The 211,254-nt window shown below is 47.1% G+C and overlaps 4 protein-coding genes and 1 long non-coding RNA gene across 7 annotated transcripts; 2 read left to right on the plus strand and 3 right to left on the minus strand.

Annotated features, from left to right (window-relative positions):
* The first annotated feature begins 30,880 nt into the window (after positions 1-30,880).
* UBALD2 (UBA like domain containing 2) lies at positions 30,881-52,372 on the plus strand. The gene is made up of 3 exons (XM_040434781.1): positions 30,881-31,066; positions 35,841-35,903; positions 47,647-52,372. Exons 1-3 carry the CDS (start codon positions 30,947-30,949, stop codon positions 47,962-47,964), a joined length of 501 nt encoding a protein of 166 aa, XP_040290715.1. The 5' UTR covers positions 30,881-30,946; the 3' UTR covers positions 47,965-52,372.
* Positions 52,373-66,402: 14,030 nt separating this feature from the next.
* Positions 66,403-133,915, minus strand: QRICH2 (glutamine rich 2). Its single transcript, XM_040438497.1, has 16 exons — positions 133,541-133,915; positions 126,122-126,226; positions 108,243-108,305; positions 105,091-105,451; positions 102,915-102,982; positions 93,822-93,898; positions 93,250-93,364; positions 92,196-92,318; positions 90,416-90,490; positions 89,922-90,086; positions 84,532-84,653; positions 82,974-83,039; positions 82,787-82,888; positions 70,998-71,154; positions 69,837-70,026; positions 66,403-66,762 (listed from the first exon to the last, which is right to left on the minus strand). Exons 1-16 carry the CDS (start codon positions 133,913-133,915, stop codon positions 66,674-66,676), a joined length of 2,253 nt encoding a protein of 750 aa, XP_040294431.1. The 3' UTR covers positions 66,403-66,673.
* A 7,949-nt stretch (positions 133,916-141,864) lies between these two features.
* Positions 141,865-165,101, plus strand: LOC121005419. Its single transcript, XR_005779937.1, has 3 exons — positions 141,865-143,336; positions 155,207-155,212; positions 165,088-165,101. It is a non-coding gene; the product is annotated as an uncharacterized LOC121005419 (long non-coding RNA).
* Positions 144,333-174,059, minus strand: PRPSAP1 (phosphoribosyl pyrophosphate synthetase associated protein 1). 3 transcript variants are annotated; one of them, XM_040438172.1, is made up of 11 exons: positions 173,970-174,059; positions 166,897-167,071; positions 165,224-165,276; positions 164,670-164,736; positions 164,014-164,186; positions 161,898-162,013; positions 161,718-161,773; positions 159,981-160,126; positions 153,370-153,440; positions 153,126-153,272; positions 144,333-146,640 (listed from the first exon to the last, which is right to left on the minus strand). In XM_040438172.1, exons 2-11 carry the CDS (start codon positions 167,058-167,060, stop codon positions 146,482-146,484), a joined length of 1,152 nt encoding a protein of 383 aa, XP_040294106.1. In that variant the 5' UTR covers positions 167,061-167,071; positions 173,970-174,059; the 3' UTR covers positions 144,333-146,481. The 3 variants fall into 3 exon arrangements, with proteins under 3 accessions (XP_040294106.1, XP_040294107.1, XP_040294105.1); XM_040438173.1 differs by having other exon boundaries at positions 166,897-167,081; XM_040438171.1 differs by lacking the exon at positions 173,970-174,059 and having other exon boundaries at positions 166,897-167,408.
* An 8,805-nt stretch (positions 174,060-182,864) lies between these two features.
* Positions 182,865-205,219, minus strand: LOC121005088 (trichohyalin-like). Its single transcript, XM_040437624.1, has 4 exons — positions 205,134-205,219; positions 204,779-205,052; positions 197,203-197,384; positions 182,865-183,652 (listed from the first exon to the last, which is right to left on the minus strand). Exons 1-4 carry the CDS (start codon positions 205,165-205,167, stop codon positions 183,348-183,350), a joined length of 795 nt encoding a protein of 264 aa, XP_040293558.1. The 5' UTR covers positions 205,168-205,219; the 3' UTR covers positions 182,865-183,347.
* Between the last annotated feature and the right edge of the window lie 6,035 nt (positions 205,220-211,254).

Here is a 211,254-nt window from a genome sequence, read left to right on the forward strand (position 1 = left end):
AATTTGCAGTCCCCAATGCAGCTGCCGAGACTGACCAAGGCCCATTCAACTTGATCCGTCCGCACCACAAAAAAAATAGAACATGTTATGGAGAGAAACACCATAGAAGCACTCCTTTCCGCACCGCCCAGATTGCGGACCCATTCACATGATGTGGTGAGCACAAAGCCGGTGCGGGTTCACTGTTTGCGGGCTGCAAGACGTGTGCATGAGGCCTTATCCAGGTACCAGCTACTATGATAAATCTGAAGGATTTTTTGACTGCCTAAGTTTACACTGTCCTAAAAATTAGACAAGATTGGTAACCTACGGCATATGCAACATAAAATGAACGTATACAAAAAAGCATAATAATCCAATGTCACGTGAAGAGAGAGAGAGACAGGGTCCAAGATGTCCCTGTGCGTATCCGGGGCTTCCTCAGAGGCATTTTTGTGCACCTTTGTTGTTTTTGCCCTGTGACTCTGCCCATTGTGCCTAAAAGGGGTTTTCCCACAAAAAATATTCCACAGTTTTCAAACCAGCGCCTGGATCTGAATACTTTTGTAATTGCATGCAAAAATTTCACTAGCTCCCAATAAAGTAATAGCTGTGCATTGATGGACAATATCTATATAAAATTTCCTTCAACACCATCCAAACCAGGAGGGAGGGGGGGGGGGGGGGGGGGGGGGGACAAAGGATTTATCCCATACTGCAAAGTGCAACCTCCTTTAAAGGGAACCTGTCACCTGGATTTTGGGTATAGAGCTGAGGACATGGGTTGCTAGATGGCCGCTAGCACATCCGCAATATCCAGTCCCCATAGCTCTGTGTGCTTTTATTGTGTAAAAAAAACAGATTTGATAAATATGCAAATTAACCTGAGATGAGTCCTGTACGTGACTCATCTCATGGACAGGACTAATCTCAGGTTAATTTGCATATGTATAAAATCTTTTTTTTTTACACAATAAAAGCACACAGAGCTATGGGGACTGGGTATTGTGGATGTGCTAGCGGCCATCTAGCAACCCATGTCTTTAGCTCTATACACAAAATCCCGGTGACAGGTTCCCTTTAATGAAAGAATGTATGTAAGGGCTCATGCACACGACCGTATGTCCTCCGAAATATACGGTCTGTGAGCGGGCCATATGTCCTGGAGCGGCATACATTGTGCGCACGGGAGCGCACAGCATCAAAGGTTACCATGATGCTGTGCGCATCGGGCCTCCCGCGGGGGGGCTATTGTCCTGTTTTTTTAAGATCATATGAGCAGGGGTGTAGCTAAAGGCTCATGGGCCCTAGTGCAAGAGTTCAGCTTGGGCCCCCCCTTCCCTCAGTGCTTTGTGGCCAGGGGCAGGGAAGCACAAACCTTTGTGCCGTCCAAGGCAAAAATTGAAACGGAACCCCCTTGACCTAACCTCTTCCCTCAAGCCAGAGGTGTAACTTGACCAGCATGCACTTTCTATAATGCTGGTGTCTTCTTATGCAGCACAAGGGTCTTTGGGCCCCCTCAGGCTCCTGGGCCCGGTAGCAACTGCTACCTCTGCGCCCCCTATAGCTACGCCTCTGCATATGAGTGCGGGACAATAGCCCCGATGCGCACAGCATCATGGTAACCTGTGATGCTGTGCGCTCCCGTGCGCACGATGTATGCCGTTCCCGGACATATGGCCCGCTCACAGACCGTATATTTCGGAGGGCATATGGTCGTGTGCATGAGCCCTTACATACATTCTTTTATTAAAGGAGGTTGCACTTTGCAGTATGGGATAAATCCTTTGTCCCCCCCCCCCCCCCCCCTCCTGGTTTGGATGGTGTTGAAGGAAATTTTCTATAGATTTTGTCCATCAACGGGTCTTGTAGTTTGGCATATGACACTTTATCTGTGGTCCTGCTGTTCTTTATTCCTGTGTATGCATGCTGCCATTACTGGTTTTTAAGTATGTTGGATATTTGATCAATAAAACATTTATTTATTATACTATATGCTGTGTATTCTATTTTTGGGGTGGTTTTGTAATTGCATGTAATAAAAAATGTATTATAGCTACTGAGTTATTCAATGAAATCTATCTGTATAGCGCCACCTGCTGTTTATTTGTTTTTGAAAAAAAATTCTGTCCTGCTCACTTAGATGGAAGCACATGCTCAGTTCCATCATTCAATTGCCACCAGCTGCAGCAGACAGGACACACCTGTGAGAAAGGGCACGCCCTCCAAACTTCCAGCTTCAAATAACTCTAGCAGAACAACTAGAGCAATGAATGAGGAGATCTCTTGATCCATATGAGGTACAGGGCTTGTTCTAGCTTTGTTAGAAAGAGGTTGTCATGTAGTAGATGATGTATGATTTTCATTTTTTACATTAATCATGGGATAACCCCTTTAAATAATCAGGCAGCCCCGATACACGTGCTAAAATGACAAAAAAAAGTGATACCTACACCTTTTCTCCCCTTCCCACACTGGGCTCTGATCCTCCCTGCCGCTGGTGTCAGCTTCCTGGCTGCAGCTGTGAGGTATGCCCGTTACAATAACAGGCGCTAGAATTGACCGGCGCGCAGAGCAATCATCACACCACACTCTGGCCGATCAACGGCGCCCCCATTGCCCACCGTCCACACCCGTGTGGCGAAGGCAGCACATTCGCACTGGCTGGACGGCGCACTGGACGGCGACGGGGGAACTTGTGTGTAGCGCTGTGTCCTGATTGGACGCCGCACATGATGGCAAAACTGGTGACACACACACGGACACAGCGCACTCACACAGGGATTTTATTATATATACACTGCTCAGAAAAATAAAGGGAACACAAAAATAACATCCTAGATCTGAATTAATTAAATATTCTTCTGAAATACTTTGTTCTTTACATAGTTGAATGTGATGACAACAAAATCACACAAAAATTAAAAAATGTAAATCTAATTTTTCAACCCATGGAGGTCTGGATTTGGAGTCGCACTCAAAATTAAAGTGGAAAAACACACTACAGGCTGATCCAACTTTGATGTAATGTCCTTAAAACAAGTCAAAATGAGGCTCAGTAGTGTGTGTGGCCTCCACGTGCCTGTATGACCTCCCTACAACGCCTGTGCATGCTCCTGATGAGGTGGCGGACGGTCTCCTGAGGGATCTCCTCCCAGACCTGGACTAAAGCATCTGCCAACTCCTGGACAGTCTGTGGTGCAACGTGACGTTGGTGGATAGAGCGAGACATGATGTCCCAGATGTGCTCAATTGGATTCAGGTCTGGGGAACGGGCGGGCCAGTCCATAGCATCAATGCCTTCGTCCTGCAGGAACTGCTGACACACTCCAGCCACATGAGGTCTAGCATTGTCTTGCATTAGGAGGAACCCAGGGCCAACCGCACCAGCATATGGTCTCACAAGGGGTCTGAGGATCTCATCTCGGTACCTAATGGCAGTCAGGCTACCTCTGGCGAGCACTGTGCAGCCCTCCAAAGAAATGCCACCCCACACCATTACTGACCCAATGCCTAACCGGTCATGCTGGAGGATGTTGCAGGCAGCAGAACGTTCTCCACGGCGTCTCAAGACTCTGTCACGTCGGTCACATGTGCTCAGTGTGAACCTGCTTTCATCTGTGAAGAGCACAGGGCGCCAGTGGCGAATTTGCCAATCTTGGTGTTCTCTGGCAAATGCCAAACGTCCTGCACGGTGTTGGGCTGTAAGCACAACCCCCACCTGTGGACGTCGGGCCCTCATGGAGTCTGTTTCTGACCGTTTGAGCAGACACATGCACATTTGTGGCCTGCTGGAGGTCATTTTGCAGGGCTCTGGCAGTGCTCCTCTTGTTCTTCCTTGCACAAAGGCGGAGGTAGCGGCCCTGCTGCTGGGTTGTTGCCCTCCTACGGCCTCCTCCACGTCTCCTGGTAGCGCCTCCATGCTCTGGACACTACGCTGACAGACACAGCAAGCCTTCTTGCCACAGCTCGCATTGATGTGCCATCCTGGATAAGCTGCACTACCTGAGCCACTTGTGTGGGTTGTAGACTCCGTCTCATGCTACCACTAGAGTGAAAGCACCGCCAGCATTCAAAAGTGACCAAAACATCAGCCAGGAAGCATAGGAACTGAGAAGTGGTCTGTGATCACCACCTGCAGAACCACTCCTTTATTGCTAATTGCCTATAATTTCCACCTGTTGTCTATCCCATTTGCACAACAGCATGTGAAATTGATTGTCACTCAGTGTTGCTTCCTAAGTGGACAGTTTGATTTCACAGAAGTGTGATTGACTTGGAGTTACATTGTGTTGTTTAAGTGTTCCCTTTATTTTTTTGAGCAGTGTATATATATATATATATATATATATATATATATATATAATTTGTTATATGCCACCTTAATTTTTTTTACTTTTCTATTTTTGATTATATGGTATATGTTGCAGTGGGTATGCTTTTGTGGTGCCAGCATTGATGGTAATGGGGTCAGTGTCAGTTTAGAAATGAAGCCGTTATGGCATCATGGCTTCTTGTGACACTAATGTGAACTGAGGCTAACTCGAAATTAAGTGTTGCCCTGAATGTTGGGAACTTCACCCTCCCTTATATCTATTGTTTGTAGTATAAACGCCTCCTGTCATGTGCTGACTCTCTTGCCCTGCAATTTGTAATTTAAAAAATAAACTTGAACAAAGGTACATTGCTTAAATATACGTCAGGGGAAAGTAGCTGGCACATGATCTGAGGAGTCTATGGCCATCCGTGGGCAGAGGGGCACTGACAGTCTGCTTTCTGTCCCACTGCCGTCATATACCTTGAAAACTGGAAGGAAAAAAGTGGAAGGAAGTGCATAGTACACCACAAGTAATCTTAAGGGTATGGCTACACGGCGGCACTCGTCCCGTGACATGTATTGCATCTAGGAGAGCAGAGCATCGGTGATCCCATAGAAGTGAATGGGCTCGCTGCCCCAGTTGTAAGAAATCCTACTCTGCAATTCTGGCTGCTGCGTGCCCAGAGTCGCCGTGTAGCCGTACCGTTAGTGTAGATTCACATGTTGCGGCCATGAGGCAAAATTAGCAAATAATCTATTTTATTGCCACGACACTCACCATTTGCATAGAAAACCCATTAACTGTATCACACACAGCACTAGGTATAATGGGAAAGTCAGTTTGCAGCACCCCGCCTACCCTCCACTTTTTATGCCACCATGATAAAGTAAGATTGTGCCTTTTTTTGCAACTTTATAAACAGTGGCGGTCAATAAATATGACGCCCACAGAATTAACACGCCTGACCGTGCCCACTATATTATTGAGGGAGGTACGTTATGGGCTCATAGCTGTCTGTGGGTTCCTTATTGCAGATATCAAATACAACGACATGCAAAAGGCACATGAAGATCTTCTTAAGGCCTCTTTCACACAGGCGTGTGCGCCCCGTGGTCGTGCTGCGGCCCGCAAAATCTATCCAATGTGGGTTAGTGTCAGACCAATAGCGGTGGTTTTGTTTGTTAACTTCACCATTCACATAAAAGTTTGCCTCATCACTGAACAAAATCTTCTGCGTAAACTGAGGGTCCTGTTCAAATTTTTGTTTTGCCCATTCTGCAAATTCAGTGCGCCGATCTGGGTCATCCTCGTTGAGATGCTGCAGTAGCTGGAGTTTGTAAGGGTGCCATTTGTCAGTAGCTAATATCCGCCGAAGGGATGTTCGACTAATGCCACTCTCCAGTGACATGCGGCGAGTGCTACGCTGTGGGCTCTTGCTGAATGTAGCTAGGACAGCCACTGATGTGTCTTCATTAGAGACAGATTTCATGCGTCCACATTTTGGCAAATCCAACACTGAACCAGTTTCACGAAACTTAACAAGCAGTTTGCTAACTGTAGCATGGGAGATGGGTGGTCTCGTAGGGTGTCTTGCATTGAAATCTGCTGCAATGACCCGGTTACTGCGTTCACCAGACATCAACACAATTTCTATCCGCTCCTCACGTGTTAACCTCGGCGACATGTCAATGGCTGTAAACAAAGAGAAACTTGTAAATAACTCATGAAAGAATAAAGTTACGTTAAAACCAAGCACACCATTGTTTTTCGTGTGAAATTCCCAATAAGTTTGATGTGTCACATGACCCTCTTCCTATTAAAAAAAAAAAAGGTGGATTCAAAAGGGCCGACTTCAAAATGGCCGCCATGGTCACCACCCATCTTGAAAAGTTTCCCCCCTCACATATACTAATGTGCCACAAACAGGAAGTTAATATCACCAACCATTCCCATTTTATTAAGGTGTATCCATATAAATGGCCACCCTGTATATTTAAATAAATTACACAATCCTGCAATTTTCACACTGGCCACCAGGCCTAATAATAGGTCATGAATCATGATTAGGGATGAGCAAATCGACTTTGGCTGCTTCATCCCAAGTCGATTCGCATAAAACTTTGTTGTAATACTGTACGGAGCGAGAGTGGTAACTTGGAACTGAACCGGAGTTCAGTACCAAGGTTTATTACAGTAATAATTCACAAAGTTATTACAAGAAGTCTCGTGAAGTAATAATTTCGGGTCATCGGAGCCAATACATTCTAAGGGTCCATTCACACGTCCGTTTTGGTGTTCCGCATCCGTTCCGATTAAAAACGGAATGTTATGCGGATCCATTCATTTTCAGTGGAATCCGCAAATAATCGGAGAGCACTCATGGTGCTCTCCGATTCCGTTCCGTTCGTTCCGTTATTCGGATCCTGGAAAAAAAATATACCCTGTCCTACTATTTGTCCGATTTTGCGTTCCGTCATCCCATTCTAGTCAATGGATCCGTCAAAAAATCGGATGACATGCTAAAAGCATCCTCATGTCATCCAGATTTTCGGATCCGCAAAAAACAGGAACGTTTATCTGGAAAGGTAAAAATACTGAATGCACCCTAATACTGTACGGAGCGCCCATTCCGTACAGTATTACAACTGAGTTTTATGCGAATCGACTTCAGATGAAGTAGCCGAAGTCGATTCGCTCATCCCTAATCATGATCTCCTGTTCTGTACAGGAAACTTTTCAGTAGCTATCTCATTATCACCACAGGCAGAATTACAATGATAAGTAACAGCATTAGGGCTCATGCACACAACCGAATGTATTTTGCAGTCCACAAAAAACAGATCCGCAAGAAATACGGATGACGTCCATGTGCATTCTGTATTTTGCAGAACGGAACAGCTGGCCCCTAATAGAACAGTCCTATCTTTGTCTATTATGCGTTATGGAAAAAAAAATTGTGGAACGGAAATACGGACATACAGAAACGGAATGCACACTGAGTAACTTCCGTTTTTTTTTGCTGACCCATTGAAATGAATGGTTCCTCAAACATCCACAAAAAAAAACGGAACGGACACGAAAAGAAAATACGTTTGTGTGCATGAGCCCTAATATAGATAACATAGGCCATGTAGCTGTTCTCAAAATACAGGAAGTTTTAAAGAGGTTGTCCCACTAAAAACGTTCTACAGTTTTTAAACCAGCACCTGGATCTGAATACTTTTGTAATTGCATGTAATTAAAAATGTTAATACCCAAAACTAGACTCAGAACAGCATGTAATATAGAATCACAAAATTTTTATTGGACATACACTTGTATTAAACATAGAAATCCATATATATTAGCAGCATTTAATCACACAGGATTGATATCCACAGGTCTGTCACATTATAATACATATAACTTGCAATAAAACTCCCGGGCTGTGAGAAAAAGATAATGAATCACAGTAGGGATCGACCGATATTGATTTTTTAGGGCCGATACCGATAATTTGTGAACTTTCAGGCCGATAGCCGATAATTTATACCGATATTCTAGGAATTTTCATTCTTGAAAAAAAAAAAATTCATACACAAATCTGCTGAAAATTAATATGTTTATTGTTAACGTGTATTTTTTTTGTAAATCTTTCTTTTTCATTTATACTTAATATTTTTGCGTTTTTTTTTTTTTTTTACTAACTTTTAGCCCCCTTAGGGACTAGAACCCTTGTCCTATTCACCCTGATAGATCTCTATCAGGGTGAATAGGATCTCACACTGTCCCTGCTGCTCTGTGCTTTGTGCACACAGCAGCATGGAGTTGAACATGGCAGCCAGGGCTTCAATAGCGTCCTGGCTGCCATGGTAACCGATCGGAGCCCCAGGATTACACTGCTGGGCTCCGATCGGAGGAGCAGGGGAGAGGGGATCCTGTGGCCACTGCCGCCAATGATTAATACTGGGGTGGGGCACACTGCGCCACCAACGTTTTTAATACTGGGATGGGGGCGGGGGGCGCATTGCGCCACCAATGATTAATACTGGGGGGCGCACTGCGCCACCAATGAAGAGAAATCTCTCATTAATTCATATACAGGAGGCGGGAGCTGGCTGCAGAATCACATAGCCGGCTCCCGACCTCTATGAGCGGTAGCTGCGATCCGCGGCACCTAAGGGGATCGCAGCTACCGCTCATAGAGGTCGGGAGACGGCTATGTGATTCTGCAGCCAGCTCCCGCCTCCTGTATATGAATTAATGAAAGACTTATCTTCATTGGTGGAGTGGTGGCCACAGCCCCCCCCTTCTTTTGTCCTCTCTCCTCTAATTGGCGGCAGCAGCAGCACAGGGGGGAGGGAGACACTGCTTCCTTCTCCCCTGTGCTGCTGAGGGAACACAGAGAGCGCTGAGAGCAGCGCGTTCTGTGTTCCCAATACGTTATCGGTATATCGGCAAAATAGATGCCGATACCGATAACTGTCAAAATCCTGAATATCGGCCGATAATATCGGTAAAACCGATAATCAGTCGATCCCTAAATCACAGCCCACAGTTAGTATATAAAGTGCATAGTGCCACAAAGTACAAATAACATAAAGGAGATAAATGCAGTCAAGATATATACAGACCAAGACAGTCCTGGATCCCAACACGTGTTTCGCGGTCGCTTTCTCAAGGTCAGATATAGTCTGAAAATTAGGTAAATAAGGAGTACATGGGATGCAAACAGATGCCCAAAGACAGGAAACGGAAGTGCGGTGCGTTCCACGCTGGAACGCACCAGGTCACTTCCGGTCCAGTCAGTGTCCGGACACTACAACATTCATACTAATCACATATATCACCATAAAAGGCGGGGAAGAGATAGAGCAGACCCATAGAGAGTTGATCATAGCCGCATCCAACATAATAATCCTGCGGCGGCTGGCAGAGGCAAGCAGCTCCACGGAAGATCGCACTGGCCATACCGGATATCCGGCATGCGGTCCACCGTGGAACGCACCAGCCCCGAACCAGCCCGCACAGTCTCATACTACATCGGAAACCATGCCGCAAATCCCGCGAGAACAGCGGGGCATAATCACGTGATGCGTTCCACGCTGGAACGCAGGCGGCACTCTGCAGCATGATCTTAGATTGAAATGTCAGCCCATCATACATATCGCTATTGAAGGAACCACATATATATATAAACTAAATAGAGCAAACAATACATATATAATAATTGATTGTATATATTCACACCCATGATAAATAAATAACAAAATTCATATATCACAATTCATATATCACAAAACCCAATAAAAAGATAAATATATAGTAAAACCATATATAATAATACAGTATCAATTTCAATATAAATTTCATACGTATATATATGCTAATCACGTGAAACTTGTAAGTGAATTTTTTTTTATCGTGCGAGTTAAAAAGAAAAAATAATAATGAAAATAATAATAAAGGTGAGTAAAGTGATGAAATGAAATAAAATGGTGAAGTGAAAAAGTGATAAGGAGCTGCAAATCAAGTACCATCATCTATATCAGGGATCAGCAACCTTCGGCGCTCCAGCTGTGGTGAAACTACGACTCCCAGCATGCACACTTGCTTAGCTATTTTCAGAACTCCCATAGAAGTGAATGGAGCATGCTGGGAGGTGTAGTTTCAACACATCTGGAGTGCCGAAGGTTGCTGACCACTGTTCTATATGATTACATTCAGTGAATACAATATTACCCTATTGATGATATGAAAAATATATATATATATATATAATATAAAAAATATATAGTGAATAATAAATATATATGTCCATTCAATGCAGACAAAACTGCTGCCCTTTTCATTTTTATTGTTTTGTTATTTCCAGAAAACTATGTGTGTTTTCCGTTTAACCCCCTCCTTGCTGGTACTCTCCATCTCATACAATTCATCGCTTTCATCACCAGGCTTTATCGATCCGAATATTTTAAGATGGTATAAAATATATACATCCATACTTGACCACCAAAATAACCTAATAACACAGAAAAAAATATATATTTAAAATCACAGTATAAAATTATACATTAAAAAGGTCAAGAAGATCAACACCACTTGGACCTACAGAGGACATAATTAACACGAGAAAAGAAAGAAAATATATTTAAAAGACTACCCCAAAAATGGTGAAAAGCTTAGGGCCTCATTCAGACCATATGGCATCACAGTATTGAGCTCAAAAATCCATTTCACTTCTTTCTGAGCAAGAACCTTCTTCCAATTCCCTCCCCTCCCCCCTATCAGACCCCTATCAATCCCTCTTACCTTAAGGAGAAAGGCGTCGCTGTTATGATAGATCTTGAAGTGTCGTGGGATGGTTTTTAGGTTCTGGGGGTCCTCTTCATCTTTCGCCCCCATAATTCCGAGGATATGCTCTCTTGTCCGTCGTCTTAGTTGTCTCGAAGTCATCCCTACATAAGACAAATTACAGGGGCAGGTGGCCACATAAATCACCCCCACTGTTGTGCACGATATTGTGTGTGTGATCTCGAAGTTCTTCCGCCCAGTGCAGTCTGTGAAGGTATTTGTTCGTACAATGTTAGGACATGCAACACATTTTCCACAGGGACGACAGGCCCATTTCGGACCCTTAAAACCAAACAAATTCTCTGTGGGCTTGCCTTCATAGTGACTATGAACTAGCATATCTTTCAAGTTCCTTTCCCGTCTGAAGGTGAGAGAGGGATGCTGAGGTAGATAACCCCGCAGGGTATGGTCCATCCGTAATATATTCCAATGTTTTTCAAGTATAGAGACAAACTCCTCATGGCCAGAATTATATGATGTAATGAATCTCACTATTTTCCCCCCATCCTTCTGTCTGCCTCGATCTTCCAGCAATTTTTCTCTTTTAGAATGTTTGGCACGTACATACGCTTTCCTTACCGAGCGATCACTGTATCCACGATCTTTGAATCTCTTAGTTAAATCATCCGCCCGTTTCTCAAAATCATCCTCTCTGGAGCAGATTCTTCTCAGTCTCAAGAACTGTCCGATAGGTATACCATCCAACAACTTTTTAGGGTGATAGGAGTCGGCACAGAGAAGACTGTTCACAGCGGTGGGCTTCCGAAACAGGTCTGTGTTTATAAAGCCATCATTATCCACATGTAAAGCCACATCCAAAAAGTTCATCTTAGTTCTCCCCATCTTAAACGTAAGGTGGATATTTATGTTGTTCTCATTGAGGAGTGACATAAACTCCTTCAAATCCTCAGTGCTGCCCTGCCAAATCATAAGCACATGGTCGATATAACGACACCACATGTGGACCTTCTCGATGTGCTTGATCGGGTCCGTTAAGAAGATATTTCTCTCCCACAGCCCCAGGAAAATATTCGCATAAGAGGGCGCACAAGACGCCCCCATTGCGGTTCCCTGGAGCTGTAGGTAGAAAGACCCCTTAAAGATGAAAAAGTTATGCCACAGCGTAAACTCAAGCAGGTCGAGAATGAATGAGGCATACTCACTTCGTATGTTAGAAGTCATCAAGAAGTGTGTTGCAGCCAAAATGCCATCCTCGTGACGAATGGATGTATAGAGTGCTTCCACGTCACACGTGACCAAAAGCATATCTTCTTCTAGTTGTAATCCATCAACTTTCCGTAACAGGTCGCCTGTATCCTTAAGATATGAAGGGAGGCTTTCAACCAATGGTCTAAGAACATGGTCAATCAGCTTACTGGCGGCTTCGCACATGTTGTTGTTACCTGAAACTATCGGGCGTCCTTGGGGAATCTTAGCATTTTTGTGGATCTAAGGCAACATATAAAATGTCGCTATAGTTGGATCACTGATAAACAAACACTTCTGTTCTTTAGAATTACCGTATTTTTCGCCCCATAAGACGCACTTTTTCTTCCCCCAAAATGGGGGAGAAATGCCCCTGCGTCTTATGGGGCGAATGCTTGCCGTTTTACATCGCAAGCTGCGATGTAGGAGCAAGCGGGGACTCGGGGAGGGACTGGGAGGAGGATCTGGGGGCTGGCAATAGCGGCGGGGCGGTGCAGTCAGTGTAGTATAGCCCCGCCGGTATACTAATATAAGATGTCATATTCATTTATTGGTTATTAAACATGCCCCCTCAGTCCTATTACTACCTTACATCCTAATCGCATCTGTAGAATTCAGGCAGGCCAGGCGGGCGGCAGCGTAACTCTTGTCATGTGCCTGAATGAAGCCGGCGGCGCAGGCAAGTGACGTCAGTGAGAGACGCGCCGGCCGCCTGGCTTGGGCTGCCTGAATTCTACAGAAGCGATTAGGATGTAAGGTAGTAATAGGACTGAGGGGGCATGTTTAATAACCAATAAATGAATATAACATCTTATATTTGTATACTGGCGGCAGCGGGGGGGGAGGCGGGGGCGATCTGTGGATGGCACAGTTATGGGCTGGGGGGGTCTGTGGATGTCACTGTTATGGGCTGGGGGGGTCTGTGGATGTCACTGTTATGGGCTGGGGGGGGGTCTGTGGATGGCACTGTTATGGGCTGGGGGGTCTGTGGATGGCACATATATAACAGTGCCACCCACAGATCCCCCCAGCCCATAACAGTGCCATCCGCAGATCCCCCCCTGTAACAGTGCCAGCCACAGATCCCCCCCTGTAACAGTGCCAGCCACAGATCCCCCTGTAACAGTGTCCGTCATCCACAGATCCCCCCCATAACAGTGCCCGTCATCCACAGATCCCCCCGTAACAGTGTCCGTCATCCACAGATCCCCCCCATAACAGTGACCGTCATCCACAGATCCCCCCCATAACAGTGTCCGTCATCCACAGATCCCCCCATAACAGTGTCCGTCATCCAAAGATCCCCCCCATAACAGTGTCCGTCATCCACAGATCCCCCCCATAACAGTGTCCGTCATCCACAGATCCCCCCCATAACAGTGTCCGTCATCCACAGATCCCCCCATAACAGTGTCCGTCATCCACAGATCCCCCCCATAACAGTGTCCGTCATCCACAGATCCCCCCCATAACAGTGTCCGTCATCCACAGATCCCCCCCATAACAGTGTCCGTCATCCACAGATCCCCCCCATAACAGTGTCCGTCATCCACAGATCCCCCCATAACAGTGTCAGTCATCCACAGATCCCCAGTAATAGTGCCATCCACAGACCACCATTAGTTCCAAACCCACCAAACACACAGCGCACCTTTTGTTTAAAAATATATATTTTTTTTTTTCCTCCCCAAAAACCTAGGTGCGTCTTATGGGCCGGTGCGTCTTATAGGGCGAAAAATACGGGATTATTCCCATATCGGCTGCTTTCTGTAAAATCACACCCAGATCATCCTGGAACGCAACCAAAGGGTTAAAAGTAAATTTCCGGTAGCAGTTTGTGTCCCTTAGCTGTCTAAAGGCCTCCCGCTCATACATATAGGTTGGCCAGAGGACCACATTACCTCCTTTGTCCGAGGATTTAATTACTAAATTCTCCATTTTGTTAAGTTGTTTCAGTGCAAGACGTTGTCGTCTATTGAGGTTGTCCCCAGATGTAAATTTTTGGACAGACCTCAATTCATCTGTCACAACCTTAACAAAGATATCAATATTGGAGAATAACGATGTTGGAGGGAATTTCTTGGACTTTGGTGTCAATACTGCTGGTAATCTACTCACCGGTACATCATCCGTTTGTTCATCCTGCAGTTCATTTAAAATACGGATTTCTTCTAATTCCACCGCTGTGAACATAGTGTCCTCCGTGCCACCCCTATGATACAACTTCTTAAAAATTAAACTTCGTGCGAACATCTGTAAATCCTTCACCGCTGTGAAAAGATTAAATCCAGTTTTGGGAATAAAATTAAGACCCAGACTCAACACCTCGCATTGTTCATCACTCAAAACATGATTGGATAGATTGATTACCTGTAGGCGTTGATTATTAGGGTCCATTCACACGTCCGTTGTTTCTTTCCTGATCTGTTCCGTTTTTTGCTGAACAGATCTGGACCAGATCTGGACCCATTCATTTTCAATGAGTCCTGAAAAAAAATCAGACATTGAGCTGTCCGTTTTTTTCCAGGACCCATTGAAAATGAATGGGTCCAGATCTGTTCAGCAAAAAACTGAACAGATCAGGAAAGAAAAAACGGACGTGTGAATGGACCCTTAGGATCACCAGTACCCTGAAATCTCCTTGTTGGGGGGCGACTTCTTGCTGCCTCCTTCCATTTTCTCCCATACCGTGTGGCATATGGTCTCGTATTCGTATCCAAATTATTCCCCTCATTGTCGATCGAAAAGAGTGACGATACTGATACACTTCTACTACGTGGTTCAGACTTCTTCTGTTTCCACTTATAGATCCTATTCAGATCCAAATCCTGTAAATCTCTTTGGAATTTACTGATCTTTCTTTCCTTGATTTGTTTCTCCCATATTTTGAAGGCTTCATCAACCTCACATTTAAACGCCTCCTGTTCATTCTCATTCAATACTTGATTTAGTTGTTCTTCTAAATTCTTCAAATCACTATCAACTTCTGTAAGCATCATATCATTTGTGGTAATAAGAGTCTACATAAACGTCAAAGAGCATAAATTACAGGCCTCTTCCCATTTCGTATTGAGTTGTTCTGTACCAAGATTGTACTCTCAGGCCACGAGGAATCAAGTTCCTCATGATATACTGCTCAAGTGAAGTTCTATTCCACCAGATTTTTAGGCGTCTATGTGAAAGATTTTTAAATTTCACCATGTGGTCCTCTGGCCAACCCATATGTATGAGCGGGAGGCCTTTAGACAGCTAAGGGACCCAAACTGCTACCGGAAATTTACATTTAACCCTTTGGTTGCATTCCAGGATGATCTGGGTGTGATTTTACAGAAAGCAGCCGATATGAGAATAATTAATTCTAAAGAACAGAAGTGTTTGTTTGTCAGTGATCCAACTATAGCGACATTTTATATGTTGCCTAAGATCCACAAAAATGCTAAGATTCCGCAAGGACGCCCGATAGTTTCAGGTAACAACAACATGGGTGAAGCCGCCAGTAAGCTGATTGACCATGTTCTTAGACCATTGGTTGAAAGCCTCCCTTTATATCTTAAGGATACAGACGACCTGTTACGGAAAGTTGATGGATTACAACTAGAAGAAGATATGCTTTTGGTCACGTGTGACGTGGAAGCACTCTATACATCCATTCGTCACGAGGATGGCATTTTGGCTGCAACACACTTCTTGACGACTTCTAACATACGAAGTGAGTATGCCTCATTCATTCTCGACCTGCTTGAGTTTACGCTGTGGCATAACTTTTTAATCTTTAAGGGGTCTTTCTACCTACAGCTCCAGGGAACCGCAATGGGGGCGTCTTGTGCGCCCTCTTATGCGAATCTTTTCCTGGGGCTGTGGGAGAGAAATATCTTCTTAACGGACCCAATGTCACAGATGGTGTTGCAGAAAGCTGGATCTTATAAATAAACATCCGACTGGCTTGATCACAAACTAAAGAGCATATGGGTGAGCCCTATAAAACCCCTAGAGCTCTCCCTGACTGCTATGCCCATGCAAAGGTCTTTATGGTAGACGATTGCATGCCCACGTACCTTATACTGTGTGACACCTGAAAACCCTATAATAGTGAGGGGACACGACCACCGGCTCCCTGCACTTAATACGGACGGAGTCAGGGTCACCTAGAATCAAGCCAGCAAGGAAACACAAATAAAGGAAAAGGACTTATCTGAGGAATCAGCAGTAGCAGCCTCCAGCAGTGAACAACTCATCCAGGAAGAAGTATAAACCGCAAAGTGAGGCAGTATGGGAGGGAATATAAAGGGAGACAATTAGTGTAAATAGGTGACAGCTGGGAGAAGGAAAGGAGATGACAAAGTAAAACCAAAACAAAGAACCTCATGCAAGAGGTAGAGAATGTCTAACAGACCTTCTCACAGAACTGGCGGTGACACCCGATCAAGCACATCGAGAAGGTCCACATGTGGTGTCGTTATATCGACCATGTGCTTATGATTTGGCAGGGCAGCACTGAGGATTTGAAGGAGTTTATGTCACTCCTCAATGAGAACAACATAAATATCCACCTTACGTTTAAGATGGGGAGAACTAAGATGGACTTTTTGGATGTGGCTTTACATGTGGATAATGATGGCTTTATAAACACAGACCTGTTTCGGAAGCCCACCGCTGTGAACAGTCTTCTCCGTGCCGACTCCTATCACCCTAAAAAGTTGTTGGATGGTATACCTATCGGACAGTTCTTGAGACTGAGAAGAATCTGCTCCAGAGAGGATGATTTTGAGAAACGGGCGGATGATTTAACTAAGAGATTCAAAGATCGTGGATACAGTGATCGCTCGGTAAGGAAAGCGTATGTACGTGCCAAACATTCTAAAAGAGAAAAATTGCTGGAAGATCGAGGCAGACATAAGGATGGGGGAAAAATAGTGAGATTCCTTACATCATATAATTCTGGCCATGAGGAGTTTGTCTCTATACTTGAAAAACATTGGAATATATTACGGATGGACCATACCCTGCGGGGTTATCTACCTCAGCATCCCTCTCTCACCTTCAGACGGGAAAGGAACTTGAAAGATATGCTAGTTCATAGTCACTATGAAGGCAAGCCCACAGAGAATTTGTTTGGTTTTAAGGGTCCGAAATGGGCCTGTCGTCCCTGTGGAAAATGTGTTGCATGTCCTAACATTGTACGAACAAATACCTTCACAGACTGCACTGGGCGGAAGAACTACGAGATCACACACACAATATCGTGCACAACAGTGGGGGTGATTTATATGGCCACCTGCCCCTGTAATTTGTCTTATGTAGGGATGACTTTGAGACAACTGAGACGACGGACAAGAGAGCATATCCTCGGAATTATGGGGGCGAAAGATGAAGAGGACCCCCAGAACCTAAAAACCATCCCACGACACTTCAAGATCTATCATAACAGCGACGCCTCTCTCCTTAAGGTAAGAGGGATTGATAGGGCTCTGATAGGGGGGAGGGGAGGGAATTGGAAAAAAGTTCTTGCTCAGAAAGAAGTAAAATTGATTTTTGAGCTCAATACTGTGATGCCATCTGGTCTGAATGAGGCCCTAAGCTTTTCACCATTTTTGGGGTAGTCTTTTAAATATATTTTCTTTCTTTTCTCGTGTTAATTATGTCCTCTGTAGGTCCAAGTAGTGTTGATCTTCTTGACCTTTTTAATGTATAATTTTATACTGTGATTTTAAATATATTTTTTTTTTCTGTGTTATTAGGTTATTTTGGTTGTCAAGTATGGATGTATATATTTTATACCATCTTAACCACCTCCCGACGACCTAACGCAGGGATGCGTCCAGCGGGCGGCCGGGTTATTCCTCCTGGACGCATCAATGCGATATCTCGCGTGAGCCGAGATTTCCTGTGAACGCGCGCTCACAGGAGCGCGCATTCACAGGATCGCAAGGTAAACGAGTTGATCTACAGCCTGCCAGTGGCGATCATTTGCTGGCAGGCTGTAGATGCGATTTGTTTAACCACAGAAAGGTATATTAGACGCTGTTTTGTTAACAGTGTCTGATATACCTGCTACCTGGTCCTCTGGTGGTCCCTTTTGCTTGGATCGGCCACCAGAGAACATCTTTATTAGCGATCACAGCTTTTTTTTTTTTGCACATTTTTTGGCAGAGATTTTTTCATCCACATTGATCGATGCGAATGAAGAAATCTGTGCCGTTCATTTTTTCTTTCAGCCCAGAGGCTGAACGAAAAAAAAAAATCTCATTACCCGTATGCTCAATATAAGGCCTCATGCACACGACCGTGACGTTTTTTGCAGTCCGCAAACCGCGGATGCGTAAAAAACGGAAGGCGCCGGCAATATAAATGCCTATTCTTGTCCGCAAAGCGGGCCGCGGAACGGAGCCACGGATGCGGACAGCACACGGGGTGCTGTCCGCATCTTTTGCGGCCCCATCGAAATGAATGGGTCCGCATCTGAGCCGCCAAAACGCTCGGATGCGGACCCAAACAACGGTCGGGTGCATGAGGCCTGAGGAGAATAGCAGAAACTCCTAATGCTAGCCATACATGTAATGATTGCGGAGACCCTCAAATGCCAGGGCAGTACAAACACCCCACAAATGACCCCATTTTGGAAAGAAGACACCCCAAGGTATTCTCTGAGGGGCATATTGAGTCCATGAAAGATTGAACTTTTTGTCACAAGTTAGCGGAAAGGGAGACTTTGTGAGAAAAAACTAAAAAAAATCAATTTCCGCTAACTTGTGCCAAAAAAAAAAATCTTCTATGAACTCACCATGCCCCTCACGGAATACCTTGGGGTGTCTTCTTTCCAAAATGGGGTCACATGTGGGGTATTTATACTGCCCTGGCATTTTAGGGGCCCTAAAGCGTGAGAAGAAGTCTGGAATCCAAATGCGTAAAAATGCCCTCCTAAAAGATACTCGTTGGACTTCGGCCCCTTTGCGCATCTTGGCTGCAAAAAAGTGTCACACATGTGGTATCGCCGTACTCAGGAGAAGTAGGGCAATGTGTTTTCGGGTGTCTTTTCACATTTACCCATGCTGGTTGAGAGAAATATCTCTGTAAATTGACAAGTTTGTATAAAAAAATGGGAAAAGTTGTCATTTACAGAGATATTTCTCTCACCCAGCATGGGTATATGTAAAAATACACCCCAAAACACATTGCCCTACTTCTTCTGAGTACGGCGATACCGAACTTCCGTGGAACGCACCGCACTTCCGTTTCCTGTCTTTGGGCGTCTGTTTGCATCCCATGTGCTCCCAATTTACCTAATTTTCAGACTATATATGATCAGTGTATACACACCACCATTATCCCTTGAGAAAGCGACCGCGAAACACGTGTTGGGATCCAGGACTGTCTTGGTCTGTATATATCTTGACTGCATTTATCTCCTTTATGTTATTTGTACTTTGCGGCACTATGCACTTTATATACTAACTGTGGGCTGTGATTCATTATCTTTTTCTCACAGCCCGGGAGTTTTATTGCAAGTTATATGTATTATAATGTGACAGACCTGTGGATATCAATCCTGTGTGATTAAATGCTGCTAATATATATGGATTTCTATGTCTTATACAAGTGTATGTCCAATAAAATGTTTGTGATTCTATATTACATGCTGTTCTGAGTCTAGTTTTGGGTATTTACTTGTAGTTAGTTAGGACAGCTATATACCGGGCGTTTTTTCGCTCTGCGATTTGGGTGTGTAATAAAAAATGTTGTATAGCCACTGAGTTATTCAGTAAAATGTACCTGTATAGTGCCACTTAATTTCTTATTTCTTTGTCCTGCTCACTGAGATGGCTGCACATGCTCAGTTTCATCTTTCAGCTGCCTCCTGAGCTGTGATAGGGAGAGCATGGACACACAGAGCAGATTACAATGAAGTGTATTTTTGGTCCACATCCGATCCACATTTTTTGCAGATCGGATCCAGACCCATTCATTTCAATGGGGCCACAAAAAATGTGGAAAGCACACTGTGTGGTGTCTGCGTTCATATGTCCGTTTCGCGGCCCCGCAAATAAGGTGGACCGCATTTCACTGAAAACACACAGCCATGTGAAAGCAGCCTAGAAAGAAATTGCTTATTGGGCACAGACAAACTCCCTAAGGCCTCATGCACACGACCGTTGTTGTGTTCAGTTCTGCAAAATGGGGTTCCTTTGTTCCATGATCCGTTTCCGTTTTTGTTTCCGTGTGTCTTCCTTTATTTTTGGAGGATCACCAGACATGAAGGAAAGTAAAAAAAAATCGAAGTCAAGTTTGCCATGCAAATGATAGGAAAAAAACGGACGCGGACGACAATCTTGTGTGCCTTCGCGTTTTTTCACGGTCCCATTGACTTGAATGCGCCCGCGAACCGTTTTCCGTGAAAAAAATAGGACAGGTTATATTTTTTTGATGGACTAGAACAACACATCACAGACGCGGATGGCAAACGGTGCATTAGCCGAGTTTTCAACGGACCCATTGAAAGTCAATGGGTCCGCAGAAAATCACGAAAAACGGAACAACGGACACGGAATAAAACAACGGTTGTGTGCATGAGGCCTAAGGCTGGGTTCACACGGGCGTGGTGGATTTGTTCAGGACGCGTCCCGGGTGTATTGCAGCAAACCCGCGCGAGTAGGTACCCAATTGCAGTCAGTTTTAACCCGAACTTCTTCACAGTTGTGTAGATGTAATTATTTTCCCTTATAACATGGTTATAAGGGAAAATAATAGCATTTGGAATACAGAATGCAAAGTACAATAGGGCTGGAGGTAGGGCTGAAACGATTACTCGATTAAATCGAGTAATTCGACACAAAAAAATCCTCGATGCAAATTTTTTGCATCGAAGATTCGTTTGTGTCATGTGACCACGGATCGGGAGTGAAGCGCTTGCTATTACTCCCGCTCCGTGGTCTCCTGCGGCGCTTGGAATACTTACCTTTCCAGCAGGCGGCCTCCGGACACTCCACAGTACGTCCATGGTCCCGCGCTGCTCTGACCTCCTGACGTACGCACGCCGTGACCCGACGCACTGTGTGACGTCAGGAGCAGAGCAGCGCAGAACGATGGAGTGTCGGCAGCGCCCCTGCTGGAAAGGTAAGTGGATGAAACCGAGGGGGTGGGGGCGCAACTAAGGCCAGGCGCCTGGAGTGCACAGCGTCATAGAAACCAGTGACGCTGTGCACTACGGGTGTCAGGAGGAGCATGGCAACAGAGCTGATGGCACAATGGGTCAGAGCTAATGGGTCAGAGCTAATGGGGCAGAGCTGCTGATGGCACAAGGGGGCAGAGCTGCTGATGGCACAAGGGGGCAGAGCTGCTGATGGCACAAGGGGGCAGAGCTGCTGATGGCACAAGGGGGCAGAGCTGCTGATGGCACAAGGGGGCAGAGCAGCTGATGGCACAAGGGGGCAGAGCTGATGGCACTGGGGTGAGGGAGAGCTGATGGCACTGGGGTGAGGGAGAGCTGATGGCACTGGGGTGAGGGAGAGCTGATGGCACTGGGGTGAGGGAGAGCTGATGGCACTGGGGTGAGGGAGAGCTGATGGCACTGGGGTGAGGGAGAGCTGATGGCACTGGGGTGAGGGAGAGCTGATGGCACTGGGGTGAGGGAGAGCTGATGGCACTGGGGGATAGTGGAGCTGATGGCACTGGGGGATAGTGGAGCTGATGGCACTGGGGGGAACTGATGCACTTGGGCTGATCGCACAGTGGGGAACAAAGGGTGTTGGGGGCTAATGGCAGGGCGTCTGAGTTTTTATAAAGGAAAACAGTATTATTTTTTTCTTATTAGATTACTCGATTAATCGTAAAAAATAATTGATAGAATACTCGATTACTAAAATAATCGTTTACTGCAGCCCTAGCTGGAGGGGTTAAAAAAATAAAATTTAACTCACCTTAATCCACTTGTTCGCGCAGCCGGCATTTCTTCTGTCTTCTTCTTTGAGGAATAGGACCTAGGGATCGACCGATTATCGGTTTTACCGATATTATCGGCCGATATTCAGTATTCTGACCGTTATCGGTATCGGTATCTATTTTGCCGATATTCCGATAACGTATTGGGAACACAGAACGCGCTGCTGTCAGCGCTCTCCGTGTTCCCTCAGCAGCACAGGGGAGAAGGAAGCAGTGTCTCCCTCCCCCTGTGCTGCTGCCGCTGCAGCCAGTGAGAGGAAGGAGGACAAGAGAAGGGGAGGGGCTGTGGCCGCTGCGCCATTAATGAAGAGAAATCTCTCATTTATTCATATACAGGAGGCGGGAGCTGGCTGCAGAATCACATAGCCGGCTCCCGACCTCTATGAGCGGTAGCTGCGATCCTGGGTAGTTAACCCCTCAGGTGCCGCGGATCGCAGCTACCGCTCATAGAGGTCGGGAGCCGGCTATGTGATTTTGCAGCCAGCTCCCGCCTCCTGTATATGAATAAATGAGAGATTTCTCTTCATTGGTGGCGCAGTGCCCCCCCCCCAAGCCCCCCAGTATTAATCATTGGTGGCGCAGTGCGACCCCCAAGTATTAATCATTGGTGGCGCAGTGCGCCCCCCACCCCCATCCCAGTATTAAAAACATTGGTGGCGCAGTGTGCCCCCCCACCCAAGCCCCCCCCCCAGTATTAATCATTGGTGGCAGTGGCCACAGGGTCCCCTCTCCCCTGCTCCTCCGATCGGAGCCCCAGCAGTGTAATCCTGGGGCTCCAATCGGTTACCATGGCAGCCAGGACGCTACTGAAGCCCTGGCTGCAATGGTAAGCTCCATGCTGCTGTGTGCACAAAGCACAGAGCAGCAGGGACAGTGTGAGATCCTATTCACCCTGATAGAGATCTATCAGGGTGAATAGGACAAGGGTTCTAGTCCCTAAGGGGGCTAAAAGTTAGTTGAAAAAAAAAAAAAAACACCAAAATATTAAGTATAAATGAAAGAAAGATTTAAAAAAAAATCAAAAAATACACATTAACAATAAACATATTCATTTTCAGCAGATTTGTGTAGGATTTTTTATTTTTTTTTATATGAAAATTACCAGAATATCGGTATAAATTATCGGCTATCGGCCTGAAAGTTCACAAATTATCGGTATCGGCCCTAAAAAAATCAATATCGGTCGATCCCTAATAGGACCTTTCATGACGTCACTGCGCTCATCACATGGTCAATCACATGATCTTTTTACCATGGTGATGGTTCATGTGACGGACCATGTGATGAGCGTAGTGACGTCATCAAAAGTCCTATTCCTCAAAGAAGAAGACAGAAGAAATGCCGGCTGCGCGAACAAGTGGAATAAGGTGAGTTAAATTATTAACTTATTTTTTCAACCCCTCCAGCCCTATTGTACTATGTATTCTGTATTCAGAATGCTATTGTTTTCCTTTATAACCATGTTATAAGGGAAAATAATAAAGATCGGGTCCCCATCCCGATCGTCTCCTAGCAACCGTGCGTGAAAATCGCAAGGCATCCGCACTTGCTTGCGGATGCTTGCGATTTTCACGCAGCCCCATTCACTTCTATAGGGCCTGCGTTGCATGAAAAACGTACAAAATAGAACATGCTGCGATTTTCACGCAACGCACAAGTGATGCGTGAAAATCACCGCTCATGTGAACAGCCCTATAGAAATGAATGGGTCCGGATTCAGTGCGGGTGCAATGCGTTCTCACGCATTGCACCCGCGCGGAAATCTTGCCCGTGTGAACTCAGCCTAAGGCTACCTGCACATGTTTTTCCACATGGATTTTCGTGCAAAAAGAGAAAAAAAAACATCAACAACACCGTACAAATCTCAGAAATTGACCTGCCATGCAGATTTTGAAATCCACAGCATGTCAATGGTTTCTGTGGATTTTTAGTGCGATCAGAGCAAATCTGAATCAAAATTCACGAGAAACACATGAGGATTTAGGGCCAGTTCACACTGATTTTGGATCATTTCTGCCTCAAAATCTACTCCAAGAAAACTCCTCAAAACAGCCTCCCATTTATTTCAATTGGAAAAAGCACTTTTTTTTTTACACATGGAAAAAAGAAGCAGCATGCCCTATCTAGGGGCAGAATCTGCGCTTAATCTCCAATAAGGCTACTTTCACACCTGCGTTAGGTGCGGATCCGTCTGGTATCTGCACAGACGGATCCGCACCTATAATGCAAACGCTTAGATCCGTTCAGAACGGATCCGTTTGCATTATCATGAACAAAAAAAAAAAATATATATATATTTTTTTTTGTTCATGATAATGCATACGGATCCGTTTTGACTTTACATTGAAAGTCAATGGGGGACGGATCCGTTTGAAGATTGAGCCATATTGTGTCAACTTCAAACGGATCCGTCCCCATTGACTTACATTGTAAGTCTGAACGGATCCGTTTGCCTCCGCACAGCCAGGCGGACACCCGAACGCTGCAAGCTGCGTTCAGGGGTCCGCCTGCTGAGCGGAGCGGAGGACAAACGGTGCCAAACTGATGCATTCTGAGCGGATCCGCGTCCACTCAGAATGCATTAGGGCTGGACGGATCCGTTCGGGGCCGCTTGTGAGAGCCTTCAAACGGAACTCACAAGCGGAGCCCCGAACGCAAGTGTGAAAGTAGCCTTAAATGGATAGGAAACAGAAAAAAAACTGCTCCAATGTTAGGCTACTTTCACACCTGCGTTAGGTGCAGATCCGTCTGGTATCTGCACAGACGGATCAGCACCTATAATGCAAACATTTGTATCCGTTCAGATCGGATCAGTTTGCATTACCATAAACATTAAAAAAAAATTCATGTTAATGCAAACGGATCCGTTTTGACTTACACTGAAAGTCAATGGGAGGCGGATCCGTTTACAATTGCACCATATTGTGTCAGTGAAAACGGATCCGTCCCCATTGACTTAGATTGTGAGTCAGGACGGATACGTTTGGCTCCGCATCGTCAGGTGGACACCAAAACGCTGCAAGCTGTCCGCCTCCAGAGCGGAACAAAGGCAAACTGATCCTTATCCATTCAGAATCCATTGGGGCTGAACTGATCCGTTTTGGGCCGCTTGTGAGAGCCCTGAACGGATCTCACAAGCGGACCCAGAAACACCAGTGTGAAAGTAGCCTAAGTCCACGTGTCTTTTGTGCGTTTTCTGCGTGTTTTTTTGGCACAGATCTGCTTCAAAAACCTCAAGAAGAAAATTCTGCTTTGTATTGAACCCATTGATAAAAAAAAAAAACTGTCAAAAGCTGCACGAAAAAAAGTGCAGATTCCGCGCAATTTTTTTTAAGCATGTTTTTCAAAATCAGCTGTGAGAACTGACCCTTAGGGCTCATGCACACGAACGCGTATGTTTCCATTTTTTTACAGGTCCGTATGTGGAACCATTCATATCAATGGGGCTTGAAAAAAAAAAAAACGGAAATGACTGTGTGCATTCAGTGTCCGTACTGAAAAACAAAAAAAAAACACGTCCTATTCTTGTCCATTTTGCGGACAAGGACAGTCATTGGTATGGATCTGCAAAAAAAAACAAACGGATGCAACACGTTTTTTTTGCGTGTTTTGTGAACTGTAAAATACATATGGTCGTGCTTCAGTATAGAAATTCTGTTTGAAAACCAGAATAAGGCCCATGCACACGACCGTATGTATTTTGCGGATCCACGCAAAACACGGATCCACATATCACACAGTTGACCGCCGTGTGACATCCATATTGCATCCGCTTTTTTGCGGAACCATTGTAACAATGCCTGTCCTCTCTTTTTTGTGGACATGGAATGCACACTGAGTTATTTCCGTTTTTTTGCGGACCCATTGAAGTGAATGGTTCCGCATACGGACCTGTAAAAAAATGGAATGGGAAAAAAATACGTTCATGTGTATAAGCTCTAAGGGCTTTTATGCACACGGCCGTGATTTCTCTCCGTGTCCGTTCCGTTTTTTTTGCGGACCGTATGCAGAACCATTCATTTAAATGGGTTTGCAAAAAGATTACTCCGTTTGCATTCCATTTTCGTATGTCAGTTCCGCAAAAAAAATAGAACATGATAGGACTGTTCTATTAGGGGCCAGCTGTTGTGTTCCGCAAAATACGGAATGCACATGGACATGATCCGTATTTTTGCAGATATGGTCATGAGCCCTAACTTCCGGGTTTTTTGCACTTGGAAATGGAAATTTTCTCAGGGAGTGAAGTCGCTTTTCACTCCAGGTGCACAGACTGCTGAAGGATGCGCCTCATCCTTCGGCAGCGATGTAAAAGGCGAAGCCTTTGTAACTGACCCCCAGTGTCTAGTATTTTCTTTATGGACGTGGCTTATTTTAAGAAAATATTAATATGGAGCATATTTGCATCCAAATATTCTCCCCCTAAGGGCCCATTCACATGACGATAAAGGCTCTGTGCCTGTATTCATCTGAATGGTTCCCTGATCCGCAAGATACGGCAAAAGATAGGACATGCCCTATCTTTTGCGGAGGCACGGATCGGAAGCCCATGGAAACACTACAAAGCGTTTACTTGGGCTTTCGGATCCGTGCCTCCGCTCCGCAAAAGATAAGACATGCCCTATCTTTTGCCGTATCTTGCGGACCCATTCAAGTCAATGGGTACACATCCGCAGCACGGAGTGCATTTGCAGTCTGCAGCATGGACGTTTGTGGGCATGTGCCCTAAGGGCTCCTGCACATGACCATATTCATTTTTTGAGTACACAAATCGCGGATCCGCAAAACACGGATATTGGACTGGCGCCATTTTTTTTCTCCTGTCGTGTGCATGGTCCCTAATTATATGTTTTATACAAAACAGCCGTCAAGTCAGAGCTTGGTAAGAAAAGAAAAAAAGAACGCCCTGCTCAAACCCGTATTCTGGGAAGTGTCTTATGTCATGGACTGATGCCTGGTGAGCGCCCTGCTTTCACTTTCTGTGTTGGGACTTGCAGAAATCCGTGCACAAGCCGCAAAAACCACTCCACACTCACATATACGGAATGGACTGTTCAGTCACAGAAATTTCAGCTTCAAATCTGCCATGTGCCATGAGAAAAAGCACGTAATCCGCAGAGGGTCTCCGTGCGTGACACAGCAAGCTACTACTACAGCGCTACTCCCATTGAAGACACTGACCATCACTTAGCAAAAGCTGGACAACCCCTTTAAAAGGGTTGTCCTACATTTTGAATACGGCTGGCCTATCCTCAGGGTAGGTTCTAAATATCCGATCTGTGGGGGTCTGACTCCTAGCACTCTCTCCAATCAGCTGTTTGAAGAGGCTGCGGCACTCCGGTGAGCACTGTGACCACCTTGAAGCTCACCAAGCACAGCGCCATACATTGTATAGTGCTTGTACTTGGTATTGCAGCCCAGGCCCATTCACTTGATTGGCACTGAGCTGTGCTTAGGTCATGTGACTGATGAACATGACGTCACTGGCCGCGGCGCTCACCAAGCGCTATGGTCTCTTCAAACAGCTGATCTGTGTGCTGATCTTAGGCCATTAAAGGGGTTGTTCTTTCTATGTTCCTAACTAGGCAAATATAACAACTTTACAATTAACTCACTTTATCTGCAGTGGCTGGTTTATCAGATTTGACTGAGGGTCACATGACCTGTGATGTCAGCTTCTCTCCCTACTCTGATAAAGTTAGTTTACAAGCCTGTAACCGAGACGTCACTGTGCTGGACACGCCCCCCTTCACTGCCGTTTGCTCTCTCCTAGGATTCTTAACCCCTTCAGCTGCACAGACTGGCTAGTTGCAGCAGTGAGGAGACAATGCTGGGCACAGGAGATGACATACTACAGAGAGCATTGCACAAGAAGGTAGGGGGAAGATTCCTGTATGTATTAGCAGTGTCATTATACAGCTGGGACTGGTAGTTCTACACATACAACATGCTGCTGATTCTCCCAACACTCAGGGCAGCTCTTGTATTCACTCCCTTAGCAGTGTCATTATACAGCTGGGACTTGTAGTCCTACACATACAACATGCTGCAAAGTCTACCAGCAGGCAGACATGTCACTAAGGGCAGGACTTGTATTCACTCCCTTAGCAGTGTCATTATACAGCTGGGACTTGTAGTCCTACACATACAACATGCTGCTGATTCCCCCAACACTCAGGGCAGCTCTTGTATTCACTCCCTTAGCAGTGTCATTATACAGCTGGGACTTGTAGTCCTACACATACAACATGCTGCAGAGTCTCCCAGCAGGCAGACATGTCACTCAGGGCAGGACTTGTATCCACTCCCTTAGCAGAGCAGGGGGAGGGGCAGAGATTGTTTTTATTGCAAGTAAACAAAGGGCCTGAAGAGAACCAGGGAAATGAGGAAATAGATATATTTTTTTGCCTAAAACTTGCTTAGCTTTAGTTATATATCGCTGACCATCAGATTTACAGTGCTATAAATATTTTTTAAATAACTCGGACAACCCCTTTAATATAAAAATTTAAGATAACACTCTAATACAAAAGTGTGAATAAGCCATAAACTGGGCCGTTTAGAATCGGGCTATTTTTCAGTTTTTTTACTCCCACCCTTCCCAAAGCCATAACTAGGGATGAGCGAATCGACTTCAGATGCTTCATCCGAAGTCGATTCGCATAAAACTTAGTTTTAATAATATACATAGCGGGAGCTCCGTACAGTATTGGAATGTATTGGCTCTGATGAGCCGAAGTTATTACTTGGCGAAGTCTCGGGAATTAATTTTTACTGCAAAGAAACCTTGATACAGAACTCGGGTTTGGGTGGTACCTTCTGAAGTCGATTCGCTCACCCCTAGCCATAAAGTTGTTGTTTTTTTCCATTCACATAGCCGTAGGAAGGGTTTGTTTTTTGCGGGACAAGTTGCACTTTCTAATGGCACCATTTACAGTGGAATACAATGTGGTGGGAAGAGTAAAAAATTCCAAATGGGGTGGGATTATAAAAAAAAAAACACCATTCCGCCACACTTTTTGGGGTTTTGTTTTCACGACGTTCCCTATACAGAAAAGCTGACCTGTTACCTTAATTTTCCAGGTCAATACAATCTGTCACCTGGTTTGACCTTTTTAAAGGGAACCGGTCACCATGATTTTGTGCATAGAGCTGGGGACATGGGTTGCTAGATGGCCGCTAGCACATCTGCAATACCCAGTCCCCATAGCTCTGTGTGCTTTTATTGTGTTAAAAAACAGTTTTGATCAATATGCAAATGAACCTGATATGAGTCCTGTATCCGGAGATGAGTCAAGCGGAAAGGAGCCCAGCACCGCCCCGCGTCCTCCGAATCTCCTCCTTGCTGGCTGACGTCACAGAGCTGGAGCGCCGAAATCTCGCGATGCGCGAGCTAGCGCATGCGCAGTGTCGGCATCATGTTCATTCCCTGTGCTGGCATCAGCACAGGGAACGAACTACGCATGCGCTAGCTCGCGCATCGCGAGATTTCGGCGCTCCAGCTCTGTGACGTCAGCCAGCAAGGAGGAGATTCGGAGGACGCGGGGCGGTGCTGCGCTCCTTTCCGCTGGACTCCTCTCCATATCAGGTTCATTTGCATATGGATCAAACAGTTTTTTTTACACAATAAAAGCACACAGAGCTATGGGGACTGGGTATTGCGGATGTGCTAGCGGCCATCTAGCAGCCCATGTCCTCAGCTCTATACACAGAATCCTGGTGACAGGTTCCCTTTAAGCTCTCACCATTGCCATGTGTAATAAATTACCTTATCTCCTGCAGTGTTTTTTTTTCTTATTTTCATGCTTTCGTTTTGCTAAAAAAAAAAGCGATCTTTGTGATGTGCACATGAACCCTGAAGGTGCCCAGAGGGGCGTTATTCTTCACCCTCTGAGCCCAGTAACGCCCCCCCCCCCCTCCCGCAGTGCCTAGACCGCCTTAGTTTATAGCCTCCTCGCTATGTAGTAACCTCCCACAGTCTAGTTTAATGGCGCCGCATTGCCTGATAGGTGTGGGTCCCACCTCTGGGACCCGTACCTACACGGAGTGGGGAAAGTTGTGGAAGGCGCATGCGCCCTCCATTCATTTGTATGGGGCCGCCAAAAATAGCCGAGCACTGGCTCGGCTATTTCTGTCGGCCCCATACAAATGAATGGGAGCGAGGGCCGCGCATACGCGGTGCGCTCCCATTCACTTGTATGGGAGCAGTGCTTGGTGGTGGCCGGACCCCGGGGTCCTCCAGCCACAACTCTCCCCGCTCTCGTTGTAGGCGCGGGTCCCACCTCCTAGCGATATGCCCTCATTGTCTGTCATGGGAATACCCCTTTAACTTTCTCTACTTGATAAATGCCATTTGCTGAAGGGGGGCCCTTTAAGGTTGTTTGAGGGGTCTGTAGTGTCTCGGAAAACCCCTTTAATGTCGGCCAAACCTGAGGACTATCTTGTCCTACAGAATGGCGGCCACTATAAGAGAAAGCTGACAGGATGTGTCCTAAAGACAACATAAGATGGCGACCAGTACTAGGCACTTCTGTCAGCCGCTGGCCCCAGCACTGACAGGCTTGTAGTGTCTGTTGGTGGAGGGTTCCCTTTCACGTAAGGACACGTCGAGGTAAAGGTGCCATAGAGTGTCCCCTCCCCCCCCGGCTCAGCCCAGGCCTCAGTGTTTGCACACACGCAGCTTCCCCTCGGCCTCTCACCCTCACAAAGTCCTCAATGAACTTGGCCACATTTCCCTGTTGTCACATACGGGCACTCGTCATCCAATCAGATAAGCGAACACCTCATGGCCCTGTGTTCAAACTCTACAGCGACAGCCAATCAGCGGCGACCCGGTCTGCTCGGCTCCTCCGCACCAATCAGCCCAAGGCATGCCTGTCTCCGCGCTCGTCAACACAAGAAGCCGGCCAATCAGCACGATCCAAAACATCAAGTAGGGCGAGTACAACACTGGCAAAGAGGCATCCGCCAATCACCGAGCGGGGATAGCCAAAACAAGATCACTGACCAATAGGCGGCCGAGTTTCAGAGTGAAACGATGTGGAGCGGCAGCTGTGTCTTCCAATTAGCGTACGCGCCGCGCCGTCAGGACCCGCCCTACAGTGGGTGACGCGCCGGGTCCTGTGGTTGGGGACATAACGAGGCTGCCGGGCGGGGAGAGCGGAGCGGGGCCCGGGATGTCGGTAAACATGGAGGAATTACGACATCAGGTCATGATTAATCAGTTCGTGTTGACTGCAGGGTGTGCGGCGGACCAGGCCAAGCAGCTACTGCAGGCGGCACACTGGCAGTTTGAGGTGAGACGGCGCACACCATGTTTATACCCAGTGTACACAGAGAGCACGCTGACACTGCAGACCCCTGCCCTGTGCTACTAGGTGTGTGTGGAGTGGGTATATAGTCCTTATGTGTGTATACTCTATGTAGGAGTAGGTACATGTGTGTGTGTGTATAGACTGTGTATATATTTATATCTACATATAGGCTTTGTATGTTGTGTGTGTGTGTGTGTGTGTATATATATATATATATATATATATATAAACATGTATGTATTGTGTGTGAAATATATGTACACACACACACCAAACTATGTAAATAAATAATATATATATATACACTATACTGTGGTATAGTGAGGAAAAGTGGATCTCCTTTATTCACCCAATGCAACGTTTCAGCTCATCTCATTGGAGCCTGTCTTTGTCTGTGTGTATGTATATATGTGTAGATATAGCCCGCTCTATATATAATGTATACATGGGTGTAGATATAGCCCGCTCTATATATAATGTATACAAGTGTAGATATAGCCCGCTCTATATATAATGTATACATGGGTGTAGATATAGCCCGCTGTATATATAATGTATACAAGTGTAGATATAGCCCGCTCTATATATAATGTATACAAGTGTAGATATAGCCCGCTCTATATATAATGTATACATGGGTGTAGATATAGCTTCCCATAAGTCTGATCTATAACCAGTCTCTCAGGATGAACCAGTACATCTACTGGTAACAGTTGCAGACAGCCACAACCTTTGTGCTCCCCCCATAGTAGGGGTGGATGGTCGGCCGCTGCTTGCACAGCACTGTGTATGACTCGGTAGCAGCCATAGTTACACCTCTGTTGCATGAGAAGTGCCTCCCCTTTTGGTTTGGCCTAAAGGGAACGGTGACGTAGGCGAGTACCTAAAAAGCATGTGGTGTTTGGCCTACCTACCTGGCTGGGTGAGTACATGCACAGGTATGGGCTAATTCACTGCTGACGCTTCTAAATAACCATTACAGAGTAGGGCAGCGGCCGGGATATCCAGTCCATGGTCAGAGTGCAGGCTGCTGTGCAGGCCTCCAGATTCTGCAGAGGCGACGGCCTTCAACAGCATGTCCTACATTCCCTGCTCTATTACAGGGGTTGTCACTTCAGCAAATGGCATTTATCATGTAGAGAGAGGCCCTTACTAATGTACTGTGACTGTCCATATTGACTCCTTTTCTGGCTGGATTCATTTCTCCATCACATTATACTCAGATTGTATCCAGGGGTTGTGGCCACTCTGCAATCCATCAGCGGTGGTCGTGCATGTTGACTATAGGATAAAATGCCAGCCTATGTACTCTTCTGTGGTTCCAGCCACCAGCAAAGCCTGCACTTTTTGCTATAGCGTGCAAGCACGTCCACTGCTGCTGGATTACAGGGTGGTCGTAACCCCTGGATACAAGTAATGTATAATGTGATGGGAAAATCACAATACATTAGTAAGTGCCTTGTATTCACTTTCCCTACATGATGAATGCCTTTTGCTGAAGTGAGAGAACCCCTTTATTAGAGCAGAGACTGTAGGCCGACATGGACTGTACTCCCTTAAACCCTGCGGTCCTGCCAGGAGGACGGGGACATCGCTGCTGGCCTGACTGCTCTATATATAGAACCCCCGGCTGTAGTTAAATACTTCCTTTAATCTAATCCTGTACAGTCTATCAAGCCATGACCGTATTATCCGTCAGATCATGTAAAGTCACTGGGTCATTATATGGTGATGTCAGCGGGCGACCTGCTAGAGTATATTTTATACCCCTCCTCTTGTACAGAAGTGGATTCATCGGGGAGGTCTATGTGAAGCTCCTTGTGAAAAAGTCAGTGTATGTGTGCGTTAAAGCCCTGACAATAGATAGACAAATTTCATTGTAATTGGGGGAGAAGGGATCTATCTATCGCCTATCTATTTCATATCGATCTATCAAATCTAATCAGCTTTATTGGCAGGACTAAATACATTTTTAGCATTGCCAAAGCAAGTGGTAAATAATTTGGTAGGGTTGGGGGATGGGGACATGTACAGGGTGGGGGTATAGGAGTCCATGGTATATCAGGCTCCTCTCAGTCTATGGCAGGCAGTAATATATTGTGCTGCTGTGGCCGCTGTGTTCTCCTCTTCCCCCAGCAGTATGGAGAGTCTGTCTTCTTCCTCCATGGAGGTGAAGTCTGGGCAGAGATCAGACAGTCTCCTGAAGTGAGTCTCCCTCACTGCTGAGTATTTGGGGCACCGCAGCAGAAAATGAGCCTCATCCTCCTGGTCGCACTGCTGGCACAGTCTGCCCTCCCTGGGCATGTACCTCTGTCGGTGACTCCCGGATTCAATGAGCAGGCTGTGGGCGCTCAGTCTGTACCGGCTCAGGATCTGTCTGTCTCTTTTGGATTGGGGAGTTTCTCCGGATATGAGGCCAGTTTGTACTCCCTCTATTTCACATCTATCTCTATCTATTGTGCAGCCCACATGCTACTATCGCTCTGTATGCACCCCTTGTACTCATGTCTTCTGTCCCTGTGTGTGGCTGGGGGGCTTGTTGAGGTGTCAGACTCGTTTGGTTAGTATGTTTTGCATAATGAACCTTTACCAAAATCCTATAGAAAGTGTGTGTGTGGGGGTGGGGGGGCCAGAAAGACCACGTGACCCCTGAATCTATTTATACACCCAGTAATTGTATCTGTCATATAGTCTTGCATGAGGTCTGTGCCCAAAATATGCCCACGCTGTGACAACTGTCAGGAGATGTTTGTGGGAGCGGGGTTTAGATGACGGCACAGTGGACCGTATTAGAAATAAATAAAACTAAATGAATCAAAACCTAATTATCAAATATAAATGAAAACCTAAATGACTGTATCATTGTGGAAGAAGTGCCTCCACGTTCTGCGATCTGATGGATTTGCACTCCTTCTTTAGTCTTCTGGTTCCTCTTATTTACTACATTATTTTCATGTTCTGTACGAGTTAGAAATGCCTAAAACTCCAGCAATACTGAGCGTTCATTGAGCAGGCATTGAATGAAGAGCTGCCTTTTCCTGTGTGTACATAACCTTATGTAGGCAAACACTCGAGTGCAGAACCTAGCAGCGTCCTGGTTGGATGTGGCTTTCACCTATGCACAATGCAGCGAAATATTCCGTTAGGGTGCTTTGACGCACTCATTTAGTGGCGGTTTTTTATTTATTTATTTTTCTGTAAAAACAAACACCAGCTTCAGATATTAGCTGAAGGTCTATGGAAACGCAGGGCTCCTGGTGTTTTTGTTCATTAGGTGACATTCTGGCTTTGTTTTAAAATAAACGCAATGTGCTGGAACTCGTGTTTTTTTTTTTTGTTTTTTTTCCAGGCGTTTTGACATCTTTTCTATAGGGGAAAAAGTTGTGTGTGTGTGTAGGGAACTTCATGTGGAATTTGTACCATTTATGTAGATGCGTATAGATAAACCTATATCGCATTTGTGTTCGGTCTGCTAGAAATGTCGCTTCTCTCCCTCTGGAATTATTGCGCTCGTCTTTGCCTCTGTGAGCGTTTTCTGTGCATTTTTCTAATCGGACAGATGTGCCGCGGCTGCATGCTCTGGTCCTTTGTCCGGTAGGCTGTCACTGCGCGCAGACCTTTTTTGTGGGGATATAAGCGCAGGTTTCTTCCTTTTTTTTCCCCTCCATGCCTCGTGTGCCGTGCGCTATAAAGGTCACAATGTGCTGTGGCTTTATTGTAAATTCCGCAGTCTGCCTCTGGGGCGGTGAAGGGTTAAGCCCTCATTGTTATTGTTGTCAGTGGTGTCCCCGCCTCGTTCTGCTGCACACGCATATACCGTATACTATCGCACACACACACGTCTATCTCTGTATTACCAGGCTTTAGATACGGTTATTCTGTGATGCATGTGTATTATTTGGGGAGGACCCCTGAGGTGGAAGGCCAGCACCCAGTGTTTACATTGATGTATGGAGTAGGTGGGGGCAGGGCGGCTTTCCTGCCTCCGTCTGTGTAGCTGTGCATTCTGCCTATGTTGCATAATAGGGACTCTCCATTTGCAGGACAGACGCGTTATTTTCGCCCTAAACTAACACTACGTGTCCATGGGGATAGAAGCCATTGTGTGGCGCTCTCGCGGCATGCCTTGTGTGTCGGGTAAAGGTGGCTTCAGCATATGTTTACATACAATACAATGTGCACGCTCTTCTTCGCCACAATACGACCATGCGTTGTAATAAGGGCTGCCGTCGACAAGTCGCGTTTCCCCTGGGGGTCGGTGCATATCCGCTGTTTGCTGCACGTGCGTACCTGGCGTGCTTGGCCGTTGTCTTTGGGCGGTTTAATCCCGCGAATGGGGTGTCTTATTGCAGCTCTGACATAGCCAAAAAGCAAAGGGCCCAAATTAAAATATGCGGCCTGTTTTACATTTTTCGTTGCCTTTAGGGACCTTTTGCTAGAACATATTCATTGTGTATGTATACAGTATGGGTGTATGGTATAGTTCCCTTCCCTGAAGACGGCCATGGTTATTTAGTCTGAGGTGTTTGTGAACGCTCCCTTCCTGTTTCTCCGCGGCTGAGGTGATGTAATTGCCATCCACAAGACAAATCTGGGTGATGTTTACCGACCTCTCGCCCTGTACGTGTACACAGCGCGCTGCTCCCTGCACCACACAGCTCCCTTTATATCTCCAGTTTAATTTTATGTCCTGTTTCTCTTGCTATATGAAGGTCTAATCCAAGTATTTGTGTTTTTGTTTTTTGTCTATGTTTAGACTGCTCTCAGCACCTTTTTCCAAGAATCCAATATCCCCAGCGCTCAGCATCATCCGCACATGGTGAGTAGCAACCTCCTTTCCTTTTTCAAGACACGCTCTCGGCGGAGTACGAAGGGTTAAAGTCAGCCTGCGTGCGCTGTCCCCGCCGGCAGGAGAGCATAGTGCACATCAGCGTGGGATTCCAAGAGGTCCACCGGGTGTAAACCCAGCAGGAGCCAGCGTGTGTAACCCCCACAACAAAATGGCCTCCAGGAAAGAGGGAGCGTGGCAGGGTAGACAGCTGCACAAACACTCTGGAGTGTGGCTACACAGTCCTGGATGCTTCAGAGCACTTGTACCTGTGAGCTTATGTCCCCTGCCTTTATGAAATAACATTGCTGTCCTTTTGTTTTATGCAGGATTTACTCTAGGCTTGTAGCTCGCACACATCCCACAAGCAGTTTCTCGGAGACCGCTGCGTGTTCACGTGTGCACACAGTTAATTTATTGTGGAGTTGTAGGAAGAGACAGCTATGCATGCAGCCTGTCTATAGAGAACGACGACACTCTTATCCCTAGGGGAGCCTCCTTTATTAACCAGAATTGAAAACCCTCACAAAAATTGGCTTTCATAGGCGCCCATTCATCAGACAGAAGCCAAGAGTGTCCCCTTGGGCCCCTTGCAGACGAGCGTGTCCGGGTGCATTGCGGCAAACCTGCGCGAGTAGGTACGCAATTGCAGTCAGTTTTGACTGCGATTGAGTTCCGTTGTTCAGTTTTTATCGCGCAGGTGCAATGCTTTGGGTTCAGTGTTGTGTAGATGTAATTATTTTCCCTTTATAATATGGTTATAAAGGAAAATAATAGCATTCTTAATACAGAATGCTTAGTACAAGGTCAATTGAGGGTTAATTTTTTTTTAACTCCCCTCCTCCAATTGATCGCGTAGCTGCCGGTCTCCTGTTTTTTCTTCAGGACCTGTCAAAGGACCTGTGGTGACGTCACTGAGCTCATCACATGGTCACCACAGGTCCTTTAGCTGGCAGCGCATAATTAAAGAAGTAAGAAGAGACCGGCTGCTACGCGATCAAGAGGAGGAGGTGAGTTAATTTTTTTTATTTTTTAACCCTCAATTGACCTTCTACTAAGCATTCTGTATTAAAGAATGCAATTATTTTCCCTTATAACCATGTTCTAAGGGTAAATAATACAGTGAATAGACTGTCGTCTTAGCAACCATGCGTGAAAATCACACCGCATCCGCACTTGCTTTCATTCAGAAAATAATGTCGTACATGGTTGTAAGCTACATATGTCGCCCTATAGGTAGCTGTAAACAATGGCAGCTGGTCGCCCCGTAGAATGGAAATCTTCCCGGTGTGTACCTCAGGGGGCCTTGCTGTAGTTCTAGTTCATGCACAGTGAGTTGTAGAACTTTGCTCGCAGTTTTGTGCCTATCTTATGTTTATGGTGTAGATAAGGTCTCATGTGAAGTGTTTATTGAAGGGCTATGGCTTATCGCTTACTGCTATATACACCAATGTGTTTTGGCAGTTTTAGATATGTGTTTGAAGCATAGTCCATGTTTAGAAAGTGAAATCCTTACCTTAAAGCGGCTATACACTTTCAATAGCTGTCGGCCTCCCTGCCAGGTCCCCCATACACATACATGTTTGGTTTGGCCGAAAAGATATGTGTACTCAATGGGGAGAGCGGAGGAAGCTGCTGCCAGACACTGGTGCCGGCTTATCTCCCAGGAGAATAAAACGGTTGGGTGAAAACATTCACTTTGGCCATATCTTTTGGACGGGTTATGTCAGGGGAGATTCTGGAGCTCCCCGTACTCAGACTGTCGGCCGAACCCGCCAATGCACTAATGTGTATGGGGGTCTTTACGGTTTCCCTCCTTAGATGTTTGTCAGGGGTTCTACTGAAGACGGCAGAAGCAAGAGCTGCCGCTTTTGTGGTATAAATCCACTATTCAAGAATGGGGTGTTAATAACGGGGCATGCCCCATCAATCACCCAGTGGAGAATGGCTAGAAAGAGAGTTTGTCTGGTACATCCATGCCTTAACACATAAAGGCGAGAGCTGTGTAATACTTCATCACCCTCGTGGTGGCGCTACAGGGAAAGTGAACATACTGAAGGATTCATCCTAGTCCATCATCTACAGTGCAAAGCAAATGACCCCGTGTTCCCAACCTACTCTGAATGTATCCAGAAAAGAAATGGGGAACGTTTTGTCCATCCCCCACATGAGTTTTACCAGGGCAGGAAAGCAAAATTCAGGATTTAGGTTCCATTCACACGTCCGTATGTGTTCTGTGGATCTGCAAAACACGGACACCGGCAATGTGCGTTCCGCATTTTGCGGACTGCACATCGCCGGCACTCTCATAGAAAATGCCTTTTCTTGTCCGCAATTGGGGACAAGGATAGGACATGTCCTATTTTTTTGCGGATGCGGACAGCACCTTCCGGCCCCATTGAAAATGAATGGGTCCGCAAAATTGCGGAACGGATGCGGACCCATTTTGCGGACTTGTGAATGGACCCTTAGGCCTCATGCACACGGCCGTTGTGTGTTTTGCAAACCGCGGATCCGCAAAAACATGGATGGCATCCGTGTGCTTTCCACAATTTTGCGGAACAGTGCGGACAGCCTTTAATATAACTGCCTATTCTTGTCCGCAAAGCGCAGACAACAATAGGACATGTTATATTTTTTTTTGTGGACCACGGAACGGAGCAACGGATGCGGATAGCACACGGAGTGCTGTCTGCATCTTTTGTGGCCCCATTGAAGTGAGTGGGTCCGCATCCCAGCCACCAAAACAACGGCCGTGTGCATGAAGCCTTAAAGGGGAATTTCCATCTCATACATACTAGGATATGCTACCAATGTCAGATAGGACTGGTTGCTAGAGGTGGGACCTGCATCTATCTCCATAACTGTTCCTACCCCTCCCCCAAACTGAAAAAGAATGCACCCAGCAAGCACTGCCACCCTCTGCCTGCTGGGACCCTCTCCTATCTCGCACTGAGGGCATATCCTAGCAATGGGACAACCCCTGACTGTCTAATGCCGGGCGGTGACTACCGTGTGGTTTGTGCAGCGCAGCCTTTTTGTGTACTCTCTATATTTTGCATGCACCTTTAAAGAGGACCTTTCACCAGAATAAAACATCTAAACTAACTATACAGACATGGAGAGCGGCGCCCAGGGGTCCCCCTGTACTTACTGTTATACCTGGTATAGGCTCCGGTATCTTCATAGTTAGGCTCCACCCAGGGGAACCTGCCGGCGTCTCCTTCTCCTATGCTGTAGTGCTGGCCAATCGCAGCGCTCAGCTCATAGCCTGAGAGTTTTTTTTTTTCTCTCAGGCTATGAGCTGAGCGCTGCGATTGGCCAGCGCTACAGCATAGGAGAAAGAGACGCCTGGAGGTTCCCCTGGGTGGAGCCTAACTATGAAGATCCCGGAGGCTATACCGGGAGAACGGAGCAGTAAGTGCAGGGGGACCCCTGGGCGCCGCTCTACATGTCTGTATAGTTAGTTTAGATGTTTTATTCTGGTGAAAGGTCCTCTTTAAATACTTTGGCCCGGATCGAGCAGTAAATTCTCTCACTTTGCAGTAATTTCTCCCATCAAAACCTAACATAACCTAGTGTACCCCTTCATGGTAGCAGCATTCCTAATGGCGGTGCCATCTTTCAGCAGGATACTGGCTTCGCCACACTGCAAAAATTGTTCAGGAATGGTTTGAGGAACATGACAAATTGTTCAAGTTGGTGGCTTGGTCTGCAGCTTCTCCAGATCCAAATCTAATAGAGGATCTGTGGAATCAGCTGATCTGGATAGGTCATCGGTGGGGGTCCGACATATGGGACCCCCCGCTGATCAGCTGTTTGAGAAGGCATCGGTGCTCGCTGTGGTGCGGCGGCCTTTTCAGCTTTTCCTAGGTGGGTGACGACACATTCATTGGTCACGTGGCTTAGGAGCAGCTCAGCCCAATAGAAGTGAATGGGGCTGAGCTGCAATACCACGCACAGCCACTATACAATGTACGGCGCTGTGTTTGGTGAGCTGAGAGAAGGCTGCGGCGCCTTACCAAACAGCTGATCGGTGGGGGTCCTGGGTGTCAGACCCCCACCGATTAGATACTGAGGACCTATCCTGAGGATTGGTCGTCAGTGATAAAATCCTGAAATAACCTTTTAAAGCGATTCTCCAGAACATTAAAGGGATCACTAGGTGATACTCTATGTGCATGCTGCTTAACACATAAAGATCTGGCTTCAATCAACTTTATTTATGCGGACTCTGTGTCCTGTTGGGGAATACTGGCTACCTGATGTTGATTTGTGCACTGGAGGATCCATTAAACACAATGGATGCCCCGTGACCTCAGCGGGAGCCTTGCCATACATGGTCTTCCCTGCTGTGGTTGCATTGCTCCCTGCATCTAATAACCGATGAAAGGGGCTCACGCTGCAAGACGTCTGGTGTGATCAGCGTACTTGCAAGGGTCCTGCTGATGACTCGAGGGGCAAGTGATTGACTGATCGCTCCTTTCACAACACTGAGCAAGGACCGATGGGTGCTCGTGATGTGGAGACTTAAAGGGATTCTGTCACCAGGATTATCGATATAGCGATATTTATGTGCCCATTAGTCTCCATGCAGTGTTTACAATGATCCCACTGTTTATGCTCTGTGTGTGCCTTATATTCTTATAAAAAACGATCTTATTGATATGTAAATCACCTCTGTCAGGAGCCCAAGGGGTTGTCCCACATCTGTTGGAGCCCAGCCGCGCCCATCGATCCGGAGCCCAGCACCGCCTACCACTTAATTCATTCACTCCACTATCCTGACATCAGTTCTTCTCAGTGCCGTAATCTCTCGCAGAGGGAGCTGGCGCATGCGCAGTTGACTCGTGGAAGCCGGTGCCATTAGTCTGCACGGGCGCAGACTACAGTGTCCACTGCGCCTGCGCGAGACTACGGAGCTGAGATGAACTGACGTCAGGATAGTGGAGTGAATAAATTAAGTGGTAGGCGGTGCTGGGCTCCGGATCGATGGGCGCAGCTGGGCTCTAACAGATCGTGGGACAACCCATTGGGCTCCTTGACAGGTAATTTACCTATCAATAAGATCGGTTTTTATAAGAATATAAGGCACACAGAGCATAAACAGAGGGATCATTGTAAACACTGCATGAAGACTAATGGGCACATATAGCGATATTTATATCGTTAATCCTGGTGACAGAATCCCTTTAAAAGGGTTATCCAGCATTAGTATGACACGGTGCCACACCTCTCCGTAGGTTGTCTGGTATTGCAGCGAATAGGACAGAGCCGTGCACAACACACAACCTGCGGACAGGAGTGGTGTTGATTTTGGAGTAAATCGGCCATGTTGTTCTAATCCTGCACCATGCACATGAGATAATTGTCAGCTCGGCCCTCCCATTTTGGTTGGACTAGCTGACCATCAAGTGTGTATGGTGGCTCCAGACTTTGCACCCCATTAGCAGATGTTTAAGAAAGAAGGGTTCAGCGCAGAGGCCGCATTACATTTTTTCTAGAAGAGTAATAATACTCCTTAGTATTTTTGAGAAATATTTTCAGCCTCTGAGGAGTACGCAATATAAAACGTTTTTGGTTTTTCTGTTGTAGCCATATGAAGGCTTATTTTTTTGCACAGCGTATTGTATTTTTAGCGACTTCATTTAGGGGCGCGTATAACTTATTACCTTTTTGGGGTGATAATGGGGGGAAATGCAGTTCAGCCATTGCTTTGGCATAACTACCCCGTTACTGTTATTCTTTGAGTCAGTAAGATTATGGTGATGCCAAGTATGTGTAGTTTTACCGTTGTTTTACTTTTGTGTGAGAATAGCACAACTTATGTCGCCGTGTTCCAAGCGCCAGAATTCATTTTTGTGCTGATGTGGCTTGTTTTTTTGCAGGGCAAGATGTAGTTTTCACTGGTACCATTTTTTTGGGGGGGGGGGGGGGGGGAAATGGGACTTGTTAACATTTACTTGAGGTGGGGTAAATAGGGAAAAAACAATTCTGTTGTTCATGGGGCAGTTTAAATAACAATCTTTATTTATACGAGTTGTGGCAAACACTGTGTGATGTGTGCGTGTATTTTTTCCCTCACTCTCATCATTGGAACAGGCTGCACAGCCATACAGCCATGGCAGTCCTGGGAACCTGTCACCTGGATTTTGTGTATAGAGCAGAGGACATGGGTTTCTAGATGGCCGCTAGCACATCCACAATACCCAGTCCCCATAGCTCTGTGTGCTTTTATTGTGTAAAAAAAAACAACGGTTTGATAAATATGCAAATTAACCTGAGATGAGTCCTGTACGTGAGATGAGTCAGGGGCAGGACTCTTCTCAGGTTAATTTGCATATGTATCAAATCCATGTCCCATGTCCTCAGCTCTATACACAAAATCCCGGTGACAGGTTCCCTTTAAGGCCATGGCTGATGTGGCAGAGGGAGCCCTGTCACTCTAACTGCCTAGATGCCACAGTCACTATTGACCTTGGCATCTAGAGAGTTAAGCTGCAAGGATCAGATTGAAGTCTGATGCCCGCTGTTAGAGGGAGCCGGGCTCCTGCCGTGATCGGAGTGCAGTGCAGCCTGTGAGGCCTGTTCAGTCCCAGCCGCCCGCTCCAGTATTAATGGTGGGGGCAGCAGGGAGTGAACAGATCTCACAGGCTGCGCTCTGGACCAAGGAAAGTGGATGGGAGCAGTGCATCGGTTACAAGCTCCATCCACTGCAAAATGGTGGAGCTGCGTGGTTGATCTGCTGGGTGTCGGACTCCCACCGATCATATATTGTTGGCCTTTCCTGTGGACAGGCAATCGGTGTTAAAATCCTGTAATGCCCCTTTAAGGATGCAGAATCTCCTGCCATGGCTCTTTACGTGGCATTATCGCTTTCACTAAATCTGTGTAGTTATTTAGTAACCTATGCACTAATAACAAGCAGTGACCTGCACTTCAACCTGGCTGCTCCTGTATTAATAAGCGGCTGCGCAGTATGCAGGCAGTTGTTTTCAGGCTGTTGCAATGATTTCCTGCTGATCATTGCCCTGGGGAGGTTTTCATGTTCTGTGAGATTCCAGCCAAACAGGAAATGGAGAAAGTGTTTGTGACCCGAGTCGTACATAAGGCTCGCCAGGCTCCATGTCTACAGCGCTGCGTTCTGTGCTGCCGGTGGTAGACCCTCGGGGAGAGCTTCTCCAGGATGTGTTAGGTCTGGACACCTCCTGGAGGTTTCTGCCCGGTGTCGGCACCACTGACCGTTGCTTGGTTCCCCATTGTGTTTACACTTTGGAATAATTGACCTTTTTATACCCTGACTGATTTCACTGTGAGTCGCGTGATTTCACCAAAGGGGTTTGTCATCCAGGAACTACATACGGTACAAAAAAATGCAACGATTCCACCTGTCATCTGTCCAGTTTACTGTATTTGCTGGTTTAGGAGCTGTTTAATGTCTGCCCCTATGATGACCGCTTCAAGACTATAATTGAAGTATTACATAGTGGCCATAGAAATCAGTGGCGCCCGGTATATTGTATGAATGAGCCGACTCCTCCAGTGAGAGCGCCGCTCTATATCAGTATTCCACCCTCTCCATGGCAGAGGTGGAGGGCCACAGCATAGACTGATATACTGTCAGTTTGCACTGCAGATTTTTCACACACTGTGCAGATGAGGTTTATTCAAATTTCTACCATTTTTCTGGTACCGTTCAGTGCAGTAGATTTGCTGTACGCAAAATCAGTGGCGTATCCGCCACTCCCTACAGCTATGTTTAATGGCCATTAGCTCAACATCAAAACTGCTGCTCCTGTATAATAAAATTGATTGCTGGGAACCCGCCGGTCACTGAAACGAGGGCCACAGGTTCTCCCGTTCCTCCCCACCGCGTGACCACAGTGGGGAGCAGTTTGAGTGCTGCGGCGCTTACGCATGCGCAGTGCCGCTCCATTTAGTGTCTATTGAATTTGGGGTTGTAGTTTGGAAATTGTAATACTGTAAATACATATATACGAGACTTTCTGATATCTGAATAAAGTAAAAAAAATAAAATACAGTGGGCTGGTATGGAGTTCGGGGGCGCATGCTGCGCCATTCAGACTCCACTGCTGTCAGACATTTATCACCAATCCAGTCATTGGTGGACAAACCCTGCAAGTGCTGACACACAGGTCGGCAGTGTTATACCACTACTGCATGAGCCGTGGAGCTGTACTTCCGTATAACCATACCATATACATATATAACCTGGGGGACTTGGCACTGGCCTATTATACAAGTGTGTGTGTGTATATGTATTTATCGCGCCCAGTAAAAATACACTGTGGTTTATTCACCCATGTGGTACAGTGAGGCAACGTTTCAGCTCATACAAAGAGCCTTTCTCAAGCAAAGAACACAAGTTAAATGCGAGATATTTATAGCTCAAACATTTCATTAAAGGGATTCTGTCATCAAAATTTTCCATATGGAGCTGTTCATATCATCCTCTCAGTCTCCATTATCTAATAAAAAATATACTAGTTTTACCCCCACCTGTCCTTTCATTTTGGATAAAAATCGGTTTTATTAATTACTTTACTAGCGCGCACAAGGGACTGTTCCTCCGGCTGTTTGTGCCCAGCCGCGCCCCACTGCTAATTATGCACTCTTCTCATCGCTGATGGTGCGCCGTAATCTCGCGCATGCGCCCTAAATCCACTGGTCAGCGCCCGCGCGGTGTGCTGGCAGCAGCCTCAGTGAACGAAGCGTGCATGCACCAGCTGTCTGCGCACTTCACCCACGGGCGCTGACCAGTGGATTTAGGTCGCATGCTCGAGATTACGGCGCACCATCGGCGATGAGAGGAGTGCATAATTAGCACTGGGGCGGCGCTGGGCTACGAGATAAGGGGCACGGCTGGGCACAAACGGCCGGAGGGACAGCCCCTTGGGCACGCTAGTAAGGTAATTAGCATATTAATAAAACCGATTTTTATCCAAAATGAAAGGACAGGTGGGGGTAAAACTAGTATATTTTTTATTAGATACTGGAGGCTGAGAGGATGATATGAACTGCTCCATATCGAGAATCTTGATGACAGAATCCCTTTAAGATCATAATTGCATAATTTAAAAAAAAGTGTGCATAAAGTGATGGGTAATATATAAATTACAAATGTATGATTGACATAAAATACATAAATCCATAAATATTTTTCCCAAAAACTGGTAAAATAAGTGGTAATGATTAAGCGCAGGTGCAATGTAAAGTGATAAGATGACAGGGGGCGGAGCGCTGGAATAAAACCTAATCATACCCATCAGATGTATCGCGTCCCACATGCGGTCAGAAGCCGAGCTCAGCATGTAGTAAGTATCAATGCGCAAGCACCAGGTTGCGTCAAGAGTGTATGTCCGCTAAAGGAATCCGCACCGTCGCATTTACAATCACAAAATTTGGCACACAGGTACATCAGGTGTCCGGGAAGGCTTTAGACCTAGAGAGCTGAGACCCGGACGAACCGTTCCTGAGATATTCCCCAAAAATGCATTAGCCAATAGAAGCTCGCAGGCCCTTAATCTCCACATACACAGTTTTACTCCAGGTTTCCATAACAACCCATTTTTCTTCACTGCTGTAGGAGAGCCTTAAAGGATATCTGTCACCAGGATAATCACTATTGAAGTATAGCCATGGCCTAATAGCACTTAGTACCTTATTTCCAGATGTGCCTTTGTTCCAGCAATAGTTGTTTTTAATCTCTGAAAATCCAGTTTATTTGGTATGCAAATGAGCCAGTACGGTGCCCAAAGGGCGTCACTCTTGCAGGAAGGAGCCCAGACATGCCCCCTGCCACAATGTGTCTACCCTCAAGACTTAAACCCTGCCCCCAGGTCCTGCTAAGCCACGCCCATGATCTGGTTAGGCCATGCCCATCCACCTCCTTAGCCGTCAGATTGAAAAAATGTTAAAAATCACCTTCTAGGTCCCGCTAAACCACGCCCTGTTCTGGTTAGGCCACGCTCCCTCCACTCTGCCGGCAGGGATTGAAAAAATTAAGGTAAAAAACTTATTGCGTTCCGTTGTTCAGTTTTTATCGCGCGGGTGCAATGCGTTTTACATGGTCATGATAAAAAAAACTGAATGTGGTACCTAGACCCGAACTTCTTCACTGAAGTTCAGGTTTGGGTTAGGTGTTGTGTAGATTGTATTATTTCCCCTTATAACATGGTTATAAGGGAAAATAGCATTCTGAATACAGAATACATAGTACAATAGGGCTGGAGGGGTTAAAAAAATAAAAATAAAATTTAACTCACCTTAATCTACTTGTTTGCGCAGCCGGCATTTCTTCTGTCTTGTTGTGTGAGGAATAGGACCTTTTGATGACGTCACTACGTTCATCACATGGTCCATCATGTGATCTTTTACCATGGTGATGAATAATGTGATGAACCATGTGATGAACGTAGTGATGTCATCAAAGGTCCTATTCCTCACACAACAAGACGGAAGAGATGCCGTCTGCGCGAACAAGTGGATTAAGGTGAGTTAAATTATTTTTTATTTTTTTTAACCCCTCCAGCCCTATTGTACTATGCATTCTGTATTCAGAATGCTATTATTTTCACTTAGAACCATGTTATAAGGGAAAATAATAAAGATCGGGTCCCCATCCCGATTGTCTCCTAGCAACCGTGCGTGAAAATCGCACCGCATCCGCACTTGCTTGCGGATGCTTGCGATTTTCACGCAGCCCCATTCACTTCTATGGGGCCTGCGTTGTGTGAAAAACGCACAAAATAGAGCATGCTGCGATTTTCACGCAACGCACAAGTGATGCGTGAAAATCACGGCTCATGTGCACAGCCTCATAGAAATGAATGGGTCCGGATTCAGTGCGTGTGCAATGCGTTCAACTCACGCATTGCACCCGCGCGGAAAACTCGCCTGTGTGAAAGGGGCCTAAGCGTGAGCTGTTCAAAAGGACACACCCCTGATCCAGTAAAGGCCACTGTTAAGGGGGCGGGCCCCTGTGGAGGTCACTGTGAAAGTCACTGTTAAAGGGGAAGTCTGCTGTAAAGGACAAAGGTAAAGGGGTTCTACAGTTTGTCGGCTGAGGAGGTGGATGGGCGTGGCCTAACCAGATCATGTGCTGTAGATGTCACTGTTCTAGTGGATAGTGTTTATCTTTTAACGACACACACAAACATTAAATGAAATAGATTAAATATACCCGAGCGAAGCCGGGTCCTTCATGTGTGTGTATAGATAGAGAGAGATGTAATAATAATTCTGGCTTTAAAGGTGTTATCCAAGACTTCAGAGAGAGTCGGACCCACGGTGGGGTTCATACTACCTTTTCCCCTTTTCTGGGTTCTGTCTCTGCAGCTCTGCGATGCTCTGGCATCAACATCCTGTTGACAGGTGCCACGTTACCGCTACAGCCAATCACTGGCACCTGTGCAGCAAATGACCTGGTGATGTGCCACATGGGTGACAGGTCACCGATGCAGCAGTCGTCACATGGTGCCCGTCAACAGGATGTTAATGCCAGAGCATTGCCGGTGAGTGATGGTGCTGGAACCCAGGTAAGTGTGAACCCGGCCACGGGTCCACCACTCTGAGGTCTTTTTAAGTCTTGGATAACGCTTTGATTGCTGACAGAAGAGATACATGTGCCTGTCATGACTGCAATTACTAGCCTTGTGTGGTGCTTAATTTCGAGGTGGTGTATTCACTATGCCTGCACCTTCTTGTCTTTCAGATGTGTACACCAAGCAACACGCCAGCCACTCCGCCCAACTTCCCGGATGCTTTAGCCATGTTTTCTAAACTTCGAACCTCAGAGAGCTTGCAGAACAGCAGCAGTCCTGCCGCATCAAACGCCTGCTCTCCTCCTGGCAGTTTTAACCCCTACTGGGCTTCACCACCACCTAGCCAACAGCCTGTCTGGCTGCCCCCAGCCTCCCCAACCACACACCTCCATCACCACCACCACCATCCACAACCAGCCTGGCCCCCAGCCTCCCAGCCTGCAGGGGGCCCCCAGAAAGCCATGACTGCCATGGATGGCCAGAGATAAGACTGGGCTTGAATGCACTGAGGAAGAAGGGGAGGAAGCGGAGTGGTTCCCTGCTCTCCGCCTTCCTCCTGTTGAATTTTATGAACTGACTTTTATTTTTTTTTTCTCAGTCTTTTATTTTGTTTTATAATTAAGAGGTTCTGAATTTTTTTGGGGAAGACCAGAGAAAGTGACCGAACGCTTAAGTAATGTGTCTGCCCCCCTCCTCCCCGTTTCTTTTTTAATATATAATTATAATATATAAAGATTTGAATTTATGTGAGATGGTGGAGGAGGGGGACGGATGTTCATGAAGGCATGCTGGATCTAGAAGGAGCACCTTTTAACAGTTGCATCAAATGGAAAGAAAGCTTTAAGTGATTGTCCCTCGTGCCCAGCACTCTTCCCCAGCCTGTGCTAGAACAGGAAGCGTGAACCCGCCTGTCCGCCATTGTTTAGTAGAGCGTCGTGTCCACCTCCTCATAGCACGTAGACTGGCGGCATCATGGTGTCTGCATCGCCGAGCGAAGGGCAGTATTAAGAAGGCAAGCGCTGGAGACTGGCAACATTTTATTTCCCCCTGCTCTCTCGGACGGACCAGCATTGATGGAGCTGGGCATGTTTTAGTAGCAACTTCATGAATTATTAAATTTTGACACTTTATTACGATACCTCAACAGGACACAATGGTTTTTACAGGCTTCTGGTTCCCAAGAATACGTGCATCTTGTTGCAGTGGAAAACACGCTTACTCCCTAGTTTTCTATCTCCGTTCCTGAAACCATGTCGGGTTATTCCGTATGGAAGAATAACGCAAACTTCAGATGTCACCTTTTTATAATGTTGCTTAAAGGGACAACAGCTAACGCATTGCAGAGACTCGTTTTTCTCTCTCCCATCTTGCTTCTATTGCCCAACAAGGAGATTACCACGGGCTTCTCCCAGAGCAATAAGCGCACCAGAAGGTGACCCTGGCCACCATTTTATCTGATCCCATCCCTGACACTGTCAGCAGTCTAACGCCATATTACCCAGGTCAACTAACTTTCCTTTACCCTCATGGCAATGCATTCACTAGATCCATGTGTATGTGCTATTTCTGATTTATATATGGGTAGGTCATCATCTGGCATCCTGACTAAGGCTTCAGCAACGCTGCGACCCCCGTGGCTTAATCAAAGATTGCTGTGTAGCAGTGCAGTCTTGGAACAGAATGGGGTCGCAGCATGACTTGCAAAAAGTCCAGCAGCAACTTGCTGCAACCCGATTTAGTTCACTGGTCGCACTGCTACGTGGCGATCTTTGGTTATGCGATGGGTGTCACGGCCAAGATTGCTATGCATCCCCAGCCTAAAATGTGGGATATGCAACATAGAGCTGATGTCTATGAGCGATTGGGTCTGACACTGGCAAAAAGCATTCCATTAAAGGGATTGTGTGATCTCAGACTTTGATGGTAAACCTTAGAGATAGGTCTCCGAGGTAGGACCTGCACCTGTCTCCAGAATAGGTCCCTGAAAGTGAAGAAGACTGTGTTCTCCATTCATTTCTATGGGAATAAAAAACCTTTTATTTGACTCCAGTGCAGTAAAGGGTTGTCCCGGTAAGACAACTTATTCCCTATCCTGTGGATAGGTGATAAGTGCCTGATTGGTAAGGCTCTTACCGCCCCTGGAGATCACGAGAACGGAAGTCTGCTGCTTCATTCAATTCTATGGGACTGCTGGAGATGGCGGAGAACAAGCGCTTTGTTATCTCAGGCTCTCCCATAGAGGTGAATGGAGCAACAGCGCACTAGAAAGCAGTGGCCCCCCGTTTTTGTGATCGGCGCCGATCGGACACTTCTCTCATCCTTTGGATAGGCGATAAGTCAATAACCCCTTTTAAGGGCGCCCTTTCATACATGAGGCCTGCGGCTATGACCACGGAGCAGCGTCTACCATTACCCACACACAGAATAATTTGGTCATTCACATTGAGAAAAACTGGTTTGTGAACCAGACCGATGGGTCATACAACAAGCTGCAACCTGAGCAAAAGTTTCCTCTAAATCCGATTGTTCTCATGTGCACTGAATAATTGATAGTTGCTAAGCTGGCCCGTGATATCATCGCATGTCAGGGCTGAGCCGCCATATTTCCGGGATTTACGCTGGAGATGCCTTTAGCACGAAAACTCTCACTAAAATGCACTGAAGTTTTCTTACAATTTTGGTAATCAAGCCAAGAATACCGTCATCTACCTTATCTCGTCAACTGAAAGAATGCCTGGCTGAGACATTGCTCACAGCGCTAGCGATTTACCATCACCAGTGGGTGGCGCTGTTCTGGTGGAAGCTATGTCACCACACGCCTACAACTCATGCTTTGCCTGCATGACGCTTTAGGTTGCTGCTACGTGGGGGAGGGATACGTCGGTCTAGTTTACCGAATGGCTGACAATCCTATGGGTTATAAGGATTTGTTCCTGTTCTGTGATTTTTGACCCGCTCCCGGTTTTGGCTCACAATTGTTGATGGAAATCACTGTGAATAAGGTCTATTTTTTTGCGTGTTTGTGTCTGTGATGACATCTGATAGTCACTGGCTCATCTGTGCAGATGTCCGTGTGTTAGGGCTCATGCACACGAGCATGTGTTTGCCCCGTGCTGCGGACCGTTAGAGGATGCTGACCCATGCACTTGAATAGGTCCTCGATACGCAAGATACGTTTTGCACTGCAAAATCCCACAGAAGCGCTTCATAATGCCTCCGCTCCATATCTTGCGGATTGTGCACTCATTCAATTCAGTGGGTCTGCATCCATGATGGCCGGTGCCCGTGTATTGTGGACCCACAATATGGGCAAGGGGGAACACACGATCGTGTGCATGATTTCAGATGCATCTACCAATGGACCACAGCCCAAACACCCGTCGTTTTTCACAGACCCATAGCCTATAATGTGCGTGAGGGATCTGTAATTATGGACAGAAATAGGGCATGCTTCCATGGTGTCTCCACGGCTGTGGGAAACCACTAATGTGTGAATAGCCACTTTAAAGTCAGTGGATGCGTGAGCAATCTGGAGACCACACTCCCATGTGAGAAGCCTAAGGCTTAACTTTCATCCCCCCAAACGGAACCCATTCTAGTCAGTGGCTTTGGTCGGCAGCTATGTGTCTAAGAGGGCAGTCACACGACCATATGTATTTTTTGATCTGCAAAATGTGGGTGATGTGTGTGCTGCATCTTCTTTTTTTTTTTTACACACCCATTGACTTCGGTGGGTCTATGGTCCACATTTGCGGGCAAGAATAGGACATACAGATCATTCATGTGCTTTCCGAGTCTATATGTCTGTTCTACAAAAAGACAGAATATGTCCTATATCTGCTCATAAAATGCAGATGCAACACGGACATCATCCATATATTGCAAAAATACATCCGGCGGTGTAATAATCCGACACTTTTTGTTCAGGACAGGGAAGGCGCTAGCAGTGATGTGCTCAGTTCTGTAGAGCCTATTCAGCCATGTCTCAGTTACCTTGGTATACAAAGCTTTTGGGTGACCATAGGGTTTTCACTTGGGGCTTCTTACCATCCCTGTAGAATTGTATTCTGCAGATGGATATGGAACTTGAGACATCTGGAGAGCAGTGTGACCGCTCGGGGACTCTTTTCCAACATGCGCTTGATGCAGCGATGTTTTTCTTGTGCCATTTTTTTTTGGGGTGGGGACGGGGACATTTTCATGATCTCCAAACCAACACTTGACATCTGCTGAGTGCAGTATCTTTTACGGCTGTAGCCCACATGAGAGGCACTTCACTGTTGGTGATAAACTATTAGCCATGGAAATTCACATAACATAGATGCCGGTTCAACGCTTTTGCTAGCAATGAAGACGCCATCAAGCCCTTGCTGTATAAAATAGTGGTCACAGAAGGTGAAAGAGGGACGTTACGCAAGCGCTTGTGGTTACGAAGGAGATGAAAGTACGTGAGAGCTAACTCCAGTGGATACGTACCAAAAAAGAATGTTCTCACGGCCACGACCCTGTTTCTTAGTTTTTTTTCAATTGGTGACCCGGGAAGCCATTTAATGCTGTGTCGGTGGCAGCTAACGAATGCGGAGAAGTTGAGCCTCGGCAGTAGCATTTTGAGGTTATAGTTATTAATTATAATACAGTACACTGGTAATAGTTGAGGTTGTAGCCTGAAAGGTGCATCAAACCAATGCAGGCCCCAGCGTCTCTTTGGTTAAAATGAACATTTATGCACCGCCAAGAAGTGAGACGGTAGAATGGGCGGCGAGTATCTTCAGCTTTCTCCCCCACACGCGTGGTTATTGGGTCAAAATCATGTTTATAACCCAAGATCTTGATCTGAAGTATTCTTTTTAATTTAAAGGAAAAAAAATTAAAAAATAAACTTTTTTTTAACTCAAATCGAGGAACTTGTGTTTCTGAGTGATGTGTGAGGACAAATAACCACATAAGGGATTGAGTGAGGACATGCAAGAATTTCTGAAGTTTTAAAGGGGGTTGTCTCACATCAGCAAATGGCATTTGTCATGTAGAGAAGTTAATACAAGGCACTTACTTTCGTCGGGCCCATAGAAGTAAACTAGAGTCCTCCAGCCACCACTTTGCGGGGCTCCGTTCTTGATATAGGTGGGGGTCCCAGCAGTGGGATCTGCACCCATCAGACAATGGGGGACATATACTAGTGATATGCCCCCATTGTCTGAGATGAGAACCCCTTTAAGGTTATTTATGGCAGTAACCAGTATTTCATTTATTAGACATTTTATACACATTTTGACCTAGAGGTTTGAAAATACACTTGCTAAGATGAGCACCTTATACTGGCATTCATACAAGTTGGCCTTGAGGTGGCGTAAATAAGTGTCAAAAGGTGGCCATGCATGCAACCATGGCTTGTGTTCTCATTTAGGCTCCATTCAGACGTCCGCAAACAGGTCCGGACCCATTCATTTTCAATGGGGCAGAATAGGATGCGGAGAGCACACTATGTGCTGTCCGCATTTTCAGAGCGCTGCCCCGAACTTCCAGGACGCGGCTCTGAAAAAAAATAAATAAAAATGTCCTATTCTTGTCCGCAATTGCACCACGGAGGTGTGAATGGACCCTTAAATGAAATTGTTTTGGCAAGAAGCACATGGGTTTCGGCAAGCCCTATTCACATGAATGGAACTCAATTTCAGTCAGGGTCCCATTGAAACTGGTGGGTTTGGCAGACCTTCATCTAATATTCATCCTAGCGATATGCCCCCATTGTCCATGATGAGACAACCCCTTTAAAAAGGGAAACGGTCACCATGAAAATGCAATGTAAGCTACAGGCAGCATGTTATAGAGCAGGAGGAGCGGAGCAGATTGATATATAGTTTTATGGAAAAAGATTCATCAAAACGTGTAATTTATTCATTTATATTCTTGCTCATTCTGGGCTTTTTAGTCCAGGAGGCGGTCCTATCAGTGATTGACAGCTATCTGTATACACAGTCAGAGTGGAGGCTGTCAATCACTGATAGGACCGTCCCCTGGACTTCAAAGCCCAGAGTGAGCAGGAATATAAATGAATAAATTTCAAGTTTGGATGAATCTTTTCCCATAAAACTATATATCAATCTGCTCAGCTCCTCCTGCTCTATAGTTTTATGGGAAAAGATTCATCCAAACTTGAAATTTATTAATTTATATTCCTGCTCACTCTGGGCTTTGAAGTCCAGGGGACGGTCCTATCAGTGATTGACAGCCTCCACTCTGACTGTGTATACAGATAGCTGTCAATCACTGATAGGACCGCCTCCTGGACTAAAAAGCCCAGAATGAGCAAGAATATAAATGAATAAATTACACGTTTTGATGAATCTTTTTCCATAAAACTATATATCAATCTGCTCCGCTCCTCCTGCTCTATAACATGCTGCCTGTAGATCATACACCATCGTCAATACGACAGGTTCCCTTTAATATGGCTGCATTTGCCATTTGGATAAATTTGCATACATTTTTACTCCCTCCTCCCTCACTATTAATTAGGAGTCCATGCAATGCCCTACCCCAGGAGGTAGTAATGGATACGATGACGACATTGAGGGTTATAAATAATTCACATATGAATGCTGTATAATTGATCTGTGATATTCATATTAATGGACACGAGGCTAAGAAACAATGTGCACCCAGACACATATTGGGAAACTCAATGACTATTGATGTGGCTGCGTCATGTGGGTTTCCCTCCGTTTTTCATCTCCTCCAGATCTGTAGAATTGCTGGGTAGATGCGACTTGCAGAATTCTTGCCCGTGTCCGGGGCATCCCTATAGGTTATTAGTGCAAGAACGACTCTCAGGGAACAGAGAGATTTCCTCCACCAAGTTCCTGTACAGCATAACCACATCCTAATGATAACCCGCTGACAAGCCTGCCAAATGTCAGCAGATAGCTGCCCGTTAGCCCTTCCACCATCTCCTCTCAGATGAAAAACCAAGGGGAACCAGAACATTCACAGTGCCAGGTTTTCATCCAACTTTCAAGTTAAAAAAAAAACAACTTGGGAGGAGAATCCTCACCCCTCATGGGATCGGATATGGTTTTTGGTATAATGAAATAATGCAGCATGAGAGTCCATTCACACGTCCATGTGTGTTTTGCGGATGCGCAAAACACAGACACCGGCAATGTGCGTTCCGCATTTTGCGGACCGCACATCGCCAGCACTTAATAGAAAATGCCTAATTTTGTCCACAATTGCGGACAAAAATAGGACATGTTCTATTGTTTTTGGGAATGGAATTGCGGACCCAGAAGTGCAGGTCTGCATTTCCGGATTCGGGCCGCACATCGTACGGCCCCATAGAAATGAATGGGTCCGCAATTCTGTTCTGCAAAATGTGGAACAGAATTGCGGATGTGTGAATGGACCCTAATACAGTAGCAGCAAAGTGTATGAGGTTAGACAAATCTCATGTACACTTTTTTTTTCTTGGGTGCGGAAATTGACCAGCTGTGTGGATTTTGAAATCTGCAGCATGTCAATTGTGTTTTTCTTGCGTGAATTTCACCCTTTTTAAATGCAAGGTTGAGATCCAGGGAAAATCTACATCAAATCTGCACTAAAATCTTGATACGCATGTGCAAAAAATCCCCATAAATCTGCACGGTGTGCAGCCACCCTTAAAGGGCATCTGTCAGCAGATTTGTACCAATGACACTGGCTGACCTGTTACATGTGCGCTTGGCAGCTGAAGACATCTGTATTGTTCCCATGTTCATATGTGCCCGCATTGCTGAGAAAAATGATGTTTTTTTCATATATTCAAATGAGCCTCTAGGAGCAACAGGGGCGTTGCTGTTACACCTAGAGGCTCTGCTCTCTCTGCAACTGCTGTGCCCTCTGCACTTTGATTGACAGGGCTAAGGCTACTTTCACACCTGCGTTAGGTGCGGATCCGTCTGGTATCTGCACAGACGGATCCGCACCTATAATGCAAACGCTTGTATCCGTTCACAACGGATCCGTCTGCATTCTATGTAAAAAAAAAAAAAAAAGTCTAAGTCTAATTGTTAGTCAGACGGATCCGTCCTGACTTTACATTGAAAGTCAATGGAGGACGGATCCGTTTGCAATCGCACCATATTGTGTCAACGTCAAACTGATCCGTCCCCATTGACTTGCATTGTAAGTCAGGACGGATCCGTTTGGCTCCGCACGGCCAGGCGGACACAAAAACGCTGCAAGCAGCGTTTTGGTGTCTGCCTGCTGAGCGGAATGGAGGCAGAACGGAGCCAAACTGATGCATTCTGAGCGGATCCTTATCCATTCAGAATGCATTAGGGATGAACGGTTCCATTCGGGGCCGCTTGTGAGAGCCTTCAAACGGATCTCACAAGCGGAACCCCAAACGCAAGTGTGAAAGTAGCCTAAGTACTGTAAACGTCATAATGCCTGGCCCTGTTAATGAAATCTTAATCTCTTAATCTGATTGAAGGCTGGGGAAACTCTACAGTCAGTCCTGGGGACCCAGAAAAGACCACATCACTGTAAATTCAGTAATCCTGCTGTTAGAGCACACTAGTGATGTCCTAACCACAGTCTGTGCCATAGAGCTGGCATACAGGGGTATGCTAATACATAAGAATTTTTTTAAGACAGTAACTTCTTAATGGGATTATAAAAAAATATATAAGATATATAATTTACACACACACAAAATATATTAAAAATGTAAATTAAAACTTGCAAAAAATAAGCAATTTTTTTCATCAAATACATTTTATTGCGCATATATTATTCAAAACCTAAAGAGACTACACTTATTAGGTTTCCACACAACCGAAATAACCTGAATAAGTCATTTAACAGGATATTCAGTGTGAAATATGTACAGTGTAACACCAAAAAAATAAAATAAAATGCACATAAATTACAAAATAATTTTAGCACAAAAAAAAATAATGCAGTTCCTTCCCCCATAATACTAGGACTTATACAGCCATGTCAATGGAAAAAACGAAACAAAAAACGTTAGATGCTGAAACATGGAGAGGCAACTGAAAAAAATAGCTGGTCAATAAGGGGTTAAAACTGTTACTTTTATTATTTCAATAATTTTACAGTTTCTGGAAGCAGTTGTCAATGTAAAACACGGTCCACCCGATCACAACCAGTGAGAGCAGCTATATTGTCAGAGATGAGTAGTGACATCACCTCCCCAGTGTGTGGCATCACCACTCACTGCAATGACATCACCAGCTCTCCACTGTGTGACATCACCAGTCCTTCCCAAAATCCCCTTACTTTGTGACATCATAATTCCTAATACATAATCCTCACTGTGACCTCACCAGTTTTACCCAGAATGAAAAACCTGCCCCCCTCTCTGTGTCACCACCTCTCCCAACTTAATGCTGTCCGATCACTCAGTGACATCATGAGTGGGGCTGAACTGGTGATGTCACAAAGTGAGGGGGCAGTCCTTCCAATATAACCCTACCCCCTCATTATACTGCCAGGGGTCAACGCACAAAAAGTAAGTATAATCTAAGACCATACAATAGACCTGTTGATTGGCTACTAAAGGTGTATTCCAATTTCAGCAAATGTTCTTGGTAGAAGGAAAAGTTACACAATTGTCCAATATGTTTTCTGCATCATGGTTTTCAGAATCTCTGCTGCAGGGAAGGACTGGCCATAGACCCTACAGGGAAATTTCCTGGTTGGGTGATGCCTAGGGGGCCGCCCAAGCCTTCCTCACGGCCGCCAGCCATATACATACAGATCTGATGCTTTCAGCATAAAATAATATAGGAGCATCAGGTACTTATGCACCTGGGCAGAGGTCGCAGGTGCCCTCCTGAATTCTACTGTATGATGATCTGACTCAGGATGATTATCGTTTCATACTGTGGTATTTGGTTCTGCTGGGGCGGTATTTTGTTCCACACACCTACATGTGTTGGCTCTGCCTATTTGTGTTTCTCCACCTTCTGTCAATTTGGACCCACCTACAACATGAATCCACTTTTAGTTTATTTTTTTCCAGGGCCTCTAAGTTCCCAGTCCACCCCTGCGCTGCTGTAATATTGTATCCTCTGCAGGCCAGTAATAATAGAAAGACAAGGAGTGTAGTGTGCCCAGCACACGTGACAATATATTTATTTTACTTTAGTAGGTCTGATGACTATATAAAATAATACCAAATATTACCTTATAGCAGGACTCCTAAAACTTTTTCCACTTGGACCGCACCCATGAACAAATACATCAGCACAGCGCCAGACAAGGACCACTGTGCAGCACACATATTACCCTTGCAGCGTAATCCCAACACCTCCTAGAAGACCTAAATACCACAGTGCAGCACAGCATACCTCCCCTGCAGTGCCAAACTGCACAATATACTTCCTCAGAAGTGCCCAAAACAAATTACAACAGTGCAATATAATACCTCCCATGAAGGGCTAAATAGCATCACTGGCGCCAGCATTGATTAACATTAGCAGTCATGTGGCATAACGGCACATCATTGCTCCGGAAAAGTGAACAAAAGAACAGCGGGTACTACAGGATCATTAACGCTCAGGCGACAACAGATTTAACAGGTAATCTATATATATATATATATATATATATATATATATATTTTTTTTTTTTTAAAACATTTTCTGCAGCTAGTTTAAATTGTCCATCTCTCAGACAACCCTTTCCCCGTAAGCATGTCCATTTAATAATCTTGTGGTTTCACTGCAGGGACTTCTGTGTCAGGTCACCCCCACCCAGAGATGACATCAAGTAGGATACACGTGACTGAACCCATCATGTGTCAGCTCCGCGCTGTCACACAGTGTCATAAGATCTAGTACACGCTCACCCACTCTGTACGAGAATGGGGAAGTACCGGTCTGGGGAGAGGAAGAAAAAAAAAAAAACATTTATCAAACCATCATGGGCCAGAATATTGGTGGAAGATACACCTTAATAAAATTTGTCAGAATTTTTTTTAGACTGCGGGGTTAAGTGTGCTGGGTTAAGATGCTGTAATTTATTAAACAGAGCAGAACTTGAGCAGTTTCTGCACCAGAAAAAATAAAAAATAAATCTACGCCCATGGATATTTGAGCAATAGTTTTTGCCAATATCTGCCAGAATTTACAATAAATCTGTCAGGCCAAGGCTTAAGCCCTGTCCACATTTCAAAACTGCAAAAAACACAAAATTTTCTTACAGCCTTTCATAAATTCCCCCATCTGATTTGTTAAAAGGGGTTTCCAGCAAAACAAAAATAGTTTGCATTGGGGTCAGAGCGGCTTAAAAACGTAAATGCTACTCACCTCCATGAAATCCCCAGTGATGCAGCGGCAGAGCTATTGCTTTTTTTTTTTAAATGTTTTTAAGCCACTCTGACCCCAATGCAAACTATTTCTGTTTTGCTGGAAAACCCCTTTAACTTGAACCCGTCAGGTGATTTCTGCTGCCCTGAGAACAGGATATGATGGAGGCAGAGTTCTGTGATATGTATAGAATTGTATGATGCTGGAGGAGGATTTTCACACAGTGATTGACAGCCTTCTCTGTAGCAGTGTGAAAATCGGCACAAACAATTGACACGTGCGGCTTTTGAGATCCGCAAGGAAAAAAAAAAATATGCATAGTGTAGATGAGATTTGGTCCAGACCATCAGGGACCGAAAAATAATAACCCCCTTGTATACCACAGACCACCAGGTATTAACCCCATATTTAACTTATCAAGACCACCAAGAAATAAATATATACACCTCTTAAAGCAGGCATGCTCAACCTGCGGCCCTCCAGCGGTTGTAAAACTACAACTCCCACAATGCCCTGCTGTAGGCTTGCAACAGCTGGAGGGCCGCAGGTTGAGCATGCCTGCCTTAAAGTATATCCCAGATCACCAGGTAGTAAAATACGAACCTCCTCATTAGAGATGAGCGAATTGCATATTTTGAAATTCATTCACGCTTCGTTTGGTGGTAAAAGCAAAATTGCGTTATGGATTCCGTTACCACGGATCATTACAGAATGCTTTTAGAGGCATTCCGTCATAATAGAAGTCTATGGACTGCAAAACGGATCCGCCCCGTTTCAGTCATGCAGGGGAGTCCTCTTCTGCATAACGGAAACGGGACGGATCCGTTATGCAGGCCATAGACTATTAGGACGGAATGAATAACGGAAGGCCTCCCGTTATAGAACTGCGTTAAGGTCCGTGGTAACGGAATCCATAACGCAATTCTGCTTTTACCACCAAATGAAGCGTGAACGAATTTCATAACATGAAATTCGCTCATCTCTACTCCTCATCTACCTTAGGCAACCACAACTAGTGATATTAACCCATTCACTACCTGAGACCACCAGGGAAGCTTTATTAGTGTGGGAAAAAGAATAATCTTACCTAAATCTGGAAGCGCCCTGTCGTCGAAAAGTATGGAAATTATTGAGGTTAAAAGACAAACATCCAATGTGTACATCCTATTAATATGCAAGTAAGGTGTCACTTGTACTTTTTTCCCCTGTAGTATGTACATAGAGAAGCACGTAGTAAAATCCCTCAATTTTACTGCGACTCACACAGACAAGGCCGTGTTACTCTAGCCTAAGACTCTTCCCATACAGCCCAATTCACTGAATCAAAGACGCAACCTAAATTTAAAAATGCCATTCCTGGTTATAGTCTATACACGTGGCAATGATGCCAGCAGTGAATACGGGTACAAAAAGATAGAAACGGCATTGACACAAAGGATGTATGGGAAAATCAGTCCTTTATTCATCCACTGCAATTCAACTTTTCAACTAAAGCATCAATAAAAGTGCAAAATGAGTGTATTAAAACTGTAAAAGTCAATGAACACAGATTAAAATAAAGTCGACAGAAACTTAGACAATGTACATTACTTATTAAAGATGTTGGCAACCTCTGGGCAGTCCTGCAAAGGGGAGCATACTTACTTTACTTATCTGCTCCCTTCACTCCTCAGCTGACTTCCTTGGGTCCACCCGATGTCAACATCCGCTTCGACACCGCTGAAGCGGTGACCTGCTCCACTTGAGTCATGTCATCTGGTCATGCGACGCCAGCGATTGGCTGCTGCGGTGTCAAAGTGGATGCGGATAGCAGGCGACCTGAGCGAGGCAGCCGAGGTGCAGATGTATCGGGACCAAGCGCCAGGGAGCAGGTAAGTATGCTTCTCTTTACAGGTCTGCTCGGTTATCCAGAAACAAGATGAAAAGGATGACCTCTCTGTATCTGAAGTTGAAAAAACAAGCACAAATTATTTTTCTCCTGGTAACTGCTGTGTTCAAAACTTGCAACGTGAGCAACTGAAAATCGAGGAGATGGCTGCAGTATTATTGCTAGATATTTACTGCATGCTTATGCTAGTCAGGATTAGCCATCTGATCTGAGCTTTCATTCATTTAATTTAAAAATAAAAATAAATCTTAATGTTTGTTTATAGGCTGTGTTTTATTGTAATGTCCTAAGAGAGCATCAGGAGTCAAAAGGATTGTCTCTTCAGTTGACACCAGCTTGCTGTTGGTCCTTTCCCAGCTAGGCATGCAGGTGAATTGTAGTATTACATGGCAGCCATTCAGATAAGTGGTGGACCATATAATACAAGAAAGGCTTGAGTGGGCCACGGCTGGTTGGGGTCCCGAATGAGGAAGCCCTTTTGCTCTAATAGGGCATATAGACTGAGGGTGTGTTCATGATACAACCCTTTAATAAAAAATGTATTTATAGGCTGTGTTCTATTGTTATGTCACAATAGAAAGCATCAAAATTAATACCACGTCAGTACTTATAGGCTGTGTTCTATTGACATATTTAATAAATAGTGCCCTCAAAGAAAACATTTGAACAATGTCACAAAAGAGAGCATCATAAAGATCACATGACATATGAAACAACTGTGTATTAGTATCTTCACTTGCACGTTCCCAATTTGTATTTGGCAAACTCCTCACTCACTTCATACCAACAACCTGAGTATTCTTATGGCTGCATCATTTAAGGTACACCCATATGGGTCGTAAATGCTGCGGATTGTTGTGGCAAGTCCACTGCGTTTTGCAGTACCAGCAATGTGGATGAGATTTTAAGAGATCTCATCTACCATGGATATCACTCTTTGCAATGTAAAGAGTGATATCCACAACAAATCTGCAGTGGAATTTCTTCTGTGGAATTGTGGAAAATCCACCCTATGTGGCCATAAAACAGCTGTCAGAGCCCTGATCATCAAGTCTGTCTGGGATTAAAAGAAGAGACAGAAGGATTTGAGGAAGCCTACATCCAACAAAATATCTGTGGTTATTTCTCCAAGATGTTTGGAACAACCTCCCTGCAGAGTTCCTTCAAAAACTCTGTGCACGTGTACCTAGGAGAACTGATGCTGTTCTGAAGACAAAGGTCACACCAAATTGTTCATTCACTTTGTATTTAGTTAATGATAGAAATAAGCTATTAACACTTCTATCTTTTAAAGCATTCTTACTTTACAGCATTTTTCTACACCTGCATAAAACTTTTGCTTTTCTCTCTCTCTCTATTCTAATATATATATATATATATATATATATATATATATATATATATATATATATATATATAAAAAATGCACCAAGAAGTTGTTGGAATGTACTGATGATATATGGAAGTGATTACAGTATTAGCACAAGATAAGTTTATTGGGGGAAAACTCTACAATAGAAAGAAGGCTCTAGGACCCTGTTGGGCCACCTCTAACCTGGATACAAGATGAGATATGGTTGGATATGGAGGCATACAGGTTGTGTATGGTATTCAGCAGCACTTTTGCCCACAGATCTTGCAGATGGCCCTATAGACTCTCGTAGGTTGTAGAAGCTGGCATCCCAGCTGCCTCCATAAATGCTCGATAAATCTGGTGACCAGGAAGACAAGGAAGTGTTATCTGGTGGAGACATTCCTGGTAAACCCATGCTGTATGTGGGTGAGCATTATCCTGCTGAAAAACACCAGTTGGAATCCTTTCCATGAGACAACACATGTGGCCGCAGGACATTTTGTGTGGCCACCATTATTTTCCAGCACTGCCTTAACTCTCTTGGGCATGGAGTTCACTAGAGCTTCAAAAAGGTTGCCACTGAAATACTCTTCCATCCTCCATGACATCACAGAGCTGGTGGATGTTAGAGACCTTGTGCTCCTCCACCTTCCGTTTGAGGATGCCCCACAGATGCTCAATAGGGTTTAGGTCTGGAGACATGGTTAGCCAGTCCAGCACCTTTACCCTGTTTCTTTAGCAAGGCAGTGGTTGTCTTGGAGGTTTGTTTGGGGTCATTATCAGGTTGGAGTACTGCCCTGCGGCCCAGTTTCCGAAGGGAAGGGATCATGCTCTGCTTCAGTATGTTACAGTACATGTTGGCATTCATGGTTCCCTCAATGAACTGTAGCTCCCCACTGCCAGGAGCACTCATGCAGCCCTAAACCGTGACAACCCCACCACCATGCTTGACTGTAGGCAGGACACACTTGTCTTTGTACTCCTCACCTGGTTGCCGCCACACACGCTTGACACCATCGGAACCAAATAAGTTTATCTTGGTCTCAGACCACAGGACATGGTTCCAGTAATCCAGGTCCCTATTTGGATTGTCTTCAGCAAACAGTTTGCGGCCTTTCTTGTGCATCATCTTTAGAAGAGGCTTCCTTCTGGGACGACAGCCAGGCAGACCAATTTGGTGCGGTATATGGTCTGTGCACTGACAGGCTGACCCCCCCCCCCCCCCCACCCCACCCCTTTAACCTCTGCAGCAATGTTGGCAGCACTCATACAACCTCTGGATATGACCATGGGGAGGCCTGTTCTGAGTGGAACCTGTCTTGTTAATCCTCTGTATGGTCTTGGCCACCGTGCTGCAGCTCAGTTTCAGGGTGTTGGCAATCTTCTTATAGCCTCGGCCATCTTTATGCAGAGCAACAATTATTTTTTTCAGATCTTCAGAGAGTTCTCTGCCATGAGGAGCCATGTTGAATTTCCAGTGACCAGTATGAGAGAGCGTGAGAGCGATAACACCAAATGTAACACACCTGCTCCCCGTTCACACCTCAGACCTTGTAACACATGTAACGAGTCACATGACAACAGGGAGGCTAATTGGGCACAATTAGGCCATTTTCACTTTTGTTGCCAGCGGCTTAGACATGAATGGCTGTGTGTTGTGTTATTTCGAAGGCACACCAAATTTACACTGTTATACAAGCCGTACACTGACTGCTGTACATTGTATCAAAGGGTCAGATCTTCAGTGTTGTCCCATGAAAAGATATAATAAAATATTTACATAAATGTGAGAGGTGTACTCACTTATGTGAGATAGTGTATCCTCTCTATTGGCGGTCTGTCTGGCCATCCAATGCCTGTTCACCATGTGTGTGCCCTTACATAACCACTGCTCCTAACAACAAAGTCAGAATAGCCTAGATGGCAGGCAATTCATAGAAATAACCATCCTGCTTCTCTCATTCCACTGATACACCTTCTCTCAAAGTCTTTCAACTGGGAAAAAAGGTCCTCAAGGGCGTAGTAGAGACATCTCAACAAGAGGCACATTACCCAAAAGTAACCTCTGAGAGACTTTTTATAGGGCAGTGGATGAAAGACTTTTACGCCCTCTTGTGGCAAAACCCAGTGTCTAATCAGACCACACCACCTGTAATCATCTACATATGGGGATGGTAGAAATGTCAGAATGAGACACTCTCCTAAAGTCTCTGTGTCTGTAGCAAAAGGAACCTGAATGCCAGCAGACTGACCTTGTGGGGCTTCCAGTTTCTGCACAGATGCCAGTAGTAACAGAGGTCTGTGCAAGGGCAGGGACACTGTTCTGTCTTTGGACACAAAGTTCAGTGTAAAATCAAGGAAGGCTCCTGTATCAAGATTTGCATTATATATCTCAACTCTTCTAACAGAATCTATGGGTGCAGACCCTTGTCAAGGTCAGACAGTGAAGCCCTGTTAAGAGGTCTCCCCACACAGTGCTGCCAACCCTCATAGCTATGCCCCCCTTTATTGGCCCCCTTTACAGAGCTATGCCACCTTAGATGACCCCCACATAGTTATGCCGACACACAGTGATATGCCCCCTTTAGTGACCCCCCACCCCCAGTTATGCCCCCTATATCGCCCCTCTCACTCATCTGCGCCACGTTCTTCAAAAGGACAGAGCAGAGCACATCTGCTGTGTTCTGTGCTGCATCGCTTTATCACACCTTCGTCAGGGGAATTGTGAAGCAGGGAAATGATGGCTCCTGCTTCACCATTTATACAACTGGACGCAGATACAGTTGAATGCAGGACATGCAGGTGTCCAGACAGCTGGGCAACGCTATCCAGATTCGGGCCGTGGTCCACCAGTAGTACTCTTGCTTTAGAAGCATCTGACAACTGGCCCTCATCCCCTGCTCCAGAGAAGTAACAGGTCTGTTCTGCTCATTCTGAAGTTTCCAGGCTCAGTTTCTCCCCTTTTATTGTGAATACTGGCTAAATACTGTGTAAGATCTCTACAGTGTATACTGTACACTTAGACTGTCTAGACCTGGAGCAGATTCATCACTGGGGCTCTGGCTGGAGGATAAATGTGGTGCAGGGACAGACACTTTTCTCCGGCTCTATACCAGCTGTTAGTTGGCTTACTTAGAGACAATATTAGGACATGTTCCCTAAACCTAAATGAGCCAAAATTGCTCAAATTTTGGCGCAATTACATAAGTAAATGTGGGCCTGCATCTTTATAGTGGTTGGAGATTCATATTTCTGATACACCACCACTAGAGGGAGCATATGAGCTTCCTGCATACACTTTATACAATGAACTTAAAGGGAACCTGGTCCCAAAGAATGTGGGGTCTGATCTGCCTGCACCACGTGCTGATTGATATATAGTTTTGCAGTGGAAGAACAAAAATAAATAAAAAATCAGTACAACTTGTAATTTATTCATTTTGGTGGCTACTCCTTCTGGGGTTAGAAGTCCAGTGGGCAGTTCTAATCGGTGATTAGCAGCCTTCCCTTTAGAAAGATAGCTATCAATTACTTAGTAGAACCAACCACTGTACTCTTTAGTTTAGAATGGGTAGGGACTTAAAGGGGGAGTTCCCGTCTGGAAGACAGATGGCATATGGCTAGGATATATCAATGTTCCACATCTGGGATCCACTCCTATCTCCAGAAAGGAGCCCCTCAAATGAAGGCACAGCAGCCATGCATGCGTGGTCCCCTATACGGTTCGCCATTCTGGGAGTTCTGAAAATAGCAGATCTCTGGCAGTCCCATGGCGGTGAATGGCCAGATGTCCGCACTTGCACGTTTTGCTCTCCATTCACCTTTTGAAAATGAACTGTTTCGTGCAGCTGCCAGCACCAGAAACTATTCAGTGGATGAAGCCAAAAGAAGACAGCTCCGAACACTGTAGTGGCCGCGCCAGGGTACTGCAGCTCAGTTGCTGCTCAAGTGAATGGGAGCTGAGCCGCAGTGGATGGATTCCTCCAACCACTGTATAATTTCCAGTGTCTTCCCACCGGACCGCCACCGATAGGTCATTAGTAACCAAGTCCCGGAAAACCCCTTTCAGCTCCCTCTAGTGGTGGCAGCAGACAGAGCCCCAACCACCATACTGCAGTGAACATCCTATGCAACCACAATGTTATGTTCCAAGTCGCCTTAAGATATAAAATTTGAATCAGGACATCTATTTAACATGAAACTCTTAGGCCCCATAGCAAAATCTAGGATAGGGCCACCACCCACCATCACATGTAATTTTTAGTACTGGTCTCCTCGTGCTGGACTGGGGACATCCAGGACATTCACAATGTGAACACTGATATTAGTTACTCGTTTTTACTAAAGTATGAATGGTTTTTCTTTGGCGTTGTCTTTTTCATTTTCGATTATATTATACCACTTCCTCTTTTCCTTACGAAAACCACAGTTTCTGTAAAAAACACCGAGAAGTCGAAATTCACAAGTGAATGTTTCAGGTTTCTTTCCGATTGGGCAGAAGAAGAGTTTCATTTCAAGGATATTGCTTGGTGTTAAAGCTTTTGAAGGTTGAACCTCTGGATTACATCAAGAGGCTGAAGTTCATTACAGATGATTCTACATATAACACCTGAATATGGACCCCATGAGATACTGCAGCCTCTTTATGTGCACGCAGGCGGTAGGCTGTCCTTAATGGAAGGCAAAGGTTCTTCAGATGCCAGAGATGATTTCATATGGGCTTTGGAAACGCCTTTAAAATATATTAAAAAAATGTTAAATTGATGATAAATGATATATGCGCAACACCAAATACTAATGATGAGCGAATTAAGGGTTAGGCCTCATGCCCACAGCTGTATCTGCCATCCTTATCAGGCCGATCCCAACAGAAATTTCATTGAGGCCATGTGTAACTATATGGCACTATAAGGAAATGTATTTTTCTGCATAGTAACAGTGGGCAGTGTTACATGTGTGCTCCTGCCACTTCCTGTTACTCATATTAGGTTCCTTGGAGCGGTCACCTGGCCACCGATAAAGCCTATAGGTCTGTGTCTGTATTCGATCATTCCTTAAAGGGGTTTTAAATACCGATAAACCTATGCCCTGGATAGGTCATCCGTATCTGATACAGTGGCGTGCTAAGGAGGGTGGTCCGCCCCGGGTGCCCGCTCTTAGGGGGGTGCCAGAGCCTAGAAGCAATGAGTGCTTCTATCAATACAGATGGAAGCGCTCATTGCTGGAGCGCCTGGAGCTGCGGTCCTGTCACCCAGCTCCCCACGCTCCTCCCCTCTTTCAGGCTGGCAGTGCACAGAATGGTGAAGCAGGAAGACTTCTCCCTCCTCCACCATTCAGCCTGCAGACACAGATCGCACTGCCGGCCTGTGTGGGAGGAGCCTGAAGACCGGGAATCTGCATAAGCTCCGCCCACACAGTGCTGCAGAGCGATCTGTGTCTGCAGGGGAGAGAGGACTTTGAGCTTCAGGAGTGGGACAAGGTGAGTAGTTACTGTTTTTTTTTTGTTTGTTTTTTTAACAGAGGGCAATACTACTACAAAGGGGGCACAGAGGGCAATACTACTACAAAGGGGGGACAGAGGTCAATACTTCTACAAAGGGGGCACAGAGGTCAATACTTCTACAAAGGGGGCACAGAGGGCAATACTACTACAAAGGGGGCACAGAGGTCAATACTTCTACAAAGGGGGCACAGAGGTCAATACTACCACTATTAGGGGGTGACAATGGGCATTCCTACCACTATTAGGGGGTGACAATGGGCATTCCTACCACTATTAGGGGGTGACAATGGGCATTCCTACCACTATTAGGGGGTGACAATGGGCATTCCTACCACTATTAGGGGGTGACAATGGGCATTCCTACCACTATTAGGGGGTGACAATGGGCATTCCTACCACTATTAGGGGGTGACAATGGGCATTCCTACCACTATTAGGGGGTGACAATGGGCATTCCTACCACTATTAGGGGGTGACAATGGGCATTCCTACCACTATTAGGGGGTGACAATGGGCATTCCTACCACTATTAGGGGGTGACAATGGGCATTCCTACCACTATTAGGGGGTGACAATGGGCATTCCTACCACTATTAGGGGGTGACAATGGGCATTCCTACCACTATTAGGGGGTGACAATGGGCATTCCTACCACTATTAGGGGGTGACAATGGGCATTCCTACCACTATTAGGGGGTGACAATGGGCATTCCTACCACTATTAGGGGGTGACAATGGGCATTCCTACCACTATTAGGGGGTGACAATGGGCATTCCTACCACTATTAGGGGGTGACAATGGGCATTCCTACCACTATTAGGGGGTGACAATGGGCATTCCTACCATTAGGGGGTGACAATGGGCATTCCTACCATTAGGGGGTGACAATGGGCATTCCTACCATTAGGGGGTGACAATGGGCATTCCTACCATTAGGGGGTGACAATGGGCATTCCTACCATTAGGGGGTGACAATGGGCATTCCTACCATTAGGGGGTGACAATGGGCATTCCTACCATTAGGGGGTGACAATGGGCATTCCTACCATTAGGGGGTGACAATGGGCATTCCTACCATGAGAGGGGCGACAATGGGCATTCCTACCATGAGAGGGGCGACAATGGGCATTCCTACCATAAGAGGGGGCACACTGGGCATTACTACCATGAGGGGGGCACACTGGGCATTACTACCATGAGGGGGGCACACTGGGCATTACTACCATGAGGGGGGCACACTGGGCATTACTACCATGAGGGGGGCACACTGGGCATTACTACCATGAGGGGGGCACACTGGGCATTACTACCATGAGGGGGGCACACTAGGCATTACTACTATGAGGGGGGCACACTAGGCATTACTACTATGAGGGGGGCAAACTAGGCATTACTACTATGAGGGGGCACACTGGGCATTACTACTATGAGGGGGGCAGACTGGGCATTACTACTATGAGGGGGCACACTGGGCATTACTACTATGAAGGGTGCACAACGGGCATTACTACTATGAAGGGTGCACAATGGGCATTACTATTATGAAGGGGCACAGAAGGCATTACTATTATGAAGGGGCACAATAGGCATTACTACTATGAAGGGGCACAGATGGCATTACTATGTGAAGTGGGTGGGCAAAACTTACAGCGCACTGAACGGGCATTATTACTGTGAAGGGGGCACAATGGGCATTATTACTGTTATGGGGGCACAGTAAGGGTATAACTACTGTGAAGGGGCACAAATAGGGCATAACTACTGTGAGGGAGGCACAAAGAGGGCATTACAATTGTAAAGGAGGCACAGATAAGGCATTACTACTGTGAGAAGGGCACAATGAGGGGATAAGTATTTTAAGGGGGCACAGCTACTGATGACCTATTTTGTTGATAGGTCATCAGTATTAAAATCTCGTAAAACCCTTTTAAACTCTATGTCGGAGACTGACTAGCCTGTACTCTGCTTCTCCTTGGTAGTCCCAAAGAGTTGAATGGAGCATCAGTGAGCATGTGTGACCACTGCCTTATTCCCTCTGGGGACTCGTGAACCTCATTCTTTTGATCAGTGTGAGTCCCAGCCGTCAGACCCCCACTGATCAGTTAATTATCCCCTATCCTGTCTGACCTTTGTGCCCAGCAGTGATCGCTTTGTCCTCCCTGCTTTTTCCATACAACCATGGTGGCAGTCATGATGCCAATGGCAGGTCCTTTTAGCAATACGCATATACCGATCCTTATCAATAACTATTACATCTAGGGGCCCCTTTAGGGTGACTTCTCTTTGTGAAAAATCCTCTTACCATAATGAATATCAGAAGCCATGACTGAAGAACAGCCATTCAAATTCTCTTCTCCCTTTAAGTTACAGTCACAAATTTTCTGATGAGCAACTGTTACTCTCTTGCCATCTTTATTCCTTATGGCTGGCAATTGGTAGTCCCTCCTGCCACGATAGATGTTCCCATCCTGGCCTAACATAAAAACCACATCCTGTAACGGAAAAAATGGAGAATTAATATGTGAAAATAGGACACTTGTGAGAGGTTACTAGGAACATTGTAGACTTAAAGGGGTATTCCGGTTATAAAACATTATCCCCGAGTAACAGGATACGGGATAACTATCAGATTGGTGGGGGTCCTACAGCTAGGACGCGCACCGATCACAAGAACAGGGGCCTCTTACCCTGTTGAGCCCCCCTGAAATGGACGGAGCAGCTGGTTGGAAATCCGTGTCACTGCTCCATCCATTTCTATGGGAGACTGCGCTGGAGAATGCCGTGTTGTAAGGGTACCAATTGGTTCTGTCCCCTTTAATTATTTTATCACCTTCTATATTCTTTGAAATTATATTCCTTGTAATGTAGTGAGTTAGCGATAGTTAGATAACATATACAAACCACTCATTGTGCTGAGAAGGCTGCATTCCTGAGTGATTATCTTAGACATGAGTGCTGCATACTGGAAATCCTCAGGAGGACGGGCAGAAAAGTATAAACTTCTTTGCACAAAGACAAGTAACCGGCAGAGAACATCATCCAGCTGGGATGTTGCAAGGTCACTATCCCTCTCTTGTATCACCACGGGGTGTTGGACATGTGCTACGGCATGGCAACAGGAGTCCCCCCTCCCCATTATTTTTCAGACCAGTGATTGTCATTTACTTTTACTACTATGTATGCGATTTGTCTGTTTTTAATCACATTTAGTAAATATATTTATTCACTTAGCCTGCTTAAGCCTATTTATTCTCAAATTGTCGAATTGAAGTTAAAACAGCTGAGCTGTGTACATTGTACGCTACCCCTATACTGCAGCATCCCTATGATTTCATTGTAATATTCTTTAGAGGATAAGAGTACAAAGGTTTATTAAAAATCTGAACGGTTTACTGAACATTCCTTTGCTGCTGTCTCCTTTGTCTCCCCTGCATTACACATCTTTCAGCTTTATCCTACTTACTTTCAAACCGCCCACAGTATCCTCCTTCTGTGCAGCACTTGGAGTGCCAGCCTGCAGCCTAGTGTAACGTCTTTGTGGGAAGGTCAATGTGTGACTTCCTCCACAGTTGCGGGAGCTGGACGTAAATCCAAAATCAATAGTTTGCGGTAAGCGATCACTGAAAAGAAAGAAAGAAAGAAAGAAAGAAAGAAAGACAGACATAGAATCAGCCAAGTTCTGTGGTTCGTGTAGACGGGGATTTATCAAGACTGGTGCAAATCAAAACTGGCTTAGTCACCCATACAAACCAATCAGATTGATCATTTAATTTTCCAAACAAGCTCCAAAAAATGAAAAAGGTGGGAGCTTTTTGGTTGCTAGGGGCAACTAAGCCAATTTTCCTTTACACCGGTTTTGATAAATCTCCCCCACATAGCCCAGTGCACCTGTGTATGGAGGATCCGGAGAAATAATAGTCGGCTGGGCGACCTTCTGGCCATAAGATGTGTGGTGTCTACTTTTTAAATCCAGCGTCCCCTATCCTTATGTCTCCCGACATCAGCCATCGGTGGCTAGATTAGGGAGGCCACCATACATGTTGGATGGCAGGTTCGGCCAGTATACTTTACATCTGAAGTGTATGGCCAGCTCTGGTCTCACTTGAATCCATAGCATACGGCCAGGAGTCTGTACTAGCCGATGATTTCCTCTGCCTTCCCTTATAGGTCATCAGGCTTGGCCTGTTGGTCGGCGTCCATACTTGAGAAGACGTGCTCCTCCTACCGATGTCACGGACATTATCAGTAGATTCATTGCTGCTGTCGGAGGAGCAATTCCTGCTCAACCAGTCTGCGTTACTCTCCCATCTACTGTGCTGGGCCTGGCCGCAGAGAACAGCAATACAGGGAGTGCAGAATTATTAGGCAAGTTGTATTTTTGAGGATTAATTTTATTATTGAACAACAACCATGTTCTCAATGAACCCAAAAAACTCATTAATATCAAAGCTGAATATTTTTGGAAGTAGTTTTTAGTTTGTTTTTAGTTTTAGCTATTTTAGGGGGATATCTGTGTGTGCAGGTGACCATTACTGTGCATAATTATTAGGCAACTTAACAAAAAACAAATATATACCCATTTCAATTATTTTTTTTACCAGTGAAACCAATATAACATTTCAACATTCACAAATATACATTTCTGACATTCAAAAACAAAACAAAAACAAATCAGTGACCAATATAGCCACCTTTCTTTGCAAGGACACTCAAAAGCCTGCCATCCATGGATTCTGTCAGTGTTTTGATCTGTTCACCATCAACATTGCGTGCAGCAGCAACCACAGCCTCCCAGACACTGTTCAGAGAGGTGTACTGTTTTCCCTCCTTGTAAATCTCACATTTGATGATGGACCACAGGTTCTCAATGGGGTTCAGATCAGGTGAACAAGGAGGCCATGTCATTAGATTTTCTTCTTTTATACCCTTTCTTGCCAGCCACGCTGTGGAGTACTTGGACGCGTGTGATGGAGCATTGTCCTGCATGAAAATCATGTTTTTCTTGAAGGATGCAGACTTCTTCCTGTACCACTGCTTGAAGAAGGTGTCTTCCAGAAACTGGCAGTAGGACTGGGAGTTGAGCTTGACTCCATCCTCAACCCGAAAAGGCCCCATAAGCTCATCTTTGATGATACCAGCCCAAACCAGTACTCCACCTCCACCTTGCTTGCGTCTGAGTCGGACTGGAGCTCTCTGCCCTTTACCAATCCAGCCACGGGCCCATCCATCTGGCCATCAAGACTCACTCTCATTTCATCAGTCCATAAAACCTTAGAAAAATCAGTCTTGAGATATTTCTTGGCCCAGTCTTGACGTTTCAGCTTGTGTGTCTTGTTCAGTGGTGGTCGTCTTTCAGCCTTTCTTACCTTGGCCATGTCTCTGAGTATTGCACACCTTGTGCTTTTGGGCACTCCAGTGATGTTGCAGCTCTGAAATATGGCCAAACTGGTGGCAAGTGGCATCTTGGCAGCTGCACGCTTGACTTTTCTCAGTTCATGGGCAGTTATTTTGCGCCTTGGTTTTTCCACACGCTTCTTGCGACCCTGTTGACTATTTTGAATGAAACGCTTGATTGTTCGATGATCACGCTTCAGAAGCTTTGCAATTTTAAGAGTGCTGCATCCCTCTGCAAGATATCTCACTATTTTTGACTTTTCTGAGCCTGTCAAGTCCTTCTTTTGACCCATTTTGCCAAAGGAAAGGAAGTTGCCTAATAATTATGCACACCTAATATAGGGTGTTGATGTCATTAGACCACACCCCTTCTCATTACAGAGATGCACATCACCTAATATGCTTAATTGGTAGTAGGCTTTCGAGCCTATACAGCTTGGAGTAAGACAACATGCATAAAGAGGATGATGTGGTCAAAATACTCATTTGCCTAATAATTCTGCACTCCCTGTATACATAGAAAGTCAGCTTATTAGCCCAGTGACTATACGACTTCACAACTGCTCAGTATGACATGCTGAGAACAGTCCCCCCATATGGAAAATACATGTTACACAATGCTCCATTGCTGTGGGTTACTGGTGACCCTGTTACGGTGGCAGTACCACCCAAGGTGAACTGTTGTGTATACGGTTTGCTGAGAATACTGTACACCAGCAATGTGTTAGGTTACCTCATGGTATGGAGTCACATGTAACACCATATTGCTGAGCTGTACTGTGCATTATAAGGGGTTATCCCATGAATAATGTAAAAAATTAAAATCAGACATCATATAGTACATGACAACCTCTTTCTAAGAAAGCAAAAACAGCTCTGTACCTTACATGGATCCAGAGATCTCCCCATTGATTGTGCTGCTAGATTTATTTCAAGCTGGAAGCTCAGGGGGTGTGTCCTTTCTGCTGCAGCTATCTCCATACCACCGCTCAGGGGGCAACTCCTTTCTGTTGCAGCTTTTCCACTACCACAGCTCAGAGGGTGTGTTATTTCTGTTGAGCCTCTCTCCCTATTGTCACGGCTCAGAGGATGTTTCCTTTTTGCTGCGACTCTCTCTCTACCACGGCTCAGGGGACGTGTCCTTTCTGCTGCAGCTCTCTCCCCATCACAGCTCAGGAGGCAGCTGAGGGGTGGAACTGAGCATGTGTGTCCACCTCAGTAAGGTGGGCAGAGAAATAAGAAATGAAACAAACAGCAGGTGGCGCTATACAGATACATACTTTATTGAATAACCGAGTTATTCAATTAAAAATTATGAGTTATTCAATTGAATAACTGAGTAATTTTTTATGACATGAAGTTACAAAAGTATTCCGATCCAGGTGCTGGTTTTAAAACTGCAGAATATTTTTCATGGGACAACCCCTTTAAGCCACCATGAGACGCTCTGAGGTATTGGCTAATGTATGCACTACTGTGGGTGGAACGCCCTGTGCATGGTGGGCATATACACAAGGTATACTATCAGTAGACACACCACAGGTAGCCTGTGAGACAGAGATATGCCAGTGCAATCGAAGAGCACTGCATGTATGTAGCATGTAAACCCGCATGAATAATGATAGGAGTTGTAGTAGACGGGTCACTTGGATCAGTGAAAGCTGGCTTGCCCTTCCTAGCCCTCACACCCTGAAGCAGACCGGCCAGCGTGCGGCAAGTAATAAGCGTGTAGACAGTGGCTTACCAGGCTGTATGTGCAAATAGTGATGGCGCAGGCTGTGCATCCGTGAGCCACGAGGAGAGTTTCCCGTGGCCTGTAAAGCAGCAGCATCAGCCATCTTTATTGCTGCCACATAGAGGGAGACTCCAGGAAAGAAGGTTGCGACGTCCAAAGACAAAGTAAGCCTGTTGCCACCTCCAGAGACTGTGGGGCCGACTCACCAAGACTGGCTGCACCGCTGGAGTGAGATGCGCCACATTTTTTCCGTTAAAGAATACACTGGATTCCTAGTCATGAACGAGATTACTTCATGAGGAGAGCTCTCTGCCAGCCCCTCAGGGAGACATATACCCAGCATCCGGACAGTCACTGCAGGGACACATGACTACGAATCCATTCTATTCTCCAAATGGCACACAATTACCGTACTTCTGCCTCTTTGGCTGTCATACGCTGCCCTTCCATACAGCAGTGTGTTAAAGAGGAGCCGTCACCTCTCCTGACCTGTCAGTTTTTGGTATCTACATGCATCCCCATGTAATAACAATGCTGGAGCATCTATTCTTATGGCTATGTTGTGCCATTCATGTATTATTCCTGAAATATACAGTAGTAGGGCACACCAACACCTGGGCTACACATGGAGAGTTTTGGTATAACGATATATTTATTAGGACATATAAAGCTATCTATTCCGACATGTTAAAATACATAGCTAAAATACATAAATACAATATATTTAAACGAAAAAATAAAAAATAATAAAAATTCTCTATATTTGACCAATGTGTCAGAGTCTATTGCATGAATATAGTCTCTCCAAACAAATTTCCAAACTAGTACTTGGAATTATAGTTTATGGCTGGTAAGGTGTTTCACATACTCAGCGCAGTAAGTTAGTATTGCAAAGTCGCTATAGTGGAAAAAACGCTGCCTATTTGTAAAGATAAACCGCAGTTGGTATACTCACTGTTTGCGGCTGAAGTATTTTGCTGGTTTAGTTGTAACACTGGTGGCGTCCCACGAGTGCTAATAATCTTTATAGGTTGCGGTGTAATAGGAATTTCCACCGGGTGTTGTGTGAATACTGAATCCGGGATCCTCGGTGGTGTATAAATCTGTGCTGTCCTAGAGGTCGCTTTAGCGGTATCCTTTTGCTGCGCTATTTGGTTGTATCACGCAGGCTGTATAATTACCAAGTGCGTATCTCATAGACAGCCGACAGATATCCAGCTTTCCTTTAAAAAACGAGATTTTTGTATAACTTACCAGTAAAATCTCTTTCTCGCTCTTTCCTTGGGGGACACAGAAGACCTTGGGTATAGCTCATCTCCCTAGGAGGCGTGACACTAAGTGAAGACTGTTAAGCCCCTCCTCCACAGCTATACCCTCAGCCTGGAGAGAGAGACTGCCAGTTGCGTGTCCAAGTAGTGAGAAAAGGCAAAGTCCAAAAAATTGGAACCAACAAGCCAACTACCCTAAGGGTAAAACAAACTCGGAAACAGTCAGAGAAGAACAAAGAATGGGTGGGTGCTGTGTCCCCCAAGGAAAGAGCGAGAAAGAGATTTTACTGGTAAGTTATACAAAAATCTCGTTTTCTCGCCCAATTTCCTTGGGGGATACAGAAGACCTTGGGACGTTCAAAAGCAGTCCAAAGGGGGAGGGACCACAGCACCAAGGCGAAGCACCCGAAGGCATCAAAAAAACCCGCCGCCTGCAGACCAGGCGGCCCAAGGCAGCATACGCCGAAGCCCGAGTATGCACCCTGTAGAACTCGGTAAGGTGTGCAAGGAAGACCAGTGACCGCCTTGCACAAATGGATGGCCGAAGCCTAAAGCCTCCGGCCCAGGAAAAAACCGACGGCCCTGGCCAAATGAATGGTGACACCAAAAGCAGGACCCTGCCCTTGGTGCGGCAACCACAACAAGAGCCACTCTGAGAAAGCGGAAGAAAGCCACCCTGGAGGCAGTCAACCCTTTGTTCGGACCTCCTGGAAACATAAGAGACCGAACGTCGACAAGAGTCAGAGATCTCCAAGTAAAAACTGCAAGGCCCAAACAACGTCCAAATCGGTGAAGTGTCCGTTCCCGGGGGGGGGGGGGGGGGGGGGGAAGGGGAGGACGACTGCCTCAATGAAATGAAGGACAAATACCACCTTCAGAAGGAAGGAAGAGACGGAATGAAGAACAGTCCTGTCCTGGGGGGAAGACAGAAGGCTCGGAACAAGAAGGGCCGCCACTCAGGCACCCGTCAGAGACACGATGGCTACAGAAACCCAACCGTACAGGACAGAAGGAGTAGAGAGAACTTCTGTAACGGCTCCAAGGAAAAATTGGAGCGCCAAGAGCCCAGTATGTAGTTCCCAGGACGGTACCGGAGGGCAGTACAAAGGAACCCAAGAGCCGCTCCATGGAAGAAGTTCCTGACAGGCCCAGAGGGACGGGAAACGCTGAAAGAGGAAGGACAGGAATGACACTTGATACTTCAAGCAACAGAGTCCCAGCCCCAGGTCCAGGCCGGACTGGAGAAAGACAGAATCATGGAGAAAGGCAGAGTGGGGGAACGCCCAGCTCCCACAGAACCCCAGGTAAAGCCCTAAGTCCTACCACAGATCCTGGACGAAAACTCGGCTAGAAGCGAACACTAGCGAGCCCACTAGAGTCGCCTGGGCAAGCGGGTGAAAACCCAATGATCAGGCGCGGACCAGTAACACAGGTAGAACAGTCGGTAGAACTGGTCCCGTCGGCCCCCGAGCAAGGTTGTCCCGTATCCCCCCAGAGTGGGGAAGCAGAAGGACAAACGGACAGGAACCGAAGGGTCCGCCCAGCAACCGCCAGGACAAGACAGGCTAAAGCCGAAGCCAATGTAGCCACCACAGGAAGACAGACTACAGTTCCGGTGTGGGAGAACAAAAGACAATCCTGACCAAATGGTAGTCCTCCCAAGTTACCGAGAAGATGAATCCAAAGCCGAAACATTGCCTAGAATGGAAAAAACGCAATCTGCACCCAGCGGGAGGACAGAAAGCGGTAGACCCGGTAACTAGGCACACAGCTAGTACAGCCAGTGTGGACAAGGGAGACTGAAAAGGAACACCATAACCATCCAAATGAACAAACATGCTCTCCCCAGAGGGAAGGGCAGTGAAGGAACAGCCTCTGAAGCGTGGCCGGAACAGACGCCACATCGGAATGATCTGTACCGAGTGGGAGTCAAACAGAGCCGGCGAGAAAAGGCAGGCGAGACAGAGGCCGGTATAACACCCTCCAACCAAAAAAGGGGGAGTGGGCAACAGAGAGGCCATAGGACAGCTCAAAAGCAGAACACCGCTACACAGAGACGCCCGGTTCACCGCCACGCAGAAGGCGAATACCCTGAAGAACCCAAGGTGGAGGTCCCCCGGACCTGTATAAGCGAGCACCCAAGAGAAGTTGGGTGACCTTCCCAAGAAGAGCGGCCCGAACCTGGTAGCAGATCAGACTGAAGCACCGAGGGCGCCAATCCGGAAAGAATCATACCACACTGCACCAGAATGATCTCCTTAGAGAATAGTGCAAGGCTTGCGGCAATCATCGTATCCCAAGAGAAAAGGAATGTCGCAGGAGGAAGGAGGCTACGTACGAGTAGCCCCGTAAGCAGTGAGAAGGCCAACCTACCTACAGGACGAGAAGGCATACACGGCCCAAACAACGCACAAGAACGTCCGCTCACTGCAAAAATATAACACCGCGAAGAGGGCCAGCCACAGAGTGCCACAGTATCTACGGGAGTGCAAACTGAAAGGAGTTATGCACAAGACTAATATGGAATGCGATGGAACGCAAACTGACCGCCCCGAAAGGGAGGAAATGTACCTGGCAAACTGCAGTGGGCAAGAATGCAAAGGCCTGCCCCAAAAAGGGGGAGATGCCCAAGGCCGTACCTACGTCAGAGAAGTAGGGCATACCATACTTCGCCCAGAAAGGCGCCATGCACATGGCCACACAGTATCCAGCGGAAACGCAGGAGGTCCACCTAGGGAAAGGGGGACATGCATAGGGCTATCCTAGCATTAAGTGAGTGTGCAACAATTCACCCAACACCGAAATTTCGTGAGAGTGTAACTACTCCGCCAATGAAGGGGAACATGTGCAAGTCCAGTACAGCACATACAAGGACAGCCTTGAATCTTGTGAGCGTGCAAAATTCCACCCATGGAATGAGGGGTGTTCACGCACAAGGCCAGCACCGTATCCAAGGGGAGCGCAAGCGTTCCGCCCATGTTAGAGGCCATGCTCAAGGCCAGCAACGTATCTGATGAGCGTAGTATGCCGCCCAGAAAAGGAAGGGGGGGGGGGGGGGGGGGGATCATGCACAAGGCCAGCATCGCATTCAGGGAGAATGCGAGCAGTCGGTGAGAATGTGTGTATGCCACCTGAAGGAGGCATGCCCATGGCCGGCAGCGAATCCAGTGAGAGTGCGTACACCGCCCACGGAAGGGGGGTCATGATGTGGCCGACGGTGGATCCAGAGAGAGTGCATGTATAGGGGTCATGCACATGGCCAACAATTTACAGGCGAGAGAACAACCACCGACCGAGGGAGTGTATGTATGCCGCCACCCGGGAAGGAGGCATGCCCAAGGCCGGTAGTGAATCCAATGAGAGTACATCATATCGCCTATGGAAGGTGGTCATGCACATGGCTGGCAGTGAATCCAGTGAGAGTGCCGAATGCCGTCCACAGAAGGGAGTCATGCCTATGGCAGGCAGCGAATCCAGAGAGAGTGCAGCGTTCCGCCTAAGGAAGGGGGTCGTGCACATGGCCAGCACCGTATCCGGTGAAAGTGCAGTATTCCGCCTAAAAAAGGGGGGTCACGCACATGATCGGCAACGAATCCAGTGAGAGTGTAGCGTTCCGCCTATGGAAGGGGGGCACGCACATGGCCGGCAGCTAATCCAGTGAGAGTGCAGAGTTCCGCCTAAGGAAGGGGGTCGTGCACATGGCCAGCACCGTATCCGGTGAAAGTGCAGTATTCCGCCTAAAAAAGGGGGTCATGCACATGATCGGCAACGAATCCAGTGAGAGTGTAGCGTTCCGCCTATGGAAGGGGGGCACGCACATGGCCAGCAGCGAATCCAGTGAGAGTGCCGTGTTCCACCTATGTAAGGGGGTCGTGCACTGCAGTAGGCCGCCAAAGAAAGGGGGATCATGCACAAGGCCAACCCGCAGTTAGGGAGAGTGCAGTATCCCGCCCAGGAGGGGGGTCCTGCACATGGCAGGCACCATAACTGGAGAGGGTGACGAATGTTGCCTACAGAGAAGGCATGCACCTTGACCAGCGCCGTAGCGCGGAGAGGGCAAAAAAAACCCCAGAAGGGGAAAAAAGAACCTGGCAGCGCCGCAGCCGGGGAGCGCGACACCATGCCGCCTATGGAAGGGGGGCATGTATACAGGCAGCACTCTGAGATGAGGCTGCAGCGTCCTGCGCAGCCCACAAGTCATATATATAATAAAAAAAAAAAAAATATTTAACACACAGCCTCACTGAGGCAGATGCCACCTACAGGGCACAGATCCACCCATACAGGCCCATCCTCTGTGGGCGGGGGAACCTCCAGGCGGGAAAAATTCGCGCCTGGAGAAGTTCCAGCCCCCTCCAACAGAGGCCTGAATTTTTGCGGCCTAGTAGGCCGTGAAGCTGGGGCCTAAATTTTTAGCGGCGCCCGGCGAACCGGGGCCGCACAGTATTTAAAGTAGCGGCCGGGCCTACGGAGCGGCACATACCGGCCGCGGGTGCCCACCCCGCGGGCCGGAAGAGCCGGGGCCTAAATTTTTAGCGGCGCCCGGCTGACCGGGGCCGCAAGTACTTAAAGTACCAGCCGGGCCTACGGAGCGGCACATACCGGCCGCGGGTGCCCACCCCGCGAGCCGGGGACCCGGATAGAGCGGGATCGTCTTGAAGTGGAACACAAGACTTCGGCGCCCGGCCGACCGGAAGGTTCCGACGGTCGGCCGGGGCTGTTGAAGCGCTCCTTTGCAGGCCGCGGTGCCCACCCAGGTGTCCGGAAGTCAGGACCCTGCACCCGGCAGCCATTTTACCCCTGGAGCGGGCCCCTGGCCTAGAACAGCGCTCCATATGATTTCACCCCTGCCGGCAGCTACAACCACCTTTCCCCTGGACCGGTGCCCGTGAGAGCAGGGAGGGTCAGTGGCAGCAAGGCGCGGGCCCTCTGGCCCTGAAGTAGTGGCCGGTAAGAGGGAGGGGGACCCTGAGACCGGGTCTGTGAGGGTGGGACGCCTGCATGACCCCTCCGTCAGGGGCAGCTAGGTGCGGACCTCCGCAGCTCCCTAGGCATTCCTCTTGTAGGAACAAGGGTGCCAATGTCCTGGAGGCCAGGAGAGAGGGAGCAGATGTCGCCCTGCGGCAGCCCAGGGCCAGCCTAGGTCTAGCAGGGACAGAAGGGTCCATAGGCCCAGTATAGGGTCAGGCACGCAGGAGACCGAGGGGGGGGGGGGGGGGGGGGGGGGGGACGTAGGGCTGGAGAAGCCAATCTCTCACCATAGCCGTCTTCACCCTCGGTCCGTTCCAGCAGGGTCGCCCCTTCAGCTACTGGCACCGTAGTGGCAGGACGCCGGGGGAGGGACTTGGCGTGCGGGCGGCCCTTGCGCTGGCGGGATGCAGGGGAGCTGGGCTGCCCTGGTCCACCTTGCCTTCTGTGGGGGAGGCAGCAGTGCGGGTGACCGGCACTGGCGCAGCTCAACCCCGGGAGAACAGAGAGGACTAGTGCGTCTCTGTTATCCCTGATGATCTGGAACAAAAAGAAAATAAAACAAAGTAAAAATCTAAAATTGAAACAAGGAGAAACCAGCCCTGCAGAGCAGGGAGTGTCTTGCCTCCTTGGACACTAAGCAAAAACTGGCAGTCTCTCTCTCCAGGCTGAGGGTATAGCTGTGGAGGAGGGGCTTAACAGTCTTCACTTAGTGTCACGCCTCCTAGGGAGATGAGCTATACCCAAGGTCTTCTGTGTCCCTCAAGGAAATTGGGCGAGAAAGATAGATTCTCACCGATCCCTTTTCTTTTCCTTTTGGTTCCTTTTCTTTAAGCGCTTTAAATCTTCTGGTTCTGTGCCTTATTTCATGGGATTTACCATACGCGTTTCAGAGTATACTACGACTCCTTCTCCACTATGTCCTAATAAATATATCGTTATACCAAAACTCTCCATGTGTAGCCCAGGTGTTGGTGTGCCCTACTACTGTATATTTCTTGTTCAAAATTTTAGAGGATTGGGTGAATCCTTTTGTAGGAGCACCCATTCCATCCTTGACTAGTAGGTGAGCCCTCTCTAATTTATACTTTTTATGTATTATTCCTGCTGGAAGTTTACAAATACATTGGCAGCAGTCTGCAGTAAGGGTACTGCTGGGTTTTACCAGTAGCGGATGTGTCTGACTGTCCAATCAGTGCTGCTGGTGTCAGACTGTGCAGGGACACACCCCCAACTGGTAACACCCATCTGTACCTTTACTGCAAGCTGCTGGCATTTCATTCATAACTTCTAGTAGAAATAAAGGAATGACACAACATAAAGTCATAATAGATGCTCCAGAATTGTTATTACATGGGGAATGCAAGTAGTTACTAAACCAGACCTGTCAGGAGAGGGGACGGGTCCTCTTTAAGTTGACAGATCTGCTTCTAAATAAATTAGGTTACAATTTTATTCTGTTCCCTAAAAAGGGGTTGTCTCACTTCCATTTATGACATTTACCATGTAGAATAAGTTAATAGAAGGCACTTACTAATGTATTGTCATTGTCCATATTGCCTCTTTTGCTGGCAGGATTCATTTTTCCATCACATTATACACGGCTTATATCCTGGGGTTACGACCACACTGCAATCCAGCAGCGGTGGTCGTGCTTGAACACTATAGGAAAAACCACCAGCCTATGCACACTTCTATGGTCCCAGCCACTGTAGAGGCCAGCACTTTATCCTATAGCGTGCAAGCATGGCCGCCGCTGCTGGATTGCAGGGTGGTTGTGACCCCTAGAAACGAGCAGTGTATAATGCGATGGAATTGAGCCAGCAAAGGAGGCGATGGACAATCAGAATACATTATACATCCTAAAGTGAGCCATTTTGCGCCCACCTGCGGCTCTGCTGACGGATTTGGTCGAGTTCAAAGACAGTGTATGGCCGGTTGGAACGATGAGCTGGTAGCCCAGGAAAATTTGGGATGGTTAATATTTCTCTAAGGAACAAAAAAAAAAAGAAGACGCATGAACAACGATCTATACTGACTGTATAAAATACAGAAAAAAAAAATGGAGACTTACGAGCCGGGCACCAGCATGTCCACCGTGCGGTCACAGGACAGGCATTGAAATCTTCTTAGCAGCTGCCTGGATGTAAAGATAGAAGCAGATCATTCTTCTGTAACACTCAGATACCACCTCCAATGTTATACCAGAGCACGGTAATGGGTAATGTCACCTGTACGCCATGTCACACAGAGTGGACTTTCCACTGGAATTCTGGGCTTTTTATGTTAAAGAAAACGTCAAACATTCACTTCCCTACTGGTCTCCACCCTTTACGAGATCCCATACTGCAAAAACCTGTCTGAAACCTAACCAGCAGCCATCATGTCCTGCACAGCACGGGAATAGAAGTGTCCCCCGTGCAGCCACAAACCACACTGCACAACTGCGGCAAGTCACAGGAGGTGAAACGTATGGTTTTGCTGCAGAGCAAAAAGATGATACGGCATGTGTGAATGCACCCTTATGATGTCTAAAGTGATCACTGGGGTTTCATTTTAATAAGCACAGGAAAAACCGCTCAGACCGTTAAAAAAATACATAAAAGAAATAAAACTTCAAGGGAAAAAACTGCAACCAAAAGTTTTAGTAAATAAATCTCTGCTCTGTAATCCAGACACAATGCGCCGCTGCCCTCTGCTGGCAGCTTCATGTCACTCTTCTGTCCTGCTCAATCAAATGTCACCCAATAAGTTTATTCAAACGGATTAAAATCGGATATGCATTTCCGACACAGAAATAGGAGGTTGTAAGGGTACTTTCACACTAACGTTTTTCTTTTCCTGCACTGAGTTCCGTCCTAGGGGCTCAATACCGGAAAATAACTGATCAGTTTTATCCTCATGCATTCTGAATGGAGAGCAATCAGGATGTCTTCAGTTCAGTAACTGAACAGCGTTTTGGAGGGAGGAAATACAGCAGAATGCTGCGGTATTATCTTTGTCCAAAATTCCGGATAAATACAAACTGAAAAGAATGGCGTGGTATTAAACAAAATTCCGGATCAGTTGCTGGAATGCCGGATCCGGCATTAATTTACATTGAAATGTATTAGTGCCGGATCCGGCATTAAAAATACTCCAGAACGGGACCACTGAAGTCGACAGAGGTCACCCATCGGTAACCGCTATGGGAGTTCCAAAGTAATAAATGAAGTGCATGCTGTGCTTGCGCTGTGTGCTCTCCTTCATTTTGGGGGCCCCCAGAGGTGGGACCCGCATCTGTGTGACACTGATGGCATATAGCGATATGACATCAATGTCCCAGATGGGCCAACCCCTTTAATGGATTCTCCTCTTAGTGTCAGCAACTATTGTGGCCACAGTCCCCCACTGCAAGCCAAGATTTCCATCAAGTGCCAGGCACAACGCCCCATAGATTTCCATGCCACCCACTGCAAACCAAAATGCCAGCTCATTTCCACTTGCAATGTCCCTCATGTGCTAGAAGAAACAATCAATGCTTACCCTGCCCCCCACTGCATTGCTCCTCACCCTAAAGTGCTATGTTACCTAATTGATGTGGTAAGTTACCAGTAAGGCTCACCATCTGTCCACCTACGACGGTCACTTACTTGCGGATACCAGCAGCCTCGTCGGCCTCATACTGCGGCGGATGTTCCTCCAGCTGTCGGTGAAGGTCTCGCCAGCATTGTTCCAAGATGTTCTTCAGTGGTTCAAGTTCCACGCTGTCCAACTGTAAATCATGACATCAGGTCAGAATTGAGGAACTCAGCCTCAGTCCTTGTTCTCAAGGCTACAAGGCCACAACCTGGTGATATCACAGTGCGCAATGCATGGTTTTCCATAAGACTGCCGCAAATAAGCCTACTGAAAGAGGTCAATGAACAATTTGAACTCTGCTACATCTGTAGATATAAACGCAGCTGCTTACAAGCCAGGGTCGTTGGGCAACCTCACAAAAAGGAACGGCACTGACCAGTCTGCTGGATGAATAGAAGTTTCTAGTGATTTTTCTTGACTAATAGAAATCAGGGCTGGGCAGCGGGGTATCCTCAGGGACTGCATAGTTTGCAATAGTACCCCAGCCCCATCTGCATGGACTGATCAGCCTTACGGGTACGTTCACAGAAGGTTTGCTGTGGTTCCGACGCAAAACTGCAACCAAAAAATGCACCTATTACATGTAGTTTTTGCCGCAGAAAAGCCATCAGACACCACCCTTGTCATCACAAATGCTGAAATCTGCTGGGGAGAACAGCAGCATAAAATTCACATGCCGCAGATTTCCAAACTGCACCGCAAGTCAATTTACACCGCATTTTGTACGCAGTGCGTGTAGGAGATTTCTAAAAATCTAACTCGTATCACTGGAATTGTACGAAGCTGCAAATCAGTGACAGCAAATCTGCAGCATTCGAGTCACATGTTAACCCAGCCTTAGGGCTTGTTCACATGACCGTATGTGTTTTGCGGTCCGCAAAAAATACGGATGACATCTGTGTGCATTCCGTATTTTGCGGAACGGAACAGCTGGCCCCTAATAGAACAGTACTATCCTTGTCCGTAATGTGGACAATAATAGGACATGGTCTATTTTTTGGGCGGAACAGAAATACGGACATACGGAATGCACACGGAGTACCTTCCGCTTTTTTGTGGACCCATTGAAACGAATGGTTCCGTATACGGTCTGCAAAAAAACCCGAATGGACACGGAAAGAAAATACATTCATGTGCATGAGCCCTGATGCAACAGCACTCTGCAAAATATTATGTTCTATGTTGTGTTTTCAGACATGGCGACGTGCGCCTGCGCACTGGGATGTGCTGACTGACCCCCTTTTTTTCTTTGCGACACTGCTGGGATATGCCATGTCTGATAGCTGTTGCCCCCCTTCAATTGATAAAAGGTGCCGCCGACAAGCGATTAAGTAGCACAGTGGTTTTCTAGTGCCAGTGCAACTCCATTCTAGCAATTGCCAGGAGTCGATTCCCCTTTGATAGAAACATAGAATGTGTCGGCAGATAAGAACCATTTGGCTCATCTAGTCTGCCCAATATATCTGAATACTATGGATAGCCCCTGGCCCTATCTTATATGAAGGATGGCCTTATGCCTATCCCATGCATGCTTAAACTCCTCCACTGTATTTGCAGCTGCCACTTCTGCAGGAAGGCTATTCCATGCATCCACTACTCTCTCAGTAAAGTAATACTTCCTGATATTACTTTTAAACCTTTGCCCCTCTAATTTAAAACTATGGTCTCTTGTAGCAGTTTTTCTTCTTTTAAATATTCTCTCCTCTTTTACCTTATTGATTCCCTTTATGTATTTAAAAGTTTCTATCATATCCCCTCTGTCTCGTCTTTCTTCCAAGCTATACATGTTAAAGGGATTCTGTCACCAGGTTTCACCCCTGTCAGCTAAACATATGCTGATGTTCAGGGCCTCATCAGGATTCCTAATGTGGGCTTCTAAATGTGATCCGTAGCCTTATTTTGCTAAAAAACTGGTTTTACTAACCTGTCACTCAAAGAAATAAGGTGCCCAAGGGGATGTCAAGGGATGCAAGGTGCCGGCCGCACCCACCGTCGTTCGTGCCCAGCGCCGCCTTTCCAGACTTCTGCACCGCCTCCTAATCCTCTGTGCCGGCTCTCGCTCTCCCTCCCTCCCCCCTCCTCCTGCTGTAAGATATCGCGCGTGCGCACAGGGTTCTGAGAGGCTGGCACCAGAGTGCAGGTTATACCTGGGTTGAGCGAAGTGCCGGCGCATGCGCACTTCGCTTTAAGAAGCCAAATCGAGAAGTCCGCACGGGCGCATCAGGCAGAGCCCTGTGCGCACGCGCAAGATCTTACAGCAGGAGGAGGGAGGAGGGCGGATGGAGGGAGAGCGAGAGGTGGCACAGAGGATTAGGAGGCGGTGCAGAAGTCTGGAAAGGCGGCGCTGGGCACGAACCGCGGTGGGTGCGGCCGGCACCTTGCATCCCCTTGGGCACCTTATTTCTTTGAGTGACAGGTTAGTAAAACCTGTTTTTTAGCAAAATAAGGCTACGGATCACATTTAGAAGCACACATTAGGAATCCTGATGAGGCCCTGAACATCAGCATATGTTTAGCTGACAGGGGTGAAACCTGGTGACAGAATCCCTTTAAGGTCCTTTAATCTTTCCTGGTAAGTTTTATCCTGCAATCCATGTACCAGTTTAGTAGCTCTTCTCTGAACTCTCTCCAAAGTATCAATATCCTTCTGGAGATATGGTCTCCAGTACTGAGCACAATACTCCACATGAGGTCTCACTAGTGCTCTGTAGAGCGGCATGAGCGCCTCCCTCTTTCTACTGGTAATTCCTCTTGCTATACACCCAAGCATTCTGCTAGCATTTCCTGCTGCTCTATGACATTGTCTGCCTACCTTTAAGTCTTCTGAAATAATGACCCCTAAATCCCTTTCCTCAGATACTGAGGTTAGGACTGTATCACTGATTTTATATTCTGCTCTTGGGTTTTTACACCCCAGGTGCATTATCTTGCACTTATCAACATTATATTTTAGTTGCCAGATTTTTGACCATTCCTCTAGTTTTCCTAAATCCTTTTCCATTTGGTGTATCTCTCCAGGAACAGCAACCCTGTTACAAATCTTTGTGTCATCAGCAAAAAGACACACCTTACCATCGAGGCCTTCTGCAATTTCGCTGATAAAGATATTAAACAATATGGGTCCCAGAACAGATCCCTGAGGTACCCCACTGGTAACAAGACTATGGTCTGAATATACTCCATTGACTACAACCCTCTGTTGTCTGTCCCTCAGCCACTGCCTAATCCATTCAACAATATGGGAGTCCAAGCCCAAAGACTGCAATTTATTGATAAGCCTTCTCTGTGGGACAGTATCAAAAGCCTTACTAAAGTCTAGATAAGCGATGTCTACTGCACCTCCTCCATCTATTGTTTTAGTCACCCAATCAAAAAAATCAATAAGATAAGATGAGTTTGACATGATCTCCCTGAAGTAAACCCATGCTGTTTTTCATCTTTCAATCCATGGGATTTTAGATGTTCCACAATCCTCTCCTTTGGAAAGTATGGTTTCCATTAATTTCCCCACTATTGATGTCAGGCTTACTGGCCTATAGTTGCCCGATTCCTCCCTACTACCTTTCTTGGGAATGGGCACAACATTTGCTCATTTCCAATCTTCTGGGACGACTCCTGTTGCCAGTGATTGGTTAAATAAATCTGTTAATGGTTTTGCTAGTTCACCGCTGAGCTCTTTTAATAGCTTTGGGTGTATCCCATCAGGCCCCTATGACTTATTTGTATTAATTTCAGACAGCTGACTTAGAACCTCTTCCTCTGTAAAGACACATGCATCAAAAGATTCATTAGTCTTCTTTCCTAACTGAGGTCCTTTTCCTTCATTTTCCTTTGTAAAAACTGAACAGAAGTATTCATTGAGGCAGTCAGCTAGTTCTTTATCTTCTTCCATATACCTTCCTTCTTTTGTTTTTAAATTTGGTAATTCCTTGTTTTAGTTTCCATTTATGAATCTGAAGAATGTCTTATCGCCTTTTTTCCCTGATTGAGCTAATTTCTCTTCTGCCTGTGCTTTAGAAGCTCTTATAACTTGTTTGACCTCTCTCTGCCTAATCTTATAAATTTGCCTGTCATCCTCGTTTTTTTTTTATAATTCCTAAATGCTATCTTTTTGTTTTTAATGATTTTGTCCTCCACTTCTGCTGAGTACCACAGTGGTCTCTTCCTTTTTTTGCTTTTACTGACAAGCCTAATGCAATTTTCTGTTGCCTTCCATAGTGCCACTTTTAAGTAGTCCCATTTCTACTGGACTCCAATGAATCTGATAGGGACTCGTATACCACTAATCTAATTTTAGAAAAGTCAGTTTTTCTAAAATCTAAAACTTTTGTTTTTGTGTGGTGTGACTCAGTCACTGTACTTATAGTAAACCACACTGACACTCCCAGTGATATGCCATCCTTATTTATGCGGAGAGTATTCTGGTTGTTAGAGAATAATTATTAGATTGGTGCGGGTCCCAGCAGAAGGACCCCCACCAATCACGAGAATGGGGGCCACGTACCCCCTGCAGCTTCTCTGAAAAGAACACAGAAGCCGGTTGCACATGTGTGTGGCCGTTCCATTCATTTGTATAGGAGTTACGGAGATAGCCGAGTACAGCGCTCCACTATCCCCGGAATTCCCATAGAAATTAATTGGGTGGCCGCATGCATGCCCAACCAGACGCTCTGTTAATTTCTGGGGACTACAGGTGGGATACTGGCCCCCATTCTCGTGTTACCTATTGCTGGGACCCCCACCGATCTAATAGTTATCCACTATCCTAACAACTATCCTGTTCTCCCTTAACTGCTTGAAGCCTTCATCCTGGTGAGCATGTGATTGGTCACATTATAAGTGGGATTCCAGTATCGGGAGGTTACTGCTTGCTCTAACTAAACCCAGCATAGCCCTAGCAGTGCATATATAAAACTGTATAAAAAGTTACAAAAAATAAAAATAAAAAAATGTAAAAATATCCCAACTCAAGAAACCAATTCCCCAATGTGAATAATTCTCATACCACTAGCCAGGGCCAATTACCCAAAATTGGATATGTAAAAATATTACAATTTTAACAGTAGGCAATAACAAATGCAAATAAAAAAAGTTTATTATAGTTATATTATCAGAGAAAAAAAAAATAACCAAAAAAATGTACAAAACCATTTTTTTTTTTTTTTTTACTATTTGTCAATTTCTAAGCCTAAAAACTGTAACCAAAAGTTATTTCTATGAAGAGAAATATGAATTATTCCCCCCAAAATGGCTTTACAAAAAAAATCACGTCTACGCCCCAACAAATAAAAAAGTTACAGCCATTAAACTAAAAAGTGGCTAAATTGTGTCTGGTCCTGAAGCGGGTAAATGTAACACAGCCCACCCCAAGGCTATGCCAGGAAAACCTGACCCTGCTCACTTTATTCTGCATCTCCAGACTGATTTTCTCCAGTAGTCTCTGCCAGTCTTGCTCCTGGGCGCTCATTTTGCCAAGCAGCTCCTGTATCATTCTGCTCAGATGTTCTGTGGTGGCATCAAATTGTGTGCGGCTCACTTTCCTTTCCAGCGCACTCTTGTCTGCTTCCTGTCCAGCCATGGCAAAGAATAGTCCACATCATGGTAAATCACAGGTATCAGAGCAAAGTAAGAGAGAAAGGTAGGTAAAGCATCAAACTACTGTCAGCAGGCATGAAAGGATATACCAGCAGCGCAGATCTAAGGCTCGCCATACATATAACTATTGGCTGACCGCCTGGTCAGTGGACAGTAATCTCTCCCGATCCTCCCGTACATATGCATGCTTGGCTGAACAGGCATAGGTAATGAATGGGGACAACGTCGCTGCTTGCACTAGCAATTGGAAATAGACAGAATAGGTAACACAAGATGGAGTTACATCAGCTACATCCTCACCGCGTCAATCTCTGGTCCAATGTGCTCTGCATCTAGTTTGTTCTTGGTAAGATCCTCCACCGTCTGGTAAAGGACCTGCAGGAAGCGTGAAGGATACAGCAATGACTGAGCAATGATTAAAGTGACGCCCCATCATGGAGCCACTTCAAAGAGGGAATTAAGGAATTCTATTAATTAGCAATTTCCTAGGAAAAGCATCTTGGAGAAAAGTGCATCCTGTGAAAGAGTATCTGATAGCTCCTGGTCATGCCTGTAACGCAGTGCCTGGCACTTTTTATGGGATTTTCCAGTCCCTTAAAAGGGGTTCTCCGGGCTTTTAATATTGATGACCTATCTTCAGGTTAGGTCATCAATATCAGATCGGAGGGGGTTCGACACCCGGCACCCCTGCCGATCAGCTGTATGAAAGGAAGGCTGCGAGAAGTGCCGTCTCCTGTCTCTCTCCCTGCTTGCTGCTGCTATGTCTATGGCAAGCAGGAAGAGAGAAGGGAGACGGCACACGTGGGCCTTCCCTTCATACAGCTGATCGGCAGGGGTGCCGGGTGTCGGACCGCCAACGATCGCATATTGATGGCCTAGGATAAGTCATCAGTATTAAAAGCCCGGAGAGTCCCTTTAAAATGATAGAACAGACCAACAATTTAGATCAGTGGGGGGTCCGATTTCTGCCCCCCCCCCCCCACCCGGCAATTAGCTGTTGAAGAGCCCGCAATGCTCCAGTGATTGTCAGTCACCAACGTCCCTCCTTTCCTGAAGTCTATACAGATTAAGGGGGTCATTTCTTAAAGCATATATGCCACTTTTTAGTGTATTTAAGGTGCAGATTTTGTTGCAAAATCTGTGCCTTTTTCACCACATATGCCACTTACTCCTTTTTTTGCCAGTTCAGAGAAAAGGAGGCATGGTATGGGTGGAGAAGGGGCAAGGTATGGGTGGAGAAGGGGGCATGCCCATCTGATTCATCATTTTCTACGCCTGTTTTTGTCATAGATTTGAGCAAGTAGCGTCTAAATCGCTGGTCTTAGTAAACGTCCCCCTATCTAGGTATGTTTTATGCCAGTGTTCCTCAACTCCAGTCCTCAGGGACCACCTACCGGTCATGATTTGAGAATATCCCACAGAATGAATACCTGAGGCAAGTCCTGATGCACTGACACTAATTGTATCATCTGCTCAGTACTAAGGAAATCCTAAAAACATGGCCGGCAGGTGGGCCCTGAGGACTGGAGTTGAGGAACCTTGTTTTATGCCTAAGACCCTCCACCATTTTTGTAGCCTGCCTCTGCACCCATTCCATTTTATCTACTAATAATGAGGACCTATCCCAAGGATGTCATCAATTTTAAAGGAGTTGTCCCATTAAGACAACATATCTATATTCAGTATAGGGGAGAAATGTCTGATCAGCGGGGGCCCTGACCTCTGGGGCCCATGTACCCCTGCTTGTCATGCATAAGCGCTGCCGCTCCAATCAGCTCTATGGTGCTGCTAGTGACAGCCGCGCCCTTGTTTTCTGCTATATCCGGCATTCTCATAGAACCGAACAGGGTGGCGAACACACAGCAACTTAAACGGAGAGCATGGGTGCCCCACCGATCAGACAGTCACTTATCCTGAGGATAGGGGATCAGGCGTCTTAATAGGGCAACCACCTTTAAAGAACTAGAATGTTCCCTGTAGCTGCCCCGTCCTGGTTAGCTCTCCATATATTATGGCTCCAGGGTGATGTTTAGGGGGACGTATGAAGAACTAGAATAACATGGGTGGTCAAGGCTCTCACATCAATGTGTTGTTGCTTCTGTTGAAGGTCCTGAATTAAAGATCCCATTGTTTGGGTCAGGCGTTCACACTCCTTCTGCAGCTGCGCCATTCTTTTCTGGTTGTGACCCATCAGTTCTCCTTCCTCAAAGAGGAAAATGAATTGTTAGAAAGACTGAAAAACCAACAAACACCAGGAACCAACATGGTTGAGACAAACGGGAATTGTCTTGTAACAAACAAAAAGCTATTTCACCCTTGGGGTCCATTCACACGTCCGCAAGATGGGTCCGCATACGTGCCGCAATTTTGCAGAACGGGTGCGGACCCATTCATTTTCAATGGGGCCGGAAAAGATGCGGACAGCACACTGTTCCGACAGCACTTCTGTTCCGCGGCCCCGCAAAAAATAGAACATGTCCTATTCTTGTCTGCAGACACAGACAAGAAAAGGCATTTGTATTATAGTGTCGGCCATGTGCAGTCCGCAAAATGCAGAACGCACATGGCCGGTGTCCATGTTTTGCGGATAGCAAAACACTTGCGGACGTGTGAATGGATCCTTAAAGGGGTTTTCCAGGATTATGACCCTTTTTAACTATAGCCGTCAGAGCATGTGGTATCTAATGAAAAAAACTCTACTCATCTGCTCCCCGCTGCTGCGTTCTATCACCTTGGCTCCGGTCAGCAATCTTCTGGTCTCCAGCATAGGTTGGGGTCATAGTGCAGCCAATGACTGGCCTCAGTGTTGTGCTATTTACCCCAAGCAGCTCCATCTTGTGACCACTATGAATGGAGAGGTGGTAGCACATGTCCTCTTCATTCACTTCTATGGCAATTCTGAATGGTTACTTGGCGCACACCCACCTCTCCATTCACAGTCGGCAGGAGGCGGGACCTCATTTCAAATGTTAAAATGGGAATACCCCTTTAAGCGAGACCAAGTCAGATATACCTCACTGAAATTGGGGGAAGGGGGGGGGGTGTCTTACGTGTCTGGGTCATAAATGTGTGGGATGAGAACACCACATCCAATCTGTTTCATACTTTGACTTCTACTGCTGAAGTCCACCAACCTGATCTTGCGGCTGTAGAGACTCATCAGCCACCGTCTCCTCCATGACGGCTCTTTCCAGCTTCCCTCTTTCACGCAGTTCCTTCAGCTCTTTTTCAATGTCTTGGATGGTAGCACTTGAGTAGAAGATTAGGAAACAATCAGAATTTAATCTACAGTCAGGTTGTCACTTCTTTTCTGCAACATATGTGGCCTCCAATTCCTCCTGTTCTCCATAATTTTGTCACATCTTCATCACTTTCTCTCTCCTTTTCCTTCACACACAGTCAGTCACACTGAATATCATGCTTATGCTCATGCACCACTTTTACACATATGGACGCGTTACTAAAAGTGTAGGGGACTTCATAGTTGTACCAAGCCCAGCTCAGTTATCAACGTTTTCCAACGCTACTTTCTACTTTTCTGTCCTTGCTTTGTTTTTTGCATGCGTCCAACTGCTGTATCCAGTGCATGCTGCATTGTGCAAGAAATGCTGCACCGTTCATAAAACGCGCCAACGTGGATAAACCTCCCTCAGGGTCCTCACCGTCATGTTTGCTCTCGTTCTTTCCCCCAACCACCCTTACTTACTTGAGGCTGGTTTCCTCCAACGTCTGGCCATGTTGTGAGGTTCTGAACGGGTCCACTGATCTCTGCAGCTGGTCCGACTGGCAGCCAAAGAAGCATACGAGAAAAAAGGAGGGTTTACAAAACGGCAAGTTCAGACTTGGGGACTGCAAATGACAGTACAACACGAGTGGATGGGCTTTTGAAAACGCAATGCACACACTGCGGATTTCCAAACCTGAAGCATGCTCATAACGTGGCAGAGATGGGATGGATTTTCACTGTGGACCATTTCAATGTATAGGGGTTAAGTATGCGGTGAATCGGTATAAAATCCACAAGTCATGCAGATTTTTGCTGTGGAATTACTGCAGCATAAGACCAGGCTGAAGGCTGGGTGGCGTAAAACTAATTGGAAGTGCATACCACTGAACGAAGGCCAAAAGGGCACTCTTGTGGTCACCATCGGCATAATGGGAGCCTATGGGTCCATTTAACATTTGCACAGAGAGCTTTCCTGGCGCAACCGGTAAACATACACTGCAGATGCAGCATTAAAAGAACCTAAGGCCCCTTTTACACAAATGACACGAATTGTGTCAGGATGCGTTCAGCGAAACGTGCACCATTTCGCTAACAAGTTCAGTCACTTTTGTCCGCGACTGCGTCCAGCGTTTCAGTTGTTCCCGTGCGGATGCAATTCATTTTGATGTGTTTTTTCACACGCATGAAAAAAAACTAAAAAAACCACAGAAGATTGACAAACATCTACTAGCAGCCATTAGTGAAAAACGCATTACATCCGGATGCAATGCGTTTTTCACGGAAGCCCCATTTATTTCTATGGGGCCAGGGCTGCGTGAAAAACGCAGAATATAGAACCTGCTGCGATTTTTCCTGTAACGCAGAGATGATGTGTGAAAAACAACATGTACACAGACACATTGAAATGAATGGGTCAGGATTTAGAGCGGGTGCTATGCATTGGCTTCACGCATTGTGCCCGCGCGGAAACCTCGCTTGTGTGAAAGGGGCCTAAGAAGATTCTGCTTTGCTGAAAGCACCGTCTAACCCAGTCCTGAAGTGCCAGGCGCTAAAGCTGACCATAGCATTAGGAACAGCCAGAAGGAGGTTGATCCAGTCACGAACATACCATGGCAAATTAGGGACATGGTAGAAAAAGACCAAACAACATAGAAAGGGCGACTGATCAGCCATAATCGGCAGATCATGCCACACATGTCTTTAATGTAATGTTTATGGCCACGTGTGGCCTCAATGATCACTATATGCCCTCAGTAGGCATGGACACCTCAGCATTAAAGGGAACCTGTCACCAGGATTTTGTGTATAGAGCTGGGGACATGGGCTGCTAGATGGCCACTAGCTCATCTGCAATACCCAGTCCCCATAGCTCTGTGTGCTTTTATTGTGCTAAAAAACAGTTTTGAACAATATGCAAATGACCTGATATGAGTCCTGTAGCCGGAGATGAGTCAAGCGTCAAGGAGCCCAGCACCGCCCCGCGTCCTCCGAATCTCCTCCTTGCTGGCTGACGTCACAGAGCTGGAGCGCCGAAATCTCGCGATGCACGAGCTAGCGTATGCGCAGTGTCGGCATCATGTTCATTCCCTGTACTGGCATCAGCACAGGGAACGAACTACGCATGCGCTAGCTCGCGCATCGCGAGATTTCGGCGCTCCAGCTCTGTGACGTCAGCCAGTAAGGAGGAGATTCGGAGGACGCGGGGCGGTGCTGGGCTCCTTGACGATTGACTCATCTCCGGCTACAGGACTCCTATCAGGTCATTTGCATATTGTTCAAAACTGTTTTTTCTCGCCCATATTCCTTGGGGGACACAGGAAACCATGGGTATAGCTCTGCTCCCTAGGAGGCGTGACACTAAGTGAAAGCTGTAAGCCCCTCCTCCATCAGCTATACCCCTCAGCCTGGAGAAGAGACTGCCAGTTTTTGCTTAGTGTCCAAGGAGGCAAGACACCCCCTGCTTATGCAGGGTTGTTTTCCTATAATTTTTTATTTTTTGCGTTATTTGTTGTTTTAATTCGATTTTTTTCTACTTACAGGGACAACAGAGGCGCATTAGACCCCTCTGTTTCTCCCGGGGTTGAGTTGCGCCAGTGCCGGTAATTCCGCACTGCCGCCTCCCCCACAGAAGACAAGGTGGACCAGGGCAGCCTCGCTCCCCTGCGTCCCGCCAGCTCAAGGGTCGCCCGCACGCCAAGTCCCTCCCCCGGCTTCCTGCCACTGCGGTGCCAGTAGCTGAAGGGGCGACCCTGCTGGATGGATTGAGGGCGAAGACAGCGTATGGTGAGAGTGGCTGCTCCAGCCTCCCCTTCCTTCCCACTGCTGCTACATCGAGCCCCCCCGCCCCCCCCCCCCCCCCCGGGCATATCTTACCGGCACCTTACCGGGTATCATTTGGGGGGGACTTTGTCAGGGCAAAAAAATTCACTTTATTAGCGGCAGGGCACGAACTCATGCCTTCAGGGACGGCTGTAGGCTGGGGCCGTCTGCCACATCAGGCGCGGCGGGGGGGGGGGGGCGTTTTTCCTTGGCACGAACAGGCGCCATAGCTGGCCGGCACTCATCCAATCTTGGGGGTTAAAATCATTTTGCCGCGCGCGCGCGGTTTTGCGTCTCTTCAGCGCGGCAAGGGGTGGGCGGAGCTTCATAGCGCTCCGCTACTTCCGGTTTCGTCGGGCTCCACATCGCATACTGCGTGGAATCCTCTCTACGTCCGATCCTGAAGCTGTTCATCCCCGTGCCGGCTGCCTCTCCTCCACAGCCTCCTTCAGTCTGCTTCCCTTGCTGCTGCCGCTTGCAGGGTCTGGTAGGACTGTTAACCCCCTCCGTGCCAGTACTGTTGTTGGGTGTAATCTCCGTTCCTTTTGCCCTGGGGTCTCCCATAAGGCAACATTTTTTTTTTTTTTTTTTTTTTTTTTTTTTTCCACCATGTCAGACCCTTCTGCAGCTGCCAAGCCTTGGTACCATGCCTGTACTGCTTGTAGGGAACCCTTTCCCCGGGGGCAGTCTGATCCGCACTGTCCTGCATGCCGAGCTCCACCGCAGCCTCAGTCGCCCGCTGTGTCGCTCCCTGCTTCCTCTGACCCGCCTGACTGGGCTAGATCCCTGTCCCAGGCCGTGGAAAGCCTCACTCATGTCGTGGGCCGCCTAATAGACAGGCCACCTACCCCGCAGGACGCTACTTTTACTGTCGCGCCCTCCGGGTCCACCGCTTCTGCCGCTGCAGCGGGTTCACTCCCTCTTAGTGACCCCTCCCGAGCTAGGCACTCTCAGAAGCGTCTTAGAGTAGAGCGAGCCTCCTCCTCGGATGCCTCCCTCTCCCCGCCACGCGTGCGCACCCAGACGAGCCTCTCCTCTCCAAAGGATTCGCTCTCTGAAGGTGAATTGGCGGTTTCAGATTTGGAAATGGACTCGGCCCTGCCGTCCAAGCTAGCCTCAGCGATGAGTCAACTCATCTCGGATATTCGTGACACCTTTAAGGTGCAGGATGACCCCCTAGCTCTGACGCAGCTAGCGTCTCCTTTATCAGACCCAGGCAGGCCTCAAAAGTCTTTCCAATCCACTCTGATTTCTCCTCCGTGGTGTCTAAGGCTTGGGCTCGCCCGGACGCCCGTTTTGTCAATCCCAAGAAGCTGGACATTTGCTATCCATTTCCAGCCGATGTCGTGGCCACCTGGTCGTCCCCACCCAAGGTGGACCCCCCTGTGGCCCGTCTGTCAAAAAACACGGCCATCCCTGTTCCCGACGGGTCCTCTCTTCAGTCAGCGGAGGACCGTCGCATGGAGACCCTTTCCAAGGGCATTTTTGCTGCCTCCGGTTCTGCTCTCAGACCGGTTTTTGCCTCTGCTTGGGCAGGTAAAGCAATCTCTGCTTGGGGTGCGCAGCTGGAACAGGAGTTGGACTCGGACGTCCCCATCCAGGACCTACGTTCCTTGGCCCAGCTTATTATTCGGGCCGGGAATTTTGTTTGTGAGGCCTCCCTTGATGCGGGAGCCCTTATTGCACGCTCCTCCGCCCTGGCGGTTTCCGTCAGGAGGGAGCTCTGGCTGAAAGTTTGGAAAGCGGACTCTGCCTCCAAAACGTTCCTTGGCGGGGCTACCGTTTGCGGGTTCCCGCCTTTTCGGGGTCCGCCTAGACGAGCTTATTTCGGAGGCCACGGGTGGTAAAAGCACCCATCTCCCTCAACCCCAAGCCAGGGGCGCCCCCCGCGGACGCCCCGGTGCGTCTCGTTTTCGGTCCTCCCGCAGGACCTCTGGGGCTCCCCCCGCAGCTGCCGCTTCGGCCCCTCCCCAGGATAAACGTAGGAAGCCGTTTTTTCGGGCACAGCCCTCCTGGCGCAGGCCGCAGGCTGCCCGCACACCCGCAGCAAAGCAATCCTCTGCCTGAAGGCGCGCCCCCACCCACCCGGGTGGGGGGCCGGCTCCTCCTTTTCAGGGACATCTGGATGGCTCACATCTCCGACGCCTGGGCTCTCGAAATTGTGTCCTCAGGATACAAAATCGAATTTGCGTCTTTCCCTCCAGATCGGTTCTTTCGCTCCCGCCCCCCGCGGGACCCGAAAAGCGCGGCTGCGTTCTCCGCGGCTGTTCAAGCCTTACTGGACAGAGGGGTGATTACCCCCGTTCCTCTAGAGGAAAGGTTCCAAGGGTTCTATTCGAACCTCTTTGTAGTTCCCAAGAAGGGAGGTTCGGTGCGGCCCATTTTGGACCTCAAAAAGCTCAACCGTTTTCTCTTCCTTCGACGGTTTCGGATGGAGTCCCTCCGTTCCGCGGTGGCTTCCCTGGAGCAGGGAGATTTCATGTCTTCCATCGATATACAGGATGCCTACCTCCATGTTCCGGTAGCCCGGTGTCACCATCGCTTCCTCCGATTCGCCGTGGGGGACCTCCACTTCCAGTTTGTCGCCCTTCCCTTTGGGCTGGCAACAGCCCCCCGGGTGTTCACCAAGGTCCTGGCCCCGGTTTTGGCCTTACTCCGTTCCAGGGGTGTTTTTCTGCTACCGTACTTGGACGATATCCTCATCAAGGCTCCGTCCCTTTCCCAAGCGGTTGCCAGCGTGGATCTCACTCTAGAGACTCTGGCGAGATTCGGTTGGGTCATCAACTTCCCCAAGTCCTCCCTTCCTCCCGCCAGACAACTGGTCTTCCTGGGAATGCTTTTAGACACGGAAGCGGCGGAGGTACGTCTTCCCTCGGAAAAACGTCTGACCCTCCGTCGGGCGATTCAGGGTCTCCTTCTCCACCGTCGACCGTCCTTCCGCTTCTGCATGCGGGTCTTGGGGCAGATGGTTGCCTGCTTCGAGGCAATCCCATTTGCGCAGTTTCACTCCCGCCCTCTCCAACGGGCGATCCTCTCCTCCTGGGACAAATCGCCGGAGTCTCTGGATCATCCCTTCCATCTATCGCCTCCGGTACGGTCATCTCTCCGCTGGTGGTTGCAGTCCCCTCTTCTGGGCAGGTCCTTTCTGCCGATCAACTGGTTGGTGGTTACAACCGATGCCAGTCTCTTGGGCTGGGGAGGCGTGTTTCCTCCCCGATCCGTCCAGGGCATTTGGTCTCCATCGGAGTCCAAACTCTCGATCAATGTCCTGGAGCTGAGAGCGGCCCTTCTGTCTCTGCGACACTGGACTCATCTGCTGAAGGGTCATCCAGTTCGTGTGCAATCGGACAACGCCACGGCCGTGGCGTACATAAACCACCAGGGGGGCACTCGCAGCGTTGCAGCAATGCGGGAGGTCACCAGCATTCTCCGTTGGGCGGAAGCCCACGTCCCGGCCCTATCTGCAATTTTTATTCCAGGGGTGGACAATTGGGCGGCGGACTTCCTCAGTCGCACCACCGTCGACCCCGGCGAGTGGTCTCTTCACCCGGAGGTGTTCGAGGCCATTTGCCTTCGTTGGGGCACACCGGACGTGGACCTCATGGCCTCAAAATTCAATCACAAGGTCCCCGCATATCTGTCCAGGGCCAGGGATCCGGGAGCCTGCGGAGCCGACGCCCTCGTTCTTCCTTGGCGAGGCTTCGCGCGCCCATACATATTCCCTCCCATCCCTCTCCTGCCCAAGGTCCTTCGGAAGATAGCGGCGGAAGGCGTCTCGGTGATTCTGGTCGCTCCGGACTGGCCCCGCCGGTCTTGGTATGCCGACCTCATGCTGCTCCTGGCAGACGCGCCCTGGCCGCTGCCCGCCAGGGAAGATCTTCTCTCTCAGGGACCGATCTTCCACCCGCGTTTAGGGTCCCTACGTTTGACGGCGTGGTTGTTGAGACCACCGTCCTGACGCGTAGGGGTTTTTCTGCGGACGTCGTCCGCACCATGATCCGCGCCCGTAAGCCGTCCTCTTCTAGGATCTATTATAGGACCTGGAGGACCTTTTTGGGGTTCTGTGCCGATCTGGGGATTCCTCCGCTCCGCTTTTCTCTCCCCACCGTTTTGTCCTTCCTGCAGAGCGGACTGGCCCAAGGGCTGGCCCTTAGTTCTTTGAAGGGTCAGGTGTCTGCGCTGTCCATTTTGTTTCAGCGCCCACTGGCCCCCCTTGGTCCTGTCAAGACCTTCCTTCAGGGTGTGGCTCACGCGGTTCCCCCGTACCGTCCTCCGGTACCGCCCTGGGACCTGAACCTGGTTCTCTCAGCGCTCCAGGCTTCCCCTTTCGAGCCTCTGCGGACGGTTTCCTTGCGACTTCTGTCCTGCAAGGTTATTTTCCTTGTAGCCGTCACCTCTCTTCGGAGGGTGTCCGAATTGGCTGCACTCTCCTGTCTGGAACCTTTCCTAGTGTTCCACCAGGACAAGGTGGTTCTTCGTCCGGTCCCTTCCTTCCTTCCTAAGGTGGTCTCCGCCTTTCATCTGAACGAGGACATCGTTCTCCCCTCTTTGTGTCCTTCCCCTTCCCACCCGCGGGAGAGGGAGCTTCATCGCCTGGACGTTGTCAGGGCGCTCAAGGTTTACCTGGAGGTAACCAGCTCTTTCAGGCGTACTGACTCGCTCTTTGTGGTTCCGGAGGGGTCGCGCAGAGGGATGGCGGCATCCAAAGTTGCTATCGCCCGTTTTGTCAAGATGGCTGTTACTGAGTCTTATCTCGCCAAGGGCAAGGTTCCGCCCCTTGGTGTTACCGCACACTCCACTAGAGCGGTCGGGGCTTCCTGGGCTCAGAGGAATCGGGCTTCTACGGAGCAGATTTGCAAGGCGGCCACTTGGTCCTCCTTGCACACCTTCACCAAGTTCTACAGGGTGCATACTCATGCGTCGGCTGACGCTGCTTTAGGCCGTCTGGTGTTGCAGGCGGCAGTTGATTGATGCCTCTGGTGTTGGTCTAGTTGGTTCTGGTCCCTCCCTTCTGGGACTGCTCTGGAACGTCCCATGGTTTCCTGTGTCCCCCAAGGAATATGGGCGAGAAAAGGAGACTTTTGTATTACTTACCAGTAAAGTCTCTTTCTCGCTCTTCCTTGGGGGACACAGCACCCGCCCTTCATTTGGGTTACAGTTGTGGTTCCGGCTTGGTTGCCCCCGTTGGGGCTCGACAGTTCTTTTTTCCGGTTGGTGGTTATCTTTCACTACTTGGACACGCAACTGGCAGTCTCTTCTCCATGCTGAGGGGTATAGCTGATGGAGGAGGGGCTTACAGCTTTCACTTAGTGTCACGCCTCCTAGGGAGCAGAGCTATACCCATGGTTTCCTGTGTCCCCCAAGGAAGAGCGAGAAAGAGACTTTACTGGTAAGTAATACAAAAGTCTCCTTTTTAACACAATAAAAGCGCACAGAGCTATGGGGACTGGGTATTGCAGATGAGCTAGTGGCCATCTAGCAACCCATGTCCCCAGCTCTATACATAAAATCCTACCCTACCAATGATCACAATTCCTCTACTTCGCATCTGGAGAATCAACGCGAGAACTTCGAGAATCAATTTTCCCATTGTGTTCCACGTCCAGGCAAACAGATTCACTCCCTCCTATTACTGAACGCACCACACGGCATAAATTCACCTCGCGTGACTGGAGGGTTTCGCTTTCCACATCATCACCAGGAACAAGAGTCTGTACTAAAATAAGCTTTTTATGGCACGTCCACCATGGTCATCCCAGCAGTCCGTGGGTGCCTTTAGGGGGTATTTTTCTAGCGCTGGAAAATCCTGTCACATCTATAGAGTAAAATGCCAAAATCATTTCTGTCTGGAACCACCACTAGAAGGCACTGCTCAAATACATTTTGAATGGAAGCTGTAAAAATCCAGATGGTGCGAGTCTCCCCCTAGTGGTGGCTGCAGACAGCAAGATCTTTTTTATTTTAAAAGAAGTAGGGATTTAAGAGCTTCCTACCAGATGAGCCATTATACCTGTGCATCATGACATTCATCATCAAAAAATTTGGAGCTATTAAAATATGTACATGAGAATAAAATTAAATATGCACGCTAGAGTCCTTTACTTCCTAGACTACTGCAGATTATACAGTTAACTCCTAAACCACCAGAAATATTAGATGTCTAACACAAGCTAGACCTCAAGGTATAAACACATAACCACCTCAGGACACTGCAGATATTGCTGTTAAACACTCATCACACATATATTAGGAATTAAAGGGGTTGCTCCCAAATATTTTCGGGTGTGGAGAGATGCAACTGCACACTAGGCAGGACAGATGGAAACGCAATCGTCCAATGCACAAACAAGTATCATGCACCAATCCTATTAATTAGAATAGGACCAGTGCATGCTCCTTGCTGGGCATTGTACTGTATCCTCGGTTTACGGTTACATCCAGGTGTATTTGCGTCTCTCTGTGCCGCTTTCAGACAGGGTGGAGTGATTGCCTGGACAACCCCTTTAAACAATCTAATCTAAGGCATACTGACAGGAATAAAACTGCTATCATCTACATCATCCTACTTAAAAATGTTTGAAGAAGTAGGCAAAGTGAGTCTGTTATAGGTGCCACCTCCGTGCCATCCCGGGCACCAAGAAATTTAGAAATGTCCCTATATAAACTCAGTTTTTTGGTCCATGCGGCTGGATACCCAATAATTAACCTGCGTTATTCTATGTGGATAATCCTTGTAATTACCGAATGTCTCACCTTATGGGGGTCTCCTCTCAAGTCTTGAATCTCTCTCTTCAGGTGGTTGAGTGTCGCGGCGAGGTCATCTAGTAGACAGAAAATGCGAAAGTTAGGGCTCGCTCACATGAGCGGATGCTGTGTGGGTAATCCGCTGCGTGAAAGAGAGCCAAGCCCCGTTCCGGACAGCAGAGACACGGAGCAGTAACATGATTGATAATGCTCCGTGCCTCTCTGTGACCTTTTTACTACAAAATCACGGCGACAACTTTATCTCAGTGCGATTTTGTAGTAAAGTCACAGAGAGGCACGGAGCATTATCAATCATGTTACTGCTCCGTGTCTCTGCTGTCCGGAGCGGGGCTTGGCCCTCATTCACGCAGCCGATTACCCACACAGCATCCGCTCGTGTGAAAGAGCCCTTAGACCAGCACCTCAAAACTTTGTACAAAATAGGGGTTCAGGTGGCAATATAAAAGCAAACAAGGACTACAAGTAACAGCACACTGCTTTATGCACAAAGACACATGTAAACACTGGAAACATGAATAAATGTAGATTGAATCACTGCTATACTTAATATAAGAAAATTAGAAGCTCTTTCTGCACATTTTTTGCAGCGACAAGGTGGCTTCCAAAAGATGGGATCTACACCAACAGTCTTGCCCCTCCTGGGCATAAGCTTACAAAATTTAGGGCAATGTAAAATCCAGCTATGGGATACTCCGATTAGAAGTGCTTCTAATCAGAGTGTGAAATTCATTCAGACTGGGATGACTGGTGATTACTGGGCCTTCCGCTGCAAGGACTGCAGGGTTCTTCCAGGACCCTCTCTTACCCAAGCACCTGGCCTGCTCCCTCTCTAGCAAGTATTTTGGATCTGTGCCGCCACGACTGCTTGTTATGTTCCTCGTGCTCTCACAATTAATCTGGTGACATATATCCCATTTTTCTAATCTGTGTTTATTTTCCGATTGTAGATTTTTTTATTCTATTTCCTGCACATGACTAAAGGGGTTGAACTCGGACATACCCCCTTCTTTCCCCACTCAGCCCCTCTGACATGAGTGTTTCATGCCCCGATGCTGTACCTTGTCCTGCGCTGTATTGCGCAGGACAAATGCTTTTTTTTTTTACATTTTTACACTGCTAGGCAGAGGTTTCCACCTAGCAGTGTTCCCAATGATGTCACTGGCACTAATGGGCATTCTTTAGCGCTGCCCTAGCCATTTAAAGGCTAGGGTAGCACTAAAGCACACCCATTATTGCTGGTGACATCACTGGGAACATTGATAGGCGGAAGCCTCTGCCTAGCATAGCCTGGTACTTCACCGGATCTGCACAAAAAGCCCTGCAAGGCAAGGGGAAGGCAAGGGAGCCTGAAACACTCATGTCAGAGGGGCTGAGTGGAGGAAGAAGGGGATATGTCCGGGATCAGCTCTGAACCCGGACAACCCCTTTAAGGCCACGGCCAATTTGCCTGAACTGTTAACAGCATTTAGAGATATGCTTTACAGCAGCCACCATGAGCCATAGACACAATGGGCTGGAGGGGATCCATTGACTTCTATAGGAGGGTTTTCTAGGCATGCTCTGTGACCTGTGCAGAGGTCAAAAGGGAATAGATAAGCTGTGATATCACCTATTGTGAATGATGGATCCTCTCATGCATACAGTCATTGTAATCCTGCCTGTGGTGATAATAAGATGACTGATAAAAAGTGATCTGTACAGAATAAGATGTGAGCCTATTAGGCTTAGTGGCCAGTGCAGGATTTTAGGATTTATTACGTAGATCGTGATACGCGAAATTAAAAACATGACCAAACATTCTTTAGACATATTTTTAAAATAAAAATTTGATTTAAGCAATAGGTAATTTTTTGATGACACACTCCCTTTAAAGGGGGTCTTCCTCTGATCTTTAATAATAGTTCATATTGACCATATTGTTATAATTGTTGCACATAGTTTGATTTAAAATTTTATCCCATTTGCTAGACATTTCTCTGCTATAAGAACATGATATATCATCACTGACATCACTGACTCTGGCTACATACGTTTAGAGGCTCGATAACTCTCTCCCATAGATTCAATGCATATCTAGCGAATGTCCACTGCTCATGCATGAACGTTGGGGGTTATAGTTGTCAAACCTTTATGTCCAGATCGCCTTGTGCCGCCCAAGCATTACCTGAATTTTTCTGCAAACGTCCAAGTTCGGCCCGGTCGGCCTTGTCTCTCTCCAGTGTGTCCAGCCTTGCATAAAGCACGACATGCTCCTTAGATGTGGACGGAGCAACTCCAGGTGACCCAGGAGCCGCGGTAGGATCCATGCTACTCATAGAAGAGTTAAGCCCATTATTCTGAGGCACGGGGGCCCCAGGGTGAGCATGGGGAAGGTCTTTTTCCTGCGGTTGTCCGTACACCTCTATCCGAGGGTCCTCCAATGTACCCGCTGCCAGACCATGCAGGGTCTCCACAGGGAGAGCAGAGTCTCCATCCTGACTCGACCATTGTGTCCGAGACCGTTTAGTGTCCGATATGATGGGGTCCTGATGACGCAAGGAATAACAGGTCATATTTGTACAATGGTCCAATGACTTGATGTATATGTGATAGAGCTAATGTCTATGGACTCCACACACCTAACTGCCATCTGTACGCTCAGATCTTGGCTGAAATGTGTGTATTTAAAGTGAACGCCAACTTTTACAGTCTTCATCATTAGAGAGGTTGTCTGACATTTGAAAAGAAACTCAAAGCCACTGAAAATGGTAAAATAATAAAAAATAAAATAAAAATAAAAATACCCTACACTCACTGGTTATCCTGTGTTGTTTCTAGTGCCTCTATTCTGTGTTTTCATGGCAAAGTGGTAATGTAGTTGTATACCCCACATGGCTTCAGCAGTATTGGGCCATATATCACTGATTGGCTGCAGTGGTGATGGGAGTATACAGCGCATCATCATTGCAGACAAGGAAAACATCTTAGCGAGAAGGACCGGAGCAGCAGCACTGGAAATGGAAGGGGATTGACTGGTGAGTATATATATTATTTATTTTTATTTTTTTTCCCTTTTTTATCACTTTCAATGGCTTTAGGTTCCTTTGTAAATAAGTTGTGCAAGAATGGGGGGTGGTTTTGGCAAGCCCGTACACTTGGCTGGATCTGTAAAGGAAGCTTATTTACCTGCTTCCTGGATCCCCACTCTTTCTCCTCCCAGGCTGTGATGCTCCACTGGCTTTTCTCGCTGAAAACATCCGGTTTGACATGGCTGCAGCCAATCATCGGCTGCGGTGTTGACCATTTGTCATGACGGACAGTAAATGGCTGCACCCATGGCAAGCTGGTTGTTTTCAGCAATGGAGACCAGCAGAAGAAGGATCGGGGAGCCAGTACCGGGAAGCATTGTAGGAGAGAATCAGATTATGTACCTGGCTGGCCAATCTGCCCCTGCATGTTCCCATTGCACCCAGTGAAACCTGCTCCATCTTTCCTCAACCATGTTCTTGCACCTGGATGAGGTGTCTGTCTGGGTACATCTGGTAACCAACTCCTAAACGGTCTGTGCAGTAAAACCAATGGAACTGTAATTTGCGGTCCCCTGCATTAAAGGGTCTTTACCATCTTACAAAGTGATGGCACCCCCCATTTATGACCGGTTGGGGTCTGGTCTCTGGGACCTCACCAATCCTGTGAATAAAGGGGCTACAGTCTTGGTGCAGCGCTGCATCTGCTTGTCTATGTTCCCCTGGCCACCTGCTGTGTAGAGAATAGGGTTGTCCTGATACCAAAATTTTGATTTGAGTTCGATACCATAAAAAGTATTGCTATACTTAATACCACGCGGAAAAAAAAATAAAAAACAGCGTGCATTCCGCATTTTATGGAAAGTCCAGCCCATAATCAAACAGTCCTATCCTATTTATTGGGGGAGGATGGGGGAAGTAAGGTGACCAAAAAATTGTGTATCGCGCATTTTGTATTATTTTTTTCCGGTTACGGTGTTCACCGCATAGGAGATTTTTAAAAATATTTTAATAGTTTTGACTTTTCGGAGGTGGAGATATGTAATATGTTTAATTTATTGTTTATATATAAAATTGGGAAGGGGGGTGATTTAAACTTAATATTTTGGTGATGGTTATTAAATAAAGTTTAAAAAATTAAATAAAAATTAGCCCCCTTAGGAGCTAGAACCTGAGATCTTTTCATCCCTTGTCCTATTCACCATAACAGAGCTCTATTAAGGTGAATAGGACTTCACACTCTCCCTGCTGCCCTGTGAATAGTACACACAGCAGCAGGGAGATTACCATGACAGCCAGGGCTTCAGTAGCATCCTGGCTGCTATGGTAACTGATTGGAGCCCCGCGATTACACTGCTGGGGCTCCGATTGGAACTGCCACTGCATCACCAATGAGGAGGAGGGAACCCTGTGGCCACTGGGCCACCAATGAAGATAATTATCGTTTAATACAGATACAGGAGGCGGGTGCTGGTGGCAGAATCACATAGCCGGCACCCGACCTCTATGACAAGGCGCTGCAATCCGCGATAGATAACCTCTCAGGTGCGGCACCTGAGGGGTTAATTGCTGCGGATCACGGCATCCTGTCATAGAGGTTGGGTGCCGGCTATGTGATTCTGCCACCAGCACCCGCCTCCTGTATCTGTATTAAACGATAATTATCTTCATTGGTGGCGTAGTGGCCACAGCCCTACCCCTCCTCTTCCTCTTGCTCCTTCCATTGGTAGCAGCAGCTGCACAGGGGGGCAGGGAGAGGGAAACTCCTTCTCCCCTGTGCTGCTGAGGAGAACATGGAGCGCACTGAGAGCAGCGCGCACCATGTTCTCTGATACTAGGTTGTGCTGTGCAGTAGCGCAGCCTAGTATCGGTAAAAGGCAAATCCCGGTATCGAATCGATCCGGGTACAAAAGTATCGATTCGATATCGATAATTTGATACCCGGTACAACCCTAGTAGAGAACTGCATACAAGTTAATGGGGCTGGCTGCCATTCCTTGCCCTTCTGGGAAAATTGAGAAGGGGACTCAGTGCTGAACCAGAGCTCCTTCCCCTTGACTCTCAGCACTGATCCCCGCTGATCATAAAGTGATGGCATACCCTAGCAATATGCCATCACTTTACTAGAAGGGGGTAATTCTGCAAGATCCATTGGTTAAATGCGAAGGAATAAAGCAAGAAATCCAGTGCCCTTTCCTCATGTGAAATAAACGATTTGTTCTGCTTTTGATTTTACAGCAGGAGAATCATGGGTGCGACATTTGGTGCTGGTATACATAGAAGTGGTCATTTCCCCCTCCAGTCTGGTTACCTTAAGATCTGGCCGTATTGCCAAAGTCTTATGGACGATTTCAAATTTTTCTTCTAGTTCCTTCTACAAAAATACAAAAAGGAGAAAGAAATCTCACAACTGCATATTTTAAACCACATTACACCAAAGTTCTGTGACTCAGACGCCTCCAATATTAAAGGGGGACTGCGGGATCAGAATATTGATGGCCTATTCCTTGGATAGGCCATCAATATCAGATAGGTGAGGATTAGACTCTCAGTAACCTGCTCATCAGATGTTTGAACAGACCTATGCTGCAATACCCTGTACTGCCACTACCAAGTAGATGGCGTGTGGATAGCAAGACCAAAGTAATCTATAAAGAGGTTGCAGCACTCAAAGAGCTGATTGGTGAGGTCTGACTCTGGGTACCAGCCCAATCTGATATTCCTGAACTATCCATATAGTCAGATACCAGAAAATCCCTTTAAGGGTTCATGCACACAACCGTATGCATTTTGCGGTCCGCAAAACACGGATCCGCAAAATGCATACGATCGTGTGCATGAGCCCTTAAAGGGTTTTCTTGGAGTACAATATTGATAACATATTGATTACTTATCCTGAGAATAGGTTATCGGTGGTATGCGACTCCCGACAACCCCTCAATCAGTAGCTTGTAGAGACTGCAACACTTTAGTGAGCGCTATGGCCTCCTCACAGCATATAAGCACAGCGCCGTCCATTATATAGTGGCTGTGCTTGGTATTGCAGCTGATGCTCATTCACTTGAATGAGACCGAGCGGCACTTATGCCAAGTGACTAGGGATGAGCGAATCGACTTCGGATGTTTCATCGCATAAAACGTTATTCTAATACTGTATGGAGCAGGAGCTCCGTACAGTATTAGGGAGCATTCACACGACAGTGTTGGTTTTGCGGTCTGCAAATCACGGATCCGTGTGTTCCGTATGTCTTCAGTTATCTTTCCGTTTCCGTTCTGTAAGTCCGTATAATACGGACGTGGTGCTTCCGTGTGTCATCCTTTTTTTCACGGTCCGCAAAAAACTGAAATGGGGTTCCCTAGAATGTTTTCAGTCCAGGGGTCCGCAAAAAACGGATGACATACGGATGCATTTCCGTGTGCTATCCGGTTTTTACAGACCCATTGACTTTCTATGGGGCCACGGATCGCAATTTGCGGCCAAGTATAGGACATGTTCTAAAATAAAACGAACGGACACACGGAACGGACAGCACAAGGATGACAGTGAAAGGCATTCCGCAATTTTTGCGGACCCATAGAAATGAATGGGTCCGAGCATTGTCCGCAAAAATTGCAGAACGGACACGGAAGAAAAACACGGTCGTGTGAATGCTCCCTTAGAATGTATTGGCTCCGATGAGCCGAAGTTATTGCTTTGCGAAGTCTCGCAAGACTTCGCGCAATAACTTCATAAATTAATTTGTACTGTAAAAAAACATTTCTGAGTTCGGGATGTTTCATCTGAAGTCGATTCGCTCATCCCTACATGTGACCAATGTATACGACACCAATGCCCGATGAAGAGGCTGCTGCGCTCCCTGGAGTGCCTTAACCTCTTCAAACAGCTGATCAGCAGGAGTGCCAGAAGTTGGACCCCCACTGATCAGATAGGGATGACCTATTCACAAGAAAAGTCATCAATATTGTGGTCCAGGAAAAACCCCATTACAGCACCTGCACTCCTGGTCTTACCTGTCCTTTCTTTAATTTTCCACAGAAGTATGCGATTAGCAGGTCGGATCCTATCACCAGGCTCTTTGGCTGGTATTCACCCACAGTTGCCCTGTGGTCTAATATTACTAATCACGCCCCCAGCTTCTTGCTTTTATCATTAAACCTACAGTATGCAATTTATTGCATTGTGCCCTGCAACAGGATAGCACCAGATTGCAACAGGCCGGACTGTCCAAAAAGTATTGGGTTACACGTAGAGAATGTAAAGTGTGATGACTGGTGCCACATCCAGTGACTCAGTGCTAAACCAGTCTACAGTTAACCCCACCACACAGCGCCGACTGCAATGAACCGAGGTAGTGACTTTTTAAGACGTGCCAGAAGCCACTCGCTACCAACTTATCCCCTTAGAGGGGTTGTCTCATCCCAGACACTGAGTATATCGCTAGGATAAGCTATTAATGTCAGAGGTGGGATCAGTACCTATCTACAGAACAGATCCCCCCAGTAGAAGAGAGCAGACAGCGCAGGCGTGGTCACCCAACATTCACCGCTATGGGAGTTCTGAAAAAAAAGCAGGAAAATTTCCATAAGTCTCATAGCAGTGAATGGAGAGGTGGCCATTCACCTCTATAGGACTTGTGAAAATACCCGAGGCGGCTAGTTTCGGAAACTTCCATAGCAGTGAATGGAGGCCATACCGCGCATGTGCCCTCCCTGCACTTCAGGGGAGAGCAGCTATCTGACTAATGGCATATGCCATCAGTGTTTGAGATGGGTAGAACCCTTGAATATCACATGTAGATTGTCCTAGAATGACAACATATCTCCTAACCATAAAATCGGCGGGGACCCACCAACAGCTCTGATTGGTTAACGGGGGTTGTGCCCTTAGAGGGGTTCTGCAGGCTTTTAATATTGATGACCTAGCCTCAGGATATCAGATCGGTTGGGGTCTGACACCCGGCACCCCACCAATCAGCTGTATAAAGGGGAAGCGGGCGCAGTGCGCACTTGCTGTCTCCCTTTTCTCTTACTGCTCTCTGCTGCTATGTCTATGAAGAGCAGGAAGAGAGATGGCACAAACGCCTTCCCTTCATACAGATGATCGGCGACCGACTCCCGCCGATCTGATATTGATTACCTATTCTGGGGATAGTGTCCACAAAAAAAGCGATGGCGGCATCTCCAATCCAAAAGGCTTTATTTAAACGTGGTGCATAGAACAGTACACAAAGTCCACAAACAGCAACGTTTCGGCTACATAGTAGCCTTTATCAAGCCGTTTTGAAGTGTCAGGCAGAAGTATATAAAGTACACTTAGACCCACCTCCCTTATCAATCTACCAATAAAACGATATATTACAACATATTATCACCTGTGTTAGTTAAAACCACCAATGGGCTTTATACATATAGACCTCATCACCTTTCACCAATCGGTGATATACTCATTACCTCAATAAGGATGGCTGCAGCTGGGCACCCCACCACGCGGGCTCTCGTGTCATCCTGGCGTGCTCCTAATCATAATGCGCACGCTAAGAAAAACAAGATTTTTGTGAACTCACCTGTAAAATCTCTTGCTTAGTTCATTGGGGGACACAGGACCATGGGTATAGCTGCTTGCTGCCACTAGGAGGCGACACTAGGCTAAAAAGTGTTATGCTCTCTCCCCAGGCTGGAGGGGGTATAGCCGGCAGGGGAGGAGCTATCAGTTTGTGCCCAAGCAATAGGAGTAGGAGAAAGACCATACGGTAAACAACCAATAACTGACCAATGCCAGTCGGACCAAACCAGAACTGAGAACCATACTGGCCCATCAACCGCCATCATTTGCGGCAAACAGAAATCACTGGGTGGGTGCTGTGTCCCCCAATGAACTAAGCGAGAAAGATTTTACAGGCGAGTTCACAAAAATCTAGTTTTCTCGCTCGTATGATTGGAGGACACAGGACGTCCTAAAGCAGTCCACGGGTAGGGAAACAAATCACACGCCCATGGAGAAAACGCCCTCGAGGATGCGTAATTCACTGCCGCCTAGGAAGGCATCCGGTAAAACTTGGTGAACGTGTACCCGGAAGACCAAGACACTGCCTTCTACAACTGGAAAGCTGATGCATGGAGGAGATGAACCCGAGAAGTGCTGACCGCTGGTGCCTTGCCCCGGGAGCGGAATGCCCGAGCAACTGCCAAACAGATACCTGGAAAACATCCTTTTGTAGGCCGCCAAGCTTTGACAAGGACGTCCAGGAAAAAACAGGTAAAGTTCGTACGGCGGTAAGCGCTAGTCATGGACAAGCAAACCTTAGAGGCCAAATCACATGGCTGATGGAGAGCTCGCTCTCTATAATGCGATGGAGAAAGAAGAGACACCCATGTCTGTGATGACATGGAAGGCGGCGACTACCTTCTGCAAAGAAAGAAGATACTGGGCGGAGCACTGCCTTATGTTCATGAAAAAAGAAAAATGTACGTACAAGAAGGCGCTATCAACTTCGAAAAACGCCGGGAGGATGATCCCGCCACCCGGACTGCCGCCTTCCCAGAAATAAAAAAGAGAAGACGTCCCAGAGGGAGGACCTGTTCCTCACTGAAACGCCAAACGACCCACAGGTGGTTTGAACGAAGCCGGCTCCTGGCCGCAACTGTGGAAGCAGAACCAAAAATCCAGGTCCGCAGGATCCTCCTCTGGTGAAAAGAACACCCCCCTAGGAAGCGTTAATTGGAAAACCAATGTCCCTAGAGCCATAGAGGCTTGTGGTGAGACTTCTAGCGAGAGAAGCTGCTTGAGAAACCACTGAGAAAAAAAAAAACGCCTGAGCCAGGCATGCCCAACTGCAGGCAAAGAACCAATAGCTCAGGGGAAGGTAGAAGTAAAGCCGATGTGAGCATCACCGGTGATTGGAAGACCCGCCAGTGACCATATATTGACAATGTGGCAACCCTGCCTGAAAGGGCAGATTAGTAGGACCAAGATGAGAGAAATACTGGAAAAAAAAAAAAAAAAAGGGAGATGGGATTTCAGAGCCGTACAGCCCATGGCTACTGGTCAGCTAGACAGAAGGGGAAGGTGGTCAGCCATCCAGCTCGAGGAGGGACAGGAAAGGAAAAGGGTGTTCCGTTCCAGGAACGAAACCCCTACCAGCGGTGGCAAGGTGTGTGAGAGACACCCGCTCTGCTCGGCGTGGGGAGACTCGTAGTCCACCCCCGGAATGAGCAGTGAAAGGAATTACCACCATTGGCTTGAGGTGACGTAGAAATTACTCATATCTGAAGAGAGGTAGTACTGATAGCGTCCCAGCATCGACTATTAGCACCCAAGTCCCGCTTATAACGGCAGTCTAGTGGTAGACGAGTGTCGCAGGGACTAAGCTACCCAGTAGAGCGCATCCGAAGGTAGGTGCAGATCAGCTATGGCAATGACGCCATCGCAAAGCCCAATTTGAAGATAGACAACAGTTGTCAGAGCAACGGCCAATTATCGGTAGTGTAAACCAGAAGGGGCCAGGGCTAAAGCCCATTCCCATCTGAGACTGGCGCCCTACAGAATCTAATGGTAATGCAATACGCCGCCTGAGGAGGAGGCCATACAAGGGAAACCACAAGAGTAATGCTAACGCCATACTCCGGCTGAGGAGGAGACCACACCTTAGAGGCCACCGATTCCAGTGTTAGAAGAATCCATCACCTGACGAAGGGGCTGTGCAGTAGGCACCCTAGTATGTAGAGGAGACGCAAATACGTCTTGTACAGTAGGAGCTATAGCATGCTCCACCAGCGTAAAACTGAGGGGGGAGGCCTGAGGACATCCAGTAGAAGCCATAGAACCATGCTGCCCCAGTTAAGTATAGCTAATCTTAAACACTCCACCTGAAAAGGGCGCTGAACAGGAGCAACTGCCGAAGCAGTTCCAGGGTAGAACCCCTACCTGAGGGGGGCTGCCCCACTGCAGCGACTACAATCTCTAGCTCACTGGATCGTAATAACAATATTCTGTGTAATGGCGTGCGCACTACACGTTGTCGAGGAGCAATACCATGACCGATCTGAACGGTGGAGGCCTATGGGGATGGGGGGTCTCTAGGACACATAAGTGTTGCTGGGTAACCCCCCCTGAGAGAACAAAGGTCGACATATTTGCGCCCCCAACCAGCGCCGGAAGAAAATAAGGATACAATATGGAAGTAGCCTCAGTATCCAGTGGCAGTATCCATATACCACTAGATGAAGAGTACAAGGCACCAGCAGGTACCGACTGTTGCCACGGCCCACCTGTGAAGGAAGCCAAGGCATCTAGTGTCGTGGCGTAGTTGAATCATAGCATGCAAAGATGCCTAGTGATTCCCCCATCAACGGATCACTTGTGGAAGGGGGTAATGCCACAGGAAGCATGGTGATGGCAAACGACTGATGGAATAGCATCCAGTGGAAGTGCAATCCTCCGGTTAAGGAAGGGGGTAGCGCGATAGTCAGAACCGCATCCAACGGTAGTGTAATTAACTCACCTATGGGGGGGGGGAGGGGTAATACCTACGGTAAGCACTGCACTCAGTGGCAGTGCAATCACACCACCTATGAAAGGGAGTAACCCATACGGCAAGTACTGTATCCAGAGGTAGTGCAAGTACACCACCTATGGAAGTGGGTAATGCATACGGCAGGAACTGAATCCAATGGAAGAAAAAATTCCTCCCCCTATGTAAGGGGGTAATGCATACGGTAATGCCATAACACCACCTATGAACGAGGCTAATGCATACTGACAGTACTGTACCCAGTGGAACTGCAATTCCGCCACCTACGGAAGGGGGAATGCCTATGGCTGGCACTGAGACCAGTGCTAGTGCAGTTAGTCCACCTATGGAAGGAGGTAATACATAAGGTGAGTATTGTATCCAGTAGTAGTGCAAATACTCCGCCTAAGGAAAGGGGGTAATGCATACGACAAGTACTGCTGTCTACTGTGGACGCAATCTTGGAAGACTGTACCAGATACATGTCAGAGTCCGAATCACTGATCTCCCCCCCGGAGGAACCCAGAACGGCGCTAGCAGGCGCTCGTGTGTGTATACAGGCCGCGAGTCGAATAAAGTGGGGCGCTTGGCCGACCGGGGAGCACGCCCGGTCGGTCGGAGAACGGGGGGCCCGGAATGGTGCTCAGAAGGCGCCTGCGCCACGGGCCGGGAGCATTCGGCGCAGGCAGCAGGGCCTAAGGAGCAAGAGGGGGAGGCCTGTGGACTTAACCATTCCTGGGACCAAGGCACTGTGTTTGTTCCCCCCAGATATGGTCTCCAGAGGCCCAGAACCGTAGTGGAGAGGGGGGTGTGGGAGGGGACGGTGCCGAGAATACTCACCTAATCCGGATTACTCACCCCATCTTCATCTTCTTCTCTTCACCCCTTCTCAGCTTACCAGCAGAGTCACCTCTTCAGCAGCTGCCACCCGAAGTGGCAGGGTGGGTCTCGCCGAATTCAGGTGACCCCTTGGCTGGCGGGAAGCAGGGCTGCCCTGGTCCACCTTTTCTTCTTGGGGAGGTTGGGCGGTGAGGGATTCCGACACCGGCCTTGCTCCCCGGGTAGACTAGTGGATAGGCGACTCTGTTTCCAAAAAAAAAAAAAGGGAAAAAGAAAAAAATCATAAAGTAAGTCACCCTGCATAAGCAGGGAGGTCTGCCTCCTACGACACTAAGCTAAAAACGGATATGCTCTCTCCGGGCTGAAGGGGGTAGAGCCGGCAGGGGAGGAGTTATCACTTTTCAGCCTAGTGTCGCCTCCTAGTGGCAGCAAGCAGCTATACCCACGGTCCTGTGATACGAGCGAGATAAGCGCCCCACCTCCGAAGTTTGAACTTGTATAGTAATAAATACTCCTTTGAAATGATGTTGCTCAATATTGAATATTTGCATAAGGAAGTTGAGAGGATTAAAAAAAGTGATTGCATCGCTTGAGATTCAGATCCGGGAGATATTGGGAGCAGACGACTCTGCTGTACATAAAGATAAAATCACACATTATATACAGCGTCATAAAGCGGAACTGGAAAGGACAAAGCGCTTTATCGGGACCTGGAAGACTACCAGACTGGTAAAATCTATAACTGCCAGAATCAGTCAAAGGGAAGACCTAGGAGGAGAAAAGGTAGAAAGTTCGATCGTGGACATTTTGGGTTTACTACCTGTGACTCTGAAACTACTGATGAATCAAATAAATCAGTTTTTTTAGGCACATCCAAACAAGGAAGAGGACCAGGTAAAGGTCTTGAACCGTGGACTTACTTTCTGTCAAACAGCTCCCACGAACTGGTTTGATGTAGAAGTGGACTTACAATGCTTTTTTAGGAGGTTGAGGTTAAAAGGTTTCTTTGCTACTAGGGAAGTCAATGATAGTATAACTATTGTTAACAGTAATGTTGATAAATTGCGGTTGAGAGATCTAGGTCTTAGGATCAAGAGTAATTTTTCTCCTCCCCTGAACAATCACATAATCGAGTCTTATATTGAGAGTGTCACTAAACAAATTGATCAATTAAGAGAAGCAAGAAAGGAACGTCAGATATCTAACATGTCTAGACAGGAGAAGGTGGCTCTAGGAGCTTGTGAACAGAATAAGGAAATAACTGTGAAACCTGCTGATAAAAGGGGGAGCTGTTGTCGTAATGGACACTCATAAATATGTGGAATAGATACGTAAACAGTTGGCTGAAAGGGATGTATATGAAGTACTGGAAAGAGACCTGAAGGGTGATATAATGAGGTGTTATAAGTGACATCATCGACAAAGCTATTGAAGATGATGTCATTGATAAGGACTTGGGAGAATATTTGAGGGTAGAGCACCCCAATACTCCTTTGTTGTATACACTCCCAAAAATCCATAAGAGTTTGAGTGACCTCCCTGGTAGACCTATTATCTCGGGGAGGGACTCAGTATTCAGTACCATAGCCATCTTTCTTGACCGTCTGTTATGCATCTATGCCACTAATGCACCATCGTACATTTCTTCTTTTATTGAAAGACATTGTGCTAACGGAATCTTTTTATTTTGTGAGTTTTGATGTGGTCTCACTTTATACATCTATTGAACATGATCAAGGCTTGAGAGCCGTCGGTGTGGCGCTGTCCAGAGCAGGGACCTCTCCGACTGGTACACTGTTTGTCCCCCAGCTCCTCGAGGTAGTCCTCAGGAGGAATTATTTCCTCTTTGGGGACACCTATTACCAACAGAAGCGGGGTACAGCCATGGGGTCCAATGTGGCCTCCACTTACGCCAACATCTTTATGGCCGAGGTGGAGTATAGGCTAGTGTACCAGTCATCATTTATGGAGAGGATCCTGTGCTGGTGGCGCTACATTGACAACATCTTCTTGATCTGGTGTGGTACGCTTGAGGAATTGGAAATGTTTCACTATCATTTGAATACAAAAGGTTTTGTGCCTCCAATTCATAAAGGTAGTGTCACAAGAACAATTGCAATTCTTTGAGGTCATGGTTTACATGGAGGGTGGTGGTATTAGAATATTAGAACAGATTTGTATCAAAAGCCCACAGATAGAAACAACTTACTTAGGTATGATAGTTGCCATCCACAGCGAAGGATAGAATCACTTCCATGGAGTCAATTACTTAGAGTAAGGAGGATAGTATCCGATGAACAATGCTGTACCGTGAGAGTGGGGGAAGTTCAGAAACAGGGGCTACCCACATAGGTTGCTACGGAGATCTCGAGAGAGCGTGGTGAACACAATGAGGGAAATTTTTCCACAAGGGACCCCTAAAACTAGGGTTGATTTTCAAATTTAACCGTTGATGGCGTATAAAAGACAACACAACTTACGAGACTGATTGGTTAAGTCTGATGTGGGCAGTGCACAGGTGGATAGACAACGCTTTCTAGCGCCATGCAAAATCTGGTAATTTCCCATGTTTCGGTTGCTGCAACATCACCAAGGGAGGTACCTTTGGGCATCCATACACTGGACAGGTATTCAGGATTAATGGTTATTACACTTGCAGATCAAGGGAACTGATTGACATGATTCAGTGCCCTTGTAGCCTTATTTATGTGGGTGAGACCACGATGGAGATCAGGGAGAGGATAAATAAACATAAAAGTACCATCAGGAAAAAGATGGACAAACCGGTGGTAAAACATTTTGTGGAACATGGACACTTGATTAATCAACTCAGAGTTCGTGTGATTGATTCGGTTGGAGTACTGAGGAGAGGTGGTGATAGGGAAGCTATACTTAGGAAGAAAGAATTAAAGTGGATCTTTACCTTGAAGGCTCTACAACCATATGGATTAAATATAGAATTCAATGTGAGTAGGATTTAATTATATGTATTAGTCATATAGGTGTAAGAGGAGTCTGATCTTTTAAGTTGGTTTTAATGTTTTGATACTAATATGTATTTGTTTTTTATATGTGTTTTATAGATGAAGACTGGAATGCACCTGGTTCCCCCATCAAGCGAGATATAAATCCGCGAATATAAAGAAATTTTTGTCAGCGACTTTGTGACACATCCCTTAGAAACTACGTGGTCTCCTAGCAAGCAGGAAGATCCACCTAACTCTAATTTTTAGATTCGGATGGATTCGGGGATACATAATATAAGAGTAGGTGAATCGCTATGGCAACAGTGACGCCTCCGATGTGAGTAGGTCGGGTGATCAGGGCGGTAGGTCATGTGGGTCGGATTGAGGCACATGACTTAGCTGATATGGCCCTATAGGTCATGTGGGTCTGCTGAGCACATGACGTAGTGGTGATGACACTGCGGGTCACATGGGCTGGAGCGATGCGATCCTGTGACCTATTTAGGAGGCGGGACGCTTGGAGCTTTTTCTGAGCGTGTGCATTATGATTAGGAGAACGCCAGAATGACACGAGAGCTCGCGTGGTGGGGTGCCCAGCTGCAGCCTTACTTATTGAGGTAATGGGTATATCACCGATTGGTGAAAGGTGATGACGTCTATGATATGTATAAAGCCCATTGGTGGTTTTAACTAACACAGGTGATAATATGTTGTAATATGTCGTTTTATTGGTAGCTTGATATTGGAGGTGGGTCTAAGTGTACTTTATGTACTCCTGCCTGACACTTCAAAAATAGCTTGATAAAGGCTACTATGCAGCTGAAACGTTGCCGTTTGTGGACTTTGTGTACTGTTCTATGCACCACGTGTGAATAAAGCCTTTTGGATTGGAGATGCTGCCATCGATTGGGGTACGGATGTGCTTCTCCTAACTATTTATTGCCTATCCTGGGGATAGGTCATCAATATTAAAAGCCCAGAGAACCCCTTTAACTACTTTTCATTCTACAGAGTATTTTCATTAGTTACTCTAGCTCCCATTCCTCCATGTTTTTTTCTTTTTCTTTCAAATTTACTTTAGTTTGCAGTTTTCTTTTATCCCCCATGCTTGAATCCTACTTCCTGGTTTCACACAGGAACAGGAAGTGGTGCACCAACATAACATCTTCCCCTTTTTTAGTGTTAATAAATGAACATTGTAAGTTTTGAAGAGATAACAATAATGCATTTGATACTCTAAAGGTTAAGTCTCATAGGTGGTTTTGAACATCTGCCACTACGGGTGACGACTGGTCCTTGTAGTCTATTAGCCCTCTCGGTAGTTACTGGGCTCTTATCACCTTCTACTGGCATGTCTTGCGCGTGGCTGCTGGTAGATGTAGTAGCTTGCTCAGGATTGCCAGTACCATTGGTCTGTGGCCCCACCTCTGTGCATTCCTCACAGTAAATGGGCACACGTGTCCCTGTTATACCAAGCGAGACTGGCTTATCAAATTAGATATTGCGACGTAGGTTTTTCCGCTACTCATAAATCCACACGATTGCGACGAAAGAGAGTTCCGTCAACGTCCACTAAATACAAGCATGGTGCAACTTTTTTCAAACAAAGTACCCATTCTCCAACGACCTGTTCGATCTCCAGGTAAGGGTTTCATACGGATTTGTTCTCCAGTAATCAACTCTGGCAGATCCCTGGCCGATGTAACATATTGAGCCTTTGACATTTGTCTCTTAAACTTTAACTTTTCTGTAACACCTTGTACCACACAAGATTCCAGAAGCTTATTCGCTGCCAGTAAGGAAGTCTTCAGCCTCCTTGACATCAGTCTTTGTGCTGGACTACTAATTATGCCTTCGGTTGGAGTGTTTCTGCAATGCAAAATGGCCTTCCACGAGTCTTTACCATCACGGTTTGCTCTCTTGCATAAGTTCTTAACAATCTTTACAACAGCGCTTTGCCATTCGCCTGTGGATGACGTGGTGAGGAAGTAACGTGCTCAAACTCCCATTCCATTGCAAATCTTCAAAATTGCAAGCTTGAAAACTGAGGGCCATTATCAGAGATCACTTTATCTGGTTGGCCATAACGGGCAAACGGAGCCTTGCACCGCTTAATTGTGGTTTCAGTGGACAAATCAGGAAGAAGGTCGATTTCCCAAAAGTCCGAATAGTGGTCAACTAATATCAGGTATTCTTTGCCTGCGTAGTTGAATAAGTCCATACTGATGATCTGCAATGGACGTGTCGGTATCTCATGCGACATTATAGTTTCCTTTTGCTGCAAGTAGACATATTCATTGCAGATGTGACAATTACTGACAAAATCTTTGATTTCACCTTGCATGTTAGGCCAGTAAAGAGAATCACGAGCTTGTCTGTAGCATGCTTCACCTCCAATGTGGCTCGAGGGTATTTGTGATAACATCTCCGCTCTCAGCGATTTAGGCACTATGACACTTGGGCCTTTGTACAAGATACCATTTTGTACGCTGATCTTATCTCTGAAGGACCAATATTCCCGTACAGTTGCAGGAATTGCTACTTTATCATCTGGCCATCCACTCAAGAAAACAGATTTCAGAGCTTATAACGTTGCGTCACCGTCAGTGTGTTGTACGAGTTGCTGCAGACGCTGAGCAGTGACATTAAGATAGTCGGCTTGATTGATGTCGGCAAAGAAAATTTTTTCTTGTTGCAGCTGACAAAATTGTTTGATGCTCGTGCTCACCTTCAGGTGCCACATTATCCAACATAGCTCTGCTCAAAGCATCGCTGATATACATTTCAGAGGTTTGTGGTCAGTCTCAGCTGTAATGGAGTCCTGCCCATAGAGATAATGATGGAAGCGTTGGCATGCAAATACAATACTTAAACATTCCTTCTCAATCTCAGCATAGTTTCGCTCAGCTGGTGAAAGAGCTCTGGACGCATATTCAACTGGTTGACCTTCCTGCAAAAGACAACAACCCAGGCCATTTTTGCTAGAGTCACTTTGTATGGCAACAGGCTTAGTGACATCATAGTATTTCAACACTGGTCGTCTTAACTGCTCATGCACCTCAGATAAATGTGGCAGGAATTTTGCTAGATATGTAACAAAGCCAATAAATCTCTGTACTGCTTTGGCATCAGCAGGCTGTGGCATGTCCACAATAGCTTTGATCTTGTCCGGGTCAGATTTTAAGCCTTGTGAAGACAGGATATGCCCATGGAAATGGACTTCTTGCACCTTGAACTGCAATTTCTTCACGCTAAGCCTCAGCCATCACCTGTCTGCAACGATCTAGTAGCGCTATTAACTTTTCGTCATGGTCCCGCTCAGCTTCTGCATCAGTCTTAACACAACCAACTATAAGGAGGTCATCCGCTATTGGCTCAATTCCACGAAGCCCACTCAATAGTTCATGTTGTTTACGCTGGTAGACCTCTGGTGCCACGGAAACCCCAAATGGAAGTTTAAGCTATCTCTTTCTGCCCCAAGGAGTCCAGAAAGCGGTCATGTAACTGCTTTTTTCATCTAGTTTGCACTGTAAAAAGGCATCTCTTGCATAGACTAGTGTGAAAATACGCGCTTTTGGAAGTTTGTACAGAATGCCATTGAGTGTAGGCATTAGGTAGTGTGACCGCTTCAGGGCCATATTCAGGAACTTGGGATCGATACTGATTCTGATCTTTTCAGGCTTTCTGATAACCACCATGTTGCTTATCCAATCCGTGGGTTCTGATACTGAGGTTAGATGTCCCTCAGCTTCATACTTGTCCAGTTGTGCTTTGACCTGTGGCTTAATAGCTATTGGTACATTCCGATGGGCACATTGAACTGGTTGAATAGCAGGGTCAAGTTCAAAGCGCACCTCCCCTGGAACAACTACCGGGCCCTCAAATACATCACTGTAGGCATGAAGAATTTGCTGTTTTAATAAGATTCAGCCCTTAGCAACCAGTCTGCATAAAACTGCATTTTCACTATTCAGTTAAGATGGCCGCCACTGCCCTCACCCTGAGGTTAATCCCGCCTGCCCTCACTAGCCAGTAACAATAGCCCCCCAAAAGTGTCAGTAACCATAGCTCTCCCCCCTAAAGGGTTAATCTCCTGCAGAACAAAGGAGTCCTCTTACCACAAGTTGCTTTCATTTATACACTGAGCAGACGGCAGATCTCCCTTCCCTGGTCTGCGCTGCTTCAACTCTGCATGCTCCAGCTCTGCTGAGTGAGGGAGCGTCTGCCAAGCGCAGGGACAGGGAGAAGTGCACACAGCCCAGGCACTGTTATCAGCTGCTGGGGAGGACCTGGCTTTAATCATTTACTTACAGTCCCTTGTTGTCAGTAATGTGACCTTGCACGCAGCGTGCTCAGTCCTTCAACAGATAGACGGACCATGCCTAGCAACCCTATTTTAAAGGGGACCTTTCACCGATTATTACACTATGAACTAACTATACAGACATGTAGAGCGGCGCCCGGGAATATCACTGCACTTACTATTATCCCCAGGCGCCGCTCCGTTCTCCCGCTATGCCCTCCGGTATCTCCGCTCACTAAGTTATGGTAGGCAGAGATTCCAGTCCCTAAGTTATGGTAGGCGGAGTCTGCCCTTGTTCTGCTCTAGCGCTGGCCAATCGCAGCGCTCACAGCCTGGGAGGTTATTTTCTCCCAGGCTGTGAGCTCTGCAATGCGATTGGCCAGCGCTACAGAAGAACAAGGGCAGACTCCGCCTACCATAACTTTGTGACCGGAGATACCGGACGACATAGCGGGAGAACGGAGCGGCGCCCAGGGATAATAGTAAGTGCAGAGAGATCCCCGGGCGCCGCTCCACATGTCTGTATAGTTAGTTTATAGTGTAATAATCGGTGAAAGGTCCTCTTTAAAGGGACTCTGTCACCACTTTCTAACCCCCCCTTTTAAAAGTATTGTTCTCTCCATGGCGCCCTTGTGATTACAAAAGGTGTTGTTATAACATAAATTCGCCGTCTCGTTTTGATAAAAATACCTTTTATCTAACCTGTCAATCTTGTGGATAAGGTGCCCAGGGCGTTTCTGAAGGTCTGAAGCTGCCGCCCGCCGCCGCCGTTGGTGCCCAGCTCCTCCCCTGATCCCTTCAGCGCCGCCTGAATGTAAAGAAATCCGTCTCCGGCTCTCGCTCAGTGCCCCCTCCTCCTTTTCAAAGATCCCGCGCGTGCGCACAGGCCTGTGCCTGATGCGCCCGTGCGGACATTTAGAATCAGCCTCATTGAGCGAAGTGCGCATGCGCGCACTTCGCTCAACCTCCTCATAAGACGAGCACTGCAGCCAGCCACTCAGAGCCTGCGGCTCCATACAGCGCTTGGCAGGCTCTGAGTGGCTGGCTGCAGTGCTCGTCTTATGAGGAGGTTGAGCGAAGTGCGCGCATGCGCACTTTGCTCAATGAGGCTGATTCTAAATGTCCACACGGGCGCATCAGGCACAGGCCTGTGCGCACGCGCGGGATCTTTGAAAAGGAGGAGGGGGCACTGAGCGAGAGCCGGAGGCGGATTTCTTTACATTCAGGCGGCGCTGAAAGGATCAGGGGAGGAGCTGGGCACCAACGGCGGCGGCAGCTTCAGACCTTCAGAAACGCCCTGGTACCTTATCCACAAGATTGACAGGTTAGATAAAAGGTATTTTTATCAAAACGAGACGGCGAATTTATGTTATAACAACACCTTTGTAATCACAAGGGCGCCATGGAGAGAACAATACTTTTAAAAGGGGGGGTTAGAAAGTGGTGACAGAGTCCCTTTAAGCACAGGTAAAAGTAGGCAGTACAGGGAACAAAAATGTGGAATTAAGGGGTAATTGAATACACAGTGAAAAGTTGAAATAGGGCCACCAAGGAGATATTAATCACCACAATCCAATACTCCAAAAAAAAAAAAAAAATTATATATAAAGGGGTGTTTTGGGCTCCAGTTTCATTTTGTCCTTTAAACTCATTACATCACAAGTTGCACCTGAATCCAGCTGACAAGGTTGGATTATATCATTTCAATTGAGGTTTACAAACCATTTCTTGCCTTTTGTGTTTAGAGCACCAATGCATTCTGAGGAGTAAAGCATATCAGTGCTAAACAGTTGTGCTTCCTCAGAATCAGGCACTTGCTGAATTGTGTGTAGCTTCCTTACTTTCATGTCACGGGAGAGACGCACCCTTGCAGTGTGATTTGGCTTACCGCGTGCAGTACAGAATTTCCCATATGCAGGGCACTTTTCTTTCACACGTAAATGCAAACTGCCACAATGCTTGCAGGATGCAGGCTTCTGCTCAGGTGAGTTGTGCGAGCGACTCTTGTGCTGCTGTGAAGAGGTTATTATATTGATATTGTCAGTCTCTTATCCTGCTCCATAGCTTTCATATGCTTGTCAGTAAGTTCTGCGGTGTGACATATCTCAGGCGCGTTTCCTCAACAAGTGGCGACGTGCGTTTTCATTGAGGATACCCAGAACCAGTTTATCATATATGACATTTTTAGAAGGCCTGAAGAAAGTTTCTAATGCATCCAGGATGGCTTTGGTGTCATTCTTTTGCTCCTCTGTAAGGTTTAGATTATGCTTGTAAACATGGAGGCATTCACGGCCCATCACCCTCCTCAGAGTGACTGCCTGCTTCTCCTTTAACCCTATGGCGAGGCAGTAGTCATCAAACTCAGTTTTGAAGGTGTCCCAGTTATCACAAACATTGCCGCTTACCCTCATCGGCTCAGGCAGCGGAATTCCGTTAGCCGCCATGATGCTGCTATTGCTTGCGTCAAATGCTCAAATCCACGGACAGGAGACACGATCACGCTGCAAGGCAGGCAGGCTCTCAGCGGCAAATGTGCAGAAGCAGCGCAGGTCCAGCTACTTCTGACACCATGTTTCATGTGATGTAAATAAACAGCACGCGGGATTACTGCACAGGAGCCATGTTGGTAACATAAAGACAGGAGCAACTGCCACAGACGGAAAACAGGAAGTGGTGCACCAACATAACATCCACAACAGACGTAACCAACAGCAACTGAAAATCAGGGCACAATGGTAGGCAATTAACTTTAAAAAGACAGCTTTGAAAAATAGTGGTATTTGCGGAAAGTGAGATGACAGCGATATCTGCTGTTTGTTCTTTTCCTTATTATTTTGTCCGTATCACTGAGCTGGTCGCACGTGCTCAGTTTAAATCTTCCACTGCCACCAGCCACATGATCGGTTAGAAGTTGTGGCAGTTACAGGGAGAGAGCTGCAGCAAAAAGGAGACGTCCCTTCAGCTGCCACAGTAGTATCAGTGGTAGGATTTCCCAAATTATACCAGATGCGTCCTTATAAAGGAGATCTATCCCCAGGACTCCAGACTCTTGCTGAATCTGTGGTGGTGGGCATTACTCGTGTAACAGACACCAATTCTAGTCTATAAGAGCATATGGCTGGCTCTGGGAATATCCTAGCTTCTGGAAAGAGCCACCACTGCTATGGAGGACTCATAGTGGCCACGTATCTGAATATCCCCAGTTTCCAGACCTGAGTGTTTCTTCACTTTAAACAAAACTACTAAAAATGTGTAAATTAATTCTCCTTTCCCCTAAATAATACCTGCAGTGTAAAGAATGGAGAATTTCATTCATGTTATTTACAAAAGTTAATCCTTAAAGGGGTTGTCTCAAAGAGCCATATGCCCTATTATGGCATGTAGACATCATACAGGGGTACGCATGTCGTCCATATATTTTACAGACATCCAGTTGGTTGACCAAGGCTTCCATTAGCAAAGTCAATTGCTTGCCCAGGTCACTGCAAGCCAAAAGCCCCCCAAGCATATATCTCCAGCGATGCTGCACCATCCGCTAATGTCTCCTCTGCGGTTACTCTGTGCCACTTACCACCCCTGCAGTGTCAGGCAGTTTCTGGATCTGGTCTTGTACCTCCCGCTGTGACTCTTTCAGGGTGTTGACCTCCAGCATGAGGTCCTGCAGCACGGTCATAGCCTGAAATCACAAGAGGGAACATGGGGATGAGGGAGATGCAATAATCAGCATTACATATAAACACACTGCAAAAAAGCACTTATCTCAACGGGGCGGCTGTGGACAAAAACTGTACCCGTTACACTGCAAATCAGCACCGTTTCAATGTGATTTTTAGTGGCTGCTGCGCTTTACTGGTAAATTTGAAAACCACCTCGCTCTGCAGAGAAACCGCAGGTTGCACTCAGTCTGTGGTCGCAATGCGGCTGCTCAGAGCCGCCGAACCCTTAAAGTTTTACAGCCAGGGGTTTTAGGATACAGCCACACGTTTAAACATTTATTTCTTTTTCTCAACACTTTTTTGAAAACGAGATTGTTGGATTCCATCGCCAATAGACTGCAATGAATTACCACTGCAGTCTATGGGAGATTCCCTATCGCTGATCACAGACAGCAGAAAGCCAGCAGCTATGGCATCCACTATGCTTTGGAGCAGGCACCATCGTGTCAGGAAGGGGTTAATGAAGAATACCAGCTAAAGGCATTTATGACTTACCCATGGGATGGGGTCTGACCACTGGGACTTCTAGATCCCATATGTCTTGTTACATTGCCAACAGTCACGATTTTGCTAGGACAATCCCATAAAAGTGATGTACTCTAAAGTAGAAATTTTGTGGGCATTTAGGGGGCGTTTCAGGGTGTCCCAAAGGGCGGTACATAAATGTCCCGATTTTACGTTTGGATGTGTTGGCAAGTATTAAGGTAGAGGATGAATATTCCCAAAAGAGTCTTGTACGAAAGATATGAAAACTGTGAGGTGCACCTATGGATGCTGGCACACATGTACCAGTGCAGAATATCTCATGCCATACTGGTCCAGCTTCAAATAAGAATGGTGCACACAGCACCCTGTTCTCCTGACGACGGGTGGTGACACAAGCAGTCAGACCCCACCAGACATTTATGGTATACAAATTATCTGTAACTCATCCTTGACAGGCAAATGGAGAGCTAAGCCTGCTAAGAATCATGCACACAGTAGTATGTTATTTCTGTACAACCATCAGGTTGTACGGAGGTGTAATGGATCCATCCGGTATTTAACATTGATATGTACATTTTTACAGATCAACACGTACATAAAACGCCGCCCGTGGGGAAACGTTCTGCAAAACAGGCTCTCTCCTGGGGCGCTGCCTGTTACGAAAGGCTTCATCTCCATGGGAGAAGCCTGAGTGTCCTGAAAGAAAATGCCTTCAGTGGAGGCGATCACGTTACGGTGTAATTGGAGCACGCCACACACCAAAGACGCACGGGTAGTCATGTGTGTCCTGGTCTTACCAAAAGCTGTAGAAACAGAACAGGGTCGGAAAATGAAAAGGGAACGGCACCAGTGTGAGGAAGCTCTCCCCCATCGTCCCTGTGTGCCAGTCATACCGCCACATAGGCAGAGTTCAAAGCTGCGCTTTCTTTTTCCAGATTTCGATATCACTTTGCAACCTTTTTAATACCCGTTAATTGACAGAGGTCTCCAACCAAGAAACCACGACTCCCAACAAGTCCTGGGCATACTTTGCAGAACCAATCCCTAATGAAATACTATGGGTAAAATGTAACACAGCTGTGAGCCCAAAAAACTAGTCGCATAGGAGGATGTAGTGGAAAGGGCCTCTTTTTAATGCTGGACACCAGAAACCGGCATAAAAAAAGTTGCTCATTTGGTCCTGTTTTGTGCAAAAATTTCAGGACCCCCCCCCCCCCCAGCTTTATTCCATGCACACCCCTTCTTGAAAAAGGAGGCAGGAGGGGAGTATGCAGCCTGAGTTGCGCTAAAAACTGGCCTAAAAATACACCAGAAATCTAAGCCAGCACGGATTTCATTTTCTGGTACAAGATGTGCCAAAATTATTAAGAGGCGAGCATATCTTTTTTTTTTTTTTATTAAAAATCTGCATGAAGACTGCCATTCATAATAAATTCCATCCTATGTATAAAGGAGACCTAAGCTGTGCCGCCAAATTTCATCGCCCGCTGCCTGAAAAAAAGGCTCAGAGGCCACTTTTGGTTAGTGTACCTCTTTGTGAGACATTGCTGCCTGTTAGGCCCCTTGCAGACGAGCGTGTCCGGATTAGGTCTGGATGCGTTGCGAATGCATTCGATTTCGCAGGCAAAGTTGTTCCGTTTTGCCTGCGATCGCTGTCAGTTTTTATCGCGCGGGTGCAATGCGTTTTGATGTGTTTTGCACACGCGTGATAAAAAAACTTAATGTATTATACAAACAACATCTCATGTCTCTGATCACTTTCTAGTCAATTTTTTGTGGAAGGTGAAGAAACCAAAAAAACGGCGAATCGTCCATTTTGACTTTTTTGTGTTATATTTTAATAGTACAGGTGCTTTCACTCGAGGCTTTGCCCATTATGTTTATTAGTTTTTAATTGCTTGTGTACTTTTATTTTACTTTTTAAAAATATATATATTTTTATAAAAAAAAAATTATACTTCCTCCCACTAAGGAACTATGACACACAATCAGATTGCTTCACTAATAGACTCCAATGAATTAGCATTGGAGTTTATTAGAATTAGGGCTCATGCACACGAACGTATTTTCTTTCCGTGTCCCTTCCGTTTTTTTGGCGGACCGTATGCCGAACCATTCATTTCTATGGGTCCGCAAAAAAAAAAAAAAAAAAGGGAAGGTGCTCCTTGTGCATTCCGTGTCCGTATGTCCGTTGCGCAAAATAATAGAACATGTCCTATTATTGTCCGCAATACGGACAAGGATAGTACTGTTTTATTAGGGGGCGGCTGTTCCGTTCCGCAAAATACGGACGTCACCTGTATTTTTTGCGGACTGAAAAATACATATGGTCGTGTGCAAGAGGCCTTACACTCAGGCAGACTCTGCATAGGAACTAATATGCGGCAGCCCTGTACCACTCCTGAGTACAGGGGCTACTGCACACACACTCCAGCTCCCCCCATCTCCGCGCTCCCAGTTTTTATCTTCTCAGATGCCGTTGTCACAATTGACCATGGCATCTGATGGGTTAAAAGTTTGCGATCGGTGTGTAATAGTGTAATCACTTACATCTCTCATCATTAAATTCACACATAGAACGTTTAAAGGGAACCTGTCACCTGGATTTTGTGTATAGAGCTGAGGACATGGGTTTCTAGATGGCCGCTAGCACATCCGCAATACCCAGTCCCCATAGCTCTGTGTGCTTTTATTGTGTAAAAAGCCGATTTGATACATATGCAAATTAACCTGAGATGAGTCCTATCCCCGACAATAAAATAGTTTTTTTTTACACAATAAAAGCACACAGAGCTATGGGGACTGGGTATTGCAGATGTGCTAGTGGCCATCTAGCAACCCATGTCCTCAGCTCTATACACAGAATCCAGGTGACAGGTTCCCTTTAATGAGATTCCAACAACTTCTCGGCGAATTATTTAAATTTTTTTTGTCAATGAATGTATTTCAAAAGATATTCAGCCCAAGCTGATTGTACGTTACCACGAGCGCCAGTCCGCGCAGACTACAACGTATTACTGGGTGATGTGATCGGTGGGTAAATGATTATCCAGCATCCCTGCGGTTCGGACTCATTTATGTGCCCGGTTTCTAAGCAGCAGAATCCACGTATGAAGCACGAGGGGGTCAGTCTGAACGCTTCACTGCTGGCAGATGAGGGGAGGTCGGCTGCAGCTCTGGCCACGATTCCGTCCCTGTATGAAATGGGGGAGGGGGCGACTATTCCCAAGTCTGTCCATTATATACTGGGAGCAGAGGACTTCATGAACGAGGCCACCCCATCCAAATGATAAGTGGATATAGCATGGGTCTATGTCGTGGCGGCCCACCCTTGTTCCAACGGCACAAGTAACAACTCACACACGTTCACGCAGGGGAATAAGGGGCCTGACTTTTTTTTTGGGGGGGGGGGGCAGCAGGCTTTTTCTAGTTCACATACCATTTTACTTTCATCTTTTTCAAATTTTTTATTTTCCCTGTAGAGAAGTCTATGGGAAAACAACTGAAAAAAAGCCACATCCAAAGCATGCTGGGGTTTGACAAAAAGGCCACTACCAGGTTCTAGGACGTTTTGTAATTTCTTATTGGCCAACATGTAACCTCTGGATGCAGCACTTGTTTCTTTAAAAAGACAAAAATGTGCCATTTGAAAAAAAAAAGAAATATAATAATAGGTGTGCAGAACATAATCATAGAACAATCTAGAGCATCAAATAAAAAAGGTCACAACTGGTCGATGGCATCAACATAGAATATTGGGCACCCTCATGAAGCACGACACTTGGCATGTTGTAGAGTACAACTAGATCTCAAGAACCAAGATCCTACTGCACCATTATAGGTCACAATCATATCACAACTGTTCTAGTGCATCCTCATACAGCAAGGCGGTTATCACTATTCACATAGAGACATTGCGAGCATCCCCTGACACTTGGCATGTTCTAGAGTACAACTAAATCCCAAGAATCGAGGTCCTAGAGCACATCAGAACTGTTCTAGTGCATCCCCATAAAGCGCAAACACAGCTGTTCTAGTGCATCCCCATAAAGCGCAAACACAGCTGTTCTAGTGCATCCCCATAAAGCGCAAACACAGCTGTTCTAGTGCATCCCCATAAAGCGCAAACACAGCTGTTCTAGTGCATTCCCATAAAGCGCAAACACAGCTGTTCTAGAGCATCACCATAAAGCGCAAACACAGCTGTTCTAAAGCATCACCATAAAGCGCAAACACAGCTGTTCTAAAGCATCACCATAAAGCGCAAACACAGCTGTTCTAAAGCATCCCCATAAAGCGCAAACACAACTGTTCTAGAGCATCACCATAAAGCGCAAACACAGCTGTTCTAAAGCATCACCATAAAGCGCAAACACAGCTGTTCTAAAGCATCACCATAAAGCGCAAACACAGCTGTTCTAAAGCATCACCATAAAGCGCAAACACAGCTGTTCTAAAGCATCACCATAAAGCGCAATCACAACTGTTCTAGAGCATCACCATAAAGCGCAATCACAACTGTTCTAGAGCATCACCATAAAGCGCAATCACAACTGTTCTAGAGCATCACCATAAAGCGCAATCACAACTGTTCTAGAGCATCACCATAAAGCGCAATCACAACTGTTCTAGAGCATCACCATAAAGCGCAATCACAACTGTTCTAGAGCATCACCATAAAGCGCAATCACAACTGTTCTAGAGCATCACCATAAAGCACAATCACAACTGTTCTAGAGCATCACCATAAAGCACAATCACAACTGTTCTAGAGCATCACCATAAAGCGCAATCACAACTGTTCTAGAGCAGGGGTGCACAACCTGCAACCCTTGATATTCTGTGTGGCCCCCAACCATCTGGTGACAGACATGTATGTCTATGTCTTGTGGCTGTTCTAATACATTTTTTATGTATTTTCGCATTAGATGGGAAAACTGGAGATGTAAATCAGACATTTATATTATATACTGTATGTACAATACGCCATAAATACAGTATTTCAGTTGGTAATACCACTTTAACTTTAATTTTCGGCCCTTGGGATCCCTTCAGTCTGAAAATGTGGCCCCCAAACAGAAAAGGTTGTGCACCCCTGTTCTAGAGCATCCCCATATAGCGCAATCACAATTGTTCTAGGGCATCATTATTTCCCCAGAATACAGGCTGCTGTAAGCCGCACCTGCAGAATGTGACGGCTCTACATCCTAATAGCGTTCTCACATCCGCCCCAAGGTGGGCAATTCCTCCCCGTCATAGTAACAGATCTGATCACTAACCCCTATGGAGAAAGAGGAGGATGCGGAGTTACCCCTTACAGTCCTATTGTATTACACTGCTGCCCTAGGGTGACCACGTGTCCCGGATCGCCAGGGATAGTCCCGCATTTGGAGAGTCTGTCCTGGGTCCCGGTCACCCTCATTCCGGGACAATGCAGTGTCCCGGAATGACCTGAGCCGCCGACCGCTGCTGTTGTGACAGTCAGAGGCAAGGGGCCGGAGATGAGCGCTTCCATTGTGGAAGCGCTCATCTCCAGTCATCTGTATCACTGTCCTCAGGACAGCGATACAGATGGCTGTGCAGCACGGCTGGGGAGGGAGAGGTATGTCCCTTCCCCTTCCTCTGTCAGGCTGCAGGCACTAGGCCGGCGCAGGCGGCGTGATGACGTTATCGTGCCGCCTGAGCCGTACAGCGCGGGACACAGGCCGGAAGAGGCCTGCATCACATCGCTGCCAAGGAGGCAAGTATAAGTGTTTGTTTTTTTGTTTTGTTCTTTCAATACTGGTGGCTACTGGCACATAATATAGGGGGGGCCGTGGCTACTGGCACATAATATAGGGGGGGCCGTGGCTACTGGCACATGATATAGGGGGGGCCGTGGCTACTGGCACATGATATGGGGGGGGGGGCGTGGCTACTGGCACATGATATAGGGGGGGGCCGTGGCTACTGGCACATGATATAGGGGGGGGGGCCGTGGCTACTGGCACATGATATAGGGGGGGGGCCGTGGCTACTGGCACATGATATAGGGGGGGGGCCGTGGCTACTGGCACATGATATAGGGGGGGGCCGTGGCTACTGGCACATGATATGGGGGGGGGGCGTGGCTACTGGCACATGATATGGGGGGGGGCGTGGCTACTGGCACATGATATGGGGGGGCTGTGGCTACTGGCACATTATGGGGGCACTATGGGGACATTAGCTCACATTATAAGGAGAATTATTTCTACTGGGGGGAGGGGCATTATGGTGGGCTTTATTACTCCCCGATGGTATGACCCCCTAGTAGCAGCACCAGCCTCTCCCTGCTCTGCTATACCTCTGTCCTTTCTCCAAATCCTTATTACGAAATCTCTGTCATTAGGATAAAGCACATCAGCTCCACCGAGGCCCCCCCCCCTCCAATGTTAAAGTGGCGTCCGAGATCCCCAAGGGTCAAGTAATTGTAAGTTTTTATATGAAATATGTTAATGTTATACACATATAGCGTACACCGTGCCCCACAATGTACAGTTTCTTCTGTAAAAGTCATCAAGTGTCATGGGGGGGGCTTATTGTTTTTCGCCCCAGGGCGACATTTCACCTAGAACCGGCCCAGTCTCAAGTATAAGTTTGACGAAATGCACTTGTGAAAGTAAGTGTCCCTGAATGGCAGTTAGGAAGTGTGGTCACCCTATGCTGCCCCCTGACACACCAGTGCCCTGCAGACTACCATAGTGATGGAGGGCACTGGAGATGCCACCTACTGGTCTGCACTGTCACTTCCAGGACCTGCTCCTCACCTTACACACTCCTTCCTCATTCACCTCCAGCCTGCTCTTCAGCTTCATCATCTGCCACATGTCCTCCACAGCGCTGCTGCCGCCCTGCTGGCCGGATGTGCTCCTTGCAATCAGATCTAATCCAGAGGGCAAGTTGTTCAGAACCTCCAGCTGCTTCTCTAGGTGCAGGATCCTGTCCTCCAGGACTCCCCCTGGTGGCGGTGGTGGGTACTGTCCGGTGCACCCAGGGAGCTGGACGCTAACATCCTGGATGTGTAAGTGCTTGATGATGGTGTGAAGGAGAGTGTGCAGAGCAGTGAAATTCACCGCCCCCACTTCTGGGGTGCCAATGGCCAAATTGGCCAAGTCAAGTAGCGTCCTCCCTGCAGCCTCCATCCCCGTCCTCTGTCTGAGCGCTGCCTCCTCAGGACTAGCGGCTCCTATCCAGACGCCACACCTACCTCACTTCTCCCACAGTGCACGGCGCCCCCTGCAGGTGGGTGACAGAAGCACAGCATTACTGGAGCTGCTGCAGTGCTCACCTGAGCTCACCATGATGCCGGCACTGTGCAACCATGCTCCCCCCGGGGCAGAAGCCGGCGCTGTGCAGCCATGCTCCCCTCGGGGCAGAAGCCGGCGCTGTGCAGCCACGCTCCCCTCGGGGCAGAAGCCGGCGCTGTGCAGCCACGCTCCCCTCGGGGCAGAAGCCGGCGCTGTGCAGCCACGCTCCCCTCGGGGCAGAAGCCGGCGCTGTGCAGCCATGTCCCGTCCCCCCCCCGGGGCAGAAGCCGGCGCTGTGCAGCCATGTCCCGTCCCCCCCCCGGGGCAGAAGCCGGCGCTGTGCAGCCATGTTCCCCCCCCCCCGGGGCAGAAGCCGGCGCTGTGCAGCCATGTTCCCCCCCCGGGGGCAGAAGCCGGCGCTGTGCAGCCATGTTCCCCCCCCCGGGGCAGAAGCCGGCGCTGTGCAGCCATGCTCCCCCCCCCCGGGGCAGAAGCCGGCGCTGTGCAGCCATGCTCCCCCCCCCCGGGGCAGAAGCCGGCGCTGTGCAGCCATGCTCCCCTCGGTCAGGTAGTTTATTTATGTCCGCGCAGTTTACCTAGGAGGGGGCGTGGTTTAGCCTCTGCTGCTGTGTTGATTGGCTGATTCTCCATAAGCTCCACAGCCTGGCAGCGCTGACCGAGAGAGCTGCGTTCACACATAGGTTTTTTGGTGGCGGTTTTCCACACTGCTGCGTTTTTTGCTTAAAGTCTGTGGGAAATATGAAACGCAGGACACAAAAGCGTTTTTTTTGTTTTGTTTTTTTTTTTGCAACTGGCGTTTTTGTATTTTGGGGTCTTTACAAAGGTTTCCACCTGGCTGGTAATACACCGCGTTAGTTTTATTTTTTTACGGTAATATTTTCAGTTATCAAGGTCTGCACATCTAGTGGGAGATCTATCAAACTAGCGTAAAAAAAAAAAAAAAAGCCTTAGTTGCCGCCAGTGGCGATTCTAGGAACAATATATAGGGGGGGCACAAAGAGACCACAGTCAAAAATGGGGGGGGGGGGGGGGGGGGCAAAAACAAAATAAGTATATATAAATAAGATTACAAAATACGAGAGAATTGCGGTATGCAGGGATACATTTATAATAAAACAATTTACTTACAAAAGAAGCCATTCAGTCGTCTGCTGTGCCGTCCTCTGCTTGCTTCCGCGGATTCTTTCCCCTTCTTTCTGTCTCTCGTCAGTGCGCAGGTGTACTGTTATTGTGGATCTGTGGAAGACACTTATTATGCCTCTCATTAGCCCCCATATCAGCCCTTATGCCTCATTAGCCCCCATTATGCCTCATTAGCCCACATTATGCCTCTTATTAGCCCCCATATGCCTTATTAGCCCCCATTATGTCTCTAATTAGCCCCCATTATGCCTCTTATTAGCCCCCATTATGCCTCATTAGCCCACATTATGCCTCTTATTAGCCCCCATATGCCTTATTAGCCCCCATTATGCCTCTTATTAGCGCCCATATGCCTCATTAGCCCCCATATGCCTCATTAGCCCCCATATGCCTCCAATTAGCCCCCATTATGCCTCATGATTAGCCCCTATTATGCCCCCAGCAGCCACATTTTTTATAAAATAAAAAACCACTTGCCTCTCCTGCTCCTGGACGCCACCTGCAATTTTCTCTCTCCTCAGTCGACTGTGCTCTGAACTGGCGCGCACAGCGGGAGGTCACAGAGCGCCCTCACGCTGTGCGCAGCCTTGCACAGCCGACAACCGAGGACCAGGAAGTGGTGAGTACAGAGCGTTTACAGCTTCCTGATCTCTCGGTTCTAATGAGCGCTTCCATAATGGAAGCGCTCATTAGTATTCACCGGCCTGCTTTGGGGGGGAATCAGCGGGGGTGGGCAATTGCCCCCCCTCGCCCCCCTGTAGCGACGCCACTAATTGCCTCTAGCAACCAATCAGATTCTACTTTTCATATTCCAAAGGAACTCTGAAGCATGAAAGGTGGAATCTGATTGGTTGCTATGGGCAACTAAGCCAGTTCTACTTTACACTAGTTTGATGAATCTCCCCCTAAATTAGTGTAATTCTAATAGACTCCAATGCTAATGATTGCTTGTTCAAGTTCCCAAGGGAACTACCAAAAAGTGTAAAAAAAAACAAGAAAAAAACGGAAGGCGCCCGTGTTGCCTTCCGCAATCCGGGGCCACGGATGCGGACATTAAAATGAATGGGTCCGCATCCGAGCCGCCAAAACGGCGGCTCGGATGCGGACCCAAACAACGGTCATGCGCATGAGGCCTAAGAGGCATAATATAATGTGGGCTCGGCATGCATGTGGAACCTGCCTTCCCCCGAATGTAATGGAGGCCAGTATGGCACCAGTTAATGTGGTATATAGTGTTAGGTTCCCGTCTTACTGAGATCGCCTTGACGTTTGGCAGACGGGCCCAAATAATTTTGTACAAAATGATTTGCCAAGCATCTCAAATTTATTAGCGTAGCATTAGCACAAGAATACTTTCTATTATTTTGGCATTATTGTACTTTATTTGGTTTGCAGAGTGCTGTTGCATTGTATATATTTTTGGCCGGTGTCCTCACAGTGTCATCCTGCTGCCAACCCCAATACTGTGCCCGTTGTGCCCCCCAATGCCCCCGGTACTATACTGCTGAAAAAATAGTGACCCTAAGGCCTCATGCACACGACAGTGTTTTTTCACTGTCAGTGATTTGGCTTCAGTGGTCCGTGTCCGATTTTGCTTCAGTTGTGTTTCCTTGCGTCATCCTTTTTTTTTGTCTGACAGGGGAAAAAAAAAGGAAGGTTAATGAAAAGTGTCATTTTATTGCACCAAGGTCTTGTAGAAAAAAGCGGACACGGATGACATACCAGTTGTGCATCCGTTTATTTTGACGGACCCATTGACTTGAATGGGTCCGTCCTCCGTTTTCCACTGACAAGAATAGGACAGGTTATATTTTTTTGACGGACTGGGATCACGGATGCGGAGAAAAAACGGAGGACTATCAGTTTTTTTTTTTACAGCTCCATAGAAATGAATGGGACCTCCGCTAAACTGTGAAAAATGACGGAACGGACGCGGATGCACACAACGGTCGTGTGCATGAGGCCTAATAGACATAATTGGGGTCATTTATCAAACTGGTGTAAAGTAGAACTGGATTTCCAAAAGAGCTGTCAAAGAAAGGTGGAATCTGATTGGTTGCTATGGGCAACTAAGCCAGTTCTACTTTACACCAGTTTGATAAATTACCCTAAATGTCCCTATAGTGTCCACAGCAGCTATAATGTCCCCTAGAGTGCCCCCAGTAATAATAATAACACCCTATATTGTGCTCCAGGTAATAATCCCTCTATAGTGTCCCCAGAAATAATAGAATGGCCCCTACAGTGCCTCCCCAATAGCAACGTCCCCCACACTGCCCCTATACAGTAATTTCCCCACACACAGACCCCATACAGTAGTTTCCCCCACGCTGCCCCCCACACAGTAGTGTCCCCCACGCTACCTCCACACAGTAGTGTCCCCCACGCTGCCCCCCACAAAGTAGTGTCCCCCACGCTGCCCCCTACACAGTAGTGTCCCCCACACAGTAGTGTCCCCCACACAGTAATTTCCCCACACACAGCCCCCATACAGTAGTTTCCCCCACGCTGCCCCCCACACAGTAGTGTCCCCCACGCTGCCCCCACACAGTAGTGTCCCCCACGCTGCCCCCCACAAAGTAGTGTCCCCCACGCTGCCCCCTACACAGTAGTGTCCCCCACACAGTAGTGTCCCCCACGCTACCCCCACACAGTAGTGTCCCCCACGCTACCCCCACACAGTAGTGTCCCCCACGGTGCCCCCACACAGTAGTGTCCCCCACGGTGCCCCCACACAGTAGTGTCCCCCACGCTGCCCCCCACAAAGTAGTGTCCCCCACGCTGCCCCACACAGTAGTGTCCGCCACACTGCCCCACACAGTAGTGTCCCCCACACAGTAGTGTCCCCCACGCTGCCCCCACACAGTGTCCCCCACACAGTAGTGTCCGCCACACTGCCCCACACAGTAGTGTCCCCCACGCTGCCCCCACACAGTAGTGTCCCCCACACAGTAGTGTCCCCCACGCTGCCCCCACACAGTAGTGTCCCCCACACAGTAGTGTCCCCCACGCTGCCCCCACACAGTAGTGTCCCCCACACAGTAGTGTCCCCCACGCTGCCCCCACACAGTAGTGTCCCCCACGCTGCCCCCCACAAAGTAGTGTCCCCCACGCTGCCCCCACACAGTAGTGTCCCCCACACAGTAGTGTCCCCCACGCTGCCCCCTACACAGTAGTGTCCCCCACACAGTAGTGTCCCCCACACTGCCCCACACAGTAGTGTCCCCCACACTGCCCCACACAGTAGTGTCCCCCACACAGTAGTGTCCCCCACGCTGCCCCCACACAGTAGTGTCCCCCACGCTGCCCCCACACAGTAGTGTCCCCCACGCTGCCCCCACACACAGCCCCCATACAGTAGTGTCCCCCACGCTGCCACCCACACAGTAGTGTCCCCCACGCTGCCCCCTACACAGTAGTGTCCCCCACGCTGCCCCCACACAGTAGTGTCCCCCACGCTGCCCCCACACAGTAGTGTCCCCCACGCTGCCCCCACACAGTAGTGTCCCCCACGGTGCCCCCACACAGTAGTGTCCCCCACGCTGCCCCCCACAAAGTAGTGTCCCCCACGCTGCCCCCTACACAGTAGTGTCCCCCACGCTGCCCCCACACAGTAGTGTCCCCCACACAGTAGTGTCCCCCACACAGTAGTGTCCCACACACAGTAGTGTCCCCCACACTGCCCATATAGTAATTTCCCCCCACATAGTAATCCCTCCCATAATAATTGGCCCCCACCATATCCCCCCCCCCTCATGTCCCCCAACTTGGCACACAAAATAAAATAAAAAAATTTGCCCCCACACGTCCTCCTGTGTGCACCCCAGCCCCCTCATGTCCCCCAGAGTTGGCACATAAAAGAAAAAAAAACAAAAACGCAGAGTTCCGGCACAGGCGCGTGCGATGACGTCATCACGTGCGCCTGCACAAGGATTTTACTACCACATAGGCTTCAGGCCTACTAGGCCTGAAGCCTATGGCGGTGGGGCAGGGAACTGTGCGCTCCGCTCCCTGCCCTGCCGCAGTATGTGGGTGTCAGCGCTTCAGCAATGAGCGCTTCCATCTGTACTGATGGAAGCGCTCATTGCTTCTGGGCCTGCTAGCACCCGTGAGAGCCGGCACCCCGGGGGGACCGCTCCCCCCTGGGCACGCCACTGGGCAGCAGAAAGGCTAGGTGCACCCCTGGTACTGAATAGACAAAGCCTTTACAACATGCAGCAAATACTGTGTGATCATATCTAACTAGAGATTCAGTGTGCAATCCCATGTAGTACCTCAGTAAAGACAGTAGGTGTCACTGTTCTCATCTGTATCTATCAAAGGCAACCCTATGGAAACAACCTCTTCTGTATCAAGTTTTTGCAAAATTGTTAAGTTTTTGGCCCTTTTTATCTATCAAAAACAATATGCAGTTAATGATTACATGAGCTTGATTAAAGGAGTTTTCTGAAAGTTCAGTATTGATAACTGCGGTCTCTTTCTAGGCCAGTGACGACCGCTTTGTATAGGAGGGTCCTCTTCTGGACCTCCACCACTAGCGAGTCAGTTCCTGCACAGCTATGGAGATCAGTGGGCGGCGTGCAGTTCTACATTTGCAATGGCAGGATAACCAGGCTCTCCCTCTGATCAGCTGCTCCGGGTTCTTCGTGAGATCGGTTATAACAGCAAGCAATTATATAATATTCATGATTTTGATGTAATATTTCCCATCTATGTTCTGCCTTAATTTGCTGTTTTCTGTCCTGTTCCATAACCGCATAATATGACTCCAGCTCAGTATAATCTACAAGAGTCATATACTAACTTTCTAAGATCCAATCATGTCACAGGCTCAGGCTGCAGCTCTCTCCCTCCCTTTGCCCCTCCCCATACTTTACACTGCAGCTCTGCTCCATCATACTTGCTTGTGCATGAACACAAGCCCATCATTCTAACCGGTCTCCTACAAAATAAGGCCTCAGTTGGATGTGGATCCATTCATTTCAACGGGGCCGCAAAAGATGCGGACAGCACACCGTGTATTATCCATATCCGTATGACTGGTCCGCGGTCCGTTTTGCAGACAAGAATAGGCATTTGTAACATAGTGCAGGAATTGCGTAAAGGGAAAATGCAGGATGCACATGGCCGGTATCCGTGATTTGGGGACCGCAAAAATGGATAGTCGTATGAATGAGGCCTAAGGCTACTTTCACACTTGCGTCGTTTTCCCGGTATTGAGATCCGGCAGAGGATCTCAATACTGGAAAAAAAAAAAAACATTTTCCATGAAGTCCTCACGCATTCTAACTGGAAAGAGATCCACATTCTTTTGTTCTGGCAGCTTTCCATTTTGTGACCGGACACAAAATCGCTGCAAGCTGTCGTTTTGTGTCCAGTCATTAAAACGGATTCGAAACTGAAGACAATGTAAGTCAATGGTGACGGATCCGTTTTTTTTAGGTGCCTATAAAACCGGGTCAACCATTGACTTTCAATGTCTGTTCTCATTGAAGAGACCGTGTGGACTTATTTCAAGGCAATGCAAATTAGGTCATCTCAGCAAAACGTGGTTTGGCCAACATCAGATAATGCATATATTCCCATGCGTATATGTAAAGTAGTAGATGGTGAGCAACATTTTTTTTTTTTTATACTCAATATACTATTGAATTACATGTATTCCAAAAATGCCCCCCTCCAGTGTCCACTGGATGCAAACAGCATGGTGTGGTAGAAGGGTATTTTTTTGTTGTTCTTATTGGTTCTTTCCCTTTAATTATCACCTTTAATTATTAGCCTTTTAATGTCATATTATGTAGTGAGCTCAGTAACATACAAAAAGCTCCATTGTCTTGTGTCCAAGTACAGGCTTCATCCCTGAGCGATTACCTCAGGGACATGCGTTCTGCACGCAGGACATCCTGAGGAGAAGAGGTATAAACTTGATGCATGGGACAAAGAGCGATAAGCTCCAGGAGACATCATGTGAAGAAGGATGTCTGTTATTACACTTCTCGGATCACTCAGGCGTCAGTCATGTGCTGTCTGATTGAAGCTTGCTTGTTGGTTTGAAAACAGGTTACAGTTACAGTTTTTTTTGTTTTTTTACAATGTATGTGAGTTTTTTGTCCGTTTAAATCACACTTTGTAAATATTTTATCACTTAGCCTGTGTAAGCCTATTTGTTCTCAAATTTTTGCATTCACGTTAAAACGCATGGCCTCCTTCACAGTGTTTTCAATGTATGGGACACCTATACATTGTACAGAAAGGGTGACCCTATTGATTAGACCTGGCAGCAACATGGCATAGCTGTTCAATCGGCATCCATCTTCCCTGCCCCCCTCCCCCAATAAACATGTATGTTTAGCACAGATGTCACCTCCTGCTGTGCCCACAATGGGGACATGTCAGGCCGCCCATATAAATCAGCCAACAAATATGTAATCTGCATGGCTGTCTTACAAAAAAACATTGCCGTTCCTGTCCATCAGTTGTGTCTAGTATGGTTAAGACAGAGGTGCAATACTGGAGATGGCCTATGAGCAAGAGTGGCGCTGTTTTTAAAAAAAACAACAAAAAAAAAACAACAGACCAGTAAATACATAGTGCCACAATCATCATAGGGGAAATCATGTACAAAGTCTGTTGCAACCAACCTAGCAAGAAAATAAATCAATTCTAAAACACAGTATATATGGAAGCAAATGATCCTTTATGTCAACCTAAAATATCACCACAAAAATCCAACCCAAATCAGCCATAAAATAACAAAGCTACAAATCGCAGGATTACAACAAAAACACTAAACTTTAATTCAGATTATTTTTTCAGCCCAGTTAAATCATGAAAAAACTAAATTATTGGCTGCAACACTAAATTATTATATATTAATTAAAGAGGTTGTCCCATTTATACACAGGATGGGGAGAAGTGTTCTGATGGGAGTCCGATCGCTGGGGCTCCCACCCATCATGAGAAGGGGGGCCCATGTGTGTTCGCCGCTCCAGTCAAATCTATGGGAGTACAAGCGCTCGGTCATCTCCGGCAAACCCAAGAGTGGATGGATCAGCAGCGTGCATGTGTGACGCCGCTCCATTCACATGGGGGAGCGCGGTTCGCGAGATTGGCGGGGGGCCCCAGTGGTCGGAGCTCCACCAATCAGACACTTATCCCCTATCGCAAACCCCTTTAAAGAGATAAAACACACAAACTCAGTATAATACACTACTTAAAACCGCCTAGAGCAGTCTGCTCATACAGGGGTACAAGTCTTGAAATACTTTTAAAGGTTACGTCCACCCTCACAATTGTTTCTTCATTGTCTCGATGCATCTAAAAGAAGAACTGAAGCAACTTTGTCATAGTCAGCCATTAAAATTCTCCTACCGTTTTGCACCTACAGGTCCCATGCAGAACTGAATGTGTCTCCATGGTAACAGACAACAAGCAAACCTTGTGCGGTCTGATCCTGCAGCCACTACTGTCTTCTATCGTCCTTTACTTTTTGCTAATCTGACATGTACGTTCTAATAAAGTAGGGAACAATTGGAAGGAAACGGGACTGCAGGAAAAGATTACAGGTTGTCTGCATAGGAGCTGGAGACAGAAAACGACAGGGCATTTTGGATTAAAAATTTATAGCAAAGTAGATTCGGGCATGCAAGTGCAATCAATATCTTACCTCAATGAGGTCCTTGATTATGATAAACATATTGTTCTGATTGAAGCAAGAGTATTTAATGCCAAAGATTCCTTGTACAAGTCATTCTAACGGAGAAAGCCAGTCAGATGACTAGCGAAATGTCTTCAAGAGAAAATGCAGCAAGTCCAAATGTTGACTTGGATGAATGAGAACCTGCGCGGACATATTGCTTCATTTTTCACTTTAGATGCAAAGGTGGACAGGGCCTTTAAAGGGGTATTCCCTTCACAGACAATGGGGGCCTATTGCTAGGATATGACCCCCATTGTCTGATAGGTGCGGGACCTACACCGAGAACAGAGCAAGGAAGGTGCTGGAGGGAGCAGAGCTGGCTCGGCTACTTCCGTTGGCCCCATAGAAACGAATGGGTGTGGTGGCCGCGCAAGCACGGTACACTCCCATTCACTTGTATGGGGAGAGCGCTTGGCGGCGGCCACCACTCTCCCCACTCCGTTCTCAGCGTAGGTCCCTGCACCTATCAGACAATGGAGGCATATCTTAGCAATATGCCCCCATTGTCTGTGATGGGAATACCCCTTTAAGACGGCAAACAGGTTTATTGTAAACTATATACAGTAATACATGAGAAACCATTGTGAATAGCATATCCATGTAGATTATTGCCCAGATCTCCCCAATACATGGAGGGACGTCTGACGGGAATGAAATCAGGACGGCAATAGGATTCACAGGACGTCAGCATCATGGTGGTCTGCAGACACACAAGTCTTGTAGAATTCAAGCAATGCCCTGGAGGACATACAGTGCGAAAATATACACAGAGGTTGTATATACATTTCTATAGGTATTAGAGTGCACCTCATTAGGTGCACTGACATCTGATCCTTCCCGTCAGTACAGAGCTCAGGGACAAAGTGTCCTGACCCATCGGTAAAAAGCGGGGCGATCAATAACTAGGCAGGGGGATCTACAAAACTAAGTACCCCTGAAGGATCCATAGAAGCAGTTGTGCAGGTTGGCACTCGGATTTCTCACACCGCTCTATTTATGGTGTATTCACAATGCGTTTGCAGTGTCCATTTTAGCCTATGCTTAAAGGAGTATTCCGGTTAGATTAAGTTATCCCCTATCCACAGGGGATAACTATTAGATCGGTGGGGGTCCTACTGCTGAGCCCTCCCCACCAATCAAGAGAACTCCGAGCCCCCTGCAATCAACAGAGCAGCCGGTCACACATGCGCGTGGCCACTATGGGAGTTACGGAGATAGACGAGTACAGCGCTCACCTATCTCTGGAATTCCCATAGAAATGAATAGCGTGGCCGCACACATGCCCAACTGGCCTCTTGGTTCATTTGGCCCCCGTTCTTGTGATCATTCCCAGCGGTAGGACCCTCACCGATCTAATAGTTATAACTTAGTCTACCGGATTACCCCTTTAACTGACGGAGGCCAAAACAGTGCCCTTTTGGCTTGCATTGGTCTGGTATACATTTTTTCTGCATGGCAAACTATGCCAACGTACCTAGTAAAAAAAAAACGTATAGGGCGATTTACAGTTTGGGAGCCTTTGGGTGACATATGCCACGGGTATGTGTAAGGGGTAGACTCTGATGTACACTGCAAAAGTGTGAATAGGCCCTTAGACCTTAAAGGGGTTCTCTGTAGGATAGGTCATCAATATCAGAGGGGATGGGTGCTGACTGGCCAGTCCTGTTGAGCAGCTGTTCTGGCCTCTGGAGTTCGTTACTGCAGCGCGGCTTCCAATAAAGTGAATGGGAGTAGTAGTAACCAGCTCCGTTCACTACACCATGGAGAGCGGTGTCTGAATAACAGCTGATCATCATGGGTGCTGAGAGTAGGACAACCACCGCTCTTCTAGGGATGACCTATCTCAAGGACAGGCCATCCATATAAAACCCTGGTGAACCCCTTTAAGGGATTGCTCACCTGTTTTTGGTATTTCCATAAAAATGAATGGAGAGACTCATGCATGCACGTCCACCTCTCCAGTCTCAGCGGTGATAGGCGCGGGTCCCAGAGAGAAGACCGGCATCTATCAGACATTTATGGCATATCCTGAGGATATCACGTTTTTGTCTCACTAAAAATATCCATTTAACATATACCGTTTTTAGCTGGCCTCTGCAGGATGGAAGAGTGTATGTAGTACGCTACAATCTTGCATCCGTCCCTCCCCCCCTCCGTATATGTTAAATGTGGGACAAAAAAGTGATGTGAACAGCCCATTAGATTTGAAGACCCCCACTAAAGAGGGAGAAAATAATAACCGATAGATGTTTCTTGCTCTTAGTACTAGTTCCAGAAGTGATCATTGATTCCCTATCCTAAGGACAGGTCATTAAAGGAGCTTTCCAGGATTATCATATTGATGACCTATCATCAATATGAGATATTCGGGGGGGGGGGTCAGACTCCCGGGACCCCTGCCGATCAGCTATTCGAAGGAGCCGGTGAGCGCTGCGGCCACGTTCCTTGCTCACGTGGCCTAGGCGCAGCTCAGTCCCATTCGAGTGAATAGGGCTGAGCTGTGATACCAAGCAGGGCCGCTATACAATGTACGGCAAGATGCCGTGGCGACATGGTCTCCTCAAATGGCTGATCGGTGGGGGTCCCGGGAATCAGACCTCCGCCAATCTCATACTGATGACCTATCCTGAAGACAGGTCATCAATAGGATAATACCAGAAAACTGCTTTAATGTCGGAAGGGTGAGAAACCAAATTTAGGGTCCCTCACAGATAGGCCGTATGGCATCTTCATTGTTTATGCAGCCCCTTTATTCTCTTAACTGCTGGGGGTCCTCAATTAAAAGGCCCCATTAATAATGATTACTATTATGAAGCTCTTGATGATCTAACAGCACGGCCAACTGGACATTTGCACTGGAATATTGACTTTTTTCCCATTTTTTTTTTTTTGATTCATATTCATGCACATTTGCGTAAGCAGACACACGCCATAGACTGTATAGATGGTTTACACGCAAACCACAATGCGTTAAGTAAATGAATACATGTTTGTATCATGTGCATGCTCACGCTGTCAATGACATGACCGCTGCCCAGCATAGTGGCAGTGCCATCCTGAGGCTGGGCAGACCTTGACATTACAGAAACAACTTAGCCAGCCACAACAGTAGCCCCCCGATTCTTCATGTTTGTATGTATTGAATGCATGTGAATGTGCAGCATGTGTCATACATGTATACATTGACACACGTGTACATGGCATCCGCAGTCTGTGCTGCCGGTCTGTATTGCTTCTGCGGTTAACGCTGTTTCGTTCTGGTGCAGCAACGTCACCGTCGTGGTTATTGAAAGGCTCAGATTGTCTGCATCCGAAAGGAAAAACTAAAAGGTTAATGCATCCAGTTCTTAATGGACTGAAGGGAAATTTACAACCCAAGCTGCAAATCCTTTCAAAGCCCCAATTCAGGTGTGCCCCGTTCTCATCCAGGGTTCCCCTCATCCCCAACAGTAAAGTGGCAGTGCCTGTAGTGTGAATGCAAAAAGAAAAAAAGGACGGGATTCCTCAATCGATGTCTGCCCTTTTCTCCGCACGCGGAGCTTCTTCACCCACTCGAGACTGGCACGTATCCAGCGCATGGCTGAAGGGTGGGAACCCTTCAATCGTCCATGGCAATGTTGCGGAAAAGGTAGGACATGGACTCTCCGTTGTGGATCCGACGGATCGCCTCTGACAGAATCAGACTGATGTCCACCGTCTTGATCTTTGAGCACTGGAGTTTCTGCACCTCATGGGGGACGGTGTTTGTCACCACAACCTGCGGAAGGACAAGAGTAGAGATGAATGAAGTATGAAGAGGTGACGGCACAATCACCTCACTCGGGTTCTCCATGACAATAATACTGATGGCCTAACGTTAGGATTGGCAAGCAATATCGGATCATAGAGGGGGGGGGGTTTAGTCAACATCCACCAGCTGACCCTTCATTGTTTACCGGGCACAATGCTGTACTGGACGTTTTGTAGTGGCTGCACCTGATATTGATGGCCAATCGGGAGGATATTCTAAAGCAGACGCCGGCCATACACATAAGACAGGGCTCCTATGTCCCCGTCGTGAAGGAACAGCAGGCCGAGCATGCGTCCTGCTTCACCGTTCAAAGTGCCCAAGCCTCCCGCTCCCCCCCATAACCTTAAAATGCCTCCTCTCTCCACTGACATCACAGCGAAACATCCTAAAATCTCACACACACGCCGTGTGAAGCGCTTTTGGCGCCTGCGCAGTACTTTCCCTTTTGGTGGGCTATTGTTTCAGCGCCTGCACAGAACACAGAAATGACGCACATATATTATTAGTGTTGGCTGAGCCCACTTTTTGACTTTGGAATTAAAGGGGTTGTACCAAGTATTAAAGGGAGTCTGCCACACCTTCTCACTAATATAACTAACAGCATTGCCAGTTAGAAGTCTGAGAATAAATACACACAGGTATGTTTGTTAATGCTTTTTTCAATGTTCAGGAAAATGGTTCCCAAGTGCCCAGCAGGGTGCCCAAGCCCACCGCTCCCCCACCCTTTCTGTTCCTCCCCTCTCCACCAACATCACAGTGAAGCATCTCAAAATCTCACACGTGCCCCACACTGCGCTTCTGGCGCCCCTTTGCGGGCTATTGCCTCAGGGTTGTGTTCTGTGCAAGCGCTGAGGCACAAGACGACCAAAGGGAAAGTACTGCGCAGGCTCCAGAAGTGCAGTACAGGGAGCTTGCGCAAGATTTTGAGACGCTTCCCTGTGACGTCAGGGGAGAAAGCCTTGGGAAGTTAGGGGAGTATGAAGGTCTTAAAAGAAAAAAACAAAACTTTATTGTAGTCTATTTAAAATAGGGCAAATCCTATATGTCACAATATGTGACCATCAGGCAACCAGACTTGAGGAGTGCAGAAAGGGACTTGTGTATAACCCTCTGCACTAATAAACGTCTGGAATCATTTCTTAGCTTGCTAGCAAGGTGCTGCTAATAGTCTGCAAGTAAGGAAAAATCGGACACGGTCCAGTGTACTTGTAGAGTGAACCTCTGCGATCCTTGCGGACACGTGCAGGTGCACTAATTGGCTATATTCTATGAGCCACACTGAGTGTACTAGGCCAATAGTGTCTGGTCTATGGTTCAACCAGTAATCCACACTATGACTGTGCTAGAGCCGTCCTTGCGTCTGCTGACCACACATACGCCCACCCCACGGCTATGCTTGGATAGGTCTAATTGTAACACCACTGCATACCCCCCATACACGTCAGTGTTTGCAGGCTGGCCTCTCAGATAACCACTACCTGTCAGTGTCGCCTAACTCAGAGGTAAACTCTCATTGCTGAGTCGCACCCTGCCTAAAGAACCGTGTCCTGAAACATTGACATTGGCTCTACGCGTTTCCACGTGACCTGTATTCGCCACGTATCTTCAGGAGCTAATTTAAAGATGCCTGTATCGAGACAAGTGCGCCGCACTGTTGTGTGCACGGGCTCCGGCGCTATGATGGCCGTACGCGGCCGAACAAACGCCAAGTACATATAGCAGAAGTCGTCCGTCCGTCCGTCCGAGGAAGGGTGTGCTAGTACGAACGCCAGTCAGACCTACGGGTGTGTTCCAACTCACGCCCACTTGCCGGCGAGTACTCTGATAAGCCGTGACGTTCCAGGGAGTTGGCGCACTCGAGGAGCTAGAGAGGGATACTACCATTATTAATCAAGCCCTCTGATAAAGGGGGCAACATTGTAGTGATGGAGCAAGATGATGATTACCGTACTATGTGCCTCCGTCTATTAGAGGACACCAACACTTCTAGGTGTCTTTCCACTAATCCTACTCCCATGTTTAGGGACCCGCTCGCGACTCTATTAGATGATGCATGTGAGGACAGGCTCATTAGCAAAAATGAACTGGGATACCTGCTTCCCAAATCCCCGGTTTTAGCCACATTCTATAGTCTGCCCAAACTGCATAAGCAAGGGACATCATTGAAGGGGAGACCTATTGTCTCGGGCATAGGCAGTCTCACCGCCAATATCAGCCCATATCTGGACAGGATCTTGTGGCTCTGCCGTCCTATGCCCGGGACACTATGGATGTGTTACAGCAGCTAGAGGGGATTCATTGTGAGGAGGATGTACTACTCACTAGTTTGGATGTGTACAGCTCTATACCCCATGACTCTGGGTGTAGGGCTGTCGAGGCCTTCATCCAACAGAGGGGTGAACACTGTCGCCGTCATAACATCTTCCTGATACAATGTCTTTCTCTTTGACCAGCATATCTACCACCAGCTCAGGGGCATCGCCATGGGCAGTCCCTGCGCCCCGACGCTTGCAAACTCGTACCTGGGCTGGTGGGAGAAAGAGATTGTGTTTGGCGACACTATGGAACAGTAGACATCAAACATACAGTTGTGGATAAGATACATCGATGATGTGTTGATATTATGGAAGGGGACACAAGATAGCTTCATTGAATTTGTAACAGCATTAAATGTAAACCAGATGGGTTTATTTTTTACATCGGAGGTAGAGGAACGACAGATTGCGTTCTTGGACCTTATGATCACGATTGGTACTGATAGAAGGATCACCACTAACAGCCTTCTACATTAGGAAAGCGGCCACCCACTGGCCCTAAAAAGAGGTATCCCCAAGGGACAATACCTCAGGGCCAGGAGGAACAGCTCTGAATTCAGAGCGGTTGCGTCTGATCTGAGATGTCGTTTTCTGAACCGTGGGTGCCCTCAGTACACTCCGAGAAGAGCCTTTCACCATTCTAGGAGTACTGATCGTGGTAAACTCCTGGTAGCAATAAAGAGGATTCTACACCTAGAATTATTGCTACTTTTGACAAGGCCCATCAACAGGTCGGTGACATTCTACAGTGTCACTGGTCCATCCTGCAATCGGACCCAGATGTTGGTGAATTGATACCAGACCGTCCTTCAATCACGTATCGACGTAGCTCCAATTTACGTGATTGTCTGGTACACAGTCTATATACATGCCCTAAATCTGAAACCTGGTTAAAGAACACAATAAAGGGTACTTCTCCCTGTGGTTCCTGTATAATATGTGCCAATATCATGAAAGGAGCATTTTTTTTGTTAGCCACACTACAGGGAATAGATATAACATACGCTCGTTCATCAGGTGCACATCTATGGGCATTGTCTACCTTATTAGTTGCCGATGTGGTTTACAGTATGTCAGCAAAACGAAACGTGAGCTAAGGAGAAGGTTTGGCGAACATTTGTCTGACCTTCGCAATCAGCGGGACACATCTGTGGCACGGCATGTATGTGAGATGTGTTGAGAGTACAGGGGATTGAACAGGTCAAGATGTCGATTCATGGTGGTGACATTGACATACCCCTGCTTCGCAAGGAAGCGATGTGGACCTTTAAGTTGCAGACGGTTCATCCGAAACGGTTAAATGAGGCTCTCTCGTATGCCAGCTTTATCTGATGTATCTGCTGGGTGTCCATCTCACAATTGCTTGTGGATGATGTGCTAGTGTTGGTCTCCTGTCTGTATATCTGACTTCCTAGGGTGTTCATTGGATATTGGTTTTACACATATATACAGTACATCACGATTTCCGTATGCGAGCCTGCTGTAGCTTACATTACTATCATTGACTCATGTGACAACAGCGACGGCTTTCTCCGCTTCTGATTTGATCAGGAGGGAGACGGATGCGTCGCTGTTTGCTCTTGATAGGAGTCGCCTGGTGGGTCCTTACCAATATAATTACTGTGAGCCAGGCTATGGATATGGGTCGCGAACTGGATTCCCCCAGAAACAAGCGCGCATGCGCCAACTCCCTGGAACATCACGGCTTATCAGAGTACTCGCCGGCCAGAGGGCGTGAGTTGGAACACGCCCCTAGGTCTGACTGGCGTTCGTACTAGCACACCCTTCCCCGGGGGGACGACTTCTGCTATATGTACTTGGCGTTTGTTCGGCCGCGTACGGCCATCATAGCGCCGGAGCCCGTGCACACAACAGTGCGGGCACTTGTCTCGATACAGGAATCTTTCAATTAGCTCCTGAAGATACGTGGCGAATACATGTCACGTGGAAACGCGTAGAGCCGATGTCAATGTTTCAGGGCAGGGTGCGACTCAGCAATGAGAGTTTACCTCTGAGTTAGGTGACACTGACAGGTAGTGGTTACCTGAGAGGCCAGCCTGCAAACACTGACGTGTATGGGGGTATGCTTGTATCCACATGCAATGAAGACAAAAGTACGGTGCGTGTATCTTGGATGAGTGGTGTTACAAATAGACCTATCCAAGCATAGCCGTGGAGTGGGCGTATGTGTGGTCAGCAGACGCAAGGACGGCTCTAGCACAGTCATAGATTGTGGATTACTGGTTGAACCATAGACCAGACACTATTGGCCTAGTACACTCAGTGTGGCTCATAGAATATAGCCAATTAGTGCACCCGTGCGTGTCAGCAAGGATCGCAGAGGTTCACTCTACAAGTACACTGGACCGTGTCCGATTTTTCCTTACTTGCAGACTATTAGCAGCACCTTGCCAGCAAGCTAAGAAATGATTCCAGACTTTTATTAGTGCAGAGGGTTATACACAAGTCCCTTTCTGCACTCCTCAAGTCTGGTTGCCTGATGGTCACATATTGTGACATATAGGATTTGCCCTACAATAAAGTTTAGATTTTTTCTTTTAAGACGTTCATCAGGCTGTTATAATATATTTACTCACGGACGTTTACCAGATTATTCGATTAGTTTGAGAAAGTTAGGGGAGTAGCAGAAAGGTGTGGGGGGGGAAGCAATGATCAGGAAACCCCCACCGGCCGGGCACTTGGGAGCCATTTTCCAGCAGAATAAGAGGTTTTCCTGGACATTGAATTAATACCCAAATTACACACAGGCACGTTTCGAATGCTTTGCAAACTCCCGAGGGGCAATGCTGTTAGTTATATAAGTGAGAATACTTGGCACAACCCCTATAATTCCAAAATCAAAAAGTGGGCTCAGCCAACACTAATAATATACGTACGGCAAGCTTGGATGCCTCTTAAAGGGTTTCTGTCACCCCATTAAACCGTTTTTTTTTTTTTTTCTTTACTAATAATGCCTACACTGCGATCTCCTCATACATAATCTAATTAATGATTTTGGTTCAGTAGAATTTCTTAAAAATCGATTTTTATAATATGTAAATTACCTTGCTACCAGCAAGTAGGGTGGCTACTTGCTGGTAGCAGCCGCATCCTCCGATGGTAATGACGCCCCCTCTGCTTGTTGATTGACAGGGCCAGCGGACGGGATCTTTCTCCGCTGGCCCTGCCTGTTTTGATTCAATATCTTGCGCCTGCACCGCGGCCGTACCTATATTCAATCTGCGCAGGCGCACTGAGAGGCGGCCACTCACTCGGCCGCTCCATCCTCAATGCGCCTGCGCCGATGACGTCACATCTACACCCAGCGCAGGCGCATTGAGGAGCGAGCGGCCGAGATTGAATATAGGTACGGCCGCGGCGCAGGCGCAAGATATTGAATCAAAACAGGCAGGGCCAGCGGAGAAAGATCCCGTCCGCTGGCCCTGTCAATCAACAAGCAGAGGGGGCGTCATTACCATCGGAGGATGCGGCTGCTACCAGCAAGTAGCCACCCTACTTGCTGGTAGCAAGGTAATTTACATATTATAAAAATCGATTTTTAAGAAATTCTACTGAACCAAAATCATTAATTAGATTATGTATGAGGAGATCGCAGTGTAGGCATTATTAGTAAAGAAAAAAAAAAAAAACGGTTTAATGGGGTGACAGAAACCCTTTAAGGCTGTATTACACATCCCAATGTGGCATCCAATTGTCAGGAGGGCAGCGTTCCCTCCCGGCAGTCACCTGCTAGCTAGTGGAGGAGACCACTGCTATTATACGCTGCGATCTCTGCCGCTATGCCATCACTCGTCCCCATGCTGTATAGTGGTTTGCAACAGCAGATCGTTATTAGACGCCACGATCTGCCGTCTGCAAACAATCATTTTTTAAACACATCAAAAGATTTGGATTGCCCGATGATCGAGCGCTTGTTTGTATTAAACTGCCAGATCATCGCTAACAAATGTTCATGCGAACGCTCGTTAGCAATTATCTGCTGAAAAATCGGGCAGTCTAATACAGGCTTTAGGATAACCGTAAGGTTAGCAATCCCTTCTCTTGTTCCAGTGGTCAATACGTGGAAAACGTGGCCACATCTTGTATAAAGATATATATACATATCCGGGCACGGACCTCATCGATAGAAGAATCTTCAATAAGGTTGGGGGCATCGGCAGACAAGATACCATGAGTGGCCATCACAAAAATCTTGTATGCGCCACGTTCCTTAAGAATCTCCGCGGCAGCCACGAAGCTCTCCACTTCATCAATGATGTCATCCTGAAGTCACACACATCCGGAAAAAAAAAGGTTAAAAAAGTTAGAAAGTCATAGGAAATATGCGATGACAAGTGTGTGAATTAGGACGTCGTCTTACCACTATGATGGCGATGCGTCCACCCACATCTCCCACCACGCTGATCGGCGGCTTTTCCTTGGCTATCATCACTTGATGGGGGCAGGGAACGAAATGGTTAATTTGCCAGTAAGGGCCACTGAGCGTGCAAAACACATCCAATTAGAACAATTAAACCGCAGTGTTATCAGTGTCTGCCAGTGAATGCGTTAGGGCGAGTTCAGACGCCCAAGGTGCGATCCGTGAAACACGCTCAGTGCGACAGCTACACGTCCCGGACTGACTGCGGGTTGGCTGATCTGAACTCGCTGCATTTTAGTGATCTAGGATGCTGCGAGTTCCAGCATCATGGTTTGAGCTTAGGACCGTAGACCAGGGTCGGTCCGGGAAATACGGGCATCGCACAGACCGTGTTTCACGCCCTACAGGTGGCTATGCACTTTCCTTAGCTATTGGCTCAACGCTCATTCGGCCAACAGTTCTCCAGACACATGCACACTCTGGCCGAGCATTCATGCGTTTTCAGTGGCGACAGGGGAATTTGCCTCCGTTAGTGGATTATCTCTTTTGAGAACATGGTCGGTCAGCCGGTTGACTGAAGTCTGATGTGAATGGCCACCTATAGAAGAATGCAATCTGCCACACAAGCATGCTGGACAGAGGGCAGGACGGTGAGCATCAAACAGAAATCCTACTGCTCCCCGATCCTCTCAGCCACACGTGGCAATGCAGACGAGGCATGGATAGCACTCACCAGGAAAATCAAACCTCACACAGAATTATTTTTAATTATTCCAAATATATGAATTGCACCCTAAGCGATTGCCTAAAATAGAATTACTAAAAGCATTCCTTATAAGAAACTTGCAGGGCAGAAAGGAATTCCTTGTATCCCTTGTCCCCCACCTGTGAAAAAATCTAAACTTATTTGTTACCCGCTACTTCATTCTGGTTCTGTGGTCCCCGGTGGTCGTCCGGTCCCTGTCTGTAAGCGTGGACGGGTTCATGTGTGCCGCTGTAGCCAATGACTGGCCTCAGCGGTGATGTGTCCCCACGAGGACACTGCTTGGGGACAAGTCACCGCTGAGGCCAGTCATTGGCTGCAGTACCGCACGTGATCCGTCCGTAAGGAAGTGGACAGACGGAGACCAGAAGTCCTGTGAAGACCGCACGGGGGCCACAGAGCAGAAGGCGGCAAGTATAGATCCAAGTTTGTGGGGAGAAACCTACGACCCAGACGCAAAAGGGGTGTGGCTTATGTATGCCCTGCCCAGAAGTAGTTTGGGGGGTTGTCCCCAAGGCGGGGCTTAAATGTACCGATTTTGCTCATTTTAAATGAGCCCGCATCATAAATATCTCAAGTTCTTCTAAATCTATTCAATGGTTTGTTTCCAGGGTGACCTCATAGTCTTGGAATGGGTGTGCTGGCTTTCGAAAATTGGCTTGCAAGAATAGTGCTGCATGCTGCGCCGTTATTGCCGTGAAATGTGCCAAAGCTGTCGACTCCAGGACAACTCCTATCGGGCACGTCACCCAGCTTTCCTTCTGCAAGACAGCAAACCTGCCTTAATATGTTGCTATACACTGCCCGCATTATATATCAAGGCAGGGCTATAGTTCAGAAGTAGAGGAGATCTGGGCACTGTAATGATGACCATATTGGACGCCACCCAGCTTTCCCAGAAGCAGATGAGCAGAAGGTTGATGGAAGATGACAACACGCGGCTTTAATCCATCATCTCCGGAGAGATGAATGGGGCCCGTGGTGGAGCAGAAGCAGCACTCTCCCCCATGCTATGGGGATAATGGGGATTTTAGCGGCTCAGTGTTTGACAGACGGATGATTTATGTTAGTGAGGGGTGGGTTACAGCACGCAGCAAGTAACAGAGCACGGCAAGTCACACACGGCAAACGGCACAAGGCTTTCCATACTTGGCAGTTCTATGCCTGGATACAGGGGCTGCCGCTTGCCTAATATCAAAAGCACAGGAAGCAAGTAAGCAATGGCTGCACATAGACATAGCTCAACACCGCTGGAAGGGAGTCACCCTGATCGTACATCTCACCCATCAAGGCGCTAAAACTACTTAGACATTTGGAAGTAGAAAAGTAAGAAATTGCTAATACACAGGTAACAGAATCATTGCATGGAGCAGACACAGAGGGCAAGAGACTGGATTCCCCAACAGGTGGCGCCCTATAAATACACCAAGGGTATGGCTTCCCTATAAAGTATGGGGGGCAACCACGGCTCTAGCTTCAGGTCGCTCCTGCTTGCTGCTTGCATGTAATATATACACTGCTCAAAAAAATAAAGGGAACTCTTAAACAACACAATGTAACTCCAAGTCAATCACACTTCTGTGAAACCAAACTGTCCACTTAGGAAGCAACACTGAGTGACAATCAATTTCACATGCTGTTGTGCAAATGGGATAGACAACAGGTGGAAATTATAGGCAATCAGCAAGACACCCCCAATAAAGGAGTGGTTCTGCAGGTGGTGACCACAGATCACTTCTCAGTTCCTATGCTTCCTGGCTGATGTTTTGGTCACTTTTGAATGCTGGCGGTGCTTTCACTCTAGTGGTAGCATGAGACGGAGTCTACAACCCACACAAGTGGCTCAGGTAGTGCAGCTTATCCAGGATGGCACATCAATGCGAGCTGTGGCAAGAAGGTTTGCTGTGTCTGTCAGCGTAGTGTCCAGAGCATGGAGGCGCTACCAGGAGACAGGCCAGTACATCAGGAGACGTGGAGGAGCCGTAGGAGGGCAACAACCCAGCAGCAGGACAGCTACCTCCGCCTTTGTGCAAGGAGGAACAGGAGGAGCACTGCCAGAGCCCTGCAAAATGACCTCCAACAGGCCACAAATGTGCATGTGTCTGCTTAAACGGTCAGAAACAGACTCCATGAGGGTGATATGAGGGCCCGACGTCCACAAGTGGGGGTTGTGCTTACAGCCCAACACCGTGCAGGACGTTTGGCATTTTCCAGAGAACACCAATATTGGCAAATCCGCCACTGGCGCCCTGTGCTCTTCACAGATGAAAGCAGGTTCACACTGAGCACATGTGACAGATGTGACAGAGTCTTGAGACGCCGTGGAGAACGTTCTGCTGCCTGCAACATCCTCCAGCATGACCGGTTTGGCATTGGGTCAGTAATGGTGTGGGGTGGCATTTCTTTGGAGGACCGCACAGCCCTCCATGTGCTCGCCAGAGGTAGCCTGACTTCCATTAGGTACCGAGATGAGATCCTCAGACCCCTTGTGAGACCATATGCTGGTGCGGTTGGCTCTGGGTTCCTCCTAATGCAAGACAATGCTAGACCTCATGTGGCTGGAGTGTGTCAGCAGTTCCTGCAAGACGAAGGCATTGATGCTATGGACTGGCCCGCCCGTTCCCCAGACCTGAATCCAATTGAGCACATCTGGGACATCATGTCTCACTCTATCCACCAACGTGACGTTGCACCACAGACTGTCCAGGAGTTGTCAGATGCTTTAGTCCAGGTCTGGGAAGAGATCCCTCAGGAGACCGTCCGCCACCTCATCAGGAGCATGCACAGGCGTTGTAGGGAGGTCATACAGGCACGTGGAGGCCACACACACTACTGAGCCTCATTTTGACTTGTTTTAAGGACATTACATCAAAGTTGGATCAGCCTGTAGTGTGTTTTTCCACTTTAATTTTGAGGGTGACTCCAAATCCAGACCTCCATGGGTTGAAAAATTTTATTTCCATTTTTTTATTTTTGTGTGATTTTGTTGTCAGCACATTCAACTATGTAAAGAACAAAGTATTATAGAAGAATATTTAATTAATTCAGATCTAGGATGTGTTATTTTTGTGTTCCCTTTATTTTTTTGAGCAGTGTATATACATACACTGGCTTTATAAAGGGGTTGTGCACCATTTTGGGCAGACCTGCAAAGGTGAGCGCATACTTGCCTGCTTCCTGGCACTGGCTCGCAGCTTCCCCTCTCCCCGGCCGTGCTTCCAGGATGTCCTCTTCCATTTTGATGCCACTGCAGCCAATCGCAGTGACCACCTCACCTTGCATGACCATTTGACAAGACGCAAGAGGAGCAGGTCAATGCTGCGGCCAGTGATTGGCTGCACCGGCGTCAAAAGGGAAGTTAACATCCTGGGAGCACAGCGGAGCAGCCGAGGCCGGGGAGAGAAGGACCAGGGAGCCAGCCCTAGCAAGCGAGTAGGCTTTCCTTCTCAGGCTGCCAAAACCCCCCACAAAGTGCACCCTCTTTAAGAAGGTACACAGACAATGCCTTAGATTATACATTTTGAAGGGTTTATCCTATATCTAAAATATATCCCCCCCCCCAATGCCCAGGCCTCTTGTATGGATTATACTCACCTGCTCACCAGCTCCGCGTCGCACCGGATAAAAACATCCGGTAACAGGGAGAGCAGCCAACAGCAGGCCGCGATGAAGGGGGGGGGGAGGGGCTCGACCCTGTCGCAGCCTGCTTCCTCCCGTCGCCAGATGTTTTGATCCGAAGAACGGAGAGAGGCAGCGGTGGCCGTGCAGGGATGCGGGTGCTGAGGAGCAGGCGAGTATAATCCATAGAAGGGGCCCGGGCATTGGGGGAGAATCTTTTAGATATTAGATAACCCCTTTAAAGGGAACCTGTCGCCGGGATTTTGTGTATAGAGCTGAGGACATCGGTTGCTAGATGGCCGCTAGCACATCCGCAATACCCAGTCCCCATAGCTCTGTGTGCTTTTATGGTGTATAAAAAACGATTTGATACATATGCAAATTACCCTGAGATGTGTCCTGTCCCTGACTCATGTCACATACAGGACTTATCTCAGGGTAATTTACATATGTATCAAATCGGTTTTTTTACACAATAAAAGCACACAGAGCTATGGGGACTGGGTATTGCGGATGGGCTAGCGGCCATCTAGCAACCCATGTCCTCAGCTCTGGTTCCCTTTAAAGAAATTTTATAACAACACGTATGTATGATAGAAACTTTTAAATACATAAAGGGAATCAACTCGGTAAAAGAGGAGAGAATATTTAAAAGAAGAAAAACTGCTACAAGAGGACATAGTTTTAAATTAGAGGGGCAAAGGTTTAAAAGTAATATAAGGAAGTATTACTTTACTGAGAGAGTAGTGGATGCATGGAATAGCCTTCCTGCAGAAGTGGTAGCTGCAAATACAGTGGAGGAGTTTAAGCATGCATGGGATAGGCATAAGGCCATCCTTCATATAAGATAGGGCCAGGGGCTATCCATAGTATTTAGTATATTGGGCAGACTGGATGGGCCAAATGGTTCTTATCTGCCGACACATTCTATGTTTCTATGTAAAATGTAAGTATCAAAAAGTGCACAAAAAGAGAGCATAAAATATCAAATAAATGCATCATTATGCATAAGCGCATAAAATAAATAAATTGTGCATGTAACCGATACCCGACTATCCCCATGTATTCTGCCATGTGCCGTCAGTTCCGGCTTATCTTCTTTCTAGATATGATTAGGTTCTAAGAAGTCACCGGCCTACATTCCTTGGCGAACTCACCCTGGCCCTCTCACAATACCGCTTACCACTATGTATGTACACTGCCATGAATAGGAAACGATAAACCAGGCACTATGCCTTGTAGGGCTAGCTCAGCTGAATGGATAGAGACCTTTTACTTAGCGATCCATTCTGGAGAAAAATCCATATGCAAATAAGCAACTAAGTGCACTGAGGGCGGGTCCAAGCCATTTTGTGCACCCTCGCTCCTTCTGATTCCTCTGCCAGCCCCTCCCTCTCCTTCTTGATAGACTGGGCCAGGCGAGATGACTATCCAGGAACTTAGTCCTATCAATCAAGGAGGGAGCGGCTAGTAGAAGTAGGAGGAGCAAGGGTGCACAGAGTGGTTTGGATCCACCCTCGGTGCACTTAACTGCCAGTATACATATGGATTAAAAGTACTTTATCTCCAAAATGAAGCAATGGATTGCTAAGTGGTAGGTATCATTACATTCAGCTGTGCCTAGTTTAAAGGGGTATTCTACAGGATAGAGAATAACTACTAGATCAGTGCGGGTCCTAATGCTGGGACTGCCACCGATCACAAGAACAGGTACCCCGTACCCCTTGGAGCGGCATGCGAGAGCTCTGGAATTGGCCAAGTGCTGAAGTCAGCTGTCTAAGGGAACTCTTATAGAGATGAATGGGCCTGCCATGCTCCGAGGGGTATGGGGTCCCGATTCTCGTGATCCATGGGAGTTCCAGTGGTAGGACCCCCACCAATTCTAATAGGGGATAACATAACAACTGGAATACTCCTTTAACTTTGAATTTCCTGGGGACAGACTCCCTCTAAATTAGAAGTACTGCAAAATGTTAGCACATGTGTGACCCCAAAAACCCCTAACTTTCTGCTCCCCCATAAACATCTCCAGGAAGCTGAGATACGGGGAGCTGTTTTGCAAGATCCTCAGACTATAGAGCTTTATCTGTCCTTGTGTGACATGAGGAGGAACCAGGCGGTCACCAGACATGTCCTCTGCAGGGTAATAAAATCTACCTTCAGGGGTGTGCGATTCTGGGGGGGGGATACACAACTGACTCATACGACCCCACAAAATACAGAAACTTACAGGGGATCCCCAGCCCGGGGTGCACCGTGGTATTCTTCATAGTGGGTGGAGAGTGACGCCCATCCACCATATCGTGTTCTGAACATTGTGGCTCCCCGTGGATCACAGCAAGTCCCAGACGCAGCCGCTCGGCATAGGACTGTGCCCTTATCAGAGGATAGAAGAGAGTTCGCAAGTCAAAAAGGACACTTAAAATGATAATAGTAACGCTGTGAAGTCAGGCACTGGACTAAACATCGGTACAATAAAGATTAAGGCCCCTTGCAGACGAGCGTGTCCGGATCAGGTCCGGATGCGTTGCAGATGCGTTCAGTGAAAACTGCGCTGTTTGGCAAGCAAGTCCATTCAGTTTTGTTTGCGATCGCGTTCCGTTTTTATCGCGCGGGTGCAATGCACGCGTTTTGCACGCACGTGATAAAAAACTAAATGCATACAAACATCATCTTTTAGCAACGATGCGTGAAAAACGCATTGCATCCACACTTGCTTGCGGATGCGATTTTCACGCAGCTCCATTCACTTCTATGGGGCCTGCGTTGCGTGGAAATTGCAGAATATAGAACATGCTGCGATTTTCACGCAACGCACAAGTGATGCGTGAAAACCAACGCACATGTGCACAGCCAGCCCGATTGAAATGAATGGGTCCGGATTCCGTGCGGGCGCAATGCGTGCACCCGCGCGGAATACTCGCTCGTGTGAAAGGGGCCTAAGGAGCTGAAACGCTTTGACCTGCGTTAGAAAAGCATGGCTGCTTTGCTTTCCTCCAGAAGTAGCACCCATTAGTCCACAGGTAGTGCCTGATACCACAGCTGTGTTCTATGGAAGAGAATGGGCCTAAGCTGTAATACCGCACACATCCTGCAGACTAATGTGGTGCTATTCTTGGAAGAAGAGAAAATAAATCCTATCTTTCTAATCCTGGACAACCACTTTAAAGACCATTCCCCATGTAGTAACAATTCTGTAACATCTTTTCTTTAAACTCTGTGTTGTGCTGTTCATCTGTCATTTCTCCCGGAAGTTTATGGATACATGGAAAACTGGGAGTTACCACTTGGAGATGTGACCCTATACTCTGACACTGTCCAATCAGTGCTGACAGCGTAGGGACACACCCCTTTGACAAGGGGAATGGTAAAACCAGATTTTCAGGAGGAAAACCAGTTCATTTTCAGGAGGAATAACAGAGGAACAACACAATGCAAAATTCTAAGAAAAGTTGCTCCAGAATTGTTATTTCATGGGGAATCTAGGCGTTTCCTGTATGAATGTGTATACAGATTTGCAGACAGTCCCCTTCCAAAAAAAAAAACAAAAAAAAAAAAAACACACCATTCTCCAGAGCATAGATTCGCCCCCCCCCAAAAAAAAACAATAAAGAAATAAATAAAATAAATAAATAAAATAAAGAAATAATAAAATTAAAAAAATGTGAAGCAATTTTTAAAGGGGTTATGTCATAAAAAAAAAAAGTATTTGTCAGCTATCCACAGGAGTCTCAAATCACTAGTCATGTGACCACTGGGAACCCCCAGCCATCTGGAGAATGGGGGTGGGGTGGGGGGGGGGGGGGGTAGTGAGCATGTCAGTCCACCGCTCCAGTCACAGCTAGGGGCGCTGTAAACATCTGTCACAAGGAAGTCAATGAAGCGGTGAGTCGACACACTTCTCCATTCAGAGAGAGGAGATCCCCTTTAACAATTCGTTTAGAAGATCCACGTCATTTGCTTTTACCTCTTTGCCGCATCTGGAGACTTTGCCACTATCACTGCATTTCTGTAATCTTGAATCTGAAAAAAGTACGATATCGCAGCGATGAGAAGAGGATCGCGTACCGGCCATTACATCAGTTCTAAGACCAGGAGCTGACGACTGGGTGAAGAGTCAGAACGTGGGGTATGTGGTACTGCTCACCTCCTCTTGTATGTACTGGAGCAGGAATGGCGACCCTCGGAGGTTGTCCACTGGAAAGTTGAAGAAGCCCTGGATCTCTTTTTGATGCAGGTCCATTGTGATGATGTGAGTGAGTCCTGGAGGGACAATCACATATAAAGGATTTCATTATAGATATAGATAACTCGTAAGGGAAACCTGGTTATTTTTTTAAAATTGGGTTCAATAAGATTTCTGTAGGATACGCGACATAAATGCAACCAACGGCCTATAAATTATAGGGGATCTCCGCATCAGACCCTTAGTCTCTTCCTACCCTATAAGATAATCATAGGGTATCTGCTGCAGCAGTGGCTTGTGGTTACCACTGTTCTGCTAACCCCCTCCGGCGTTCCCATGCCATGGACCCGCTGTCATAATATTAAAGAGGTATTCCGGTTTTAATGATTACATTATTTTAAGCAGAGAACAATTTTCTAATATACATCTATTTAAAATTTTGCTCACAGACCTTTATTATATCCATACAGTAGCCTCTTCCTAAAGAGAAAGAAAAATTGTAAGGCCCATTTTAGTCCTGTAAAATGCATCCATAAGAGAACCGGATCGGACTAAACCTGGTGTCAGTCTCGAGACCCTCACAAGTCTCCTGGAATCTGGTTTTCACTTAACTACCCAGGTATCTAACAGGTTAATAGTAGTGTATACAGTATATACAGGGCTACCTCCTGCAGCATGTCTGTGTAGAAGCAGATCTGTGTGTGTGTTTTTTTTTTAACACCGAACTTTATTAAAAACATGGAAACCTAGAGACAGGCAGCCATTTTACAACATCACCTAGAGGCAGGCGGCCATGTAAATACACACATGTAACAACCACAATAAAAATCATGATTTCACTACTACTAGTCCAATTATCGACACATGTATGTCATTGTCACACTGCTGCTTACTGAATGTCAGGGGTTATAGGATGCGAGGAGTGTCACATGACTGATGCCATAGAGACATTACACAGCACGGTTCCTTGGGCTATGCCATTCTACTACATATAGGAGTCAATTGGATGATATAAGAAAGGTATGCATAGAAAATTTTAAATACATATTCGAAAATTTTAGAATTTGCATAATTTCCTATTATATAAACGATGGGGGGGAAACTTGATTACCACTTTAATTTTTGTAATCTATTTTATTTTTTTCTGTTTTACTTCCAAAATAAGCACCTGAAGTTGAAGGTCCTATAGAACTTTGGAATCGGCACACTCAAACTGCTGACGTGTATGGATTCCACTGTGGTTTAAGTACACCTTAAAGGGGTTGTGCACGTTTGGAAGAGGACTTTGGCGAAACCCCCTTCCTGGACAGACCTGCAAAGGGAAGCATTGCTTACCTGCTCTGGCTCCCGGCTCCTACGCTCTCTGGACTTTTCTGCTCCGCTCAGGTCCCTGGATGTAAACTTCCAGTTTGACGCTGCTGCGGCCAATCGCTGGCCGCAGCAGTGAACTGCTCCCCTTGCGTCATGTCAAATGGTCAAGTGACACAAGGGAAGCAGGTCTTTAGACTGGAAGTCTACATCCTCGGACCCGACTGGAGCAGCAGAGGCCGGAGAGGGAAAGAGCCAGGGGCCAGCGTCAGGAAGCAGGTCTACCCCGATTTGAGAATTACACAGTGCCCGCACAAATAAATGGGCTGCTCATGTAATGCAGGCATCAGCAACCTCCAGCTGTTCTGAAACTACAACTCCCAGAATCCTCCTTTCACTTCTATGGGAGATACAATAACAGCCGAGTAAGTGTGCATGCCGGGAGTTGTCGTTTCACAGCAGCTGGAGTGCCAAAGGTTGCGGATCCCTGATGTGATGCATGGATGTGAGAGACACTCTTTGTACCTGCCAATCACGAGAACGGGGTCCCATGCTCTATGCTAGAATGGATCGGCAGACACGCACGCGTGTACCGGGGACTGCAGTGGTAGCACAGTACAAGCGCTCCGCTATCTCTGGCAGCCCCACAGAGCTGAACGGAGCGGGGTAGAATGGGCCCCCGACGATTAGACATGATGTCTTCATGGGACAACCCCTTTAATGGATAGACATCATCATGGTGTCCACAATAATGAAGACTCCCACCTACCAGCATTGGAAAGCATGGAGGCCATCAGTTTGCATACGATAGACCCCCTCTTGCGCATTTTACACTGTTTACTGTAAGGAAAATACGGGATGACCCCGATGATGTTCTTGGCGCAGGACGTCCTAAGAGCGTACGTCATGATCAGCAGCTCCATCACTGCGGTGTTCACGTCCCTGGGAAGGTAGTAAGCAATACAACACCGTTACAACACGCCCGACCGGAACAATAAAGCGCATAGAACGGAGTCTTCTTTGCTTCAAAGCCCCAATTTTAACAGCCTGACAATCCGAGACTGTGAAAAGTCTGCGGGCGGCACACCTGCCACTATAGTGCGGTGACCTTCAAGCCTGAATAACACGAAGCCCGCTCTGGGCCAGAGATAATAACGCTAGCTCTAATCCCTATTCACTGACAGCTGCAGATGCCAAAGGACTGAGGTTTATGCCGAGCGTCTCCTCTGTGCCGTGCATCCCTTCTTACCCCCCCAAAATTATACGGATTCCTGGAATGGCACTGATCAGCCGATAACATGGGGATGGCGGATTTGGTGGATTCAGAGGGGACCATTGTACAATGTGTTGTCCTACGTTACGGCTGTCGTCTTCCAGAAGCGAGCAGCTGCCCCCCTCCCCCCCAGGACTAATACGTTTATTCACCTTGGGATGGTCTGTATGATAAATATATCCTGCCCACGCACAGATTCCTGGATCTCCACTCTGGTTTCTAAAGGGAAAATGACACAGTTAAAGGGGTTGGCACATCTCAGACATTGGGGGGCATATCGGTGGGATATGTCAGATAGGAGAAGGTCCCAGTGGTCTCCAGAACGGGCCCAGAGAAGTGATGGACAGCACACTGCGCATGTGCGGCGTACTCACCATTCATTCTGAAAATACCTTAGCGAGCGTGCTCAGATGTTTTCGGAAGTCCCATAGCAATGAATGGAGTGTACAGCGCAAGCGCAGCCACCTCTCCGTTCAAGGCAGAAACGGCCAAGCCAGCGCTCTTCCCACAGGGTGGCCTGGCATGCGCGGCTGCTCTCTTCGGGGGGCCCGGTTCTGGAGAATAGAGGAGGTCCTGCACCTATCTGACATTGATAGCATATCCTAGTGATAGGCCATCAGTGTCTGAGATGGGCCGACCCCTTTAAATGAAATGGTAAAAAAACTGAACAGTTCCAACTCAGAAAGTACGAATCCGACCATCTTACCTCCATTGGTCTCCTGGTAGACAACCGCTTTCCCAAGTTCTATTCCCAGCCGCCTAGACGGGAAAGGAATGGGTTCATGCATTAGTTGACAAGACTGGATAAGGCCTCGTGCACACAACAGTACCCGTATTTCGGTCCGCGAAATACGGACACCTTCCGCGTGCAATCTGCATTATTCTCACTCCTATCAATGGAAATTACTATTCTTGTCTGAATAGGACATGTTCTAGAATGTGAGAACATACGGATACAGACAGCACACAGGTGACATCCCTGCACGGTCCGTTTTTTTTAACGGGTTCATGTGCAATCCACAAAAAAATAAAAGCGTATTGGACACGGATGCAAAATAGGGTCGTGTGCATGAGGCCTAAGGCTGTATTCCATTATATTTTTCAGTGTAGACTGGGAGGATTTACCATTATATACATCTTTTCAGAAGCAATGTACCAGCATGCAGTAACATCCGTCTTCCATGGACTCCCATGTTAGAGGGGTTGTCCAGTGGGGGGAAACATTTCGTCAAAAGCTCAAAAAAGAAACTGATACTCACCCTCACTGTTCCCATGCTTACAGGGGACCTGCTGGTGTCCCCTTCCTGGTCCAGTCTCGAAAGGCCAGCTCGGTGGAGTGGGTCTTTCTATGTATGTCGAGACCAGTGGAGACCTGGTAAGTGCCAGTTACAGAACTACGGGGGTTCAACTGAGAGTATCAATTCTTTTAATTTTTTAAAAAAAAATCACTCTTTCAAAAAAAAAAAAAAATAATAATAATAATTATATATATATATATATATATATAAAAAAAAAAAAACCACTGGCAGCACCACCCTAGGAAGTATGGAAAAACGGGACGGGTGCAATGTCCAAGTACGGTAAAAGGTGCTTACCCACTTATAGAGAACAAAAATCGGACTGCACTCCAAGCAACTCTTCAGAAAATGTGTTTATTCACCCATTTGGTGGCAAAAGCGACGTTTCGGCTCAAGCATGAGCCTTTCTCAAGGCTTGAGAAAGGCTCATGCTTGAGCCGAAACGTCGCTTTTGCCACCAAATGGGTGAATAAACACATTTTCTGAAGAGTTGCTTGGAGTGCAGTCCGATTTTTGTTCTCTATATATATATATATATATATATATATAAAAAGAAAGTCCAACGGGATCACCAACCTAAAAAGTGGGTGCAATATCCAAAAGGGGGCAACGGCAATCCCCAATAGTATAATAGAGAAAGCAGGAGTGCAGTCCTGCTTTCTGTAATATATAAATATATATATATATATATATATATATATATATATATATATATTTTATTTTTTTGCCCCACTGGATAACCCCTTTAAAAAAAAAAAAAAAGCCAAATGGGACAGTTTTTTTTAGTGCATGCCTCTGTATAGATCAGTGCCTGATGGAGGCAAAATGATGGATGAGTCAGGAGCTTTCCCGGCACGTACAGGAAATAGACCCTGCAAAATGTAGTGTGAAAGCAGCCGTACAATTAGCTCAAGAGCTCTTCTGCGCAAATCTATACAGTGACATGGCAACATGCGACAGGGGAACACATCCCAATATCAGTGCATAATTAGGAGAATTTCAGGGGCCTGGAAAAGCTGGGTGACAAAGTGGTGCCATCTAGGGCACGCTCCAGTGTCGGGGATAGAAGGTGCACACTTACTCGGTGATTCTCTTGGCCAGTTCCACGCAGGCAGGACTGGAGTTAGCAGAGAAGACCCGGTAACCACTTGCGGCTGAGTTCATAGTACAGGGACCATTCAGCCACTTTGGAGGCCGGGAGTAAGAGAAAACAGACTTGTGAGGTATTAGCATCCGTCTTGGCATGATGATGACACCTGAAATACACTGACACGGCTCCGTGATCAACAACATGCATGGCACCACAACATATACAAGCAAGAAATACGGAACACACACACACACAACAGTCCTACAAGGAGCAGATGTGCATTATCGTGAATTCTGAGATCCGGGAATAAATAGGCTTAACATAAGTTAGGTGATTAAAAAGTTTACTAAACTATGATCAAATAAACCCAAAAGATAACAAATGAGGGAGCTGCCCGGATGCGTTCCCAACATGGCATCTAGCCGAAGCCCATATGATATGAAGAGAGGTGGTAGAAGTAAGACACATCTTACCCTGATGAGGTCATTAATGGAGCTTCCTGGCCCCTCCTGAATGTCGAACATGGCCTGGTACTGGGTACCACTAACCAACTATAATACTAGGAATTAAAGGGAAGGAACCACTAAAATAACCCTTGCCACACTAGAGGTAATGCTTAAACAGGACTGATCGCCTCTCCTACTTGCATCCCCATATAATGATAAGTCTGTAGCCATTAGTGCCATTCAGTACTATACCTGCTAGAAGTTGTGAATGAATTGCTAGCACTTTGCAATGAAGGTCCAGCTGGGTGTTACAAGTTGGAGAGGTGTCCCTGCCCAGTCTGATATTATCCAATCAGTATCAGTCTGTGCAGGGGACCCCCCCCCCCCCACACCCCTAACTGGTAACACCCATTTGGACCTTTGCTGCAAACTGCTATCAATTCATATGGGGAATACAAGTATTTCCTAAAACAGACATGTCATGAGATTCGAAAAAGGCCTTACGTGTTTTACAGAAGCAGCACCACTCTCGCCCGTGGGCCGTGGCTGGTATTGCAGTGCAGCCCCATGTATTGGAAAGGGACTAAGCTGCAATGCCAGTCACAGCCCATGGCCAAGTGTGGCGCTGTTTTTAAACCCCTCTACCAGCCAAGTACACACTTCAGTGATTCGGTCAGTGATTGCCAAAATCAGAAGCGCCGGCTACACAGAGAAAAGGAAGAATGAAATGATCTGCCCATGATCCTACTTGCATCCCCATATAATGATAAGTCTGTAGCCATTAGTGCCATTCAGTACTATACCTGCTAGAAGTTGTGAATGAATTGCTAGCACTTTGCAATGAAGGTCCAGCTGGGTGTTACAAGTTGGAGAGGTGTCCCTGCCCAGTCTGATATTATCCAATCAGTATCAGTCTGTGCAGGGGACCCCCCCCCCCACACCCCTAACTGGTAACACCCATTTGGACCTTTGCTGCAAACTGCTATCAATTCATACATAACTTCTAGCAGGAATAATAAAGGAATGGCACATCACAGGGGATAGGGGAGATAACAGCTCTTCTTTTGTACTTGCACAGGGCATTGTAGTTTATGTGGATTTTCACACAGTTTACTGCATGTTTGACGCAGGTCTCGTGGCCGCTGCAGACATTGACTGGCCGCGTGACCTGCGTCGAACATGCCGTTGGCGAGTGGAGACCGGAGAGAGGAGGCAGTGAGGGAGCGAAGAATCCGGAACTCAGTGGCAGGTAAGTATGATCCCCTCCACAGGACTGGCGCCATGGGGGGGGGGGGGGGAGAGATCTGTCCGAAACGCCCCCACTCACCCAAAAAAACCTTTTAAAGAGTCCTGTCCTAGTGACAAACTCCCTTTTAGCCGCATATATAAATACTACTGCCATCAGCACAAGGAAGGAGGCGAGCCGCATGCCGGAGATTGCCTGCTGTAATCCCCTCCTGCGTTGTGCTCAGTATGGCAGGACAGTGGAATACCATAAATGATACCGCGCTCTGCGGTGCGCATTCCTGAAGTGTTTATAGAGCATCTCTGAATGCGATCAGCAGCTTGGAATGGAAATGTCATTTAGCTTCCTGTAATCTTCCAAGAGAAGCTTATCTCTGGCACCTTTCACCTCTTCCAGCTCTCACTTCCCCCATAGGTGCGGCCTCTAATCAGGTCTCTGCAGAGGGATCTCCGAGCGCCTCCGATAACTGCTGCAGCCAATGAAATCCATTTTTATTGACCGAAGATGGTTTGCTACAGCACGCAAAGGGTTAAAGAGGACCCGTCGCCTCTCCTGGCATTGTCTATTTTAGTACAAACCTGTATTTCCCTATGAAACGACAATGCTTCTCGCTAGGCTGCGCAGTTCCTCTGTTATTCCTCTTAGAAATGTATGAAAACATTGGCAACCGGGTGTTCCCTGCGTACTCTCACACTGTCCAATCAGCGCTGACGGTGTAAGGCCGCTTTCACACAGTAGTCAGTGTTTGATTACTAAGGGCTCATTCACACGACTAGGGCTGCAGTAAACGATTATTTTAGTAATCGAGTATTCTATTGATTATTTTTTACGATTAATCGAGTAATCTAATAAGAAAAAAATAATAGACTGTTTTCCTTTATAAAAACTCAGACCCCCTGCCATCAGTCCCCAACACCCTTTGTTCCCCCCTGTGCGATCAGCCCAAGTGCATCAGCTCTCCCTCACCCCAGTGCCATCAGCTCTCCCTCACCCCAGTGCCATCAGCTCTCCCTCTGCCCCCATTGTGCCATCAGCTCTCCCTCTGCCCCCATTGTGCCATCAGCTCTCCCTCTGCCCCCATTGTGCCATCAGCTCTCCCTCTGCCCCCATTGTGCCATCAGCTCTCCCTCTGCCCCCATTGTGCCATCAGCTCTGCCCCCATTGTGCCATCAGCTCTGCCCCCATTGTGCCATCAGCTCTGCCCCCATTGTGCCATCAGCTCTGCCCCCATTGTGCCATCAGCTCTGCCCCCATTGTGCCATCAGCTCTGCCCCCATTGTGCCATCAGCTCTGCCCCCATTGTGCCATCAGCTCTGCCCCCATTGTGCCATCAGCTCTGCCCCCATTGTGCCATCAGCTCTGCCCCCATTGTGCCATCAGCTCTGCCCCCATTGTGCCATCAGCTCTGCCCCCATTGTGCCATCAGCTCTGCCCCCATTGTGCCATCAGCTCTGCCCCCATTGTGCCATCAGCTCTGCCCCCATTGTGCCATCAGCTCTGCTGCCATGCTCCTCCTGACATCCGGATTGCAGAGCGTCACTGGTTTCTATGACGCTGTGCACTCCAGGCGCCTGGCCTTAGTTGCGCCCCCACCCCCTCGGTTTCACCAATTTACCTTTCCAGCAGGGGGCGCTGCCGACACTCCATCGTTCTGCACTGCTCTGCCCCTGATGTCACACAGTGCGTCAGGTCACGGTGTGCGTACGTCAGGAGGTCAGAGCAGCGCGGGACCATGGACGTGCTGTGGAGTGTCCGGAGGCCGCCTGCTGGAAGGGTAAGTATTCCAAGCGCCGCGGGAGACTACAGAGCGGGAGTAATAGCAAGCGCTTCACTCCCGCTCCGTGGTCACATGACACAAACGAATCCTCGATGCAAAAAATTTGCATCGAGGATTTTTTTGTGTCGAATTACTCGATTTAAAGGGTTTCTATCACTTGGTATGACATAATTAGCTGTCAGACACTAGCGATCCGCTAGTGTCTGCTCTGGCCAACCATCCTAATATAACAGCTTGTGGGGCAGCCGTTTTGCTAAAAAAAAGAACTTTTATAAATATGCTAATGAGCCTCTAGGTGCTATGTGGGCGTCATTAGCACCTAGAGGCTCCGTCTACCTTCATAAATAGCCACCGCCCAGCGCGTCCCTCCAGCCCGCCCATCTCCTGCTGAATGCGATCCTCCGTGTGACGCAGCGGACGAATTCTCGCGCATGCGCCGTGCGCGGCTGTATTCGGCGCATGCGCAGTGAATGTCTGACCGCTTCCCTGCTCAGACATCTCCACTGCGCCAGTTCCTTGGAGCACTATGACGTCATCGGCGCAGGCGCAGTGGAGATGTCTGAGCAGGGAAGCGGTGGCTATTTATGAAGGTAGACGGAGCCTCTAGGTGCTAATGACGCCCCCATAGCACCTAGAGGCTCATTAGCATATTTATAAAAGTTCTTTTTTTTAGCAAAACGGCTGCCCCACAAGCTGTTATATTAGGATGGTTGGCCAGAGCAGACACTAGCGGATCGCTAGTGTCTGACAGCTAATTATGTCATACGAAGTGATAGAAACCCTTTAATCGAGTAATCATTTCAGCCCTACACACGACTGTATGAATGGGACCGCAAAAGAGGCAGACAGCGCACCGTTGTTCCGTTCTGCGGGCCCCGCAAAAAAAGATAGAGCGTGTCCTATTCTTGTCCGGTTCTATAATGGCAAACTGCAGAAGGCACACGAACGGCATCCGTGTTTTGCGGAACCGCAATTTGTGGACAGCAAAACCCGGCGCGGTCGTCTGAATGCGCCCCCTTTTTGCGAGCCAAAACCAAGTGCGGGTCCCAAACACAGAACAGGAGCAACTCTTCCCCTTAGAGCTTATGTCTGTGTAGGACCCAATCCTGGCTCACAAATCACTAACCAAACACTGTGTGAAAGCAGCCTTGGGCCTTATTCACACAGCGATTGTGAGCCAAAACCAGGATGGGATCCTACACAGACATAAGGTATAAGGGAAAGATCTGCACTGGTTTTGGCTCACAATCACTGATGGAAATCACTGACCAAACACTGATGTGTGGATAAGGCCTTAGACTTTGTACAGACACACTCCTCTGACAAGGGAAATGATAACACCCAATTGTCCCCATTTATTCATACATTTCTAGGAGGAATAACAGAGGAGCGGCACAATGGAAAGCTAGCATTGCTATGGGGAATACAAGTATTTCCTAAAACAGACATGTCATGAGATTCGAAAAAGGCCTTACGTGTTTTACAGAAGCAGCACCACTCTCGCCCGTGGGCCGTGGCTGGTATTGCAGTGCAGCCCCATGTATTGGAAAGGGACTAAGCTGCAATGCCAGTCACAGCCCATGGCCAAGTGTGGCGCTGTTTTTAAACCCCTCTACCAGCCAAGTACACACTTCAGTGATTCGGTCAGTGATTGCCAAAATCAGAAGCGCCGGCTACACAGAGAAAAGGAAGAATGAAATGATCTGCCCATGATCTGGACCTGCACCTGGTTTTGGCTCACAATCACTGAAGTGTGAACTGGGCCTTAGGCTGCTTTCAAACATCAGTGTTTGATCAGTGATTGTGAGCCAACCGCAGGACCGGAGCCTCCACAGACATAGGGTATAATGGGAAGATCTGCTCCTGTTCTGTGTTTTTGACTCACAATCACTGATCAAACACTGACCAAACGCTGACTGTGTGAAAGCGGCCTTAGAGGTACTGTAGTGGTGGGGGTTGCAGCCATTCATTGTTGTGCTCATGAGCAGATGTCCACTGCAGTGACTGGCAGCGATTTCACAAGGAACACAAAGAAGAGACGGAAAATCAAAGACGAGCACGATATGTCCACTGATGTTACCAGCACAGACACAAAGCACCAAACACACAGCGAGGCGAAACATGTCAATATAACCCTCTAGTCACACAGCCCGATATAGAATGTGCATGAAGGTGAAGCCCTGGCACAGGATTGGCCGTTAGTAGGAAGCTGACATTGGCACCTGCATTCTGTACTGTGCATGCAGCAGGGGCGCCTGCGCAGTGCCGCTCTCCTACTGACTGTACAGGTGACAGCTGCTGCCGGGATTCGCTTACCCTGCGCCTGATCTCCCAAATTACCTACAACAGGTTTAGGGGGTGGTCCGCGTCACAGATCTAAACTAGGGCCAATGATATCCACCCTGTGGCTACTGCAGAACTACAACTCCCAGCATGCCACAACACTCTGCAGGGAGTGATCTGAGTCACAGATATAAATTGGGGCTAAGGATCTTCACCCTTTGGTCTCCGACTATTGCAAAACTACAACTCCCAGCATGCTACGACAGCCTGCGGGCAGTGATCCGAGGAATGATCTCCACCCTGTGGCCCTCGACTATTGCCAAACTACAACTCCCAGCATGCTATAACAACCTGCGAGCAGTGATCCGAGTAATGATCTCCACCCTGTGGCCCTCGACTATTGCAAAACTACAACTCCCAGCATGCTATAACAACCTGCGGGCAGTGATCCGAGGAATGATCTCCACCCTGTGGCCCTCGACTATTGCAAGACTACAACTCCCAGCATGCTATAACAACCTGCGGGCAGTGATCCGAGGAATGATCTCTACCCTGTGGCCCTCGACTATTGCAAGACTACAACTCCCAGCATGCTATAACAGCCTGCGGGCAGTGATCCGAGGAATGATCTCCACCCTGTGGCCCTCGACTATTGCAAGACTACAACTCCCAGCATGCTATAACAGCCTGCGGGCAGTGATCCGATTAATGATCTCCACCCTGTGGCCCTCGACTATTGCAAAACTACAACTCCCAGCATGCTATAACAGCCTGCGGGCAGTGATCCGATTAATGATCTCCACCCTGTGGCCCTCGACTATTGCAAAACTACAACTCCCAGCATGCTATAACAGCCTGCGGGCAGTGATCCGAGGAATGATCTCTACCCTGTGGCCCTCGACTATTGCAAGACTACAACTCCCAGCATGCTATAACAGCCTGCGGGCAGTGATCCGAGTAATGATCTCCAACCTGTGGCCTCCAGCTATTGCAAAACTACAACTCCTATCATGCCACAACAGCTGAGAGTTGTAGTTTTGGAACAGCTGGAGAGCTGAGCTGACTGTGGGGATTGCACGATGAGCAGTTGTCTCCAGCCCCGGGCTGCACTACTGAGAACCTGCGGGGACACGTCCGCTTCCACCTCTGCACTGCAGGCACTGGCGCAGCTCGCGCTCCCTGTTAAAGAGGCGCAAAAATGGATCTCCCCTTTAGGTAAAGGAGAGGTATGGGCTGCAGTCTACGGCACAGCGTCCTGCACAGCCGCAGAGAAGTGGGCTCCAGGGGGAGCGGGGGGAGGGGCGGTACATACCGGACTCCCGAGCACAAGTCTATCGCTGTGCAGCACAAACTTCCCTATAACCCAGGAAGATGCTAGCTCTGCGAGAGCCAAGGACCTGCGGTGACGTCACGGCCATGTGATCGGTCACGTGAGGCGAGGAGGGCGTGGGGATGGGGAAGCGGTGGGTTCTGGAGAGGCCCTCTGTGTTGTTCGCAGGGAATTGTCTGGAGCAGGGGTCAGCGACGTGGAGAGGCCACAGGGGGTGCACAACGTCAACATGCTGGGAGTTGTAGTTCTCCCCTGTTATACAGCCCCAGCTGTAATATGTCTACAGTATCAGCATGCTGGGAGTTGTAGTCCTCTCCTGGTATACAGCCCCCGCTGTAATATGTCTACAGTATGAGCATGCTGGGAGTTGTAGTCCTCTCCTGGTATACAGCCCCCGCTGTAATATGTCTACAGTATGAGCATGCTGGGAGTTGTAGTCCTCTCCTGGTATACAGCCCCCGCTGTAATATGTCTACAGTATGAGCATGCTGGGAGTTGTAGTCCTCTCCTGTTATACAGCCCCAGCTGTAATATGTCTACAGTATAAGCATGCTGGGAGTTGTAGTCCTCTCCTGGTATACAGCCCCAGTTGTAATGTCTACAGTATGAGAATGCTGGGAGTTGTAGTCCTCGCCTGGTATACAGCCCCCGCTGTAATGTCTACAGTATGAGCATTGCTGGGAGTTGTAGTCCTCTCCTGTTATACAGCCCCCGCTGTAATATGTCTACAGTATAAGCATGCATTGCTTGGAGTTGTAGTCCTCTCCTGTTATACAGCCCCAGCTGTAATATGTCTACAGTATGAGAATGCTGGGAGTTGTAGTCCTCGCCTGGTATACAGCCCCAGCTGTAATATATACTACAAAGAAAACAGGGGCACATCACTATGGCGAAATACATATACAAACGGAAAATACAAATGTGATAGCACTCTGCATCTAGCATTCTGCCCTGCCTCCATGCTGGATGAGGCATTGGTGTACATTTTGGCCAAAGTGTAATAAGCCACTCACCACGTCAAGGTCGCCTCTATTGAGTGGTCCCTAACACTAGTTCCTACCTGTTTATGGGCCACCCGCTGTAATATGTCTACAGTATGAGCATGCTGGGAGTTATAGTCCTCTCCTTGTATACACCCCTCGCTGTAATATGTCTACAGTATAAGCATGCTGGGAGTTGTAGTCCTCTCCTGGTATACAGCCCCAGCTGTAATGTCTACAATATGAGAATGCTGGGAGTTGTAGTCCTCGTCTGGTATACAGCCCCCGCTGTAATATGTCTACAGTATAAGCATGCTGGGAGTTGTAGTCCTCTCCTGGTATACAGCCCCCGCTGTAATATGTCTACAGTATAAGCATGCTGGGAGTTGTAGTCCTCTCCTGGTATACAGCCCCCGCTGTAATATGTCTACAGTATCAGCATGCTGGGAGTTGTAGTCCTCTCCTGTTATACAGCCCCAGCTGTAATATGTCTACAGTATGAGCATGCTGGGAGTTGTAGTTCTCCCCTGTTATACAGCCCCAGCTGTAATATGTCTACAGTATGAGCATGCTGGGAGTTGTAGTCCTCTCCTGTTATACAGCCCCAGCTGTAATATGTCTACAGTATAAGCATGCTGGGAGTTGTAGTCCTCTCCTGGTATACAGCCCCCGCTGTAATATGTCTACAGTATGAGCATACTGGGAGTTGTAGTCCTCTCCTGTTATACAGCCCCAGCTGTAATATGTCTACAGTATAAGCATGCTGGGAGTTGTAGTCCTCTCCTGGTATACAGCCCCCGCTGTAATATGTCTACAGTATGAGCATGCTGGGAGTTGTAGTCCTCTCCTGTTATACACCCCAAGCTGTAATATGTCTACAGTATCAGCATGCTGGGAGTTGTAGTCCTCTCCTGTTATACAGCCCCAGCTGTAATATGTCTACAGTATGAGCATGCTGGGAGTTGTAGTTCTCCCCTGTTATACAGCCCCAGCTGTAATATGTCTACAGTATGAGCATGCTGGGAGTTGTAGTCCTCTCCTGTTATACAGCCCCAGCTGTAATATGTCTACAGTATAAGCATGCTGGGAGTTATAGTTCTGTCCTGAAATAGTCTTTGCTGTTACATATGCAACATGGATATGATGGTAGTTATAGTTAAAGTCCCTGCTGTAATTTATGTATGAATATGATGGGGGTTATAGTTCTCTCCTGGTGTAATATATCCAATATGAAAATGCTGGGAATTCCACGTTTCTCCTGGTAAACAGCTCCTGCTGTGTTTATTTTTATATATATATATATATACACACACACACACACACAATATGAACATGCTAGGAGTTGTAGTCCTCTCTATATATATTAACATAATGGGATTTCTTGTTCTCCCCCTCTGGTAAACAGCCCCTGCTGTGATATGTATACAATATGAACATGCTGGGAGTTGTGTTCCTCTCCTGGTGTATGGTCCATGTAATATAGACAGCTCTGTAGCAGAGATGTGTGCTGCTGCTTCCAGATGCGTCCATTGCTTTCTGCCTCAGAATTCAAACAAGAAGGTTCTCATTCACTGACAGCAAACTATTATCTTATAATTGATGACTTGGCCATTGTCAGTGCATCAGATGACTCTGATGTGTATGGAGGCCTCCCGACTATACTCCAACAGCTGTCAGGGAAAACAAGGATCAGGCATGCTGAATTCCAGGGCCGAGCCCAGCGTGTACGGAGGAGTCAGGAAAGACAGCAGTCCACCCAATGCTCACTCCACCGCCAGCTACTGAAGATGCGGGCGACATCAGCACAAGGACGATTCTGCAGGACCTGCACCGATCTGGCCTCTAAGAGCCTGCAACCCTCCAATCACAGCATGGCTACCGTCTGCTGGAGTGGTCCTATACTTGGCTGCAGAATGCGGACCACGGACCCACTGAAGTCAATGGGTCTGCAAAAATAAAATAAAAGATGCAATAGGGACATCATCCATATTTTGCAAACCTCAAAATACGTATGGTAATGTGCATGAGGCTGAAAACGAATGACACATGAAGGGAAAAGAAAAAAGGACACATGGATCAAACATGGAATCTTCACAGATGAAACGCAGACAGATTTTTCCATGGTCGTCAAATGGACACAGAAATGTGAAAGAGGCCTCAGGGATTTCCATCAGAGATTGTGAGCCAAAACCAGGTGCGGGTCAAAAACGCTGAACAGGAGCAGATCTTTCCATTACACCTGATCTCTGTGGAGGCTCCAGTCCTGGTTTTGGCTCACAATCACTGATCAAACACTGACCTTGTGAAAGACCATGACACCCAGACAAAAAGTTACCTAACCCCAATTAGACTTGTGTAAAAAAGTAATCCCCCCCACACACATATTTTAGGGGTTGTCTCCCTGTAATATGAAATTCTGTGTGCAGATCTGAAGAATTATTTGCAATAAATAGCCAAAAAGCAGAAGCCATCAGACTGGAGAAATGTATATATGTGCATGTATATCTTATAGTGTGGGAGGGAGGCGTCAGCCGCTAGATGTGAGGAGGCGTTATTATCACTAATCTCAGGATCACCCGCGAGATAATGACACCCTCTTGGCTTCTTTCTGCTTTATCCCATAATTAGAAAGCTAACATTTGGGATAAAAACAGGATTACTGCATCCTCATCTCCTGGTGGATAAATATGGAGTGCGTACGATATACAGATCTCTTTCATGCATCTGTACAACAAACTGGAGGTTATCTCACAAACAGCATCTATCATAGGACAAGTGATACATGTAGGATTGCTGGGGGTCCAACCACTGGGGCCCCCTGTGATCCTGAGAATCCCCAATTTTTGAATGGAGCAGTAATGCGCATGTCAATCCACCGCTTCTGTAAAGGGCAGTGGAGGTGGACATACTGGACCGGCTAGCCCTAAGGGCGTTATCCTCACAGTCCCCTGGTTTTCACTCTTGAACCGGTATACAGGGATCTGGCCTTCACTACAGGGAAGCCACCAGGTTACTACCTCTTGGAATAGTCTTGGGGCAGTCTGCAGCTGACCTACGGGGCTCCAGAGGCACCAGTGAAAAGCACCAAAGGAGTCAGGCAATGCTCATAGAAACCATGCAGAGGTCAAGGCAGGCAGAGTTTGTGAAACTAATCCGAGGCCGTGGAGTGGCAGCAATGGTTCAATACGGTAGACAGGTTAAGGTCGGGGCAGGGAGCAGATAATAAGAGTTGGTAGACAGGCAGAGGTACGGTCCAGATGAAGACAATCAAGATATCATTGGTAAATTTGCAAACTAGGAACTTAAAGCAAAGTCACCGTCCCCTAGAGAGGGTGTCTTAAATAACCATTATGGAGCATGCGTTCTCTAGATCAGGAAGACCCTAAAAGGAGAGCGCAAGCCATGGCCTGCAACAGAGGAGATGTGGGACGTCGGCAGTTGGACCCGCTGCAGGTGACAGAGGGGGGCAATTGGGCCCGGACTGCCGGACAGTAGAATGGAGAGTAGGTTAAGTGATGTGGTGCTCATGCCCGCTCAGGGGAGGTGGGCAGCTGCGGGCATGCGCCACCATTCGAAGGGACTGAAAGAGACAGTGCTCTGTCAGTCTCATAGAAGTGAATAGAGTGATGGCACTCATGTATATCTCCACTCCAAACAAGGACCCCCATTCTCAGAATGGTGGCTGTCCCAGGTCAGACCCCCAGTGACCCTACATTTATCACCTAGCCTGTGCACCACTGTGATGGGAAAACTAGCACAGCAGCCTCTTCATTTCACGATCCGTGGGGCTCCTGGCAGTCGGAGCACCACAGATCAGAAAGTGATCCGATATCCGAGTGCTGTGCCATCACTTTATATTGCAGGAAGACCAAAAACTCTGTTGAAGCCTATTGGGAATGTTTAGTAATGGAGGAATGGCTGCTGCCAGGTTAAATACTGCTTTATGACGTCAACAAGCTTATGTTGAGATTAAGGCCAAATGGACAAGAGTGAGTGGACGCATGCTTTGGGTGCCGGTTCTGTGCAATGCAAATCTCAACCCAGGAAGCTGATGTTCTCCGTTGACCGTATGAAAAAAGTTAGCTCCCAGGGAAAGAGAACCCTCTCGCTAGTGCCACCTTGTGGTAGTGGCTCCCTACGAGTCCGACTTTTCAACAATCCTTGGGACATGACAAGGAAAAATAGCCGACCACTGTTTCAGGGTGCCTGCCCTTCATCAGTAAGGGGCTGGATGAGGGCGATACCTTGGAGTACCTGGCCAAAGCTGCATCTGTTGACAGTAGGAAGTCTGATGCACCCTGTGTCAAATCCATCACCAGTCATAACGAGAGTACAAAGTAAAACCCATCCACAGCTTTGAATACCATTAAAGCAATCCTCCGGTTCAAGAAAAAAAAATTCAAGGAGAAGGAGAAGAACACTTAGCAGGTGCCCTCATGTTCATCTCTTCATTTACAGATCCGTCAGTTCCTGGGCTTTTCTTCTGCCGTCCAAAATGGCCACGAGTCTTCTCAGACTGCCTGATGCACATTGTGCATTTGGTAGTCCCAGACACTTTGTCGCCAATCCAAGAGCAGAGCTGGATTAGTAGGAAGTGGTTTAGGCTCATGATGCAGTGTGCGTCAGGTAGTCCAGGAAGAGGTGCGACCATCTTGGATGATAGAAGAGGAGGATGGGAACCGGCGGATCTGCAGCTGAAAAGGAGGCCACCAGGTAAGTGTTCTGCTTACTGCCCAGTTAAAGGGGTCCTACAGTTCTTTTAAACTGATTATCTATCCTCTGAATAGATCAGCATCTGATCGGCGGGGGTATGACACCCGGGACCCCTGCCAATCAGCTATTTGAGAAGGCAGAGGCGCTGGCAGTAGCGGCACAGCCTTCTTGCTGTTTACCGCAGGCCCAGTGACGTCACGACTAGCATCACTGGCCTGGGCGCACCCCGTCCAGGCCAGTGATACTAGTCGTGACGTCACTGAGCCTGAGGGAAACCGAGAGAAGGCCGCAGCGCTCCTGGAGCACCGCTACCTTCTCAAACAGTCCGACACCCGGGACCTCTGCCGATCAGATGCTGATGATCTATCCAGAGGATGGGATCATCAGTTTAAAAGAACTGCAGGACCCCTTTAATGTGAGGGTCACTATAATGTCACCATGTGGTCACACAGGAAATTTAAAGGCTTATCCAAGTTATATTTTGTTCTTTAAAAAAACTTCTAGAATAATAAAAAAAAAAAAAATATTATACCTTACGTTCCAAAACCCCCTCAGTTCCAGTGCTGCCACAGCCATGACGTTCCATATGCTGCTGAAGCCAGTGATGGACTTCATGTATTATATGGCAACAGAATAGACGTGACTGGCTGCAGCGGTCAAATGCGGTATAAAAGCACATCACCGATGCAGGAATGCAGAGCGATTTCAGGATGTTAAGCTTAGGAGGACTGGACATAGACCCTACAGAGAAATTTCCCATCGATGCCTAGAGGGCCACCTAATCCCTCCACTAGGCCGTCAGCCAAGTACATAAAGATCTGATGCTCTCAGTATTAATGTAGGAGCATAAGGCACTTATGAATTCAACTCAGGATGATGATACAATTTAATACTGTGGAGCGTGCACAAGTATTTTGTGCTGCACTGTGGCATGTGGTGCTGCTGGGGCAGTATATTGTGCTGCACTGTGGCGTTTGGTGCTGCTGGGGCAGTATATTGTGCTGCACTGTGGTGTTTGGTGCTGCTGGGGCAGTATATTGTGCTGCACTGTGGCATGTGGTGCTGCTGGGGCAGTATATTGTGCTGCACTGTGGCATGTGGTGCTGCTGGGGCAGTATATTGTGCTGCACTGTGGTGTTTGGTGCTGCTGGGGCAGTATATTGTGCTGCACTGTGGCATGTGGTGCTGCTGGGCAGTATATTGTGCTGCACTGTGGCATGTGGTGCTGCTGGGGCAGTATACTGTGCTGCCCTGTGGTATTTAGTGCTGCTGGGGCAGTATACTGTGCTGCCCTGTGGCGTCTGGTTCTGCTGGGGCAGTATACTGTGCTGCCCTGTGGCGTCTGGTGCTGCTGGGGCAGTATACTGTGCTGCCCTGTGGCGTCTGGTGCTGCTGGGGCAGTATACTGTGCTGCCCTGTGGCGTCTGGTTCTGCTGGGGCAGTATACTGTGCTGCACTGTGGCGTCTGGTTCTGCTGGGGCAGTATACTGTGCTGCACTGTGGCGTCTGGTTCTGCTGGGGCAGTATACTGTGCTGCACTGTGGCGTCTGGTTCTGCTGGGGCAGCATACTGTGCTGCACTGTGGCGTCTGGTTCTGCTGGGGCAGCATACTGTGCTGCACTGTGGCGTCTGGTTCTGCTGGGGCAGCATACTGTGCTGCACTGTGGCGCCTGGTTCTGCTGGGGCAGCATACTGTGCTGCACTGTGGCGCCTGGTTCTGCTGGGGCAGCATACTGTGCTGCACTGTGGCGCCTGGTTCTGCTGGGGCAGCATACTGTGCTGCACTGTGGCGCCTGGTTCTGCTGGGGCAGTATACTGTGCTGCACTGTGGCGTCTGGTTCTGCTGGGGCAGTATACTGTGCTGCACTGTGGCGTCTGGTTCTGCTGGGGCAGTATACTGTGCTGCACTGTAGTATATTGTGCTGCACCATGGTATTTGGTTCTGCTGGGGCAGTATATTGGGTCCACGATCCGGCCGTTCCGCAAAAAGATAGGACATGTTCTATCTTTTTGCGGAACGGAAGTACGGGACGAAACCCCACGGAAGCACTCCGTAGTGCTCCCTTAGGGTTCCGTTCCGTGCCGCATCTCCAGACCCATTGAAGTGAATGGGTCCGCATCCGTGATGCGGAATACACACGGAACGGTGCCCATGTATTGCGGATCCGCAATACGGCAACAGGAAGCACAGGAGGAGGAGGCCTTAAAACGGGGCCGCAATACATGCTGACAGCACACTGTGTGATCTCCGCGTCCGTATTGCAGACAAGGTTAGGACATTTCTACAGGAGTTTAAAAAATAAAAAATAAAATTACAGCATGCACACAGCCGTATGTGTTTTGCAGAATATATATATATATATATATATATACACATATATACACACACACACACAGTTGTGTGCATGAGCCTTTACGGTTCTTCCCTGGGTGTCTCTAGAAACATGTTAACAGCACATATAACAAAATGGAGGCAGATACTGGGGCCCCAACCTGACGAGGGGCTCCCCTTTAAGCCACATCCACCTCTCTCCTTGTTTTCGTCTCATTTACAACACGCACACAGGCCGGCTTGTATACCTCCGCGTCACCTCTGGGGTGACTGACACCCAGCAGCTGCTCCTGAAACTTAAGTCCTGGTGTCAGATGGGGTCATCACTGCCATGTCAACAATAACATCTTGGGGTCTGGCCGTCCCGATGATATCATTACAGTAATGGGGTTTTTACATTCCTACCTGGTAAGACCAGAGCATATCTACGTGAATCTGTTAATACACCGCCACGTTTAGCGTCTGTTGTAACATATTACACGTATGTTGCGGTTGCTAGGTAGAAATATTTTTGTAGTTACTAAACATCCTATGGACACACAATACGTCCTCCTGGGCAATGGAGGTGGTGGCAGCAGAGGCATGCACCCCCTGACCCATTGCCGGATCCTGAAGAGTACAGTGGTCCTCTAGTTCAATATACGTACGTGATTACAGGCGGTTACGTCAATGAGTTTGGACGTAACACGTAAAATTTACATCGTGCAGTTGCAGCTCTGTTCCTGCATTTTGGGGGGAGAAATATTACGTTTCCGTAGTACCTCTTGTCAGGATCAGTTTCCGACGTTGGCGCTGTGTGAGCCCGCTGTACCCCTAACCCCATTTAATGCCTGAACTGAGAAGGAGACGAGAAATGATCAAAGTCATGGCTTTATTAATATGGCGCTACACATACTATACCATATGTACACTATTTACACTTTCTGGACTATTCCAGAGCAATCGCCTCAAACCCGGTGCCAGGGCGGGTACAATGTCCCTACGCAAATCACTAAAGGGGGTGCTGCGGACTGTGACGAGTGCACCGCTGCAGCAGTGAAAGAGTTATATCTCGGCCCGACCACTGATAGCGATCAATGCCTCTCTTACCTCTGGGCCCCAGGACTGCACCTCGCGGCGCTCCTTTCCTCTTGTGTGGATGCCCCCGTCCTGTCACTCTGCCACTATTCGGGATGTCACCTCCTCCGCTCCCCCCTCCCACGTCTTCCCTTTTCAGTAGTGATTTGCCTTCCCTATGTGTGACCTTACAAAGATCTGTCCTGTCTGTCTCTGTGGATCTTCCATTCACTTTCCTTGTGTATTTCTGTACTAGGTGGGACTGCCCCGCACCCGCTGTCACTTGATCATCTTCTCTCTCAATATCTCCAGTATGACTTGCCTCTCCTCTCTTTCTAGCTCGAACCGCCGCTCCCTCTCCTTGCGCTCAGCCTCCTGCCGCTCTCTCTCCAGGGCGGCGCGCTCTCTCTGCAGCTGCAGCTCCTCGCGCCGCAGCGTCAGCTCCTCTTCTCGCAGCCGTTGCTCTGCTTCTGCCCTCCTCTCCAGATGCTGCAGGATGCGGGCATAGGCGCTGCAGCAGCCCTCACATTCCTGCTTCCGGACCGGTCTCTCGCCCATGTTATCTTCTTGTTTGGACTCTGTAACTGGAAAGCAATTAGGCGACAAGTTAATAAAAATGTAACGTTAACCAACAGTGCATATTCCTTACAAATCTGAATGTTAAAGGGGTTCTCCAGGTTTATTTTTTATATTGATGGCCTGTCCTCAGGATAGGCCATCAATATCTGATCGGTGGGGGTCTGATTCCCGACGATCAGCTGTTTGAAGAGACCACATTGCTCCGGTGAGAGCTACAGCCTCCTCATAGCTTATCAAGCACAGCGCTGTCCATTGTATAGTGGCTGTGCTTGGTACTGTGGCTCAGGCCCATTTGCTTGAGCTGCACATACATAGGCCGTCACCAATGTACTGTGATGTCACTGGCCTGGAAAGCCTTGATGAGTGCCGCGGTCTCTTCAGCTGATCGGTGAGGGTCCAACACCTATCAGATACTGAAGGGCCATCAATATAAAAATCCCGGACAACCCCTTTAAACGGTGTTCCCTCCTAGACTCAATCCATGTAAATACAAGCCGTGAATTATAACTGCAAGTTGTTAAGGGGGCTCACTGGGACTTAAATCCTCAGGATAGGTCAATCATACTATACGATTGGTGGGGGTCCAACTCCCGGCACCCACGCTGATCAGCTGCTGGAAGGGGCTGCGGTACTCTGATGAGCGCCGTGGCCTCTTCATAGCATACCAAGCACAGCGGCATCCATTGTATGGTATTGCAGCTCAGTTCCAGTCACTTGAACAGGATTGAGTTGCAGAAACGCCACACGACTGCTGGGTGGATGTGATGTCACAACCAAGGTGGAGGCCACAGCTCTTGCCACAACCCTCGCCGAACAAATATTGATGACCTCTCTCACCCCAAAGTACACTCCAGAGAGGCTTATAAAACATGGGCTGGGTGCCCGGATAACGCCTGTGAACATCATGCACAATATCCGCAGGTGGTATCCGACCCTCAGAGTCCGTCCACGTGGGGCATACAGAGCGCTCACCTGGAGTCTCGTTTGGCCCGCTATACCACCGAGCTGAATTGTATGCACAAATAAATAAATGGCCAGCTACTCAAACAAAACTACTTTCAATAAAAGATATAATGCTTTAATATAACATCCTATAAAATACATGACACAATTTTAAAACACTCTGACCTTATATGGCCAGTTTAAAAATCCTCTAAAATAGTGCCGAACTCGAGCACTATTACAGCAAAGTAAAATATACCAGTGTTCCTTATTTGTCTGGTGTTTAATGAACAGATATATAGAATTGTGTGCAGACTTTATACGGCGTCCTCGTCTCGTATTGGCGCAGTTGTTGTCCTGCGTTTTTCCAATTTATGCAGTGTGAACACGCAACAAGTCAAATAGTACGTGGTAAATCTGCTGGTCCACGCTGCAATGTATTTGCAGGGTCTATTTTATAAAACTTCCCGATGTCTGTACTGGCAGCAGTTATTTGACGTATAATAAATCTGCTTACCCCAGTCTTTATTTGAGCCGTAGGTGTGAGAATGTTCCTTCAGAGACTAATACATACTTGTAGCTGTTCGCTGGCCCTCATCTCCACCTGTTTGGCTTCAATCCCCTGAGTCGGTGCCGGCATCTGAATATGGGATGCGCGGGTTTGGAATCCGGGAAGGTGAAGAAGAACCGTGGCTTGTGCTTGATTAACGCCCCTACAGACAAGCGTGTCCGGATGTGTTGCGTCTGCGATCAGGGAAAATCGTGCGAGTAGGTACGCAATTGCAGTAAATTTTGACTGCGATTGCGTTCTGATGTTAAGTTTTTATCACGAGGATGCAATGCATTTTGCACGCGCGTGATAAAAAAAATAAAAAATAACAAACTGTGGTACCCAGACCCGAACCCGGACTTCTTCACTGAAGTTCGGATAAGGCTACTTTCACACCTGCGTTAGGTGCGGATCCGTCTGGTATCTGCACAGACGGATCCGCACCGATAATGTAGACGCTTGTATCCGTTAATAATAGATCCATTTGCATTATTCTTTTTAAAAAAAAGTCTAAGTCAAAACGGATCCGTCCTGACTTACATTGAATTGCACCATATTTTGTCAGTGAAAACGGATCCATCCCCATTGACTTACATTGTAAGTCAGGACGGATCAGTTTGGCCCTGCATCGCCAGGCGGACACCAAAACGCTGCAAGTAGCGTTTTGGTGTCCGCATCAAGAGCAGAATGGAGGTGGAACGGAGCCAAACTGATGCATTCTGAACGGATCCTTATCCATTCAGAATGCATTGGGGCTGAACTGATCCGTTTGTGAGAGCCCTGAAACGGATCTCACAAACGGAACGCCAGTGTGAAAGTCGCCTAAGGTGTTCTGGATATTTTATTATTTTCCCTTATAACATGATTATAAAGGAAAATAATAGCATTCTTAATACAGAAAGCTTACTAAAATGTGGCTTGAGGGGTTAAAAAGAAATAAATAAACTCACCTCATCCTGTTGTTCGCGCATCCGGCATAGTCGTCCTTCTTTCAGGACCTGCCAAAGGACCTTTAATGACGTAATCGCGCTCACCACGTGGTGACTGTGGTGATGTTAGCGCAGGTTCTGCTGAATGAAGACAGAAATCACGTGGTGAGCGCGATTACGTCAAAGGTCCTTTTGCAGGTCCTGAAAGAAGAGGATGCCGGCTGCGCGAACAACAGGATGAGGCGAGTTAATTTTTTTAAAATTTTTAACCCCTCCAGCCCTATTTTACTTTGCATTCTGAATAATAAATAATGCTATTATTTTCCTTTATAACCATGTCATAAGGCAAAATGCAGTAAATTGACTTTTATCAATTTACTATCATCATCTCCTAGCAACCATGCGTGAAAATCGCACCGCATCCGCACTTGCTTGCGATTTTCACGCAGACCCATTCATTTCTATTGGGCCTGCGTCACGTGAAAAACACAGAATATAGAACATACTGCGATTTTCACGCAACGCACAAGTGATGCGTGAAAATCACAGCTCATCTGAACAGCCCCATTGAAGTGAATGGGTCCGGATTCAGGGCGGAATTCTCGCCCGTGTGAAAGGGGCCTAATTCCGGTATCAAAATTCTACACTCAAGATATTCTTTAGTTAGTCTGCAATGACGCTTTTTTGGAAACACTGATTAAATATCCGCCAGACGCGTTTCGAAACCCAAAAATGTTTTTTTCCCCACTGAGGAAGAAACCATTTTTGGGGTTTCGAAACGCGTCTGTGGGATATTTAACCAGCGTTTGCAAAAAAGCGTCATTGCAGACTAACTAAAGAATTTCTTGAGCGTAGAATTTTTATACCGGAATTAAATCAAAGCACAAGCCACGGTTCTTCTTCACCTTCCCGGATTCCAAACCCGCGCATCCCATATTCAGATGCCGGCACCGACTCAGGGGATTGAAGCCAAACAGGTGGAGATGAGGGCCAGCGAACAGCTACAAGTATGTATCAGTCTCTGAAGGAACATTCTCACACCTACGGCTCAAATAAAGACTGGGGTAAGCAGATTTATTATACGTCAAATAACTGCTGCCAGTACAGACATCGGGAAGTTTTATAAAATAGACCCTGCAAATACATTGCAGCGTGGACCAGCAGATTTACCACGTACTATTTGACTTGTTGCGTGTTCGCACTGCATAAATTGGAAAAAATGCAGGACAACAACTGCGCCAATACGAGACGAGGACGCCGTATAAAGTCTGCATACAAATATATATATCTGTTCATTAAACACCAGACAAATAAGGAACATTGGTATATTTTACTTTGCTGTAATAGTGCTCGAGTTCGCCACTATTTTAGAGGATTTTTAAACTGGCCATATAAGGTCAGAGTGTTTTAAAATTGTGTCATGTATTTTATAGGATGTGTTCATATTAAAGCATTATATATTTTATTGAAAAGTAGTTTTGTTTGAGTAGCTAGCCATTTATTTGTGCATATTATACATACATGTTAGGGCAGTACTTATCTGCACACGTCTCCTCCACAGATATGAACAGGGGCGGACTGGGAACTTAAAGTGGCCTAGAAAAAAAAATACTAAAAGTGGCCCCATTTTGTACTTGGGTCCAAATTGATGGAAGGCAGAGCAAGCAATACCGTATTGTGGCACATTATACTGCCCCAACGGAGCCAAATACCACAGTCCATCACAAAATACTGTCAGCAGTACAAAATACATCACCAAAAAAACCTCACAGGCCAGTCAGCCCACCGGGAAATTTCCCTGTAAGGTCTATGGCCAATTCGTCGCTGGATGTGAACTTTAGAGTCTGTGAATATACAGTTGTGTTAAAAATAATAGCAGTCAGACATCACTAACCTGATCACTGTTTTTGGTAGAAATGATATTTCTACATGGCAAATAATTTACTAGAAGTTGTACAGTCGTGGCCAAAAGTTTTGAGAATGACACAAATATTAGTTTTCACAAAGCTTGCTGCTAAACTGCTTTTAGATCTTTGTTTCAGTTGTTTCTGTGATGTAGTGAAATATAATTACACGCATTTCATACGTTTCAAAGGCTTTTATCGACAATTACATGACATTTATGCAAAGAGTCAGTATTTGCAGTGTTGGCCCTTCTTTTTCAGGACCTCTGCAATTCGACTGGGCATGCTCTCAATCAACTTCTGGGCCAATTCCTGACTGATAGCAACCCATTCTTTCATAATCACTTCTTGGAGTTTGTCAGAATTAGTGGGTTTTTGTTTGTCCACCTGCCTCTTGAGGATTGACCACAAGTTCTCAATGGGATTAAGATCTGGGGAGTTTCCAGGCCATGGACCCAAAATGTCAACGTTTTGGTCCCCGAGCCACTTAGTTATCACTTTTGCCTTATGGCACGGTGCTCCATCGTGCTGGAAAATGCATTGTTCTTCACCAAACTGTTGTTGGATTGTTGGAAGAAGTTGCTGTTGGACTATGTTTTGGTACCATTCTTTATTCATGGCTGTGTTTTTGGGCAAAATTGTGAGTGAGCCCACTCCCTTGGATGAGAAGCAACCCCACACATGAATGGTCTCAGGATGCTTTACTGTTGGCATGACACAGGACTGATGGTAGCGCTCACCTTTTCTTCTCCGGACAAGCCTTTTTCCAGATGCCCCAAACAATCGGAAAGAGGCTTCATCGGAGAATATGACTTTGCCCCAGTCCTCAGCAGTCCATTCACCATACTTTCTGCAGAAGATCAATCTGTCCCTGATGTTTTTTTTGGAGAGAAGTGGCTTCTTTGCTGCCCTTCTTGACACCAGGCCATCTTCCAAAAGTCTTCGCCTCACTGTGCGTGCAGATGCGCTCACACCTGCCTGCTGCCATTCCTGAGCAAGCTCTGCACTGGTGGAATCCTCTTTAGGAGACAATCCTGGCGCTTGCTGGACTTTCTTGGACGCCCTGAAGCCTTCTTAACAAGAATTGAACCTCTTTCCTTGAAGTTCTTGATGATCCTATAAATTGTTGATTGAGGTGCAATCTTAGTAGTCACAATATCCTTGCCTGTGAAGCCATTTTTATGCAACGCAATGATGGCTGCACGCGTTTCTTTGCAGGTCACCATGGTTAACAATGGAAGAACAATGATTTCAAGCATCACCCTCCTTTTAACATGTCAAGTCTGCCATTTTAACCCAATCATCCTGACATAATGATCTCCAGCCTTGTGCTCGTCAACATTCTCACCTGAGTTAACAAGACGATTACTGAAATGATCTCAGCAGGTCCTTTGATGACAGCAATGAAATGCAGTGGAAAGGTTTTTTTGGGATTAAGTTAATTTTCATGGCAAAGAAGGACTATGCAATTCATCTGATCACTCTTCATAACATTCTGGAGTATATGCAAATTGCTATTATAAAAACTTAAGCAGCAACTTTTCCAATTTTTATGTAATTCTCAAAACGTTTGGCCACGACTGTACACTGAAGACGATGAAGCATGGTGGCACAAGCATCATGATATGGGCATGTTTCTCATACTACGGTGTTGGGCCTATTTATCGCATACCAGGGATCATGGATCAGTTGGAATACATCAGAATACTTGAAGAGGTCATGCTGCCTAATGCTGAAGAGGAAATACCCTTGACATGGGTGTTCCAACAAGACAACGACCCGAAACACACCAGTAAACGTGCAACATCTTGGTTCCAGACCAACAAGATTGACGTTATGGAGTGGTCAGCCCAATCCCCGGATCTTAATAGAAAACTTGTGGGGTGACAACAAAAATGCAGTTTCTGAGGCAAAACCAAGAAATAGAGAAGAACTGTGGACTGTAGTCCAATCATCCTGGTCTGGAATACCTGTTCACAGGGGCCAGGAGTTGGTTGACTCCATCAACACAGATGTACAGCAGTTCTCAGAAACAGCGGTTAGGCTACTTTCACACCTGCGTTTAGGTCGGATCCGTCTGGTATGTGCCCAGACGGATCCGCACCTATAATGCAAACGCTTAGATCCGTTCAGAACGGATCCGTTTGCATTACCATGAACAAAAAAAAAAAAAATTTTTTTTTTTTTTGTTCATAATAATGCAAACGGATCCGTTTTGACTTTACATTGAAAGTCAATGGGAGACGGATCCGTTTGAAAATTGAGACATACTGTGTCAACTGCAAACGGATCCATCCCCATTGACTTACATTGTAAGTCTGGATGGATCCGTTTGCCTCCGCACGGCCAGGCGGACACCTGAACGCTGCAAGCTGCGTTCAGGTGTCCGCCTGCTGAGCGGAGTGGAGGACAAACGGTGCCAGACTGATGCATTCTGAGCGGATCCGCATCCATTCAGAATGCATTAGGGCTGGACGGATCCGTTCGGGGCCACTTGTGAGCCCCTTCAAACGGAACTCACAAGCGGAGCCCCGAACGCTAGTGTGAAAGTAGCCTTATACAACTAAATATTATCTCAGTGATTCTAAGGAAAGCAAAATCTTAAAACATTTTTCAGTTTATATAGTGAATGAGTTTGTAAAGAAGAATACAAACACTGCTATTTTTTTTGAACGGTCTAATATTCACTTTTCTTCAATTTTTTGGAGGAACAACACAAATTTGATATATTTTTCTTCATGTATTGATTTGGAATAGAATGTGTAGTGTTGCCAATGCATTTGTGTGTATGGAAATAAAACCTATTAGAAGGATTTTGAGCTTTATTCACTTTTTTAACCACTTAAGGACTACAGGTTTATACCCCCCTAAAGACCAGGCCCTTTTTTACAAATCGGCACTCCACAACTTTAGCGGTTTATTGCTCGGTCATGCAACTTACCACCCAAATGAATTTTACCTCCTTTTCTTCTCACTAATAGAGCTTTCATTTGGTGGTATTTCATTGCTGCTGACATTTTTACTTTTTTTGTTATTAATCGAAATTTAACGATTTTTTTGCAAAAAAATTACATTTTTCACTTTCAGTTGCAAAATTTTGCAAAAAAAAACGACATCCATATATAAATTTTTCTCTAAATTTATTGTTCTACATGTCTTTGATAAAAAAAATGTTTGGGTAAAAAAAAAAAAATGGTTTGGGTAAAAGTTATAGCGTTTACAAACTATGGTACAAAAATGTGAATTTCCGCTTTTTGAAGCAGCTCTGACTTTCTGAGCACCTGTCATGTTTCCTGAGGTTCCACAATGGCCAGACAGTACAAACACCCCACAAATGACCCCATTTCGGAAAGTAGACACCCTAAGGTATTCGCTGATGGGCATAGTGAGTTCATAGAACTTTTTATTTTTTGTCACAAGTTAGTGGAAAATGATGATTTTTTTTTGATTTTTTTATTACAAAGTCTCATATTCCACTAACTTGTGACAAAAAATAAAAACTTCTATGAACTCACTATGCCCATCAGCGAATACCTTGGGGTGTCTTCTTTCCAAAATGGGGTCACTTGTGGGGTAGTTATACTGCCCTGGCATTCTAGGGGCCCAAATGTGTGGTAAGTAGTTTGAAATCAAAATGTGTAAAAAATGACCGGTGAAATCCGAAAGGTGCTCTTTGGAATGTGGGCCCCTTTGCCCACCTAGGCTGCAAAAAAGTGCCACACATGTGGTATCGCCGTACTCAGGAGAAGTTGGGGAATGTGTTTTGGGGTGTCATTTTACATATACCCATGCTGGGTGAGAGAAATATCTTGGTCAAATGCCAACTTTGTATAAAAAAATGGGAAAAGTTGTCTTTTGCCAAGATATTTCTCTCACCCAGCATGGGTATATGTAAAATGACACCCCAAAACACATTCCCCAACTTCTCCTGAGTACGGAGATACCACATGTGTGACACTTTTTTGAGAGAAATATCTTTTTGAGAGAAATATCTCGGCAAAAGACAACTTTTCCCATTTTTTTATACAAAGTTGGCATTTGACCAAGATATTTATCTCACCCCAAAACACATTGCCCAACTTCTCCTGAGTACGGCGATACCAGATGTGTGACACTTTTTTGCAGCCTAGATGCGCAAAGGGGCCCACATTCCTTTTATGAGGGCATTTTTAGACATTTGGATCCCAGACTTCTTCTCACGCTTTAGGGCCCCTAAAATGCCAGGGCAGTATAAATACCCCACATGTGACCCCATTTTGGAAAGAAGACACCCCAAGGTATTCAATGAGGGGCATGGCGAGTTCATAGAATTTTTTTTTTTTTGGCACAAGTTAGCGGAAATTGATTTTATTTATTTTTTTCTCACAAAGTCTCCCTTTCCGCTAACTTGGGACAAAAATTTCAATCTTTCATGGACTCAATATGCCCCTCACGGAATACCTTGGGGTGTCTTCTTTCCGAAATGGGGTCACATGTGGGGTATTTATACTGCCCTGGCATTCTAGGGGCCCTAAAGCGTGAGAAGAAGTCTGGAATATAAATGTCTAAAAATTTTTACGCATTTGGATTCCGTGAGGGGTATGGTGAGTTTATGTGAGATTTAATTTTTTGACACAAGTTAGTGGAATATGAGACTTTGTAAGAAAAAAATAATACTTTCCGCTAACTTGGGCCAAAAAAATGTCTGAATGGAGCCTTACAGAGGGGTGATCAATGACAGGGGGGTGATCAGGGAGTCTATATGGGGTGATCACCCCCCTGTCATTGATCACCCCCCTATAAGGCTCAATTCAGATGTCCGTATGTGTTTTGCGGATCCGATCAATGTATCCGTGGATCCGTAAAAATCATACGGACATCTGAATGCAGCCTGACAGGGGGGGTGATCAATGACAGGGGGGGGTGATCAATGACAGGGGGGGTGATCAGGGAGTCTATATGGGGTTATCACCCCCCCTGGAAGGCTCCAGGGAGACACCTGTATGTGTTTTGCGGATCCGATCCATCTATCAGTGGATCCGTAAAAATCATGCGGATGTCTGAATGGAGCTTTACAGGGGGGTGATCAATGACAGGGGGGTAATCAATGACAGGGGGGGTAATCAATGACAGGGGGGGTAATCAATGACAGGGGGGGGTAATCAATGACAGGGGGGGTAATCAATGACAGGGGGGGGTAATCAATGACAGGGGGGGGTAATCAATGACAGGGGGGGGTAATCAATGACAGGGGGGGGGAATCAATGACAGGGGGGGGTAATCAATGACAGGGGGGGGTAATCAATGACAGGGGGGGGTAATCAATGACAGGGGGGGGTAATCAATGACAGGGGGGGGTAATCAATGACAGGGGGGGGTAATCAATGACAGGGGGGGGTAATCAATGACAGGGGGGGGTAATCAATGACAGGGGGGGTAATCAATGACAGGGGGGGTAATCAATGACAGGGGGGTAATCAGGGAGTCTATATGGGGTGATCACCACAGTCATTGATCACGCCCCTGTAAGGCTCCATTCAGACGTCCGTATACGTTTTTGCGGATCCGATCCATCTATCAGTGGATCAGTAAAAATCATGCGGACATCTGAATGGAGCTTTACAGGGGGGTGATCAATGACAGGGGTGTAATCAATGACAGGGGGGTGATCAGGGAGTCTATATGGGGTGATAACCACAGTCATTGATCACTCCCCTGTAAGGCTTCATTCAGACGTCCGTATGCGTTTTGCGGATCCGATCCATCTATCAGTGGATCCGTAAAAATCATGCGGACATCTGAATGGAGCTTTACAGGGGGTTGATCAATGACAGGGGTGTAATCAATGACAGGGGGGTGATCAGGGAGTCTATATGGGGTGATAACCACAGTCATTGATCACTCCCCTGTAAGGCTTCATTCAGACGTCCGGATGCGTTTTGCGGATCCGATCCATCTATCAGTGGATCCGTAAAAATCATGCGGACATCTGAATGGAGCTTTACAGGGGGTTGATCAATGACAGGGGTGTAATCAATGACAGGGGTGTGATCAGGAAGTCTATATGGGGTGATCAGGGGTGATCAGGGGCTAATAAGGGGTTAATAAGTGACGGGGGGGGGGGGGTGTAGTGTAGTGTAGTGGTGTTTGGTGCTACTTTACTGAGCTACCTGTGTCCTCTGGTGGTCGATCCAAACAAAAGGGACCACCAGAGGACCAGGTAGCAGGTATATTAGACGCTGTTATCAAAACAGCGTCTAATATACCTGTTAGGGGTTAAAAAAAAAAAATCACATCTCCAGCCTGCCAGCGAACGATCGCCGCTGGCAGGCTGGAGATCCACTCTCTTACCTTCCGTTCCTGTGAGCGCGCGCGCCTGTGTGCGCGCGTTCACAGGAAATCTCGGCTCACGCGAGATGACGCCAATCGGCGTTAGCGTAGCCTGGGGGAGCCGCCGCGATGACGCCTTTCGGCGTTACAGTTGCGGCAACTGGTTAAACACACTGCTATTATTTTGAACACAACTGTATAAGCCAGGCCTCAATAAAAGGGAGCACATTGTGCTGGAAAAGCCTACAAATCGATTGCCAACTGGACTTTGAGCTTCAACAACTGAATATCAGGCAGATTACATACAGACGTGAGTGTTATGTCTCCTCCAGACCTTTCCTTCCCATGTAGCTCCCTCTTTTTTTCTCGCAGATGAGTGGGTGTCAACCTCCACCACCCCAGCTTCTGTGAAACTACAACTCCCAGCATGCACCATTGACTTCTATGCATTTGTGGTCTCCGTATAATAGTTGGCGAACCTCAGATCGCCTTATGGCTCGTTAGGAACCACAGCCTGGAGAGCTTACTCCGACTCCCATCAGGTGCTAAGATTCTGGGACAGAGGTACGGTTAAAGGGGTTGTGCCACCATTAAATCTAAAAAGGGAGTTACTGTTGTCATTTACTTTCTATTAAAAAAATGCTCCAGTTGGGAGATATTCACTTTATTTCCTTATAATGGCGCCCCCTGGTGTTTAAACTGTTCAGTAATGTGCACATCCGGCTACTTGTGGTCCAACCTTCAAGTGCCACCAGCCCTATCTACTGTTAGAAGCTGTGACAGTTACTGGGAGAGAGCTGCAGCAGAAAGAACACGCCCCCTGAGCTGTGATAGGGAGAGAGATGCAACCAAAACAGCATGCCTCCTGAGCTGTGCTAAGAGAGCTGCAGTGGAAAAGACATGCCCCCTGGTGTGACAGGGAAATAGCTCAGGGGCGTGTCCTTTCTACTGCAGCTGTGAGAGGGAGAGAGCTACAGCAGAGGACACACCAACCTGAGAAAGGACACATCCCCTGAACTGCCAGCTTGAAATAGATCTAGCAGAGCAACTGCAGCAGTGCATGGGGTGGGGCTGGGGTCTCTGCATCCATGTGAGGTACAGGCCTGGTTCTAGCTTTGTTTGGCTTAACCCCTTTAAGGCCACAGCTCTAGGATGGTTCTAACTGTCCTTTAGATGCTGGGTTTGATGGGGGAACCTGCTAAGTTTCTGACAGACTGCGTCCGCGGTCACGCTGGAGATATGGGGAGGAGGAAGGAACGTCCTCCCATGAGGATCTGTGCATTGCCAAGTTTTAAACATAAAGAGGTACTCCCATATGCCATAAATGTCTGACAGGAGCGTGTCCCAGAGGCGGATCCCATCTTAAGAAAGGAGCCCTGGCGAGCCAAAGTTTGGTTCATTTCGAAACTCCCATATGAGTGAATGGAGAAAGCCGCACACGAGCGACGTGCTCTCCATTCACGGCATATGCAATAAATGTCCAAATGGGACAAACCCTTTAACATGGCTTCTTCCAAAAACAGCACCAAATCTGTCCACAGGATGCGCGTGGTACTCTAGCTCAGGCACATAAACTTCAATGCTGATGAACTGCAATACCAGACATGACCCATAGACAGGGGTGGCGCTGTTCTTGTAGTCTTGTACTACCCAAAAAAAAAACCAAAAAAAAAAAAACACACACCTGAAAACTATATGAAGTAGTAAAAACAAAGACGTCCAATGTAGTACGCACTCCTGTTTCACAAGTGTTGTCACAAGTTTTTATATGTTCTAATTTTCAGATCCGCGCTGCCGATATCAGGAACGTAATAATCCAAAAAAGCAAGTTTCTGCTCTACACCATTACACAAAAGATGTATAAAATCACGCATATCATAAAAGCCAGATGTCCTGGCAAGCCCGACCCAGGTTTCACTTCTCTTTTTCAAAGATGCCCTTAAAAAAAGAGGCGAAACCTGGGTCGGGCTTGCTGGGACATCTGGCTTTTATGCATCTTTTGTGTGATGGTGTGGAGCAGGAAACTTGATTTTTTCCGATCATGTTCCTGATATCGGCAGCACGGATCTGAAAATGTGAACTTGTTTCTGGTGAAGGTGGCCTACTTCTGCAGATCCTGCAGCGCTGAATTATAGGATTCTGGACGTTAAAGGGGTTGTCTCATCTCAGACAATGAGGGCATATCGCTAGGACACGCCCCCATTGTCTGATAGGTGTCGGTCCCAGCGGTGGGACCTGCACCTATATTTGGAACGGAGTCCAGCAAAGTGGTGGATGGAGGACTCCGGTCCGGCCACCACCTAGCCCTCTCCCCGTAGACGTGAATGGGGGCGCACCGCGCATGCCCGGCATTGTTCCCATTCACTTCTATGGGCTCGATGGAAATAGCTGAGCCAGCACTCGGCTATGTTCGGACGCCCCATAGAAAATAAATGGAGGGCGGCTATGCATGCACAGTGCACCCTCCACCACTTTCGGGGCTCCGTTCTCACTCTATGGGGAAAGCGCCAGACCGGAGTCCTCCAGCCACCCTCTTGCGGGGCGCTGTTCGCGATATAGGTGCGGATCCCACCTATCAGACAATGGGGGCATATCCTAGCGATACGCCCTCATTGTCTGAGATGAGAATACCCCTTTAAAAGGTTTTCTTCTCTTGATTTGAAGTTTACACTTATATTTTAACACAATATTTAAAGGGCTAGTACAAGTTTAGAAAAATATGGCAAGCAGGCTTCCACAAACAGCGCCACACCTTTCCACAGGTCGTCTTTGGTAGTGCAACTCCGCCCCATTGAAGTGAACGTGACTGAGCTGCAATACACAACCTGTGGCCAGTGCAGCACTGTCTCGGATAGGAGCAGCCATGTTTTTGTAGACCTGTACTCCCCCTTTAAATCAGTTTTACGTTACGGTGTACAGACCAAGTGGGACAGAAGCCTCCTCCTGTGCTCTGCGCAGGGTCTCCTCGGTGATGGTGATGGACATGGTGTCCCTGGGGTCCCTATGCCGTGGATCAGAGCCGACTTCCCGTTTCTCAGACTCCAGCTCCAGAATTTTCTGCAGCAAATCCTCCTTCTCCATGTACATGGCCTCTGTGCCACCCCTGCGTAGAGGGTTCCATGTCAGGCAAAGCAGTTCATGGCCGTCCTATACAATGCAATAGGTACGCAGGGCATGTAGCGGGATGCAGACAGGATGGGTACAGATACAGGTGCAGATGCATAAAGAGGAACTCCGACAGAGAGAACAACACACTGCGATACAGATCAATCACATGATCAGGTCTCTTAGGGGCAGTGGTGTACCTTCAATGGAGGAAGACCACCTGGGCCGTGTCTGACACTGAACTCCTTTTACCCACGATAAAACACTCCACTTTCAAGCAGCTGCCACTAGGGGGAGCTCATTGCAAAGAGATTATTTCAGCTTCCGTTACAATAAATGGTAATTGTATAAACTCCTATGCACTGAGCTCCCCCTAGTGGTGGCTAGTGGGAAGTGGCAGATTTATGAATGTATTTTTGCCAGTTGACTAGGAATATGGTTTCCGGAATGAACGCTATATTAATGAAGTGCCTATTCCACTTTGTGTCATGTGGGAGTACCTGTCGTGCGTGTACTAGGAAACTGAGCGAGGTCCTAGGACTGTGATGGCTAACCTCCGGCACTCCAGCTGTGGTAAAACTACAACTCCCAAGATGCACACTTGCTTGGCTGTTCTGAAAACTCCATAGAAATGAATGGAGCATGCTAGGAGTCGTAGTTTCACCACAACTGGAGTGCCAGAGGTTAGCCATCACTGCCCTAGGAGATCTGTGTATGCCTCTAGGGAGATTACAAAAAGCTAAAAAAAAAAAATTTTTAAAAAAATTGAAAACAAAAGTATCTTAAAAAGTATAAAAAAAAACGAAAAAAAATAAAATAAAAAACAATTGTATCACCACGTCAGAAAATGTCAGAAATATTACAATATCGAGTAATTCATCCCGCAAGGTGAATGGCATTGCTGTTTTTTGGTCAGCCTACCTCCTTAAAATAATAGAAAAATAAAATAAATGATGAAATAATATTCCATCAGAATATGGCAGCATATTTAAAAAAATGTTTTCATAAGTAGTACAACAAAAAAAAATAAAAAAATTTATATATATATAAATTTGGCATCTATATAACTGTAAGGACCTGCAGAATAAGCTAATAATTCCGCGCACCATGAAGGCAGTTAAAACTAAAGCCAAAAAAAATTATTAGGGCACACCACCACTTGGTATCACACGGAGAATTAGTATAAAATATTTATTAAATCGATATAAATATAGTGAAACATATAATATTAAAATTTACTAAAAACATAAATTATAAAATTCCTAAAACACAGTCAATAATATAATCTGGGTTATAAACAAAATATGCAACAGTCTCTCCTAAGGGTTAATTACCCCAAGTGGTATCCCAGAAGGGGATAATGTACATGGGAGACTCGGTCCGATGATCTGATGTAGTATTTGGAAATAGTCACTTGTATAGGTTTGTGGTTTAGTTGCCACTTCTCCTCATCGCAGTAATACCGCACATAAAACGCTGCCTAATTGTAGAAATATACCGGAATAGTTTTTACCATACGCGTTTCGGAGTGGGCTACGACTCCTTCAGTGGCTGACTGCCACTGAAGAAGGAGTCGTAGCCCACTCCAAAACGCGTATGGTAACTAATCCCATGAGACAAGAGTACACAACCGGAGGAGAATAAGCGCTTCAAGAAAGGAATCGGTGAACCTGTGTTTCGTTACAAAGAAAAGCTGGATACCTGTCTTTCTTCATTGAGATCTATTCCCCTGGTGAAAACTAACCGTGCGTACTACGAACATACAGCGCAGAAGGTATCTGTTCCCAGGCGATCTCCAAGACAGCACAGCTGCATGTAATCACAGAGGATCCTGAAAGTTTTTTCATTATTTCTGCAACTTCATTATACTGCAACCTACAAAAGACCTTTCTGCAGCAAGCCAAATACCGCATCATACCGCGACCTATTAAAGAGCTTCACCACACGTAGGACGCCACGAGGGATATAGCAAAAACTGGTATTACCCAAAAACAGTGAGTAAAAACTATTCCGGTATATTTCTTCAATTAGGCAGCGTTTTATGTGCGGTATTACTGCGATGAGGAGAAGTGGCAACTAAACCACAAACATATACAAGTGACTATTTCCAAATACTACATCAGATCGAGTCTCCCATGTACATTATCCCCTTCTGGGATACCACTTGGGGTAATTAACCCTTAGGAGAGACTGTTGCATATTTTGTTTATAACCCAGATTATATTATTGACTGTGTTTTAGGAATTTTATCATTTATGTTTTTAGTAAATTTGAATATTATATGTTTCACTATATTTATATCGATTTAATAAATATTTTATACTAATTCTCCGTGTGATACCAAGTGGTGGTGTGCCCTACTACTTTGAATTTTATCCTTTAATTATTTTAGAGGATTGGGTGAATCCTCCTTGCAGGTGCACCCATACCACTCTTGAGTAGTAGGTGAGCCCTCTCTAAATATTAGAATTTTAACCCCAAAAAAATTATGACAGAATTCTGTTACAGCACCGCTTATCTCCCCCCCCCCCCCCCCAGAAGCGGCAGTGCAGCTGCAGGACCCCCACCGACCTGGAGAGATGGGACTTGTCACTACATCTTCTCTGACTCTAGTCTGGTATGGCTGCTGTTAATAAATAAATGTGAACAGTAACAAGGAGGAGACGGGAGGACGAGAAGTGCAGGAAGGACGCAGGGCGCAGAAAGGATGAGAGCAGGAGTCTGGAGGAGCCGGCTGTAGTACCAGCACCAGAAGTGAAGAGATAGCAGACATGAGAGGATGTTGGGAGTAACAGCAGTGATGTGAGTACCAGAGGAAAAGCACCAGCAGTGATGGGAGCACTGGGAGTGAGGAAAGTACTAAGGGAAGGAGCACCAGTAGTGATCGGAGCACTGAGAGTGAGGAAAGTACTAAGGGAAGGAGCACCAGTAGTGATGGGAGCACTGGGAGTGAGGAAAGTACTAAGGGAAGGAGCACCGGAGCACTGGGAGTGACAGTAGTGAGGAAAGCAGGGTGGATAAAAATCAATGATTTAAAAAAAAAAAAAAAAAATTATATATATATATATACACACACACACATATATACACACACAAACACACTGCTCAAAAAAATAAAGGGAACACAAAAATAACACATCCTAGATCAGAATTAATGAAATATTCTTCTGAAATACTTTGTTCTTTACATAGTTGAATGTGCTGACAACAAAATCACACAAAAATTAAAAAATGGAAATCAAATTTTTTAACCCATGGAGGTCTGGATTTGGAGTCACACTCAAAATTAAAGTGGAAAAACACACTACAGGCTGATCCAACTTTGATGTAATGTCCTTAAAACAAGTCAAAATGAGGCTCAGTAGTGTGTGTGGCCTCCACGTGCCTGTATGACCTCCCTATAACGCCTGTGCATGCTCCTGATGAGGTGGCGGATGGTCTCCTGAGGGATCTCCTCCCAGACCTGGACTAAAGCATCTGCCAACTCCTGGACAGTCTGTGGTGCAACGTGACGTTGGTGGATAGAGCGAGACATTATGTCCCAGATGTGCTCAATTGGATTCAGGTCTGGGGAACGGGCGGGCCAGTCCATAGCATCAATGCCTTCGTCTTGCAGGAACTGCTGACACACTCCAACCATGAGGTCTTGCATTAGGAGGAACCCAGGGCCAACCGCACCAGCATATGGTCTGACAAGGGGTCTGAGGATCTCATCTCGGTACCTAATGGCAGTCAGGCTACCTCTGGCGAGCACATGGAGGGCTGTGCGGCCCTCCAAAGAAATGCAACCCCACACCATTACTGACCCAATGCCAAACCGGTCATGCTGGAGGATGTTGCAGGCAGCAGAACGTTCTCCACGGCGTCTCCAGACTCTGTCACGTCTGTCACATGTGCTCAGTGTGAACCTGCTTTCATCTGTGAAGAGCACAGGGCGCCAGTGGCGAATTTGCCAATCTTGGTGTTCTCTGGCAAATGCCAAACGTCCTGCACGGTGTTGGGCTGTAAGCACAACCCCCACCTGTGGACGTCGGGCCCTCATATCACCCTCATGGAGTCTGTTTCTGACCGTTTGAGCAGACACATGCACATTTGTGGCCTGCTGGAGGTCATTTTGCAGGGCTCTGGCAGTGCTCCTCCTGTTCCTCCTTGCACAAAGGCGGAGGTAGCGGTCCTGCTGCTGGGTTGTTGCCCTCCTATGGCCTCCTCCATGTCTCCTGATATACTGGCCTGTCTCCTGGTAGCGCCTCCATGCTCTGGACACTACGCTGACAGACACAGAAAACCTTGCCACAGCTCGCATTGATGTTCCATCCTGGATAAGCTGCACTACCTGAGCCACTTGTGTGGGTTGTAGACTCCGTCTCATGCTATCACTAGAGTGAAAGCACTGCCAGCATTCAAAAGTGACCAAAACATCAGCCAGGAAGCATAGGAACTGAGAAGTGTTCTGTGGTCACCACCTGCAGAACCACTCCTTTATTGGGGGTGTCTTGCTAATTGCCTATAATTTCCACCTGTTGTCTATCCCATTTGCACAACAGCATGTGAAATTGATTGTCACTCAGTGTTGCTTCCTAAGTGGACAGTTTGATTTCACAGAAGTGTGATTGACTTGGAGTTACTTTGTGTTGTTTAAGTGTTCCCTTTATTTTTTTGAGCAGTATATATTTTTTTTTTTTTTTTTTTTTTTTTTTAAACTGATTTTTGGGATTTAAAATCAGATTTTTTTTATATAAAATGCTTTTTGAGGAAAATATATTACCATCCAAATGTTATTCCATCATGAAATAAAGATGAGTTTTTTTAATTATGTAGAATAAGGCTGTATATGTTTAATTTTTTTGGCAAATAAATTATTCCATTAATCCATTGACAATGTCCTGCTCTTCCAGAGGTTTTTGTTAGATTATTGGGAAGTTTGTCTACAAGATATTATCACAGATGCTTGGTTTACTTTTGCAGTTCTCAAAACTGAATTTGACTCAGCAGAGATCACATGCCTCTGCTTCACAGCAAAAATGTTATAACATGAACAGAGTTGAGAAAAAGACCTTAATCCTAACTTCTACAAACCTATGAATGCAGAATCAACCTAATCAAACTAATATGAAAAGTAGTTATTCTAAAAATCTTCATCTACTTGCATATTATAAGTTATACTAGCAAGAATTAGTCTATGTAGAAAACTATGATTTAAATCAAATCCACCCTGGAGGAAAGTACTAAGGGAAGGAGCACCAGTGGTGATGGGAGTACTGGGAGTGACAGTAGTGATGGGAGTACTGGGAGTGACAGTAGTGAGGAAGGTACCAAGGGAAGGAGCACCAGTAGTGGTGGGAGTACTGGCAAGGACAGTAGTGATGGGAGTAATGGGAGTGACAGTAGTGAGGAAAGTACTAAGGGAAGGAGCACCAGTAGTGATGGGAGTACTGGGAGTGACAGCAGTGAGGAAAGTACTAAGGGAAGGAGCACCAGTAGTGATGGGAGTACTGGGAGTGACAGTAGTGAGGAAAGTACTAAGGGAAGGAGCACCAGTAGTGATGGGAGTACTGGGAGTGACAGTAGTGAGGAAAGTACTAAGAGAAGGTGCACCAGTAGTGATGGGAGTACTGGGAGTGACAGTAGTGAGAAAAGTACTAAGAGAAGGTGCACCAGTAGTGATGGGAGTACTGGCAGTGACAGTAGTGATGGGAGTACTGGGAGTGACAGTAGTGAGGAAAGTACTAAGAGAAGGAGCACCAGTAGTGATGGGAGTACTGGGGGTCATGACAGTATGGAGAGGAACCAGCAGTAGTGGGGGTAACAGCAGTGGAGGGAGTGAGTATCTGCAGGCCCTGATGGGAGAACCAGTGGAAAGTGAACCAGTAGTGATGGGAGAAAGATCATTAAAAGGTAGAATTTGCACAGATGGGAGCAGTGGTGTTGATGGGAACACCAGTACTAAGTACATGCACTGATGGGAGTAGTAGCAGTAACGATGGGAGTACAACTAGTGATGATGTTAAATGCAGTGATGGGAGTAGTAGCAGCAGCAGTGATGTCAGTACAGCAGGTAGTGATGGGAGTAGTAGTAGCAGCAGCAATGATGTCAATACAGACTGATGGGAGGAGTAGTAGCAGCGATGTCGGTACAGGCAGTGATGGGAGTAGTAGTAGCAGCAATGATGTCAATACAGACAGTGATGGGAGGAGTAGTAGTAGCAGCAATGATGTCAGTACAGGCAGTGATGGGAGTAGTAGCGGTGAGGCGAGTACAGGCAGTGATGGGAGGAGTAGTAGTAGCAGCAGCAGCGATGTCAGTACAGGCAGTGATGGGAGTAGTAGTAGCAGCAGCAGCGATGTCAGTACAGGCAGTGATGGGAGGAGTAGTAGCAGCGATGTCAGTACAGGCAGTGATGGGAGTAGTAGTAGCAGCAGCAGCGATGTCAGTACAGGCAGTGATGGGAGGAGTAGTAGTAGCAGCAATGATGTCAGTACAGGCAGTGATGGGAGTAGTAGCGGTGAGGCGAGTACAGGCAGTGATGGGAGTAGTAGTAGCAGCAGCAGCGATGTCAGTACAGGCAGTGATGGGAGTAGTAGCAGCGATGTCGGTACAGGCAGTGATGGGAGCAGTCCCAGCAATGATGGGAGTAGTAGTAGCAGCAGCAGCGATGTCAGTACAGGCAGTGATGGGAGTAGTAGCAGCGATGTCGGTACAGGCAGTGATGGGAGTAGTAGTAGCAGCAATGATGTCAATACAGACAGTGATGGGAGGAGTAGTAGTAGCAGCAATGATGTCAGTACAGGCAGTGATGGGAGTAGTAGCGGTGAGGCGAGTACAGGCAGTGATGGGAGGAGTAGTAGTAGCAGCAGCAGCGATGTCAGTACAGGCAGTGATGGGAGTAGTAGTAGCAGCGATGTCAGTACAGGCAGTGATGGGAGTAGTAGTAGCAGCAGCAGCGATGTCAGTACAGGCAGTGATGGGAGGAGTAGTAGTAGCAGCAATGATGTCAGTACAGGCAGTGATGGGAGTAGTAGCGGTGAGGCGAGTACAGGCAGTGATGGGAGTAGTAGTAGCAGCAGCAGCGATGTCAGTACAGGCAGTGATGGGAGTAGTAGCAGCGATGTCGGTACAGGCAGTGATGGGAGCAGTCCCAGCAATGATGGGAGTAGTAGTAGCAGCAGCAGCGATGTCAGTACAGGCAGTGATGGGAGTAGTAGCAGCGATGTCGGTACAGGCAGTGATGGGAGCAGTCCCAGCAATGATGGGAGTAGTAGTAGCAGCGATGTCAGTACAGGCAGTGATGGGAGTAGTAGTAGCAGCAGTGATGGGAGTAGTAGCAGCGATGTCAGTACAGGCAGTGATGGGAGCAGTCCCAGCAATGATGGGAGTAGTAGTCGCAGCGATACCTGCGCAGCATGGCGTAGTTCTGCCGCTTGTAGTAGTCCAGCAGCAGCGCCGTCCTCTCCCGGCACCTCCTGCCGTCCACCTCGAAGCCCTCGCTCTGCAGGACGCTGGTCATCCTCTCGGCCACCGCCGCCCACACCTGGCCGAACTCCCTCACCCAGAACGGGTTGTGGTGGATGACCTCCCGCAGCAGGAGGATGTCATGGTGCGCCGCGAAACGGATGTGCCGCTTCCGAGTGGAGCCGGGCGGAGAGTACGCCCCGAAATCCGCCCGAACTGGAGGGGAGAGAACAGGAGAGACGCGTTATGTCAGTTCACGTGACCCGGGATGTCACCCGCTTTTCTACGCCCTCTCACCTGCGGTGCTCTGTACCGGTCCCTGAGGCTCCATCCGTCTGACCTCCGCTCCCCTCTATGGCTGCACAGGAAGCGAATCCGCCTCTACGGTGTAACGTCCGCGGCGGCCTCTGGGGGCGCTGGAGAGCAGAAGCAGGAAAGCCCGAAGTCCTGGGGCCCCCATCCCTTGGAGAGTTCAGGGGCCCCATGGTGTTTGTGACCCTGCTGCTTATCTGAAGCATAACCCCACCCTGTATATTATTTTATACTATTAACCCCTTCCTGCTGTAGTCAATTTGTGTAATATAGTACATAAGGCCGAAAAAAGACATTTGTCCATCCAGTTCGGCCTGTCATCCTGCAAGTTGAAATGCCACACACCGCCACTGTTTTATTGAGCTTTGTTTTTACAGTGCTCACGGTGACACAGTAACTTTATTCTGCGGGTCAGTACGATTACGGCGATACCTCATTTATATCGTTTCTGTTCTATTTTACAATTTTTTTAAAATTTGCTTGGTGTCGCCATATTTGGACAGCCGTAACATTTTTATTTTTCAGTCGATGGAGCTTGTTTTCATTGCACATACCTCAGTTGGTGCCATTTTAGAGTATATACTTATTTTTTCCTTTTATGCACTTATATAGCGCTGACATATTCCGCAGCGCTTTACAGACATTAGCATCAGGCGGTTCCCAGTGGGACTCACAATCTAAGGTCCTCATCAGTATGTCTTTGGAGTGTGGGAGAAAACCCACCCAAACACGGGGAGAACTTACAAACTCCAGGCAGATGTTGTCCTTGGTCGGATTCGAACCCTGGACCAGCGCTAACCACTGAGCCACCTGCCTGTTTTATTCATTTTTTATTCCATCTTCTTTCTTTTTTGTTTTTGTTTTTAAAAGAGATCTCCCTGTGATCAGCTATCCTCAGGCTATGTCATCCTTATCTGACAGGTGGGGGTCCGACACCTGGGACCCCAACCGATCAGCTGTTTGAAGGGGCCCCAATGCTGCGGCTTTTTCCTAGTTCACTGATGTAACGTTCATTGGTCATGTGGCCTAAACGCAATTCAGTCCCATTCCAGTGAATAGGGCTGAGCTGCAATACCAAGCACGGCCACTGTCCAATGGGTGGCGCTGTGTTTGGTAAGGTGTGAGGAGGCTGCGATGCTCACCTTTTCAAATACCTGTTCAGCAGCGGTCCCAGGTGTCGGCCACCCACCCATCAGATACTGATGACCTATCCAGAGGATGTATTCACAGAGTACCACCCTAATTAAAACCTAGTAATAGAGTAATGAGCGAGCACTCATACACTTGGCAACCAAATTGACATGTGCAGAAAATATTTATTATATCCCCATAAAATACAAGTAATAAAATTTATAAGAACAATGTAGCAATAATATACAACATTACAGTCACATATATTGTGGTAGATATGATCGATACTATATTCATATGACTCAATAGTGTCGATAAATTCAATAATATATATCACACCAAGAAACTTCAAGTATATGCTGTTATTTGGGAAGGAGGGGGTATTATCTTCTAGCACTCTATCCCAATTTGGGAAACTGAATGTCACTGAAAATGCTGTAGGTGTATTCACTGGGAGCGCAATATGTTCATAAAGTGTCCACAGGAATCCTGATAATGTGAAAAGTCTCTTATAGCATATCCTTTTAAGCTCGATATGAGCTTTGAATCGAAGAATAAATCGATGTTTGGCTTACCGTCTAGCGTCTGCTGTCTCCCTATTGCTTAAATGGAGCTTTAAATATTTGCCGGCTTATTCAGTCGCTCCATACAGCAAGCTGGTTTAAATTTCGCAGGAGTTCCAAAGATCGCAGGAGTTGCCACTCTGTTCCGCAATTTCCTTTGGTGCAGCTTTCGACGATAAGAATAGTTAATCCTTTACTGTAGAGATTTTCTTCTGTATGGCCATACAATATTATCGGAGGCTTTTCAATGCAGGTACATCACTTGTTTCACCATACGCGTTACGGGTAGATTCACTCTCCCTTCCTCAGTGGTCTGCACATGTCAATTTGGTTGCCAAGTGTATGAGTGCTCGCTCATTACTCTATTACTACATTTGCCTTTAAGAGAGGGTGGGGTGATTCCTTCTATATGAGCTTGCAGCACCATACCTTAACTACTTGCTAGTGAGCCAACACAACCTACCACTAATTAAAACCTAGCCTTTATTCATAAACGCTAAAATTACCCAAAAACAAAGTATACCAAAAAAAATAATGTAGACAGAACGGTCGTAACTATTCCAAAATACAGAGTAGGGCAATATTGTAGGCAGGGTGGTGATGGTCTGATACAGGGCCTTTCCCTAATCCTCACCCTATACTGTAAACCCCTGCCTACCTGCGTCACATAGTGAAAAAAATCGCACATGTACACAGACCCGCTGAAATGAATGGGTCCGGATTCAGTGCAGGCGCTATGGGTTGACGTCACGCATTGCACCAGCACAGAAAACTCGCTCGTGTGAAAGGGGCCTTGTGCAATGTGTGATGCGAACGCATTGCACACACATGGAATCCGGACCCATTCATTTCAATGGGGCTGTATACATGTGCGTTGGTTTTCACGCATCACTTTTGCGGACACTCTTGTCTGCAGGGGGCCTAAGAGATGTTGTTTGTAAACCTTCAGTTTTTTATCACATGTGTGAAAAACGCATCAAAACGCATTGCGCCCGCGTGGAAAAAACTGTACAACTGAACGCAATCGTAGACAAAACGGACTGAACTTGCTTGCAAAATGGTGAGAGTTTCACTGAACACACCCTGAACGCATCCTGACACAATCCGTATCGTTCGTGTGAAAGAGGCCTAAGGCTACTTTCACACTAGTCTTTCTATTTTCTTATTACGGATCTCAATACCGGAGAAAAACGCTTCTGTTTTGTCCTCATTCATTGTCAATGGAGACAAAACGTAACTGAACAGAACGAAATGCTCCAAAATGCATTCCATTCCGTTCCATTTGGTTGCGTTCTCATACTGGAGAGCAAGCTGCGGTTTTCTTTCCGTCATGGGCTGCAGAGCAAAACGGATCCGTCATGACCCAAAATGCAAGTCAATAAGGACGGATCCGTTTAAGGCCTCATGCACACAAACGTATTTTCATTCCGTGTCCGTTCCGTTTTTTTGGGCGGACCGTATACAGAACCATTTATTTCAATGGGTCCGCAAAAAACGCCGAAGGTACTCTGTGTGCATTCCGTTTCCGTATGTCCATTCCTCAAAAAAATAGAAAATGTCCTATTATTGTCCACATTACGGACAAGGATAAGACTGTTCTATTAGGGGCCAGCTGTTCCGCAAAGTACGGAATGAACACAGATGTCATCTGTATTTTTTGCGGACCGCAAAATACATACGGTTGTGTGCATGAGGCTCAACTCTGACACAATAAAAAACGGATCCGTCCTCCATTGACTTTCAATGGAGTTCATGACGGATCCGTCTTGGCTATAATACAACCGGATCGTTCATAACGGATGCAGATGGTTGTATTATCAGTAACGGAAGCGTTTTTGCTGAGCCCTGCCGGATCCAGCAAAAACGCAAGTGTGAAAGTAGCCTAAGCCCCCTTTCACACAAGCGAGTTTTCCGCGCGGGTGCGATGCGTGAAGTGAACGCATAGCACCCGCACTGAAACCGGACCTATTCATTTCAATGGGTCTGTGTACATGAGCGTTGTTTTTCACGCAGCCCTGGCCCAATAGAGGTGAATAGGGCTTCAGTAACCATGGTTGCCAGGAGATGTTGTTTGTAAACCTTCAGTTTTTTATCACATGCGTGAAAAACGCATCAAAACGCATTGCACCCGGGCGGAAAAAACTGAACGCAATCGCAGACAAAACTGACTGAACTTGCTTGCAAAATGGTGCGAGTTTCACTGAACGCATCCGGAGCCAATCCGTCACGCTCATGTGAAAGAGGCCTAAGTTAAGATCAGCAACGAGGGATCGGTGGATGTGAGTAATGACTCTTTTTTTCTTTAAACTCTTCTGACCAATAGTCTTGAAAAAAAACATCTTACTGGAAACCCCCTTCAAAGTTCTCCGGGTTTTTAATATTGATGACCTATCCTCAGGATAGGTCAATATGAGATCGGCGGGGGTCCGACACCATGCACCCCCACCGATCAGCTGGGTGAGGAAATGGTGTATGCTCCTGGCGTCTCCCGTCTCTCTTCCTGTCCGCTGCTGCGATCTATGGTCTTTGCCATAGACAGCAGCGGTGAACAGAGGCGGGAGACGCCACATGCACACTGTGCGTGCCGTCTCCTCATCCAGCTGATCAGCGGAGGTCGGGTGTCGGACCCCCGCCAATCTGATATTGACCTATCCTGAGCATAGGTCATCAATAGTAAAAACCCAGACAACCCCTTTAAGGGCTGTTTTACCAGAGATTTTGATCTACACTGATTGAAGCATACAAAGGGAAAGTTGGGAGGTGGGGGCGCTTTGATTGCATCATAGGGAAGCCTGGTGAAGGGATCAGAGCCGGGATATGAGCCTTTTTTTTAAAGGGGGTTCTGTGTGGTCTGTGGTAGTTTGTGTTGAGGTGTTGGACAGGGGTACTGAGGAGTAATTGGAGGTGGAGCTGGATTTTATTAGCAGCCCATACATTTTAGGCACAACCCATTACAATATAGCAGTGTACTGAGGACCTCTGCCAAATGTACCATGTGAACACCGCATCTGCAGCCTAGAACACATTGTCAGATAATAATGCAATTTGGCCACTAGGTGTCAGCAGAGCAATGGAAAAAATGTATTAAAACATAAACGGTGGGCGCACCACCACCACTTTCTTTTTGGATAACTCCCTGGCGGCAGCGAAGGGGCTAGAGGGGATGTCTGACTTAAAGGGGTATTCCATTCTGGACATTTATGACATATCGATAGGATGTGCCATAAATGTTCAATAGGTGCCTGTCCCATAGGTGCTAAAAGACGTATTTCAATTGCATCTTCCTAGAACGGCTACTACGGAAAATTGCATTCTGGTCTCGGATCTAAAAAAAAAATAATAAAAAGGAACAAAAATTGACGTCAATTCTTTATTTTATTTTTTTCAATGCGGAATTCAATTCCGTTTTTGGAATAAAGCTTGCTGTGTGCACTGATGGCACATTTTCTTATTAAAACTATGGGGACTGTATTGGAAGCATTTTTAGATGGATTTCTGTGCGGAAAATGGTCCGAAATCTGCATAAAATAAAAGGCTGCTGTGTGAACATGTCCTAAGCCTATACGCGTAGTGCGAGTAGTGTAGCATAGTGCTGCCATGACAGTCCCACTCAGTGGACTATTGAAATGACGGACCCTGCGATCCTGCGCCCACCACACAGCGCTCCGGGTCATGTGCCGTGAATGCAGACATTGCTAACGCCTACCTACCTCCACCAGTCAGAGTTTATTGTTGAGTCACACACTTTTTTTTCCAGTGCTCCAGGAAATTCACATATGTTTTTAGTGGCATTTTTATACATTTAGGCCTAATGCACACGACCGTAGTTCTGGTCCGCATCCGAGCCGCAGTTTTTGCGGCTCGGATATGGACCCATTCACTTCAATGGGGCCGCAAAAGATGCGGACAGCACTCCGTGTCCTTTCCGCATTCAGTGCTCCGTTCCGTGGTCCGCAAAAAAGTATATAACATGTCCGATTCTTCTCCGTTTTGCGGACAAGAATAGGTATTTCTACAGTGGGCCGCCCATTCTGCAAATTGTGGAAGGCACACGGGCGGCTTCCGTTTTTTGCGGACCGCAAAAAAACTGAAACAGTCGTGTGCATGAGGCCTTAGTGTTGTTTTTTTGCACCCAAGTTTTTTTTTGTGCCTTTTTTTTATTATTTGCCGTAAAAGTGCTAGCTCCAGATGTTAGATGAAGGTCTGTGGGGCCGTGCCCTAAGGGTAATGCCACACATCCAGGTTTTTTGATCCAGTTTTTGTAGCCAAAATCTGGACTTTATCATAAAAGGAAAGAAAGTACAAGGCTACATTCACACGACCGTATGTGTTTTGCGGTCCGCAAAACCACTGATCCGCAAAAAATACAGTTGACGTCCTTTTGGCATTCATATTGCATCAGTTTTTTTTTT

This window comes from Bufo bufo, chromosome 6 (genome assembly GCF_905171765.1).
Source record: "Bufo bufo chromosome 6, aBufBuf1.1, whole genome shotgun sequence".
Classification (NCBI taxonomy): Eukaryota; Metazoa; Chordata; class Amphibia; order Anura; family Bufonidae; genus Bufo; species Bufo bufo.

What these genes read in the sequence shown, in the direction of transcription:
- UBALD2 (XM_040434781.1), top strand. Translation starts at nt 30,947, where the DNA reads ATGTCGGTAAACATGGAGGAATTACGACATCAGGTCATGATTAATCAG. An exon ending in CGGCACACTGGCAGTTTGAG is followed by an intron (nt 31,067 to 35,840) that starts GTGAGACGGCGC and finishes GTCTATGTTTAG; the next exon opens with ACTGCTCTCAGCACCTTTTT. An exon ending in CTCAGCATCATCCGCACATG is followed by an intron (nt 35,904 to 47,646) that starts GTGAGTAGCAAC and finishes CTTGTCTTTCAG; the next exon opens with ATGTGTACACCAAGCAACAC.
- QRICH2 (XM_040438497.1), bottom strand. Translation starts at nt 133,915, where the DNA reads ATGGAGGCTGCAGGGAGGACGCTACTTGACTTGGCCAATTTGGCCATT. An exon ending in GACATGCTGGTGCCCGGCTC is followed by an intron (nt 82,889 to 82,973) that starts GTAAGTCTCCAT and finishes TTTGTTCCTTAG; the next exon opens with AGAAATATTAACCATCCCAA. An exon ending in ATACTGTGGGCGGTTTGAAA is followed by an intron (nt 70,027 to 70,997) that starts GTAAGTAGGATA and finishes TTTCCGTTACAG; the next exon opens with GATGTGGTTTTTATGTTAGG.
- PRPSAP1 (XM_040438171.1), bottom strand. Translation starts at nt 167,108, where the DNA reads ATGTTGTTGATCACGGAGCCGTGTCAGTGTATTTCAGGTGTCATCATC. An exon ending in ATCATACAGACCATCCCAAG is followed by an intron (nt 164,187 to 164,669) that starts GTGAATAAACGT and finishes CTACCTTCCCAG; the next exon opens with GGACGTGAACACCGCAGTGA. An exon ending in CCCCGGGCTGGGGATCCCCT is followed by an intron (nt 153,441 to 159,980) that starts GTAAGTTTCTGT and finishes GCCCCCATCAAG; the next exon opens with TGATGATAGCCAAGGAAAAG.
- LOC121005088 (XM_040437624.1), bottom strand. Translation starts at nt 205,167, where the DNA reads ATGGAGCCTCAGGGACCGGTACAGAGCACCGCAG. An exon ending in ACCGGTACAGAGCACCGCAG is followed by an intron (nt 205,053 to 205,133) that starts GTGAGAGGGCGT and finishes TCTCCCCTCCAG; the next exon opens with TTCGGGCGGATTTCGGGGCG. An exon ending in GGAGGCTTCTGTCCCACTTG is followed by an intron (nt 183,653 to 197,202) that starts GTCTGTACACCG and finishes ATTGCTTTCCAG; the next exon opens with TTACAGAGTCCAAACAAGAA.